Source organism: Mesoplodon mirus (assembly GCF_964341445.2).
Source record: "Mesoplodon mirus genome assembly, chromosome: 9".
Classification (NCBI taxonomy): domain Eukaryota; kingdom Metazoa; phylum Chordata; class Mammalia; order Artiodactyla; family Ziphiidae; genus Mesoplodon; species Mesoplodon mirus.
The window spans coordinates 114124460-114387624 of NC_138985.1; the positions used below are offsets into that span (position 1 = coordinate 114124460).

The window sequence follows — 263165 nt, forward strand, 5'->3', positions numbered from 1 at the left end:
AAGTTGCTGGGTCTGAAGACTCCCTTCCTCTTCCTCTGAGGGCCGAGGAGAGGCCTCTGCAGCCCGGTGCGTTAGGTTCACTCTTCTGGGCTCTGGTGGTCCAGGTTCCGGCAGGATCACCTTGGAGGGGAGGGGAATGTCGCAGGCGGCACAAAGTAGAGGGCTAGAGGTCATGAGTGAGGGGTCGCTGCCACACAGCCCTCCTACCAGGGGACAGAAGGGAGAAGAGAGTGGACTCCGGATTCCGCCGGGTCAGCACAGGCCTGAGCGTAGACAACAGGCGAAAAGGCTTTCTTTGGGCGGGATTGCACCTGCACCCAGGGCTGACCTTGACCTTGCTTAGTGACCTCAGCAAGCGCATGGGAGAGGGCACCAGCTGCTACGGAGTGCACCTGGGTCGGGGCTGTCGAGTTGCTGCCTCCACCTGCGCCCCAGGTGTGCTGTAAAGGAGGACCTCCAGGCCTTGGGCTCCCACAGAAAGGAGTGGCAGATGGGCTGCCCACTGGAGGTGACCTCAGCGCCCCGGCCCGCAGGTGGGGGAAGAAAAACGTGCGCTGTCCCTTTAAGCCCCCGGCCACTGCCACCTCCCAGCCCCATCCCCCCTCAATTTAATTTCATTAAAACAGAGCATGAATATTTCTATTAAACCTAAAATGAAATATGAAGCCATTTAGACTCTGCCTGCACCAATCACCCAGATTTATGACTTTTATTCATCACATCAAGAGCTTGGAAAAATGAATTTTCTTCACCCAGGAAGGAAATAAAACCTCAGGCTTGGTCATTTCCAGAAAGCTGTTAATTTGACCATGTGGTAATTACTTTCACAATTAACTAAAATACAAATCAACTTGACAAATCGGGCTAGTTTATATATTAATTAGCCTGCTTAAATTTATTCATTATGAAAAGACAATTTAGGGGGACCTGCGGTGTCCGTTTTATTGCAATAAATTATTGTTAGGAAGTGGGTCTAATAAAATATCTTAATATTTAAGGATATTGTATATGCGGGGGTGGGGAGATGCTTTTTTGACCATTTCATTTTCCAATTAGTAATTTTGTTGTAATCTGTCTGCGAACCCGGGCTTCCCGGGCGGAGAGGCAGGCTTCTCCTGGCCTGGGGCTGTCGGAGCGGGAGCGGTTGGGTCTGAGCCGTGGGCAGAGGACAGTGAATTCCGCGGGGAGGGCCGGCGGGTCCGACGCAAACGTGGGGTTCCTGGCGGCACCAATCAGCCGCGCCGAACCCAGCCCGGGTGCCGCGCTCCGCAGTCCTCCTCCCGCCCGGGGCGTGGCGGCTGATTTAATAAAATGTCGATAGAATCCTTCGATGCCTTTTAGCTTGTGATCTTTATAAATGTCCCTCTATTAAATTAGAAAATGATTCTCTTCTCGTTTAATTGTATTCTTTCGTTTCTTATTTCCAATTAATTAGTCCTATCGACGTTGCAATATTTTAAGTGACTCGAGTCCGTTTCCAGTTAGAATACACGGGTCAGCACATGCAATTTTATACCCGACAGAACTCTATAATGTGGGTTTTAACTACTCGTCCCTCATCTGTCTTGAACATCTGGCCGGAGTGGGCTGCTTGGCCGCCTGGCAGCTGCCCGGATAGGTGGGCGCCGCTCGGGGTCGAGTCTGGGCCCCCGCAGACACCTCCGCAGCCCAGGGCCTTTACTTGGATTCTCTCGATTTTAAATCTGCTCCCAGCCGGGTGGTCCCGCGGTGAGGAGCCTTCAGAGGAGCCCCGCGCCCCTCCCCGCCCCCCATGGGGCCGCGGCGCCCAGCGAAGCCCCGCTGGCTCTGGGGGCGATGCCTCCGGGCTCCTTCTGTTCCACTGCCGCCTCCCTCCTTGCGGCCTCGAAAGCCTTTAAAATCATTTTCAGAAACTGGCTTGGCCCCGTCTCTCTGTCCAGTCCCCCTCGGCCTCTTCAGGGGGAGCAAACGCCCCTCGCTGAAGGCGGGCACACCACCATCCGACAACCCGAAAGTTCAGCTTGACCGAGGAGGCATCCACCTTTCCTGAATTAACTGACGAATTAACTAATTCCTCCCGGGAAGATTGGTGCCGGCGCCCCTCCCCCGTGCGGTGATTTGGGACCCGCTGGCCTGTGCGCGCCCCCCGAGCCCCCCAGCTCTCCCCGGACCCCCGTCCCAAATGCCTGTAACACGTGGGGGACCCCCACCCGCCCAACCGGGGAAGAGGGGCGGGGGGCAGAGCCCACACCCTTTCCGGCGCTGGTGAGCAGGAGGCTCCTCCCCTCCCCCAGTCCCGGCTCCTTCGGACACGCGTTTGCCCCGAGTGGCTTGGCCCCCATGGTGTCCCTGCAAGGTGGGACCTGGATGGCAATAAGAACCCGGGTCCGCGGGACGATGGTTAACTCCCTGCGGCTGCACCCCAGTCTGCACCACTGTCCCATGCCACTCCCCTGGCCTCACCCCTGCCTGTGCCCCTCCGGAGATCCCCCTGCCGCCTCCTGCTCACCAGGCCACTCCTAGAAGCCTTCCCCAGTCTTAAGGCTCGGAGGGCGGGCAGGGCAGTTTCTTCCAGGTCCCTTGGGAGGGGCTCCTAAGACTCCAGCCAGAGCCTTGGGAGCCCCTCAGCCCCTCTTCTCCCTGCCCTCCAAGGGGAACGAAGTTACAAACCTATTTTGCACATTTCTAACTAACCGACCCTTCCCTCCCCACAGCTTCCTAGACTGGGAAGTTCTCCTCTAGGCACCCCGGGATTCTTCCCCAGAGTAAAGAGATCCCGGTTTTCTCCTCAAGGGCTGTGTCCTAAAAGTGGGAACATGAAGGACTTCCCTGGCGGTCCAGTGGTTGGGACGCCGAACTTCCACTGCTGGGGGCCCAGGCTTGATCCCTGGTCAGGCAACTAAGATTCCGCATGCCGCGTGCACTGAGGGCCCATGACACTGTCCCAGCTCCTCAGGGCAGCCCTCCTGCCACAGGCTCTGTTGAGGACCCCCTTCCACAGAAACCTCAAGCGCCTCTCCTCCAAGCACAGAGGGGTCCCGATCTTCAGGTCTGCTCACTGAATGCAGGGGAGGGGTTTGGGGGGGAATTTTAACATTGTGCGTCTGGGCCTTAGGGGCTGTGGGAAGCCAGATTAGAGAAGTTAGGGTCTTGCCCAGGGTCCTGTGGCAGCACTGGGGCCTGTCTTCTGATCCCCAGCCATGCTCCTTCCATAAGTCACCCCTCTGCCCAGAAGAGCTGCTCGTGACACCTGCTCCCAGGGAAAGACAGTAGCTGGCAGGGTGTGGGCTTTACTGCAATGCATTTCTTGAGGAGAGAGGAGGACTTCAGGTCAGTTGAAGCTGGTAGCCCATTCCTTCCGCAGCTCTGGCTGAGATGTGTGTGTGGGGGGGACCCTGCGATCTGGATGAGGCTGGAAAATCTCTACCACAGCAGCAGATCAGCCTTTCCTAGGATGTGTAAAGGGCAGGCCATCTCCTTTTATTCACCCTGAATCCTTCTGCTGGGTAAAAGCAAATGTGCTCATCTTGTCTTTCTGATTATTAGCTGGAGACTGTCTACTGACAAGTTAGAGGGAAAAACAGTCCTTGGCCATACGTAAGAGAGCAATAGATGGCAAACTCTGCAGACGTCTGCCTGGCCCCTCATCTACCCTGGGGTCACGGCCATGCCTGGGGCAAAGTGCATGGACTTTATTTTCATCTCTGCTGCTTAGTCTGAATGTGGTCAGAGCGTGGCCAGAGTTAGGCCAGCCAGGGGCCCAGGGAGCACAGGTAGCCTCCCAAAGTGAGTTTTCTGCCAGACAAGTACATGAGGACTCACTGAAACTGTACTCTGGAATACCTGCCCCCTCCCTGGACACATTTCCTGCTGCAGCCAGGGGGAGGAGTCCACACTGGTTACTTAACACGATCCAAGTCAGCAAGTACTTACTAAGCCACTTTGCACAACCACCTTGGTACTGAAGGATAAAGCAGTAACTTCAGATACCTTTCTGTGCTCAAGGAACTTAATTGCTTCTTAGGGGAGGAAAAAGCGTGCAGAGATGACACAATTTAAAACACCATTGAGGAACTTCCCTGGTGGTCCAGTGGTTAAGGCTCTGCACTTCCAATGCAGGGGGCTCGGGTTCGATCCCTGGCTGGGGAACTAAGATCCCACATGCTGCACCACCCCCCCCCAAAAAAAACCTGAAACACCCTCAAATCATGTACAGTAGGGGCACTCAGGGGGACCAGCACTTGGTGGAGGCAACCCTACAGCCTGTATGACGGGATGTATCACAGAATGTCTTTCCTAGGGTCCTTCCAAAGGAAAGACCTCAGGCTGCATAGCAAACCTTGTCGGAATCTTATTTTTTCTCTGCGTCACCCAACAGAAGCATGACTAGTTCTGCTCTGGTTCCTCATTTTATTAACTATTTCCTTGGCAATTTGCTAATTTCCTTGGATCTCAATTTCATCATCCATGAAAAATGTATTTTGCCATCCATCCTCACAGAGGATGGATGAGGATCATAAAATCATCAAACAGAAGGGAATTTTTTTTAACACTTGTGGTTTTTTAGTATGGTGGAAGTCCAGCGGAGAAGGGGTAATTTAAATTGCTGGACAATCTAGTAGAGCTGCCGTATGTGATGTCATGCCCATTTTGCAGGGAGGAGATGGAGCCTGGGTACTTCTGTTCCTTTGCCCCCAAATCATGCATCCAGCAAGTGGCAGAGCCAGGATTTGAACCTAGACCTGTGTGGCCCAATGCTTACCCTTGTTCCTGTAACAGCGCTCGGTAGGAAGGTCTTTGCAACAGATGTCTGCCTCCTGTCCTCGCGCCTCCTAGCGGAGAATTTGCCATTGTGCACAGGGACAGTTTGACCGCTCAGCAGGATAAAGCGTCATATTTCTGATGAAAAGCTGAGCACCATTGCTCTGTCAGCCACTTGAGAGGTGGAATTCAACCACCAGCCCACTGGAGCACCCCGCCAGGCCCGGAGCCCAGAGAGGACCGATGATGCAGACCAGTGACCACTTGCTGAGACAAGCAGCCGAGTGCCAGGGCCACCCAAGGCAAATGAGCAGGTTACAAAGCTACGCCTTGGTGCTGGGAAGAAGTTAGGCAGGAAGGGGAGATACAGCAGCTGGAGAAGCTTCGGGCTGTTCTCCATGTCACGTATTAAATGCAGCAAAATTGGGCTTCCCTGGTGGCGCAGTGGTTAAGAACCCACCTGCCAATGCAGGGGACACGGGTTTGAGCCCTGGTACGGGAAGATCCCACATGCCCCAGAGCAACTAAGCCTGTGTGCCACAACTACTGAGCCTGTGCTCTAGAGTCCGCGAGCCACAACTACTGAAGCCCGCACGCCTAGAGCCCATGCTCCGCAACAAGAGAAGCCACCGCAATGAGAAGACCGCGCACTGCAACCAAGAGTAGCCCCCACTCGCCGCAACCAGAGAAAGCCTGTGCGCAGCAACGAATATCCAACGCAGCCAAAAATTAAAAAATAAATAAAATAAATAAATTTATTTTAAAAATGTAGCAAACTTAAATAAGGAAGTGGTTCCCAATACTGGTAGGTAAATATTAAACAGAAAGACAAAGATAAAAATTTAAAAGCCAAAATCAGGGCTTCCCTGGTGGCGCAGTGGTTGAGAGTCCGCCTGCCGATGCAGGGGACGCAGGTTCGTGCCCAGGTCCGGGAAGATCCCACATGCCGCGGAGCGGCTGGCCCCATGAGCCATGGCCGCTGGGCCTGTGCGTCCGGAGCCTGTGCTCTGCAACGGGAGAGGCCACAACAGTGAGAGGCCCATGTACCGCAAAAAAAAAAACAAACAAAAGCCAAAATCAAAACCACAAAAATATGATCAACAAAATGAAAATCATAACCAATAGGGGGAAAAGAAAGATGTTTTTAAGATCTTCGGAATTGCCTTCTCTGGCCACGTCTCATACTGACTTCGGGAAGGGGAGGGGAGGCTGCGGGGACTAGCAGGTGGCTTCCTGTCCCCCTGCCCGGTTGGTGCAGCTTCCCAGGAGGCAGGTCCCTACAAGCTGTGGAGAGGTTGTCGCCCCTCGAGAGGGGCAAGCACCCGGGAATGGACTTCGGCAAGAGCTAGTAAGATCTGAGCGATGGACAGGCACCCAGCAGCTGGGGAGGAGCGGGGGGTGGGATTCAGGCCAAGGTAATTGTGGAATGCTGCTGAATGTGAGGTGACATGTGAGGCGAGGCTTTAGTGTTTGTCTGGGGGGCATTAAAATACCGTGAATCATTGACAAGAAACCAAACAGTGCTGGATCTATGTAACAATTTGAACACATATTGCTCCAAGTAAAATCCAATTAGAAGCCTTTCCCCAATTAGATTATGCAAACTCAGATTACACGGAGCACAAACAATGATGATCCCCGTACGCCCTACGGCAGCCCGCACCTACACCTCGCAGATACTCCGGAGCATGCCTGTCTCAACACCCAGGCTGTGTCAACACTCTCCCTCTAGATAATAAATATGAGACACCGCACACACTGCTTTTAATTGCATCGATAAACTGGGATTAACCCCCAAGGCAGACTTCACTATTGCAATTAAATGTCCTCAAATAAATTGTTTCCTCAATAAGCAAATGGAAGGGACTGTGTTTGCCCTGAATAATAACAGGTATAATATTTTACTGGCTAAAGTTAAGTATTAAGTGAAATCGCGTGCGGCCCTGATTTACTCCCTGAGATCGGAAAGTCATTTTTCATACGTCCTGTGCTGCTTCAGTACTGTATAAACAACTAATAATGCACTAAATCAACCCAGCACGACCTTGCATTTCACCTAAAGCCGCCAGGCCTCAAAAACCTTGGCACCGAGGGTTCTTGAGAGCGAAGAGAACAGCCTCCTGGAAGGAGCTGAGGGACTGCTTTGGGGGTTTTGTTTTTAGCCTCTAGGATTCAGAAGTTGAGTACTCTGTGAAAACCCACTGAGTCATTCAACAACCCTCTGGCGCTTTATGGACGTGTGTTCTCTTAGGCTTTCCTGGTTGTAGCAGAAGGAGCTGGAAGGGGGGGCCGAGGTGCCAGGCATTGTGGCCTTCTCCCCTTCACGGGTCACTTGCACAGGAAATTGTTAAGACCACGATTTCCCTTTGGTCACAGGAACGCTCACCTCAGTTTTGGTGTTTTGATGGGGGAGGGACAGGCAGATTTCAGTCTGTGTGTTGCCCTTTCTTTCTAAGGCAGCAGTGAAGGGAGAGGGTAGTTCGTGTCCTGGAAGACTGTGGGTGAAAATCATATTAGTTCTGAAATAACGAGCATCTATTCTTCTAGAATAAAACTGGATCGCGTAATGTTCTTATTCTATCTTAAGGCCAGCATTTTCCAGGTGGTGAGTGGTGATTTGTTAGAACAGGCACTCCTAAAATGTACTGTTAGTTGTCCATTTAATTTGGTCTTTTTGAGTGTATCTCTTCTTTCCCTCTGATTCCCTGACCAAATATCTAGTAATGAGAATTTGTAATCCAAGCATTTTGGTGTTCATTATAAATCTACTTTAATAGATTCATCCGCATATAACCTTCCTCTGATTTATTTAGTCTGTTTAAGAAAAGCTTTGCAACATGAAAGACCTCTCTCATTTTTCTCTATAAACCTTATGCTTGCACACCAAACTGTATGTTAAAATAATGTGTTGCTTTAAACAAAATCAGTTCAATACATATTGAACTTCTAGTCCACCTGAGAGAGAGAACACATATGCAGTGCTGAGCTGGGGTAATTCCAGTTCCAACCAGAGATTCTCACGACTTCAGTTAAGGCAGCCTCGTGGAGAGAAAATGCAGGACTTCTGTGAAGCTTCTTCTACGTTGAAAGCATCCGAAAGACACCATCCTCCCCATGACTACCTCCTTCGATGCCTGGAGACCTGGGGATTCTCAGCTGGGATTTATTGATTTAGTTAAAGAGCAATTTAGGATACACTTTATTAACACTCTCATCATCAGCATCACCATCACCCTAACCTTTTCAGTCTTCACCACATCATTCCAAATGATTACCGAGCCACACTTATCTTTGGTTAGTGAATCTTTCCCACTTATATTACCACAAGGGGAAAATGCTTGCTTGGCTCCTACAGAGACCAAAAATTATGCATAGGAGTCATTGCATGCCTTAAATATATCAAAATGACCTTCCTTTGAACGGATACCCTATAACTTAAGAGGTGAAGAGAGTTTGGTTTTCCCAATCTATTAAAAAACATTTTTAGTTGATAAAGGATAACAGATGAAGAAGATAAAATATTTAACATGTAGGACCTCATTCAGAGCATGAATATATCTGTAGATAATTGTAAGCTCCTAGGAATACTTGATGGGAAATATATTGTAATACAATTTTTCTTTTGAAAGGGATTGTAATCATTGCAAATTTGGTTAAATAATTAAATTAATAAGAACTATTGGATTCAAACACAGGCCTTTTGATGATATACAGGGCTAATAATAACTGTCTTGCCAGCTAAAGAGGTTTTAAAAGACCGTTTGGGCCTCTGCAGTTAGAGCACCGTCAACCCTTTATTAATGCATCAGCGACCTTTCTATTAAAATGCAGTTAAGCGCGGTCTCTGAAAATATTACAGAAAAATAAGTATAAAATAGTTCACAACAATATCCTTATTTTACTACTGTCAATAAAAAATTACTTTTAGAATTATAAAAATTTCCATAAAATATGACTTTTTAAATTTTAGGAATCCATTGCAAAATAGAGATAAAAATACCAAATCCATGTTAAAGCACCTCAGAACAGGACCTCACAAGCCAGTGACATGTAAGAAGCAGTTCAGAACATCTCAGAACGCATAGAGCTGTATTTTGCAGGTACCGGGTGCATCTGGGAGCTGGTGCGTGGGGCACGGCCAGGTTACTGGAAGAAGCTGGACTTTGGAGCCAGGCCATTCTGGTCACTGCGCTTTGTTACGTGACCCGGGGTGAGCTGCTTAGGCCTCCTCAGCCTCTGTTGCCTTATCTTATCTGTAAAATGGGATAATAACATCTGTCGATCCTAATAAGGGTGTTGGGAACATGTTGAAAGTACACGCATGGAGCACCTGGCATACAGTAGGTGCCTAATACACGTTGGTCCTCAGGCTCTCTGTGGGATATTGGATATTGACTCACTGTGACAGTGGTGGCGGTGGCAGTCGTGTGGGACTGTGTGCCTGTTGTGGACTGAATGTTCGTGTCCCCAGAATTCATTCTTTGAGGCCCTGACTGCTGGCCCCCTGCGATGCGATGGTATATGGGGGTGGGCCTTGGGCAGCTGACGGGGTTTAGGTGGGGTCATGGGGGGCCTCATGAAGGCATTGGTGTCCTCCCAGGAGGAGGTCAGAGCCCACTCCCCACCAGTGGGGACACAGGAAGAGAGCCCTCACCAGGGACAGCCGGGATGGGCCAATGTCTTGTTTTGTTTGGTTTCTTTCTTTTTTTTTTTTTTTTTTAAATGATTTTTCTGTCTTTTTTTTTTTTAATTATTTATTTATTTATTTTTGGCTGTGTTGGGTCTTCGTTTCTGTGTGAGGGCTTTCTCTAGTTGTGGCAAGCGGGGGCCACTCTTCATCGCAGTGCGCGGGCCTCTCACTATCGCGGCCTCTCTTGTTGCGGAGCACAGGCTCCAGACGCACAGGCTCAGTAATTGTGGCTCATGGGCCTAGTTGCTCCGCGGCATGTGGGATCTTCCCAGACCAGGGCTCGAACCCGTGTCCCTTGCATTGGCAGGCGGATTCTCAACCACTGTGCCACCAGGGAAGCCCTGTTTGGTTTCTTAATTTTTTTTTTTTTTTTTTGGCTGCACCCTGTGACACATGGGATCCTAGTTCCCCGACCAGGGATCGAACCCAGGCCCTTGGCAGTGAAAGTACAGAATCCTAACCACTGGACTGCCAGGGAATTCCCTTGGCCAATGTTTTGATCTTGACCCGCAGCCTCCAGAACTGTGAGAGAAGAGATGTCTGTTGTTTAAGCCGCCTCATCTGTGCTGTTTTGTTACAACAGCCTGAGCTGACTGAGAAAATGCCTGAAAACTAAGGCTGAAAACCAGAAGCTCAACAGATGGTGATGACAGTCCAGCAGCCTGTAGACTAAGTGCATCAGCTCGTGGAGGCTCGTGTTGCTGTGAGGTAGATTCTATTGCTGCCCATTTGACAGGTCAACAGACTGAGGCTCAGAGAAGTGTGGCAGCTGGTAAGTTGATTCACAGTCAGAGTCTGACGGTCTTGCCTGTGCGTCTGGCCTGATTTGTGGTTCCCTCCAGAGCCTCACGGTGGTGGGTCAGTGGGCGGCTCTGGAGGTACAGATGCCCTGGAGAGGTTCGGGGAGTCTGGCTCTCAGGAACCCTGGCCTCACCATCCTTGGCCCTGGCCACTCTGGAGGTGACAGGAGGTAATCCCAGGTCCCCTTTCGGATCAGTCTCTCTGGGTCTTTTCTAGTGAGTGAGTGGCTTGTGCCACCAGCGAGCTAGACCCTGGGGCCAGCCTTGGACCTTCAGAAAGCCTACCCGCTGGTCACTGCTTCTCACCCTTTCCAAGCTCAGGCCTTTCCCAGGCTCAGAAAGTCACAGAACACAGGGCAGGCCATGGCCTTCCCTCTGAGTGAAGTGCCCAGGCCACAGAGCTGGTGAGGGCCAAGCCAGGACGAGAATGCACTTGTATCTGATTCAAGCTTGTGAGCACCGGTCTTCTGTCTCCTGGGCAGGGAGACTGGGTGTCTGAGCCCTGCCCCAAGGACAGCCGACATCTAGTGACGCCTCGCTCTGTGCCGAGCTCTATTTGAAGCGGTAACATGATGACAGCTCATCTCACAGGTTGCTCACACATAAGGAGTTATTATTATTATCATCCCTATATTTCAGAATTGCAAACTGAACAAAGGAACTTGCCCATAGCAGCATTTGAAGTGGCAAAGCTGGGGTTCAAACCCAGGGTGTCTCTTATTACACTGTGATGAGTGTCTCTGGGTCTGATCCCAGGTCGGGACGGGCCTGTATCTGGAATCCAAGGCAGAACTCCATCGAGCAGGCTGAGTACCAGTGATGTGGGTTACAGGTGAGGCCTTGGCCCTCGGGGCCCACAGGGGTCCAGGTGGGTGCTAGGCTTGGGGCAGCAAAGCCAGTTCCAGATCGCAGTGACCAGGGTAGGGTTTCAAATGTCCTCTCGATGGTGTCACACTGGACTCAAGGCCTGACCGGGACCAAATCTTCAGTGAAACAGGCTCATGATACGTTAACCAAGAACAGGCACCTCAAGAGTTCTGAGCGCCCCTCTCTGCTCATCTGAGGCCTCTCTCACCCAAGGCAATCCAGTTTCCTCCATGCGGCTGTGGAATGCAGTGCCCTGGCAGAGAGAAGTGGGTCTTGCAGAGCTGTGGCCACAGAGAGGGAGAGCTGGGCAGGGGGTGGGGTGAAGGAAGGCTCGTGGAAGGCGCCGGAGTCAAGAGCCGGGAGCACAGCCGAGGAGGGGACGCCGGGGCCAGTCGTGTGGAGCCTTGGGCTGTCCCCACAGCTTCCTGCCACCTGCCTCTGGGCAGGAGCTGGGCTGTGGTGGTTCTGAAGCAGCCGGGAGCAGGGGGCGCCTTTTCTGGGCTCTGCTGATACGTCCAGAGCCCAGCATTCTGCCTTGGCCTCGACTATGTGTTTGCGCTGGGAGAACCCTTCTCTCCCAAGGTGACAAACCTTTACATATTTTGAAATAGCCAGAGAGGAACTGTCCCGGTGTTGGTGTGTCAGTGAGGACAGCAGTGATATTCCACGGGCCCCGTAAATCCGTGCACACGTCAGGGGTGTCCAGGGCCATTTCCATCTTTAGAGGACTTTCCGAACATTAAATGCAATTTATTAAAAAATATTTTGTAAAAAATTAATTTCCCAAGAGGTTTCTGTATATTACTCTAATTGCTTTTCCTTGACTAATTTTTTAAGTAGCAGTTTTATGAAAAAAAAAATCCAAGTATTTCTAGATGAGAAGCGTCTCGGTGGGAACAGGCTCCCAGAGAAGTTTGTAATCTTGATATCTGGGTTTATATGTTACCCTCTATTGACACTACCTTTTGATTAATATTGTGTATAACATTCCTTAATGCATCAGCAGAATTAATTATGCAGAAACATTCAGGCGCACCGACATTATATTGATGAAATGACGTTTTATTGACAAAATGACAGTTTAATACTGAGCTTTCCTGAAGCTGTATATCTAATCGATTGCATCCATTCTGTGAGCAAACCCGTCAGAATAGGAACAAGGTAAATCTGTCTGTCTTCTCCGAGGGCACTCAGCAGGTCCGCATGGGTGTTTGGGGCGTGCACGGGACATCTCTGCACAACACTCTGGCTCTGATGAACCTTTTGCACGAATACCGTAGCTTGTTCACTCCTGCTGTATTTATCTGGATGATATAATATTGCATTTCTTTTAACAAAAATCTGCATTCACACCTTTTACTGGCTCAAGCCTGTCTTCCCCCGTTTTAGGGGTTGACTGGTGCCCCCCCCAAATGTATATGTTGGAGTCCTAACCTCTAGTGCCCCAGAGTGTGACCTTATTTAGGGATGTGGGACTTTACTGATGACCACGTGAAGATGAGGTCGTCAGGGTGGGTCCTAATCAGATAGCTCTGGTGTCTGTATAGAAAGGGGACATTTGGACCTTGTCATGAGCTCAGGGAGAACGTCGAGGGAGGATTGGAGTTGTGGCCCCAAGTCAAGGAACTCCAGGAGAGGCACCCAGAGCAGCCCCTCCGTAGCACCGTCCAGGGGAGCCTGGCCTGATCCAGACTCTGGCCTCCAGACTGGGAGACCCTACACGATGTTGTCTCCGCCATGCCCTTTCTGCTGGTTTGCTCTGGCAGTCCTAGACGACCACCACGTCAGCTTCCAAAAGTGAGACGTGTTCTCTGTTCTCTGAACACGCAGGGACCCCAGAGCCTAGGCTTGTGCTGATGGTGTGGTTGTTCAGGCTTCGTCACGGAGCTGCCCTCCTGGGCCCTGGGTGGCTCCAGCTTGCGTGGGCTTAGATGGTTGTTCAGTATGGGTGGTGGGGGTCTGGGAGGGAAGCAACACAGCCCCCGAGGCTCGGGGATCCATCCCGGCCACGTCTCGGATCAGAGGTGGGGGAGACGGAAGCTGATGGAGGCTGGACCACGGCGTGGCCTCGGCCTTCTCAGGGCGTCTCCAGCCGCGCCCCAAAGGAAGCGTCTTTGTGCTCACATAGTCCTGCCTCTGTGGCACCTCCTGCATGCCTGTGGCTGCTCAGTGCTTCTTCATTTAACCCTGACCCCACCCCCGGAGGCCAGCTGGGTAATGAAGGGCCAGGCGCTGGGGCTGTGGGATGCATCCAAGGGGGGCGCGGAGAGGGGCCCTCTCTGGAGAGGAAGTGGCGAGTTGGCGGGGACAGTGGCGGGGCCCGGCAGGTGCATGCAGCACCGAGGCTGCCTCGAGGACAGTGAGCATCTTCCCCATGTCTTGTTACCCGGGGTCAGAAGCAGGTCAGTAGCTGCTATTCAGCCGAGCCACCGGAGAGCTGCCTGGCACCTTGTCTGACATGCTGGTTTCAAGCCATCTCGGAGCCGGTGGGAATCCACATCCCTCTTAGAGCACTATCTTAATTGGCAATTTCAGTAGAGAGGTCTAAGAACGAATGAGGATCATTACTTGGTACAGTTTCATCCGCTCTGCGGTGCCATGAACATTTATCAGAAGGGCCACAGGGTATTTATCACGGTTAGCGGGATTGCCAGGGTTCCTTTCGTCATTTCTCCATTATGCTGGTCGATGGCCGCGTTGGCAGGTCATCCCTGCCCTTGCCGTGGGTCCGGCTTCTGCCTGCTCCCCGCCGGCGCTGCGCTCAGGGGCACCTGCCCTAGCAAGGCTGGTGGGCTGCTCCTCTAGCAGTGACCCGGCCCCGCCCCGCCCCGCCCCGCCCCGCCCCATCCGCTGGGGCCCCGCCCCCCCACCCCCTGCAGAGCCAGGTCTTCTGTCCTGGGCTGAGGGCTGGTCCTTGAATAATCACTCGGCCAAGCTGGGGCCTTGTCTCAGTATCAACTCAGCTGCAGACAGTGGCTATTCCTGCTTGCGGGGAGAGCGGTCTTTAGGGACCATCTTTGCTATGAAGGGAAGTCCCACCGTCCATCCACGTTGTTCCCGCTGCCTCCTCAGATGGTGACAGAAACCGTCGGGGAAGGTGGTGAGAGGCGGCCCGCAGCGCCTGCAGGTCAGGCTTGCTGGAGCAGAGGGCACAGCGTGGGGCAGCTTGGCCGGTGGTGGCCGGGTTCAGATCCAGGGGCCACACTCTGAGCCTGGGATTCCTGACCCAGCACCGGGGCTTCTCAGAGCATCAATGGTCAGTGGCTTCTACCTTCCTCTGGGGCAGCTAAAGGTAGCATCTCACGATTTTCTTTTTTCTCTAGTTACCAAAGATGTTGAACTTTTAAAAATGTACACATTATTGGCCCCTTGTGTTAGTTATACATACACGGTGGAACCAGAACCGCAATCAAGATAATGAATATATACATTACCCGCTACCTTTCCTGTGCACCTCTGTAAGCCTGATCCCCTGCTACCCTCCCTCCCATTCCCAAGCAATCACCCCTCTGCTTTCTGTCACTATAGATTATAGATCATATAGAATATGGATCATATATACACTACAGAGTATGGACTCTGGACCCTTTTTTTGGCCTGGCTTCTTTCACTCAGCATGATTATTTTGAGAGTCAACCACGCTGTATCATGTATCACTAGTTCACTCCCCCCCTTTTTCATTCTTTTTTAAAAATTGTGGAAAAAAACCACATTCTTAGGTAATATCTTTTGCCATTTTCCCCCATGAGGTGCTCAGCTTTTTCTTATTGACTTATAAAAGCTATTACGTATTGAAGGCCTTACCCTTTAGTTATCAAATATGTTGCAAATATTTTCCCCAGATTTTAATTTATAATTTAATTTTGCTTTTTAAAAATATACATCCGTATTTTAAGAATGGTCTTGTTTGCTTACAAAGCCTGGTACTCGTAACAAGGAGAGATAGAGCCAATTTCTCGGTCATCTAAGATGGCCTGAGACATTCTGGGCATCTCTTTCTCAGTGGGTATTTTTGTCTCGGGGAGAACACAGCCGAATGCTTCCATCTGTGTGACTTGGTGAAGCAGGAAAGCCAGTCAGGAGAAGGTAGTGAATGAACTCTGATGGGGAAGGATTCTTCCAGTAGTTCCAGCTGTGGTCTTGTTTTGTCCAAATTCCCAGGTTTGCACAGTACATTTTCAACACCCGAAACACCTTTGCACCTGTTTTCCAGCCCCCTTCCTTACACTCGCCCTGCCCATCTCCAAGCTGATTACATGAACGTGTTCTGCTTTGTGTCTGCACGTCTGCAGCTGAGCAGATGCACATGCTGACTGGTCTCACCTTAAATGGATGGTCGTGGACCTAACTGCCTGCGTCACCCCCTCACGCCCAACTGCCCCCTCCCCGCAGCCTCCGGCAGCCGCTGATCTACTTTCTGTCTGGATGGATTTGCCCCTTCTGGACACTTCACATAAATGGAATCATCTACTGTGTGATCTTTTGGGACCAGCTTCTTTCACTCGGCACAATGTTTTCAAGGATCGTCCATGCTGCAGCGTGTATCATTGCTTCCTGTCTTTTAACTGCCAAATACTATTTCATCGTGTGGATAGACCACATTTCATTTATTTATCCATCAGTTGTTTCCATCTTTTGACTATTACAAAAAACATTGCCTTGGCAATTCGTGTGCAAGTTTTTGTGTGGATGTATGTTTTCATTTCCCCTCGGTACATACTTAGGAGTGGAATTGCTGAGTCATGTGGTAACACGACATATTTTCAGGAATGTGTGTTGGCTAATTTACATATTAATTAGGCCGAGCCACAGGCGCCCAGACATTTGTTTGGACACGACTCTGGACGTGTCTGTGAGGGCGTTTCTGGATGAGATGAACATTTGAATCTGTAGACCAAGTAAGGCAGATGGCTCCCCCCGGGGTGGGCCTCATCCAGTCATCAGGAGGCCTGGATGGAAGGAAAGGCTGAGTCAGAGGAGCTCTGCTGCCTGATGGGATGAGCCAGGAAATTGGTCTTTTCCAGACTCGGATTTGGACTTAAACATCAGTTCTTCTTGGGACACACATACGCACATGCACACACCCTACTGGTTCTGTTCCTCTGAAGAACCCTGAGTAATACAGGCGCTCATGGTGGAACTAGTGCCTGTCTAGGAGGATGAGGAGACAGCGCCTCCTCCCCTCCGCTCTCTCTCACCAGGAGCCACCTTGATCTTAGACTTCCCATCCTCCATTCTGTTGTTTAAACCACCCAGTCAATGGTATTGTGTTTTAGCACCCCTGCTGATGAGTATAATAAATGTGAGAGTGAGGGTCCCTCCACATCTGTATAACACTTTTATTACCTGTCGTTTTATTATAGCCACCCTAGTGGTTGTGACACGGTCTCTCATTTTGGTTTTTTTTTTTTTGCTGTGTTGGGTCTTCGTTTCTGTGTGCGAGGGCTTTTTCTAGTTGCGGCGAGCCGGGGCCACTCTTCATCGCGGTGCGCAGGCCTCTCACTGTCACGGCCTCTCTTGTTGCGGAGCACAGGCTCCAGACGCGCAGGCACACGGGCCTAGTTGCTCCGTGGCATGTGGGATCCTCCCGGACCGGGGCTCGAACCCATGTCCCCTGCATTGGCAGGCAGATTCTCAACCACTGCGCCACCAGGGAAGCCCCTCTCATTTTGGTTTTGATTCCATCTTCCTAACGGCTAGTGATTGTTGAACGTCTTTTCGTGTGCCTATTGGTCACTTGAATCTCTTCACTGAAGAAATGTCTATTCAGATCCTTTGCTCGTTTTTAATGGGTGATTTGTCTTTTTATTATCGAATTGTGAGAGTTCTTTACATATTCCTGATACAGATGTATGATTTGCAAATATTTTCTCCCACTTGGTGGGTTGTCTTTTCACTTTCTGGATGGTGTCCTTGGAAGCATGAAAGTGTTTAGTTTTGATAAAGTCCAATTTCTTTATTTTTCTTTTGCTACTTCTGCTTTTAGTGTCATAGCTAAGAGGGCTTTACCTAACCCGGGTCATGAAGATTTGCTACTATGTTTTCTTCTAGGAATTTTACAGTTTCAGCTCTTAAATTTAGGTCTATGATCCATTATGAGTTAACAATTTTTTATATGGTGTAAGGGGTCCAAATTCATCCTTTTGTATGTGGATATCCAGTTATCCTAGGACCAATTGTTGAAAAGGCAGTTATTCCCCCATTGAATTGTCTTGTCATCCTTGTGGAAAACCAGTTGACCACAAGTGTGAGGGTTCACTTCTGGACCTTCAGTTATTTCCCATCAGTCTATATGTTCATCCTTCGCCTGTACCTCACTGCCTTGATCACCGTAGCTTTGTAGTTTTTTTTTTTTTTTTGCTGTACGCGGGCCTCTCACTGCTGTGGCCTCTCCCGTTGCGGAGCACAGGCTCCAGACGTGCAGGCTCAGTGGCCATGGCTCACGGGCCCAGCCGCTCCGCGGCATGTGGGATCTTCCCAGACCGGGGCACGAACCCGCGTGCCCTGCATGGGCAGGCGGACTCTCAACCACTGCGCCACCAGGGAAGCCCTAGAATGTTTTTAAATCAGCAGTTGTGAGTACTCCAACTTTGCTCTTCTTCTTCGAGGTGGTGTTGGCCACTTGGGGCATCCCATACTACACTGGGCCTACTCCCCTCAAGCTTCCCTGGCATCTGTCTCATCATGGAGGGTAGGGAACTCCATACTGGTGAGTCCAGCCCATCTTGCTGGATCTCTGCACCAATGGACACAGGTGATTCCTGCATCTTCCTTATGGCACTGTCTCTGTTTGGGATCCAGGATACCCTTTCTTGGTGTTTTCTGTCCTTCACTTGCTGCTGCTTTTGTCTTCTTTTCCGATTCTTCCTCATTTCTCCAAGCTCTGAATATTGGAAAGTGCCAGGTCCAGCCCTTGAATCTCTTTTTTTCCCTATGTCAAGTCTCTCCTGGGGGACTTCATTCAGTCTCAAGGCTTTAAATATCATCTACATACTCATAACACCCAAATTTCTGTCTCCAGCCTAGTTCTCTCTCTTGAATTTCAGACTCACGTGTCCACCTGCCACTGACATCTCCACTTGGGCATCCCACGGGCATTTCAAACTTAGCACATCAGAGGACCGAGCAGTGTTGTCCATCCCAGGAAATGACAACCCCATCCTTCCTGTCCCTCATGCTGAAACCTTGGGGTCACTCTGGACCCCTCCTTCTCTCCTATCCAGTCCCAGCTCCCTCTTCCAGCGGCCTCCCGGATCCACTGGGGTGTCGCCCCCAGCACAGTTACCTACTTCTTGTGAGCCACCATCGTCCCTTACCTGGAGCAGAGTAGGCCTCCTGCAAGTCCCCCTGACCTGCCCAGTCCACGGGGCGGCCGTACTGGTCCCAGGAGTGTCAGCCCCCTGCCCAACCCTTCCAGTGAGTAAGAGCCATGGTCCCGCCTTGGCCCAAAGGCCCCAGGCAACCTGCCCCACTTCTCTTCCATCACCTGTCTCACCTCATCTTCTTTACTCAGCCCCCCTCGCACACCTGCCACCCACACTGGCCTGTTCCAGGATAGCCAGGCATGCCCTGTTTTGGGGTCTGCTCCCCTGCTGTTCCCCCTGATGGAACCCACTTCACCCCGTTCTCTGTAAGCCTCCCCCGGCTCCGATCTTGTATTCAAATATCACCCCCTTAAGTGTCGTATTTAAAATCATAGTCTACCCTCACCTATCAGCACTTCCTAGCTTCCTTTACTACTTTATTTTTCCTCTGAGCCCCAACCTTACATGACATACTTTAGCTTTTTTATTTATCTTGTTTCTTGTATGCTTGTTAGGATGCGTGCTCGTGAGAGCAAAGGTTATCCCTGTTAAGTTCTCAGCTATAGTCTTCAGGATCCAGACGATGGCTGGCACGTGGTAAAGGTTTAATAAATATCGGTTGAATAAAAGAAAAACTGTTTTTATTTGAAGGAATGAATGTGGTAGGCAGAATGGTGACCCTGCCAAAGAAGTGCATGTCCTAATGCCTAGAGCCTGAGACTGTGAGAAGTTACTTGGTGAAAGGTAATGAAGGATGCCGATGGGATAAAGGTCGCTATGGGCTGCCCTAGGAGAGGGGACCACCCTGGGTCACCTGGGTGGCCCAGTGAAATCACAGGTTCCTTGAGAGTGGACGAGGGTGAAGAAGAGGGTCAGAGGGACACGACCGGGGAGAAGGTCAGGGGTCAGCTGCCCTGCTGGCCTGGAAGGTGGAAGGGCCCCGGGGCCAGGAATGAGGGAGGCCTCCAGAGCTGGAAGAGGCGAGGAATCCGTTCTCCCTTCAGCCACCAGACGGAGCTCAGCCCTGCGGGCGGCTTATCCGAGCCCAGTGAGACCCCTGGGGGCCTTTTAACCTACAGAACGGGGATAAATCTGTGTTGTTTTCAGCCACTAAGTTTGTGGTGACTTGTTAGAGCAACAGGGGGAGACCAGTGCAAAGCGTAAATGCACAAACCACGCTAACAAGTTCTTAAGTTAACAATTTAATCTCCCTGCGGTTCGAGCTTCAGCCTCAGAAAACTGCAGCCAGCCAATGAAACGTTTTTACTGGTTCCTTCTTGTGCACCCAGAACTCTGTAGGATTTCAAGAAACAAAACAAAAGGGGTATACAGTTTATGGCTGTAGAATATTCTAACAGATGCAAGAAACAAAATCCAGCAACACCTGCAGGAGCATCGGCCCTCAGACCACCCCTCTCGTGGCCATGACATTGATTCCAGTCTTCGCACAGACCCTGGGGAGCCTGGGGCCCCTGGAGTTAGCGCGTGTGGCTTCCTAGCCCCACTGCATTCCTGACCCAACACAGAGCCACAGCCCCATTTAGTCACCCACCAAGCTTCAGAAAATCTGTTTCCTCTTCCCAGAGTGAAGTTCTGCCACCACTGAAGAGATTAAAAAGAACGTGCCATGTGTCACGTTTTGTGTCGTAAAGAATGTGACAAGGGGTTTCCCTGGTGGCGCAGTGGTTGAGAATCTGCCTGCCAATGCAGGGCACACGGGTTCGAGCCCTGGTCTGGGAAGATCCCACATGCCACGGAGCAACTGGGCCCGTGAGCCACAACTACTGAGCCTGCGCATCTGGAGCCTGTGCTCCACAACAAGAGAGGCCGCGACAGTGAGAGGCCCACGCACCGCGATGAAGAGTGGCCCCCGCTTGCCACAACTAAAGAAAACCCTCGCACAGAAACGAAGACCCAGCACAGTCAAAAATAATAATTAAAAAAAGAAAAAAGAATGTGACAAGAACTCTAAAGGTCATTCCAAGTAGGAGATGGAAAAGCGTGAACGGGGGCCCTCGTTGGCATATAGTAAAGGCGGTGTTGGTGAGGATGCATCACCCTTGAGACGCTAAGGCTCAGGGTGTTAGACAGACAACAGCCACGCAACCACGGCTCGGCTCCTGGGGCCGCGGGAACGAAGCACCGCACACGGGGTGGCCTAAATCCACAGCATCTGTTCCCTCCCAGCTCCTGAGGCCAGAGTCCGAGGTCCCAGCGCTGGCGGGCTGGCCTCCCTGAAGGCGCTGGGGAGGAGCCCTCCTGCCTCTTCCCGTTGGGTGGGAGCGTCGATCCGGCAGTCCTCGGCTCACAGCGGCATCATCCACGCCTGCCCCATGGTCCCAGCCGGCATCTCGCTGGGTGTCTGCGTCTCCTCTTGCTGTAAGGACGCCCGTCCTATCGGATTAGGGTTCACCCTGCTCCAGCTTCACCTCGTCTTCACCAGTTCCGTCGGCAACAACCTACTTGCAAAATAAGGTCACACGCTGAGGTTCTGGGGGTTAGGACTTCAGCCTGTCTTTGGAGGCATAATTCAACCCCTGGCACCAACCGTAAGGAATGTTAACACGTGTGTTGAAGAAGCAAATATAATATGCATGAAGCAAAGACGTACGAGAGAGCTTGTGACAGGTGCTGGACGGGACAGTTGTGGTGCAGGAAGGGACGCGCTGTGTGGGACAGATGAGGTGAGAGAGGCCGGAGGATTTAGGAGCGACGGGGCTCGGGCCTTTGGGAAGGCGCTCTGTGCATAAAGTCTGGACGAGGGACGCCCGGGGCCCCCACGCGGCCTGCGGCAGACGCTCAGGCGCCCGGCTGTCCTGGGGCATCGGCCGCTGGACGCCCGTGGCCTGAGCCTCCCCTGAGGCAGGACGAACGGCGGTGCAGAGATCAGGACCAGGCCCGTCTCCCCTGAAGCCGCCTCCTAGCCCGCCCGCCCCTTCCAGCCCTGCTCCAGCCCCTCCTCCCAGGGTTTCCCACGGAGCATCCCTTCACAGGGGCAGTGTGAGCCACCTGGTTTGCAGAAGACAGGAAGAGAGACTAAAGACAAGTATTTCATCTTTCAGATAGAATCAGTTCCAGCCACAGGATGGTCAGGTCAGCGACGGAAAACCAGGCGAAGAACAAGGTCCTGGATGTGCTCTAACGTCTTAATTCTTTCCTCTTTCCTCATTTCCATAAGGATTTTCTGACTGCGGTGTGGAGAAGTGGCTGATACGTAAGCGACACGAGCAGCACGACTCTGGCATCTCTGTGACGGATCTAACGTGCCCGGACCACCAGAAGGTCACTTAGGCAGATGCGTGGGTCTCCACTCCGGCCGTCAGCCCCGGGGCTGAGCGTCCACAGAGGGGAGAAGCGCGTTGCCTGGGAAGCCCAGCGGCCTGTAGAGCTGCATCAGCGTAAACATCCTCTAGGAAGCCGGCCGAGGCGAGGAGGGAGTAACATAATGAAGTGAGGGGGAATATTGACATTGTGTGTATCCGCAGCCTGGTGATGCTCTGTGAAGAGAGAGATCTCAATGCTAATGGAAGTGAAATGGATGTACAAGTGGGCTTCTTACAGTGATTCAGAAGGCAAAGAGCTCGCCTGTAGACTAGATAACATTGGAGGGGGCGGCGGGGACCCCGAGGCGTTAATCCCAGCCGCACTTCCGGTGCTAGAGGAATAAGTAAGCGAGTGTTTTAATTCACACAGGTACCACCGCTATTTACTGTGCTCTCCAGACCAGGCCTGTCCAGGGATGAGCAAATCAGTACGAGCCCTTCATAATCTCATTTCTTCTCCCTCAACAAAGTGTCTATGGCACAAGGTGACAATCCAGGGGGAGAAGGTCCGAAAGGGCACGTCAGCAGGCGTCCCAAACTCATGAACAGAAGTGCTGTGGTTTGACGCTTGCTGGGTATGGCTGCGGCTCAGGGCTTCTCCTGCTGGGGCCACGGCAACCCCCAGTGCAAGGGCCTTGGGGACAGTGATGACGCTTTTCACGCTGTTCTAAGGGGTGTAGAGGGCGGTGCTGGGTCCAGCTCTGGCAGGACTTCAGGCTCCTCAACCCGTTGGCTTCTGGAGGGGTTCAGCCGGCGGAGGCACAGGTGGAATTCTGGAAAGCGGGGGAAGGGAGGGTCAGGGCGTTTTCCCTCTTGGAGACCCAGGAGGCCTTGGTAGCGGGGGGTCTCCTGCGTGGCCCCCACTGCCTCTGGAGCCTAGGAGCCTGTCTCCCTTGTGTCCCTCTGCTTAAGGAACGCGGTGGCTTCAGGGGTAGCGCCTCCACCTCCTGAGACCCAGTGCCCCGCATCGTCTCCCTTTGCTTTAATCCTTCGACTGTTTTCCTGGTTGGAACCTGGCTCCATCCCCTCTTAGAGGTCTGGGACTCTGATCTTTTGTGACGTGGTCACTTTGCCTTGATGCGGAAGCAAGTCCAGGGACTTGCTTCTCAGAAGAAAGGTTTTCAAGGCATAATGCAAAATACAGGGGCTTTAAAAAGAGAACAATTGTATTGAAACATACTTATCAAAACATTTGAACAAATGTGTGAGAGTAACATGCACACCTCTTAATCAGTGCATTGAACGAGAAGGCCCGTGGGTGCTGATGCTTCTGAAGGAATGATGTGTGTAAACAACATTGTGAGATCTCTGCAGAAGTGTGGTGCATACTGAGAGGTCTGCAATCGTGTGATATAAGAAGTGTCTGCGTTGTGCTGGTGACAGAGACATAGGGCGAGCTCAGTTAACGGTGGTTTGTTGCCACATTCATAATTAAACGGCATGGGGCTTCCCCGGTGGCGCAGTGGTTAAGAGTCTGCCTGACAATGCAGGGGACATGGGTTCGATCCCTGGTCCGGGAAGATGCCACATGCCACCGAGCAACTAAGCCCGTGCGCCACAACTACTGAGCCTGCACTCTAGAGCCCACGAGCCACAACTACTGAGCCCACGTGCCACAACTACTGAAGCCCGTGTGCCCTAGAGCCCGTGTTCCAAAACAAGAGAAGCCACTGCAATGAGAAGCCCGTGCACCACAACGAAGAGTAGCCCCCGCTCGCCACAGCTAGAGAAAGGCCGCTTGCAGAAATGAAGACCCAATGTGGCCAAAGGAAAAAAAAAATTAAACGACATATGCTAAATGTTAGTTGGAAGTTAGTGAAAATAAAGATATTATTTCCCATCCTAGTACAGGGACTCCTGAATTTTATCCGCAGACCTTTTTTCTTCTTACCTTTTATTGGAGTATAGTTGATTTACCATGTTGTGTTAGTTTCTGTTGTACAGCAAAATGAATCAGTTATACATATCCACATATCCACTCTTTTTTAGGTTCTTTTCCCATATAGGTCATTACAGAGTGTTGAGTACAGTTCCCTGTGCTGTACTGTAGGTCCTTATTAGTTCTCTATTTTATATACAGTCGTGTGTGTGTGTGTCAATCCCAATCTCCCACTTTATCCCTCCTCCCCTTTCCCCACTGGTAACCGTAAGTTTGTTTTCTACATCTTTGACTCTATTTCTGTTTTGCAGATAAGTTCATTTGTACCATTTTTTCAGATCCCACACATAAGCAATATTATACAATATTTGTCCTTTTCCGTCTGAGTTACTTCACTCAGTATGACAATCTCTAGGTCCATCCATGTTGCTGCAAAGGGTCCACAGACCTCTTGGAGGGTCTGTGAAATCTCAGTTCACAGCCCTGCGCAGATGAGACAATCGGCCTTGGAGTTTCAGGTTGGGACTCACTGCCCTTGCCCCAGCTGGCCCTGTCATTGTTACCCAGGTTTCTGAGCGACCATGGCTTTCCCTTTCCCCCAGATGTCTGGCCACACTGTTGCTTAGCCCTGCCGTGACCCCGTGGAGGGCGGAAGCATGCTGGTCTCCAAGGCTGGGTGCTCTCGGCAGGCACCCGCCTGGATACAGCAGAAACCCACCTTCCAAGACCGCCTTTGGATTAGAAAAAAGCCTGATTTCACTTCCAAAGCCCTTCCGGCCTCTCCTCTTCACGGGGTGGGAATCAGAGAAGATTGGGCTCTCAGAGCAGAACTCCACTTTTAATATTTTAGGGAAATTATAGAAGAATATATTTTCTCATGGGAGACAGTTTCCTGGCCCCAAACAAGCCATTAAGTCGGGGGCGGCTCGAGCAGCCTCCTTTCATAATGGAGTCACGTGCGTGCGTCTCTGGCCTCAGCAGTGTCCCCAGCTGGGTCAGACAGATGCTTTCTCAGGCATCCCAGGGGTAAAGGCCAGGTGCGGAGGCCACAGCCTCCAGTACAGTGGGAGAGACCACCGCACCCCATCCTAGGGTCAAGGGGCTGGAATGCTCCTCCATGGAAAGACCAAAATAAATTCAGGCAAACTGCTGGGGAAAGACAGAAAATAAAATCAGTGAAACCAGCTGTTCAACTAAATTGTTTTTTCTTCCCCCTTTAATTAAATTGATTGGTCGGGTAAAAAATTATCAGTGTGTCTTGTTATGTGGATCCTACATTCACTGTATGACTCATGGGGTCATGGGGTCCCTCCCTGTAGGTGGTAACTTACTACACACCCTGTGTTATTAGTGTCCCAGGGCTGCTGGAACAAAGCACCACAAACGGTGGCTTAGGCAATGGAAATTTACTGTACGGCCATTCTGGAGGCTGGAGGCCCGAGACCAAGTTGTTGGCAGGGTGGGTTCCTGCTGAGGCCGTGAGGGAGAATCGGTCCCAGGCCTCGCCCCAGCTCCGCGGGTTTCTGCCATCTTCGGCGTCCCTGGGCCCCTAGGAGCATCACCCCCACCTTCACGGGGGGTTTCCCGTGTGCACCTATCTCTGTGTCCAGATTTTCCCCTTTTATGAGGACAGTCTTATGGGATTAGGGTCCACCATAATGACTACATCTTAACTCGATCATATCTGCAAAGACCTATTTTCTTTTTTTCTTTTTTGATGTGGACGTTTTTTTTTAAAAAAAGTCTTTATTGAATTTTGTTACAATATTGATTCTGTTTTATGTTTTGGGGTTTTTTTTTCTGGCCCTGAGACATGTGGGATCTTAGCTCCCCAGCCAGGGATTGAACCCACACCCCCTGCATTGGAAGGCGAAGTCTTTGGGACCACCAGGGAAGTCCCAAAGACCCTATTTTCAAGTGAGGCTGCCTTCTCAGGTACAGGGGTAGGACTCCAACATGTGAATTGGGGGGGATGTAATTCAACTGATAAAACACATGATGTCATGAAATTGGAAGCTTCTCAAAGCAGGAACCCGGTCTCCTCCTCTCTCTTATTTCTCAGACACGTGGTGGTATCACTAAAACCGGGTGAGCCGAATTCACGCAGGCCTCAAGCCTGTGCTCAGGTCAGCCCAGGATGGGAAGAGGGGAGCCGACAGAAAACGACTCACCTGGAGATGGGTTCCTCTCCGCATGTGCTCACGTCTGGCTGCTTTTCTCCTTGGGGGAGTTCCCTCCGCGGGCTGGGGGCAGGGACAGTAAACCAGCAGCGCTGAAACTGCCAGCAGGTCGGGGACACCGTTTATCACCGCATTTGGCTGATTAATACCGTCAGCTGATGTTCAGACGGGTCGTATTGCCGCCGGAGCGGCAGAGGTTTCTGCTCCCATGTGGAAAGGGGCCGACCCAGGACTCGGAATCTCCTCCTCTGCAGAACACACCTCGGGTGGCCCTTCGGTGGAGGGCACAGGAGAAGCCGATCGGGGGTGGGCTCTTCTGCCTCTCGCTGTGAGCGTTGGGGGACAGTCCAGTGTAAGCAGAGGTGTGATGCAGCAGAAAGAACCCGGGAAGCTAGGAAAGCGCCTCCCGGGCTCGGCTCTGCTCCCGTGTCTGTGGCCTGTCCTGTACCCACCTTGGGCCCCAGTGTCCCCATCTGTTCAACGTAGGCCCTGAGCTCACCGGGGCTCTTCCAGGATCTTCCCCCTGTCCGGGGGTACCGCGCCGTTCTGATCCGCGGGAGGTGTCGGCCCAGCCCAGGACTCCCAATGCATTTGCCTTAATAAGGGGCTGTCTGGTTACATGGAACAGACACCCCTCAACCTAGCTGGACTAGATGGGCTTTGCTGGAAGGAGACCCAGGCCACCCCATGGATGCCCAAGGCGGAAGCAGGACAGCTGGGCCGAATGAATCGCAGAATCGGGCTGTCCAAGACAAGGCTCGTCCCTGTCACGTGGGGACACACGCACACACACACACACACACACACGCACACGCAGGCGCACATGCCTTCGGCCACCTCAGCACTGACTGGTCCAGCTCTCTTGACCTTCTGTTCAAGTACCCACCACTGCTGGTGACCCCTGGTCTCTTAGTTAAAATTCGCTAGAAAGAGAGGAGAAATTGACTGACTTTCCGCCAGCGTGGGTTGCTTCTCCCTGGGTTGGCTGTTGGTCCTTGGTGTAATCAGCCGTGGAAGAAATTTAGAAGAGAGGACATTGCAAAGGCAAGGACAGCGGCCGGGGCAGATTCTCCAGGAAGGGGTGCGGATGGGCAGCCAAGACAACCAGGGGGTTTCTATTTCTTTTATTTTAAATTAATTTTTATTGGAGGATAGTTGATTCACAATGTCGTGTTGGTTTCTACTGTACAGCAAAGTTATACATATACATGTACCCCCTCTTTTTAGAGTGGGTACATGTATCCACTCTTTTCTCTGTTGCAGTGCTCAAGAAATGTGTATTGATCGACTGAGCAAACACAGCCCATGGCAGTGGCCTGGGTGACTGCAGTCCACGCTGCTGCGGTTGGCTGCCACCACCCAAGTCCATGCTGCTGGCAGGGGTCCCCCACGCTGAGTCATGGGGGGGAGGGCTCCCCCTCCCCCGGGGAAGCCTGGGGGATCCAGCCCCCTGTCTTCCCAGCCCCTGTGCCTGGGCCGGTCTGTCATGTTCCCGCACACTTGTTGAGCCTTGAGGTGGTGGCACAGTGCAGAAGGGACAGGTCAGGCACGTTCACAGCACGGTGTCGTGATGGCCGTGGGCGCTCCAGCCAGCCCGTCCCTGCTCCTGACCTCGGCTGTGACTCTGCTGCCCGTCCCTTTTGCTTCCTGCTGTTTTCACCTTTTGTTCGTCCCATGAACTATCTGATGTATTTCCAATAAATTCCTTTTTTGCTTAAGTTAAAGCTCCTGTAGCCAAGACCCCTGAATAATTGGCATTTAGTATCGAATAGATGGTTGTTGAGTAAGGGAGTGACTTAATGGTGGCCATGGGTTGCAGAAGAAAGTCTGCTGTGGTTTCAAGGCGCACCGATTGCCCTTGACGGCTGTTCCCCGAGCCCTGTGGGTGCCCCTGGGCAGGGCCCGCTGGGTGCCCTGGGAACCATGCAGCCTGCTGTCTTTGTAGGTCAAGGGCAGGGCGTGCTCAGGACCACCTCTTGTGGTCAGCAGCCCCACACGCTGCTTTTACCTGTGCCCACCTGTCCCATACAGTCAATGATTAGGCCACATAACTTAAATATTTATCGAGCGCATATCTTATGCCGAGCAAAGTTGAGGAGCCCTTGACCCGAGATGCCACTGAAACAGGGCAGTGATGAATATCCCCATAAAGGCGTCTTGCACATATTTACAAGGACGATTACAGAGGAATTCTTGGGTCAGAGGGTATGTTCATTTGAAATTTGGAGAGATGATGCTCAATTGCCCACCCGAGACTGTGTCAGTTCACCCTCGCACCCAGCTTCCCGTTCCCACCCCCCCACTGCATCTTTGCCAGTCAGCTGGGTGGGAAATCGTGTTCCAGTTGAGTCCTCGTTTGCATGGATGTTTTTAATCATCAGTGAGGAAGGAGATCTTTCCATATGTATAAAACCGTCTGCATTTCCTCAGGCAAGTTATAAACCACTTGCTTGTCGGCTTCTTCGTCATGCAATGGCGGTGATCCCGAGAACCCCGGGTTGCCGGGAGAATTTCACCAGGTGTGGTCTGTAACAGCTGCTCCACGCATCTCCTGTTACCCAGTGGTCTACCCAGGGCACCAGATTCGACTGCATGAAACAGTCACAGAAAAAAAAAAGCAAGAAGTTATAGAATTTTGTCAAATATGCTCAAAAATTTAAATTTTTGTTACATATGTCCCACACAATCTTGAAAACCCAATTCCTCTTATGGTTGGAAAGGAAAGCCCTTCCGCCCTCGGGAACCCCGTGGCCACTGCCTTCTTTCGCGGTTCCCACCTGGGCACCGTCACCACCCCTGCCTCTCCCTGGCCCAAGAGAGCACTCCTGGGGGGTCCCTGCCTTCCAGGCGGTAACTCTCAGAACGCTGCCGTCCCTCTGCGGAGCACCCCCATGGCCCGCTCACCCCTCCTGGAAGTGCCTTTCTTTCTTTCTTTCTTTGAGCTCTCCCAATCCAGCTGAAGCTCCCCACTGACGCCCAGTTATTTTATATAAAACAAAGGAGCCCGCGCCGCCTCCACGCCCATCACTGGTCGCTCTCCCTCCAGGGTTTCCCTCCCCGCCCTCTGAGTACAACTGCCCACATCTCGAGTGTGCTATCAGAAGCTGGTTGAGGTTGAAATCGTGGACAGTGCGTTAAAGCCATTCTTAAGGTAATTAAGGTAAAAGCATTAGAAACAAACCCACAAAAGTTGCTTCTGAGTAAAAGGGGGATCTTTGTGCGCCGAATAATCTAGGTCGATTCTCTCCGATGCTGGCATTGGTCAGACTCTAGGCCTCTTCTCACTTCTCTGTGCAGGCCTCCTGGGCAAATTCTGTGAAGGTGCCCGACTGGAGGCAGGGAAGTCGGCATGAGCACTTACCCCTCCTGGGCACTAGTCTGTCCTTCCGTGGCTGGGCCCCCATGGGCTGCCCCAGGGCTCAGAAGGATTATTAATTAGGTGGCGCCCGCTCTCTGTTATAAGGTGCTTCCTGTTCCAATTGATGCTGTCTGCACGCAACCTAGCGCCTTTGATCCAAGGTTGTTTACCTGCCCGAGGACACCAATAACTCCCTGAACCATGGCTCAGCTCCAGGAGCTCCTGGGGGCCCAGATCTAGCTCTAGAACAATCGACTCTTAAGTTGTTTAAGAAACTTGTGTACATTAAAACGGCCATAAATCACAGTAATGAATCCACCAGCATGGAGGAAAATTCATTACACAACAGCAAAAGAACCCCCGTCCCCCTAGCGCATACGTCTTTATTATGGTAAGATTTCGTGGGGCCAACCATTCAGCAAGGAGGGTTTATAAACATATCATTTCAACCCTTGGAAGGATTTCAGCATAATTTGCTGGGGCTCCTTAAGCGAGGTGAAAGCGTCTCCAAGTCTCTGCAGAGTAATAAAAACTGGGAGATGTGGCTGTTTGTGTGCATATGAATTCGCAGCATCTGAGATGTTTCCTACTTTCCAAACTAAGTAGGTCTGCCTTGGGCCCAGCCGGCATGGCAGGGCCCGAGAATGTCTGGCAAAGGCACAGGACACTCCCGGGCGGGCATGTGCCTGCCAGGCATCCCAAGGTCGGCTGTCTTTCTGAAATTCTTGCATTTGGAAGTGAAAACGCTGATGCATTTAAGCACAGTCCTCATCTGATTTCCATTTGCAAATGAACGGGAATGATTTCTTCCACTTACCCTTGGTGATTAACCGTTGGCAATCAACACCGCGCAAACACATGCGCCTGTCCCAGTTTCGGTTTCACCATTTGGACCTTTCAGAAATGTCACAGCTCAGGTTTCTGGGTCAAGAGGGAACAGGCCTAGGTAACTGCAGGTGCTTCACTTTGAGCTTGGGGTCTGGGCTGCTTCTGGTCTCCAGTCTCTTCCTTTCAAGTCCCAGTCCTTCTGCGGGCTGTCTCTGGTGGGCGACAGCCAGGGAACGCTGCTTCGGGGACTTATGTGAAGGATGCTGCTGGCTGGCTGGCATTGCTCATTGTGGGCAAAGAAGTCGTGGGGTTATTTGGACGTTTATTCCGGGATCAGGACACCTCTCCGAAGGGACCGCTGTGAAGGGTCATCTCAGTGGGCTCCTTGGGCGTTCTGGGTCCCCTGCCCCAGCCCCAGCGGCTGTCAGGACGCTTCCCTCTGTGGTCTCAGGTCCTCTTCTCCCAGGAGGCGCCCCTTGGGCTGTTCCTCACGTCTCTCAGGGCAGGATCCCTCTGCCTCCTGAGACAGCAGCCGAGAAACTCAGGGACATTTGTCTGTGAAGGAGAAAAGGAAGGGCTTCCCTGGTGGCGCAGTGGTTGAGGATCCACCTGCCGATGCAGGGGACACGGGTTCGTGCCCCGGTCCGGGAAGATCCCACATGCTGCGGAGAGGCTGGGCCCGTGAGCCATGGCCGCTGAGCCTGCGCGTCCGGAGCCTGTGCTCCGCAACGGGAGAGGCCGCGACAGTGAGAGGCCCGCGCACCGCAATGAAGAGTGGCCCCCGCTCGCCGCAACTAGAGAAAGCCAGCGCGCAGCAACGAAGACCCAACACAGCATAAATAAATAAATAAATAAAAGAGAAAAGGAAATCCACTTCCGGGTCCATATGGTTCACATACCCAATAAACCTGACCTTGGGAAGTCCATGAACAATATTCAGTCTGGAGCCAGCATTTCATCTTCACTTGTGTCCCCCGAGGGGCAGGGGGAGGGCCTAGGACAGAATGTGGTCGGTGGGAGCGGCTTAGAGAGAAGGACGTCATCTGGCAAAATGAAAAACCTCGGATCTTGAATTTTTTTCTCAAAGAAGAAGACACTGGCCTCCTCCTCCTTCCTCTCCGGCTGTTCCTGCTCCAACTCCCAGGCCCGTGCAAATCCATCGTCCCAGAGGCCGCCCTCCGTCTGCACGTCCCGTCCGTCACCAAGATGTAGAGCCTTCCACCTAAGCAGCTCCTGGCCCAAGCCTCCCTGGTCCACGCCCTCACCAGTCCTCACCTCAACTCCTCAACGCCCTGCCAACTCTCGCGCGTCTACTAAACGCTGCGTTTTCTCAGGGTTCAGGCCCGTGTCTCTTCTCATGCTGAACTGTCTTCCTGTGCGACTGATCTCATTTCCTGGTTCCAACTCCCAGGGCTGCATCTTAACTCTCCGCCTCTGCTTAGAGCTCCAGACGGAAATATTCAACTGCCTGTCTGAGGTCTCCACTTGGATGCCTCTCAGGCAACTCAAATCCAACACATGCCCAAGACTAGACTCTCCTCCTCACGCCACGTCTGCGGCGTCAGTCCCGGGTGGGTGAGCCGGGCACACAGGAGTCCCTACGGTCCTCGCCATCCTCAGCCTACACAGCGGACCCACCACCAGGATGCCTGGGGTCTCCCACCTAAATGGCTCCTGGATCACCTTCTCTCAGCCCTCTCGTCGTCGTCTGAACCTTCACCTGTACCCACCTCAGCTTCTGCAGAGCTTTGCTGCTCTTGATGCGTTTACTTTGGCCTTCTCGAACCCATTTTCCACACTGAAGCCAAAATGGCATTTCGGACCTTCAAAAAATGTCTTCAGTAGCCGCCGTGCACATGGAATCAAGTCTAACACCCGTCGCGTGGCCAGTGACGTCCTGCAGGATTTGTCTGCTTTTCTGGCCTTGCTTATGCCACTTTCTTGCTCACATTCTTTCCAGAGCACAATTTGAATAACTTCTGGCATTCCGATGTCCCTTACTGTAGGTTTTTTTTTACAGCTTATTATGCTGACCTGAATGAGAATGGGTGAAAAAGACAGGCAACACCAGCTGCTGACAAGGTGGTAGAGAGACAGCTGGAACTCCCCTGTATTGCTAACAGGAATAGAAGTTGGTTCAACCACTTTGAAAAACTGTTTAACAGTATCTACTAAAGTGGATCATACAGCCTGTGATCACTAATTCTACTTCTCCGTATGTACCCAAAATGCAAACCCAATCAACCCAAAGAGGCAAACAGGAATGTTCATGGCAGCAAAATTTGTAATAACCCCTAATTGGAAATAACCCACATCCATCAACAACAGAATGGACAAATAATTGGTGATATATTCATTCAATGAAAAACTAGACAGCAATGCAAATCAAACCGTTGCTGTAGATAACACATGGATAGATAGCTCACATATACTTCAGTTAAAAGTTTTCTTCAAAAGATAACGTGCTACTGTATTGGACTTCCCTGGTGGCACAGTGGTTAAGAATCCTCCTGCCAATGCAGGGGACACAGGTTCGAGCCCTGGTCCGGGAAGATCCCACATGCCGCGGAGCAACTAAGCCCATGTGCCACAACTACTGAGCCTGCACTCTAGAGCCTGCAAGCCACAACTACTGAGCCCGCGTGCCACAACTACTGAAGCCTGTGCACCTAGAGCCCATGCTCCGCAACAAGAGAAGCCACTACAATGAGAAGCCCCCGTAACGAACTAGAGAAAAGCCCACACGCAGCAACAAAGACCCAATTCAGCCCCAAATGAAAAAACTAAAAAAAAAAAAAAAAAGGAAAGATAATGTGCTACTGTATAGCACAGGGAACTCTGCTCAATATTCTGTAAAAACCTAAATGGGAAAAGAATTTGAAAGATAATAGATACATGTATACGTATAACTGAATCACTTTGTTGTACAATGGAGACTAACACAGCATCGTTAATCAATTCTACTCCAGTATAAAATAATTTAAAAATTACATATGTGAATCTAACCTGGAAAAAGAAAGACAATGTGCTATATGCTAATCAAGACAATCTAGAGATTCATGTCCTTCAGTTCCAGGAAATGTACTGGTATGAATTTTTTGGTAATTCCCTTTTTTGTTTTATCTCCTCTCCTTTTCTGGAATTCCTGTTAGTCTAATGTTTGACTTTTTGGGGTTGATCCTCCAACTTCTTTATTTTTTTATGCTACTCCATCTCTTTGTCTTTTTATTCTTTTTCCTGAGAGACTTCTTCAAATTCCTTTACGAAACTTTCTAAATTTTTTATTATTCCTGGTACTTTCAATATCAAAGAGCACTTTCTTACTTGTAAGTTGTTCCCCCTTTAAAATAACATTCTCTCCTATTGCTTCATGAATCCAATATCTTCTCTTATTTCTCGGAAGATATTAATTACAGTAGGTTTGTTTTTTTAGTTTTTCTTCTGCTCTTTATATTATCTTTGCTTCTTAGAGTTTCTTTCATTTTTCTTTATCTTTGTCTTCATACTGGAGGCTTTCCCCAAATGCCTTCTGATATTTGGCTATCAGCTCACATTTCAGAATAAGGCGCTAAAAAGTTATTCAGAGCCCTGAGCATGTGGTAGATTAAATATAGCCGTCAATTCCTTCTACTCCTCCCACTGAGTTACATCCGGAGAGTTCTAAGGCCAGATCGTAAACAGCCTTGTGGCTTCTGCCCCAGCTTCTTGGAAGTTTTGCTCATGGAGCTCAGCCACCATGCTGTGCAGAAGCCCAAGCAGTCCCTTGTAGGGGGGGCCACGTGGAGAGGAACAGCAGCCTGGACTGGGCCCCCAGCTGACAGCCGTGGGACTGAGCCATTCTGGAAGCCAACTCTCCAGCTCCAGTCTGTTGTGTGAAGGAGAAATGAACTGTCCACACTGCGTTCTGCCGGATTGTGGATTTGTGAGCAAAACAAATGATTGTTATTGTTTTAAGTCACTAGGTTTTGGGGGGCGGGTTGTTACCCAGCATAGATAACCGGTTGTGCACATACGCAGGGTGTTTCTACTGTGTACTCACTCTGGGGTGCTCAGGTGGCAGACTGGCCTCTTGGTTAGGGAATCCCTAGATACCAGTGACAGTAGACGCTACCGCCTCCCGCCTGGCAGCCCGTGTGGGAGCTCCCTGGGCGCTCACCCCTCTCCCCCTTCTGCCCGCACGCGGTGTCCTCGTGTAGGAAGCCTCCTTCATTCAATCTCTCCAGAGAAGAAACCTCCAGTCTCCTGGAGGGCGGGAGGGGGGGGGTTGCCGGTGGGGGGAGGGGACATGCAGGTCTCATGGGGATGTGTATACATTTTCAAACAATCTTACGTTTGAGGTAGAGGCAGTGAGCAAGCACGTGAAGAGCTGGTCATCAGAGACGTGGACATGGAAACGGCAATGAGATATCACTACACACCTATCAAAATAAAAAATTGTGAGGGCCTCCCTGGTGGCGCAGTGGTTGAGAGTCCGCCTGCCGATGCAGGGGATACGGGTTCGTGCCCCGGTCTGGGAGGATCCCATATGCCGCGAAGCGGCTGGGCCCGTGAGCCATGGCCGCTGGGCCTGCGCATCCGGAGCCTGTGCTCCGCAACGGGGGAGGCCACAACAGTGAGAGGCCCGCATACCGCAAAAAGAAAAAAATAAAATAAAATAAAATAAAATAAAATAAAATAAAAAATTGTGGTAACACCAAATGCTGCCAGGGATGCAGGAAAACTAGATCATTCATATGTCACTGGTGGAGATGCACAGTGGTCCAGCCACTGTGGAACATAGCTTGGCCATTCCTTTAAAAATTAAAAATGGACTTCTGCAAGCCAGCAATTACACATATATTCCAAAGAAATAAAAACTTATTTTCACATAGAAACCTGTATGCACATATTCATAGCAGCTTTATTTCTAATAGCCCCAAACTGGAAACTACCCATATACCCTTCAGGAGGTGAATGGCTAAACAGATGGGCTATAGCCGTTCCATCCAATGGGAGTCAGCCACAAATCGGAACCAGCTCTGATGCATGCAACAACTCGGATGAACCTTCAGGAAATTATGCTGCCTGTAAGGAAACATACCGCATAAGTGAGATAACATAATTATCAGATTAGTGGTCCCCGGGGGTTAGGGATGAGGGAGAGAGGGCGGGTATGGCATAAAGGGGTCTTGTGGTGATGACTCAGTTAAATAGCTTGATTGTGGCGATTACATGAAGCTACACGTGTGATAAATCACACAGCCATGCACACACACACAAACACATGAGTTTTTGTCTCTGGTTTTGACAGTGCACTGCAGTGATGGAAGATGCTCACATGGGGTGCCGGGGTGCTGGTGAAGGGTGCACGGGACCTTCCTGTGCATTTCTTTGCAACTTCCTGTGAATCTATAATTAATGCTATATAAAGAGTTTTCTAAAAAATAGGCTGGGCCCGTGGACAGTGATAAATAAACTGTAACTAAAAGAAAGTTGTGGACAACCTTGCATATTCAATCAAAGGCTTTCCCCACCCCCCAATCTTTATGCCCCTCACGCTATGCTTTCCCATTTCCTGGAAAGAGCAGTGCTCTTGCCCATCTGTGGCAGAGGCTGCTAGACTTCTCCCAGTATCTGTTTCTCTTTCTTCTCTGGCAGTAGAATCCCTGACTCTTAGCTGGGTATATATCCACCCAGAATAAAGATGGTCTTTTTAGCCTCCCCTGCCTCTAGGTGGTTGTGTGACTAGGTTCTGGCCAGTGCTTTGTAAGCAGAAGTGGTGTCCAGAATGGACACTTAATGGAAGGGATGGGCCCTTTGCCTCTTCCTCCTTCCTGGAATATAGACATGATGGCTGGAACTCAAGCATCCTCTTGAACCAAGAGGTGGAGGCCACCATTATTCTGGACTTTCTGTCCCTGGCAGTCAAACCCACTGTTACACCATCTCAAGGCTTCTGCACTCACCAGCCCCAGCACAGAACTCCTCTCTCTGTTCTGTTTCTGCTCAAATCATGCCTCTTCATTTTTCAGATTTTAGCTTAAATTCTGCTTCCTCCAGGAAACCTTCCCTGAGTCCAAACGAAGGTGAGTCCTAAGTCCTTCTGGGGTGTTTTCCCTTTTTCTAATAATTTCCATTCACCAAGAACTACCATCTTTCTAAAAACAAGGTCCCAGAGGAGGACCCCAGAGCCACATCTGTGCATCACTGCTGACTTAAGGGGGATGAGGACCCCATGCAGATTCTCTGCTCTGGGGGTTGGGGATTTTGGGACTCAGCGGCTGTCAGTCCTCATGGGTTGAGCCTTGAGCCTGGACTGTCTTGGTGCTGTTACAGGAACTGACTGGCAGAGAGAAGAGAGGAAGCCAACCCGGGGAAGGGAGCAGGAACAGGATGTCTGGTGGCCCGGGTGCTTCTCCTCCCTGGTTTCGTCCCTGCCAGGACGGGGCTGTCTCTCCATGGTTAACTCAAACACCCCTACTAATTTATTATCATTATACCAAATCCTACCTTGCTTTATTTTTCAGATACACACGGCATAAAATTTTTACCACCGTAACCATTGTTAAGGGCACAGCTCAGTGGCATTAAGTCCATTCACATTGCTGTGCAGCCATCACCACCATCCATCTCCACGGGCTCTTTTCATCTGGCAAAACTGACACTCTATCACCCTTTTAACTAGCTCCAGTTGGTGGGACTGGGTGAGGTGTACGTAGCTCCTGGAGGGTTTAGCCGTGTGTGTGAGAAGCTTTGGTGGAAGGCCAGCTTGGACGGGGCCGAGTGGGTCGTGAGGTAGGCTGAGCTGGAACCCACCACCCTGGTGATGGGAAGACACTGCATGTTTCTGAGCAGCAGGTGACAAGTGTAAGGCTCTGCCTTGGGAAGTCTGAGTCTTGGCAGTGGTGATTAGTGCAGATTGGGGAGGAATATTAAAGGAAAGGAGACGAGTTCAGTAACTCAGCCAGTATTTATAGAACTCCTGCTATCCGCCAGGCCCGGTGCTTGGCCCTGGAAATACAGCGAGGGATAGAATAGACAAGGTCTCTGCCATCATGAAATTTATATTCTACTTGGGAAGGACATGTAATGTACAAGTTGATAAATGCACAAGAGAACTTCAGATAGCAAATTTCTTATTAACGGAATAAAATGCAAGGATAAGGTAAATAGTGATGGGGGAGGGTGAGGTCTACTTTAGATGTGTAACTAACCAAGACCTTGAGTTAGGGTGAGGGGATGGAAGTGGTAGCTAGAACAGAGTTTAACCCAGGAAGGAGTCAAATCACTCCAGTTAAATTCCACAAACGGTTAGGCAGCTCCTGGCATCAAAACTTAGCTGTGGGGCTTCCCTGGTGGCGCAGTGGTTGAGAGTCCGCCTGCCGATGCAGGGGACGTGGGTTCGTGCCCCGGTCCGGGAAGATCCCACATGCCGCGGAGCGGCTGGGCCCGTGAGCCATGGCCGCTGAGCCTGCGCGTCCGGAGCCTGTGCTCTGCAGCGGGAGAGGCCGCAGCAGTGAGAGGCCCGCGTATCGCAAAAACAAAACAAAACAAAACAAAACTTAGCTGTGTCTATACTAGCTTAGAGTCTGGTAGCTTTGTGCCTGGACGGAGTTAGGGGACTGAACTTTGGCCAGAGGTTAGGGGACACACAAAGGGCTGGGGAATATCAAAGCGACAGAGCCATTGAAAGAAACCTGAATGTCTGGAGGAGCGTTAGTTTGGGGGAAAGTTGATCCTTTCGGCTTGGGACTTGGTGGGTTGGGGGTGTGAATGTGACACTCGAGTGGCAATGGTCAGCCAATCCAGAGGTGAAGCCCACAGAAGCCCGTTCCAGGAGCATCCTCAGCTACTTCGTCTCCCTGCACCTCCTCGGGGCCCACGTCTCCGCAGCAGCCGGCTTGTCCGTTTCCCCTCTCGGCGTGAGGCACACAGGACGTGCTTCAAAAATGTTTGCTTCAAATGAGATGGAATTGTATCTGAGACGTGCAAAAAGACGGGAGTGTTTAGTTGCTGAAATTAGGGGATGGCAGCATTTTAATACTTTTTTTCCCATACTGTCAGGAAAAGGCGGCTGCTGTGTTCCCAAACGCCCACGTGCCGGAGCGTCTTGGCACCGAGGGGTTGCCGCATTCCTTGGCGTGCTGCTGTCTACCAACAGGTGACAGAACACATGGCATCATGAAGAGCAGCTGGGGCTTTAAGGAGGGGCGCGTCGGCGAGCGGTGGGGCCCCCGAGCAGTCCTGAGCAGCTGGCATCCGCATTCTAGGGCCATCTTTTGGTTTAGGGTTACACTCCACTTCCCTCCCCAAACTCACCACCCTCCCTATTAATTAATAATGACCTGGTGACCCTGGAATGACTAGGTGATGAGCTTGGTGTCAGGGAAAGTCTTCACTGAGTGAGGAGATTGAGGTTCAGAGACTGCAAGTCACTTCTTCAGGGTCACACAGTGGATTAGTGGCGGCAGATGGTAGAGAGGCCTTTTTTTTTTTTGCAGTACGTGGGCCTCCCACTGCTGTGGCCTCTCCCGTTGTGGAGCACAGGCTCCGGACGCGCAGGCTCAGCGGCCATGGCTCACGGGCCCAGCCGCTCCGCGGCATGTGGGATCCTCCCGGACCGGGGCACGAACCCGTGTGCCCTGCATCGGCAGGCGGACTCTCAACCACTGTGCCACCAGGGAAGCCCCCGAAGGCCTTAAAAAAAAAAAAAAAATCACACCTTTGTGCTTCCAAATTTGAGACAGTCAGTTCTGAGCACCTCTGGGGTGTCTAAGCGCCCGCGCTGCTCGGCCGGCCCAGAAGGAACCCCCTTCCTCCCTCCTCTGTACCCTTCAGACAAGATTTACTGAAGTCAAGTGAACCTTGGTTCAACCTTGTTCGCAGGTTCTAAGTGGTCGTTTCATTTAAGACATTTAACTAAAAGCCCTTTCCATGGAACCAAGTCCTGCAGGCATGCTGCCAGCAATTAATGAAAGATGATAAAATAATAAAAGAAGTAATACATTAACTGTATTATCCTTGCACATTTGGGCGGTGCTTTTCATTATATCCTCTTTATGGACGGCCTCCAGCAGCATTTGAAGAGCTCCTTTATTGCTGCTCTGTGACTGTTTAGGTTTCCAGACATTAACAGGCCACTTAAATGCTAATGTTCTCCTCTGCTCTCCGCCCTCACTGGCGGGCTGGGAGGGTCCATGACATCCATACCTTTCCCTCTTTGCTTGGAGAGCGAGCTGCAAGAGTGCTGGGAATGACAGATTTCACTTTCGGACTCTCAGCCTCTGAAAGAGATTGGTTTGCTAATTAAGAGAAATGATGCAATTGGCTTCCATCTCTAATTTGCTTAAAGAACAATTTGTTCTAGAAGCTAAGCGTCCCCGTGGAGACGTAATTTCCAGGTCACAGTCCGTGGTGGGCATGACTGAGAGCTTTCATACCCTGAGTGGAAGACGTGTGGTGACGCACTGCTTGCTGTGTGTCCATGCTTCTCCTCTACTTAACTGTCCTCCCACCTTCCACCCAAGATTTTATCAGACTCCTTAATACCAGTCAGATACTTACACTTAAGGCCCAGGCCCTTCCTTACAAAAAGAACGCCGAGTTTGGAGTGGGGGGACATGTGCCCAACTAAAACACTAGCGCTCCAAAACCTCTCTTGAAGTCGTGGTGGCCATGTGACACAGTTCTGACCAATGGGGTGTGAGGAGAAGTAGGCAGGCGCCTCCTGGGAAAGTTTATGTGACCACGTGACATAGTTCTGACCAATGAGTTGTAAGGAGAAGTATGGGTATGATCTCTGGGAAAGTTTATGTGACCATGTGACAGAGTTCTGACCAATGGGATGTGAATAGAAGTATGGAGGAGACTCCTGGGAAAGTTTATGTGACCATGTGACATAGTTCTGACCAATGAGATGTAACGAGATGTATGGGTATGATTTCTGGGAAAGTTTATGTGACCACGTGACATAGTTCTGACCAATGAGATGTAAGGAGATGTATGGGTATGATTTCTGGGAAAGTAAAGGTGCCCATGTGACACAGTTCTGACCTATGAGATATAAGGGAAGTGTGGAGGAGCCTCCTGAGAAAGTTTATGTGACCCTATGACACAGTTCTGACCAATGGGATGTGAATAGAAGTATGGAGGAGACCCATGGAAAAGTTCAGGTGACCATGTGACACAGTCCTGACCAATAAGGTGCAAGGAGGTGTAAGGGCATGATTTCTGGGAAAGTTCAGCTCGCCGGACACAGGAAGTACTCCTTCCTTCCTTCCTTCTCGGTACCATGCCTTTCGTTCTCTTCCCCTCCCTTCTTCCTGCCCGGCAGGAGGGCAGATGCACTCTGGACAGGCAAACTGCACCTTGAAACCACTGGGTGATAAGTCTGAGTCTGGAAGTTCTCATGCTTGGCAGGATGGAGCAGAGACACAGAGAGCCTGGGTCTCTGGCGGTAGTTCTGAGCTGCCGCACCTGCGTGGGTCGCCTACCTCAGGACTTCTTACAATGTGGCACCCAGGCACGGGAGCCACTGTTGGACTGGATTCTTACTTGCAGCTGGCCGCCTTCCTGGCTAACACAGGATCTCATCAGGGTGAGTTGGGCTGGGTGAACCGTGGTCGCCCTAGCAGCTTGGATAAGGCTGAGTGTCGGCCAGGGGCGCCCCTGGCCAGCTCCAGCCTCCTCTCTGCTGGGAACTTGACTCTCACGGCCTCCATTCCTCCTATCCTGGTCACCCTTGCTGCCGAACTTGCCTGGCAGTAACTGACCTCTTGAGTCCTTGCTCGTGGCTTCTGCTGGGGGCCTCTCTCCTTCCCCAGCACCTCGCATCCCCTCCTCCACCTCAGCTTCCAGTCCTGACTGTAAGGGAGCACGAGCCCCCAACCTCTGCCTTCACCAGAAGCTGAGCGGCCTGAAGGCCACCTGTGGATCAAGCAGGCACTGAGAGACAGAGAAAGAGGCCTCAGAGAACTCCCCGTGCGCGTCCTTACGCCCAAGCTGTGCCACCGACTGCAGAGCACGTTCTGCAAACTCCCTGCGTCTTCTCTCCTTCTCTGAACCTTCAGTCTAGGAACTTGGCTTGCTTTTCTGACTGAATCAAAAGAAAGGAGTGAGCCTTAAAAAAGCAGAGTGCGGGGCTGGAGGGGGGGAGGTGGGGGACGGCCTGTTGGACCCTGACGACTGCAGCTTCACTTAGGGTGTCAGACAAACACTGTGAGAATGGGAGAGTCTCTGTTAGCTGTAGCGCACACATAAAATGGTCTCTTGCCACATTATTTGCCAGCTGTTTTTATCAAGATCTTCATTTTTCCCTGCAGTGGAGTCACCTTCTCTTTGCCTAATCGCACTTCAGGTTCTGGGAGCCTGAATGCCCGGCCGGTGCTTCCAAGACAGCAGGTGCGCCTTTCCTTCCATCCCCTGGGAAGGTTTCCCCTCAGGGAGTCTTCTTCTTGCTCATAAAGTGTGGAAGTGGCTCTGGGCTGCGGTGGGAAATACGGGACTGAGATGCTCCGGGAACAGGCCAAGGTCAGCAGCCCGAGAGGTCAGTCAGTCGCTGCCAGGCAGGCTCGGGAACAAGAGTGGCTTGGAGCCGGGGAAGAGACCGAGGTCTCTTCCAAACCTCAGGTGAGACCCTGCGCTTCCGTGCCTCACATGACCTTCGGGACGCCCCCGCCTGTGTGCTGAGAGTCAGGGTGACTGTGGGCTCCTGGCGTCCAGAGCAGACCTCCCGGCTCCGCCCCCTCGCCGTGACCTACAGGGCGCCGTGTGACCTCGGCTGGACAGCTGGTGTGTGGTCGTCCTGACCTTGGATCCGGCCCTGACTGCAATGAACAGCATGAGAGCTATTCAGAGGGGCGAGATCTAAACGGACACAGCGAGCCCCAGAGAAAATCCCTTGTTGGTGGACCGCTGTTGAGGGCTTTGACAGCTCCGGAGAGAGCGTAGCTTCAATGCTCATGGCAAAGAGTTTTTTGCAAATGCAAGAGAATAAAAGGCTTAGAGCAAACATTCCTAAATCGCCAATAAGAAAAAAGTCCTCCTTTTCCTAATGCCTAAGCCCAATTGTTCAGTGACATCACCGGTAAAACAATGGCCTATATTTCCTATATTAAAATTTTGTGGATGATTATTCTTATGTATTCTTTTTCTAATTCCTTTTAATTTTGATCTTGGAAGAAATCCTCGTAACCTTTCAATTTAGAGATTTCATATTATTCACTATGGAAATCAAAAAGCTTTGCCAGATATTGGAACTGAAATGTCAATTAACTGTCAATTCGTCCCATTGAGTAATTGATTAATTGGCACAATGTTAATCTCTGAATCAGTGGTAATAAATTACTTGGTTTTTAATCTTGACCTTCAGAGTGCTAAAACTCTTCAAATTGCCACTGTTTCTGCAGGAAGTTGACTGATGAAGCTACATTCCTCCCATAATTTTTGTTCCTCCTAAAATTCCTACCTAATTGAGAATCACAGGCGTGCCTGCAAACCAACTTTGACGAAGTGCTTCCAGCCGTGCCCAGACATCAGGTGGAAACGGATGCAAACTGGGGCACCGCGCTGGCTGGAACAGGGAGCACATTTCAGCTGATGACTTTTTGCAAACCTAGTCCCTTTACTATCACATAGAATTAGTTTCACAGGTGCCGTACTTACCACGAAATGTGTAGCTAAACCACTGGGGAAGTGTTCTCTTCTGTCCTCTTTCTTCATTCACGAGGTGGAGCACAGGGTAAGTCGTGCCTGATTTCTGCTGTTGTTTGGTTTTATTGTTGTTGTTCTTGTTTTTGTGGTACGCGGGCCTCTCACCGTCATGGCTTCTCCCGTTGTGGAGCACAGGCTCTGGACACGCAGGCCCAGCGGCCATGGCTCACGGGCCCAGCCGCTCCGCGGCACGTGGGATCTTCCCGGACCGGGACACGAACCCGCGTCCCCTGCATCGGCAGGCGGACTCTCAACCACTGCGCCACCAGGGAAGCCCCTGCTGTTTTTTTTAACCTGGTTTTCCAGTGTTTTGGTTTCACGTTCACAAATCCTACAGTCTCCTTGAGCAAAAGCATTATGGCTTTAAATAAATGCATTCAGCCTGACCCCAAATGGCTTGTAAATGTTAACATTTTTGTAATCCGGAAAGCTTTGGGAAGAGTGCCTTTGACTTTTCTTGCTAAACCTAGACTTGGATGTCTGTGCAGACTCAGGGTGAAGTTGCGGAGGGACAGCATGCGTCTGGCTGTTCTGTTTTCAGCCCTCCATTCCTCCCTCTGGCCTCCACCCTTCTCCCTTACCCGGGAAGCTGCAGCAGATAACTCGTGTGGATCTGCCACCTTTCGGGGCTACTTGAGAATTAACCATCCTCCTGGAGACCCCGCCTAAGTCGTTCCCTCGATGCCCTGGGGCCCCACGGGCAGTCCTGGGCCCTCTGAGTGCTGTCTTCCTTGGCTGCTTGTTCACGGCTCTCCTGAGACTGGAAGCCGTGCTCCTCTGAGTGACCATGGCACCGTCTGGCCGAGGTCCAGTCTAGAAAGCTCTTTCTCTTGTCTGCTTGGTGGTCACAGGACGTTGCTGCACCGACGTGCCCGATGTCCGCACACCTCGGTTCTCGCTGCCTCGTGCCTGTCGCTGCCTTTCTGTCTCCGGGAAGCCACTTGCATCAGTAAACCGAGATGCGTGTCACTTACCTCTCAGTATAGCTTTCAAAATTAGATAGTATGTGAAAAAATGTTTAGGAAATGTAGTGTTGTATATATAAATTAGGCAGTGTTGTTACTTTTCTGACATTTCTGGGCGTTCTGGCAGAATTCATGGCTTTTCTGGGAACCCCAAACCACAGGGCCATCAGGTCTGAGGTCGTCCTGACGCTAGCATTGTGGGCCCCTCGGTCCCCAGAGGGGTCGGCGGGGTGCTGTGGACTTGACCGGGCCCCAGACATGATGAGATGAACCATCAGGCTGCTTGTGTGTCCCTTCCTGGGCCGGACCATGGGGGTCTTGACTGCAGCCTTCCCTGCTCGGGGAAGCAAGTATTCATCTGACGTGAGGGTGCAGGCAGGCCGTGGGTGAGGGACTGGGCTTGGCTGAGCCGCATGGGGGCGGGAGAGCGCACGTCCCGCAAAAATGCATTGCACAAAACACTCCTCAGTGTAGACACCACCTACGTCACGTTCTTCCCTGAGACGCTGGGAAGAACACACATCACATCCAGAGGAAACGAGTGGGTCGCTGCAGACCTGGGGAGACCCAGCCGGGCCTCTCCCAGTGACTGAGGCATGAAAACCCCCGAGGGGGCCGTTCTCCTGTAAAAGGGACCAACCGAGTAATATCCAAATACTGTGTGTGAACCTTGCGTGGAGCAGAACTTCTACAATTCAGCTTCAAAAGATGTTTAGGGGGACCACTGGGGAAATTTGAACGTTACACAATATGATGGAATTGTCTACTGTCTTTAGTATGATAATCAAATTGTGGTTATGTAACTTACTTTAGGAGATGAAGGATTTAGGAGTGAAAAGTCACGTTTGCAATTTGCTTTCAAACGTTTCAGCTAAAAGTGTGTATATACACAACCACATATTTGCATACACCCACATCTACACATGTAGGCACACCTCGTTTTATCACACTTTGCTTGTTTATGCTTCACAGATGCTGTCTTTTGTACAAATTGAAGGTCTGTGGCAACCCCGCAGCCAGCAAGTCTGTTGGCACCATTTTTCCTGCAGCATTTGCTCACTTTGTATCTCTGTCGTATTTTGGTAAAATTCTCACAATATTTGAAACTCTTCATTATTATTATATTTGTTATGGTGATTTGTGATCAGTGATCTGTGATGTAATTGTTTTGGGGCACCACGAACTGAGCCCGTATAAGACGGAAAACTTAATCCATCAATATTTTTTGTGCTCTGTCTGCTCCACCAACCAGCCCTTCCCCCATCTCTCTCCCCCTCCTCTGGCCAACCTGTTCCTGAGACACAACAGTATCAAAATTAGGCTAATTAATAACCCTACAATGGCCTCTAAGTGTTCAAGTGAAAGGAAGCGTGATAAAACACCGTACAGATCAAAGGGAACACATTGGTGGCCTGGATTTAGCCTACCATCTGCCTGTAGTAAATTTTGGAACCAGAAGTTCCTTTAAATTTATATTCCAATTTTCTTGCATCTTTTAAGCTGCTATAAGCTTAAACATATGCATATTTAGGAATAACTAGAGAAATAGTACTTACAAGTTGCTCTAGCTTTTTCCTTCTTTTTCAGATTCCCAGGGGGACCTTAAATTACTGGAAGAAAGGACTTGCTAAGTATGTAAAATACTTTCTAAAGTTATGGAATTGAACTGACTAGAGAACTGAGCTGTGACTACAGGTAAGGAAATCCTTCTGGACTCTCATAACTGATCAGAGGCCTGTAACTTCGCAAGGACACGGCTTGTTAATCTTCTGCGTCCTGCTGGCCTGTTTCGTTGACTGTGAGTGATTAGTTCCGGGGTCTAGTGACAAAGGGGAACGTATGGCTCTTTCTCTCTGTCACTCCCAGGTGTTGGATGTTGCCTGGTGTTGGGGACTCTTGGGAGGGTGTTTGGACCCTAACTTTTGTGGGGTTAAATACTCTCCTGGGCTTTCCCCTTCCCAGAGGTGCTCTTTCGTGGTCCAGTATGATGTAAGCCTGAAGAATGTCCCAGAACATTCTGGAACGTTTTCAGTTTGAGTCTGCCCTTGGTGTCTGGGAGGCTCATCATCATTACTCTGATTAGACAGAAAAAAGAAACATTTCAATTCCTGCTAATTCTCAGGAGCCTGGTCTTTAATTTGCCGTGCTGTCTAAGATATCCTTGCTGAGGTGTTAATGGATGCAACTGTGTTTTCACCTCACCGGGAGAACACCTGGTGATAAGGCGTAGGTAGGGCCTGGCCAGAGCAGATCTGGATGCTCCAGAACGAGGACGTCCACGGCCGGGGGTCAGCTCTCCTGTCTGCGTCCTCTGAGCTGGTTCTCTTTGGGTCCCCAGTTTGGTACCTGGCACCGCGCGGGCCTTTGGGGGAAGTTACTGTTGCTTCTCCAGCTTCAAACCCTATAAAGGGAGGGTTGAGAGGAGCCTGAGTCCGGGCGTGTGAGTCGGGCTGCAGGAGGCAAGCAGGGCCTGGGGCTTGGTGCCCACCTGCCCACGGGCCTGGGGAACAGCCACGTCACAGACGCGAAAGACCAGGTTGCAGTCACTCTGCTGCCAGGTCTCCTTCTGGAGCCTGTGAGGCCAGCCCTGTTGCATCCCCTTCTGACCCAAAGCCTGGGAGGGAAGCCAGCAGCCCGGCCGAGAGAGCGGGGGACGCAGCTGCACCCCGTCTGCCATAGCCCTGCCATCCTCCGAGTGAACGGGTCTCCTAAGCGGCAGTTTCCTAACCAAATAGAAAATATAAAACCCCAGGCATGCTGGCCGAGGAGCGTGAGCACACTGAAGGGTTGAGTCACAGAAGCCGCTGGAGAGGGGAGGGAGGCGATGGCCGGGTGTGTGGTGCGCGGCCGGGCCAGCCTGACCGGTCCTGCACTCCCTTCCCCGCTAGCCCGGCTTCCCGGAGCTCATGCTCGGGAAAGTGGTGGAAGGAAGGAGAGGGGCGTGGACTCCCTGCGCCGCTGTCCGCAGGTACCTCAGTCCCAGTTGCCCTGCAGTCACGCCTACACCCCGTCCGCCCCCAGACCAGGGATGCTGCCCAGCAGCCAGCAGCGTACAGGGCGACCCCCCCAGCGGAGGATGATTCTTGCTCCAAAACATCACTAGTGCCGAGGTTGAGAAGTCCCAGTGTCCTGTTCAATCGGAGGCGACCCCCTCCCCGAGGAGTTTCGTGTCTTAACTAAGACCTCGGAGAGACTACTGCCCGGATTCCAGGCCTGTCCCTCTAACTAAGGGCATCATAGGCCTCCGGGTGGATTTGTGTTGACGGGGACAGAGGGAGGGGCGAGCGAGATGCCCCCATGGGCCCTGGACCGTCCGCACAGCAGAGGCCCGTGAGGATTCAGATGCAAACTCTCTTTCCTTAGTCACGGCACCGTCTGTCTGAAGGATGCAATAATTCCTTGAATTCATTTCTCCTTTTTCTACGTAGACAATTGGGGAAATTTTGTTTTCTTTGAAAGTATTCTTTGGCTGTCTCTCTCGACTCTATCTACCTTCATACCTACCTACAGAGGAAATAATAAACAGTAAATTGTGTTGAGTAAATCTGCACTTTTAGCAGGTGGCTTTCCAGTTCCAGGATAAGAAAGTGAACGTGTACAGACAGAACTCTGCTGAGGTTTATGTTTTTCTTGTTCAGCTCCCTCCTCCCTGAATCGACGTCTAATCACAGTAGGGAGTGTCCACACTGTGTGACCTCGTGAATGACCCAGGGGCGCCCTCGGCTTGTGAGAGGCAGCGTCTGCCTGTGACAGAGGTCACAGCATGGATTTCAAGATCCTCCACCAGATCAGCCCTGCTGGTTTTGGAAAAAAACCAGGAGACGTTAGCACAGAGCCACGGCCTGCACCCTTGGGTGTCCCCGCGTGAGTCACTTGTCCGGGTGATGGCTCTCGCAATCAGGGCTCCCCTGACAATATTTACACCCTCGTTTGCCAGACCCGCTCCAGGAGCGGGGGACAGATGGTGCGCCCGGCCTGCAGTGCAAGACGTGACCCCACGGACGGCTGCAGTTCCTTCCATGGACACCAACTAAGCTGTTTAACACCCAGATCTGTCACACGAGCAGGAGGGGGACTGTTAGATGGAAGGGACGCTCCTTTTCAGCACGAGGGCTTTTAATTCTCAGCTCTGCTTCTCCCCTGGCTGGGTCATTGGATTCCCGCCCTCAGAGCCCCCTTCTGGGCTGACACCATTGTCCTTGGGTTCGGAGGGGGAGTTTCCAAGGGCCCGTGAACAGGAGCTCAGGGGAAGACAAATGACCCATTTGTTTGAGAGGGAAAGGGCTACAAATCAATACTGGGGAGCGAGGGGGAAGCGGGGAGCAAAGGTCGGGGCTAGGAATGAGGGAAAGATAGGAGAGGCCACAGCCATAGGAATAGGACAGGAAGCACTTAAAACGAAATCCCGCTTTTTACACCTAAAAATATAAAGCTGTCAATTTTCATTAAGGATGAAGCAAATGAAATCTAGATGGTGCCGAATAATAAACGACTTTTAATAACCCTAATAAATTCGGATTTCATCAAAACTGTGTTACCTGTCGTCACCGGCGAGGATGGGGCGTGTTAAGGGGGGCCCAACACCTGTGTGGAAACGGGCACTGCTGACAACTTTCCCAGGTACATCAATTACGGTGAAAGCGTCATAAGAATGCCGAAACGGACTTCTTTAGCACTCTGATACAGAGGCCCTTGCATTTAAAATTAAAGCCATTAATTGTAACTACTGTGCTTTGTGATCCTGCAGGTAGTGCACAAACTGATTCACTGCCTTGGCAGTCACGCCCGTCCCTGTTAAATAAGGGTCTTGATTTATTCCACATGGGGTGCCCCAAATCACACTGATAAAGGGTCGTCAGATCACTGTGTTCCAGACAGCTTAGGAACTGATCATGAAACACGGCTCCATGGCCTGGACCGGTATTGACTGGAAGCAGATGCACAGGTGGTGGGCACTCAACACCGTCCAGCCATCTGGAGGCCTGCGAGGGCAGAGGCTGGTCTCCTCGTGCCAGCTTGGCGAAAAGCTGTTGTAGAATAGAAGTTTTTTAATGGCGCTTGGCATCTTTTCTGACTGTTCCAGGTGGCAGGCTTTTTGACTCATCAGTTTTGACCTGGGCCCAGGGGAGGCTGTTGGGAGAGGAGGGGAGATGGGCTTCCCACTGGTCAAGGCACGTCTGTCAGAGGAGGAGCACAGGGCAGAGGGACGGACCCCGAGGGCTGCCGCTAGCCCACCGGGCACTGGGGGCCGGTGAGCCTTCGTCCTCTGGTGGGAGCAGAATCAGAGCGGTTGGGAACAGCGTCCATGGCCCCTGGCCCTGGCCCTCTCTTGGGGGAACCCACACGGAGGGGAGGGGTGGGTCCAGGAGACAAGGAGTGCGGGGTGCCCCGCCCAGGCGGCGACGGGCTTTGGACCGTGATGGGGAACCGGAGGTACTGCCCGCAAGCTCTGGTGACCCGTGCTCTGCCAGATCTGGTTTTGGAAAGCACTGTGATGTGGGCACGCATTGGCGGTTTGCCTGGAAAGGTGAGAAGAGCCTGTGAGAGGCCGCGGGGCTGGGGCAGGGTGCGGCCGAGGGCGGTGAGTGGAGGCGGGCGGCGACACCGACGGGACGGGTGGGCCACGGCAGCCAGTCAGGGAACAGGAAGACAGACAAGGAGAGCGGAGGGCTGCGGGGACAATTCACGAGGGAGTCCTGGACAGGAAGCCGGAAGGCACATGTGTTGAGTTCCAACGCCTGTGGGGCAGGCGAGTGGCCAGCCGGGCCTGGAGCTCAGAGCAACCGTGGACAGACAGACGGCAGAGGGGTGGATGGTGCTCCAGGGCCGTGATGAGCAGGGCGGGGGGTGAGAGCCAGTCTCCCCTTGTCCTTGCCCCCCTGTCCCCAGTGCCGTCCTTCCCCACCTCACCTCTCAGGCTGGCCATTCTTGATGCCTTGTGTGTCCTTGAACGAGACAGTGAGCTGCTTCAGGACAGGCTGTCCCTCAGTGTAGCACACAGTAGGTGCTCAAAAAACGCTCTGCTCGGGCCTCCCTGGTGGCGCAGTGGTTGAGAGTCCGCCTGCCGATGCAGGGGATACGGGTTCGTGCCCCGGTCTGGGAGGATCCCATATGCCGCGGAGCGGCTGGGCCCGTGAGCCATGGCCGCTGGGCCTGCGCGTCCGGAGCCTGTGCTCCGCAACGGGAGAGGCCACAACAGTGAGAGGCCCGCATACCGCAAAAAAAAAAAAAAAAAAAAAAAAAAAAAAAAAACGCTCTGCTCAGTGAACCAAGTGGCACTGTTTCTGGTCTCAGAGACCCTTCCAGCTCTGTGGGCACACACTGCTGGGCTGCACCCGCAGGGAGCTGTGGCTGGGGCCCTCCGTGGCTCCCCGCGGGGGTGAGAGGCTGCCCTCACCTGTGCTCAGGCGTCACCAGGTAGCTCCTCTGTTCTGGTGATACTGAATTCTGCCCCCTGGATCCTCTCAAAAAACTTCTCCTTTGACAACATGACCATCTTCCAAATATTTTAAATAAGAAATAACACTTGTGGCTGGTGGAGTCATGACCCCCAAAGATGTCCATGTTTTAATCCCCGGAACCTGTGAGCACATCACCTTGCTGGGCAAAGGGAACTTTGTTTTTTTGGGTTTTTTTGGCGGTACGCGGGCCTCTCACTGCTGTGGCCTCTCCCACTGCAGAGCACAGGCTCCGGACGCACAGGCTCAGCGGCCATGGCTCATGGGCCCAGCCGCTCTGCGGCACGTGGGATCTTCCCGGACCGGGGCACGAACCCATGTCCCCTGCATCGGCAGGCGGACTCTCAACCACTGCGCCACCAGGGAAGCCCGGCATAGGGAACTTTTGCAGATGTTATCACATTAAGAATATTGACGTGGGGGATTGTCCTGGATTATCTGGGCTGGTCCTTGTCAGAGGGAGGCAGGAGGGTCAGCCAGAGCAGAAGACGTGATGGGTAAGCAAAGGTGGGAGTGATGGGATGGCCAGAAAGAGCAACTGCCTCTAGAAGCCAGAAAAGAGGAGAAGACAGAGGCTTCGCTAAGTCTCAGAAGGAATCAGTACACACTGCTGTTCTAAGCAACTGAATTTGTGGTCTTCTGCTGCAGCCGCCACAGGCAACTAACACACACTCAAATGGTGACCTCCTACAACTGGAAACGCAAGCCTTCCTTGCTCCATAAGAGTGAAGTTTAATAGAGTCAAGAAGATCTGACCACAGCGAAGGAAACCATAAACAAGACGAAAAGACAACCCTCAGAATGGGAGAAAATATTTGCAAATGAAGCAGCTGACAAAGGATTAATCTCCAAAATTTATAAGCAGCTCATGCAGCTCAATATCAAAAAAACAAACGACCCAATCCAAAAATGGACAAAAGACCTAAATAGACATTTCTCCACAGAAGACCTACAGATTGCCAACAAACACGTGAAAAGATGCCCAACATCACTAATCATTAGAGAAATGCAAATCAAAACTAAAATGAGGTATCACCTCACACCAGTCAGAATGGCCATCATCAAAAAATCTAGAAACAATAAATGCTGGAGAGGGTGTGGAGAAAAGGGAACCCTCTTGCACTGTTGGTGGGAATGTAAATTGATACAGCCACTATGGAGAACGGTATGGAAATTCCTTAAAAAACTAAAAATAGAACTACCATACGACCCAGCGATCCCACTCCTGGGCATATACCCTGAGAAAACCATAATTCAAAAAGAGTCACGTACCACAATGTTCATTGCAGCTCTATTTACAATAGCCAGGACATGGAAGCAACCTAAGTGTCCACTGACAGATGAATGGATAAAGAAGATGTGGCACATATATACAATGGAATATTACTCAGCCACAAAAAGAAACGAAACTGAGTTATTTGTAGTGAGGTGGATGGACCTAGAGTCTGTCATACAGAGTGAGGTAAGTCAGAAAGAGAAAAATAAATACCGTATGCTAACACATATATATGGAATCTAAAAAGAAAATGGTTCTGAAGAACCTAGGAGCAGGAGAGGAATAAAGATGCAGACGTAGAGAATGGACTTGAGGACATGGGGAGGGGGAAGGGTAAGCTGGGACGAAGTGAGAGAGTGGCATGGACATATATACACTACCAAATGTAAAATAGATGGCTCGTGGGAAGCAGCCACATAGCACAGGGAGATCAGCTCGGTACTTTGTGACCACCTAGAGGGCTGGGATATGGAGGGTGGTAGGGAGGGAGACTCAAGAGGGAAGAGATATGGGGACATATGTATATGTATAACTGATTCACTTTGTTATAAAGCAGAAACTAACACACCATTGTAAAGCAATTATACTGCAATAAAGATGTTAAAAAAAAAAAAACCTACCATATGACCCAGCAATCCCACTACTGGGCATATACCCTGAGAAAACCATAATTCAAAGAAACACATGCACCACAATGTTCATTGCAGCTCTATTTACAATAGCCAGACGTGGAACCAAACTAAGTGTCCATCAACAGAGGAATGGATAAAGATGTGGTACATATATACAATGGAATATTACTCAGCCATAAAAAGGAACAAAATTGTGTCATTTGCAGAGACGTGAATGGACATGGATGTACTGGCATACAGGGTGAAGTAGGTCAGAAACAGAAAAACAAATATCACATATTAACACATATATGTGGAATCTAGAAAAATGGTATAGGTGATTTTATTTGCAAAGCAGAAATAGAGACACAGCCATAGAGAACAAATGTATGGATACGGAGGGGGAAAGGGGGGCTGGGAGGAATTGGGAGATTAGGATTGGCACATATGCAGTATTGATACTATGTATAAAATAGATAACTAATGAGAACATGCTGTATAGCATAGGGAACTCTACTTAATACCCTGTGGTGACCTAAATGGGAAGGAAATCCAAAAAAGAGGGGATATATATATATGTATAGATGATTCATTTTGCTCCAATAAATTAATTTAAAAATCTAATAATAGGCAGTCTAAACTTCAGGTCCAAATTTGAACTCATATTTCCCCAAACCTGATTCTTTCAAAGTGTTTCCCATCACAGTAATTTGTACTTCCTTCCTGTCGCTCAAGCCAAAAACCTGGAATTGTCCTTGAAAGTCTTTCTTTCACATCCACACCATCTAGACATCCTGGGCCATAGCACTTCTTACCGTCCCTCCTGCTTCCACCCTGCTGCCATTTTCATCCCTTTAGTGGATTACCATAGAAGCCTCCTCAGTGGTCTCCTCCCATCTCTTCTTTGTCTCTTTTCAGGCTAGTCTCCACGCTATAGCTAGAGTGGTTCTGTTAAACCATAAGTCAGATCCTGCCACTCCTCTGCTCAAACATGTCCAGTTTCACTCAAGGTCAAAGCCCATGTTTTTCTATGGGCCTTCAGGGCTCTGTATGATCTGGACATCCCACCTGCATTGCATCAGACTGCACCTCCTATCACTCTCCCCCCTTGCTCCTCCTGCTACAGCTGCCTGGCCTCTGTGCTTTTCCTAGAAATTGACAGACATACAGAGTTTGCAATTCTTCCTCTTATACCCCTCTAACTGCATGGTTCCTCACTTCTTTCAGACTGTTACTCAAAAGGTCCCATCCTCTGAGGCTTTCTCCGATAGTCTCTGACCCTCCACCTCCTCTTGATTTTTAGCACTTTTGAGTGTTTAACATGCTGTGCATTTTCATTATATGTCTTGTTTATCCTCTCTATTCTCTTTACCACAGTATAAGCTCAAGATCGCAGTGATTTTTAACTGTTTTTCTCTTTGCTGTATTTCCAGTTTTGGAACACTCTCAGCTATATACTGGGCACACAAAAACATATATTGAGTAAATGAATGATTGTTTTTCTTTTATCAAAAAAAAAAAAAAAGATCTGCCCAGAATCCCTGGGATGTGATGACCTTGATGCTCAGGGAACAGAGACCCCAGCTGGGCCCTGCGGCACGTGGCCCTCCTGCTTCCTGCGGCACGTGACCCTCTTGCTTGGGTTTGTTCAGCCTCTCGACACAGCACCGACGTTCTCAGGAGGCCCCAACTGGCTTCTGTGGTTTATTCATTTATTACCCTAAGACTGTGTGAAGCAACAGACAAGCCAGTCTGAGATTGCCTAATGCATTAATAACCTATCAGGTATTCAAAATAATTGAGCCGTTTTGGCAATGTGGGTGGGACATTCTCTGCTTTTGGATTTTGACATTCTGTACTTTTTCTTTTCATTTCAAAACACCCTTACAATGTATTCATCCTCACTCCACCACATAATCTGGTGTTCATACTTGCTTTGAAGTCAAAGAGAGTTAAAAATGTATTTTCATCTTGAGAATGTTTTCCACCTTGTGTTTTAAGACTCCGATTTCCTTGGGAAGGTTCCAGGGTTTCACAAACTCAGGCTTAGAGCCCTGTCAGGTACAACAGATGTATGGCTATTGTACAGGGCGACTGTCACCATGCACCTGATTTATTGGCTGTAATGTGTGGCTCGTTCTGGATGAGAGAGAGGCGCCCATATGAGGCTGTGCTGCTCCAGATCAAGATAATATGAAAAAATCTCCAATATGTGCTGCTTCAGTGACAAAATACTCTTCAAATTGCTCTAAGGTAGGTCTGAACAAATTCCTAGCAGCATGTAAAAAAGAAACGAGGTGAAACTTGCTTTAGCAGCAGACGCATTCCACGTCCCAGAGAGCAGGGATGTGTCAAAATGTGTCAGGGATGGCAATTTCTAGAGCAAAAAGCTGCAAAACGTTGTTATTTTGGTTTATGAATTGCTTGTCCAGAAGCAGAGAACCCTGGCAGTAGCCTTGTGTCTCGGCCCGGGCACAGAACTAGTAAGTGTAAACATTAGGTTTGTCTTGGTTTCATTTCATCGCACAGGCTGAGTATATTTTATGGGCTTTTGTGAAAGACGTGATTTATGCCTTGAGACTCCTGGAAAAGCTCACGGCTTTTAAAAATAATTTCTGAAAATGAATTTCTTTTTAGGGTCAGTGACTTTAGCTCAGGAAGACGCAGGCCTTGTCAGCAACAGGGATTTGGATGTTTTCCTCTTCCTTCGAAATCATTTATTCTTTTGAAATCTTTAGAAATGTATTAGCTATGTAAAACATGCACATCTTCTTATCGTTTACGTATTTGTACTCCTGTCGCCCAGTGGTTATCTTAGCGCCTTAGCTGTGGCAGGCTAGCAATAGACACGGGTTGATTGAATTTCAGGGAGCCTGCAAGTATTTCCCCAGATGGAAGCAGCAGGCTGAGCTGGAGATCCAGAACGAGAGCCTCACAGATGTTTTGACGTATGTATACGTTGTGAAAAGATCGACATACCCATCAGCGCACATGGTTACCATTTCGTGTAACTATAGTGTGACGGCATTTAAAATCTATCCTCTTAGAGAATTTCAAGGATACAGTAGCGTATTGTTAACTAGAGGCACATCGCTGTGCATTGGGTCTCCAGAACTTATCCTTCCTGCATAACCGAAACTGTGGACCCGACAAACATCTCTCTATCTCCCCCTCGTCCCCCGTCCCTGGCAACCACCGTGCCGCTCTCTGCTTCTCTGAGTTTGACTATTTTAGATTCCACATCTAAGTGAGATCGTGCAGTATTTGTCCTTCTGTGGCTAGATTTTTTTTAGCATAATGTCCTCCAGCTCTGTCCATGTTGTTGCTAATAACAGGATTTCCTTCCTTTATGAGGCTAGATAATGTTCTATTGTGTATATGCACCACATCTTCTTTATCGGTTCATCCACAGAAGGACTTTTAAGTTGTTCCCATGTCTTGGCTATTGTGAATGATGCTGCAGTGAACATGAAGGTACAGATATCTCTTTGAAATTCTGATTTTAAATCCTTTGGATAAATACCCAGAAGTGGGGTTGCTGGATCATAAGGCAGTTCCATTCTTAATTTTTTGAGGAACCTCCATACTGTTTTCCATAGCGGCTGCACCAATTTACATTTCTACCAACAGTGTACAAGGGTTCCCTTTTCTTCACATCCTTGAAAACATTCATAATCTTTTGCTTTTTTGGTAATAGCCATTCTGAGAGGTGTGAGGTGATAATCTTGTTGTGTTTTTTATTTATTTATTTATTTATTTATTTATTTATTTTTGGCTGCGTTGGGTCTTCATTGCTGCACACGGGCTTTCTCTAGTTGCAACGAACGGGGGCTACTCTTCGTTGCAGTGCACAGGCTTCTCACTGGGGTGGCTTCTCTTGTTGTGGAGCATGGGCTCTAGGTGCGCGGGCTTTAGTAGTTGTGGCATGCAGGCTTAGTTGTCCCACGGCATGTGAGATCTTCCTGGACCAGGGCTCAAACCTGTGTCCCCTGTGTTGGCAGGCAGATTCTTAACTACCGTGCCACCAGGGAAGCCCCTCATTGTGGTTTTGATTTGCATTTCCCTGATGATTAGTGATGTTGACCTGTACCTGTTGGCTATTTCTATGTCTTCTTTAGAAAAATGTCTACTCAGGTCCTGTGTCTGTTTTTTAATCTGGTTATTTACTTGTTGCTGTTGAGTTGTATGGGCTCCTTGTATATTTTGGAGAGTAACCCCTCATCAGCTATGTGGTCTGCACATACTTTCTCCCATGCCGTAGGATGACTTTTCATTGTGTTGACAGTTTCCTTGGCTCTGAAGAAGTTTTTCGGTTGATGCCACCCACTTGTCTACATTTGTTGGCCAGCTCTTCATCCCTCCACCACACACCCGCTAATCAGGATTTCTGAGGATCTCTCTCTTTTTTTTTTTTAACATCTTTATTGGAATCTAATTGCTTTACAATGGTGTGTTAGTTTCTGCTTTACAACAAAGTGAATCAGTTATACATATACATATATCCCCATATCTCTTCCCTCTTGCACCTCCCTCCCTCCCACCTTCCCTATTCCACCCCTCTAGATGGTCACAAAGCACCGAGCTGATCTCCCTGTGCTATGCGGCTGCTTCCCACTAGCTATCTATTTTACACTTGGTAGTGTGTATATGTCCATGCCACTCTCTCACTTCATTCTGAGGATCTCTTGAAAGCAGTGGGCTCTGGTTTCACTCTGTCCACTTCTTACTTTGAAAGGATCCCTTCCTCCCTAGCAGTAGAGTCTAAAAGGATTCAGGGCCAATAAGCTCTTCCACTCAGAATGCCATCGACCTCGCCGTTGGCCAACCCCAGGGTAGGAGGGAGGAGAGAAGGGAATAAAAGGGGAGAGAGGGCAAGGAGTTGCCCCAGAGACTCTGGGTCTGTATAAGGACTGGTCAGCTGCCAGTTCCCAGCCCCCAGAGTTAGGCAACTACTCCCATTCATCCAGGGGCTCAGAGTTTTATTATTTGGAGAAATTGAACCAGGGAGACTCCAGATTGGCAACCAGGTGCATGGGAGGAAGAAGTAAGGTGCAGTTAGGACCAGCCAGTTAGGACCCAGGCAGTTAGGACCAACCTACCAGCCTTCCCCGCTCCCTGCTGCTCCAGAAAGGAGCATCCGGCATTGTACCCTTGGGGCGGGAGCCCAGAGCGTCCTACTTTGGAGATACTGAACTATACAGAAAAAGATGTGCAGATCTTGACCTCTGGGGGTTTCTGACTAAAGAACACAAATGCCACCAAAATGGAAGCAGTTTTCTAGGGACGAGCCCACCTTTGATAAACCATCTTCCCTTCACTCACTGAACTGCCAGAAGTTTTTTTAGTGGCTTATTCAGTTGAATGGACAGCCAAGAACATTATGGGATGCTTCTAACATGATAGAAAGAGGTAAAAACAAGTGAAATGCTAAAAGGATCTCAAGAAGAAACAGAGACAGTGGAAGGAGTGGAAGAAAATTACCAAAGAAATGACAAGCTCTTCATACTAACGAGATAAAGTACTACAGCTTTAAGGTACAGGAAAGGGATTTCCCTTGCAGTCCAGTGGGTAAGAAAGACTCCATGATCCCAATGCAGGGGGCCTGGGTTGGATCCCTGGCCAGGGAACTAGATCCTGCATGTATGCCGCAACTAGGAGTCCGTCTGCTGCAACTAAGAGTCCATATGCCGTAACTAAGAAGTCTGCCTGCTGCAACTAAACATGCTGCAATGAAGATCCCACGTGCCGCAACTAAGACCTGGTGCAGCCAAGATAAATAAATAAATAAATATATTTTTAAAAATCCATTAAAAGAAAAAAAGAAAAAAAAAAGCACAGGAAAACTATAAATAAAAGTCAGAGAACAAGAAAGAGAATAATGAACAAGCAGATAAGAGAAAAGTTGAAAGAATTCGCCCAGAGAGTCTGCAGACACAGAGAGGTGCTCAGAGAGAGACTAGTAAGACCAGAGGGGCACCTGGGAGCCCAGTCTCAGACTCTGTCTCAGAAATACGAAGGCAAGGAGTGAATAATCAAAGAAATAATTAAGGAAGTTTCGCAGAACTGAAAGATTCAGATAAGTTTTGAGACTGAAAGGGGCCCTTTCAGTGCCCCCACCTGGTGTGAATTTCTGAATATTAGGGGTGAAGGTCCTAAACGATTCCAGAGAGAAAAAACCCATAAAGTTGGGACTTCCCTGGCAGTCCAGTGGTTAAGACTTCGCCTTCCAATGCAGGGGGTGTGGGTTTGATCCTTGGTCGGGGAGCTAAGATCCCACATGCCTCGGGGCCAAAAAACCTGAACATAAAACAGAAGCAATATTGTAACAAATTCAATAAAGACTTTAAAAATGGTCCACATTAAAAAAAAAAAAAAAGAAATCTTAAAAAAATAACACAAACCACAGAGTTGTGCGCAAGGGATTGAGGTCAGAGGCTCTTGAGGTCAGAGGCTCCTCAAATCGTCAAACCGTCATGGAATCAGTGTCCCACATCCAACCAAACTATTATATTAGTCACGCGTGAGTGTCAAAAAAGATATTCACAGACATTGACCACCTCACAAAAGCTGTTTCTCTTGTATTCTTCCTTAGCAAGCCATTGGCAGATGCTTCCCACCCAATGAGGGGTGAGCCAGGCCAGAGGAGATCACAATCTTTCCGGAGAAATGGCTGTGAAACCCCCGGAGAGGTATGGCTTGTGGGCGTGGCTATATCAATAGCTCCTTGGGAACAATGGGACATATTTTATAGGCCGTTGGAGGTGAGGACACATTTCAAAGAAAAAGGAATGTATAAAACTGTAGACAGTTATTAACTCTAGGAAAAAAGTGACCTAAGAAAGGAAATATATATAATCGTAGTATAGATTTACTGCACTGTCCAAACGATAGCTGTGAGACGAGAGTGACTATTTAAATTTTAATTAATTAGAATGAAACAAAATTCAGTTCCTCATCTGCATCAGTCACAAAAGCTGATCGCCACTATGTCTAGTATTAGACAGCTCGGATATAGAACATTTCCATCAACGCAGGAAGTTCTATGGGACAGCGCTAGCGTGGAACTTTGGGTCAGCAGAGACAAATATTTATCATAATGATGAAAACACTAAGCATAGATGTAATATAAAGTTGTGCTGTATCTGTCTGGGGAAGATGGAGGAGGGCAAAGGGTATTGGAGAGCTGAAATCCTCATCTGTAATGTCATGTCGTCACGATGTCAGCGTGTTGAAGACTGAATCGGGAGCTCGCTGCATATGCTCCTTACACAGAACCAGAATCGAAAACTAAAAGAACTGGAAGTGGCCACCCCTGAGATTGGCATTTGGGGGGTGGGGGGAGGGTAGAGACCTAATTTAAAAGAAATACAAAAAGCTGTACATATTTAATGCATAAAGTCCCCCAGGTTTGTTAGGGGAAACACTGACTGAAACCACCCACCCTGGCCAGGCACCACAGAGACCACTTGCATGAGTTATCTTTCAACAGGAGGTCCTAGTAAGCAATGCGGAACTAACAAGCCACGACCAACGGGAAGAATTCGGGAAACGTCAAAAGGAGAGAGGAGACTGCAGCCCATATGTCCTACCAACCTCCCAGAATCCTCCTCGCTGGGATCCATCTTGGCTGAGAGATGTGCACGCCACCAGGAAGGACCCTGAGTCAGAGTGATTGGCCAGAGACACCCTAGAAAGTAATCCCATCACCATAAAACCCGAGACTGTGAGCCACGTGGCAGAGCCGTCCCCCTGGGTTCCCTGACCGCTGCCTTCCCAACAAAGTCTCCTGCTTTGTCAGCACATGTGTCTTCTCGGACAATTCATTTCCAAGTGTGAGACAAGAGCCCGCTCTCGGGCCCTGGAAGGGGTTCCCCTTCCTGTAACACGTTCATCCATGATGTCACAAATGACAGTATTTCCTTATTTTTAAAGGCTGAAAAACATCCCATCATATATACATATGTATATAAATACATACATATGATATATACAGCTATATATTTTTTATCTATTCATTCATTGAAAAATGAATGTGAATAATGCCCTCCATGAACTTGGGAGTGCAGATAGCTCTTGGAGATCCTGATTTCATTTCCTTTGGGTAAATTCCTAGAAGTGGAATTGCTGGATCATTTGGTGGTTCTATCTTTAACTTTTTGAGGCACCTCCATACTGCTTTCCATAGCAGCCGCACCAATTTACATTCCTACCAACAGTGCACAAGGGTTCCCTTTTCTCTACATCCTCACCAGCACTTATCTTTTTTTTGGTTTGTTTTGATAATAGCGGGTCTAACAGGTATGAGATAATATCTCATTGTGGTTTTGATTTGAATTTCCCTGGTGATTAAGTGATGTTGAGCACCTTTTCATACATCTGTAGGCCATTTTTTTTTAAAATTTATTTTGGCTACGTTGGATCTTAGTTGTGGCATGTGGGATCTTACTTGCGGCATGCAGGCTTCTCTTTAGCTGTGGCACGCGGGCTCCAGAGCACGTTTGAGACACACAGGCTCTATAGTTGAGGCACATGGGCTCAGTAGTTGGGCTTAGTTGCCCTGCAGCACGTGGGATCTTAGTTCCCTGACCAGGGATTGAACCCACATCCCCTGCATTGGAAGGCAGATTCTTTACCACTGGACCACCAGAGAACTTGCTGTAGGCCATTTGTATGTCTTCTTTGGAGAAATGAGTATTCAGTTCCTTTGCCTTTTTTTTTTTAATACAGCAGTGTTAATTATATTTATCACGTTGTGCATTACATCCCTGGTACTTGTTTATTTTGTAACTGGAAGTTTGTACCTTCGGACGGCCTTCATCCAATTTCCCCTCCCCCACCCCCATCTTTGTAACCACAAATCTGATCTCATTTTCTATGACTTTGTTAGTTTATTTTTGAAGTATAATTGATCTACGACACTATGTTAGTTCCTGGTATACAACATAGTGATTCAGTATTTCTATACATTTCAAAATGATCCCCATGATAAGTCTAGTTATGATGTGTCACCATACAAAAATGTTACATAGTTATTGACTATATTCCCCACTCTGTACATTTCATCCCTGAGAATTAAGTAATTATTCTTCATTTCTTTGGGTGTGATAATAGGACTGCGGCCATGGTTTAGGCAAAAAAAATCAGTCCTTGCCTTTTAGTGATGCATCCTGAAATGTTTATGGATGAAACGATACAGTGTTTGGGGTTAGCTTCAAAATAATGGCCTGGGAGGAGGATGTGGGGAAGGGGAAAGCAGATGGCCTGCAGTGGAAGCAAGATCACTGACGAGGTGATAATTGTTGAAACTGAGTAACTGGTACATAAGGATTTATGCTATTTGTCTTTCTACTTTTGCATATGTTTATTAAAACTTTCTCCAATAAGAAGCATTAAAAATTTCCATGATGTCACCTGGGCAGATAAAACAGTAATTCATTGCCACTTATTTCCAGATCAGCGGCTAAGACTAGGGGTCTAGGAAATCGGGGTACAGGACAGATGCCCTTGACAGAGAGGACTTACTGGCATTGTCTGAAAAGAAGCAGACCTCTGGCCAGGGCAGTACGGTGCCGGGGTCCTGGGCAGGCAGCCTGCTTAGCCAGTTCTTGGTGTGCTTTGCTAAATGTCCTCCCAGTCCTGAAATGCAAGGAAAAAGGCTCGCTTTGAAACATGATTGAGATAATTTCAGGATAATAAACAAAGGCATCATGATATTAACGTAAAGAATGAGAATTGGGATTTGGACCCATTTGGGTAATTTTCTTGACTTCTCTGAGTTCAGATTTTCCAATCTGTAAAATGAGGGGGTTGGACAAGATCCATGGCTATGAATCTTTGTTCTATTTAATATTGATCTATTTAATATCTGTATGTCAGTCTGTGCTCCTCAAAAAAAAACATAAAATATTTTAAAGTAATCACATTTCCTCAGGAAAAATACAATCATAAACCTACTTACCAAATTTAATTTGAAAGATGAGCCACAGCTTGCTTTCTAGTGGGATAGTCATGGCTCTGCATTCATTTATTATTATACTCTGTTTTTTGTGTAGAAGTGACTGTAAAACCCAGATTCCAGGATATGATTAGCTTGTCATTTGAAAATTTCAAGTTTAAATCTCTATTGCACATCAATTCTATATGTTTTTCTTATTACACTGTCCCAGGACTCATGCTCTTAAATAGACTGTGAATCAGTCACAGCTCCAGGTTCAAGAGGAAAACATCTGTGCATCCGAGGCCTTACATTGCTTTTCTCCACTGAGCCAGTCATTTCTTCTTTTCTTTCTTTTTCTTTTTTTTGACTGCATTGGGTCTTCATTGTTCCGTGCGGGCTTTAGTTGCGGCAAGCGGGGCTACTCTTGGTTGCGGTGCACGGGCTTCTCGTTGCAGTGGCTTCTCTTGTTGCGGAGCACAGGCTCTAGGTGTGCGGGCTTCAGTAGTTGTGGCACGCGGGCTCAGTAGCTGTGGCTTGCAGGCCCTAGAGTGCAGGCTCAGTAGTTGTGGTGCATGGGCTTAGTTGCTCTGCGGCATGTGGGAATCTTCCCGGACCAGGGCTTGAACCCGTATCCCCTGAATTGGCAGGCGGATTCTTAACCACTGCACCACCAGGGAAGTCCCTGAGCCGCATGCAATTATTCTCTGAAAAACTGTCTTGGGTGGAAAAGCAGCCAAATCAGCCTTTGTTTTCTCACGCGTACTAGATTTCATGTTTTCTTTGTGTTGCTATGATTTTGCCATAACAGAGAAGTTTGCCTTCACAGTTTAGTTTTAGTCAGCTCCTAGCTGTGTGCCCAAAGGAATTGAAAATAGGGACTCAAACAGGCTTGTACACCAACGATCAGAGCGTTGTTCACAGCATCCGGAACAAGGAAACAACCCAAGTGTCCCCAACAGATGAACGGACAACCTGAATGAGGTCCATCCGTACAAGAGAATATGATTCAGCCCTAAAAAGGAAGGACATTCTGACACCTGCTACAGCTGGGATGAACCTTGAGGACTTTATGCTCAGGGAAATAAGCCAGATACAAAAGGACACATACTATATGATTCCATTTATATGAGAACCTGGCATGATCAACTTCATACAGACAAGAAGTAGGTTCCCAGGGCTGGGGGAGGGGCTGGGGAGTTAGTGTTTAATGGGGACAGAGTTTCAGAGCTGGATGGAGGGAAGGTTGCACAACAACGTAAATGTACTTAAAGCTACTGAGCTGTACACTTTTTTTTTTTTTTTTTTTTTTTTTGCTGTACACGGACCTCTCACTGCTGTGGCCTCTCCCGTTGCGGAGCACAGGCTCCGGACGCGCAGGCTCAGCGGCCATAGCTCACGGGCCCAGCCGCTCCACGGCATGCGGGATCTTCCCGGACCGGGGCACGAACCCGTGTCCCCTGCATCGGCAGGCGGACTCTCAACCACAGTGCCACCAGGGAAGCCCGAGCTGTACACTTTAAAATGGCTAAAATGGTTAATCTTATGGGTCTTTTACCACAATAAAAAATCATGAATTAAAAAAAATTAAGCTTAGCTCATTCATTGGACTCTAGCACTTCTTGATTGGAGGGTGTGTGGAAGATTCTGGAAGAGGGACTGGACATTTTTCTGTGGCTATTTTTAGAGAACAGCCTGCCACCTTTGCATTACTTCTGTTTGTAACATTGATGGACAGTAGCTCCCTCACAGTAGAAATACACTGAGTATAACATTCAATAGTTTGTTGCTCAGAACAGTCTTGCCTTTAATTTAGACTAAAACAGCAGGCCGGGAGAACAGCTGACAGAATCCCATCCTCTGAAGGATACTTGTCTACTAGTTGAGAATGTGTTGACTCCATTGAGTAGGATCCTGGCTGAATTAGCTAACCAGACAGCGGAGAGCACGGCCTGCATTTTTTGGGACGTGCAGAGGTGACGAAGGCTCCGTGAGCCTGAAAGAGATGGAGGCCTGTCAACTCCGAGGCAGAGGTCAGCATGTGCCCAGGACAGGCCTGGAGGGGGCTGGGGGGAGACAGGGAGAGGGTGCTGCAGGGCAGGAGGGACAGGGACAGCCTGGGGGTGGGCCCCATGGAGAGGCCCGACCTCAGCAGGGAGGGAGTGGGTGGGAGGACGTCCCTGATGGAACCAACAGCAGGTACAAAACCACCTGCAGTCCTGACACCGGCTGTGCGGGGTCCCAAGAACACGGAGTTGCCAGGTTTGAAAGAGGTTCCAGGACATCTTCTCCCTGAAATGCAAAGCCCCAGTGGAGGTCTGTGAGGAAGGCTTTTTCCTTCATGCTTGTCCGCATGTGTTCCTGTAAACCCTCCATACGTGATGGGAAGGGAGCAGGATGCTCTTCTCCAGCAGCCCGAGAAGAAGGGTTATTCACCTGAGCAGAGCTTCTCTTACCTATGCTCCAAACCAAAGAGGACACCGGCTCTCAAGCTCTGACGGTATCGTTTTTTTTATTCTAGACCTGGACAATGCATTAAGGGAAAGAACTGGGCTCAAAATATGGCACATGTGGCCATGTTTCAATTATGTGAGCAAGGCAGACAGGGAAGGGATGGAGGGTAAGACAGCAAAACAAGACAGGACACATGCACACAAATTCCCCTGTGTGCCAGCGTCCATATTAGTCTTTTAAAAGTAACTTTTTCTCATAAAATGAGATTGAAGCTTCACAACAGCTAAGTGTAATGCCTGTTCTTCAACTGGATTCTGAACCAGGGAGAGAAGAACTCTGCAACTTATTCTCCAATGGCTCAGAAGATAATCACAGAGAATGATAGACAAGTGAGTGAATCGGGGTGAATGGTAAAGAGGACTTCTTTGTGCTACGCTTGCAACTTTCCTGTAAGTTTGAACATTTTCAAATAACTTAAAAAAGTTAAAATTAATCCAACCCACTCTGAGACACATGATGTCCACGTGCCCACTCCAGCTGGTGTGGAAATCTTGGGTGGCTTTGCAGGTGTGACAGATGAGCTGTCACCGACCCATTACTGTTCGTTGATTAGAGTCACTTATGACCAATGGGAGTGGAGGTGAGTTGAGAAGAGCAGGCATTTTAGAAGCTGTTGAATTACGAAATTCTCATTCATAAAAGAACAGGCTTTGGCCCTTGAGTGTCAACATGCCCCTGCGGTGAAGCACGTCACAGTGCAGGCTTGGAGGCATGATTGTGTCTTGTTCAGACCCTCCAGTTAGGAGGGCTCTGTGGGCACTCAGCCCCCTTCTCAGTCACCGCCTGTTTCAAGCCAGGTGGACATCTTCAGAACAGAGCAGAGTATAGGTGTGCAGTGTTCCAACCCCAGCACATCCATCTGGAAGTCTCTGGAAATGACTAGCAATTGGTGCTGGCACTCTCTCTGGAGACTTGTATATCAGAGTCTGAGGACTGTAAATGGCACTGCCAACATCCAGCTTGAGTGCTTCTCCTGATGTCAGACCCAGAGTCCTGGCCTTATTAACACCTCACAGACACACATTTGTGTTAGTAAAGTATTGCCAACTAACAAATTGCCCAACACTTAGTGGCTTAAAACCATAAGCATTTAGTGTCTCAGCGTCTGTGGGTGAGAAACTTGGGAGGGGCTTAGCTGGGGGAGTCTCCCTCAAGGTCTCCCGGGAGCTTGCAGTCAAGATATGGGCTGGGGGACGGACGGATTGGGAGTTTGGGATGAGCAGACGTACGCTTTTATATACAGGATGGATAAACAACAAGGTCCTACTGTAGAGCACAGGGAACTATATTCACTATCCTATGAGAAGCCATAATGGAAAAGAATATTAAAAAAAGAATGTGTACATATGTATAACTGAATCACTTTGCCGTACAGCAGTAAATAACAACACATTGTAAATCAACTCGACTTCAATTAAAACAATAAGTCGTGGAAACAGAAAAAGATGGGGGCAGCCTCACTGAAGGCTCTACTTCCAAGACAGCCCCTGGTCCAGCTTGTCAGCACGAGGGTTCAGTCCTCTGTAACCTGATGCTCTGACATCTGGGGCCTCGATGACCCTGGAGGGACTGCCTGCCCCGGGTAGCCAGTTCCTAGAGAGAGTAAACCTTTGTCCACTTGTGAGTGCACTTCACAAGTGCAAACCAGCCAGTGCAGGGCCCACGGCCCTGTCATCACCTCCTCTATCAGGCTCTCACACCCCAGGCCACTCTCCACCTGCCCTAATCACTCAGGACCAGGTCCCAACAATGAGGGGCGGCCCCTCTGCCCCAGAAGCAGCTGAAACTATTCACACCAGCCAGTCCTGCACCTGTCGCCGCTGCCCCACCCATTTCTTCCTGCAGAAACCACAGGCCTTGCCCCCCCTCCCTGCCCCAGACCTCCTGACTTGCCCTGGTGCTTCCCCTGTGGCCCTCCTGTGGTGGGGCACGCCCCCTCCTCTTGGGATCTAGCCTGACTGTCCATCTCCTGAAGACACTCACTGCGTGTTGTTGCAGACCTCGGTGAGGGCATAGCTGGAGGCCTCACCCGCTTAGATCTTGTTCAGATTGCGGTTGATCGTGTGGCCGGGCGGCACATGGAGAGCTCTGAACAAGGTGTCAGTGTTTCTGGATTTTCTTTCAGGCTCATCATGCCTTAGAATCTTGGCTCTCAAATGAGTTCTTTGTATCAGAAGAGATTTACTACCCTAAGTATACCTGTATCTCAATTTAATGAAAATGTTAAGGACGCTTTGATGGTCCTGCGCCAGTGTAATTTTAAATAAAACGTCTTTGTTCTTTGGCAGCACACGCGGCCCTGATATTTTACTATCGGGAGGCACTTAAGCGGACTGCTCTTTACAATATTGTCTTTACAACATTGGCTTGTTTTACTGCACTTTTTTTTTTCCCGAGTAAACAAAAAAAAAAGTTTTATGGAAATCTCTGAGGCGAAGTCTCATTTATGTTGCTAGAAATTAAACCCGGGCTGACTGTAGATTATAAAGTAATGTGCTTTAGGGGAAACACCAGGCTTTGGAGAGACACAGGAGCTCTGGGTTTGAATTCTAGCTGTGCGCTGACCAGCTGTCAAATTGCTAACCCTCTTCCTGTGTCCACTCTCTGCATTGGTCAAGCGTGGGGAATGACATTTGCATCACAGGGCTGCTGTGAGAAGTAAGGGAGTAAAAGCCTGGGTAGCACAGAGTGTAATACCTGATAGAAAGTGAATGCTCAGTAAATAGTAGCTCTCATTTTCCACCACTGTGTTGGTATACTCCAGCACTTCATTATTTTAGGTGACTTTGAACAGAAGTGTAATTATATCTTTCCAAAACATAGTTCGCTTGGAGATTTAATACTTGAGCTGAGCTTCGGGAAGAGGAACTCTCCTTGGCCATCCTGGCGGCTCATGTCTTTGTAAGGCCATCTGGAGCTTTTGCAATTTGGCCTCCTGCTTCCCGCACATGGACTGGCTGCCAAGCACACTCTTAATTGTCTAACCTTTTAAAATGATTAAAATGATGGTGATGATAATGCATAAAAATAGTATCAGTAGAATGTTAACAGCATATTAATACTCAGTTTTCGATATTGTTTGCTGTTAAAAAAATTCTTTTTGGCCTATGAACTTAGCAAAATGCTACAGATATTTCGTGGGAATAAGAATAATCTGAAACGTCTCAGCTTATTCAACGTGTTTGTGTCACCAAAGCAAAGGCCTCGAGAGCCACGTGGACCAGGCCTGTGCCTTCAGGCCAGGGAGCATTTGGCCCACTTGGCAGATGAATTTGGTGAAGGTCACTGATTGACCCAAAGTCACGCAGTTAGATAGGGCAGGGCTGGGACCCAAAGGTGTCTCTGAGCAGTGCTTGACCACGAGAACACACTTTTCTTTTTTTAAATTTTATTGAAGTATAGGTGATTTACAATGTTGTGTTCATTTCTGCTGTACAGCAAAGTGATTGTTATACATACATACACATGTATATGTACATCCTTTTTCATATCCTTTTCCATATGGTTTATCACAGGATATTGAATATAGTTCCCCATGCTCTGCAGTAGGACCTTGCTGTTTATCCATTCTGTATATGATGGTTTGCATCTGCTCATCCCACACTCCCCATCCTTCCCTCCCCCCTGCCCTTGGCAACCACAAGTCTGCTCTCTATGCCTGTGAGTCTGTTTCTGTTTTGTAGATATGTTCATTTGTGTCGTATTTTATTTTTATTTATTTATTTATTTATTTATTTATTTTTCCTGTGGCATGCAGGCCCCTCACTGCCACGGCCCCTCCCGTCGTGCACAGGCTCCAGAGGCGCAGGCCCAGTGGCCATGGCCCACGGGCCCAGCCGCCCCGTGGCATGTGGGATCCTCCCGGACCAGAGCACGAACCCGTGTCCCCTGCATCGGCAGGCGGACTCCCAGCCACTGTGCCACCAGGGAAGCCCGTGTGTCGTATTGTAGATTCCACATATAAGTGATATCATATGGTATTTGTCTTCTATGAGAACACATCTTAAACTTCATTTTCCTTTGAGTGTTGAGAGCAAGCATGGATATGTGTGACTATTGCTTAACCTGCCATGGACAGTATGAATACGGTTTTACTGAAGAATAACAGAGCATCTCTGTAGTGTACCTGGGAATGATGAGGACACAGTCCAATTTTTAGTAAAAAAAAAAATTAGTCCTTCCTTGTAAAGAGCTTTATGACAAAAACAAGAAAAGGTAATCACTGATGAATGCAAGCCTGCGAGTGTGGAATCAGCTTTTTGGAGCTTCTCTCTCCACAGCACCTGCCTCCTGCCCCACTGTGTCCTGTCCGCCTCGGCTGGTCCTGCACCCCTGCGCCTCCAGGTCCATGCTCGGCCAGGACTCCTCTCTCCATGAGGTCCTGGTTTCTACATTAGGTTATAAATGCACCTCTGAGGCCTGGGAGCACAACACAGGCCTTGGGCACAGGGTCCTCCCCTGGGTGGGGCCCTGGTGGGGCCTCGGCACGTGCCCCTGGGCTTCGGAGCACCACGCTGAGCCTGGGCCCAGTGGGGCTGCGTTGCTCACAGCCTGCAGGGCAGCTGCGACTCGCAGCTGCGCAGCCGGCTCTTTGCTGCTGCAGGGGAAGACGGCGCTGGTCGGGGGCCAGGCGAAGTGTTGGCCTGACCTGGTGACTGCCACCAATGGGGGGTTTGTCCCATGTGAAGGCTGCGTGTCCCAGACTGTGCTGGGGCCTGCAGCAGGGGAGACCCTCCGAGGAGGCCTGGCCCGGCAGGGCATCTTAGCCCCCCAGCCAGGGTTCTGGGGAAGAGGGCCATCCAGCAGCTGCTGCCGCGTGGCCTCGACTTCAGCGCAAGGCGTGGACTGTGTTGCGTGGAGGAGGACAGACAGAGGGAAGGGCTCCTAGTGATCCCATGGCAGCTCCCGCAGAAGCTTCAGCTCGGGAGTCTCAGCTGCACCCAATGTAGGGGAGCAAGAGCCTTCCCTAAGCGAGCGGCCACCGGCCAAGGGCCGTCACGGCTCGAAATAGCTCCTGAGCCACCCTGCGGCCGATGTCACGGGCACAGCTGACACTCAGTGGGCATCCAGCACCAGAGACACAGGGGCCAGTAGGGGAGAGATACGGGGTCTTGGATCTGTGGGCCGGGAGAGAAAGGTACTCCAGCCAGCCTGTTTACCGGGCCTGCCCTAAGCAGATTTGCAAAGTTTGCAAGATGGAAGGCGGAAGTGTCCCGGGTACCACTTTCTGAAAGGGAGAGTTTGCCCAGGTAAAACACCCCATCGCTCCGGATGGCGTGAGATTACACCCCTGATAGGAACAGAGAGCTCGCGGCGTGGACGCTGCACGTCCATCCTTGTGAACCTCAAGTCTCCTCTACCCTCCTCTTAAATGCCATTGAACCCCTGCTGTGGCCTCTGGTCTGTTATCTTGATTTGCACTCACCTCACAGTACTTTCTGGTTTCCCTTTTGATTTCTTCTTTGACCCGGGGGCTATTAAGAAGTTAATTTCCTGGGCTTCCCTGGTGGCACAGTGGTTGAAAGTCTGCCTGCTAATGCAGGGGACATGGGTTCGAGCCCTAGTCTGGGAAGATCCCACATGCCGCGGAGCAACTGGGCCCGTGAGCCACAGCTACTGAGCCTGCGCTTCTGGAGCCTGTGCTCCGCAACAAGAGAGGCCGCGCTAGTGAGAGGCCCGCGCACCGTGATGAAGAGTGGCCCCCGCTTGCCGCAACTAGAGAAAGCCCTCGCACAGAAAGGAAGACCCAACACAGCCAAAAATAAATAAATAAATAAATAAGCCAAGCATTAAAAACAAACAAAAAAAAGAAGTTAATTTCCACGTTGGTAAGTTTCCCAATTTTTCGCTTTCATGGGTTTCTGACTTCATTCCATTGCAGTTGGAGAACCACTTGGTACGATTTCTGTCTTTCTGTTGCAGGAACCGGCACGGACTCCATGTGCCCCTGGGAGGAGTGGGTGCTCCGATGCGGGAGATGGGCGTGCCCCAGAGTCTGTGAGGTCAGTCGCTGAGAGTGGCCTTTAAATCTTCTTTCCTTGTTGATCTTCTGTCTAGCTGTTCTAGCCAGTATTCAAAATGGGTATTTGAAGTCTACAACTATTATTGTCAAATTGTTAATTTCTCCCTTTATTTCTGTCAGGTTTTGCACATTCTGATTCTTTTGGACTTTAATCTTGCAAAGCGATTTAATGTTTGTCCTCTAACGTCCCTTGAATATGATCATAGAAGAGGAGTGTATGTTCAAATTTAGGGCGTTTTACTGTTGCCATTTTATTAATGAATGTTATGGATTGTGTCTCCTCTGCCCAGGTTCATATGCTGAATCCTAACCCCCAATGTGATGGTGTTGGGAGGTGGGGCTTTTGGGAGGTGATGAGGTCATGAGGTGAAGCCCTCATGAATGGGATGAGGGTCCTTATAAAAGAGACCCCAAGAGCTCCCTCGTCCCATCCCCCAAGTGAGGACACAGAGGGAAGGCACTAGCTATGAACCAGGAAGTGAGTTCTCACCTGACACCAAATCTGCCAGGCCTTGATCTGGAACTTCCAGCCTCCAGACTGGGATATAAATTTCTGTTGTTTATAAGCCACCCAGTCTGTGACATTCTGTCAAAGCAGCCTGAACTAAGACAATAAAGCTTCTTTTTCTGAAAGAAATTGATCATTAAAATTATTCTACACACAGAAAGTATATTAAACATATATCAACATTTTAAAGAATAATACAAAGCAAACACCCCTGGAAAGACCATGCAGGTTGAGAAACAATGCTGCCAGTAACTTTGAATCTTCCCTCCAAGGTCTTCTCCCATCAGTAACTACTATCCCTCCTTTTGTGACAAAATTTTCTGTATATTTCTTTCTTTTTTTTTTTTTTTTTGAGGTACGTGGGCCTCTCACTGTTGTGGCCTCTCCCGTTGCAGAGCACAGGCTCCGGACGTGCAGGCTCAGCGGCCATGGCTCACGGGCCTAGCCACTCCATGGCATGTGGGATCTTCCTGGACCGGGGCACGAACCCGTGTCCCCTGAATCGGCAGGCAGACTCTCAACCACTGCGCCACCAGGGAAGCCCTGTATATTTCTTTATAGTTTTATTCATTGGAATTTTCTTGGTGTTTTATTATTGGAGAATCTAAATGGGATCACTTAATCACATTGCATGAGTTCTAGTGAATTGTACTGGACAGTGTGTCGGGCATGATTTGGGACAGTAAAAGGAAGGAGTGAATTTCTAGCCTTGGGTGTACAGTGGCCTTGGTGTTAATTTAATGAATATTCTCTTGGGACCTACTCCAGAGTCTCCGGAGGCAACAGTTACATGGCTCACCAGCAGCCCCAGGATGATCTCAAAGGAGAGGGGATGTATCCTCTGGGGATGTCAAGGAACAGACCCATCAAATGTAAGCCTGCTGCCCTGCAACTCAGCCACGATGCCTTAGGGTGTCTTTCCTGCATAAAGAACTCATTCCTGTGTGTGAGAATGTGCTTGCAGCAGAATTTGTAACATCGACAAAATGGTGTTAACCTAAGTGCCAAACAACAGGGGAATGGTGAGATAATAAATGACGGCCCATCCTTCAGGAGGGACATAGCCCTGTGGACACCCTGATTTTAGCCCAGTGAGACTTCTGACCTGCAGAGCTGTAAGATAGTAAATTTGTGTTGTTTAAGCCACTAAGATTGTGGGGATGCGTTACAGCAATGATAAGAAACTAAGACAGACAGATAGATAGATATGTTTTTAGCCAATTTAGAAAATTCGAAAACTACCCAGCAGATGGAGGCAGTACACCTTAATTACCAACAAAGCTGATATTGGAGAACTAGTTAAATGGGCTTCCCTGCTCCTCACTCCTGGCCTGGGCCTTGGAAGAGTTTATTTGGGGCAAAATCTGAGACCTCAGAGCAGAGTCACTTACTGAGGGCACATACTGGATATTACCAATATTTTAAATCTTTGCTCATCTGACAGGTTTAAAAAAGTGATGATTTGTAAAATCTGTAAAATTTAAAAATTGATAAAATTTGTATATTTTTGATGAATCAAGGATTTCTTGACATATCAGAGTAGCTTATGTGTTAACTGGAAAACTGCACTAATCACTGGCTTTCAAAGTTTTTTGATCCTGACGACTGTGACCTAGTTCTCACATATATATATATGAGAATATATATATAGTATGTGTATATGTGTGTGTGTGTGTTTGTGTGTGTGTATGTGTGTACATGCAGGATTTTTCAAACTGAGGTTGAAACCCATTAGTGGGTTGGGAAATGTACTTAGTGATTTGCAGCTGGTATTAAAAAAAAAAAACGAGTAAAAAAAATAGTGCATCCCACATAGTAATGAAAAACATTAGTTTTTAAGATTTTGATTTCAGTCGTGTGTATATGAAATATATGTATGCATACAATATATATTTACGTATATGTGTACATGATATATATTTCTCTGTGTATATGTGATATAGATGTATGTATATATATGTGTGTATATGCTATACATTTGTGGGGTTTTTTTTGTTTTTTTTTTTTTTGCGGTACGCAGTCCTCTCACTGTTGTGGCCTCTCCCTTTGCGGAGCACAGGCTCCGGACGCGCAGGCTCAGCGGCCATGGCTCATGGGCCCAGCCGCTTCGTGGCATGTGGGATCTTCCCGGACCAGGGCACGAACCCGTGTCCCCTGCATCAGCAGGTGGACTCTCAACCACTGTGCCACCAGGGAAGCCCTATTTGTGTATATATTGATGTGCATGTGACAGTTATGTTAACTGTATGTATGCATACATGGTATACTTTTATACACGTGCATGTATGTGATATACATTTGTATCTATGTGTGTATGATATATACGCGTATATATTGAAATATGTGAGCATGAAGTTCACACATAACTGGGTCACAACGTTAAATGATGCACTCTCTACGGGCATTAAGTAATAAAGCTGATATTTTTTCCCCTCAGATCAGTCAAGTTTGGTATCATTGAAAGCGTGGAGCCCGCTTCCCAGAAAAGTGCACAAACAACATCCTAGTCCTACTCCGGGGCGCAGGCGCCCTCGGCGCAGTATGGAGACACGATTCATCCGCACCGCTCGGGACGCGCCCCCCCTCCCCGGGCACCAGCGCCCCCGCGGCACCTGCGGCCCCCCATCTCCTGGCACCTGCGCCCCACCTACGCGCCCCGGCCCCGCCCCTCATCCCTCCCGCCGCAGAGCCTGGCACCGACGCTTCTTCCCACGCTCCGACGCGCCGTCGATGCGGGTGCGCGCACGCGGGCGAGGCGCCGGGAGCAGCGCCGCGGCGTCGGTGTCGGGCGCGCGCACGCCGGCGGGGCGGCGCACGGCAGCGGCGGCGGCGGCGGCCATTTTTCCTCCCGGCAGCTACTCCGGGTGCAAGTGCGGGGTCTGCGGCCCTGCAGGCGCTCGGGCTCGGCCGGAGCGGCGGGGAGGCGTGGATGAGGGGGGAGGTGGCCGAGGGCTGCCCCCAGTGTCGCCGCCCCTCCCCCCCAGGGCAGTCCGGGCGGGCAGAGCGCCGGCGGGCGCGGGCTCGGGGACACTTCCTGGCGCGGCCTCGTCCTCACCGCTCCCCTCACGCCGGGACCCTCCCCCGGTCGCTGTCCCCGCCGGGGGCCCTCCCCCGGGGCCCGCCCGCGCTCTCAGTGTCGGGCCCTCGCAGATGGGATAGGCTGTAAAGATGTTTAGTTTTGAAGGGGATTTCAAAACCAGGCCCAAGGTGTCCCTGGGAGGCGCGAGCCGGAAGGTAAGAGCGGCCTGCGTGCGGCAGTGCCGCGGGGCTGGGCGGGGCCGGCCGCGAACTGCGGGCGGGACGGCGGGCTGGGGGCTGGCTCGGGTCCGGGAGGGGTCCATCCCGGCGGAGGGACGCGCGGGGGGCGGGCTGCGGGATCACCTGCTCCGACGGCTCAAAGCGGGTCTGGAAGGAAAGCTGATGGGGGAAAAGGGCTTTGTGGACCGGAATCGCCCAGAAGCTGCAAGGATGCTGAGGGTGGACGGCCTTTTATACTTAAGTAGTGAAAAACTCGGGGCAAAGGGCAGAGTGTTTCTTTCAGAAATGAACTTTAGGTACTTTATCACACTTGACTGATGGTGATTGCTTTTAGAGTACTACGTGGGGGTCTTGTCTGTTGTAGAAAGTAAGTAGAATGTATTTGTTCATGACAACAGTCTCTGAAGTTGAGGCGGAACTCCTCATCATAGGCCACGTGTTTGAATCCAAGGCCATGAAAGTCGTCCTTTACCAGCCTTTTGGAAACATTTCTGGAGAGGCTCTAGCCCGTTTTTTCTGTTCCAACGGGTCGTATGATTCTTCTTAGCGTAACAGTTCAGAATAAGGGCGTACAGACTAGTTACTGTGCTGTCCCCTCTGATGACTGGCATCTACTGATTCGGTGCAATTGCTGACAAGTAGTTCAGCGTCAGTGTTGCGTCATTTGCTTGCTTTTTACCACTTGTCCACTGGATCCCTTCCCTGCCTGTTTTAGTTTTATCAGACTAAAAATACAGTGTGGTCGCCCTTGCTTAGAGTGTTGGAAAAGTTCAAGTGAGTATAATTAGCGGATTGTTTACTAAATAATTTTCTAAAGTGTTCTTTCAGTGGTTCGTCTATTCTTTCTTCTGTATAGTATATTCTGTGTGTTACACTTAACGACGGGGTTGGCACATGGCTGAGCGGATGCTCAAGTCCATGTAAGAATATCCGCTTTAAATTGTACTATGGGGGTATGTGCATGATGGTTTCTGAGGGTAGAGGAGGGGAACCCAGCAGGGATTTGGGAAGGAAGTGTGCTGATAATTTACAAGCTTTGGGTTTTGCATGATGGTGATTGGTTAGAGGCTGCAGAACTAGGTGCCAGACTAGGTGCTGTGTAGGTGTTGTGCAGGGCTGGCGTGGGTCACATTCCGTGGCTTGGGTATTCATGAAAATCCCAAATGAGATCAAGGGACTTATGCCATTGGAAGGGGCCTTGGAGAACCTCTGGGCCAGATCTAGTTTACAGGTGGGATAAAGAGCTGTTGAGTGATTGCACAGCCACATAGCAAGCTGGGGACAGGTCACCACCTTAGAATCCATGTCACCTCACTTATGTAGGACCTTGTGACTTCTGTTACAGACAGGAGTGCCCTGGCAGGTCCTGCTAGGGTTTTGATCCTGTTTTCTCACCAAGTAACACATCTCTTCTTTAGGGAAAATAGTTATCTGTTGGTCAGAATCTCAAGGGGAGATTGCACGTCTTGCTTTTCAGCTGTGCGAAACAATTTTTTTCCCCCCTTTTACCCCCCTTTTCATTGAGGTTTAGACTTAACATACAGTCAGGGTCACAGACATTAAGTGTCTGTGTCTTAGGCCATGGCCCCTAGAAGCCTGAGGAGGAAATCCTGGTGCAGGTGAAATTGAGGCGGGAAGAGGAGAGGGCAGGGGACAAGGGGTTTTCTCGGTTGGAGTTTATCTTTAGCCGGATCCCACCGACAGCTCTGGAGCGTGGCTGGCATCACAGAGTTAGTTGTCCCTTCTTGAGGTGAGGGGGCTGGCATTTTGTATCCCCGTATCATTTAGTCGTTGTCTGCAGGCTGCCCCTGGGGTGGGTGGGAGTGTAATTCTCCAGAGAGGGTGGCAGTAAGGAGCCCACCGCAGTCACTCTGCAGTGGCTGGAGGGTGGGTGCATTGGCCCAGTACCGGAATCTGGGCAGGGAATTAACTGTAGGTTCGGCTGGCAGGCTTTTCACACATGAACACACCCGTGGGCCCACCATTCCCATCAAATAACTTGCCCAGCATTCCAGAGGCCCCATCTGCACCCTTCCATTCTAAGCCCCCCTACCCAAGGGTAACTACTATTCCGACCTTTATTACCACACATCAGTTCTGCCTGTTGAACTTCTTGTGCGTGGAGGCCCCTCTTTTTGGACTGGCCTCTGTGGCTCAGCATTTGGTCTGAGAGGTGGGATCCATCGTCTTACTCTGGTTGCACTGTCTGAACACAATAGCACAGTTGATGTGTATTTGTTGTGTGTGTCTCTGGGTGGACACACGCTCTCATGTGCTGCTCACACGTTCCACGTGGGCTTAGCTGCAGTGCACTCTGCCTCGGTCTGAGCGTTTCAGTGGCTCCACTTCCTTGCCAACACTTAGCGTTGTCCGTCATTTTAATTTGGCAGTTCCGGTGGGTATGTAGTTTCATTGTAGTTTTAATTTTGTTTCCTAACAACTAATGATGTTGCGCACCCATATATGCTTATTTTCCTTAATTCTCTTTGGCTGCAATATAAGTCCTTTGCCTCATTTAAAAAACAAAAACTTAAAATGATCTTTCCCCCATGTCTTAAATTATTGTTTGAAATTTTTCCTTTCTTAAGTTTAGTGGAAACTGAATAGTTGCCACTTTTTGAATAAATACATCTTCCCCCGCCCCAAAATTAAATGAATATTTAAAATGTTTATTTGTAAAGGTTCTTTGAAGGATCTGAAACATTGTAAGGAAAAGTTCATGCCCTCATTGTAATCTTGTTGGGGAGATAAGACTTACACAGTTAAACATTAAATAACGATAGAGAGAGCGATTACCACATTCTGGGTTTTCCTTGGGCTGATTCAGGAAAGAATAGAATTGGTTGGGGTTTAGTCTTGAAGGATGCGTGGAATTAGGGTAGCTGGGAAGCCAAGGTTATTCCAGGTGGGTGGAAGGGTATACACAGAGTAGGTATATACTGGATTGGGTAGGTATATACTGAGTCTAAGTCACATAGGTTTCCACTTTTTAATATTTCTGAAGTCAGGATACATGGTGGCATGACATAGTTTATTGGCAGTATTTTTTTCTATTCTTGGTAGTGCATAGAAGAATGAATATCTTAATGGTCATTTGATTACAAGTATAGAAATGCACTGTTATTAGCATCTTGCCTTAATGTGGTTCATTTGTTACATTGATGAACCAATAACAATACATTAAGATTCATTCTTTGTGTTGTGCTTAAGTGGGTTTTGACACATGTATAATGACAGGTATCTGCCATTACAGCATCATAGAGAAAAATCTGTTGCCCTAAAAAGCCACTGTGCTTTACCCATTCATCTTCTCCCTTATCCCTCACACACTGCCGCCCCCCTGCCCCCAGTCTCTGGCCACCACTGATCTTTTTACTGTCTCCATAGTTTTGCCTTTCTAGAATGTCATGTAGTTGGAATCATACGGTGTGTAGCCTTTTCAGATTTGCTTCTTTCACTTAGCAGCGTACATTTAAGGTTCCTCCATGCCTTTTCATAGCTTGCTAGCTTGTTTTTTTATCTTATTTTTTATTAACAGACTATTTTTGTAGAGCAGTTTTAGTCTTAACAGAAAAAACTGATGGGAAAGTTCAGAGAGTTCTCACTCCATCTTCCTTCCACATTGTTTTCTCTATTATTTCTATCTTGCCATAATGTGGTACGTTTGTTAAAATTGATGGACCAATATTGATACCTTATTATTAAGTCAGTTTATATCAGGGTTCAGTCCAGGTGTTGTACGGTCTGTGAGTTTTGATCTTTTGAGACTGGCTTCTTTAACTTAGGAATATGCTTTTAAGTTTGTTCCAGGTCTTTCCTGGCCTGATGGCTCTTTTTTTTTTTCCCCCTCTAAATTGCTGAATACTGTTCCATTGTCTGGATGTACCACAGTTTATTTGTCCCTTCACCTGCTGAAGGAAATCTTGGTTGCTTCCAAGTTTTAGCAATTATAAATAAAGCTGCCATAAACATGCACATGCAGGTTTTGTGTGTGGACATAGTTTTCAGCTCCTTTTTGTAAATATCAAGGAGCGCGATCGATCGTATGGTAAGATTACGTTTAGTTTTGTAATTAACTGCCAAACTGTATTCCAAAGTGGCTGCACCGTTCTGCGTTCCCACCAGCAATGAGAGTTGCTGCTGCTCCACATCCTCGCCAGCATTTGGTGTTGTCACTGTTTAAATTTTGGCCATTCTAATAGGTATGTAGTGGTATCTTATTGTTTTAAGTTGCATTTCCCTGTTGACATGTGATGTGGAGCATCTTTTCACATGTGCTGATTTACCATCTGTGTATCTTTGTTAAGATGTCCAGGTCTTTATCCCATTTTTTAATTGGGTTGTTTGTTTTCTTACTGTTGAGTTTTAGCAGTTCCTTATACACATTTTCAATGTATTTGTATATATTTTGCAGATATAAACTCTTTTCAGAGAGGCCTTTTGCATATGTCTTCTCCCAGTTTTGAGCTTGTCTTTTCATTCTCTTAACAGTCTTTCGCAGAGCAGAAGTTTTTAATTCTAATGAAGTCCAGTTTTATCAGTTTTTTTCTTTCATGAATTGTACTTCTTATGTCGTAGCTAAAAAGTCATTGCCAAACACGATGTCACCTGGTTTTTCTCCTGTGTTAACTTCTAGTAGTAGTATAGTTTTGTATTTTACATTTAGGTCTGTGATCCATTTTGGGTTAATTTTCGTGAAAGGTGTTAAGGTCTGTGTCTAGATTTATTTTTTCTTTCTGTTTTGGCATGTGGATATCCAATTGTTCCAACATATTTGTTGAAAAGCTGTCCTTTCTTCATTGAATTAATTGCCTTTGCTCCTTTGTCAAAAGATCAGTTGGCTGTATTTTTGTATGTCTATTTTTGGGCTTGCTATTCTGGTCCGTTCATCTATTTGTCTCTTCTGGATTTTTTTGTTTTGCTTTGTTTTTGCCAATGCCATACTGTCTTGATTTCTGAAGCTTTATGGTAAGTCTCAGAGTCAGCTAGTGTCAGTCCTCCGACTTTGTTCACATTTTTCTTCAGCATTGTGTTGACTTTTTTGGGTCTTTTGCCTTTCCATATCAACCTTAGAGGCAGTTTGTTGATATTCACAAAATAACTATTTATATATATATATATTTTTTAAGCCACTGTATTTTAGGTGTATTTGTTGCATTTGTTTTTATTGAAATATAGTTGATGGTACAATATTACATAAGTTATAGGTGTACAATAGTAATTCACAGTTTTTAAAGGTCATACTCATAGTTATTATAAAATATTGGGTATGTTCTCTGTGTTGTACAGACTTACTGGGATTTTGATTGGGAATGTGTTGAATCTGTAGATCAAACAAGTTAGGAAGTATTGATCTTGACAATATTGAGTCTTCCTATTCAACATGGAATGTCTCTCCATTTGTGCAGTTCTTTGATTTTATTCATCAGACTATTGTAATTTGCCTTATATAGACCGAAGTATTTCTTTTTTGGGGGGTTGCTAATATAAACAATACTGTGTTTTTAATTTCCAGTTCCAAATGTTCATTATTGGCTTACAGGAAGGCAATTTTGTTTTGTATTTACCTTTATACCAATTTCTCCCTATTTCCCTCACCTCTATCCACCCAGCCCCTGGCAGCTACTTTTCTATTCTCTTTTTTGACTTTGACTTTTTTTTGTTTGACTTTTTTTTTTTTTTTAAATATTCTATGTATAAGTGATACCTACAGTATTTGTCTTTCTGTGGCTTATTTCACTTAGCTTAAGGCTCTCAAGGTCCATCCATATTTCTACACATGGTAGAATTTCCTTCTTTCTCTTGACTGAATAATATTCTGTTGTGTGTATGCACCACATCTTTATCTGTTCGTCTGTTTGATGACCACTTAGGTCTTCGTATCTTTATTATTTTGAATAATGCTGCAGTGAATATAGTGGTGCAGATATCTTTTCAATACCTGTTTTCATTTCTGTTGGATAGCTACCAAGAAGTGGGATTGCTGGACCATAAGGTAGTTCTATTTTTAATTTTTTGAGGAACCTTCATATTGTTTCCATAGTGGAAATGTTATTTATTTATTTATTTATTTATTTAAATTTCAAATACTAGTTCATTGATGGAATATGGAACCAATTGACTTTTATATGTTAATCTTGTATCCTGCAGTATTGCTATAATTACTTATTAGTTCCAGGAGTTTTTTGTTAATTCTTTGGGATTTTCTACAGAGACGATCATGTCATCTGTGACCAAAGACAGTTTTATTTCTTTCTTCCCAATCTGTATAGCTTTTGTTTCCTTTTCTTGCTTTATTGCATTAGCTAGAGCTAATGATGTCAAAAAGGAGTGGTAAGAGAAGATATCCTTGCTTTGTTCCTTATCTTAGTGGGAAAGTTTCTAGTTTCTCACCATTAAGTACGATGTTAGCTGTAGGTATTTTGTGGTGGTTCTTTATCAAGTTGAGGACGTTCCTATGTATTTCTAGTGTGTTGAGAATTTTTGTCGTGAATGGGTGTTGGGTTTTTTAAATTTACTTTTAATTTTTATTTTCTTTTTTGGCCACACGGCGTGGCATGTGGGATCTTAGTTCCCCAACCAGGGATCGAACCTATGCTCCCTGCAGTGGAAGCACGGAGCCCTAACCACTAGACTGCCAGGGAATTTCCTGGGTGTTGGATTTTGTCAAATGCTTTTTACTGTGTGATCATATACTTTTCCTTAGTCTGTTGATGTGATGGATTACACCAAGAGTTTTTTGAATGCTGAACCAGCCCTGCATACCTAGCATAAATCCCATGTGGTTATGATGTATAATTCTTTTTATATGTTGTTGCATTGAATTTGGTAGTATTTTGTTTGGGGATTTTTGCATCTGTGTTCCGGAGAGAGTAGCTTTTATTTCTCGTGATGTCTTTTTCTGGTCTTTGTTTTAGGGTACTGCTGGCCTCGCAGAATGAGTTTCACTGTAGAGCCTACCGAAACCAGCTACTGTAATTTTAATTTCCCCTTTCAATAAGTCTAGAATACTCTTAGGATTTTAAGCACTCTGATTGGTTAGTTTTATATAACTGCCCTCTATTGTGTAATTGGAGGTCTTACCTAAAATATTTTAACCTAAAAAAAGTCCATGCTATTTCATTTTGAAAAGCTGGCAGTTGATATACATGTTGTCATACTACTCTGTGTTGCAGTGGAACATAAACTGTTTTTTACACGTCTGACATCAAGTAAAGTAGAAACATTTCTAAAATCAGATTTTAAGATTTACTGTCAGAACTGGTATTATTACCTTCCTGTTTTATCTAGCAGCCCCACATCTGTTCTCTTGAATATGATTTTCCATACTCTTCACATACGAGACCAGAACACTGTAGTTCTCTGTAGCATATAAGGTCAGGAATTCTTGATCTGGTTCCTAGGGAAACCAAGCAGAATGGAAGGGCTGAGACTTTGTCTAATTCTCTTTGGACTTCTAATCAGGGTCTAGGGTGAGGCAAGCAATGCACGTAGGGCACAAAATTTAAGGAGGCTCTGACTCGAGATGCATAGGTGCAGGGCTTAAGGTGGCACTCGGGTTCATGGCCCTGAGAGTGAGTGCCTCCTTAAATTTTGTGCTCAGGCACCTACCTGGCTTGCCTTCCCTAGTCCTGTCTGGCTTTGCACACTCCAGTGTGTGCTGATTTTCTTGAGTTACAATTAGTTGCCAACTAGGTCTCTTAACTAAGGTAATAAACAGGTCATCTCATAGGACTGTAGAAGAGCCCTCAAAAGAGGTTATTGCAGAAGCAGTAAAGAGTTTTCCTCGGTCTCTTTCCCTTTTTTCTTATAACTTTAAAGAATGCGGGCACCTAAGAGTTTGGAAGTTAAGCATTTTATTCTTTGACCGTGACCCTTATTTTATACCACTGTGTCCTTGTTCTCCGGCCACGGCCTCTTCACGCCTCTGTTGCCTACGCCGCTTGTGAGCATGCAGGCAGGGGCAGGAGCTTCCTTCCGGCTGAGTGTCTCCGGAGTCCATCACCTTCGGTGATGACCAAGTCAAAGTTGGGGACGCCTGCTGGGGGGTGCGGGTGGCAGCGTGAATCGGTGCAGCCTGCCTGGGGGACGGTCTAACAGCACGCGTCAGGAGTCGTAAACAGGTACGGCCCCTCTAAGTCCAGTAAGTCTACTTTTAGAAATTTATTCTAAGAAACTAACTTGACAGGTGCATGGGATAGATGCATGAGAAAGAAAAGATGATGTTCGTGGCATTACTTACAGTATTGAAAAATTCAAAACAATCTAAATGCCTAACAACAGGAAATTTGTTAAATGGTATAACAGTGCAGTGGGGTACTATACAACTGTTTAAAGTGGTCATGATCTATATTTGTTAATATTTATCATTTATTGATGTCTGCTCATTATATGTATTAAACTGTGTCATTGTTAGTGGAAATAAGTAGATTTCAAAACAGTAGTGCGGTCTGCGTTTAAATTATGTTAATCTGAACAGTCATGATCTCTGCTTTACCAGCGTCTTAATTTCCGATGAACAGAGTGCATCATGGTGGCTTAAAGCAGCACGTTTTTGTTCTCTCACTCCGCTCTGTGGGGCAGGCATCCGAGAGCAGCGTGCAGGGTGGTTCTGGCCTAGGGTCTCTGGAGGCTCAGGCATCGGAAGCCTTGCCCGGTGCTGGGGGAGCCACTGTGGGGCTGGCTCATGCCTGTGCCTGCAGGCCAGTGATGGGTCCTGGCGGGAGGTGTCATCTCCTGCCACTCGGACATCACCTTAGGGCTGCTTGAGTGTCCTCCTGACCTGGCAGCTGGCTTCCCCAGAGCCAGTGACGCAGGAGAGCAGGGAGAACGAGGCAAAGCCTGTTCCGAGGGAGTCCTGAAAGTCACACGTTGTCACTTTTGTCCTATTTTATTTGTCAATCCAGTCCACACAAGGTGAGAGGAATCACACTCCACCAGTTTGGAAATGTAGCAAGGAAAGAAGTTGGTAAACTAGGAACAGCTTAGAAAACGGGTGAAATAGAGAACTGACTTAAAATTCCTGTCTCCCAGGCGAGGCTCCCTGACTGTGAGCTGGCCTTTCCTGTGAGCTGTTAAGCTCTTGCGTTCCTGCATGGTCTTACCTGAAATGTTATGTTAGGCAGTTTATTTGAGTTAAGCACCTTCCTCAAAAAAGCCTCAGAATCATGAGAGGCTGCCATTTATTTGCAGCAATTTGAATTCACTTAGATCATTTATCTTTTTAATCCAGCCACCCTTGGAGAAAAGGGGGGAATATACAGGGGAGTAAGTAATATGGGAATGAAAGTGTTTGGCTTGTCACTTTGACAGCCAGAGGGCAGGAGGTAGATGCATCAGGCCATTGGAGAGAGGGGGTGAAGTAGGAGAGCATCAAAGTACATTTCTGGCCATCTGAGAGCTGCTTGGGGCGCCTTGTGCCAGAACGGAGGGAGGAAGCCTGTTTCCCTCCTTTTCCAGGGCCTATTCTCAGGGCCCCGGGCGGGCAGCATCATGTCAGTGCCCTCGGCTCTCGTGTGCTGGATGGCGATTCTTACCACTGTTTACAGGTTGAACGTTGTTGCCACCAGTTAGAAGATCAGCACGGGCAGAGGTGTCCGACCCTGGAGAGCTGGCAGTCACCTACAGACTGTTCAGCTGGCTGGAGCGGGGGCGGGCGAAGAGAAGGCTGGGGAGACGGGCAGTCGGGCCAGGTCATAAAGGGGCACCTTGGGAGCCACTGAAGGCTTCTGAAGCAGTGAAGTGACCCTGAGCAAATTCAGGTTTTAGAGAGACGATTGTGGGGCAGTGCAGGGGCTGGACACCAGGCGAGAGACAGGCAGCTGTGGTTGTGCGGAGGAGTAGTGAGGGCCTGAAGCAGGCAGCAGGAACTGAGTGGAGGGGTGCAGGGCTGTCGAGGAGCCAGAACTGATGAGCTCTGGGGGACAAGCATCACGTCAGGTGTCAGTCTGGGGTGACAGGAGTGGACGGTGACCCCATAATCCGACACGACGCTGAGTTCCTAGGGATGTATTCAACGTAAGATGCTTGGGGTTGCTCAGTAGGCAGGTGGGGTGCTAGTCTGGAGCTTCAGGTAGAGACTGGGAGTCGTTGGTCCATCAGTAGGTAACAGTTGAAGTTGTGAGATGCGTTGGAAAATGTTTTGCTGAGAAGACATGTGGGCTCAGGACAAAACTCCGAGGGATGCCAGCGTTTACAGAAACAGGGAAAGAGGGGCACGCAAGGGAGAGGTGCTGCTGGGACCAGTACGTGGCCAGCCAGCAGGCGTGGCGGTGTGCACAGACGGTAGTACTGACTGGGAGGCCTGAGCAGAGCAGAGCTCATCAGAAAGGCAGGGCTTGTTGGAGGACCTCAGACCTTTTGTACTGGTTTTGAGGTTTTATTTGCTGTAGCTGTGACTGTATCCTGTGGACTGACCATAAGACATTTATATAAACTCTAGGTTATTCCAAAGCCGAGGATCCAATTGTTCAGTCTGTTCTCTAAAATTAAAGTTTCGTTTTCTTTTTTAAATTACCATGCATGTTCTCTGTATGAGCTGTGTGTGATGAAGTAAACATGTTCATCCTTTACTTTTGGACATTTAGGTTGTTTCTATTTTGTTGTGAACAACATCTTTATAGCCGGTGATTTATAATTATTTTTTAGGATACATTGCAGAAAGAAGCTGAATTGCTTGGTCAGTGTGCACATAGGCTTTTGATATGTTTTCTTCTCTAGAAAAAAGTATATCAATTTCCATTCCCTGGTCTTGGCAGTTAAGCACTGCCTTAGCATCTGTGCAGTCGCAGGGAGCCTCCGAGGGCACTTTCTCTCCAGGGTGCTTCTGTTTTCTCTCCTTATTTGTTAGTTACCTACACTGCATCCCTCAGGCTTTGTCCTCCTGCTTGTTGTATGCTCTCGCCTCTTCTAGACTCCTTCTCTGTGAGGCGGAGGTGTTGGCATCCCGTAGAGGAAGAAATCAGGGCTCAGAGATTCCAAATCATTTAGTGAAGTATGTGAACCCTGGTCTGGATGTTGGATGTTGTGTAGCCTGCACGTCTTGTGTTGTTTCTCGCTTTGCTTAAGCTCTCCTTTAACTGCTTGGCAAGTTGAGGACCATGTCCTGCAGGCACTGAAAGGATGGCTTTAACAGTCCTATGTCTTTTTGAATTAATTTTTCTTATAATGTAGCTTTAGTGCTCTCTTTAACTTTTTTAGGAACATTAGTAAACTCTAGTGTGTTGGCAAGCAGCACGGTTCATAGCACATATTTACTGTGAAAGATGAAATGTAAACAGTAAAATGGGGGCTTGGAAAAATGCTTATCTTCCTAACCAATTGTCTGCAACTTATTCATCCTTTCTGGGCTTCTCATTTTCACGTCTTGTAATGGGAAACTCATAATTCTTGATAATGAGAAAGTTAGATTATCACTAATCTTCCTTGGTCTAATAACGTTTCCATTTCTAATCTCCAGTCAGTGGCCTTTAAAAAAAAGTTACTTTTTTTTTTAATTGAAAAAGTTATAAAAACTGAGACTCTTCTAAAGGGCATATAATGAAGTCTTCCTCTCACTGAGACTCCACACTTCCCCACTCTTACCAGTTTCCTCAATCTTTTCAAAACTAGATTAAATATAAATAAACGTGTGCCCCTAGCTTTTGAAATAACAGTGAGAGCTACTGTTCTCCTCAGCACTGTGTCTTAGTGACCATTCCACACCAGCACCTTTAGATGTAGTTTCTCTTCATGGATGCATAATATTCCACTGAATGGTTTGTATCATAGAACCACTTTCCTATTGATAGATGTATATGTGCAGGTTGTTTCCAGGGTTTTGCTAGTAAAACAGTGCCATAATTAATACACAGTTTTGGTGTAAGAAAAGAAGGTCTTTTGGAATTTATTGTAATGAGATATAAACTATTACATTTTATTTTGGTACTTTATTTTTTTTAATAAATAATTTATTGGCTGCATTGGGTCTTCATTGCTGCGCATGGGCTTTCTCTAGTTGCGTCGAGCAGGGGCTACTATTCATGGTGGTGCGCGGGCTTCTCCTTGCGGTGGCTTCTCTTGTTGCAGAGCATGGGCCCTAGGCGCGTGGGCTTCACTAGTTGCAGCACGCGGGCTCAGTAGTTGTGGCTCGCGGGCTGTAGAGTGCACGCTCAGTAGTTGTGGCGCACGGGCTTAGTTGCTCCACAGCATGTGGGATCTTCCCAGACCAGGGCTTGAGCCCGTGTCCCCTGCTTTGGCAGGCGGATTCTTAACCACTGCGCCACCAGGAAGTCCTTTGGTACTTTATTTTTAAATGAGCTCTTCTCACATTTTATGCTCTTTACACATGTTAATATGTGCATAAATTTTGTTCTAGTCTTTTTTCTATATAGTGTTTGAATTGGAAATCATATTGTACATTGTTTCATTTTTTATTTTGTATAAATAAATTTATTTATTTATTTATTTATTTATTTATTTATTTTTGGCCGTGTTGGGTCTTCGTTGCTGTGCGCGTGGGCTTTCTCTAGTTGCGGTGAGCGGGGGCTACTCTTTGTTGCAACATGCAGGCTTCTCATTGCGGTGGCTTCTCCTGTTGCAGAGCACGGGCTCTAGGCGTGTGGGTTCAGTAGTTGTGGCTCATGGACTCTAGAGCGCAGGCTCCATAGTTGCGGCGCACGGGTTTAGTTGCTCCGCGGCATGTGGGATCTTCCCGGACCAGGGCTCGAACCTGTGTCCCCTGCATTGGCAGGCTGATTCTCCACCACTGTGCCAACAGGGAAGCCCTGTACATTGTTTTATAAATATGATTTTTAGTAACTTATTACTGTATTTTGATGCACTTTTAAATATTTGCATGTATGTGAAGTTGGTTGCTGTTGTATTTACATAAAGGTTCTTTCTTATAGGTCGATAAAAGAAGGAAAAATCCACAGATCATAGGTTGTGCATTATTTACAAATAAAACTTTTGCTAAATTTTCACATTTTAATTAACTCAAAGTATTTTACTTGAAATTCTTCAAATTGTGTAAAACTGTTAGTATTGTGTTAGTGCATGAGAGTGGGAACATATACTAACTTGAAACAGATGTGAAACTGATTGTTCTATTTACATTGGTAAATGGAGTAAATTGCTAATGGAAAATATAATCCAAATATTTTGAAAACAAAGGAAATCTCACAGTTTTTAAAAAATCAAGGTATTAATAAACATGGCTAAACTTATTTTTATAAGTGCTTAGCAGTCAATTTGAGCATTTGGTTTTATGGAAATTGTCATGTTATGTACATATAGTTTGACCTATACTCAAATTTTTGACCATAAATTTTTTTTTGATTCTGATGGTTAATGAAATCTAATTTAAACTATATATGACTTACTTTTTAAAAACTTCATTTTGTTCCCACTAAATTAATTTGCATGAAGAAAGCATTTTCCCCCCTTTAAAAAACATCTTTGTTAATGGTATCTGTGAAGTTTGGCCATATTTAATTTTCAGAGGAGATAAGATAATGTGCCTAAGGCTCAAAGATCAAATAGAGTAGTTTGCTGTAATTTACTGTTGTTTACATATTGATGAATAGGGCTAGTGTCACAGCTGTGGAGGTGAGAGATTAGCATTGAAAACAACAGGTCTGCTATAGGAACAATAGGTTTAGTCATTCCCAAAACAGTTGATTCAGTGTGCTTTATGAAACTGGTATATAACTGGGCTGGGAAACCCTAACTTGTCTAGGCCTGTAGACTCTAAAATGTAAAAGCTATTTTCAATTATAATAAATTGAAACCAAAAATTTGTTAAGAATGAAAATCTAAATGTGCGTTTTACTGGTACCCTATTGTTCTCTTCCTCCCAGCCACTTAATTAATGAACTTATTCTTGGCTTTGTTGAGCTGTTTATAAAAACTTACGTTCTGGAGTAGCTTCATTAGTATCTTATTCTAAAAAAGTGAGAAAGTATTACACATACTTGGATAATAATTCAAGCAGTAGAAAATAAAGATTCAAATAAAATGAACATCTCCCTGCCTTTCACCCCACCGCTCACTCCCCCAGTTCCTGATCCTTGTAATGGGTCTGTGTTCCCAGGTTCTTCCCTGTCCTCTCAGAGCTGTTTTCTGCACATGGAATCACTGAGATGTGCACTCTTCTCTTGTTTGAACACACGCTAGAGCACGTTGAACAGACTGCTGTGCTTCTCCCTCCAGCACTACGTCTGGGCATAGTTCCAGATCAGTACAAATAGATCTGCTGCATTTTTCAAAAAGCTGTGTATGGGCTTCCCTGGTGGTGCAGTGGTTAAGAACCTGCCTGCCAACGCAGGGGACATGGGTTCGAGCCCGGGTCCAGGAAGATCCCACATGGTGCGGAGCAACTAAGCCTGTGCGCCACACCTACGGAGCCTGCCCTCTAGAGCCCGCGAGCCACAACTACTGAAGCCCGTGTGCCACAACTGCTGAGCCCACATGCCACAACTACTGAAGCCCGTGCGCCTAGAGCCCGTGCTCCACAACAAGAGAAGCCACCGCAATAAGAAGCCCGTGCACTGCAACCCAGAGTAGCTCCCGCTTGCTGCAACTAGAGAAAGCCCATGTGCAGCAACAAAGACCCAGTGCAGCCAAAAATAAATAAACTAAATAAATTTTTTAAAAAAAGAAGCTATGTACGATACTCCGTGTAATGAGTGTTCTGTTAATAGCTGTCATGTATTTTAATGGCCATTTAGGTTGTTTTCAGCTTTTTTGCTAATTTAAACAGCACTGTGGTGCATTTACTTGTGTATGTGCCAATAATATTTGTAGGTTAAATTTCTAGAAGTGCTAGGTCAAAGGCTATTTTTATAGATATTTCCAAATTGCCCTCTAAGGAGATATATCAGTGTAAGAAAGTGGCTGCTGTCCATCTTCATCTCAGTGTGTTATCTGAGGTTTAAAGTTTGCCAGTTAGATGGGTTAAAAAGCCTATCATTGTGTTTTTATTGCATTTTTTCCTAAAAATGAGTAAAGATGAAGGTCTTATGTTTAAAATATATTTTTGTTTATTTCCCTATGTACTGTTTATAGCTTTTGCTAATTTTTCTATTTGATTGTTGATCATTTATTTATTTTTTAAATAAATTTATTTATTTATTAACTTATTTTTGGCTGTGTTGGGTCTTTGTTGCTGTGTGCAGGCTCCCTCTAGTTGTGGTGAGCGGGGGCTACTCTTCGTTGCGGTGCATGGGGTCCTCATTGCAGTGGCTTCTCTTGTTGCGGAGCGTGGGCTCTAGGCGTGTGGGCTTCAGTGTTGTGGCACATGGGCTCAGTAGTTGTGGCTCGCAGGCTGTAGAGCGCAGGCTCAGTAGTTGTGGCACACGGGCTTTGTTGCTCTGCAGCATGTGGGATCTTCCCAGGCCAGGGCTCGAACCCGCATCCCCTGCATTGGAAGGCAGGATCCCAACCACTGCGTCACCAGGGAAGTCCAGTTTGTTGATCTTGTAAAATTATTACTGAGAGCTTTTACAAATAGTTGGTTTTGCAGTGTTACAAATATTTATTCCCACTTTGTCAACTTTTTAAGCCTTGGGTATGGCATTTTTCTGTCTAGAAAGTTTTAATTTTTATGGGGTCAAATTTATCATTTAAAAAAAATATTTACTTCTTTTATTTTTGGCTGCGTCGGGTCTTGGTTGCAGCGCGCGTGGGCTCAGTACTTGTGACTCGTGGGCTCTCTAGTTGAGGCATGCAGGAAGTTTATCATTCTTAAATAAGTTAATAGACTTGGGCTTCCCTGGTAGCGCAGTGGTTGAGAGTCTGCCTGCTAATGCAGGGGACACGGGTTCGAGCCCTGGTCTGGGAGGATCCCACATGCCGCGGAGCAGCTAGGCCCGTGAGCCACGACTACTGAGCCTGCGCGTCTGGAGCCTGTGCTCCGCAACAAGAGGCCGCGATAGTGAGAGGCCCGCGCACCGCGATGAAGAGTGGCCCCCGCTTGCCACAACTAGAGAAAGCCCTCGCACAGAGATGAAGACGCAACACAGCAAAAATAAACAAATTAATAAAAACTCCTACCCCCAACATCTAAAAAAAAAAAAAAATAGACTTAATGTGTGGTGTGATATTTCTTTCTTAAAGCAAGTCTTCCTCCACACTGAGATTTTAAAAACAATCCGCATGTTATTTTCACGTATTTTTATAGTGCTGTATATGTATATAAATCTCAGGTCCATCAGGAATCTATTCTGATATGAAGACTTAGGGATACAATGTCATTTATTTAGGCTACTCAGTTGTTGTGACACTGTTTATTGAATAATACATTTTTCTCTGCAAATTTGAAATGGCAGCTTTATCAACGGCTGAATCTCTGTTTTTATTTATGTCTCCCTGGAGACCCTCTGACAGTGACCTGTCTGCTTTTGCTTTAGCCTTATTAGTGTAGATCAACGTTTGTCCCCGAGTATGGAGTGTGATGATTCCGGTGGTACGTGAGAGAACATTTAAAAACATGGTAATTTTTTTTTAACTGTTACTTTAGCAACTTTTTTTTTCAGTGGTTTGAGAGACGGCAGTTTTATTTATTTGTTTGTTTGTTTATTTATGGCTGGGTTGGGTCTTCATTGCTGCGCACGGGCTTTCTCTAGTTGCCATGAGCGGGGGCTACTCTCTGTTGTGGTGTGTGTGAGCTTCTCATTGCGGAGCGTGGGCTCTAGGTGCGAGGGCTTCAGTAGTTGTGGCACACAGGCTCAGTAGTTGTGGCCCGTGGGCTCTAGAGCGCAGGCTCAGTAGCTGTGGTGCACGGGCTTAGTTGCTCCGCGGCACGTGGGATCTTCCCAGACCAGGGCTCGAACCTGTGTCCCCTGCATTGGCAGGCAGATTCTTAACCACTGCGCCACCAGGGAAGCCCTGGAGTGCTTGTCCTGATGAGGCAGGCGTGGGCGCCAGGGATGGACTGCTTCTCTAGCCCTGGTCCACACGGCTAGGGTGAGCTCCTGGATGCTGACTCCCGTCGTGCACTGTGGTGGGTTTGTTGGTTTGCTCTTTTAGCAGCCTGGTGAGATTTCACTTTGAGAAGTTAATAGTTATTTACTGGTCCGAGCCATGTGTAGGCACTCAGAATTGCGAGTTAGGATCAGGCCTATGCCTTTATTTTTCCGACCTGACTGCTGGGCCTGACATAGTTTGATCATTCATTACTGCTGTTTTAAGGGATGGGTTTTGTTTTGTTTTCTTATTTTCTGCTCTTCTTCAGAATAACTACAGCCCGACTGGCCCTGTGTGACGTAACCTGCTGAAGAGTGACCTTCCATGGCATTTGGTGGCCACATCTTTGAGGATGGTGCCCGTGTGGCCTCTAGGATTCTGACTAGTGCAGATACAGTCGCTTTCTGCATGTTGAGTAGTCAGCCCCGTGTGCTGGGTACCCGTCTGTGAATGTGAACTCACCCGTTCATCGTGTGGAGGAATATAGTAGTGGAGGTCATCTTCTCTTCATGGAAGAGATGACATTTAAGCTGAGTCTCACCTAAGGCAAGTGGGCGCTTGCCAGGTGTGTGTCAGTGCCAGGAGGGAAGGCCAGGCTGGGGAGGGGTGGGGCGTTTGAGACTTGGAGGGTAGTTGGGGGGCACGCCGTGCTGGAGGCGCAAGAGAAAGAGGAGGAGGTGTTTGACCGGAATATTCCTGCGCCAAGGCTGTGTTTGAACTTGACCCCTTAGAACACACTGGCCGTTCTCAAATTATGGTCTCAGATAGGCTACCATGAAGTAGGAAAATAAGACCAGCATGGTAGGTTTTACATAACTTTGGTTCATGTAAATAATTGAGCATTGAGAAGAGATGGTTCTGTCTAGTGTCCAGTGGTCTTTCAGGAAATGAGTATTAGATATTGCAGTTATTGTTTGTTTTAAAGGCGTAGCAGCCCTCTATGCAGGTAGAGGGTGGGAAGCCACGGAAGGAGTTTAAGCTTAAGTCATGGGTGATTTGAACTCTGAATTTTCAATCCATACTTCTTCCCTGTTCTTTATTACCTGTTGACTGACTTGTCGGTCCCAGCGATGTCTCAAGGTCAGTGAACTTTAACTTCATCGTTCTCTCCCTTCCATCCCATGCTGTCTTGGCATATGGCTCACCTAGCCAGAGATGGGGGTCTCCCGTTCCCTATGGATGCTGGCCTCGAGGTCAGCCCAGCCTCTCCCTCCAGCCCTGCTTCCTGCCCAGCGCCCCCTCTCGTGCCTCTGCTGCTTCCTGTGCTCCCCTCTCTGCTGGGATGCTTTCCATCTTGTCATCCTTCTGAGCACAGCCTTCCAAGATTTCTTTGGAATTCACCTTTTCTTCTGAGAGTTCTCTGAGTCGCGGAGGTGGAGTGTCTGTCTTTCTTTGCGCTGCCTCGTCCCCGGTGCCCACCTGTATTGAGGTGTGCACTCCCAGGGGCGGGGCCGCTCCTGCTGACTCTACTTTATTGCTAGTGTCTAGAATCGTGTCCGGCCCATGGTGGGTGCTTCTTCTGCTCCCACCAGACTGTGCGCTCCTTGGGAGCAAACACTTTTATTACTTTTAAAATAGCCAGTGCCGGGGGCTTTCCTGGTGGCGCAGTGGTTGAGAGTCCGCCTGCCGATGCAGGGGACACGGGTTCGTGCCCCGGTCCGGGAAGATCCCACATGCTGCGGAGCGGCTGGGCCCGTGAGCCATGGCCGCTGAGCCTGCGCGTCCGGAGCCTGTGCTCCGCAATGGGAGAGGCCACAACAGTGAGAGGCCCACGTACCACAAAAAAAAAAAAAAATAGCCAGTGCCTAGCATGACACATGAGTCAGCCAATATTTGTTGAGAATAAATTCCTCTCCTGTGCCTCGTTTGAATGTCTTTTGAACAGAGACGGTCTCTGAGTTGGGGAATATGGGAAGAAGCTCCGGTTCTGATGTGGACTTTGGTTGCTGGCTCAGGGGCCGCATATGATAGTGTACGTGACGTATAGACGGCGATTGAGTGTTCCGCCACACTTTTCTTTCTGGGCTGAACGGGCTTTCGTGGCCACCTCTGTGTCCCAGGCCTTTGCGCTTGCTCACTGCGCCGTTCCTGGGCACTCGGGGCCCTTTGTCGCTCACCCCCTGCTGCTCCCCGTGCCTCTGAACTCGTGGCACATTTGGGTGACCCCGGTTTCTTTCTGTGGCCTCCCCTCCCCACCAGCCTCCTTTCCGATATATCTTCCAAATTACCCGTGTATCATGATGACAAAAGAGTTTTAAAAATGGCTCAGAATGTGAAGTAATATGATCATACTTAATGTTGTTTTCAAAGTAAATAGCACACGGCTCACCAGCTCAGGCTCTGGACCCGTCTTGAGTTCGCATCTCGGCTCTCCCGCTCTTGAACCTCGCTTCTGTCATCTGTAAACAGGAAGAGCAATAGTGCTTAAACCGCGCTGGGTTATTCTGAGGAACACGTGATGAACCACATCCTCGGGTTTAGAACGTTGCTTAGCACGTGGAGGGTCAGCCCTCAGTCCGTGTTAGTTGTCTGTGTGCTGGGGCACAGTGCTCGGGCACAGAGGAGTCAGTGTTGGTGGCAGCTGGTGCTGTCCTAGAGTCTCCTGTCCCATGTGACTGACGTGACCTGTGGGGTTGGTTGACCTCCCTAGCAGACCTTTCTCTCCTCTCTGTAAAATATTTAGGGAGCATGAGGACTCTTTGAAAGACCTTCACATCATTTTAAACTACAGTTGAAATCACATATAAGGGTTTATGTGTGTCCAGGACTTTGGATTTCCTTGCTATGCTTATTTTATAATTTTTGAAATGAGCTGTTTTAAGTAGGAAACTTTACAGCCCCCAAGCACAGGTAAGAGAAGTGACCTTCCATTTATACGGTGTCCTATGTCCAAGGATTTTAATCTGTAGGTCATCAAAGGGTAAGGATATTCATCCTCAACACATTCAGCATTGCCTCTGGTGCGTTCATAGCCATCTCGTATCGTATGCTTCAGACTTAAAGTATTCACTTAGAATCCAGTTATGCTTTTTGATAATTGGTACCTATTTTGATTTTTAAAATACTTCAACCTCGGTGCTGTGTTGCAGGTATTCAGAAGTGCTTTTCAGCTGTTATGGTTACTCCTTTTAGACTGCTTTTCTGTACTTAAAGGAAATGTTCGTTTGTTCATTTTGTAAATATTTATTAACTCCCTACATGTGGCAGACATTGAAGCCAATGATAGGGACCTGGTGGTAAGAGACAGGCCAGGCCCTCAAACCCAGAGGGCTTTTAGATTAGTGACAGCTAAGCTTATGTGTGAAGTCAATTTGGTGACTGTTTTGCTGGCATGTACCATTTTTTTAAAAGTAAAATGTGGATTTAATTTCAGACTTTAAGTATATTTTCTTGTAGTTGTAACAGCATGTATCATTTTAAGAAATCTTAGCTCTATAACTATAACCAAGTAATGAACATATATTAACTCTGATTAAATGGAATAGAAGGAAGAGAAATTACAGACATATATTTACCACTCCTATTCATAAATAAAGATAATGACCAGAAATATGGCTGTATTTTTATCTAGAAGCTTTCCATAATTCTGAGCACTTTTTACTTTAGATTTTTTTCATTCCTCCTCCTACTTTTAATTAATCAGTTAAAAACGAAATATTTTTCTGACCTTTGACTTGTGATAAAGACTTTTTATTTGAATTCAAGAAATGAAATTCTCTGTAATGGAAAATATCTGGAGGATTTATTTCTTTGGCTGAAAATTTTGTCAGTTAGAAACTTTTTGCTCTACACGTTATGTATTCTTTCACATATCAAAGTATTATTTTAAATTGGCTTCATTACTTGCTTTCTGACTATTCTGATGAGTTGTATGTTTGTGTTAAGAAATTTAGGTTTATTAATTTTTCTAATTATTTATATGTTGATGTCTTAGGCCTTTAATTTTATTTTGGATTAAATTTACAAAAATAAAATACCCATACAGTATAGACTGGAGTGGTTCTGGGGCGGGAGGAGGGTCATCTGTAAGTATTTTTATTTTATTTGAAATGTTTAACTTTCCCATTTGTTATTTCAGTTCCTTCTACATATCAAGTAATTTTATTCAAAATATAGTTTTACTTATGATGAAAAGAATTAAAAAATTTTTGATAACAATAAAAGATTGATTTTTTTTCACTGAAATTTTTATTGAGATAATTGTAGGCTCACATGCAGCTGTTAGAAATGATACAGAAAGGTCTGTTGTTTGCATTGCCTAATTTCCCCTGGGGTTTGTATTTTGCAAAGCTGTAGTATGTGCTCACAAGCAGGATATTGACATTGATACAATGCACTGATCTTACTCAGATCTCCCCAGTTTTACCTGAACTAACGTGTGTGTAAGGAAATCAGATTTTATTCTTAGAAAACTACTGAAGTACTACAATTAGATCTGTGACCCGGGGGTGGGGGTGAGGGAACCATTTAGGCTCTTGCACCTCAGATTTCTTACTAAGTCAGATGGTTTGATTGGATGATCTCTAGAATCCTTTGGGTCACAACATTCTATAATTTTTGTATGAGAGTATTTTAGAATTTGAAATTATAACCATTATCTTTTCTCTCTTTTTTGTGTTTAGGAAGAAAAGGCTTCTCTTTTACATCGTACTCAGGAAGAAAGAAGAAAGAGGGAGGTAAAAACAGTTTTGTAATAGTTCCTGTAGATAAACATTTTTACATGGCATCTAAATAAATCATTGGTTTTCCTGTTTTATATATTAGATATATGTATGTTATATGTGACATAACTTAAGTATTTATATGTATGTTAAATTTCAGAAACATTTCTGGATTTGTTGGATTTTATGGTAGGTCATCCATTCTGGAACCAATGTAGAAAAGATGGACTAAAAGAGCAGTTTCCAGAATAGAGGGAGAAAATAGGCTTTCAGTTCACTTACTTGCTTATGATACGGCTTCCAGAAGATGTACAGGTCTCGTGTATAGTGTTCATGTTTTGTCAAGCAAAAGGAGAAAACTCCCTGTCAAGGCAAGTTATCTTAACTATTTGTGAAGAAGCTGAAAAAATGAAAGGAGCTAGTGACATTTGGCGTTTTAGTCTTTATTTTACATTTTATCCTTCAGAGGTAATTTCTTAAAATGGCTTTACTTTGTTGATTAATCAGCAATTGTGGTGTCTTATGGCCTGCTTTTCTAGGTCATTTTTTGTTTTGTTTTTAAATAATTCATCCATTCCTTTAACAAATATAAATTGAGAGCTTGTTATGTTCCAGGTACTTTTCTGCTGGCTGGGTGTATAGCTAGGGAATAAAACAGTGTTTCTCCTGGGCCGTGGAGCACAGATGTTCCCCAGGATCCGGAGGTGGGGACTAGGAAGGTCTGCTTTGGATGTTAGGGTTGAGGGAAGGCGTCCCTGAGCTGGTGAGAGCCCAGTGGATTTCTGAAGGATGGAAAAGAAAAGCTGTGGAAAGCTGGAAGAAGGGCATTCTTGGTCAAGGGAACAGCAGATGCACAAACGCTCAGGCAGGGTTTCTCAACCTTAGCATTTTTGACATTCTGGCCAGGTAGTTCCTTGTTGTGGGGACTGTCCCGCGTACTGCAGGATGCGTAGCAGCCTCCCTGGCCTCTCTCCTCTAGAGGCCGAAGCACTCCCTACCCTGCTGAGACAACCACGACGTCTCCAGGAATTACCGAACGTTCCCTCGGTGGGAACTGCCCTCACTTGAAAATCACTGCTCAAACAAACGAGAAAAGTGTGTATTGGTTGGTGTATTTTATCTTCTCTGAAAATTCTCCGTCAGCCATCTCTCCCAGCCATGCCTCTGCTCCATCCTCCCTCTCCCCCTCCTCTTGGACTCACGTGACAGAGATGGTTGACCTTTGCATTATGTCCTGTGTGTCTCCTGTACTCTTTTCAGTAGATCTATTCTTTTGAATATCTATGCTTTGGTTTGGCTGTTTTCTTCTGATCTAACTTCTGATTTACAAATTATCTCTTTTAGTGATGTCTGATTGTTAAGTACATCCATTGAGTTCTGAATTTCAGTTTCTATTTGAGTTCTAGAATTTTCTTTGATTCTTTTATTTCCCAGTTCTCTCGTCTTTTCATTTCTTGCACGTAATTGTAGATTTTTAAAGATGATGTTTACTCTCCAGTGTTTGGAATTCCTGTGGGTTCGTTTTTATTGTTTGTCCTCTTGACTTTAAATTCTTGTCTTTGCCTGGTTATTTTGGTTGAACACCGGACATTGTATGTTCCAAACTGAAGCGATATCTTCAGGCTTAGAATATGGCCTCTTCTTTTTGGAGAGCATTGCGTTTGCTTCTGGCAGGCAGTGGGGGAGGGATGAATCCCCTTTAAACCAGGGATGAGCTAACCTGAAGCTGGCCTCCAGGCCTTGTGAGGACTCGCCTGTCCTCAGCGCACCTGCCAGAGAGCTGGAGTGTTCCTGAGACTCTTCCCCAGCAAACAACTGAATGAGTAAAAATAAGTGTTTTGAAAATGCATGGGATGTTATATGAGTTTTTAATTAAGTGCTGTTAGAGTCATCATAGTTATGAATAGATTCCCAAACTAGGTTTAAGCTCAAGGATTCCCTTGTTGTAACCATTTGAAGCTCAGAAAGTACACTTTTGTGACCTGATGGTATGTTCTCTAATCCCGAGATTGCGTGAGTGTGTATGTGCCTTTCAAGCCTGGTAGGTGGCATTCATAGAAGATGTGAAACATTGTCATGTGGTAAGACAGTACAGATTTTCGTGTCACACCTGAGTTTGCTCTCTGACTCATATCTTTTGGCATCACTTAATCTTTATGGAAGTCTCGGTTTCTGTGCCTTTAAAACAGGAGTAATGCTCACCTGTAAGGTTATTGTATGAATGCATGTGAAGTGTCTCTCTTAGGGCTGGCACATAGTAGGCTCTCAGACACTGTTAGCTGCAGTGGTTACAATGATGATGAAGAATATATATTTTTTTGCTAGGTCACTGAAAGTTTTTTTATTTTTTTAACATCTTTATTGGAGTATAATTTCTCTACAATGGTGTGTTAGTTTCTGCTGTATAACAAAGTGAATCAGCCATACATACACATATATCCCCATATCTCCTCCCTCTTGCATCTCCCTCCCACCCTCCCTATCCTACCCCTGAAAGTTTTAAAGACAGAGTCAAGTTGATAAAAATTGGAGTTTTCTGCTTGGAAACAAAGTGACCTTTAAAATAGGTGCTTTTGTTTGCATTTTTTTTAATACTTAAAAACTTTAAAAAAAAGAAGTCTTTCTATGCTGGTAGAATTGTAAAATAATGTAGCTGTTTTGGAAAACAGTCCAGCAGTTCCTCAAATGTTAATTCCATGCTTAGATGTACACCCATGAGAAGTGAAAACCTATGTCCCCACAAAAGCTGGTACATGAATGTCCACAGCAGCATTATTCATAATAGCCCAAAGTGGAAAGAGCTCAAATGTCCATCCGTTAATAAGTGAATAAACAAAATGAGACATGCATACAGTGGAACAGCCATAAAAAGGAGTGAAGCACTGATACATGGTGCAGCGTGGGTGAACCTTGAAAACATCATGCCAAGTGAAAAAAGTCAGACACAAAAGGCCACATATTATGATTCCATTGTACATCATGTCCAGAATAGGCAGTTCCATATAGACAGAAAATTGATTAGTGATTGCCAGCAGTGGGGGGTCGGGGTGGGAGGACAGAGACTGAGGGATGACTGGGTAAAACCCTGGGTGCAGGGGTTTTATTGGGGATGGGTGATGAAAACGTTCCAAAATTAGACAGTGGTGATGATTGCACAACTTTGAGTGTATTAAAAATTGGTGAATGGTACACTTAAAAGAGTGAATTTTGTGGTACGTGAATTATGTAGCTGTTTTTTTTTTTTAAAGTCTGAACTAGTATTTGTCATTTTCACTGATCCTGACCCATTGTTCCCTCCTCCCTGCATTATTCAGGAAGAAAGACGAAGATTGAAAAATGCAATAATTATCCAGTCATTTATTCGAGGCTATAGAGACAGAAAACAGCAAGTAAGTTTGTTTTTAAACTGAGAAGGAATTAGAAAGGTATGAGAGAGCTTATTTTATTTTATTTATTATTATTTTTTAATTGATTGATTGATTGATTGATTGGCTGCGTTGGGTCTTCCATTGCTGTGCGCGGGCTTTCTCTAGTTGCTGCGAGCGGAGGCTACTCTTCGTTGCGATGCAAGGGCTTCTCATTGCAGTGGCTTCTCTTGTTGCGGAGCACAGGCTCTAGGCACACAGGCTTCAGTAGTTGTGGCACGTGGGCTCAGTAGTTGTGGCTTGCAGGCTCTAGAGCGCAGACTCAGTAGTTGTGGCACATGGGCTTAGTTGCACCGCGGCATGTGGGATCTTCCCGGACCAGGGCTCAAACCCGTGTCCCCTGCATTGGCAGGCGGATTCTTAACCACTGCGCCACCAGGGAAGGAAGCCCTGAGAGCTTATTTTAAATATGGCCTTGGATTCTTAGAAGTGGAATTCATTTTGTATGTGTTTACTTGTTTAATGAAAGTTAATGTGGATAATAGTATTTTCCCCAATAGTTAATTTTATTAGTTTATATAGAGATTTATAGACATATGAGTTTTTTGGTGATTTTTAAATTATTAAATGCAAACCACGGCTAAAGATCACAGTAGCAGGAGGTGGTGGAAGACTCCTGCACAGGGCGTTCACGGCTCTGTCACTACATTCCAGGCTTTTTGGGTTTCATTAACCATTTACCAATGATAACTTCTCAGTAATGGAATCTTAATTGTCAGTTTCCACTACTCCAGTTTAAACATTGAGTGACCATTTAGACCATACGATCATGTGATCCTGTCTTTATGTCTCGTTTTGTTTTCAGTATTCCATCCAGAGAAGTGCATTTGATCTCCGTGCCAGCTTGTCCCAGTCCGGTGGCACTTTTTCCATCGCTAGTGGTCCCAACCTTACCCTTTTGGTGAGGCAGCTTCTGTTTTTTTACAAACAGAATGAAGACTCAAAACGCTTGGTGAGTGTTGACTACGTTTTCACTAACCCTTGTTAATGTGTTTTCCAGCTTTTGGTTTAATGTGGTCAGAAAACCCCTCCAGTGTGTCTCACCCTTGTGACTTCTTCAACAAGCAGTGGTAATAGGTCGTCTTGGTGATAATGTTTTACCTCTTAAAAATCGATGCAGATTTTCAGTAGGCTTTTTCATTTTTTTTATTAAGGAAAATTTAAAATATAAGAAGCAGTAGGCTACTCTGTTGTGCTGTCCCCATTACCCAGTCTGCACAGACGGCACCTTGTTCTGCACAGAACCCTCCACCCTGTGATGTGCATCCTCAGTATCATAGCCTGTTACCTGTAAATACTTAAATGTAAATCTCTAAACTCTTAAGGTCTCTCTCTTGAAACATCTAAAATAAAATTGTGTAACTTAAAAAGTGTTATAGCTTTTGATGTTATCAGTGATGAGGAACTGTGTGTATTAATGGAGGAGATATGTGGATGAATCCTCTTTATAAAGTGGAACTTGTTACTGTGTCCACTTTCCCAGGAGATACTGAGACTCATTAGGTTAAATACGTATTTATTCTTAGACATCCTTATTTACCTGGATTAAAAATTTCTAATTAAAACATGGGTATACAGTGAAAAGTAAGTCTTCCATGATCCAACCATACATACTAGAAGGATCCTTGTGTGGACTATAAGTACAGAAGATATAGGAATACTTTATTGCTTATCTGGTGTTTGGCTTTAACACCCAATGTTGCTTCCGGTATTGAGCTAGGCTGGACCATGGGAAGAACTTTCCATAAATCTTTAGGGGCAGTATAGATGGCTTTCCTTAAATGCAGGCTCTTTTTAAATTAATTAATTAATTAAATTTATTTATTTTTGGCTGTGTTGGGTCTTTGTTGCTGCGCGTGGGCTTTCTCTAGTTGCGGCTAGCAGGGGCTACTCTTTGTTGCGGTGCGTGGGCTTCTCATTGCGGTGGCTTCTCTTGTGGAGCACGAGCTCTAGGCGCGCGGGCTTCCGTAGTTGGGGCACGTGGGCTCAGTAGTTGGGGCACGTGGGCTCAGTAGTTGTGGCTCGCGGGCTCTAGAGTGCAGGCTCAGTAGTTGTGGCGCATGGGCTTAGTTGCTCCACAGCATGTGGGATCTTCCCGGACCAGGGCTTGAGCCCATGTCCCCTAAAGGCAGGCTCTTTCTAGGCTTTCTATCTGAAGTCTGTGAGAAGAAGAATGAGAAACGTACAGCAGCAGGTCATCTGGCTCTCTTTCTGGAGCAGTCTGTTCCTTCCTCACGTACTCTGACCTTGCGGATTGAAGGTCAGACGTGGAGCACAGCCATGTAGGGGTCAGAAGGGCCGTCAGTCCTGTGTCTCTCCAGAGCACCCTTCCCTTTGGAGAACTGCTTCTGCCCTGCTCTAAGGTCTGGTCAGCGCTTCCTGCATGGTTTCTGGACGTGGTGCAGCCGCCCAGTCCTACAGGCCCTGTGTAGGATTAGAATTAACGAGGTCCTCAAACCTGGTTTATATGAGAAAAGCAAACTGGATTGTTTATTCAGTTTGCACACAAAAATGCAAGAACAATAAATCAGTCATATGTGGAGGGAAAGTCTCCTGCCCATCTTCAAGCGCCCTAATTCCTACTTTAAGAGCAGGCGTGGTGCCGCTTTTGATAGTCTTTCTAAGGTGCTCTGTGCAGAAGTGCGCGTGCATAGCTCTCCGTTCCTCACCTACTCCCTGGATTTATTTTTTATTATAATGACTGTAAATATGGTCGCTGCTAAAATAGTGTACTGTGATTGTATTTTCTTTTGCGTACAGTTTTCTTGAGTTATTCTGGAGTTAATTATTGTGTCATTTCTGTTTAATTATCTTTAAATCTCTTTATGATAAAGTCTTCTTCCACCTCCTAACAGTGAAATAATTCTCAGTACAGTTTTCCGTAATTAGAGAGTCAGGTCACTGATGCTCTTTCCCCCTGAGCTGTTCCTTCTGCGTCCCGGGATCTTGCTTCACTCTTTGGAGTGGTAGCTCTCCACGCCTGCCATGTTCCTGGGGAAACCTCCGCTTTGCTTTGCTTCCGTTTCAGTTCCTTTTTCCTGATTCCATATCTTTTTGCTTTCTTGGTTTACTCCCTTGTTTTATTGATATACAGCCTCAGTTAACTTCCTGAGAAAGGATGGATAAGGCGGAAAGTTTTTGAAACTGTACTTATCTGAATTTAGTAAATAACAACAAAAAGTTAGGCAAAGCAGATGTTTAATGTACTTAGAACTTTTGGGATGATATGGTGCATTTGTCAAGAATGTAAAAAGCAGTATCAAAATCCAGTCCACTACAAGGACATATTGTACAGCACAGGGAGTATAGCCAATATTTTATAATAACTATAAATTGAGGATAACCTTTAAAAATTATGAATCACCGTGTTGTACACCTGAAGCATGTAATGTTGTACATCAGCTATGCCTCAATTAAAAAAAAAAACCAGTCCAGAAAGTGTTCAAATAAAGTGCTTTGAGGTTTTTTTTTTTATGTCGTTGAAACGTAATTACTTGATTAATGTATTTACAGCCTTCTTCTTGTACTTCCTCCAGTTGGCCTTCAGATTTTTATAATGTTTAGTTACTGTACGTCCTAGTTTTATTTGGTAACGGGTAGTATTCAGTACAAATTTTAGAATGAACTGTGTGTCAGATAGTGCAGAAAATACTTGTATGATATTGGTTCCTGAGAAAATAGGAACAAGTAGCTCCAAATACCTCAAGAAGAAAGCTTGTGTGTAGGTAAATTAACATTCGGATTGGGTCTCAGAGTTTTCCACCCAACTTAGGGCACACTCGAATTTATCATGCAAAACACTTGTGTTAGTACTTTAATTGTTTGATAACATTTTATATCAAATAAGTGTTACTGTCAGAGGAGAAACTCTGTAAAAATGACAGGTAAAGAAAAGATTCTGTGGCACATTTAAGAAGCTGTCTTAATTTTAACGCTTCTAAATGGGTCTCATGAAATGAATAAATAGCAACAAAAATATCGTAGAGGAAGTATAAGAGATTCCTGTTCGGTATTGTGTTTTCAAAATCACTTCTGGCAGCTGTATCCACACTAGAGAGACCTCCTGGATGGGAGCTCGACAGAAATCTAACTCAGCATTTGCCCACCGCGATGGCCCATCACTGTGTCCGGGACAGCGGGGGTTCTGGCCATCCAGACGCGTCTCTGACCTTTTTTCCCTCCAGCTGTGTGGACGTGTAATTGACAAATAAAATTGTAAGGTACTTCAGGTGCACACTGCGATGGTTTGTATAAACATTGTGATAGGATTCCTCCTGTCTAGTTAAGTGACACATCTCTCGCCTCACATGCTACACACCTGGCCTTTTATCGGGAATAGTGGGACTGAATGATTGCCTTTTCTACCGACATTTCATGGAGTTAGGGAAGGAGAGTATCCACAGGAAAGGTGCTGGAAACTCAGAGGAGAAAGGTAAAAAGAGGGACCGTTATCCTTTGTAACTTAGGATTAAGATTGTGATTCTCATGTTTTTATTGTGGTTTGCTGATTTTTGCAAATGAACTTTTTGTTTCACATTTACATGAGTTTAAAGTACTTTTAGTAATAAATTTAGTAATTTAACTTCATGCTGATGTGCTTTCTTAAGATGGAAGATTCAGGGCGTTTGTGTACTACTATCTAAAACCTGACTTAGAAGATTTACTTCTTCTTATCATGTTTTGATTATTTTGATTAAGTATTTACCAATTAAGGAAAGTTTGGTATGTTTGTAATTAGTAAATAATTAGCTTTTTATGGACTGAGAGTTATAATTGTATGTTTTGCTGTTTCTTTCAGATATGGATGTATCAGAACCTAATTAAATATAGCTCTTTGTTTGTCCAGCAGTTGGATGGATCTGAGAGACTTACGTGCTTATTTCAAATAAAGAGGTTGATGAGCCTCTGTTGCAGGTAAACCCATCGCTGTCAGCAACTTGTGCAACGTGGTGGTCACTTTGTCTAGAGGAAAATACCCTTTGGTTTTCAGTGTCTGTGACAGTGGTTTTCCCTTTTTTTTCCTTTTTGAGACTGGAATGTTCTATGTATTAGTTTTTACTCCTGTGATTCTCCCTGTAGAAATTAAAATATAGATATAAATACCTTCCAGATGATGTTTTCTTTCAAATAGGCTCTGGAATTATCTTGTGGAATATCAGGGGTCCTGGTTGCTAGCGAGTGGATGGGCCCCCTGAAAGGACTCCTGCTGTGAGGATGATCCTTTTCTCCTAGGGTCGCTACCCTAGGATACAGGCTCTTTAGAGCAGGCCTTTCATCAGGCTCTTGTGATTTATGTATGGACTTGAAATAAGTCACTTCCATGACTTTGCTGGATTCAGCCTACAAGGCACATTTAGGTGATGTGAGCAGTGTGGTACCTGAATGAGAAAACAAATCAACATCTTCACTGTTTTTCTCAAAATTGCTGATATCTGCACAGTAGCAAACTTTCAAATGATTCTGAGCCTTTAATATAATTTCAGCTAATTTTCTGGAAGTTGCATGTAGTGAGGTTTATTTAGGATTACTATCAGAGCTAGGCCTTGTTAACTGACTTCCAGAATCCTGAGCTGGACTAAAGGTAGAGAAGAACCTTTATGAAGAGAGAGAGTCTGGAAGATCACCAATCCCAAGAAATCTTATTTTCTTCAAACCCCTTTTATTTCTTGGAAAAACTTTTACTTTGAGAAACACATTGTACGCATTGATTCGCTGGAGCGGGAGTCAGCAAACGTTTTCTGTAAACGCCCAGATGGCACGAAGTTTAGGGTTTGCTCTCTTACACATACTGTGTTTTTCCTTACAAGCTTTTAAAGGTGTCAGGAGCACCCTTCACCCGAGAGCCACACAGCCTGTGGCTGGTTCCGCGCACGGGTTGTAGTTTGTGGACACTTAATGTCCTTTCGAAGGTATTCATTTAGCGAGTAATTTTAATAGATGATAAATCCAAATGTAATTTCTCCTTGTTTTCCCCAACTTTTTGTTTTGGAAAATTTCTAACACCAGTAAAGTTGAAAGAATACCATATATCCTCCACCTAGATTCAAAAGTTACCATTTTGCCACATTTGCTTTCTCTCTCTCTCCACACGTACAGTGTGTTGTTTTTCTAAAGCATGTAAAAGTAAGTTGCAGACATCATGACGCTTCACCCGATTCACCGTACTTCTCCTAAGAAAGCACACTCTCTGATAACCGTAATGCTATGTTCACATCTAAGAAAATGAATAGTAATTCTCTTAATATCATGTGGTATACACACTCCATATTCAGATTTCCCCAGTTATCTCAGAAATACCTTCTCTGTTTTGATGATCCTAGGCTCCATTTGTTTCCCTTATTCCTTTGTCTCCTGTCTTTCCTTTAAATTGGCTGTCAGTTCTAGAGGAGAGTTTTTCAACCACATCCTCTTCACGTTTGGGGCTGAACCGTTCTGTGTTGTGCACGTGGCCCTGTGTGTTGTAGGGTGTTTAGCAGGATGCTTGCCCTGCACCCACTTGATGCAGGCGGCACCTGCTTGGTCACACAGGTCTCCAGACACTGCCGAGTGTCGCCCCCGTGAGAGCCACTGACATGGGGCTGTACTTGATCCAGTTTAAGCACGTTCAGCAAGAATGCTTCATAGCAGAGAATTGTGAGAGTCTTAGTGCCTCACCTGAGACATAGCTCCTTCTCAGTGAGGCTGAGTGAAGGTAAAAACTCCTCTCCGTATTGTGCAGGTACATTTCCTTCCTTGTCACCCAGTGGTTTGTTTTTGCATTTGATGATCTACGCCTGAATCAGTTGTTATATCCGTGGTTTATAAAATGCTGATTTTTCTAATTCTGTTGTTTCTTCAGTGTTTTTTCGTTGGCATTATTTCTGAAGAAGACCCTGCCTCCTTTTCCCTTGAGTCTCAGTCAGGCCTCATGTATTTTAAAATGCTGGGTAGAGGGAGCCCTTATTGGATGGAACCCCATCAGTGTTTTGAGGCATCTTTGCTTTCTGGGACCACGCTGTGTTGGGCTCTATTTAACACCTCCCCTGAAAGCCCCAGGTCGGGGCTGTTTTCTCTAAGGAAGCTGGTTCCTTTAGAGGAGGAATGAAGTTTTAACAAAGTAAAATTAAAATAGCAATCTGTTAGAAACTTTATTTCAAGTGTGTGATGTTAATAAACCCGTGAATGATCTTACGTGCCATGTGCAGGGCATTGAACTTTAGGTGCTTTGGCAAGTTACCAGAGAAGGGGACGTGTGCTTTCTTCCACTCTTTTGGTCTCCATGGGAATTTAAGATAACTTTTTCAGAGCTAGAAAAGTAGTTTTATGTGAAAGAGATGATGTGCCTCATTGTGTATAAAATACATGAACAGATAACACGGAAGTCAATGCCACCTGAGTTGAGGATAAGTGGAGCTCAGGTCAGTATAGTAATGAAGCGGAGGCCAGGAGACTAGATTCTGGTACTGCCTAGGTGTGTCGCCGGCTTAGGGCAGGACGGAAGTTACTGGATCTAGTTTTCAGCTTCATTCTAAAGTGAGGAATATTGGATGAGACTGGTCCTTCCAGGCCCCATATTTAAGTGCTCTACTGGGCGGTTGGACTGATGGGTACACCTCTGCTTAAAAGAAAAGGGTCTCCTGGTCACCTTCAGCCTTCAAAGGCATCTTTTTGCCTTTCCTTGGGCACTGGAAGCATCATTGAGGGCTCAGGGATCTAACGGTACCGGGGTCATTGTTGGCATCTAGTACAGCTCTCAGAGTGCACGCTTTCTGTCATTTTTATTTAGTGCCAGCATTGTTTGTAAACAGCTGCTTACCAACTGCAGTAAATTTATTTTGAAAATAAAGATAATTTTTTTAAAAAGTAATGAATACTGACATTACTTATATTTTTTCTCATGTGAGCATCCATTAGGAACAAAACTGGGATTGGCTAATCAGTTAATAACTTGGTTGATGAAAAAAGTTTATGGGCTTCCTACTAAGTGCTTGGCCCAGTTCTCAGCACTGCATGTGACTGTGACAGGCAGAGAAGGGACCTGCTCTCCTGGAGACTGTCTTCTGGGAGACCGAGAATAAGCAAGAATAAGTAACATATGAACGTCTTTATGGGACAGAAATAAACGTTAAGTAGTGAGGAGGATAAAAGGAGGAAAGGGGGGTTGAAATTTGGGGGTGTAGTTTGACTTTAGAGAGTGTAGCGGGAAGGGTGGCCCTGAGCGGGAGGATGGACAGCTGTGCAGGGACTGGAGTCTCGCCAGCCTCTGGTGGGGAGGCAGAGGGAGGACCCTCCGGGCACATCCCAGGATCTGCAAGGGACTTGCTTTTATTTTTTTATTTATTTTTGGCTGCATTGGATCTTCGTTGCTGTGCACGCGGGCTTTCTCTAGTTGTGGCGAGCTGGGGGTACTCTTCGTTGCGCTGCGCGGGCTTCTCATTGCGGAGCACAGGCTCTAGGCACGCGGGCTTCAGTAGTTGTGACTCACGGGCTCTACAGCGCAGGCTCAGCAGTTGTGACGCACGGGCTTAGTTGCTCCGTGGCATGTGGGATCTTCCCGGACCAGGGCTTGAACCTGTGTTCCCTGCATTGGCAGGCGGATTCTTAACCACTGCACCACCAGGGAAGCCCTGGAAGGGACTTTCTTTAGGACTTTGGCTTTCATGCTGAGAGAGGAGAGAAGCCAAAGGAGAGTTCTGAGCCAAGGGTGACATGACCTGAATTTTCTTTCTTCCCTGACTCTTACAATGTTTTTATTACGAAATTTTCAAACATAAAAGAGTAGAAAAGTGGCACAGTAAGTGGTCATCTGCCTGCCGTCAAGAGTCGACTGTTTTTAACATTGTTGACCACTGTTAACGTTTTGCTGAATCATTTCAAAGTAACATAGTGACTTCCCACTCCCAAAATACTTAAGTGGCCATCTCCCCAAAGAAGGACACTCCTGCAAACAAGAGTTTCATTAGTACACCTTTAAAAATGATTGAGAGGGCCTCCCTGGTGGCGCAGTGGTTGAGAGTCCGCCTGCCGATGCAGGGGATACGGGTTCGTGCCCCGGTCTGGGAGGATCCCATATGCCGCGGAGCGGCTGGGCCCGTGAGCCATGGCCGCTGGGCCTGCGCGTCCGGAGCCTGTGCTCCGCAACGGGAGAGGCCACAACAGTGAGAGGCCCGCATACCGCAAAAAGAAAAAAAAAAAAAAAAAAAAAAATGATTGAGAATAATATTAACTATCACTAGGGCAACCAGTCTGGTTTGGCAATCCCAGTAATAGCAGTACTCATACTTAGAAATGACTCAGGTTGGTCATCTTGTCTAATACTAAGTCCATTTTCAAATTTCTCCTGTTTTCAAATTATATTGAATAGCTGTTCTTCTTTCTTCTTTTTAAAAAATAAACTCTAATTGACCACACATAACCTTGGATGTCTCTTGAATCTTTTCATCTGGAATAGCCCCTGCCACCGTGCATCTCCAATTTATGTTTTTCTAGAACTGTTCTCACTAGTGTGCTGCAGAGACGGGGATCCGTAAGAGACAGCAGTGGTCCATTCCAGAAATGATGGTGTCTTGGGCCATGGTGATCGCAGTGGGAGTGTCATGAAGTTGGTTGGAACCTAGAGTGCATAGGATTTACAGACTGGATGTGGGGTTTCAGAAAATAAAGCCAAGGATGCATACCAGCTTTTGGTTCAAGCATTTAGAAGGATGAAGTTGTTCCTTAAACACTAAGGAACATAAACATGCATGAGATTAAGTGAATTGTGTACAAAGAGAACCAAAGACTGGTCCCTGGGGTCCCCTGACATCAGGATGCTGTGGGGAAGAGGGGGAGCTAGTGATGGAGGAGGAGAGTCCAGGGCCCTGGCATCCAAGTAGAGAAAGCACGGGGGAGGGGGCAAGTGGAGGGCGGTCAGGAAGTGGCCACCAGCATAAACGGAGTCAGAGAGTTGATCATTGAGTTGGTAATGCTCAGTATTGTTTTCCAGGAAAGGTAAAAATCAGGACTCCCTGTGAACACGTGTCAGTGATTTTATTTAACTGGTTAATTAACGAGGGAACCAGTGAGATGTTACAACTGATTCAAATAAGGATTTGCCTTAGGGATTTTATATTCTCTGTCAGAAGCCTTTTGCATTGCCAGGAACAGGAATAATTTGTGTCGCTCTGTATGGGAAACATTTGCATTCCTGTCAGTTTTCTACAAGTTAGCTTCTGTCTCTACGGAGTTGTAGATCAGCCTGGTGGAAGGCGAGGATGGAGGGTAACACAGTGAGCGAGCTGGGCCGGCCACCAGTCTTTTCTGCCCATTTCACAGTCTGGCGGTTTACCCCGCCGTAGCACCGTTGGTCGCCTTGATGAGAGCAGCGGTGGGGAAGGGCCGGTTGGCTCGGGCTTAAGAGGACTTGTGAACGATGAAGAGCTCTGCACAGGGGCAGAGACGTGGGCCAGGCGTGGGTGAGGCAGTGGGGTCTGGAGACCGAGGTGGGAAACCTGAGAGGGCGCTTATCTGGGATCCGGGGGGAGGGGAAATGGGCGCCGGGGCTCGGTGGAATGAGGGCCAGGCGGGTGCGGCCTGGGTGGGCACAGACAGTGTACCTGGGTGTTCAAGAAACAAAGGGCCCACTTAAAAGGTGGAGCACTTTTGAAAAGCAGACACACGAATGAACAATAAGCACTTGAAAAGGTACTCAACATCATAAATAATCACAGAGATGCAAATTCAGATCACAGTAAAGTTCAGTAATGCAGCCGTTAGCTTGGCTAAAACTTGAAAAAGGCTTAATGCCAAGCGTTACCAGTACAGAGCAGCTGGGACTCTCACATACGGCCCTTCACACTGGACGGTTTCTTGTCAAGTTAAATACTGTCCGGCTACCATGTGACCCAGTGGTTCCTCACCTAGGAATTTACCCAAGAGAAACGAGACAGGAGACAGGTCCACACACGCTATCCTTGAACGTTCATACAGCTTTATTTGTAACAAGAAAAGTCTGGAAACGACTCGTGTCCGTCAGAATAATACATAACCAAAACATGGTCTTCCCATGCTGTGGAATGCTACTAGCAGTAAAAGGACCATGTTTTTAACATGTTGGATGAATCTCAGAAAGATGCTGAGTGAGGAATCTAGACATTACTGTGTACATACTGTATGGTTCCTCGTGTATAGAATAGTAGAAAATGCAGACTAGTCTCTGTGACAGAAGAAATTGGTTGGGGGTGGGGGAGTTGGAGGGAGGAAGTTACTAGAGAGGGCCGAGAGGAAGCAGTGGATGGATGTGTTGTGTCCTCATTGTGGGGTAATGTCGGAGCTCATTGCGTTGCATACTTTAAACGAGTGCAGATTTTCATGTGTAAATTGTGTCTCTATAAAGCTGATTCTAAGAAAAGAGGGAGGGGATCTATGTATACATATAGCTCTTCACTTTGTTGTACAGCAGAAACTAACACACCATTGTGAAGCAATTATACTCCAATAAAGATGTAAATAAAAAAAGACATTCTCTGTTTTTAAGTAAGACTTAGTTTTGTGACAGCTAAGCCTTCCTTTCTACCTATAATTCTCATAGTAAGAAGGGAGTCTTTAGTCAAAATGCTAGACGACTTAGGATCAGAAATATACTAAGTGTTCTTGGGGGATATTGTGGGCATGGAAAGTCTTGCAGGCACTTGTGGAAAGATCCTCATCTGAGTTGGATTAGATGTAGCGTAGGTCAGTGGATCATACCCTCCCCACACGGCATTGGTGATCTTTGATTTTCCTTGTCTGTTTCTCCGTCTCTGATGGTGCATTTTTCCTCTCTAAACCGGGCGCCATCATTCTATTTGGCACATAATAAGGACTCAATAAAAGTGTCAGTGACACGATGCTTGGTTATTTCCTGTCTGTCTTGGAGTCACGTCTGTTTTCAGGGATATTTTAGTGCTAGAACAGAACAGCTCAAACACTTATCATAGCGAAGAGAAGAATTTGACGAAACTTTCGGTGACACTTGCCATCTAGTAAGTATGTGAATACTTTTTTTTTTCGTTTTTACAGGTTACTGCAGAACTGTAATGATGACAGTTTGAATGTTGCACTTCCAATGAGAATGCTTGAGGTGTTTTCCTCTGAGAACACCTATTTGCCTGTTTTACAAGATGCTAGCTATGTGGTGTCTGTGATTGAACAAATTTTGCACTACATGATTCAGAATGGTAAGTCAGTGTATAAGAACTGGGGGTGGCGTGGTCGTGAGCAGTCGGCACCAGCCAGGGCACCTTTCGGGGTGGGAAGCGTTGTGTGAATCACAGATTCTAACATCTGTCCTTGTCTCTACCCACCCGCAAAATTTGGAAATGTGTCTGATATCTTTACCTCACTTTTCCTGTTGCTTGAAAATGAAGTAAGTTAGTGTCTGCTTTCAGAAGTTGTTCCAGGTGCTCTGGGCCCGCAGTGCAGGCCTGGCTGCCCTGGCTGAGTGCCGCGGCCCGGGTGGTGGGCACAGTCACGCGGCAAACACAGTGCCGCACCCACCAGGGAAGAGCCTGTCCCAGGAATCACAGTAGTTCAGTAGAGGAGAGGAAGGTGCTCAGTTTATTTGAATTTTCTTATTAACTCGGTGACACACGTCTTAAAGTGACTGCATTCTGTCAGGTATAATAACCTAGATCTGAAATGCCTCTGAGAACGTGTTAGTGTTGCTGGCAGAAAGACTATGAAGTGCATATGACTTTTAAAACTTCTATGTTAATTAAGTAACATAAAGTAAAAAATCTGACTCCCAGGGAATTCCCTGGTGACCTAGTGGTTAGGACTCGGTGCTTTCACTGCCGTGGGCCCTGGTTCAGTCCCTGGTTGGGGAACTGAGGTCCCACAAGCTGCGTGGTGTGGCCAGCAAGGACAACAACAACAAAAACCTGACTCCCGGTGTTCTCACAGGTGGAAAACTCAGATGCTGCAGGGCTCCTGGACTTCAGGAGCACTAACGTTAGAATGGGTATGCTATGAGTCAGAAGGAGCTGTAGGGTGTTCTAGAAAGCAGCAGTTACTGATAAAAACATAAATAATTTTGCTTTTGTTTTTTTGAAATGGACTAATCTGTTGATGGGTTAAATCTAGCTAATTCTCAGGATTAAAACTGTAGAAATGAAATTCTTATACATCCAACCTTACTGTTTGGCTTAGGTTTAAAAAAAAAAAGAAACCCTACTTAGTTCGTTGAAAAATTAGGGAAACTACTGAGTTAATTAAAAGTAAACTGAAATTTGTGGAATTTGATCTTTTAAAAAGCAAATTAATGGCAGTTGTAGATGGTCCACTGTATTAATTGATGTATTATTATATATATTGACTTAAGACTAAGCGTTCAGGTCTTCCCTGGTGGCGCAGTGGTTGAGAATCTGCCTGCTGATGCAGGGGACACGGGTTCGAGCCCTGGTCTGGGAAGATCCCACATGCCGCGGAGCAACTAGGCCCGTGAGCCACAACTACTGAGCCTGCGCGTCTGGAGCCTGTGCTCCGCAACAAGAGAGGCCGCGATAGTGAGAGGCCCGCGCACCGCGATGAAGAGTGGCCCCCGCTTGCCACAGCTGGAGAAAGCCCTCGCACAGAAACGAAGACCCAACACAGCAAAAATAAAGAAAATAAGTTACTAACCTCCTACCCCCAACATCATCTTTAAAAAAAGAAGACTAAGCATTCGATGAGAATTTTTACTCTTCTTGCTTTCAGAAGTGTAACGATGATAACTGAGAAGTATGCATTATTTTAAACCTTACCTTGAACTAAGAGATGCTTCAGACTCTTACACAGAAGGTGCTGCCTGCCAGTGCCTGTGGTGTAGCCATGTTCCATCTGTTCGACAAATTACTTCCTGCCGTGACTAGTCTGTAACGTTGTAACATCGCGTTCGTTTACTGGTCGTGGTGTTATTGTGCACCGTATGTTGACTTAATGTGAAGCTTTTTAACAGTTGCAGCTAAACTACTTAATGCTCTCTTCATGCTGTCAATGTACACATATTCGTGTTAATATATTAATAATACGCTACTTAAAAAATCTTTCTTGATGTATTTACATCTTTTCAGTTTTGTAGCAGAAGAGCTCTCAGGCTTTCTTGTTGTGCGTCGCTGGTGATCAGTGTGTGTGAGGTTAGAGCTGGGGTGGTGGCAGAGTAGGTCAGGTGATGCATTCAGCGACCAAAAGTCAGGTGCAGAGCTGGAGGGAGCAGACCAAGCAGGTGGAGAGTGTGTTCGCGTGAGCGTACAGCAACGGGTGCCTGCAGACTGCGCCCAAAGATGCTCTTACTGCCGTGCAAGAAGCGGGCACACACTTCTCTAGGACTGCGTGCCCTGAGCTGTTAGTGGCGGCAGAGTTATGTTCACCGTACCCCTAGAAAGCCCATCAGCAGCTTAGAAAGGCCATGCCAGGTGTTTCTGCTTCATAGAGGTCGTCTTTAAAACATGTGAATCCCTCAGCGCCCACATTGTGGACTCCAGAGGCATCCTTTCCTTTAAAATGGATTTAAGAGTCCCTGGTCCTGATTGGGAGATGAGAAGGTGAGACCGGGCCATCTTGTCCCGTCAGGAAGCAGCGATGCTCACCTGACTGCACCCTGTCAGCAGTATGATGATGGTCAGGAGTATCAGCAAGTAGAACAGCTGCAGTGGACGGAAGTCTACCCAGGGGTTAAAGTCCTGGGTTCAGCATGATATTGTTTAAAAAACCACAAAATGACTTAATTACTTGAAGGATGCTTAAGAGACAGATTTAAAAAATCACAATGTATGGGATTTACTTGGATCCTGATGCAAGCAAACTAGTTAAATAAAATTTATAACATGAGTCAATTGGAGACTTGAACACTGATAGGTATTTGTGATATTGAGGAATTATTACTAATTTATTTTAGCTGTGATGATGGTAATTTTAAGAAAGATAAAGTCCTTTGATGATATACTGAGATAATTATATCTTGGATTTGCTTCCAAATGAGTGGAGGCATAGATGACTGGCTGTAGTTGTTAATTGTTGGTGCTGGGTAGTGGGTACGTGGACTTTATGCATCACTTCAAGCTACATGGGTGCCTAAAGGTTTTCTTAATAAAAACTTGAAGAAAAATTAGCTTGAAGTTGTACCTGTGGAGATTTATAAAAAGCATTTAAAAATTGACAGGTTTTTTTTTCCCCTCCTTATAAGAAAAGGTATGAATTGATACAAATTATAAATATGTTTTTCTTTTCTTTCAGGGTATTATAGATCTCTCTATTTGTTAATTAACAGCAAGCTTCCATCAAGTATTGAATATTCTGATTTATCTCGAGTTCCTATAGCAAAAATTTTGCTAGAGAATGTTTTAAAACCATTGCACTTTACTTACAACTCCTGTCCAGAAGGTGCAAGGTGAGAATGGAATCAATTTATTGATTTTGTAATTTCTCAAGATGCTATGTATCCAACAATAACTTTGACATAGGATGCTCTATTAAATATAGCCTTGAAAGTCAAATTTTTGCTTTGTTAGTATGACTCAGTTTAAAGAAAAATGTACTTTTTCTATCTGTCCTGCACCCTAACATAAATTTATAATTCTGATGACCTGGTTATTTTCTTGCTTTCTAGTAGCTATCAAAAGTTGGCAAAAACATGGCAGAGTTTTTTTTATAGGAAGGACACAACATTAAGTTCAGGGTAATCTAGTTGATACTGAAAGCTTAACATTGATTAGGAAGATATTTTCTGACCAGTGATTTGAATCAATGATTGTGTGAACAGTGTGTTTTGGTTTTATTAAAAGCTTCCATTTTTCCTTTTAAGGCAACAGGTTTTCACAGCCTTCACGAAGGAGGTCCTGGCAGCCCCCTTCACGGAGCAGGTCTTCCACTTTGTCATTCCTGCCTTGGCCGACGTGCAGACCGTCTTCCCCTATGAGCCCTTCCTGAATGCACTGTTGTCCATAGAGGGTCCACGCTCCAAGACCGGTGGTGGAGCGCCGTGGCTCTTCTACTTTGTTTTAACTGTTGGCGAAAATTATTTGGGTATGAAGTGCAAGATGTGTGTTACGCGAACTCACACAGAGGTGGTATTAGCGCATAAGAGCAGGGGGTGTGGTGGCGGGTATCCCGTTGTCGAGGTGGCCTCTGGGGTAGGGATTTCTGGAAGGGTGTATTTGCTGAAGGACTGTGGCCTGGGCAGTGTCCCTGGGGAAGGTTTCTAGGCACAGTGAAAAAGTCTGCTTTAAATACATATTATAAGGCCACACAGATTAAAAAGAACTTTAGAGTTGAATGGGAGAACTCCTGGGAGTGCGGGGATGTTTTCCCCGTTTATGCTAAACTGCTATGTGCCTGTGGTAGAATTTTGGTACCTCCTCTAGTATGTTTTGATGCGCACATCTATATAAGTCCTAGTCAGAAATGCCTCCCTGAGTACAGGAAACATGTTAACCTGAGTTTCCCAGTTTCCTTTTGATCCCTCTTAGTTAACGGTTGTAACTGATTGTTTTACAAGGGGCCGTCTCTGAGGAAGGGCTGCTAGTGTATTTGAGAGTCCTCCAGACCCTCCTTTCTCAGTTGCCGGTTTCACCTGCCAACCCAAGCTGTCAGGATTCAGCCAGTGACTCTGAAGACGAGAGTGGAGAGACAGACACGCAGACAAGTTCTCCAGTAAGCTCCCGGGTCCTGTGCGTCCGAGCCCAGCTTCATGTGACGTCGGAAGTCCAAAGCTTGTGTCCATCCTATTTCTAATTATATAAGTAATACATCAAGACGGTCTTATTGTAAAGCCTTCAGCTGTAGAGATAAGGGCCCCCACCTGCACTGCCATTGTGCCCTTCCCCAGAGAGAGCCGTCCTCGTGATTGGACACGAGTTCTTCCATACCTTTTCCTGAATGTCTGTACAAGGTTATGTGGAGATACATAGTTTTGTGTTTGGTTTTTTAATGTGAAATAGGGTCATCCTGTATATTAGTTTAATCATTACTTAGGAAACAGTTCCTAGGAGTGAAATGATTGGGTTAAAAGGTTAAGCTGCTAGTTCTCAGGAAGCGCACTTACTGTGTGTCGGGCACTCTTCTACTTTTTCTTTTTTTAAAGAATTTTTTTAAAATAACTTTATTGAGATACACTTCACCATAAAATTTACCCTTTTATTTTTTTAAATATATTTTTACTTTTATCTATTTTAAAAAATATTGTGTCTTTTTTTTTGGCTGCACGGCATGTGGCATCTTAGTTCCCCAACCAGGAATTGAACCCGTGCCCCCTGCAGTGGAATTGCAGAGTCCTAACCACTGGGCTGCCAGGGAAGTTCCAAAATTCACCCTTTTAGAGTAATACACAATTCATTGACTTTTCAGTATAGTAACCTAACTGTGCAGCCATCACCACGATCTAATTTTAGAGCATCTTCATCACTCCACAAAGAAACCCCAAATCCATTAACAGTCAGTCCCTTTCCTCCTTCTCCTCAGCCCCTAAAAGAAAAAATAAGGTTAACTTTCTTCTTACCCTGTCTTGTGAACAGCACACAACGTCTTTTGTCAATTTTCGCAAATTTTATAGATGATAAATACTATGATTGGTTTTTAAATTCATTTTACGAACAGTGTCACATATTATCTCCCACTTCTCACCGAGCGTTGTTTACTGTTCATTTTCAAGGAATAAAAAGCTTTATGTCACTTTTACACACAATTTGTCTGCCACTGACGTCTTTTTCTCTTAATTACACAATGGAAATGGCTTGAGGTGTGGCTGGACTAGGTTTTAGATATATATATTTTTTGGTTAGGAAATATCTCTTTGGTTAATGCCAAGTCTAGTCCCAGGAGCAGTACACTTGAGAGTGACTTGTGCTGTGTGGGGTGGGAGTTGCGGGGGTCGAGTGAAAGGGCACAGAGGCTCCCTTAGCAGAGATGAAAAAGCCATAACAGGAGGACAGGGGGAAACAGGTGAGTGGTTGCCAGGGCTTAGACCAGGGCAGGGTTGATTACAAAGAGACAAAACAGAGTTTTGGTGGGTGCTGGAACTCTTGCATCTGTCAAAACTCAGAACTGCACACCAAAAAGTATGAATTTTATTGTATGGTCAAAAAAAGAAGTGGGATCCTGTAGATGAAATGTAGATAAAACTTCTGTTTTTAGAAGACAGTTTGTTAATACTTAACCTTCAAGAGAATCTGTGAAATTTAAATTTTATTTGTATAGGCATACCTCATTTTATTGCACTTCTCAGATGTTCCATTTTTTACACATTGAAGGTTTTTGGCAGTTCTTTGTTGTCAGGTGATGGTTAGCATTTTTTAGCAATAAGGCATTTTTAAATTAAGGTATGTACATTGTTTTTTTTTAAAGACGTAATGCTATTGCATTATGTATTTAATAGGCTATGACAGAGTATAAACATAACTTTCATATGCACTGGGAAACCAAGAAATTCATGTGAATTACTTTATTTCGATGTTTGCTTTATTGTGGTCTGGAACCAAACCTGCAGTATCTCCAAGGTGTGCCTATACAAAATGCGATTTGTATCTTTAGTGAAGATATATATATATATATATATATATATATATATATATATATATATTAGATACATCTCTAATACAGTGTTTTATTTGGTAGATTGTTACAAGTTACATAAATTATATTCATCCAGGTTTCCAAACAGTACAGTCAGTGATACCCAGTGTTGTATATATAGTAATTTTTATATACTCATATATATGTACATATATGAAAAAAGTATATATCTTTGGTTAATATCCCAAATAGGTAAACTGCATCGAGTATTAGCTCAGCTTTTAGTCAGTGAATCAGATATTCTAGAGAAGTTAAGCTGTAAAATAACAGGTTTATGTATTTCATTTGATGTTTTTTAAGTTCTTGAATATTCTGACTATTTTGCTTAAACTGTGGTATCTCAGATAATTTAAAATGAAAATTTTATCAGATGGTAATACATTTTCACACATGTATGCTTAGTATAATGCAATCTGAAAAATATGAAATAAATTTTTCTTAAAATGTAAGGGCTAAAAATATTGTCACATTAGTAAGCAAAACTGAGTGTTCACAGTTCCTGTGTTGCTATACTGGGCAAAATTGGTACCTACCATAGATAATGACTTTGGATCTCCAGAGGATTTCAACTTACTTTAACAGGTGACTTGGTAGAGATATTGATATGTTCGTTGTGATGTGGATAATTTTTAGGTAACGCCTTTCTTATATTTTCAGTTGAAGGAAAATAAGATGTTACATTATCTTTGTAGTGTTGAGCTGAGTTCTAATAGAACATGGTTAACTCAGACTAACCCATCTGGTGTGTTTTAGGAGGATGGTAGACTGTCAGTACCGTACATAACCGAGGAATGTCTGAAAAAGTTGGATACGAAACAGCAGACCAACACCCTGTTAAACCTGGTCTGGAGGGACTCAGCCAGCGAGGAGGCCTTCACGCTGATGGCGGCCATCTGCCATACACTCATGGTGCAGCACCGAGTCATGGTACCCAAGGCCAGGCAAGTCTCCTGGGCGTGGGTGCCTCGGTCCCGCGGGCTCTCCTCCCTCTGCTGGCCATCCGCTCCCTCCAGCCAGGGTCATGGAAAATGAAAGTTTGTTTGTTCTTCTTTTCTAAACCAGCGAATACTGTTTAAGTCCTTTCCCTGGCCTTTGACATGTTAGCCAATCCAGGAAGCTCCTCTTGTGTGCTGTCTGGGGTGAGGGGAGCTTAGTCCTGGCCACCCCTTTAGAAAGTCTGGCTCGTGCCTGGATGGTAGAACCAACATGTTACTTGTCTCTCTAGGCTTTTTCATAGCACTCTTTTTGTCAGAGTGCCCTTGACAGTTCACTTTGGTACCTGAAAAACTTTTGTTCTTCAAAACTTTGAAATGAACTTTTGAGAGGGACAAGAAACATAGGAATTTAAATGTGGCTGATGAAGGTGACAGTAACCTTAAACTATTGATATCTTTTCCCTCTATTTTGAGTGATAGCTGAGCAGTTTCCTAGAATTTAACAGAACAATGCTCAGAGGAGCGCAGTGAGACCGAGTGTAGTGGTTCCACTAGGAACTGAGGGGCCACCCTCTGTGAGGCGCGTGGGTGCCTGAGTCCTGTGTGACCAGACAGAGTCCCCTCTGTTTGTAAAATGCTATCCCGTAACATGAAAAGAGCTGTTTCTTTTGCTAGGAAAGCGTTCTTTGAAATGAGCTGTATGCAGGGAACTCATCACCTGCAGCTGCCTTGTAAACACTAATGCAGCCAACTAATTAGGTGCTGTCCTAGCTCACTGGTGTTTATTAGTGTCGGACGCAGCAAGATGCCAGGGAAACTGCGAGCCCGGGATTAGGTGATTAGTTCTCTGTGGGCTAATTGCGTCAGAGCAGGATGTGAGATCTGAGGATCTTGCAGCTGAACTAGGCCCCTTGCTTTTATTGGAGCACAAAGTCCATTGCTTTGGGTAGTAATGACTGGGTTTGATGCATCGCTGCCCTGGTCTGGGGTTTACCGGTGAACCGCTTCCAGAAGGTGTTTAATGGTAAAGGAGCTTTATATGCAGCCTTGATTTTATGAGTACAGCACCTATTTCCTCTAAGAAAGCACTCCAGGAATTTTATTTATGGCCTAAATATATTAGGTTTTGAGTATTCAGAATGTTTTTCATAGCTCATAAAAGAGCAAATAGGCTTATTTTAACTGTTGTAGATTTTAACTACTTGCAACTTTTTTTTAAGGTATTTAAAAGATGATTAGTAAATTCCTAGGCTGATAACACACTCTCAGCTCTTCCCAGGCTCATATTAGTCCCTCTTATTTTCAGGGTTGGGATTTGAGGTTTTAATTTCTGTTTAACATTGATTGTCAGGATGTATAAAGGAATTTGGAGGCCCTTCCTACATTGATAATGGAAAGATTTCTAAGATATTTTTAAGTAAAAAAAAAGGAAGATATAGAGCAATGAATAACTGTCTTTTGTGTCTGAAAGGTGGAAAAAGTAAGAATGTGTATTTGCATTTGCATAAAGAAACTTGGAAGCGTTCACAAGAAATTCATAGAAGCGATTTCTCTCACGTCTGGTTCTGCTGGGGAGGCTGAGGGAGGAGGAGAGGGTGGACCTTGAACCATGTACTTTTTTTTTTTTTTTTTTTTTTTTTTTTTTTTTTTTTCTTTTTGCGGTATGCGGGCCTCTCACTGTTGTGGCCCCTCCCGTTGCGGAGCACAGGCTCCGGACGCGCAGGCCCAGCGGCCACGGCTCACAGGCCCAGCCGCTCCGCCGCATATGGGATCCTCCCAGACCGGGGCACGAACCCGTATCCCCTGCATCGGCAGGCGGACTCTCAACCACTGCGCCACCAGGGAGGCCCCGAACCATGTACTTTTTAATATGGTTTGAGCTTTGGATTATGTGAATTATTTTAATTTTTAAAAGTTGAGTAATGGACTGCCATCTCCTTTTATGAAAGAAAATTTGTAAATCTTACCATTGAACTTGGAAATCTGAATAAATTTTTGGATTTAAAATTCATACTCACTAATTTTAAATATGAATAAATATTAACTGGTTGTATTGTGGGAGGGGAGAAAAAGGCAGGCACTATCTCAGTATCTAGAGAACTAAGCCTAGAAAGTGGGATATTTAAGTAGACCCTTGAGGACAGCCTGTCGGCAGGCGCTCAGCTTTACCCCTGGCTGACTCGGAATCAGGCTTAGCGGGCAGGGCTCTGGTGTTGTGTTGGGCGGATCCGTGCTGTTGGGAAGTGTTGTCTGTGCTGGACGAGGGCCTCGCTCGCTGCCCGCTGCCGCCCGGTCCCCTGGGGGCCTCCTGCTGCTGCCAGTGACCCTGCGCCTGTCTGCCCCTCCTCGTCCTCGTCCCTCTTCTTGAAGCCCTTTTGCTTAAGCCACTGGATTCTCGAGAATTTCCCTGTCATCGCAGGCTTCTCCTTCTCAGTGCTTTCTGTGGGTTCTTCTTTGTCTCTGTTACAGTGTTTCCTAAACCTTAGACTTCTCTTCCTGTTCAGTTCCTTAGTTCCTTTCTGCTTGGTGGATTCTCTGGGTGATCTTGACCACACAGGCGGCTTCACCTGCTTTCCGGAGCTCCAGACTTCCGTTCAGCCACTTACTAGCAGGGGCCGTCCTCACGCTCCCTTCCTGCTGCCTGAGATTGAACTCAGCATTTTCCCCCTAAACCTGGGGGTCACGCTGGGGCTGCAGTGTCCTGTAGGGCCGCCACTAGTGAAACGTGGCCACTTCACTTTAAATTAATTAAAATTACATAAAAGTACACATATATATGGAATTTAAGGAAAAACAATGTCATGAAGAACCTAGGGGTAAGACAGGAATAAAGACACAGACCTACTTGAGAATGGACTTGAGGATATGGGGAGGGGGCAGGGTAAGCTGTGACAAAGTGAAAGAGAGGCATGGACATATATTCACTACCAAACGTAAGGTAGATAGCTAGTGGGAAGCAGCTGCATAGCACAGGGAGATCAGCTCGGTGCTTTGTGACGGCCTGGAGGGGTGGGATAGGGAGGGTGGGAGGGAGGGAGACGCAGGAGGGAAGGGATGGGGGAACAGATGTATATGTATGACTGATTCACTTTGTTATAAAGCAGAAACTAATTTAAAAAAAAAATGTACAAACGCAGTTCCTCAGTCACACCAGCCACATTTCAAGTGCTCAGTAGTCATGTGTGGCTTGTGGCTGCCACATTGGATAGCACAGTGTAGACCAGTTCCACCATCACAGAAAGTTCTGGTGGACAGTGTTGCCTGAGAGTTTAGGCTCTCTCCGTAGTTCCCTGTGTGCATTGTCACCATGGTATGTGAGTGCTGCGTACTTTGTGTTGTGTTGCCAGACTGAATTGTCAGATATACAACCCACATTATTTCATCCTCTTGCTTGAACGTCTAGCACTGAATCCCTTTGGCTCAGGACAGCACTCGCATCTCTGCCTAGTGCAGTGCGGTGCCCTCTCCTATTCCAGTGTCTGGTTACCCCTCTGACTCCATTTCTAGCCATAAAATTAGGGCTTTTTGCCCCAGCCACGCTTCATTACTTTCATTTTCTTGCTATTTTTTATGCCTCCAGGGTATTTCATGCCTCTCTCCTTTTGCCTGTGGTAGTGTCTGTCCAAAATGCCTCTGCCCTCCTCCTTGTCTTTTCTTGGCTGAATTGTCTCTTAGAGTCATGCAAAGGTTATCATCTTTCAGAAACCCTTTATATCCTGAGATTTCGCCTGTAATTACAGCTTATAGTGAAATTTTCATTTTATGGTAGGTACTCCCTTAAAAGTTGATTTTAAGGAGTTTGGGTTTATACTTAAGGCGGGTGGAGGAGCGTATTCATTGGGGCTTGGCTTTTTTGTTTCATTAACATCTAGAGACTTGAAAATGGAATTTTAAAGGTAGTGTTTTAAGGATCAGAAAGGTTGGTGTTACAGTTTTCCTCTAGTTCCCTTGTTCATACCTCATAAGCCATCAGAATCAGTTTTATTGTATCAGGTGCTTGCTTTTTCTACCAAAAATTAATAGAATGAGCCAGCTTAATTGTGTCTTGTGTTATTAATCATTGTGATTGGAACAATTGTGTGCCCTGGGAGCGTATAGCTGTTTCCTCATCTGTTTTCTAAGCACTATTAAGTAAATGTGATAATGGGTACCCCCTTACCTCTTGATTTGTAAGTTCATATCTTTAATAATTTGAGATAGAATGATTGTGCAGGAGTACTATATACTGTTCATGTTTTTGTGAACAAATTTTTATAGTATTTTAGAAAAAATACTGAGAACGTACCTACAGAGAAACAATTATTATTATTTTTGCCTATGGTTTCATGCTTGCTTTTATTATCAATGATATTTTTGGTATAAACAATAGATTGAAGCAGCTATTGATTATTGTTATAATTTGCATTCTTACGAAGGTCAGATAAAATTTGTGAGCTATTTGACATTTCAACACAATGATTTTATTATTGCCTATCTTGAAATCATATATAGATTATAAATGAATTGGCAATAGTTATTGTTAGAGGCATCAAATTAATAAAGTAGGCCTACTTTAGTCAAATTTAGGAATATAATTTGTAGTGAGTTTTGAAACTTTAAGAATTTTCTAAACATTTGAGGATGACAATTCACAGGAAATACGAGTGAACTTGGAAAAAGCATACACAAAGGCATTTAAATTTTTTTTAAAGTTTTCTTGAAAGAAATAAAAGGGAAGGGAATATCAAGGAAGGCATCTAAGGTAATGAATGCTGCTTTCTCCCATTTTAATTTAAACTAATATGAGGGAAGGTACATTTTTTGAATCGGTTCATCTTAAAATTAAAGAAAATTAATTATCAGGGGAAAGGGAACTGTCTGTTTACCCTGGTCATGGTTTCAGCACTGGGATGTTAGTTTAACACAGCTGTATGTATGAAGCTTATCTTCAGCTCTTAGTTCCTAGTTTATGAAGAAAATATGTTTTAGGTTGCTTCAAGCTGAAATACATCTTAAAATTTTTATTATCAGTAAGGTAATTTGGAGCTTATTTCTAGTCTTGCATTATTCACAGGTGAAATTTATATGTGTATTTTAATATTGCTTTTGCCAAAAAAGTGATACTTTCAGCAGGAAAACACAAAGTATCACATTTGCACTTGTGTGTGGCAAGAGCAGAATGGTCTTTGGGTGGGTGACTTGAGGTCATATTTCTCTTACCTGTGACACCTTTACATCCAGAGGAAGTCTCTGAGAATGCCTTGCTGTCATGACCTTCACTGCCTGTGTGTGAGCGGGAGTCTTCCACTGTGTTCTCTTTAATCACTTGAATAGTCCTTTACCAATTAACTCATAGGGTTGTCTCAGCTAAATAAAGCTTAATGGGTAATTTTTAATATATCCCAATATATGTAAAGAATACTTCACTTCCTTACCTTTTAGCAGTAAAGTCCCAAACAACCTTTATTAATTTATAAAAAAGGTTTAATAATTTGTTTTATTATTGCCTATTGAGTGATTAATTTAGGAACTGTAGTTGTTTCAAAATTAACTTGAAAAAAATTAACTTGAAATATAACTTTTGAAATGTGTAGCCATTAAAATGATGTTTCACAAATATGTATACATATTCATGTGGAAAGATGTTAGTTACAATTGTAGGTGAAAAACTGTGTTGTAAGAGAATGTATTGGGAGAACCCATTTTTGTTTACATCTGTCCACCGTGTCTGGATGATTTATTCCAGGGTATTAACTGATTATTTTGGGGAAGATGGGATGAAATGTTGCTAAAGATCTTTTCCCTTGTGTTGCTGTTGTTTAGAAAAAAGAGCAAAGGAAGCACCTACTTACAGCACATTGTTCCTCAGACCTCTGAGGTGCCAAGTGTTAGTATTTATATTTAACACACATTTGAGAAATCGTGTCAGTAAAATTATACTAGATAGTACACTCTTTTAAAAGACCTTAATTCCTTGATTAAAGGGAAAGAAGGCAAGCAGATATTACCTTCTAGAATTCCTTCATGTTGACAGTTCCTGTTTTTTATAGCTTTGTTTTTATTCTGTTTTCCATGGTTTATTTAATTGATCTCCTATGATTTATTGTGTTCTTACCATTTTTTGTTATTCCAATAATTTTTGTTTTAATTTCTCAACCTAATGAATTAGTATAGTGTTGTTATCATTTATTAAGTATGTACTTGTGACAAGCATAACTCACTTTTGTAGAATCATCATATTTTCAAGCTGGAAAAGACCTTAGAGTTGATGTAGCACAGTCCCCTCGTTTTCTCATAAAAACAGGTTGCTTTTGGTCTACATGACACTTGAAGAGTGGTTGGGTTAGGTGATCTAATAGATTCTTTCTAGCCTAAGATTCATGATTCTAGGTAAATTTTACATATTCTTTTATGCTTCCACTATTTTTTAAATGATTATGCTTTTAATGCCATTTGAACATCTCAAAATGCACCACACTAAAATTGGATTGGATTTTTAAAAACCAGTACTCCATAATCCCTGTTGTAGACTCAGAAATTGCTAATGCTGAAGAATGTATCTGGTGTTTTTGATTGAATGCAGGAAAATAAGCAATTAAATTTGAGACTTTTATATTGAAGAGTGACTTATTTATCTAAACCCTATTCCTTTCTCTTCCACTATGGGCATTTAAATTAATACACTTTTTGCAAAATTTAGTCTATTAAAATATTTTGTATTATACTCAGTACAGTGAACAGTAACTGGTAATTAACTCCATAGAGAATTGTGGATACACACTGCATAGTGCTTTTATTTAGTCAGATCGTCCAGTTACTGTTAATGGCCATTTCTCAAGAAGGGACCTGGGGGTGGTCTCAGGAGACCCCACGGCTGGTGGTCGCGCTGTTGAGGAGATAGAGGAGCTCTCTTCTAGCTCCTCAGGAGCCTGGGGGCTGCTACTTGCTCCGTCATAAGCTGACTTGACAACTTTGGGGGTCAGACACCGTCTCAAAGGTCTTTCCCCTGAAAATCCAGTGATCCAGTGTTAATTTCGGCATCCCATAAAAAGTAGATAGGACTGGATGATATATGGGTATTAAAAATACGGAATTCTGTCCTCAGAATACTTCCATCGTCAAGTTTTCCTTCCAGGGTCATTCCTTGTGCATTCTCTAATACCACAGTGAAAGCTTTTTGCTCTTTAGTTCTGCTTGCTAACCAGCTTTGTCTTTGCTCTTCTACCTTCTTGTTCTTCTGAGATGGTTCTAAAGTAAGATCACATCCCTTTCTTAAAACCGTATTTTCCTACCATCCTAAACCATTTTTACTGTGATTTAGTCTCATAAGTTTGAAATTTGATTTTTGACTCCTGCCCTTCTAAAATTATACTAGATAGTACCCTCTTTTAAAAAGAGTGTAAGATGTTTTATGCAGGTTTTTTCTCCTGATTATAACTTTGTGACTGAAAATTATATCCTATTACAAAAATGCAGTATACTAAGTAAAGATAATTTAAAGTTAAACTGGTTACCCACAAAGTTCCTTAGCCTTTTTAATCAAATTGATATTATACAGGAGGGGTTTTTAAAGCCTTTAAAATATATTTTTAGATTTAAATTAGTTTTGAGATGTTAACATTAACACTTTTTTTTTTTTTTTGGCGGTACGCGGGCCTCTCACTGTTGTGGCCTCTCCCGTTGCGGAGCACAGGCTCTGGACGTGCAGGCTCAGCGGCCATGGCTCACGGGCCCAGCCGCTCCACGGCATGTGGGATCTTCCCAGACCAGGGCACGAACCCACGTCCCCTGCATCGGCAGGCGGACTCTCAACCACTGCGCCACCAGGGAAGCCCATTAACACATTTTTATGTGTTTGTTTTAAAGGGGGGATGTTAAAATCAGTTAAATATTAAAATATTTTTTAAATTATTAAATATAAATATAATTAAAATATTTTTAAAATTTTAATGTGTATTGGTAGTAATAATATTAATAATACATAATATTGTGACGTAGTAATATGTTATGATACGTACTCAGAGGGGCAGCAAACTCAACTTGTGCTTTAAAACGGCCCGTCCGGTTCTCTTTGGGGTTGGTCTCATAGGCACAGCTCAGGGCCAGCTTAGCTCCGTAATAGTAGACAGTGGCTCTCACAGTTGGGGTGCACGGACTAGTTCTCATTTGTACTCCTTAAGCAGCCTGCTGTAGGAAGGAAGTGATTTGTGGTGTTATTACAGATGTTTTCTAAATTGTACATTATCTTCAGTTTATAGCTTTCTTCTTTTTGAAGAAGTATATTGAATGAATATTTGCTAACTCTTTCTTATTTCCCCTGTTCCTTTTTAGGCTTCTCTACAGTTTAGCCTTCAATGCCAGGTTTCTGAGACACCTTTGGTTTCTCATATCTTCTATGACAACACGGATGATCACAGGGTATGTGTTATACAGACTTAGAAATTGAACTTAAGGACATGGAAAGTGGCGATCTAATAAAAAGCACTGTAAGAAGGTATTTTTAAGTACTACTTATACTTAGCTTGTTCCATATTAGAAGAAAAATTCTAGATGGTCTCAATTTCACAAAGTGAAAAAATTAATGCCTAACTTTACAGTTGTTTATCTGTGTATATTATTAAGAGTATGGCTTTATCTGAGGGTAAATTTGTTTTAAAAATCCTAGTCAGGACTTCCCTGATGGCCCAGCGGTGAAGACTCCTCTGCAGGTGGTATGGGTTCAGTCCCTGGTTGGGAGCTAAGATCCCTCATGCTGCGTGGCACAGCCAAAAAAACAAAAACAAAAACAAAACTAGTCATGTTTTAAAAATCAGAAACTTGAAATTTCTTTGCTTCATATGTCTTTTCTCTGCTTTTGATAGTGAAAATATAGATTTGAAGCAAACTTACCACCATTACAAACATTAAAACATATAAAGTATTGTAGAAATTGGTTTCTAAACCTTTTTGTTGAAATTTGATTTTTTATGTGAATCGTGTAACTTGAAAGCTAGAATCTTTAATATACATATTTATTGAATGCATAATATATAGAGAATTTAATATTCAAAAATCCTTCACGGTAAATGGACGGAGGCCATTACCATGATGAATTTCTCCTCTGTCTGGGGTCTGAGCCAATTCTTCTGTACTGTAGTGTGAAAAGAAGTGTGTAACTCAGTTCACTGGAGACTCAGCTTCTAAAGTGCACTTGCACGCGGTGGAGATCACAGCCAGCACTGTATGTATTGCCTGCAGCCGCGAGCCAGCCTGTCCTGGGAAGGAAAGCACTTCTTTGTTTTAGGGCAAGCCTTCGGAAAGAGGAGGGTTTCCGTTTTTATGTGTGTATATATATATATATATATATATATATAATATTATTTATTTATTTAATTTTGGCTGCGTTGGGTCTTTGTTGCTGTGCGCGGGCTTTCTCTAGTTGTGGCGAGCGGGGGCTACTCTTCGTTGCGGTGCGCGGGCTTCTCATTGCGGTGGCTTCTCTTGTTGCAGAGCATGGGCTCTAGGCACGCAGGCTCAGTAGTTGTGGCGCACGGGCTTAGTTGCTCCACGGCATGTGGGATCTTCCCGGACCAGGGCTCGAGCCCGTGTCCCCTGCATCGGCAGGCAGATTCTTAACCACTGCGCCACCAGGGAAGTCCTCCTTTCCTTTTTCAAACAAATTTTATATTCTTTTGAGACAAGAAATAGAAAGCCTTACTGGTGGGTGAGTTTGGGGTGTCCAGCATTTCACTGTGCATCCACCTGCAGTCTCCCTTGGTCTGTGACACGGTACATGTGTAGCGCTCTTTGGGTCTCAAGCTTGTCACTGTGGTGTGTGGAGGACGAGATGGTCCCGTTTTCAGCACCTTCGGGTGAGTCCCAGCCAGCCCTGTGCCAAAGGAGCCCAGGTCCAGTCCTCTTCCCACTGCTAGATGGAGGGCAGGGTACTTGTAGCGTAACTTTGAGTTACTTTCATGTTTTTTTCATGTAATTTTAATGCATCTTACATGACTGAAGGGAGTTTTGAATGACAGCACTGGAGCTGATGAAACGCAGAAGGGTGGAGCCATGTCTCTCGTCTCAACAGTGAGCAGCCGCAGTAGAGATGAGAGAGAGATAACTGAAGATCTAGAAAATATCTTTATATCCTGTGATTTTCAAATTAAGATGTAAGGTTTCTAGGTGTGTGTGTGTGTGTGTATTTCAAACACTTAAGATTATGCCTGCCTTGGCATTCATGAATGACAGGTTTGTTTAGGGCAAAAGAAGATTGGGGATCATTGGAACCGGAAATTATCATTGATCTCCAAGTGTCTCAGCTTAGCAACAGAGGTCCCGTCCTGGCTCTGCCTGATGATTGCCTATTTGTTTATGGCATTTGTCTCCTGGTGAGGAGATGGAGTCATGGTGTGTGAAAGAAAAATGAGATAGTATTGATTATATTAAATTATTAATATTATAAGTTAGTAAAGTTATACAAATTTTTTAAAACTTATTATTTCTTAAAAGCTCATTTGAGAATGAATTTCTTTGTAATTTAATTTATTAAAATAAACTCCCTCAAGAAACTTACAGTGTATTAACACATTCCTAATGTGTATCTCATCATATTTATTATTGGAATAAAATTAAGATGAAATGCCTGATTTTCCTGAAAATGGCATTAAGTGTAACTTGAAAATATCAGTGGTTTCATAGTGGGACTTATGCAGCTGGGACTCCTGAGCTTCAGGGAGCATAAGGCTCATGAGAGGAGCGTGTCAAAGTGTAGACTTCTTGGCCCCGGCCCTGAGGCTTGGGTTCGGGGCCTGGGTTAGAAGCCCGGATCTGTGGCCTCACGGGCTCCTTGGTGATGGGGATGCAGGTGAAGCTGAAGGGGCGTATGGGCAGCTGGTTTCTGTTTTCTGATAGGCCTGTCTTTACCAAAACCTAACCTGAGGGTGTTTTGCCCTGTCATGGACAGGCCTGTGTGGTGAGGCTGGTGTGGTTCGTTTTTGTCTTCAGCTCACTAGGGCCTGTTTTGAGTATATCCTGCCCATTACTTTTCACAGTGGCTCCAGTGGTTAGTAGTACTTACAATAGCCCTCTTAAAGCTTTTCAAGGCAAGAATGCATTCACCAGAAGCTTCTAGAGGCGACGAGAAGCTCTTTCACTTAAGGGGAGGGGGACAGTCGCCCGGCCTCCTGTGGAAACCCCTGTTCTGAGGGTGTGTCCAGGGGTGAGGGTTTGTCTGAGGCCTCGTCGGTGCTCCTTAGCCAGCCAACTCTCCGAGTCACGAATCAGTGTCTTTCCTTTCATTACAGTAAATTACAGACTTTTTATTTGCACATAAGTCTTTGACCTGTTTTGAGAGGAGTATCGAGTCAGTGTTGATGGCAGAAAGAGCAGTCGGCAGAGAATCAGGAGACGTGTTTCATTCCAGCCCCAGCTGGACGAGACCACGGGCGCACGGCTGAGCCTTCCTGCCAGTCACGCTTCCTGTCATTCACGTGAACGTGGTTAATTCCTTTTGCTTGCCTCACAGGGGGTTAAAGAGAACAAATAAACTAATGTTGAATAATTGCCCTAATCTTCTTTTAGGGAAGCAGTGTAAGAGTTTTATGCATCCTGACATATATGTGCATAACTGATGCCGCTGCTGAATTTAGACCCAAGGATTATTGACGGGTCACAGCTGAAAGCGGCTTTATCGCCCTCTTAGGTTCAGGAAATACTTTCTCCACATTGCAGCTGCTGAACTCGACCTGTACCATGTCCCCCTAAATAGTGTTTGTTTGTCAATATTCATTGTTTTTGTACTTCTGCAGTTAGTGACAAGGGAACTAAAAAATACAAACTATTAGTTTTACCAATATCAGCAAAACAAATGACCTTACCCTTTTGTTCTACTGAGTGGGTGGCACAGGGCTAGGCTTGGTGGGGGCGACCTGGGGAAGATGGGGGCTCCTGTCCTCTTGGGACTTGGCCACTGCTGTGCGGTGCCCCAGGCACACAGCCTTTTTCTGTCGTCCCCAGGTTGGCGAGGAGGGAAGACAGCGTGCTTGTGCCTTTGTGTCTGCCCTCACTGCACTTCTGTTTTGCACGGCTGGCTTTCACTCAGCGTGGTGCTCTGTGCTGAGCGCGGGGGCCACGCGGGGCGCTGGCCCGGGTGTGCTGCTTCTAGGCGGGAGCCAAGCCCAGGCTGCACAGCTGGGCCCTGCGCTCCAGCCCCGGTGGTGGCGTGCTGTCCCCTGAACTGTGCCGCGTGGACACCCTAGAGCTCCGGGTGGCTCATCCGAGCTGACCAAAGCCCCCAGCGAGGACAGCGCCTCAGCCAGGCCTCACCTCCTGCTCTGCTCGCCCGTGTGACTTGGGGCAGCGGTGGGCCGGCCCCTGGGGAATCGCGTTCCTGACTCCTCGTCACATGTCGCCTCCTAGATAACTGTGGTTTGGGGGAAATTGATGTTCGAGGTGCAGGTGCGGGTGGAGGGAGATGAGAGATCGATCTTGCCCACAAGGTCTGCGAACCCAGGACCACCCGGACGTACTGGAGAGGCCGCGGGGCTTTATTCCTGGGGAGGAGCTCACGGGAGCCTCTGGGAGCTGAGTGTTCAGCGAGAGAGGGAGCCGCGTTTAACCAGGAGGGAGAAGTGACCGTGAGAGCTCGCAGCTCCTGGGAGGGGAGAGACCCGCCCACTTTAGAGCTGCCCCAGGCAGCCTCGGGACTCCTCGTAAAAGTGGGAGCGGTAACAGTAACAGTAACGGGGCTGGTAGGTGGAAACAAGGCCCAGTGTCTAAAGGGGAGACAGCCTGAGGGTTCTCATTTGGGCTCAACATTTAACTGTTTTGAACGTTCCTGAATGTAAGTGGCTGGATAAATTTTTCATGAGACCAGACCCTTTGTAGAGGGGAAAGAGGTGGTTTTCAGCATAAAAGTGAAGTGCGTGTCTTCAAGAGTGGCGTTACATACTCTCTGTTCTTCCAGTGAACCTTGGGACCACTGGTTCACTCTCACATTACTAAGTTTATCCAGTTGAAGATAGTAGCAGGAGCATTAATAAAGAGTGGTGGCTTGCTGTCCTATTCTTTAATTTATGTTATTTGTTAACCTATATTGTTAGAATGACTTTGCCTCCCCTGGAAGGAGTTTAATTGCTAATGTAAACGTTATTTTCCCTGATTATATTTGTCTGATGTCATGTCTTAATTTGTTCCCAAACTAAATCATTGCGGGTTTTTTTCTCCTTTTTCCCAATTCTAGGTCTATGGTACCATTGCTTCAGGTGATATCAAGGGGTTCTCCTATGTCTTTTGAAGATGCTAGTAGAATCATCCCACTCTTTTACCTTTTCAGCTCCTTGTTTAGTCATTCACTGATTTCCATACATGATAATGAATTCTTCGGTGATCCCATAGAAGGTAAGAATTTTGAGGAATTGGTTTGTTGCTGGCCTCATGGCCTGTCCATTTTCATAGGTGGTAGAAAAGTTTTAAGCCTTTTAAGTCTTTCAGTGTGTGTTAAGAAATAAAAAAAAACCCAAATGTGATAGAAACTTGGATTATGTTTTCCAGTTGTAGGTCAGAGACAATCATCAATGATGCCTTTTACTTTAGAAGAGCTGATAATGCTGTCTCGATGCCTTCGAGACGCATGCTTAGGGATCATCAAGTTGGCTTATCCAGAAACAAAACCAGAAGTTCGAGAAGAATATATCACAGCATTTCAAAGTATTGGAGTTACTACTAATTCTGAAATGCAGCAATGTATACAGATGGAACAGAAACGATGGATTCAGTTATTTAAGGTAATGAGTGTATGAATATTTTTGTTTACTGAGGTTAAATAATGTACAGATTTTTTTTGAATTGACTCATTTTAGAAGAATAGAAATACAGGTTTGTTTCAAGCATAATTGTTAGTTTGAAAAACTTTTAAGAAAAGTCATTTTCATTTTACATTTGCCTCCTTTTAAAGCCTTGTTTTTACATTGTTACTTGTATCTTTTATAAATTGCCCCAAGTACTTCCAATGACAAGGTGATGTATAGTTAAAAGTTTTTTTAATGTTTTCAGTTTTATTTTTCACTCAAAAATCTCTTACAGATTTTATGTATTTAATCTTTTAAGAAATTGAGTAACAAAGGTAGAATAAGATCATTAACTTAATGCAAGTTGAATATAAATTATTTTAAAATATCTTCATTTTTAACCATGCAGAAAGAGAAGTTATAAGTTACCGTGGCTGGAATGTTGGCAGGAAACCACCACGACTGAGAATAGAACTACTGGGGCAGAAAAACAGAAAAGAAAAAGGGTGCTTGACTTCCCATGAAATTTCTGCAGCAAACACATCTAGTCAGCTAAAATCGCTCATTAAAGGAGTGAGAGCAGAAGAAATGCATTTTCCAAATTGAATGCTAGATTTACAGTCCGTTTAATACTAGCGACCTCTCGCACGCTAATGTTCAGTTCGAGTCATCAGCTGTCCCTTTAGGTCTTTTATCACTGCTTTTGTCAAGCTATCTATTTAATTGAAAGAAGTTAATTGAATGAAAATGATCAACTAAGCTTGTATTAATATTGCTAATGGAACTTTCTTCTTGGCCATGTTTGGAGAAAGATGTCAAGCTAGACTTTAGGAAAGGCCCATTAATGCTTGCACTTAACCTGATGGGCTAATTAAGGACTGCTTATTCATCCTACGAGCACACCATAGGCTCTGTCCAGCCCATTCTGCCCGATTTTACAACACATTTCACTTACGAGCACGAGCATTAGTAGCGGTGAGAGTAACTGGTAATGTTTTGATTGCGCTGAATACAGTGCTAATGCACCACTGAATTTGTAATTTGTGCAGATTGATGTAATATATGTTTGCACAATTTATTTTAATTACCTATCTCTGTATTTCTAAGTAAACTTTCAGGGTCACTTGTTGAGCCCTTTAATATATCCTTGCTTAAAGGCTGACCCTTCTGCATCTTTTCTAAGTTAAAAATAAGCTATATTGCCCATTTAAAACTTGTAATTCTTATGTAAGCTTTTCCTGGATATGGGTATTAATGGTAGCATGTATGTTTTTCTTTTAAGTATTTAATTAAACTCTGGGATCTTTGTTAGTAAAACTTTCCATTACGTATGTTATCAGGTTTTGTGTACAGTATCAGATAATTTCATCATTTTATAGCACCTATACAGAATTTCGCAATTTTCATATGACAGGCTTATCTTGAGGACCCAGAAACGTCTGAATTTAATAATGCTGTATAAGGTGTGTTTCCCCTGGTCCTATTTTATTTTGCTTAACCATTAAATGAAAATTTTGTAGTGAATTTTTTCTTATGCCTCAAAATGACTCATTACTACTTTATTAAGGATTGAGGGTTTTTTGTTGTTGCTTTTTTAAAGAATTAGGGTAAAAGTTCACCTTTTTTGGAGCAGGATTGTTTTAGGTTTGAAATTGAGTTGTTATAAAGATCTTCTGAGTTTAGAACAGACTTGTTTGAAGACAAGTTTCTGAATGAGATTCCTGTTCTTTGAAAAAGATTTTTTTGTTTGCACTGCCTGCTATTGAGCTGAGCCCACAAAACAAAACAAAACAAAATCAAGGCAAGTCTTTGAAAGGATTCAGCTGCTATTAGTTTTTCTTTTAAGAACAAATTATCCTTAATATGAAATAATACGAATTTAACCCTCAGTGGTTGCTGTGTTTCAGACAATATTCTAAGGGCTTTACATATATTAGTTCATGTAAAGCGGTACCTCTGTGAGGAGGATACTATAATCATCCCCATTTCACAGATGCGGTCACATAGCTATAGTAGATGATGGAGGCAGCATGTGAACTCAGCTGCTCCTCTCCATTGTCCCCCTGAAAAGTATGAAAGTAAACGTTCAGCATTTTATATATATTTCAGTGTCAAATTTTAGCTGAAGGATTCAAGGTAGAATCAACCAAAGAAAGTAGGAGCATTTTGCCAATGACTTCCTGCCTTCTGTTGATTTTGACAGAGTTGCACATGATGAGAGCCGACTCCTTCAACCACCAACCATTTTCATTTTTCAGCCTCCTGATGGTCCGCTCAGACTAATTTCTGAGAGAGGCTCTGGGGGCTGGTCACAGAACATAGACTTTTAAGTGGATGGAGTCATCTTTCTTTGTCACTGTAAGAATTGAGGTCAGTTTCCGAGCCCTGCATTGACACTGCTAAAACAGTTGATGCATTTATCAAATTTATAAACTCCTCTTGAAGTGTAATTTACAGCTATAATCGCTTTAGCCCTGTGAGGCGATGGGAGCTCCTGTTTGATTTGCCTTTGTGTGCAGCTGCCAAACTGAACTGGAGCCGCCTGAAAGGAGGGACCGGGAGGGAGGCCTGGCACCTGCCTTACGTGCGTGCACTGGACAGACAGACAGGGCTGCAGTACGAGGGAGTTTCACTTTCCTGGTGGTTGGTTTGCATTTTTCAGTTTTGAAAAGACTCTAAAAAAGTAAACCATGAAAGCCACAGCAATGCCTCGTTGTAACGGAAACACGCTGCTGTTAACCGTCCGTGTCGGCCAGTGAGGCGAACCCAGGCTCCCTTTGAGGTGGCAGAGCCGCCCCGTGTCCTTCTCTGTGTTTGACGTCAAGAAGTAAGTTTGTAGTGTGTTAAACATGCTGCAGAAGACTTTGACTTTTAAAATAGACCAACTGTAACAAATAGTCATGTTGACAGCAGGAATCCTTACACTTACTGACTTTTATAGGCTAGGGTGTCATTACTGTCAGTTATTTAAACACCCACGGTGTTTATCCGAGAACATTGGCTCCACCCTGTGCTGGGGAATCATAAATGAAGTCAGACAGAGTCCCTGTTCTTTGAGTATCACTATATAATGAAAAAGAGAAACTTTCAACTGATGATGTTGAGCTAGAACAAAGCTAAGAGTATGCAGGATGGAAAAAAGAACTGCTAAAGTCATTCTAAACTTTGAATTACACTAGGAAAATCGTCATTCTGGCCTTTTATGAGATGATCTTAAGAGCTGGTACTTTACTGGTTTTTCTTGTATTTCATTTTTTAAAAATATTTATTTATTTATTTATTTTTTGGTTGCGTTGGGTCTTTGTTGCTGCGCGTGGGCTTTCTCTAGTTGCGGCAAGCAGGGGCCGCTCTTCATTGCGGTGCACGGGCTTCTCATTTGCGGTGGCTTCTCTTGTTGCGGAGCGCGGGCTCTAGGCCTGCGGGCTTCAGTAGTTGTGGTGTGTGGGCTTAGTCACTCCGTGGCATATGGGATCTTCCCGGACCAGGGCTCGAACTCGTGTCCTTTGCATTGGCAGGAGGATTCTTAACCAGGGAAGCCCTGTATTTCATTTTTACATATTCTTCATTATGAAATCAAAATCTAAAAAATTCTTTATTGTATATTTATCACATCACACATTTACCACACTTAGGTACCCATAAATTATGTGCTGTGTCCTATGCTTTGTTTTGAAGTTTTAAAATAATTACCTAAGATGTTTGAATTTACATAACCAGATTTAAGATAAAAAGAGATTATTACAGTTGCCTTTCAAAATTTGGACTATATGTATTTTTTTTGTTGCAATAATAAAGCACATATCAGTGATCTCCATTCAGAAATATCATAGTTGAACATCCGTTGCTTTAAGTCATCATCAGATATATTATTATTTATATATATAAATTTATTCTAAGATGTAATATATGTAATGCTTAAGATTATTTCCCTAAGTTCATTAGTCAGGATTTTCTTGTGATCATCATAGCCAGTGAAGTTTCATACATACAGTAATCTTGTGAAATAGTGCGTGTTAATTTAAAATCTTTAACTTGGACCATTGTCAGGTGTGATTTTTATGAGTCATCTGTGTGTTTCTAATCAGTCATCTGCTTGGTCCTTTTAACATTGGGGTTAAGGGAAACCTGCTTGTAGGTGTCACCTGTTCTGTTTTTTGTTGTTTTTCTTTTGTCTGCGCGGCTTGTGGGATCTTAGCTCCCTGACCAGGGATTGAACCCTGGCCCTCAGCAGTGAAAGTGCAGAGTCCCAATCCCTGGACTACCAGGGAATTCCCTGGTATCACCTGTTTTTTACTTCAGTGGCGAATAATCAAACACGCCTAACAGTTTTGTGCATTTCTGAGTATTTGCTTCAATAATTTTGTTAGTTTTTGAGTATGAAAGTTTAGATCCAGCGCGGAAGAAGATGACATGGGAGACAAGTTAAACATATCACGTAAAATATACTACTACTATATTTATAACTGTTAAAGTCTGCCAAAACTGTGTATTGAGTGAGGTGCATGTAGTTATCCCGGTGTCTGCTTGTTTGCTGTTTTATTTCATATTTCTTAACACACTGGTTCTCAAGTCTCACTGTGTTTCACGACCTCCTAGGGATCAGGTAACAGTTACTGATGGGCTCACCTCAGGTGAACTAAGTTCCAGTTGCTGTTGTTGGTGCCCGTTGGGGTGTTTGTCAGCAGGAGGTTCTGAAATGCAGCTGGGTTGACCCACAGGCCTGACTGTGCGGTGAATTCCCTTTGGGCAGGGATTAGTAACCTCTGATCTCAGTTTGCAGACTTGCACCCCAGGACTGAAGTTAATCCTGCCGGTCTCTTGGTGCTGGTCCTGTCTTCTGTAGTAGACATGTCTGTGCGAGGAGATTTGATAAAATTAACTGAAAAAGAAACTGTCTTTTGATCTCAACACTGGGCGTCTGTATTGATCCAATGTAAAATCGTTACTTCAATTTTCTTTACCTGTGACATTCTTTCGTCAGTTTACGTGGTTTTTTAAGGTTACCTATGTAAACTTTGCTTTTTCAGTACTAAATATTTCTAGCAGTTTGTGATACTGAAAATGAATGCAGAGAAAGGGAATGTGTTTAAAGGTGTTCTGCAATCACAGAATGGATCCAGTTAAAATTTTCATGGTTACTTAAAGTTTGTATTTTTCTCTAAAACTTAGAAGAAAAATAGTTTAAAGGAGAAGAATGTTCTTAGGGGATCTGACATTTCTAAAATATTTGGGGAATTGGTGCAGGGCTCATATTGCCAGATTTAACACATAAAATATGTGTCACCCAGTTAAATTTGGATTTCAGATAAACAACAAATGCATTTTAGATACAGGTATGTCCTGTGCAATATTTTGGATACATTTATGCTCTTTAAAAATCAATATTTGAGACATACTTTGAATAAAGCAATATTTGGGTCATATTTATACTAAAGAATTCATTTGACGTTTATCTGGAATTCATCTTTGTCTAGGTGTCCTGTAGTTTCTCTGGCAGTCCTATTTAGGGCTCGTCTTCAAGTTTTCTTTCCTGTCAGCTTTAGTTTGTTAGGATATGCTTTTTCCACAGTGCCTTCTGTTGACATCCCTTCCTTGCCGTATCTCAGGCCCACATCACTTTGTACCTTCTGCTTTCCTCCTTTCTCCCCCCACCGCTCGTGCCTCCCTTCCCACGTCTCTCTTTCTCTCCTATATTTTTGAAAGAGGATCAGTGATACTAGGATAGGACATTTTATGTTACTTCTTTTTCATATTTAGAATATGAAAATATGAAAGGGAATGCCATATACTGAAACTTTATAATGTTTAATTTCACAGTAATTTAAAAGAGGAATGTAAATTATGGCATTAATTACCTCTTAGATAGTTTGATAATGTTTGTGACCTATAGAAAAGAAATGTCCTCATCAGCATAGATTGGATCGTGGTGAATACCAGGAGGTGGATGACAGCTTGCTCCTGGGGGTTAGGCAGCTGTGAACTTGAGCGTGTGCAGTGGGGATGGTGTCAAGAGTCTGGGGGATGTATGAGAGCCATAAGTTAATGGGTGCAATTAAGCAAACACACATAAGTGTTTGTCAGAAAGCACGTCTTTTGTCAACAGTTTTGGTGTGTTGTGGGTAAATTTCAGCACAATGTCTATTAAATCCAAATTTACTCAAAATACCGATGTAATTGGTTAGGTAAAAGGAGAGATGAGACATAATGTGCGTCCTGCCACAAGACTGTACTTTACTCTCCACTGTTGGAAGAGCATCCGTTGGTGCGATCTGTGTGGACCCGACTGAATTTGTCCCGGACCCAGAGAGCACGTGGAATGAACTTACTGGGATCTCGTCTTTTCTTCTGAAGAGCAGTACCGGGAGACTTCCCGGAGTTGGTGCCGTAGGTCAATGGCCTTACTCTGTTTATGACGAGCGGTTAACCAGGTAGAACCAAAGACTAGGCCTTTCTCAGTCTACCCCAGCTGCACTTAAAATCAGTCGTCGTAAAACACTGCATGTGTGTAACCTGACCCCTGAGCAACTGACTGCTTACCTGTGCTAGTTTCTGCTGATTCAAAAAGGACAGTACCATAGTATTCCAATAGGCTTTAAAATACCACAAGGTAGACATCACAGCTAAATTGGCACGATATATCCACCAGTGTACAAGCTGTGTTCTGGATCTTGAGAGGTTTTTGCTAATGTGGTTTTGTCTGGATGGCCACACCGCTCAAGCGTTACTTTTTCTCTGTCACTGGGCAGATCATCCAACCGGTGTTGGTGTCGTAGTGGCCTGAGATATCAACCAAGGACCCTTTCTTACCCACTTGCGTTGGACACACAGTGACATTTCCTAGTTCTTTATTCAAATTATATTTTACTGAATTAGAGGCAATGTGTACAGAAAGCCTGGCTGACTTTTTCAGAAAATACCATCGTAGTCATTAACTTCGTAGTAGTTGTCTGATCAACTCCTGGTTGTAAAGGTTTAAAACTTTGGTTTTACAACTTTGTGTTGGTTTATCTTTGTTTGTTACAAAACACATTTCTATTTAATGTATAACTTCACGTCTTTTTTAAATAGACAGTACCATTAAGATCTCTTTAATCGTACATCACAGAATTTATTATACAATTGTCCATCATCAGGTACCTACTAGGTTTCTAGGTAGGTACTTGGGTTCTGTGCATGGGGGGGCTTACCGCACAGCCAGAGAGGGGCCGGTGCTCACCGGGAAGACAGCAGTGAAGGACTAGGCTATGGTAATGCGGAGGGGGGCGGGTAGCCAGAGCACGTGGGGAGGCTTTCTGAAGGACGGTACTCTGAGTTTGCGTGGAATTGCACTGGGACGCAGACCTAATTCCAGAGGCTTGCGTAAGGGAAATACTGAAATCGTCTTTCTTTTTGGAAGGTTGACAGGTGTGTCTAGGACACTGCTTCCCACCCCCCACCCCTCCCCTGCTGCCAGCAGCCTTGAGTAGAGTGTTTTTCAGAAAAATAAGAAATGTGTTTTACCTTAGGGAAATTGCTGTACTTGGAGATGTCTTTTATTATAGCTCAAATGGGTTAATACATTTCCCCATTTGTGTTTTAAAACTTAATTACTGCCTCCCTTGCAGTTTTTAAGAAATCAGCCCTTGCACACATTTGTGTTAATAATTTTTCTCTCTTTGCCGGTAGATATTAACTGCTTTGTACCTAAAACTAACTCCTGTAATCACAGAACGAGGTGCTTTTCTGCAGACAGACCTGGTGGCGGTCTAGCCAGCTCTTCACCACGGGAGCCCGGGTCCTCGGACATGGAGGTGAAGCGGTGCCGTGGCCTCTCACTCCTGACCGGAAGTGTTGCCGTAGTTCCTGAGCCTGTGTGTGACATGTTCCTGTTCTTCCTCTCAGGTTATCACCAACCTAGTGAAAATGTTGAAGTCCAGAGATGCGAGGAGAAATTTTTGTCCTCCCAATCACTGGCTGTCAGAGCAAGAAGATATTAAAGCAGATAAGGTGTTACTTTTAAATCTTTTAAATATTTTTCATTAAACGTATTTTTTCAGCTTTTATCTTTTGGGGGAGAAGAATAAATCCTTTAAAGTTGTTTAACTTATTATGTAACTAAATATTAACAGTAAACTTTTGTGTTACTAACTCTTAGGTCACCTAGTAGAACGTAGAGCAATATCATTGGCTTCCACATGCATCCTGCATTTGTTGTTAATCCTAATTTGCTCTTAACCACAAAGTATATTGAAGGATAATGGGGATTTGGGGGGTTGAAAAAAATTTTTGCTTTTATTGTTATTTTCAGCATATATTTAGTACTTAAGAGATGGAACTTATTTCTGGTTTTCTAAAGGGACAGAGAGAAATTTGAATATTACTAAGATCTAAAGTAGATTAAATAGTATAATCTATTTCAAAATAAATTAAGATAACATTAACAAAGGACATGAGGTGTTTTCATTGTTGTTTGTCAGAGAAACGCATGACTGGATTCATCTCAGAAACTTGAGGCTGAGGGCAGAGGGTGGTGGGTACGGAGGAAACAAGATCACAGAGATGTTAAAGAAAACAGGGGTGTTTTATTTTATTTTTTTTTTATTTTTATTTTTTTAAATTTATTTTATTTTTTTGCTTTATAACAAATTTAATCAGTTATACATATACATATGTTTCCATATCCCCTCCCTTTTGCGTCTCCCTCCCACCCTCCCTATCCCACCCCTCCAGGCGGTCACAAAGCACCGAGCTGATCTCCCTGTGCTATGAGGCTGCTTCCCACTAGCTATCTACCCCACGTTTGGTAGTGTATATATGTCCATGCCGCTCTTTCGCTTTGTCACAGCTTACCCTTCCCCCTCCCCATATCCTCAAGTCCATTCTCTAGTAGGTAACAGGGGTGTTTTAGAAGCATCGCTTTGTCCGCATGAAGTATTGTCTCTTTGAGTTAAGCATGTGGCTTGAGCTCTGCCCACTGGCCAGGCTGAGATGCTGTGGCAGGTCCTGTAGCAGTGCAAGCCTCTGGGGCCCATGTTGGGGTTTCTGAACATTTCCCACCAAAAAGAGAGGGTCCTCGGCACAGTGGTTCGTGGCAGGCCCAGGGAAGAAGTGCGCGAGACGGTGGCATGTTCTTTCACCTGAGAGCGGGGGCCACGGGAGATCGTGTGAGGGCCGGGGGCCGTCTCAGAGGGCTTCAGCAGCCGGAGGTGGAGGCGAGCGCCCGCAGAGTAGGCGCAGAGGACTAGCCGTCAGGCGTGTTTGAACCTGTGAGTTCAGGAGGATGCTGAAGAGAAGGACTTCGTCAGCCGTCCTTGTGGGACGCAGAGGAGGCACCCTCGGTGTAAATACTGGTGGGAAGAAGGCAGCAGTCACGCCTTCAGCCTGCGTCTCCTTTATGAGCTGTTCGTGGGCTAACCATGGAGTCGATGCTGTGAGAGCCTTCTCGACGTGGAAGTGTTCCAGCTGACAGTACGTGAAGAAGGTGTCTAGCCTGCCTGCTCTGATGAAGTGCAAGTACAGTGGAGACGTGGGCCGGAGGCCTGGGAGACGAGGGTCTGTGCTGCTGCTGTGCTCCAGGGAGACTGTCAGCTGAGCCAAGCAGTGTGTCTGGTGCCTGTTGACAGTTGACTGCTATTTTCCCACAAGTTCTCGCTCTTATCGCTGACCTGCGACCAACAGTGCTGAGCACGCATGCCTCTCGAGGAGAGAACACCGTCCACCTCGGAAGTGTTTCTCCCGGAGACCAAGCCTGGTGAAACTTCCAGATGTAATGACAAATTTATAGGAAATGGAGGGGCTAGAAGTACATGTTGACACCATGATGCTGCAATTAGCAAAATCCACACGATGGGGAAGATCACAGGACAAATGCTTCTGCTTCCTCATCAAAGTCACAAGGGCAGAAATAAGGGCTGAAGGGACCTGACAGATGAAAAGGATTCAGAGACAGTATACTATACCAGCCTTATTTGGATGCTCAATCAGACAATTTTTTAAAAAATTATGAGAGTAAATGTTTGGTAATAGTGAGAAATTAACTTTTTAAGGGTGATGTGGTTTTCTTCATAAAGCAGTCATATTATGATGATTTACTATGTCCAGATATTACACATTGTTAAATAGAACAAGTAGAGATTTCCCTGGAATGTATTTAGAAAAAATAATTACAGTGTAAAAGTGTAAAAGAGCAGCCAGCATAGGAGAGAGGTTATGAAAAGGTCCCCTGAAAAGGATAGGAGATGGAAGAGAGGGATGTAGCTAAATAAATGCGAAACACCGATGCAGCTCGATTGAGGCAAGGTAGAAGTGTGTGCTGGGACACAGGGAAGGGCTGACTAAGCAGGGTGTCTGTTCCCCACAGGTCACCCAGCTCTACGTCCCGGCGTCCAGAAGCGCTTGGAGGTTCAGGCGAATGGGGCGGATCGGCCCCCTGCGGTCCACCCTGGACGGTGAGCTCCCTGGGGCCTCCCCATTCTTTTAACTCAAGTTTACTGAGGTGGAGTTCACATACTGTGAAGTTCGCTCTTTAGTCTACTGGGCTGTGATTTTTGACTGTGATCAGCCAGGTAGAGGAGTTTCATCGTTCCAGAAAACACCTCATGCCTTGGTAGCCAGCTCCTTACCCTGGCCCCTGGCAACCACAGGTTAGGTTTTTGTCCCTGTATATAGTTCAGCTTTTTCCAGAGTGTCTTTAAATTGAACCATGCACAGTGTAGCCTTGTGAGTCTGGAAAGGAAGGTACACACAGTAACGAAGGTCTTAAACTGTGTTGCAGTAGGTCTGGAGTCCCCGCCACTGTCTGTGTCTGAGGAAAGACAGCTCGCCATCCTAACAGAGTTGCCCTTTGTGGTTCCGTTTGAGGAGCGAGTAAAGGTATGGAATTTGGTTTCTTTCCCTGTGTTTTATGGTTATTTATATCATCTCAGAGTTAAAAAGTAACACCAGGCTTCCCTGGTGGTGCAGTGGTTGAGAGTCTGCCTGCCGATGCAGGGGACACGGGTTCGTGCCCCAGTCCGGGAGGATCCCACATGCTGTGGAGCAGCTGGGCCCGTGAGCCGTGGCCACTGAGCCTGCGCGTCTGGAGCCTGCGCTCCACAACGGGAGAGGCCACAACGGTGAGAGGTCCGTGTACCGCAAAAAAAAAAAAAAAAAAGTAACACCAATGGAAAAAATCTCTAAAGTTGCCTAGTGCCTATCTGATTAAATAATTTATGTTTTTCTCATTAGATTGTTAATAGTTGACCATGATTTATAAAAGCATAATCCAATCAAATACCTCTTGAAAAAATGTTTTGTTTGTATTCACCAACTTATTTAGCAATTTCTAAAAACTACTACACTTCTGGCTTCAAGAGGGTGTTGTTTAGGTCTGCCCAGTCTTTTCACAGGATGAACATTTAAAGCTATTGACATTTCTTCATTAAAACACATACACACTCACATATACACATGGTGTTGCATAATTCCTGAGTGCCCTCTACTGGATTTTTAGCATAAAAAAATTACTTGAATTTTATCACTATAGAGATATTCCTACTAATATTAATGTACAGCTTTCCAAAGCTACTCTTCTTCCCTCCACCATCTGGAGTTTTATAAAAGGTTTCCAAAAGGAAATATTAAAAATATAACATAGCATGGGATTTTAAAAATTTGTTGTAAACTGGGGAAAAGGAACAATATTACAAATATATAAATACTGCACGTTTACTGATAAGGCATAAAATCAGTATCTGATACCTTGGCCTTTAAAATTTGTTTCCGAGTTTATGGAGATACAAAAGTTAAAGTTAAGATTTATTTAGCAGTTTTTCCTTTTGGTTGCTTATGTTTATAACGAAAAATCTGTTGTTTTCAAGTAACCTTATAATTTCCCCTCTGTTAGATCTTTCAAAGGTTGATTTATGCAGATAAGCAAGAAGTTCAAGGAGATGGTCCATTTCTGGATGGAATTAATGTCACAATAAGAAGAAATTATATTTATGAAGATGCTTATGACAAACTTTCCCCAGAAAATGGTATATATAATTCTCTCTGTATGTGTACATATGGCAGGGGGAGGCTGGGGGATTATAGAAAAAGGTGATCATTTAACAATTAGTGCTGATTGTCTTGTTCTGTAATGACTGTTCAAAACAAATGTAGGTCAAATTTGGGGGGTGTATATTATCAAATAATAATTCTAAGATTAACAAATAATTATTGCTACAGAAGCCTTTCAAATATTGATTTGTTTTTTAAGGCAAAAAGCTCTTCTTTCCCCCAAATGTCTGTCTCTAAAAGTTAGTTGACAAAAAAGCTATGATTCTAAAAATGTCGTATATAAGAGTCTATTTGTGTAAACATCATAAATTGTAAGCCAAGTTAAATACACTAATATAAACACCATTGCAATCCAAATTTCTTTATCAAAGGTTAAGTGTGCTTCAATGACACTGCTATTAGATAAAAGAGAATTATATTATAACAATAATTTGGACAGCATTTAGAGGTCAGTGACACATTTTGTCATATGTTAATCTTTGACACCCAGTGTTAAAAGTTTTAGTATTATTAATACATATATTAATAATTTTAACTTCAGAATATGGTATCCATGATATTACATTAAATCAGTGTTACATCAATGCAGGTATTAAAAACGAAAGCCTGGCAGGCTCCAGCTCACGTCTTTGGGAGGTGCTGGCAGGTTGTCAGATACAGAATAACGGTTGCCTTTTCTTCCAGGGGAGTAATTTGATTTTCTTCTTCTAGGAAAGCAAAACCTCTCATTTTGAATACTTTTCTTTCTTCTTAAAGAGCTAATTTTGTCATATTGTGGAACAGTGGAGGAACGCTAACGTCACTTGTTCCCTTACTCTGTTCCAGGTTTCTTGTGCAGCATTTTGTCTTTAACCCGGCTTAGTTTTGTCGTTTAATCTGTACCATTGCCCTCTGAGGTCAAGTATCACAGACTGAGACAGAGTTTTGACTCAAGTCTGACACAGGCTGTGAGCTCTCCCCGATACCAGGTTACTGTTGCCTAGGATGTCGTGTTTTCAAAGCTTTTTGTACGAGTGGGGCAGAAATCAGGTATTCTGACACCTAGTCTAAGATACTTTGGGGGGAAAAAAGTTCTCCCTCCTTTGGGATCTACAGTCCTTCATAATCAATTATAGTAGCTGTTGTATTGTGTTATGTGTTACTGTGTTAGCAGTTTCTGTGTCTGTGTCTCCCACTTAACTGAGGCCCTCACGGTATAAGATGGGATCCTGAATCCTTGTTCAGCCCACCCAGCTAGCTAGTGCTCAGTAGATGTTTATTGAATTTGTGATTGAAAACAAGAAAGACAAGAGCTCTAACGGAGTCATAAGTTGGCAGACGGCTGGCAGAGTGTTCAGAGAAGAGCTGAGATATGCTTGATGCTGGAGGGCTTCCTCAGATGCAGGGCGGGAGCCAGGTCTTGGTAGCCGTGTCTCCCAGGCTGGGTCACCGCGAAGGACGTGGACGTGCACAGCTGACCCGGTTCTGCACTTGGTGGACTTGGGCTTCCTGCAGGTCCCACTCCCTGCAGGCTAGTGTATGTCCGTGAGCTCTTCAGCCAAAATGAGAACATGTGCTTGCAGCGATTTTCAGTTAACTTTATGTCATGGAGATTTAGACATTACTGCTCAGTGACAATAAGCCCCAAATTTCCCAATGAATCCTTAAGCTTAAAAATGCTGTAAAAGTTAATCGCACTCCAGCTCTCTAGTTGTGCAGGCTGATAATCTCATTGAGTTTAAAGATTTTGGAAAAATCTTACAATATTTATGTTACAATGCTTTAAATCTTTACAAGTGTTCTCTCAGTCAGGCCTTCTTAATAAGAATTTTTAAACCATATGTCAAAATTGTTTGGTATTTTGCTATGCAAATTGTAAAATTAAATATCATCTCAGAATGTTTAATTTACTTATGGAAAATTGGTTTGAAGTGCTTCGTTGACTGATCATTTACATATAATCAATTAATAGGACTATTCCATACATCATCTAGTCATTAAAGCAAATCCATTTTTTATGGGTTCTTATATCTCATATCATCTCAGTACAGTTTTCTAAAGTGTGGGTTTCACCCCATCTGGCAAGTGAACTGACCTGGTGGAGCTCAGAGCAGTTGAGTGACTTCTTTTTGCAGTAGGGAGCTAAGCAAGCAGAGTGACACGGGTCCTGGCGCGGTGATGCCACGCATGCTCTTTCCACCGTGCCACCGCCCGGCAGCAGTTTACCTGGGTGAGAGCGTGGGTCGAATGTTAATTTCTCCTTGTGGAGACTCTGGAGAAGTGACCGTATTTGCTCCCAGGAGTGTTGTGAGGGTTAACGTCACAGTGAGCTCTTGGTGTCATCCATTGTCTGGGATGAGATGTGCTAGAGCTGGCTCTGAGCTGTTCTGGACTCCATTCCTGAGAGCCTCACTTGTGCTCTTGTGTGTTGGTTGGTTGGATTCTGTTTTGCTTAATGGGCAGGGTTTATTACATTGTTTTTCTGAAGAAGAAGTGATAATAGGGTAAAATCAAAGTACAGTTGACCCTTGAACAATGCAGGTTTGAACTGTGCGGGTCCATTTATGCAGATTTTTTTCAAGAAATACATTACCACACTTTTTGGAGATTTATAACAATTAGAAAAAACTTGCAGATAAACCATGTAACCTAGAAATACTGAAAAAATTAAGAAAAAGGTATGTCATGAGTGCATAAAATATACGTATTGATAGATACTAGTCTGTTTTATCATTTACTGTCAGAAGCATACACAGACCTATTATGAGAAGTTAAAGTTTATCAAAACTTACAGAAACACTTGTAGAAGGCGTGTGGCGCCCTTCACAGTTAGGAGAAATGTAAACAAACGTGCAGGTGCCTGTAGCGCACGCTGTCCTGCTGTAACGATCTCTTAGCCGCCTCCTGTTGCTCCTGCGCTGAGTTCAGTGTGCTGTGGACCCCCTTGAGACAAGCGTGACCCTCATCACCTCCGCCTGAGCACGTCCCCTCCAGGACACCGCGAATCCAGTAAACAGTGATCGCTCGCGGTTCTTGTGTGTCTTCCCTTGTGTCTAGTGCAACCCTGTGGACCTTAACTGACACCAGGGACCAGCACAGAGAGCTGCAAGTGATGTTGGACGTGCTCCCGGGAAGCAGAGGAAAGGCACGACGTTACGAGAAGATGTTGGGCTGTTTGACGTGTACCTGCAGCTCTGGTTACTGCCACTGCAAGACAGATGAATCCACCGTGAGGACCGTTGTAGAAGCAAAAAATTAGGAAAGGAAATTTGTGAAGCTGTGGCAGCAGCTACACCAGCAGGCACAAAAGCCTTGTCCTTTCTGTGACCTTTTTAATCTCCTATTGGAAATGCGTGCAGGATGGCTGTAAGAAAGGCGTATCTGTAGACGAATATGATTTGAGAAAAAGTAGTCTTTATATATGACAACTTCTTTTTCTGTGCATGTTTTATTCTCTAAATGTTTAATTTCCAATGACATTGATGTCATGGAAAATTAGTAAGAAACTGTGATTTTTTTCCATAACATAATATTTTAAGTTTACATATTTTATTTATACAAAAGCCAGATGTGTTTTCAGTTAATTTACTTTTTCTAAAAAATTTTCGAACTCAGAAAATATATCCATATGTTTTGTTAAAGGTTTGCATTTCCCTTACATACTTTCAAATTTACTTTCTCTTACTGGTTGTAAAAAAAGAATAAACCATCTAATAACCATGTTGCTTTAAAAATTGTTAAGAGTTTTCAGGAGAGCCTTAAAATTGTCAAGAGAGCCCTAAAATTTATTTCCAGTTTGTTCAGAATAGTGTGTTATACTGCTACTTCGTATCTTATATGACAACTTAAAGCAAAAGGAAGGTGAAGGATCAAAAGCTGAAGAATTTAATGCCAGCAAAGGCATTTTTGATAATTTTGATAATTTTAGGAAGAAGTGTGGCTTTAAAATTGTCAAGATAACAGCAGAAGCAGCATCTGCCCACCAACAGGCAGCAGACAAGCTCCCAGATGCTGTTAAGAAAATCGTTGAAGAAAAGGGACATCTGCCTGAACAGGTTTTTAATGCAGGCAAAAGTGCCCCATTCTGGGGAAAAACTGCCACCGAGGACATTTTTTAGTAAGGAAGAGAAGTGAGCACCAGCATTTAAGCAGGAGGGGACAGGAGTGCAGTTGGGTGTATGGTCAGGACTGCCCTCATCTATAGAGCTGCTCACCCCAGCCTCTAGGGAAAAGATGAACACCAGCTGTCTGTCTTTTGGTTGGACAACAAGAAGCCCTGGGCAGTGAGAGCCCTTGTTCTGGATTGGTTCCATCAATGCCTTGTCCTGGACGTCAGGAAGCACCTTGTTGATGAGGGATGGCCTTTACAGTTCTTTTGATATTGGCAGTGCCCTTAGCCACCCAGAAGCCTGTGAGTTCAACACGGAAGGCGTAGCAGTGGTCTGCTGGCGCACAAAACACATCCCTAACTCAGCCTCCAGATCAGGGGGCCACAGGGACCTTTCAGGCTCGTTACACATGGTGCTCCATGGAAAGGCTCGTCAACGTGATGTCAGAGAACCCAGCAGAGAGAACGTCGTGAGAGTCTGGGAGGATGCTACGGTTGATGATGCCATAGCTGTTATCGAAAGAGCCCTGAACGCCACCGAGCCAGAAACAGTACAGTCCTGCTGGGGAAAAGTGTCCAGATGCTATGTGTGACTTCACAGGATTTACGTCAGAGCCAATCAAGGAAATCATGAAAGAGATTGTAAATATGGTAAAAAGGGTGGGGTGAAGGCTTTCAAAATATGGATCTTGGAGAAAAAAGGCAAGAGCTAGTAGGCACCAGGTGAGAGGAGCTGACAGAAGACGAAGGGGTGGAGATGAGAGCCTCTGAACCGCAGCCAATGGCGAGGACAAGATGCAGAGGAAGAGCACCTGCAGCGGGCTGACGGCAGGCCACCTGGCAGCAGGGTTCTGACTGTTCAGCGTCGCTCCTGACGTTTACACCTTGGACCCTTCTGTGATAGGGGCACTGGAACTAAAGCAAACAGTGCCAGAAGGATTGGTACCATCTAGAAACAGTTCTAGAGAAATAAAAGCAAAAAAGTCAGGCAGAAATTATGATCTGTTCCCGTAAAGTTACACCAAACGCGCCCGCCCCTCCTGCCTCCCCTTCCACCTCCCCCACCCCTGCCACGGCCTCCTCCTCGGCCTAATCAGCGTGAGGACGAGGAGGAGGAAGGCCTTTGTGATGATCCACGTCCACTTCTCAGTGAGTAATCAGCACGCTGCACAGTGAACAACTTAGCTGTTGTGTATGTGAGTGTCTTCCTGGGAAAGTCTAAGAACCGTGTGAGACATTTCTGTGTCGTCATCATCGTCACCCAGGTGTTCATCGTGCAGACAGACCATCGTGTGCGGAACTTGTATTGAAGTGGACAGCCTGTGCTTACATAAGTGCAAAGTGAGTGATACTAACTATAAAATTAATAATGTGTTAGCTTTCTTACTCTCAAAACATTGCTTTCAAAGTTACGTTACCGTACAGTATGCCTCCCTCTCTTGTAATTGGAGAAACTGCTTATCAGCTTATCATCACAGTTAAGTGATTTTTAAAAACATGTAACAATGTTACCAATACCGTATTATGAATATGACTGTAATGGTGTATGCCATAAACATTCTGTAAGGATTCATTCCTTAGTGTATAGGCTAGGCTACCGTAAACAGTCATATTCTTGATGCTTTGTTATCAGTGCATGAATCGTTATACCTGTAAACAAATAGGAGTTTCGTTTTCACATTATCTTTTCATTTTTGATGTCTAGTGTTAGTAACGTGTATAACATCTACAGTGTTTTGTATCGTATAAGACAGTGTTGGTACTGATAGCCAGGCGATTCATCTTGAAAGCAGATGATGTAAACTTGACATGTCAATAAATACAGTACAGTACGGTGAATGTATTTTCTCTTCTTTATGCTTTTCTTAATAACATTTTCCTTCTCCTAGCTCACTTTATTGTAAGAGTAGAGTATATAATATGTATACCATGCAAAATATGTGTTAATCGATGGTTTATGTTGTCGGTAAGGCTTCTGGTCAACGGTGGGCTATTAGTAGTTAAGTTTTGGGGAAGTCAAAAGTTACACATGGATTTTCAACTGTGTGTGGGCCCCTAAGCTCTGAATTCTTCAAGGGTCAACTGTAATATATGACTTAGGTCCCCCCGCCCCAACCTTACTGTATAAGTAGATACTTTTAATCTGTCTTTTGAATCAAGTAGTGGCAAGATACCTAGAAGACTAGATTTGATTCTAAAAATATTGTGCTATTGTATATTGCTGTTTACAGAAATGAGCTTCAGGGAACCACAGAATCTCAGTTCTGGCCACAATTGAGGTGACGTCTGTGAGTGGCTGTGGAGCCTCTGAGATACAAAGACCACCCCCCCCCAGAAGATTAGTGCTGCGGTTTGAATGAGAGGGTTAGCGGTGGGCCTTGGCTGAGCATTCACCACTTACAGAATGTTTACGCTTCGAATTTTTCAGAAACCTGCTGCTGCTAACTGTTGACATTCAGTTTGAGAAATACTGTACATGACAAATAAATGCTTATAGTTTATCCTGAAAACTGAGTATTGAGAGGATATATGTAAAGGTCAAAGAGCCAGCTGTATTTTTGTGTTGCATCCACAGTTATCTGCTTAGAATTCTTTCTGCATTTTACCTAGGCCTTGAGAGTGAACATGTTTGGTAATTGTATTGATCAAAATAGATGCAAATAACATTGTTTGTGGAATTTAATCATCAGTGAAAAGCATGTTCTTCATTTAAGTGCAGTTACATTTTAAAAATAAAGAATGTGTTTTAGTAGAAAACCTATGCTTTGTAGGTAATAGACATGTTTTAAAATTACAGCACGACCCTTTACAATATCAGCTGTATGTCCTCGGGTAAATCATTCAAGCTTCCCTGTCCTTGGGTTTCTCACACGAGAATGGGGATATTCTTAACGCAGAGGTTGTTAAAGGGTTGGAAGTGATGAATGTATGTGGAATTCCTGGCGTGAGTTCCGCCAGCTCGGGGTAGACGTCAGCGGTGGTTATTCCCTCACAAGCACGAGCGCAGGAGGACGCTGCTGCTACCTCTGGTTGGGGTCGTTTCCTCCTGAGGGAGGTGTGGGCACTGCACTGCCCTAGAGGAGAGCTCGCCGGTGCAGCTTTTGTCCCTGTGGCAGGATGGGTGGGCGGCCCTCTCCTGTGCAGGCGCCGTGGGCCTCGGTCCACACGTTAAACTGTCGACCCTGTTGGAAGTGTAGTATCGAATATTCACACCCCAGGTCCTGTGACCTCAGTACTGACACTCGCACATCACAGTGCTGGGGTTCAGCTGAACCGACCTTCTGCTAAACCCCTTTCCGGGGTGTTTTCTAGAGCTCACTTGTCCCCTGAGATGCTTTGGGTCAGAGACGTGTGGGCGACTGCACACTGCCGGAAGGACAGCTGCAGCGCAGACCCGGGTGCAGCCCTGCGACCTGGGTTCAGTTGCCCTCCACCTGCGGCTCTTGATGTGCAAAGCACCTGAAGGACACTGGTGGGAAACGATGAAAGACGTGTCAGTTACTTTGTCAGACCTGTTCCCTGATTAAGCCAGGGAGCCCCTGGTTTTGACTTGTGGTAGAATCACGTCTACTGGCCCGTGTCTGGGGCCTGTGCCCTGAAGCCTGTGTCGGAGGCTATTGTATTCGTTGCAAGTGAGTCCGGGGCCTGGCGTCCCTACTTCTGCAGTGCTTTCCTCATGAGGACCTGTGTGGAAACGCCCCTCACATGTCAGGCAGACTTAAGCAGCTTAAAAATCGCATATTGTGGCGCATTGTGTAACCAAAACTGTCCCCCAGTTTTCAGCCAAATGTCGTTTTAACTGATGTAGATTCTGGTGTTCTGACTCTCTGTCCTTCGCCTCTTTCAAAAGGTCTTTAATGTTAATAACTTCATTGACATCTGCTTTGTTCATTTATCTTTTTGCCTTTCTTGGTAATAGTTTTCTGTTCCAGTATTATCCTTAGGTCCTCAATTCCATTCCCCTCCTCCCGGTATTTGAGTTTGTTCCATCCCTTAGCATATGTGGGGTAACTGTATTTTCTGCCAAACACGCCTCACTCCATTCTTGATCTGTCAGTGTCAGTGCAAAAGAACGTCTCTCTTCCCATTGTAGGCTCTGAGGGGAAATACTGGTCAGTCTGTCTCATTGTCTCTTTTTAATGTTGATTATTTTTTTTTAAGTCTTGCATTAAAATATTTTTAATATTCTTGCTCCCCTTACCTAACTTCCTATAATACCAGCTTATTTTATTGCTTTTTAAAAAAATATTTTCTCCTTGCCCCATCCCCCCTCTTTTAACAGAGCCTGATTTGAAAAAGCGGATCCGTGTGCACTTACTCAATGCACATGGCCTGGACGAAGCTGGCATTGACGGTGGTGGTATTTTCAGAGAGTTTCTAAATGAACTACTGAAGTCGGGGTTTAACCCCAACCAGGGCTTCTTTAAGACCACTAACGAAGGGCTGCTGTACCCCAACCCAGCTGCCCAGATGCTTGTGGGGGAGTCCTTTGCCAGACATTACTACTTCCTGGGCAGGATGCTTGGAAAGGTAAAGTAAACTTTATGTCAAAACGGATCTCAGACCACGGGGTGTGGAAATTCGGTGCTTCTGTGTGGTTACCGTCTGTTTCATTGAAGATCTTTATTCAGAATTGCTTAAGTAATTTTGATGAACCCCTGAATCGTGTTTTCTTACATCATAACTGCTTTATAGCATTATACATGTCATACACAGTTACGTACATTAAAAAATTATTGATACAGTGTAGAAAACATGGGAGGCATGATATAAAATTCTGTTTATACAGATAAAACTCTGTCTATCTGCTAGCATAGGTATGAGTACGGTAAATATTATGTCTTTTCACAGTTGCTCTTGTTGATAATCAGTGTTAAAAGTGATTCTTTTAAGGTTCTATAAAATTTTCAAAGTGCTGTGAGATGGAAGGCCATAGTTCTTCAGTGTAGTTTAAGTGTTACATATGTTGTATGCAGATCCTTGAAAATTGGCCACTTAAGGATATTACGGTAATGCTGTAGTAACCAGAATGTTACACCTGATGGTATACACCATATACAAACACACCTTACCCTTTATTGTAAATGAAAGGAAAATTTAGTTATATAACGTAGTGGCAACTTCCTAGTTAATGGTGAAACTTTGAAAGCACACCTTCCCATTAAAGTCAGGAACAGGACAAAGGTACCCACTGAGGCCAGTCCCACTTATTGTTGAACTAGAGCAGTGCTGGCCTTAGTCTGTTCAGGCTGCTGTAACAAGATCCCACAGACTGGGTGGCTTACAGACAACAGAAATTGACCTCTCACAGTTCTGGAGCCTGGCGTCTGAGATCAGGGCACCGTGTGGTTTTATCTGGTGGAGGCCCCCTTCCTGGTTCAGAGCTGGTGCCTGCTCCCTGGGTCTTCACGTGACGGAAGGGGGTGAGGGAGCTCTGTGGGGCTTCTTTGCAAGGTCTCTAATCCCATTCACGAGGGCTCCAGCCTCGTGCCCTAAGCACCAGGGGCCCCACCTCCTGACGCTGTCACAGTGTGTGTGGGGCTGGGGGGAAACGCAGACGTTCAGACTGTGGTATAGCTTGTGGGCTGCCATAGGCGGGGCAGAGGAGGTGGGGCTCCAGTTACGTTGGGAGGGGCTCTTCCCCACAGCCCGGGTCCAGTCCCCCAAGAAAGGGATTCTTCTTTTTTTTCTTTTTAATTGATTACCAGCATTTTAAGTTATGGAAACGTTTACGTACAAGGTTGTTTTGTTTGCTGCTTTGCACTTAAATAGTGTTGATAATTACTAATCCTAACAGGATGTGGCTGGCAAGTATCCCACCAAAATCAGTAATTGAAACTTATGCCCAGCTGTTGCAAGTGAGGTGGAAAAATCATCTGGTTATTCCCATGGGAAATTGAAAATTAATGATTCTTGGTTTTTGAATGAATGAATGAATTCATTCCACCAGTCGTAACTTACAGAGCATGGTGCGTTTGGGGATGTGTGCAAGGATTCCCTGGTACTCAAACTAACTACCAAGTACTCACGGTCATGACAGACAAAAAGTTTTACCCGAAGTCCACCGTCTGAGTCAGCAGCCCATTGCAGTGTCTGGCGGGTGGAGGTGGGAGGATCGTGTGGGTGCTGCGATCCAGCCTTGGGCCTCCTGGCCGGCCCACCTCGTCAGAATGAGGAGATGTCTTCTGCCCCCTTCCTGGCTCCCAGCACCCACTTCTGCCAGGCACCGGGCCCAGTTCAGAAGATCCCTTCCTCAAGTTAGTTCCTGTTTCTCTTCATACTGGGATGTTTCTTGCAGTGTAGAAGAAAAATGTAACTTCTCCCTGGTTCTGTAAAGTATAGTGCACATGCCGTGGTCACTAACTACTGAGATTGATAATAAATGAAGTTCATGCTTTATGTTGCCCAAGAACCTGGGTGTGGTGTTATACAGATAGGTAAACATTTTTCATGGTATTTTGGGGAAATTTGTTAGGGTTTTTGGATCGTCTAGGAATGCATTTTTTTTTTTTTTTTTTTTTTTTTTTGCGGTATGTGGGTCTCTCACTGTTGTGGCCTCTCCCTTTGTGGAGCACAGGCTCTGGACGCGCAGGCTCAGTGGCCATGGCTCATGGGCCCAGCCGCTCCGCGGCATGTGGGATCTTCCTGGACCGGAGCACGAACCCGTGTCGCCTGCATTGGCAGGCAGACTCTCAACCACTGCACCACCAGGGAAGCCCTAGGAATGCATTTTTATTTCCACTGTTTGAAATAGTAGAATAGGAACGCCTGATATTTAATATTTACTGTCCAACACATTTTTAGAGACGGGCTGGATTATAACACAAGGACTGTAATCAGTACGGCTTCTGAAAGTCAAAGGAGTGACCAGAGGTGACAGTCTGAAACTAAGGGCAGCAAACTATAGCCCCAGAGCAAGTCTGCCCACCTATTTTATTGTTTGTTTTCTTTTTTTTAAAAAAAAAAGGATTTACTGGAACGTCACTTCCATATTGTCTGTGGCTGCCTTCCCGGGGGCAGAGCTGAGCAGTGCTGAAGTACGCGCTGCTGGGCCCTTTCCAGGACAGGTTTGCCAGCCCTGCCGTGGAACCAGCCAGCAGCCAGACCGTAAAGGGCCGGTGTGTCCCATGATGGCAAGTTGGCTCTTCATCCTGTGGGTCGTGCAGAATCACTATGTTCAGCAAATGGCTGAGGTGACAGACTCAGTACATTTTTAGGGAGACCCTGTGGAACCCACGTGGAGAATGGCTTTTAGAGACGAGGACAGCAATCTGGTCCTGAGTGACGGTGCCCTGATTACCTGGCGTCATGCTGTGAGGTCAGGTCAGCTGAGGACTAAAACGTGACCACTGGATTTATCAGCAAGTTTTTGTTTTCTGGGTGTTTTTTTCTTGTAACGTTTTATTGAGATAGAATTCTCAAACCATGCAACTCCCCCATTTAAGAAGTACAATTCAGCAGTTTCGGTGCATCCACAGATTTGTACGACCATCACTACAAATTTAGAACATTTTCATCACCTGTATCCACTGACAGTTACTCCTCCCTTCCCACCCCCAAGACCTAGGCAAACACTAATCTACTTTTTGTTTCTTATTCTACTGTTAATTAATCTATTAAGGTACCATTTGTCTCTTATTTGTGTCCTTATTCTGCACATTTCCTATAAATTGAATCATAACATATGTGGCCTTTTGTGATTGGCTTCTGTCACTTAGCATGTTTTCAGGGATCACTCAAGCTGTGCCATGCGTCAGTGCTTCATTCCTTTCATTGCCAATTAATATTCTGTTGTAGGGTAGCCACATTTATGTAACCATCCCTCAGCTGGGGGACGTGAGGAGGGTAGTTGTTGGTGATGTTTTTAGTGGGGTGGCATATGGTAGAAATGAGTTTGCTTTGGGGTGAGGTAAAGGAAATGGAAGGTTTATAGATGGAAGGAGTGTCAGTGGCCTTTTCAGCCGGCTTGGCTCCCAAGGGAAGGAGAGAGAGGATCTCTAGAGAAAGAACAAGTTCCAGAGAAGAATGGGTGGATGGTTTGGTTGGTATTCAAAGATAGGGTAGCAATCTTTGGTGAAGTGTCCATGGGTAAAGAGTGAGACGGGGGGTGGGGGGGTGGGGGGTGGTCTGGGATCCTGGGAGAGACGCAGCAAAGAACTGATGAGCAGGTGTGACCCAGAGCTGCACCCTCTGCAGGAACTTGCTGCGATGGTACAGATGTTGTCCGGCTGCCCTGGAGCTGGTGCAGGGAATCTCCTTGTGATGTCGTCGTTCTCATCAGCTTGGGTGTCAGCAGCCGCTGTGGCTCGTGGCTGCAGCGTTGAGCAGCCCTGGGGCCGGTGGAGGGCCAGGGGCCATCTCTGCTAGACTAGGTGAGAGGGGGTGGCCACTCGTGAGCGCCCGGCTGACGCAGGGCTGCACTGTGGTGTCTGGAGAGACTGTGCAGAGTGAGCACGTGGGGAGGAGACCCACGGAGGTGGGGTCTCAGTAAGGAAGAACGTGTGCCAAGGAGGAGGGGTGAGCAATGTGCTGAAGGCAGCTAGGAGGTCAGGAAGGTGGGGCTACGAGGGGCGCAGCTCTGCTCAGGGTGGTGACACTGAGCCAGTGGCAGGCTGAGTGCAAGCCACGCTCGGACCTCGGTGTCCAGGGTGATTACTCAGCAGCTTTACCATCTTTGAATAAGTAATTAAGAAACTAATGTTGCTACGTAATTATTTTCTATAAAAATTAATCAGAACTATAATCATTTTCAACTTTACAATTAAATTCCTTTATTTGTAGTTCTGTTCTCTGTGATACGTATTATATTAAACAGACCCTCCCTTGAAGCTTAGTGTATGGAGTTGCCCATTTGAGAAGCAGCTTAATTAAAATTGATGCCTGCAAAGCAGGTGATGCTCTTGTGACTTATTTTGAAGTAACAGTTTTTTTGAAGTACAATTCACATTCCATAAAATTCAGCCTTTTAAAGAGTACAATTCAGTGGTTTTTAGTATATTCACTGAGTTGTGCGGCCATCTCCACTGTAATTTCAGAACAAATCCTAAAAAAGGAAACCCCATGTTCATTAGCTGTTGTTTCCCATTCTGCTCCAGTCCTATCAGCCCTGGGCCACCACTAACCTACTTCCTGTCTCTGTGATTTGCGTGTTCTGGACATTTCATATAAATGGAATCACACAATATGTGGCCTTTTGTGACTGATTTCTTTGCCTTAGCATAATGTTTTCAAGGTTCCTCCATGTTGTAGCATATATCAGTACTTCATTCCTTCTCTGTCTGAATAATGTTCCATCCTGTGAATATGTACCGTAGTTTATCAGTTCGTCATTTGATGGATTGTTGGGTTGTTTCCACTATTGGCTATTATGAGTAATGCTGCTATGGACATTTGTGGACAGTACATTTTCATTTCTCTTGCCAAGAGAAATACATACCTAGGAGTGGAAGTGTTGGGTCATATGGTGACTATATCAAAGTGTCCGCACCCTTTTACAATCCCACCAGCAGTGTATGCGAGTTCCATTTTCTCCACACCCTTGCCAGCACTTACTATTACCTGTCTTTTTGGTAACACCCGTCCCAGTGGGTGTGAAGTGGTGTGTCATTATGGTTTTGATTTGCATTTCCCTGATGATTAATGATGTTGAACGTCTTTTCGTATGCTTCTTGTCTTCTGTGGAGAAATGTCTATTCAGGTCCATTGCCCATTTCTTAAATTGAGTTGTTTGCCTTTTATTAAGTCCTTTATATATTTTAGTTTCAAGTCCCTTATCAGGTATGTGGTCTGCGAATATTATCTCCCTTTCTTTGGGTTGTCTTTCATTTTCTTGATGTTCTCCTTAGAAGCACAAAAGTTTTAAATTTTGTTTTTCTTTTGTTGCCTTATCTAAGAAACCATTGCCTAATTCAAGGTCACAAAAATGTATACCTGAATGTTCTTCTTAGAGTTTTGTAGTTTTAGCTCTTATATTTATGTCTTTGATTCTTTTTTTTTAACATCTTTATTGGAGTCTAATTGCTTTACAATGGTGTGTTAGTTTCTGCTTTATAACAAAGTGAATCAGTTATACATATACATATGTTCCCATACTCCTCCCTCTTGCGTCTCCCTCCCTCCCACCCTCCCTATCCCACCCCTCTAGGTGGTCACAAAGCACTGAGCTGATCTCCCTCTGCTATGCGGCTGCTTCCCACTAGCTATCTGTTTTACGTTTGGTAGTGTGTATGTGTCCATGCCACTCTCTCTGATTCATTTTGAGTTTATTTCTGTAGATGGTGTGAGTTAGGAGGTTCCTCTATATTCTTTTGCGTATGGATATCCAGCTGTCCCAGCACCATTTGTTGAAAAGACTGTCCTGGCACTCTTGTTGAGAGTCAGCTGACCACAAATGTAAGGGTTTATTTCTGAACTCTTGATTCTCTTTCGTTGATCTCTATGTCTAGCCTTATGCCAGCGTGACACTGTTTTGATTACTGTAGCTCTGTATTAAGTTTTGTGTTGTGTGTGTGTGTTTGTTAATGACAAATGGTAATGGAACCCCAGGCCTAACAAAGCAGAGGGGTAGTGAGAATTGGTATGTCCTGGATATAAAAATCATGCTCCTTTATTTGTATCTCTTTGAGATGCATCATTATAGGCCCAGTTATTATTTATTTGTTCAGATTCCAAATGTTGCTGTTTTAATAATACAGATTTTAAGTGTTCTTCAACTTTAGTAATGGGCTTCAACTTGACCTCACCATTTTAACAGTATGTTTTCTTCAGGCTCCCCTTATTTTAGTGACAAATTTCAGGCATTGACCTGATGTTAGAGTCCTTAGCATAAATTTCAAACAGATCATTTTCTCGCCTTAATTCACTTTCAGGCGTAATGCGTCTCCCACCTGGAGCTGTGTGCTGTCCTTGGTGTCAGTTCTCAGGAGATAGTATCTCTCCCTGTCAGTGGTCCCTTTCGACTCAGTCTCAGCTCCCTCCCGAGGATGTAAGTTTCATAACTCATTGCACGAAAATCTGTGAAAGGATGTGCTGTCGTTCTTTCTGTGAAGATGAGCCTTTATTTTGGTAGCCTAACCTGAAATACTCCCTAAATTCAGTGGTTCTTATACAGTGCGGTGACAGACAACAGAGTAATTTTATTTGCATAAATTAAAGCTTATTACAGTTCTATATTATTTTTCCTTCCTGAATGTATGAATCGTCCAATCTTGATTAATGTAGAGGCAGGATAAGTACTAGATGATCCTGGCTCGTGGAAGCTTTCTGGCTCACTGGGAGCTCTGTGCGTCGCTGGTCAGTGACGTGCTGCTCGCATCGAGAATTGTCCTGATGACACAGTCTTGGAAAGTGCTGTAGATTCAGAGGGGATAACAGATCACTCTCATGCTGTACTCTGGGATATGTTACCTCTTTATTTTCTTTTTTTATTTTATTTATTTTATTTTTGGCTGCATTGGGTCTCTGTTGCTGCACGCAGGCTTTTTCTCTAGTTGCAGCAAGCAGGGGCTACTCTTTGTTGCGGTGCTCGGGCTTCTCATCGTGGTGGCTTCTCTTGTCGCAGAGCACGGGCTCTAGGCACGCGGGCTTCAGTAGTTGTGGCACACGGGCTTCAGTAGTTGTGGCTCGTGGGCTCTAGAGCGCAGGCTCAGTAGTTGTGGCACACGGGCTTAGGTGCTCCGCGACACGTGGGATCTTCCCAGACCAGGGCTCGAACCCGTGTCCTCTGCATTGGCAGGTGGATGAGTAACCACTGCGCCACCAGGGAAGCCCTGGAATATGTTACCTCTTTAAACCAGATTCCAGGGAGAAAAATTTGGCATCTAAACCTTTCTCCTAAAAATGAAGTTTGTATAAATTCTATCTCAAAGCTCTTTAAAATAATGAAGTTTAGACAAAACCAGTAACAAAACTATAGTTATCTGAGGATGGTACTTAATTTAGTTCCTCACTTGAAGGATTTTACTCATATAATTTTCTGCATGGAAATTCCTAAGGGAGCAGTAGTTGCTAAAACATATCTGATCACAAAGGGTTAAACTTTGTACCAACGTGTTAAACATTGTCCAGATCTAAGTGAGTGTAATAGTATAGCGCTAATAATGTGGGGTCTGAACATTAAATCTTTAAGAGAAGAAAATTGTATATTGATTGATTATGATATTTATTGGGTCATAATGTATTTAAATTTTCTTTAATGCATATGTTAGTGATTGTTTACTGTGATGAAGTGCAAAGAGGTCTTCAAGAGCACTCCTACATAGGAAGAATTACCTCATGTCACTGGTCACTTCTCCATTAAAAGTTCCATTAGCAGATGATTCCTACTTTGGTGTGGGTTGTGATTGCATTTTATCGCCTGTAAATCAGGCTCTAGACAGGGAATAAATAAACAGCTCAAGGATGTGGTAATGTCATCTTGAACTTTTTTTTTTTTAACAGTTAGAAGCACCTACGTCCATTTAAGCCGATTAAGTTCAGAATATTTATTGAAGAAAATCTTTCATCATATTTGAATTCTATTTGGAACTAGCTCTTTTTTTCTTGCTTCAGAATATTGATTTAATTGAAACAGAATGCCTGTAAATCAAATTATTTCATAATATCTTGATCATACATTTCAAATTTTTAATTAGCAGATGGTGAAACTTCAGCATAGTTTATAATTTTATATTGAGTAGAATTCAGCACTTACTGTATCATAGAGTATAATATTGGCAGTTAACAGTTTATCCTGAGATTTTTGAGAGCTGGGAGAATTTATTTTTCTATTCATTAGAGTCCTTTTATAAAATGCTCACAGAATTTGCAGAGGCTTTAAAACTGTTGATTGAGGTGAATAGTAGTAATTTAAGTTACTTTGGTCCTTAAATGGCAAAGCTTCTCTTTTATAATATCTTGTTTTGAACTCTCAGACTCATTAAGGGTCAGTGTAGGTGAGCTTCCTCATCTGATTGTCATCAGACTAAGTGCTCTGAGCTCTAAAGTTAATATATCTTTCCCTTAGATTTTCTTAAACATAACATTCAGTAAATAGTTGAGCATTCTGTGCTTAGCACAGGTCTTCCAAACAATGTTAAGACTTTTTTTACTTTGATATCAGCAAATTTCAGAAGCACGCTTTCTCTGAATCTCCCAATTAACCACAGTGGATGATTCATCATGAGTTTGCTCTTGTTGACCTTCAGCTTTTTTTGGAAACAGAAAAATCAAAGATCATAATTCATAAATATGAACAATTTATAATTTACGAGTGATAATTTTGTTTGAACCTTATCCCTTCTGAGAATTGTACCTGCTTTTATAGCATTCTAATCACAATTTGTATTCTTTTCCATTAAAAACAAAGCACTCCCAAATCTGGAGATGATTCTTCTTGCTAGTTAAGGTTATAGTTTTCTATATAAGTTTATTTCTTCAAAATTAAACATGAAATTAAAATAGTTTACTGTACAGTAAAAATGGCAGGTGTATTCCAGAATTCAGTTGACTTCCAGTACCAAAAATATTCTCATGGTTTTAGCCATTCTGAGATACTCACCAAAATTCTTTCTGCTCCCACAGAAAGTAGATCTTGCTTACCATGAAGATAGCCCTTTTCTTATTTTTTAAGCACTCGCAAACACTAGTTTAGCATGGGTCAGTATTAACACTGGGGCCATTTTCCTTTTTCTAAGCCATGTTAGATTCTCACCAGGAAAATTAGGAGCACAGACTCTTGCTGGTGCTGCGTAAAGTGTATTGCATGTCTTTCCCTGCCTTTACTTGTGCAATAAGGGCAGTAATTATCTAAAAATAAATTCGGCCCATTTAAATCCTTCTAAACACTTAAAATGAGTAGATTTCCTTTATGAAAAGGTAGCCAAGTGAAGATGTATATTGCTACTCTTGTTTCTAAAATTGGGATAACGTTGGGAGATAGCAGTAGGTTGTTGTTCTCCTCCGTGAGTGAGACAGACCAGGCTGGGAGTCCTGGTTCCAGCAGCGGGGATCTGAGCAGAGGAGTGATAGCATATGAGTTATGTTTAACAGGCCTCCTGGCCTCTGCTGTTAGAAGTAGCCCAGGGCTTCCCTGGTGGCGCGGCGCGGTGGTTAAGAATCCACCTGCCAATGCAGGGGACACGGGTTCGAGCCCTGGTTCAGGAAGATCCCACCTGCCGCGGAGCAACTAAGCCCGTGTGCCACAACTACTGAAGCCCACGCGCCTAGAGCCCGTGCTCTGCAGCAAGAGAAGCCGCCGCGATGGGAAGCCCCCGCACCGCAACGAAGAGTAGCCCCTGCTTGCTGCAACTAGAGAAAGCCCGTGCGCAGCAACAAAGACCCAACACAGCCAAAAATAAATAAGTAAATAAATAAATAAAAAGAAGTAGCCCAAGTGGCCGCACGAACCCAAGGACTGGGTGATGTCACCCAGGAGTGGGTGTGGCTACAGGAAAGGCCTTTCCAAGATTTAGAGTTCAGGGAGTGAAGGAGAATTTAGCCACACAAGTTCAGAAGAAGCAGCTAGAAAGGTCAGGAGAAAACCAGGAAAGTGTTCTTTTGGAAGGGTTTATCTGGAAGCCAAATGAAGACTGTTTCAAGGGAGAGAGAATGACAGATCGGGTCAGATGCTACCCGTAGGTCAGATAGATAAGGACTAAGAGGTGACCATTTCTGTCAGCAGTGTGGACAAGCAGCTTTCCTGGAGTGGTGGAGGCCAAAGCCTCTGCACACGGGTCGAGAAAATGGAAGCAGTGTCTTCCAGAAGTACCTACCTTATGGTGTCCTGGAGCCTGTATCCCTCCAGAAATAGTGCGTATATTCGGCAAAACACACGAGCTGGAGTGTTTATAGCAGCGCGATACTGCACAGCCCAGACTGCCACCCGCAGGGGCCTGGGGGCCTGCCGGCTGCCCCCGGAAGGTCGTGGAGGTCGAGGGGCGTCTCGCGGGGATGGGTGGCAGCCAGGCCACCAGGGTTGCCGGCCAGGCGGGTGCCTGCGTGCTGTTGCCCTGGGGGGGCGCTTTCCACTTGGGGGGCTGGGCTGCAGCCTGTCCCACGGCAGGGGAGGGGCTGGGGAGGGGGCCCCGGCGGGCCGCGACCCCCAGTCTTCTAAGGGGTGGCTGCTGGAGGGAGGCGTGAGCAGTGGCTTCAAGGGACAAGGGCTCGTGAGCTGTGTCTCTGGGAAGGAGGCAGAGCCGCTGCCCTGGCGGTGGGGGGGAGGGGGGAGGGTCGGCACTTTGGAGCAGGGCTGAGCTGGTAGGGCTCGTGGGCGGCAGTGCACAGCCTGGTGCCCGGACGGGCGCGTCCCCACTCGGGACGCCTAGGGACTCGGAGCGACGGAAAGCAGACCCTTGGCTGCCCGGGGCTGGGGCCGTGAAATGTTAAAAAACCAGTCGTGGTGATGGTTGCGCAACTCTGTGACTATCAGAACCACTGGATTGTTCGCTTTAAATGGACGAATTGTCCGGTACGTGAATTATATCTCAACAAAGCTGTTACCAAAAAGTAGTGCTGTAATATGGTAGTTTGGGTAGAGCCTTAAGTGTCAGAGGGGTTAGGGGACGGGGAGGTCCGTGTGAGGTGGGTTCATGGGTGGGGCATGTCACAGACATCGTCACCCTCGTTAGTTAGCAAGGGTCCTCAGTACGTGGCGGTGGCGCCTCCTACCCTTGAGGGACACCAGGATCCTCACAGTTCAAAAGTCTAATTAATATTTTATTATCCTGGTGGTGAAAGTAGAATTTTTAAGCCTGCAAAATGTTTTCTTTTAATTACAGAGACAAGTTCTTGGTTGTATGGGGTACCTTAACAAGTGTCTTTCCAGGAGCAGGAATAGAACAGCTGCTCGAGAACTCCCAGATATTTACTTCTTTTTGTCTTCTGGCTGCACCATGCGGCATACGGGACTCTAGTTCCCCAACCAGGGATCGAACCCGTGCCTCCTGCAGTGGAAGCGCAGAGTCTTAACCACTGGACTGCCAGGGAAGTCCCAATATTTACTTCTTGTGGGTAGAAATGAGAATGTGGGTTTTGTCACTTTGGCTGTGGAGACGTGAGTGCTGTATCATCTCGAGACCTTCTGGTGAGGCCGGTGAGAGCAACAGAGCAGCCTCTGTGGAGCCTGAGCCGGGGGGAGGGGCCTGGGGGGCGGCAGTCGCTGGACAGAGTGGCTGCCACACCGTGGGTGGTTTTCTGGATACCCAGTGAGGAGAACAGGATTGAGGCGTGAACTCTCATCCCCCACCCGTCTAGCACCCTCACAGGATTTCAGAAGTGAAAGAGCTGTTTTTGAAAAGAAAGCTGTCAAACCCTCCGTGAGGGTTATCAGTTGCCATGAACAAGTAAAAACCTCTCCTTCGCTTCCAGGGCTGGTGGGACACCTCGTCCCCCTGGGTGGCAATGGTGCAGGTGAGACCCTGCCGTGTCACTGAGGGTCAGGCAGTGGTGTGGACAGGGGTACAGGAGTAAGCAGTGCGGAAGGGTTTGAAATGAAGCCCCATACACGTAGTTTTGCATAACCTGAAATGTCTCAAAAGAGAATAAGTGGTTTTTTGCAAACAAGTTCGTGGATGCAGAATTCCATCCTACAGATCAGCGGTCCCTAGCACACAGTTGGCACTTAATAAATCTGCTAAATGACTAGGCACTGTATGTTGTACGTAGACTTGCATTGAAGATCAGATGTGTTTCCTGCCCTGCAGGAGCTTATCATAAAAATCAATAGTAGCCCCAGAGACCATGTTTTTCAACTCTCAGTTATTAATTCTGAAGCATAGCTACTAAATTAAACAGCATACTGCTATCAGCTTACATCCTTATTTTACATACCTTTTATTTTTCAAACTCCGAGGCTAGCATGATCTGAAATAACTAAAATTATCTCCTTGCTCAATTAGAATGGCTTTAAAACAAGACATCTCTGATATAGTTTTTAGATTAAGTTATAAATGTTCACTTTAGAACTACCTGAAGATTGATAGAGATGCATTTGAAAAGCATTATTTTTTTTTATTGATTCTTAATGTAGTAAATTACTGAAGTTATTTGGCCGCAACCAGAAACGGCCTGAGATGCGGCTCACATTGACTCTCCCGGTAGGGCCATGATTTGCATTAATTGCATTGCGACTGCACTTACTTATATTAAAAGGCTTCTACCATAATTAATCCTTTTTATTTCAAATCATTTTGGCACAATTTCTAGCTATAAACACTCATAAAAGACAGACAGTTGAAAAATGTGTTACAGGGTTTTTTTCCATCTACCTATTGCTATTTTTTCATGACAAGTAGTTATTGATAAGCTTCTAGGAACAAGTGTGGTGCAGCTGACTGAGAATTAAGGCCAGTATGAAAAACGCTAAGTGGATTATTTTGCATAAAAAATTGGCAGTTTTTGAAGTTGTATAATTAACCTGTGTTTAGAAAATACCTTGATTTATGCTTACATTTGTATCTCAGTTGCATGCATTATGGAAATTTAATTTATAACCCATTTAGCTGATGCAGTCATAGTTTTTAGTGCTATCATTTATTAGTGCTTGTATATTAAATGCTCTAAAGGTTTAAACCTGCCTCGGGTAAAAAATTATACCTACGCATTTACATTTTATGAGTCACAGTGGAATTTCTGTTTAAAATTCAGGTAGCTCTGATAGATTTAACAAACTTCACAGGTTTATCGTTACTAATGCAGAAATGGCAAACAATGACCTTATATATTGAACATCGGATGATTTACACTTTGAGTTTACTTTACAGTCCACTGTACAAATGAGGCTTTTCTTCAACACCTGGGATCAATCATGTCGTCTTCTGCAGAATGCTCTCCTTGGCTTTGGAGGCATCATTCATTTAGAAGTAATGGGGTTTATAAGTGCTTCAGGTTAATAGTATTAGCCATCCTTAACTTGCAGCAAACCTGGCTTCTCAAAACACCTCACTCTTTACGTTGTCAGTGGATGGCTTAAGTGCCAGTTGCCATTTTATTACTCATTCTCTAATTAAGAAGTCCTTTTATGCCATCTTTTCAAAATTAATTGGGTAATCATTAGTCTTCAAATCAAGTAAAAGCACAGGGACATAACACTCCAGTTTCCCTGGCACAGAGCATCTGTGGTCTCCACTGGGGGGAAGATGGGGAGCCTGAACCCCTGAGATGTGGTGACCTCCCTCGGGAGTGCGGCTCAAGGTGCCGATCAGTAGCTTTCTGAACCTAAGCCAGTGCACTTACTTCTGGGAGGATGTTTCATAGCTGTTTTCTAGGTTCCTCCAGTCATACTAGTGGGTGAGAGTTTAACATGTGGGTCTCAGGGGGTATCTGAGCTTTCTCTGGACGTTTAAGAGGAAAGGGGGAAGCATGCATGTGAGTGTGTAAGACTGGTGTGTTTAAGGGTCAGTGACTATAGACTGCCACCCGAGTATGAGAACAGCGGTCCCCAGCCTTTTTGGCACTAGGGACCAGTTTCGTGGAAGACAGTTTTTCCACGGGGTGGCGGGGAGGAGGGAGGAGATGGTTCAGGCAATAACGCGAGCGACATGGGCAGCGGCCGATGAAGCTTCGCCTGCGCGCCACTCACCTCCTGCTGCGCAGCCCGGTTCCTACAGGCCCCGGACCGGCACCAGTCCGCAGCCCGGGGGTTGGGGACCCCTGAGATAGAGGGTTCAGGAGTGCAGCAGTGCTGGAAGCTGTGACTCCGGAAGGGTCCCTCCCACGGTGCACAGTGGCACGAGGCTGCCGTCTTTAATGTGGGGAAGGTGGAGGGGCAGGGCCAGCTCGCTGTGGCATGAGGTAAGTCACACAGGTCTGTCTCACTAAACCCTGTGCTTAGCCTTTAGCGTGTGTGGGTGTGGCCAGGTGGGTGGCCTCTTGGAAGAGTGACTTCTGAAGTTAGTTTCATGGCTGAGAGATCACCCCTTAAATTAAATTTTGCTTGATTTTAGTTGCATGCATATAGCATCATAGCACTGAATCCTCAAACAGTGGTTTAAAGGGTCTGAGTGTGTCGCACGGCATAGCTGATGGTAGTGGTCGCTAAGGCAGAGTTAGTCCAGCCCTCACGCCCTGTCTGTCTGTCCTTCTGGGGTCACAGACTGCCCTGCAAGCAGAGAAAGGTCCACGATCCCCTGTGCTCAAGGCGACGCTTCCAGCTCTGCATTTACCAAGCGAGGGACTGACACCCCTTCTCCCCTGAGAGTGGGGGTGACGACAGTCATGGGAGCTTCTCAGAGGATCTGTGTCTCTGCTGATTAGATGTATTATAACAAAAATGGCCTTTGTGGGGGAAATCCAGATTTCCCCGTGACTTGCACATAAGAATCACTTTTACCTTACAGTCAGTTGGATTTTCCAGGGGGCCAAATGGAAATGCGGTCACTGATGTTGCCTGCTTAGCAGAACGCGTGTTATGTAGCAAGCATTCAATGAGTGGTAGCTATGATTTTCATGAGAACATTTTTGACACGGAAGATTTGTTGGGGCTTCTAAGTCATCTGCTACAATAAAATAATAATGCTTCTGAACATTTTACAGCACATTTCTGATTCCTTGTTGCATTTTACAGCCTCAGGCCATAAGGATATTTATCATGCCAGGTGAACCCTGACGTTATATTGGAAAACTTTATATAATTGTAGTTCCTGCTCTCTTTTGCTGGAGGTTAATATAGTAATATTAGCGCTGAATGTGACCCGACACCACTGGTCATCAGGGAAATGCGATGTAAAACCACAGTGAGAGGAGACTACCCCGTTGCACCAGCCGGAATAACCAAACTGTGGGAGTGACAATACCGATAACTGGTGAAAGTGTAGGCCAGCTAGAACCTTCCTACATGGCTGGTCACGGCGAAAAGAAATGGTATTTTGGAAGACAGCACGTCAGTGTCTAATATAGTTAAACCTACCTTGTGCTCCAGTACTTCCACTGTCACCCAGCCTGCTCAGGTATATAATAAAGAGAAATCAGAGCACAGACCCACAGAAAGGCAGGCCATTGACTGATATAGCAGCTCAACGATCGTAGCTGAGACTGGAGACCACTCACATGTCCCTCGTCAAGTTGACTAGGTAGAGCTGTTAACAGCAGTAACATAGGCGAATCTCAAAAACAGTATGTTGTGAGAAGACAGGTATGAAAGAACACATACTGTGTAGCCCCAGTTATGAAGCTCCAGAACTGGCAAAAACTTACCTGGGGCGACAGTAGAGTGAGGGTTAGCCTGAGGGAGGGAGGGTGTTGACTGAGGGCTGAGGGGGCGCTGGGTTTGGGGAGGGGGTGTAAGTGTTCTCTGTCGTGATCTGAACGGTCGTTACACAGCTGTGAGCAAGTACTGGCATGTTGTACATTTCACTTTATGTAAATTATACCTTAATATAAATAGTTGCAAAAATCATTACACATTGCCAACCTTAGATGTAAAGGTAGACAGTAACTTACAGTGAAAACACCGATCTGGGCACCAGGGAATCTGGGTTTTGACACCAGTTTTGCTGCCTCCTAACTCAATATCTGGACAAATCTCCAGAGTTCTAAGGCCCGATTTCTTCATTTTACAGTATGTGTTGGCAAACTACAGCCTGTGGGCCTATAGCCTGCCACCTGTGTGTGTATGGTCACCGAGCCAAGAATGCTTCCCCCCCCGTTTGATGGTGAAAAATAAATCCAAAGAAGAATATTTCTTGACATTGGAAATTACCTGAAGCCCAACTTTGGCGCACATTGTACTCCTTTTGTGCTACAGGGCAGAGTGGACGGTGGCCACCGGCGTGGTGTGGCCTGCCGTTGTGGGTAGAATTGTGACCCTCAAAAGGATGTGCTCAAGGCCTAATGCCCTGTACCTGTGACGCGACATTGGGAAAGATGAGTCCTTGCATGTGTAGGCAAGCTCGGGTGAGGCCATACTGGGTAGAGTGGGTCCCAGAATCCAGGGACTGGCGTCTTCATAAGAGAAAGGAGAGGGACACACACCAGGGGAGAGCAGCACGTCCAGAGGCAGAGGCCGGAGGGGCTCAGCAACCGGCCAGGGCTCAGCACCGTGCCGGCAGCACCGGAGCTGGCAGAGGCAGGAAGGACCCTCCCCCGGCGCCGCCCAGAGGGCGTGGCCCTGCTGCCACCGTGATCTCAGGCCTTCAGACTGGGGGATGGTACGTTTCTGTTGTTGGAAGCCACCCAGTCTGTGGTGCTTCGTTACAGCAGCCCTAGGAGACTGATGCACCTGCAAAACACTTCACGGAAAGCACCTGGTAGGCTCTTGCAGCATGAAGGCTGTGGCTCTTAAAAATCCCCATTGGCATTTCAGCCCTCAAATTCTTTGGTAGTCTGTTCTAGAAGTTTCTACGTAGTGAATGTAGGCATTGAATGCTTAAACTGTGGCCTGGCACGTGGTAAGCGCTCACCAAATACTAGCTTCCACCATCCTCCTCCTCCTCATGGAGAAGAAGTGTCTGCTATCTTAGGATTCTGTGAAATACCAAATTGGACATACATTTTCTTATTTTTAGAAAGTATGAAAAAAGAGTTCCTATGAAATGCTAATCAGTGGTCTTTGTTCTCATTTGAAGGCTCTCTATGAAAATATGCTGGTGGAATTGCCCTTTGCAGGCTTTTTCCTGTCCAAGCTGCTTGGAACCAGCGCGGATGTGGACATCCACCACCTGGCTTCCTTAGACCCCGAAGTGTATAAGAATTTGCTTTTTCTCAAGAGCTACGAAGGTGACGTGGAGGAGCTGGGGCTGAACTTCACTGTGGTGAACAACGACCTCGGAGAGGCACAGGTGAGTCGGGGCTCTGGTGTGAGAGACCTTTGCGTTCGCTGTGTGAGCTTGTGCGCATTTTCCTTGGAAGAGTCCCCGGGGCTGAGAGGAGAGCTGGGGGAGTTCTGGGGGCGAGTGCAGCCCTCATCACCCCTCGCGGTGCCAGGCTGCCAGGCACAGCAGCCGTCCTCCTGTGAAGGTCACTCGCGTGGCTGTGAGTTAACCTTGCCTCTCGCCTCATTTTTGGAGCCTTGGGGTGGGGGTAGGTGGTGCTCCTTTGTTCCTCATCCACGCCGAGTGTCCCTCGGCAGCTCTAACTCAGACCTTCACTATCCATCTGGGTGCTCCTGTTATTTTTATCCTTAAAAAAAGTAAATAACATACTAGAGAGTCAGGCTAAGTTTTTGAATAGCTGCTTTATTGAGATACGATCCATGTACCATAAATTCCGCCCTGTAGCCTGTACAAGGCAGGTTAGTACGACCAGCTCCAGCATCCACGTTTAGGACACTGTTACCACCACGGAGACACCGTGTGCCCAGCAGCAAGTCCCGCCCGTCCCCAGTCTAGGCGAGCACTGGCCCACTTCCTGTCCCTGTGCACTTGTCTCTTCTGGATGCTTTTCACACCTGGACCCTTAGGGTGTGTGGCCTCTGGTGCCTGCCTTCGTTTACTGGGTGTTGCAGGTGTACTTCACTCCTTTTTCTGGCCAAACGATGTATGGATGTGGCTCATTTTCTTTACCAGTTGATAGGTGTTTGGGTTATTTCCACTTTTTGGCTCTTAGGAATAATACTGCTGTGAACACTCATGTGCACCATACATACTGAACGATTTACCACCCGGGATTTGCTTCGGATGCCATGAGAACCGGGCCAGTAGGTGAAGGCACAGACGGCCTAGATTGGCCGCGGGGTGGAGCTTGTGGAGCTGGTGGTGGAGGTGGGCGTGGGGTCATCGTACAAGTCTGTCTACTTGAACACGCGTGCACGTGATCCCACGGTCTGCAGACCTTTAGAAGATGCACACAGGCAAATCGAATTGTTTGAGCACTTTGGAAGTCATGTTTGTTAATATCTCATTGGATTTTTGAAGTAACCAACTTGTACTATGATGCTGATTGCGTCGTTGTGTTCCGGTTACTTTTAAGTGCCTCTTGCTTCCTTGTGCAATAATATCCAGTTAATTCTGGATAAAATAAGGAAGATTTGAGTGACCCTAAAGGTTAAGCATTAATTCACTTGGAATTTAAGACTGTAGAGCAATTTTGACTAACTGAAGGATAAAACGTAATTTTTTCTCCCTGATTAAAATAGTTCCATGTAGCTTTTCGCTTCATATTTCTCCATATCAATTAATTTCTCTTCTCCTATGAGTTATACTCCATCACCACTATTCGGAAGTCTTTTCTCCGTTCTGCCATTTAATATGAACGCTTTATTTGGTAAGAGTTTAAGTGAACTGTGTACATCAAATGTAACTATATTATGTTACAGTTTCATTTAACATTCTAGTGAGGATGGATTGTGATGAATTTAACTTTCTGATCATGTAATATGTTAATGAGATACATACACTAACATACTAGGAGAAATGATAGAATAAAAATCAAATGTTTAAGAGTAGTCGTGATCTGATGTCTATTTGAAACTTTAATATCATCTTACTACATGTATATTTATATTTTCAGTCAGATTAAAAACATTCTAACTCTTAAAAAAAAGAGTAACCAACCGTGCTTTTCTGATTTATATTTGGTTTTAATAGAAGTTGTCTCTTTCGCAGGAGAGATGCATCTTTTCTGCTATTCTTATGTAGATTGATAATCTTTTCTGAATCTAGTAGTTGGACTTTAACTGTGAAAGTATTGTTATCTTTAAACTTTGTAATTGCTTCTCTAAATTTCTGTTATTCCTTGGTTTGTAATCCAGGCTTTCAAAGGTTATCAGCTTTGCCAGCTTAAAAGTAACTGTGTATTCAGCAGGTCCGTAGTGTCCAGTCCAGGCAGCGTGGAACATGCACGGACCCCACAGGTGACTGACCCCTGTGGCGCAGCGCTGACTGTTTATTTTGGTGACCGTGTACGCTGACCCGTCTGGATCGACGCGGCTTTGGGTGTGTTTCTGTGGTGTTGCCTGCTTGCCTCCATGCCCGCTCTTCCCTCCTTCATCATTCAGGAGGGGTTGGTGGCGCTCTGGGCGCCAGCCAGTGGGCTGTGCGGAGGAGATTGCCTTTAACTGTAAGAGCACACTCACTCTAACTAGAGGCAGATATGATCTGCGTTGTGAGATCTGTAGTTTAGTAGTAGCTCAAAAGGAGTGCTCCCATCCAAGTAGATCAGGGAAGGCTTCCCGGAAGAGGCTCTGGGTGGGTGATGAGGGGTCCCCAGGTCGGTAAACAGATTGATTTGGAAGTGGCTGAAGCTTCACAGGCTTGGAGGAGAGTAGGTACACAGAGCCGAGCAGCCTTGGGCTTTATCCTGGCATCCGAGGAGGACCTTTCAGGGCCTTGGGCTTCAGGAAGGCTAAACATACGCTCAGGAGGAGGGCTGACGTTTCATCCCTTAGCTGATTTGGGGGTATTTCGGGGTAAGAGAGCCTAACAGGTGCGTTTCAGAGCTAGTAGGGAAACTAATAACAAGACACTTGCACCTCCTGTCAGCGGAAGCTGAGGTTCTGGTTCTGTGAGTCAGGACAGGTCCTGGGCATTCTCTGGGTCAGGTGGTTCCAGAATTCAGAGAAACCACAGTTTGGTTAAGCAGTGGAAAAAGTTTTTAATGAGAGGAGTTTGACTGTAATTTTCATTTGTAAAATTACGTTCTGTGGATCAGTGTCTTGGACTAAGTGGATTTTATCTGAGTCGGACGGGGGTGGGGTAGGCAGGACATTCCAGTTTCTTCTTTTCCAGACTGATGAACATGCCATTGTTGGATGTGTCATGTTTGTTTATCCATCTGTCGATGGACATTACAGTTGTTTCAGCTATCATGAATAATGATGCCATGGCTGTTGCTATATACATATCTTTTGGGGTCCCTGTTTTCAGTTATTTTGGGTGTATATCTAAAAGTGGAATTGTTGGGTCATATGGCAGTTCTGTGTTTAACTTTTTGAGGACCCTCTGTACTGTTTTCCCATGATTTTACATTCCCGCCAGCAGTGCACAAGGGTTCCGATTTTTCCACATACTTGTCTGCACTTGTTATTTTCTGCTTCCTCTTCTCTCTGTTTTTTAAACAATAGCCCTCCTAGCAGGTGTGCAGCGCCGTTTCACTATGGTGTTACATATAGTACACAGAGCTGTGTGGTAGTACCGACAGTCCCTCAGGAAAACTAAGAGATTTCGTATCTTTTCATTGGCTTCCCCCGCAGACTACAGAACTGTTCCGTGGTTTATTCTCTCCATCGTGATGTCTTCCAAAACTGAAGCAAAAAGCGTACACAAAGATTCATATATCCTACTGTCTAAACCTTCTGGATATTTTTTAAATGAAGATCTTTGTGCTTTTTGAGTTTTCAGTATGTTTCTTAGCCTTTAAAGCTACCTGTTTCAGAAATAGGTGTGGACTAAATCCTAAACAGGAATAAAGGAAATAATGCTTCCTGAGACCTCCTCCTTCCTCCTGCTTGGTCACGTCTAGGCATCTCTGAGAACTGGCATCGATGCTGTACGATAAAAGGAGGAGGGGTTGAGAACCACATTTCATTTGGTTGTTTTGCTTTGACCTCTTCTTCCGTCTCATAGAGCTGAGATTTCACCACTGCAAACTTGAGATGTTTCTAAGGACGGGGTTTACTGTTGTCAGAAGGAAATGTCAACGTGCAGACAGTGGTGCTGCTCTTGCCTCGCTCCACCTAGTGGCACGACGTAGAAGAAACGAAATAAAAGCTTTGGGGCCGTCGCCGAGGCCTTTGCTAATGGGGGTATTTCCCATTTTCCTTCTGAAATAGACGGTAATGGTGAGATGTCGCATATGTAAGAGTTCCATTAAAGTGCCACTGATAACACTGGAATCTGTTAAAAGCAAAAGTGTGAAGTCAGGATGTTCCAATTATTCATAGAAATCCCCACTGAGTAGAGAGATGATAGATGATAATGCATAAGAAGAATTATACTAAAGAGTCTAATTGGAAAAATTAAAGTCACTGGTAAAGTACCTCATTTGGGGAGAGATCGTATGGATTTCTGTAGAAATATATATAAAAACCTAGTTCTCATATATAGGTTTAGGTTTATAAAACATCACGATTTAAAGGTTTGTAATATGCAAATGCTTCATTCTGTTGGCAGGTTATGTTAATGAATCTTCCCTTTTAACATAACGGTGTTGCTCTCCAATTCTTTTCTTTAGTGTCATCAATATGGCTGCTTGTTAGCCTACTCAAAAGTGAACCTGAAATTTTAGATTACTAATTTATGCACATCTCTCCCTTGAGGAAAATGCTCAGGGTTTAAGATGGATCCATAAATAATCGTCTGTTCTGTAGACGAGAACTGAACTTGAATCATGAGAGCCTGGCTAAAGCCCTGGTTTTGCTGCTTTGCTGTGTGACCTTGGGCGAGTCACAGACCCCGTGCTCATCTTCAGAAGGGGATAAGCTGCCGTGAGGATAAAATGAGCCCCTTTGCGTGAGTGACGTCTGCGGGGTGGGGGTGGGGGGGCAGAGGGGGCGGTGCCTGTGCACTCCCAAGGGCTGTAAGGTGTAGACGTCCTGGGCGGCAGAGAGGAGAGCTCTTGCTTTAAAGATTCCATGTTTAGGGGCTTCCCTGGTGGCGTAGTGGTTGAGAGTCCGCCTGCCGATGCAGGGGACACGGGTTCATGCCCCAGTCCGGGAAGATCCCACATGCCGCGGAGCGGCTGGGCCCGTGGGCCATGGCCGCTGGGCCTGCGCGTCGGGAGCCTGTGCTCCGCAACGGGAGAGGCCACAACAGTGAGAGGCCCACGTACCGCAAAAAAAAAAAGATTCCATGTTTAAAGATTTAAATATGCCCCTCAAAACGGAACTCTGAAGACAGATTTGACGTGATTTAAATATACATAGCTTTTTAGGTGTAGCCTGAGAGAGGAGCTTAAATTACCAGTGTAACCACTTTAAAGTTACTAGAAATGTCAGTGCTCTCTGATTAGTCAGGTAACGGGGGCTTTGGAAGCTCTTTAAACGATACCTTCACGGGTCCTTTTTCTTCCAGATCACACAGTACATCATCATTTATTACCTGCTTTTAATCCACTTAAAGGAAGGGGGGTGGTGTCTTAGCTGTGGAAACAGGACAGCCAGCTCCTATGGCTCGGGTGACAGGAGGCCTGTTGGGAGAGCAGCACAAGAGGCAGCACGGCCTCTCCCCAGAGCCCCTCCTCGGACCTGGCGGTTCCAGCACTGAGAACGTGAATTAGTGAGCAGTGAAGCGTCGTCTGATAAAGCTGCACAGCTTTGATAGCACTAGATGGTTGTGTAACCATCAGACAGAGGATAATTTAAGTAAAGCCATCACCAGATCTTAAAATAGCCCTTTCTGTAAAGTGATAAAACAATTGGGGTAAAATGCCATCACCCAGAGGGAGGGGGGTGTCTTTGTTGCACTTGGAATATAATAACTACCAAGAGGCTGAAGGCTGTGAAGGAGATCATGGCGGGGTGGGGAGGGTATCAGTCATTTTCCTGTGGTCCATCATCTAAGCATTCCTCTGCTTTTACCCCCCCAAGTTTGCCCCCTACTTACTAGGCGTATTGAGCCTGTTTTGAACGTTACCCAGTTTCCACTGGCAGCAGTCCCCTTACTAAATAACTCCTCCACCCTGGAATGTCTTTGTTTACTATTTGGGATGTATTTGTATTTCTTTATCCTTGGCATACATTACCTCATCCACACGCATTGAGAATGCATTTCTTTTGTTTAAGCACTAGTAAACGAGGATTCTGAAGTCTACTCTGGCAAAGTAGGCTTACATATTTGTAGCTGTCTGTGGAGTTGTGTCTAGTCAGCTTTGCTTATGTGAGTTTACATAGTCACAATTCCAGGATGGACAAAGCAAGTATCACCGTGTCATAGAGTTCAGGGCCGGGTGACTTCTCTGTGGCACACAATGAAGTGAGGTGTGGGGCACCCGAGTCCAGGCTCCTCATCTCCACTGCAGCTCATTCCCCCCAACGCCCCAGGGGTGCTTCCCGGGGGTTCCTGACCCTGCGATTTTCTGAGTGTCATTACACAGTGTTAAAGAAGTTCTTTCTAATGCTTGCAGGTACATGAGAAATGGAGTTATTTCTAGTGATTACCACTACCCTTTATATCATATTCAAAGTACTTTATGGTAGTAATATGGAAACAGAGAAATATAAGCTACTTATGTGTGCAAGTAAGAATAATCAGTTTACTACAACCTTAATTCCTTAAGCTGCGTTTTCTCCAAAATGAATCCCTTCTGACTCGTGCTGATCATTCGGTTCATATCTTTGCACTTTGTGATTTCTTTTTTTTTTAATTATTTTTTTTTTACTGCCCTGTGTGATTTCTCTTTTTTTTTTTTTAATGGAATTGCCATGATTACATTGTAGCATCATTCCTTGGTACTTTGGAGAAAGCCGGGGTGGTTAATGATCTTAAAGACAGAATAACATGCCAAGCTTTGGAGGGTCCCATCAGAGGACTCTTCCATCTGTGAGCCCACATGTGCTGGTTTTCACTAAGATTCTCGTGTACAGAGTGACACAGTCAAGTTCCCTTGAAATAGGTGTTCTTGCTCTTGTTTTACCCTATACTTTGAGAAGTTTTTGACTCTTATTTTAATATTCACAGGTGGTTGAACTAAAATGCGGTGGAAAAGATATCCCGGTGAGCAGTGCCAACCGGATTGCGTACATCCACCTGGTGGCCGACTACCGGCTGAACAGGCAGATCCGCCAGCACTGCCTGGCGTTCCGGCAGGGCCTGGCCAACGTGGTGAGCCTGGAGTGGCTGCGGATGTTCGACCAGCAGGAGATCCAGGTCCGCTTCTTGCACCTGGGAACACGGGTGTTTCCTGATGTGAAAGGCCTTCTTAAAATCTGCCTCCAGTTTCATAACCTGAACTTTTTTTTTTTCAGGTATTAATTTCTGGTGCACAAGTTCCTATAAGTCTGGAGGACTTAAAATCCTTTACAAACTATTCAGGTATGTTATCACTACTAGGTTATTCATCCCTGAAAATGTTACAGGTGGTCATATTTCCAAAGTAATTTCTAACATGCTTTTTTACATGGGTAATTCATTCATGATTTAAAACCCAGGGTGTACGGGGTTACAGTGAACTCCTCTTCCTGTCTCATTTCTCACCATCCCTTTCCTCCCCTGCCCGTCCCCACCAGGAGTAACCACTGTTCTTGGTGTCTTTACATATTTACATATAAGTACAGATTTCATTCTTATTTTCCTTGTTTGTATACACTATTCTGCAGCCTGCTTTTTTCTCTTCACAACTTACCTTATTAAGCCTCTTCCTGTGGCCACTGGGTTGCTTCCAGTCTTCTGCTTTGAAAAATAGTGCTAGACCAAAAAATAGAAAAAACTAAAAACTGAACCTCTTCAAAATATTTACTTTTGATTAAATTAAACTTGAAAGTTTTTACTCTTCAAGAAAATGAAAAACCAGAAAGAAGACCTACAAATGGCCAGTAAGCACATAGAAAGATGCTCAACAACATTAGTCATTAATGAAATAACAAAAGCATAACTAGGTTGTTCAAAGTTGGATTGGTGTACTCTTTGGGTGTTTGTGAGGTTTTTTGTTTTGTTTTGTTTTTCTTTTGGCTGTGCCACGCATCATGCAGGATCTTAGTTCGCCAACCAGGGATCAAACCCGTGCCCCGTGCAGTGGGAATGTGGAGTCTTAAGCACTGGACCACCAGGGAAGTCCCATAAACTTTATTTTATATACTTGGGAGCAGTGAAAAGGAAAAAAAAAATCATCCTTAAAACAACCACTATTATTTTGGTTTGTTTTCCTTAACCATAGTCTGTTATTCTGGTATTTTCAGGGTTTTTGGTAAAAATCAGCAGACTGATTTTAAAATTTATATGGGAATGTGAAGGACCTAAAATAGCCGAAACATTTTATAGAAACAAAGTTGAAGGATTATCACTCTGATTTAAAACTTACTATAAAACCATAATAATTAAGACGTTGTGGAATTGGCACAAGGATAGGCATATTGATCAGTGGAACATAATTGGGAATTAAACAGATCCTTAGATTTACAGTTAATGATTTGACAGTTCAGTGGTACGTGGAAAAGAATGAGCTTAGACCTTGACCTCACACCATATGCAGAAATGAATTCAACAGGATCAGAGACCTGTAGGTAAAAGCCAAAACTGTAAAACTTCTAAAAGAACATATAGGAGAAAATCTTCATGACTTCTGGATTAGGCAGAGTTTTTAGTTGTACAGCAAAAGCATGATCCAGAAAAAAGAAATTGATAGAAATTTGGACTTTCTCAAAATTAAAGACTTTGCACTTCAAAAGATACCATTAAAAAAGTGAAAAAACAAGCCAGAGATTAAGAGAAAATATTTCTAAGTAATATATCTAATAATGGCTTATGTCCACAGTATATAAAGAACTTTTGCAACTCAATAATATAAACAACTGAATTTTAAAACATGGGCAGAAAATAAAGTGTTTCACTTAAGAAGATATATAAGAATGTCTGGTAAGCAAATAAGCACATGAACAGATGTTTAACACCATTAATTATTAGGGAAATGCAAATTAAATTCTGATGAGATACCACTACATACCCACTAGAATGACTGTTCTCAAAGAAGACAATAGTGTTAGTATGTGAAGAAATTTGAACCCTCTTGACTGGTGGCAGTGTTAAATGGTAGAACCTCTTTGGAAAAGTTTACAGTTATATAAAAAGTTAATTGTGGAACAACTGGATGTTTGCAAAAGAATGAGGCTGTACCCCCACCTCACACCATACGCAAAAATTAACTCAAAATGGATCAAGAACTTTAATACCTAAAACCATAAAACTCTTAGGAGAACACTGGGATAAATCCTCATGACCTTGGATTTGGCAGTGGGTTCCTAGATATGACACCAAAAGCAGGAGCAACAAAGAAAAGTAAATAAATTAGACTTCATCAAAATTACAAGCTTTGTGCATCAAAGAACATTATTAAGAAAGTGAAAAGACAGCCTTCAGAATGGGAGAAGATATTTGGAAATCATACATCTGATGAGGGTCTGGTATCCAGAATGTGTAAAGAACCCTTACAACTCAACAAGAAGACAAGCCGGTTCAACGACGGGCAGAGCGTTTGAATAGACGTTTTGCCAAAGAAGAGGTTACAAAAGGCCAGTACGCTCAGAAAGATGCTCAGCATCACTAACCACTACGGAAATGTAAACTGGAACCAGAGGGAGATACATTCACATCTATTAGGCTGGCTGTTATCTCTCTCTCTCTCTCTCTCTCTCTCTCTCTCTCTCTCTCTCTCTCTCTCTCACACACACACACACACACTCACACACACACACACACACACACACACACACGTGTTGGCAAGGATGTGGAGAAACTGGAACCCTCATTCATTGCTGGTGGGAATGTAAAGTAGCCAACATGGAAAATGGTTTGGTGGTTCCCCAAAAAGCTCAACATAGAATTACTACATAATCCAGCAATTCAGGACTTCCCTGGTAGTCCCGTGGTTAAGAATCCGCCTTCCAATGCAGGAGACGTGGGTTCAATCCGTGGTCGGGGAACTAAGATCCCACATGCCTCACACCACAGCTAGGGAGTCTGCGTGCCGCAGCTACTAAGCCCGCACGCTCTAGAGCCCGTGCGCCACACCGAAAGATCCCACGTGTCACAGTGAAGATCCCACGTGCCGCAACTAAGACCCGACGCAGCCAAACAAATACATATTAAAAAAATAATAATCCAGCAATTCTACGCCTAGGTCTATATCCAAAGGGATTGGAGGCAAGGACTGAAACACCTGTGTTCATGCAACATTGTTCACAGGAGCCAAAAGGTGGGAACAACCCCAGTGTCCACCTACAGATGATGGATAAACAAATGTGTTGTAGACATACAATGGGAATATTATTAAGTCTTAAAAAGGAATGACGTTCAAATGCACGCTACAACATGAATGAACCTTGGAAGCATTATGCTCAGTGAAATAAGCTAGACACAAAAGGACAGATACTGTATGATTCAACTTCTGTGAAATACCTGGAAGAGGCAAATTCCTAGTCATTGAAAGTGGATGAGAGGTTACCAGGGGCTGGGGAGGGGCACAGGAAGTTACTGCTTAGTGGTTATAGGAGTGTCTGCTTGGGGTGATGCAAACGTTTGGCTTGGAAACAGCAGCGATGTTTGCACAGCCATGTGAATGTAATTAACACCCTGAAAATGGTTTAAATGGTGACTTTTATGTTACATATTTTACGACAATTTTAAAAAGAAACCTATCCAGACTCCTCTGTTCTGTTGAGTGCTGTTTCCCAACCTTTCCTCCAAGGTAAATTTTGAAAAGGTTTTGGAAATGGATCGTAGTGAAAGTTGCACAGTATCGTGAGTGTAATTTCGTTTAGTGAAACATCTTTAAGAGCACACTGAGAGACAGACCAGATCATGGTTGTCTGTGGGGTGGACGTGGGGGTCTTTTGAGGAAATGGTTATGTTTTAAAACTGGATTGTGGTGATGGTTTCAGAACTATAAATTTACTAAAGTAAATTACGTATATCCATGTGTGTATATTTATATGTATATAAATGTGTGCATGTGTCTCCCCTTTCTGTAATTAATTTGTATTGCTCTAAATTTGAACTCGAATGTTTCTGTAAAGGCAGATAATACCTAAGGTCACATTGTCCTCACTATCAAGTCTTCTGTTGAAAAGAATGAAATCAATCCAAGCTTTCCTTTGCCAAGGAAGTGGTCTTGGCTTCTTTGCGTTATCCTCTCTGCACTGCAAGCATATGCCTTTAATGATCCTAGCTATTCCTATTCTAGTAAATAGGTTTAAAATATTACCATATTCATTTTGGTGCCAATTAATGCACTTAAGATATTTTATTGATGCTATCTCTGTAGTATATTAACAATGAGGGAACAACATATAGCAATTATTTCAGTTTTAGGAAGCACTTAACTAGATTAAAAGCTGTAGGAGCAGATATCCCACTTCAGAGCAGTGGTCTAGTTGAGTGCTGGGGTGGGTTGGTAACCATGGTCTCTACCTTGTTGTCGGAAGGATGGGTGATAAATTTAGATACTAAGATGTGTTGGCAAAGTAACTAGCTCTATTAAAAATAAAAACCCCAGTGTTTCTGCTACTTCTAGATGTGTGACCATCATGTAAATCCTTTGTTATTTAGGGTTTGCTACTCAGCAGAGGCTGATTTTTAACTCCTAGCAGAGTTCTTAAAACTCAGACCCCTTTGCAGCATCTTTTGCTGCTAGGGTTCATCGTGTAGCTGCAGGTGCTTGTTCCTTGCTCTGGCCTTTGGTACTTTACCTTCTGAAGCTTCTCTCCCTGCTGTGCACTTGCCCATCATCTACCAGCACAGCATAAAGGCGTTTCTCAAGAGTTGGCTTCCAGCCATGAGCTGAAAGAAGAAAAGACTGCTCATCACTGGACAGGCACAATGAAAAGGAATCAGTCTTAAAAGTTTGTTACTCTGGTGCCTCTAGGAGAATCTTGCTTCTGCAGTTACCTCGTTTTTAATAGAAATGTCTGTTCCTTTTGTCATAGGAGGCTATTCTGCTGATCACCCGGTAATCAGAGTCTTCTGGAGAGTTGTGGAAGGGTTCACGGATGAGGAAAAGCGCAAACTGCTCAAGTTTGTGACAAGCTGTTCCCGCCCCCCTCTCTTGGGGTTTAAGGTACACAAGCTCGCCACGGCTGGCTTTAAACACCAGCTTGTAACTAAGAAAGCCAGCGGGTAGCAGATGGGGCTGAATGAAGTAGTGCGTACACGTTTTCAGAGAATAGCGTTGACAGTGTGTCAGAACACCTGGTTTATTATTTTGGTACTATGTTTTTAGCCTCATTAACTGAGTATTTCAGCTCCATCACTGAAGGATTGGTTATTATCTGTGCATCCTGGTGCTGGTTTTATTTGGGGTTTTTTCCCCTGCATTCACAGTGTCGACCTATTGCTATGAGGGTTGTCACTGTGCTGGGGGTTAAAAGCGAAGAGCTGCTGCGGCCGGGCGGGCACGACGTGAGTGATCAGTGTCACGCGTCTGCGGCTCAGGCTGGTTTCACTTTTGAACTGAAGAAAACACAGGCTACGAATTGACGTCGGGTGTTCGGGAAGAATGATGCGTGAGCAGTAGCATATTTTTTCCTAGTTGCTCACTGTTACTTATTTCATGTTACCTGGCCTTACTGTGTCGTTTCTGGTAATTCATGTTGATCTCCTATAAACTGGCTTAATATTTTTAGCAATTAAAGTTGGTCATGGGGGGCTTCCCTGGTGGTTCAGTGGTTAAGAATCCGCCTGTCAGTGCAGGGGACACGAATTCGAGCCCTGGTCCGGGAAGATCCCACATGCCGCAGAGCAACTAAGCCCGTGTGCCACAACTACTGAGCCTGCGCTCTAGAGCCCGCGAGCCACAACTACTGAGCCTGCGTGCCACAACTACTGAAGCCCGCGCGCCTAGAGCCCGTGCTCAGCAACAAGAGAAGCCACCGCAATGAGAAGCCCGCGCACCGCAGCAAAGAGTAGCCCCCGCTCGCGGCAACTAGAGAAAGCCCGCGCGCAGCGACGAAGACCCAACGCGGCCAAAAATAAATAAATTTATAAATTTATAAAACAATTAAACAGTGGCACATAAACTATACTTCGGGGTAAGGACAGTGGGTTTTAGCGCATATTAACGTGCCACCCAGTTTTGTTCCTTTGTTTTTTCACCTGCATTGGATCTTCGTCGCTGTGCGCAGGCGTTCTCTCGTTGTGGCTGAGTAGACTTGGCTGCAGTGGCGTTTGAAGCGTCTTCGCTCCCGTCACAGCTCTGCGGAGGGAGCGCGCTAGTGTAAAGGGCGCCGACCAGGGGCCCACCGTCCTGGCTCTCACTGCTCACCAGGCACCTGCGCTGGGCTGCCATGTTGCTCTTCTGTCGCCGTTTCCTGCATACATTTGGCAAGGAAGTTGAAGTAGCCAGGCTTGTGAAACCCTGGTAGTGGAAAGGCAAGAGCACACAGGCCTGAGAGCTGGCAGACTGAGGCTGTCTGGGTGAGGACGGTCCCCACTTCGTTGTGCTCCTGCTGGAAGGGAACGCATGCGTCACATCTTGTATCTAATCACGTTCATGTATCACAGAGGGAGTCACCGGTTATCTGTAACCATCAAAGGACCTGGCGTGCTCTGTCTGGAACAGTGTCTAGGAGTTCAGCCTGCAGATACTTCTGCCCAGTGTACAGTGACTTGAGGACATGGTTACTTATTGCATCATTGTTTGGAAAAAGTGGAAAAGACCTAAGTGTCCATTTACAAACTGTGCTGCACGTGCCTGCTGGGACCCATGCAGCTACAGAGAAGCAGTGGGGAGACCGGCTTGGCGTGGGAAGGCCACAGAGACACATTATCAGATGGAAAACCGTCAAGGCGCAGACAGCGTCTATAACGTGCTAGCGCTTTATGCTTGTTAGGTGGAGGAGGGAGAAGACACTCTCTTGTCTCTGCATCAGGTCTCTGTGGAAGGTCCTCAAGACACCCACAGCATTGCTGCTCATGGGGTGGGAACTGGGAAGCTGGGGGAGTTTTTACACTACAGCTTAAACACTAGCCAGAGCGTCATTATTGTGTCTAAAACACGACAGCGAACGCCTGATGCCGTGGGTGCAGGTGCTGCGTCTGCCTGGGGCGTCCCTCTAGTCTCTTCTGGCCTGCAGGCCCCGCCCTCCCCGACTGTGCCCGTGGTCCAGTCAGTGGGGGAGCTGGGTTGCTTCTTTGCATGTCTTGTAAACTGGTCGCTAGAGGTTTTACCGGATTCTAGATGTGACTGTTTCCTTTGGCAGTAACACTGCACAGACGCCGTCGTGATGCTCACATCCTCTGGCTCCAGCATCAGACCCCGTGGTCGTGAGTCGTCTCTGCAACGCGGCTCCATCTGTTTCCAGCGTCCTGGCTTTCAGCATCTGGGCATCTGAGGGGCTGAGCGGTCACTGTGCTGCGGTCGCCTAGATCCATTCTTTGCTGTGGTTGAAAGCAGCCGTCTTCCAGTTGTATCGTTTCTTCCTTTCTTAGCTGATTTCTCTATAAAGAAAAACTATTTTTTCTCATCAACTCTTTGGTTACCCTGAGGACTGTTTGTACAGCCAAGATACAATAATCAAGTAAATCTTGATTATTGCTCATTTACAACTTATCAGAACACTGAGGGGGATAACTGGCATCTTCTAAAGTACATTTTGGTTCCTTTATTATCATTATGCACTTTTAACATTTGATGTGTTTCAATCCATTGCAGTCACTCTTTGATAGTCAGTATCCCATCCATGGGCGGGTGAGGGCCTTCAGGTGGGCTCCAGAGTCCCAGGTAGCTTTGGGTCGCTTTCTTGCTTTCTGGTATGACAAGATAGTAACACTTGTCACGTTCATTTCCTGGCCCACGTCTGGAATCAGATGTTTTCCCAAGAAGCCCTGTTTCCTTTCTTCGAGAATAGGTTGGTAGAGACCAAAGCCCAGGCACTTGATCTGTTCATTGTCACAGGTGGTCATTGTGTCCAGGCCTTTTCAGTGGACAGAGCTAGGAAATGGGCGTTCTTTTGTCCCCAAGAGAAAAATTCATCACAAGTTCAAACTGCTCTTTCAAATTGAAATTTAGGCGTATAAGGTTTTTATCTCTTTGATTTTTACATTGGGGACTCTCCTTACCTATGAAAATCTTGGCTCCTGTTAGTTCATTTGCTTCCTCTGATAAGTTCTAGGGTCCTACTATAAGCTATAGTTCTCTCTAATACTTACATAATGGTGGGACTTCCCGGGTGGTGCAGTGGTTAAGAATCTGCCTGCCAGTGCAGGGGACACGGGTTCGAGCTCTGGTCCAGGAAGATCCCACATGCCTCGGAGCTGCTAAGCCCGTGCGCCACAACTACTGAGCCTGCGCTCTAGAGCCCGTGAGCCACAGCTACTGGAGCCGCATGCCACAACTACTGAAGCCCACATGCCACAACTACTGAAGCCCACGCACCTAGAGCCCGTGCTCCACAACAAGAGAAGCCACCACAATGAGAAGCCTGCGCGCCACAACGAAGAGTAGCCCCCGCTCGCCACAACTAGAGAAAGCCCGCGCACAGCAACAAACACCCAGCGCAGCCCAAAAAATTAATTAATTAATTAAAAATTAATAGCAGCCATTAAAAAATACTTACATAACAGTTACACATCATACTACAGTGGTTTTAGAACAATACCGATAATTTACTGTGACATTTCTGAAAACCGTTTAAGATTTCTTTGCAATTCTAAAACACTGGAAATATTCCTCTCTGTGTGATGAAGCCACCAATAAATAGGTTTATGTGTTTCATTTTGCTTTCGATATTTAGAGATTGCCTTTTTCTCTCCTTAATTGAAATTGCTTTACGTTCCCTGTTGCTGCATCCACGTGGCCCCTGAGCCTAATCCACACAGTGTGGTTCATTTGGAGAAGACGGGCTTCTTCTGCCTTTCCTGTGGTTCAGTGTAAGCAGAGGTTTATATATTCAGCTCTTTACCCTTGTACCTTTCTGAATTTTAAACACATTTTTAAAAAATAAAAAATAAAAGCTTTAGAGGCCCTGTTCACTGACAAGGCTATGTCTCCCATGAATTAATGCTATTCTTTATCCCTTTTTATGCGTGGAGCCCAGGGTACAGTATTTGGTAGAAATTTAGAGATGAGTCTTGAGCGCAGTGAAAGAGCGAGCGTCCTTTTGGGGAAAGGTGACTGGGGGCGGCAGCTTTTGTGTACGAGTCTGGAAAGCTCACTTCAGGCCGTGCTTGTTAACCTTCTCCTGCGCACCTGCTGTCTTCCAGGAGCTGTACCCCGCGTTCTGCATTCACAACGGGGGCTCTGACCTGGAGCGGCTGCCCACGGCCAGCACCTGCATGAACCTGCTGAAGCTCCCCGAGTTCCAGGACGAGGCACTGCTGCGGAGCAAGCTGCTCTACGCCATCGAGTGCGCCGCGGGCTTCGAGCTGAGCTGAGCTGTACCGGTGCAGCCGTGGCCCACCCTTGACGGCGAAGGCCAGGGCCTCTGCGCGGCACCTCCGGCCAGCAGGGCGCCCAGGCTGGACCCCTGGCTCTCCTGGGTCCCTCCCCCGCCACCCCTCTTCCTGCATTTTTAAATGATTTATTAAGTTGTGCTCTCGTATTTAGATGGGCGTTGCTTTTCAAATAACTTAAAATAACAAATGTTATGTGCCACATGGCTAACTTAGTAATTTTGCCAAGAAGAGCACAGTTTTAAGACTGGTGGCAACTCAGTGAAATTAACCAAAGATGAAGCTTTGGCTTTGCTGGTGGGACCGAGCACAGCCTGAGCCACGTGGCCCGGGCTCCTGGCAGAGGCGCTGCTTGTGGCTTGGCCCAGCTCTGGGTCTGCAGAGAGGCCTGAGGGCGGAGAGGCTCGCTCTCGGGGCCACTGCTTCTTGTGTGGTTGAATTGTTTACAAGCCTAATTGGTAAAACTAAAGGCTTTTTTTTTTCCCCCCCTGCTGCCTTTTCCCAGAGTGGTTAGGTTTGGAAAGTAGATAACAGTGGTAATATTTTATTTGTGTTTTTTAAGCCATTTCCCCCAAACGGGACTCGCATGCTTGTTCCCGGCCTGCCGCTGCCCTGCATCTTGATGGTTCGGACGTTACTGTCGGGGGTGTGTGTGTGTGAGGCGGGAACTTCCTTCTGTTTCCATTTCTGTCTCCACCTTGTGCCTGGAGAGCTTTCAGGGGAGGGGGTCTCGGTCCAGTCCCTGCGGCGTGTGTGACACACGAGGGCTCGGGGAGAGGAGACCCTGCAGCGCCGTCTAAAGTCACTTGAACCAAAGTGGCCCTGCGCCTTTGCACTGCGGCCCGGGCTCCGCGGGCCGGTCCTCCTGGATGTGCGGGGGGTGCCGCGCTCCCGCGCCCTCTGCCCCCCGTCGGTGCTGCTGTGCAGGAGGGGCGGGCGGCCCAGGCGCCTGAGGCCTGGGTGATTCTCTCGGGATTCGGCACTTTATCAGGACCTGGGTAGTTTCAGTCTCCACAAGTCTCCAAAACGGAGAGCGTTTCAGAGCATCACCTGTGAACACAGATGTTGGGGCCGCAGAGGACTCTGGACCACGCGCGACTTCTCTCCCACGGCTGGTGTTTCGCTGCCACTGGAGCTCTGGGCTGTCGTGTTGAACTGGCCAGAATTAGCAATATACTTCTAAATGTGGGAGAACTGAATGACACTTTCAAGACCGTGACCGTTATCGAAACAAAATGTATAATTTCTTAATTTGAAGAATAAATTAAGTGTTTAAATGCTCTTTGTAGTCTTGATATACAGAAATAAAATAATTAGGGTTTGTCCTTGGTTTTATTTTTATTTTAGGTCGTTTTGTGTTGAATGTTCTATGTCTTCTTATTAGTTGATTTGTATATTTTATTATCAGTATTTTGGAAATGGAATATCTGGGACTGAAGAGAAATGGGCAGTTACACTTATTTGGGTTTTTTTCCTCAGCTATTCTGAGCATATTTATTTGTATGTTCCAGTGGCTAAATATTTGCATTAAATTTTTCCCCAAGTCTGTGTTGGAGTCGTACCCCAAATCATTGTAATTAGTTCTGTTCTGCCCTAGTGAAACCACAACTTCTGAACATTAGTTTTATCAGGCTTGTTTAAATGTCATCAGTTCATACAGGGTACAGCCACCTATGCTTCAAGGAAGGTATACTAGAAGGTAACGCCTGCCGTCTGAAATGCGCTGAGCGAGGCTTTGAGAAGGTTGACCTGTAACAGCCCTTCCCGCACGTGCTCTGGTGAGAGCCAGGCCCTCCAGGAGTGACCCTCACCTTGCCAGGTCTCACTGGGTTTAGCATTACATTACTGAGAAAATTACACTTCAGGAAGATTCTCCTCTCTCTGTTGTCTCGTTTGCCGTTCCTGCTTCTGTTCTGCCCTCTGCTTGGTGCTGGTAGTTTTGTGCTCACACCATGGGAAAGGCTGCAGGTATTTCTCACAGGCTGTGTCTGCGAATAGACTTCTGCCTGGTGTCCCAGGAAAGCTGATTAGGGCAGTGGTACCACACCGCGGTGCTCGCGCCACCCTGGTGCCACTCTGATACTGGCGATGTGTTGGTTCCGTGGCTCTTGGGGGCGGGGGCGGGTGTGCGTCTACGTGGCTCAGTTCTGGGTACCGCGGGGGCCCAGTGAGGTGGCCCCAGGCAGACCAGGCCTGCGGTCTTGTCAGTCAGAGGCAGACAGTCGCGCTGATCACGGTGTGACCCGCACAGACCTGTGATGCTCGTGGGCTTGGGGCCCAGGCCAGGCTCTGCTGGGGGCAAGCTTCCTGAAGAGGGGAGTGTGGAGGTGGAAGTAATTTAATATTTAAGAAAGAAAGTAATTTGATATTTAAGAAAGGTAAACAGCTAGAGGTGCATATTAATGCAAATAAAATAGAAATTTTATTTGAGCTAGCCACACTGATATTTAGCTGAATTCCTACGGTCACCTCTTGCAAATTCCTTTGCTCCTGGTCTGAAAGTGTTACGTACAATAGCTTAGTAATCTGCCCCAAGTAACAGCCACGTCTGCGCCACACAGGTCAGCAGATCTCCCCTGGGATTTGTTTTAGGGGAATCACCCCCACTCCCCAAACAAAGGGTGAGTCGCTGAGCCCGACCTTGGCTTCCATAAGGCTTCTTCGTGGCACCACAGTGGTGGCTGGAGTGGATGACCGGAGGCTGGGTGACCAGCAGGACCAGGTGGGAAGTTGGGTGAGAGCTGAGAGGATGGAGGCAAGGTTCAGCGGGGGCTCCTGTGGCCTCAGAGCATCCCAGACCACCCAGAGGTCTCTGCTTCCAGAAAACTCTGTGAGTTCTTAGCCTGAGTACTTCGTGCCTCAGCTTACACATCTGTGAAATGGGGATAATCTAGATGCAGGTCTTCCCCATTAAGAAGGACTCACTTCAGTACCTGGTTTTGCTAACCAAAAGAAATTTGAAGAGGGTTGGCACTTTTACCAAAAAAAAAAAAAAAAAAAAAAAACGAAAAGGGAAAATCTCATTCAGCTCAGCGTGCTTTGCAGTGAGCGTTACAGAGGCACCCACCCCAGCAGTGAGAGCGGCCCCGTCAAGCTCCTTCCTGCAACCACACTCAGCATCTCAGCATCAAGCCGCTACAGCTGTGAACCGTATCTGTGAGCACCTGTGCTTCATCTCAGTTGACTCTGTGCGTCCACGAGCAGGACAGGTCCTCAGGTAACTGCTTCTTGCCCACATGCCTTTTCGGCTCAGGAAGGGTTTCCTTGGATGCTCTGTTTTCAGAGAGTGGTGGAACCTGTACTTTGGCTTCACAGGGATGTTATACCCGTTTGATGAGAGTTGTGAACAAGCTTTTGATGTCAACATATTATAAACCCAATAGAACCTTATTTTAACGTAGGCGGTTTGATGTCACAGGTTTTGCAAGTGTCACATCTTGACGTTCGTGCCTTAATAACACCGTCGGGACTTCCCCGGCGGCCCAGGGGTTAAGAATCCGTCTTGCAATGCAGGGGACACCAGTTCGATCCCTGGTGGGGAAACTAAGATCCCACACGCTGCGGAGCAACTAAGCCCGCACGCCACAACTACTGAGCCTGCGCGCCGCAACTAGAGAGACGCCGGCGCGCACACCACAACGAGGATCCCACGCGCCGCGACTAAGGCCTTAGGCAGCCAAAAAATAAACTAACAAATAATGTTTAGAATAATCCTAACATTGTTGCCCGTAGGCCACATCATTCCTTTTTCCTCTACGGAGACGGGCAAAAAAGTCGCCCTTCCGCGCTCTCCTCTCCCTTCTCCCACTCTCGCTGTGAAGGGTAGTTGTCGTGGTAGCTGTGCCTGGTGCTTGTCGGTGTGACTGCAGACATGGCTCTGCGGCTGGGCCCCTCCTCCATTGCCTGCTGCCCGGCCGTCGGCTTGTGTGTGTACACTGACGACTCGCTGTGTCGTTCCCGAGGTGCCTTCCTCACCTTGGAAACTTGGTGAGCTGAGGATCTGCTCACCTTCCCCTGCGCTGCAGTTCAGGGACCGGCGCCCACCCTGGCCTCCTGGTCCTGCTGAGAGCCTCCCCCAGAGGCCAGAGCCACAGGGGAGGACTTCGCTTGCGGAGGGCATGCAAGGTCAGGCGGGCGGTCCAAGCACGGCGCACAGTGCAGGAGCCGGGCCTGGCTCAGGATGGCGGCATCAGGACGGCGCGCCAGCTGGGGACGTCCTACAGCAGCTTCAGCTCTGATGCAGCACGAGGTGCTGGCCAGTGCCGTCTGGCCGAGGAACCAGGAACTGGAGGGACCCGTGAGAGCCCGAGCTGGGGGAGGGCCTGTCTAAAGGCACTCACGTCGTGTGACATCGTTAGCTGCTTCTGGCTGCTGCCACAAACGGTGTGACTGAAACAGCACTTTTACCCTCTCGTGGCTCTGGAGGCCGTAGGTCTGAAATCGAGTGTCAGAGGCCCTGGGGTGGGGCGGTACCCTTGCCCTGCCCGCCCTGGCCCCCGTGCTCCCAGCCCGCCGTCCTGGACACGCCACTGCCTCTGTCGGCGTCCCACCTCCCTCTGTGTTTCTCCTATAAGGACGTTTGTCCACTGGCATCAGCCCCCATAACCCAGAATGACCTCACCTCCAGGTCCTCAGCTGAGTTACATCTACAGAGCTTCTTTCAAGTAAAGTCAACTCGTGGTTCTAGGGACTGGGCCATGGACATAACCGGGGGGGTCGACCATCCCCCCACTACACGTGTTTTTCTAAGAGGCAGAGGCTACCACGCCGTCTGAAAACCGGAGCACCGTGGAAGGTGGGCCCACTCGTGGAAAGTTGGGGCCGCCTCATTCAGGCTCCGCCGTGGCCGCGTGGCCTGGAGCAGGTCTTGACCCTCCGTGAGATGAGGAGGCCATGCCACATCCATGTTTCCCAAACCTGCCTGAAGATGATCCTTTCCCTAGCGCTGGGCTCATAAGTCTGTCTTGAAAGCGTCCCAGGCAACCCTTCCCAGGTAATTATGGGAAAACAATTAGGTAACCTCCAAACCTCCAGTCAGAGGCAAAGAACTTGCCAGGCGGAGCCACACAGCGTTCCAGCCCAGGGAACTGTTCCCTCTGCTGGGAAGTCCTGACCCTCTGCTGCTGGGGCAGAGCCTTGCCCCCAGCTGAAGTGTCTCGGCCCCCTGCAGGGTGCGCAGGGCCGGGCTCTACCTGCAGCTGCAGGCACCCAGGCGCCTCTGCCCCTGGTACTCGTCTTCCAGAAGCTGAGTGCAGCCCACGGGCTTGTGGCTGCAGCAGGAACTGCGCTGCACCCCCCATCCACCTCTGCACCCCACGCTGCACCCCTGCCAGCCCTCCTGAAGACATGGCAAAGGCTGACGACTCCTGGCCACTTTCTCGGCCACCTCCATATCCCAAGCCATCACCTCGGGGTTGCCCGGATCTGCAGGGTGGCCTCCAAGTGTCTCCCACCCCGACCTCACTAACCTTCAGTCTCTTCTCAGAGCCAAAGGAAGTCCCTGGTCCCACGTCAGCCCCTGCCGCTCCTGTGGCAGAACTTTCCAGGGTCTCCAGCTCAGGAAGAGCGGGAGCTCTGAGGATTGGGCACCCAGCGCCCGCCCTCCTGCTAACCGGGCTTCACTGGCTGCCTCGATTTCCTCCCTGGCCTCAGGGCCTTTGCACACACTCCTCCCCTGGGAAGGCTCTTCCCACAGACGCTTAGCTGACCTGCCCCCTCGCTTCCTTCCGGTGCCCCTTTGCCCAGTGTCACTTTTCCTTCCCACCGTGTTAAAAGTGGTAACCTGTCTGCTCCCTGACTTACACCTCTCTCCATGGCACTAATTCTGTCTGATACAGTATGGATTTCACTAATTTATTGTTTTTTTCTCCCTGCCCCCTAGAATGTGAGTTTCATTACCAAGCTCCTAAAATAAAGCCTAGCACACAGTAGGTGCTCACTCATTATTTGTCACATGGATGGGTTTTCCTGTGAAGTTAGCTTTTGCTAAGCAAGGTAAATGTTAGGTTAATGTCTATACAGATGTTCAGATTCTGAATCACTGGGCCGGACCAGAACCCTTTGCCCACGTGGTAATGAGCCTGCTGCCCCGCCCCATCCATCCCCACCAATCCAGCCAGCGCGGCTTTCCTACCCTCCCGGTGTTTGCGACGGCGCACAGGCTCCAGCGGGTGGTCCCCAGAGGGCAGCTGCAGCCCAACAACAGGTCTGTGCGACTAACGCCGTGACAGGTGGGCCCCGCCTGACCTGGCTGTGAGTCGCCCTGTTTCTCTGGGTGATCCCACCAGCGGCCACGTCCACCAGCTGGCGGCTCCATCAGGACAGTGGGTGGCCATGCCCAGCTGTCCCCAGCACTTAGCACCACGCCTGGTGTGGGTGGACACAGCTATCTCTAAGGAGAGAAGGCGGTGGGAGGGAGGCTGGGAATGAGAGAAGAAACATCTGTGAAATCAATATGTTGAGGAATTTATATTTTACTTTTTAAAGGGTCAAACAAATGAAAAGTCGTTCATCCTGGAGTGTGGTCACCTGAAGAAGAGGCCCAGGCTGTCTGGGTAAATAATTGCTGTCATCTTACCAGATGGATGGCTTTCCTGACGGGTGAGCGTCTCAGGTCCCACATCCAGGACGGACCTCACGGGCACCTTCCCCTCCCCACGGCCATGCCCACCCTCAGCCCAGGGTGCCCCAGGCAGGCCTGACCCCCCAGAGCCCTCAGGAAGCCGGGCTCACCGCGGGGAAGGGTGCAGATTAGGGTCTTGGGGGGAGGTGCACACGGCGGGACCAGAGGGGCCAGCGCCAGCCTCCGGGGTCCCCGCCTGGGGGCTGTACAGCGCAAGCAGGGCTGCCCAGGGAAGCTCACTGGAGCCCAGCAGCCAGGGTTTCGGCGGGTCGGTCACGCGGGCGCACAGCACCCCATAGCCCACCTGAAGTGGCCCAGGCCGGCCCGCAGAGAGGGGCACCCAGGCCCGGGCACGAAGGCTCATCAGCCAGGGTGCTCCACGAGCCGCCAGGCTGTTTGGGCCCGAGACCTCGGACCATGCGGCCTGGCCTCCTGGGCACACGTGGTCTGCACACCCGCCGTCCACACCCAGGGCCCTCCGGGGACCCCAACCTGGACTCCATGGGCGGCATGGAGAACCTGCTCTCTCTCGGGGGGTCTGGCGCTGGGTCACAGCCGGCAGGGAGGGGAAGGGTCTGCCAGTTTCAGTCGGGATGTAAATACTCCCGCCCTGTTTTCAGGCTGCTGGCGGGACGGTACGCACCTCCCGGCGCTCCTGGAACTGGATGGACCCTCGGGGGGACACAAGCCCGTCCTGGGGGGCTTGCACACGCCGGGACACGGGGGCGGGAGGGGATTCTGGCCAAGAAGCCAGGTCAGGCTTCTGAGGAGGCTGTGGGGTTTCAACCGCAGGGCTGGGAGGGGAAGCGCTCTGAGGAACGGGGACCACTGGGCGGGGCCCCTCCAGGGGTGGCCCGGGAGTCCGGCTGTCTCGGCAGGAAGACCTGGGGCCGTGTTGTGAGTGTCGGGAGCCCCGCGGCGTCTGGGCGGAGAAAACGAGGACCGGGGTGGCACTTGTGGCAGGTCAGCATCACCACCCAGACCGGGGCGCCCAGGATTCACAAAGGGCTCCCCCCTAGGGGGCGTCTCTCGTGACAGCGCCCACCATTCCTTCCCCACGCGGGTCAGGGGACACCTGGAGGCGACTCTGATGGAGGCAGAGAAACGGCTCCCGACACTGGAGCAGGAAGGCGGCTTGTGTGGGATGCGGGCATGGAGGGCCGGTTACCAGCGGACCCTCAGGGCCCAGGAGGGAGTGATGACCGCTGCGTCCCTGGTCCGCCGAGCCTCGGGGAGGACTGCCTTTGGCCTGTCTCAGGTGAGAGGTCCAACCCCAGCTAATTAGCCATGGCCGGAGGGGTGGGTCACATCTCACGAAGGACTGCTGGAGCCCTACTCGGTCACGCCCACCACTGAGGGGACCACCACTCCCAGCTGCCCACGGACACCACTTGGGAAGCGGGTGGGAGCCCAGCCCAGGCTGGGGCAGCACTCGGCTGGACCTGAAGGAAAGCCGAGGGTGGCCTTGCCAAGGGCCGGTGAACAGCCCAGCTAAGGCCCCGGTGGGTAGGACCAGGCCTGCCAGCCCCCAGCGTGCCTGCAGCTTCGCCAGGGAGGGGAAGCAGTGAGCAAAGACGAGACGAGAAGCACAAACGCCAGGGTCAGGAAGGAGAGGAGCTGGGGGTCATGAGGGACCACTGCCCGCGGCTCACGCTCAGGGTTTAGGGCTCAGAAGTGGAAGCATCCCAGTTCTTGAGCTCTGGGAGGTATCTCTACATGCACCCGTGTCCCCAGCTTCTCGGCCTCACAGAAAACAAGGGCTTCGGAACAAAAAGGGAGCCCACAAGTGCGGGGCAATTCTGGACGGAGCTGGGACTGGGTGCATCCGAAAACCCGGGCTCAGGTCCAGGGGAACGCTGTCACCCCAGGCAGGGCTGCTGACCGTGGGGGTGGGAGGAGGAGACCCCAGGGTCAGACACGGGGGACAGTTCCCCGCACTAGGTGCCGTGCTCTGCGGGATGCGCCTGGACCCCCAGAACGTGCAGTTGGCATTGCTTCTGTGGGACCTGGTGAGGCAAGGGGTAGCCTGGGGCCGGCGCCCGCTATCTCGGCCCCTGTCCCAGTTCCGGGGCCCCCCAAACCGTCCGCACAGAGACCCAGCCCATCTTTCCCTGGGACCGCCAGCCCCTCTGGGTCGCCAGGCCTGGGTCACACGCCGCCATTCCCCATGTGGCCAGCAGGGGCCGCTATGGCTGCACACAGCACACACGGGCCCAAGCACACATAAACACACAGCACCCAGACGTATGTACATGTACACACTCATACACAGTCACACGCAAAGCGTGCACACATGTATGCACACACCTGCCCCTGCGGAGCCAGCCTGGTGGCAGGGGGTCGGGGGGTGGAGCTGGATGAACCCCTTCCCAGGCCTCAGTCCTGGTACATGAGACCACTGACCAGATGCCACTTCCCACTTCTGTGCCCAAAACAGCTGCCCCGGCCACCCAAGCCCCCTGCGGGTGATGCAGATGGAAACACTCCCTGAACTCCGTCCTGGGGGGCCCGAGCCCCAGAGCCTGGGAATGGCAGCGGGAGGGAGGGGACCCCTGAAGGGAGGGAAGTCTCAGCCCAGTGTGGGTGTGCAGAGGACCGATGGGGACAGACAGGGGACAGACAGGGGACAGGCCAGGGGACAGATGGGATAGGCCAGAGGACAGACAGGAGACAGGCCAGAGGATAGGTCTGGCCTCCTCGCCCACCTCCCCTCCCAGACCTGAGGACAGGCCCACACTGCTCATGGCTGGCCCTGCCCTGGATGGGTAGGCAGTCCCCTGAGGGACACCACTTTACCGTATGAAGTAACATTCACAGGTTCTGGCATGAGGGACCTGATGCCCTCTGGGGCCGCCATTCAGCCCACCACAGGCAGCCCTGATATATTTTTGGGGGGGGCCACGCCGCGTGCGGGATCTTTGTTCCTCGACCAGGGATCGAACCCGCATCCCCTGCAGTTGGAACGTGGAGTCTTAACCACTGGACCACCAGGGAGGTCCCGGCGCTGATATATTTTGGTATCACTTACTACACTGCTTTGGTGGTGACTGTAATTTTTAAGTCTTTTCTAAGCCTCTCACTCTTCTGGGCCTGTTTCCCTGGTTTAAAAATGAGCCTCCTCACCGACCTGCGGCTCAAAGGCCCTTCCGAGCCGGCACTCCATGAGGGGCCAGTGCTCGGGGCAGGGACCCACGCGGCCCGCAGAAGGGACCCGGCCTTCCCGTCTGAGCGTGCACCCCATCCCTTCACCACGTGTGGTTATTTTAGCTGCTCCTAAGTCAGCACTGTACAGGCACGTGGCATGAAGAGCCCGTTAATTCTTTTTTTTTTTTTTTAGATGTTGGGGGTAGGAGTTTTTATTTATTTATTTATTTATTTTTGCTGTGTTGGGTCTTCGTTTCTGTGCGAGGGCTTTCTCTAGTTGCGGCGAGCGGGGGCCACTCTTCATCGCGGTGCGCAGGCCTCTCACTATCGCGGCCTCTCTTGTTGCGGAGTACAGGCTCCAGACGCGCAGGCTCAGTAGTTGTGGCTCACGGGCCTAGTTGCTCCGCGGCATGTGGGATCTTCCCAGACCAGGGCTCGAACCCGTGTCCCCTGCATCAGCAGGCAGATTCTCAACCACTGCGCCACCAGGGAAGCCCCTGTTAATTCTTTAACGTGATAATAATGTAAAAAGACCTCCCTGGCCCCCGCACGCCGCCGCCTGGAACCCTCCCCCAAGCAGGGCTACCAGGCGCAGCACATGGAAACGCGGGCCCCTCTCAGGTCTGCAGGTGAGCAACAAGCCGTACCATCGCAGCTCTTGAGGTGTGTGGGACACGCTTGCCCTGAGAGAGGATTTGCTGCTCATCTGGGAATCTGATCTGACTGGGCGGCCACCGTGTTACCTGGAAGCCTCCCTTCCAAGCCAGTTCCCGGAGCCCGAAGGTGGAACAACTGAGTCCCCGCCGTCAGTCGCCGTGGTTGGTCAGGTACCGGCCGGGTTGGGTCCCGTGCGGGACCGCGGGGGCCTCACTGGGACCTGGGGGGCTGCTCTCTCCCCCGGTGGGACGCCTGGCACTGGGCTCCTTCGGGGCCGAGAGCGCGGCCCTGGCTGCCCTGTCCTCTGTGCGAGCGCCGGAGCCACCCAGAGGGGCCCCTCTGTTCTCCTACTTGTGCCCCATTCCGTGAGTGTGTACCGAGCGCCGATCCCGGCCTGGCTCCAGGCTCTGAGCTAAGCAGACACCGTGCGGCGGGGCTGCGGGTTTGGACAGAGGGAGCGCAAGCGCAGCCCCGGGCTCCTCTCAGGTCGGGAAGCTTCCCCAGTGAAGGGTGGGCTGAAGCGTGAGACCTGAGGGCCAGGGGGTGGCCGTGCAGGGACTGAGGCAAGACAGGGCGGCCCCGCAAGGATCCGGGGAGAAAGGGCTTCCGGGGTCCGCTGGGCTGCCGTGGGGACGCGGGTAGGGGGACCTGCAGAGTGCCCGCGAGGGGCCCAGGTGCTCAGGGTGGCGCCCCGGCCCAAGGTGCTGCTCTCAGCTTGTCACAGGCCTTTGGGGGCAGGGGGCTCGCTTCGACGGGGGAGCAAAGCTAGGCACAGAGAGCGGAGTCGCCGGCTGAGGTCGCCTTGAAACCCGGACCTCTTTAGTGACCACACTGGGCACCGGCGTCAGCATGGCTGCCAGTCCCGGCCCGAGGGCGGCGGCCCGGGTCACTCAGGCGACACCTGTACCAGGCCGGCCGCCGGGCTGTGCCTCCTTTGGTGTTTAGGCCCCAAAGACAGCATTTCCGCTGGGCTACTCCCGGGGGGCGCCCGGCTGGCCTGCGGAAGTGTCCCACCGCCAAGGACAGCGTGGCTCGGTCTGGCCTTGGAGGGAACACCCCAGGCTCCTCCAAGGCCCAGCGCAAGTGGCCTCACCAGACGCGTGTGCAGCGGGGTCTCTGCCGTCTCAGGCACGGAGCGGGGTGTGTCATCCCCCGCCGCCCGCTGGCCTGTCGCTCCCGCTAGGCCAGAGGCTCTGCGGTGCCCCCAGGAGACATCTGTCACCGTCTGGGGACATTCTTGGTTGTCACAACCAGTGGGGGAAGGGAAGCCCGACACGAGGTGGGTGGAAGGCATGGCTGCTGTGACCCGCCTCCCAGGCTGGGACGCCCTGCAGCCCAGAGCGGTGGAGGCGGCCCGGCCCCCCCGGTGCACGGGCGGCCGCGTGCCTAAACGTTTCACGGCCCAGACACTCGATCTCAGGTCTCGTCCTGCCAGCCAATACCCTCCCCTGAGGTTGCCGGCTCTCGAATGCCATCAACATTCAGTTTTTATGAACGGGGGGCACCAGACCGGGCTGTGGGGTTTGTGGAACACATTTAATCTTTCAAGTAACTGAAGACTTAGTTTCAGTTACTCACATTTTCAGCAAAACCATCGGCCGTATTAAGTGATCTGCCGTCTGTGCAAACACCTCTCCCCACGGTACGGCGCAGGTGGCCCAAAGGAGGGTGGAGAAGAACGCGGCTTCTTGGACCCTCCGCCGGGGCCCCGGGAACCAGCCGCACGGGGAGGTCACAGCTGCCCAGACCCCGCGAAGGGAACTTCAGGCTGACGGTGAATAGCGTCCCGGAGCCCAAGTGGGCCCCGGAGTGTTTGCCGGGACGGTCCACCTCCCCAAGTCCTGTGTTTTCTCTGGCAGCCAAAGCAGGGGGAGCGCAGTGTGTCCACAAGTCAGCACGGGATGCACAGGTGGGCGGGGTGGCAGCCAGGATGACCAACCCCCCTGCCAGCCTCTCCGGGCCGCGTGGCGTCTTCCAAGTCCTCCTTTGGGTCACAGCGGGGTCCGGGGGACAAGGAAGCTGGCCTGACTAGGAGGGCCCCAGCCCAGCGGAGGTGGGCAGCGGACGGCATAAGTCATCTGCCCAAGGTCCAGATGCTAAAAGAGCCCAAGGTCAGAGGCTGGGACACGGCATTCGGGACAGGGTGGACTCTGCCCTCTGCCCTCTGCCCTGGGGGCAAAGGGCCAGAGCCTTAGAGGCTGGAGACAAGAAGGGAGGTGAGCACAGCCCTGGAAGGGCGGGGCTGCACATGGGGAGAGGGCCGGCCCCTGAGTCACCTCCAAATAGCACTGGGGGCTGCCAGCTGGGCAGGGGTCATCCCCTCCACCCCCTGCCCCCAGGCCGTGGCGCACACTCCACTGTCCTGAGGACTCAACATGGGAACTGGATGCTGCCCTCGAGACGGCTCTGGGTCGCCCAGGCAGGCTTCACCACCGGCAGGGTCACCCTGTGCCAGGGGCAGGGCGGCTGAGAGGTCTCAGAGCCACCTTCCCGTGAATGACCCTCACCCCACCCCTGACCGGTGCCCTGATGCCCCCGCGCTGGCGAACCCTCCTCGGATGTCACCCCAGCCTTCCCAACAAGGGTGAAGTGAATTCACATTTGCGCACACCTGTCTACACCCGAGGCAGTGCTACGGGTCTGGCTGCGAGCCGCTCTTCCTGTGCCTTCCGAGGGACGCTGGGAGCCTCTGGTCCCTGCAGCGAAAGGCCTGGCCTCCTGAACGACGCCGTGTGCAGGATAAATCTGTACGGGGGAGACCTGGGCAGAAGGAGAGAGCAGGGGGATGTGGAAACGTGACCTGGGAAGTCACCCCTTTGCTGCCCCTCCAAGATGCGCTGGGCAGGGAGGGGCTTGGGGGGCCTGCAGAGTTGGGGGGCAGACAGGCGGCAGGAGGGGCGCAGAGGCCAGCGGCCCCGGGTGGAAAGTGCAGGGAGGCCTGGGGACCAAGGCGGAGGGGCGGGCCCAGTAGGGCTGGGCCACAGAGACCTGGGCTTTGCTCCCTCACCACGGAGCCTCTGCGCCAGCCGACGTGGGTGCCCGAGGCCCCGAGCCTGCCCACTCATCTTCTGCTGCCCGTGACTGGGTCGCCTGCCTGCATGCCCACCACCATCGCTGACCCGCAGTAAAAGCTCTCCTAGAGAATAAGAACATTTTGTTACAAGCCAGAGCACAGACATGGGGCCTGATGAATCATTTTACAAAGCGAGTGTGGGGTAACGGCTGCCAGGCAGCGCCAGGCGCCTCAGCACCCAGAGCCCGAGGGCCATCCCCGCAGCCCTGCCTCCTGCCTGGGAGCCGCCACGCCACTGTTCTGGAAACTTCTTCCCTGTGCGGTTCATCACTTTTCCTGGTGCGAGTTTTTCACATCCTTTATTCTGAGGGGTCCTCCCCTGTTTCCCCAGATTTGCTGAGGAATCAGATCCTCTGACCTGTGACCCCAGGTCAGTCCAGCGGATCACACCCTCTTCTTCCCGGAGAGTCAAGCCTGCAGGACAGAGCCCAGGGGGCCGGTCAACACCCTGTCCGAGAAGGGACCCAGGCCAGGAAGCAGGGCGCTCGTCCTTGAACGGTCTCTGCCATGGGCGCAGAGGGGTCCTGATGGTCCGTGTGCGAGGGTTTGCCTTCCACGCACTCCTCAGGAAGGAGCCTGGGCTTGGAGCCAGCCAGACGGATAGCCACACCTGTCCTGTCCCCACCGTCCCCACCACTTAATTCTCTCAGCCGACTTGTCTTCGCCTGTGATGAGCTGTGTGCCTGCAACATGGGACACCCCACCAGCAGAGATGCCCTGCCCAGCGCTGTCCCTGAGAGCTCAGACTCCACCTTCGAGATGCTCTCTCCAGCCTCCCGGGAGGAAAGCCTGGGCCCTTGGGACTCTCGGGGCTCCCCAGGAGCGCTGGGGCCTCAGAGGGGCTGGGTTGGACGGGGTGGGGCGCTGGGGCTGAGCTGGAGGCCAGCCAGGGCCAGGGATGGGGAGGGACTCTGAGGCTGGGGGCTGCCAGGCCGCCCTTGGAAATGCTCCACGGGGCACTAACTGGTACAAGGCCCAGGTAACGACAGGGATGCCCAGCCTGGAGGGCTGCTCCTGCTGGTGGAGGCCTGCGAGCTGCCACCAGCCCCTGCGGTGGGACCATGCCCAGGGCGGGAGCCACGGGCCCAGCCACCAACTGGGCAGGTGCAGGACCCCCGCGGGCCTGTTGTGAGGCCCCGTGGAGCTGAGCCTGGACACGTGCACGGCAGCTGTTCCCACGGTGGCCGCACGAGGAGGTCCACCCCCCGACCTCGCCAGGCAGCCGCTCACCCTTCAGGGTCCAGGGCGGCACGCCCCGCCCCACGTGAATCAGGCTGCCCAGCCGGGTGGGGCCCCAGACTTGATGACCTAAGGGCGTTGTCTCTGATTGTGCACACACAGGCGCTGTGCACGCGGGTGGGCGTCCAGAGCCCGGCCCACGGGCAGGGGGCGGGCGTTCTCTGGGCAGCAGTAGATAATCCATCCCGCTCTAAACACCTGTTAACGGCCACCCCTGCCTGTGTGACCTCCTGGAGGGCAGGGCCCATGTCCACTCACTCTGCATACCAGGGCCCTGCCCCGGGCATCGTCAGAGTTCAAGAAATGTTTGTTGAATGAACAAGGGGCCCAATATAGCTGGGGCTGGGCAGGAGGTGGACTCGGGCTGCCCGTCCTCCATCCCAAATTCCTGACGGGTTTGATGAGACGCACACGGAGAGGCCAAACGGAGAGGACAAATGTATGGATACCAAGGGGGAAAGGAGTGGGGTGGGAGGAACTGGGAGACTGGGATTGACACATTTGCATTATTGATACTATGTATAAAATAGACAACTTATGGGAACACGCTGTACAGCACAGGGAACTCCACCTAACGCACTGTGGTGACCTAAATGGGAGGGAAGTCCAAAAGGGAGGGGATATCTGTGTGTGTACGGCTGAGTCATTCTGTTGTTCAGTGGAGGCTAACAAAACACTGCAAAGCAACCATGCTCCAATAAGAATTAATTGAAAAAAAAAAAGACAGAGGATGAAAGTCAGAATTCCTGATAAGTATCAGAAATTCCTGAAATCATGAATTAGTCTGTATTTGTTCTATAACACTTTATTTCCATGTCTCTGATATTGATTGGTTAAAACGAGTGAATCATTTTCTTATGATAGGGTCATGTTAAAAGTTTGGGGGCTTTTCTGTTTTATTTTATTTTTTTTGGCTGTGCTGCGTGGCTTGTGGGATCTTAGTTCCCCGACCAGGGATCATTCCAGGCCCTCAGCAGTGAAAGAGCCAGGGAATTCCCTTTTCTGTTTTGAAAACATATAACAATAAATGCTATGATTTAGTTGATTTCTTCTATCGTTCTTAAAATACTTGCACCATTTCTCAGACTCTCTGCATCGTTACGGGTCTCTAAAAAGTTCCGTTTAATGAGGAATATTAAGTTTAGCCGCACTTACAAGGGTCCACAGCCCACAGCAGACACTCGAACATTCTCGGGGAGTGTTGGGATGATGTGATGCTTGATTGGCCAGCGAGGTTAACACCCGACACTGACCGAGAACCAAAGGCCTCCCAGGTACACTACTCCTCAACACATCTGGCAGTATTTGAACAGTGCGCGGGGTGTGTGTGTGCTGACGGGTGTGGATTTTATATGCAGGAATGACTCACCGCCAGCAGCGCCGGCCCTCTGGCCTCTTACACCATGACAGCAGCTTGGAGCCACGCCGCCCCATCTCTCCCACACGCCAGCCACAGCCCTGTTTCCCAGACGAGCCGCTCCACCGTCAGCACTTCCAGCTACTGACTGGACACCAGGGGCTTCCCCAGCTGGCGGCGTCTTTGTGTTGATTAGTAAGTTCTATTTCTTGCAGAAGATTTATAGTCCTTTTTCCTGTCGTGCCAGTTTCTCGACTGCTTTCTCTTGGGATTCAGAAATACATATGTATTTCTTGAGAACTGCCTGGAAGGAAATTCTTCGGGAAAACACGTCTCAATCAGGTTTAGCCACTAGCCGGCCAGGCTCAAGTGGATGAGCAGGTTGCCAGGGCCAGCACCGTGTGGGCGGGCAGCTGGGGCACAGCCGAGTGGCCACAGGGGCTGGGGGCGGGCCCTTCACCTGGGTCCCTCCTGGCCCAGGGGCTAGCAGCTCTCCTCTCAGGTTAATCAAAGAAGTGGGCACTGAGACATCTATTTGGCATGGGGAGAAAAGAGAGGTTCTATTTAGATTTAACTTAAAAAAAAAATATTTCCTGGGCTTCCATGGTGGCGCAGTGGTTGAGAGTCCGCCTGCCGATGCAGGGGACACGGGTTCGTGCCCCCGTCTGGGAAGGTCCCACATGCCGCGGAGCGGCTGGGCCTGTGAGCCATGGCCGCTGAGCTTGCGTGTCCGGAGCCTGTGCTCCGCAACGGGAGAGGTCACAACAGTGAGAGGCCCACATATCACAAAAAAAAAAAAAAAAAAAAAAAAAGAGAGGTTCTATTTAGGTTTAACTTTTTAAAAAAATATTAAAAATGTAAGCTTTATTGATATTTCACATATAGATCGACTTATAAAAAAAACAAATTTGGCTACTTATTAGCATGTTAATTCTTAATTTGGGGACAACACTTTAGCTTACATTTTGAAATTGTCAGCAAGGAATGCCCGTCTGCTCCAAGCTTGATGGGGCTTCATGCAGTGTAGATTTTACAGACGCACGTCATGGCGCGCACACCCCTTTTATCCATTGGGGTGTCCAACCCTGGAGGTTTGACCACTGGCCAGACCAGGAGTGGCAGAACACTGTCCCCGGCCCCAGGAGGAGCCACGCCCGTCGCCTGAGGGGCTTTGAGAGCGCAGGGGCTGGGGGGATGCCGCCGGGTCCACGAGGGACCTCAGGCCCACGAGGTCCTGCCCGGCCTGGTACTGGGGCCTTGGCGCCTTGCAGGTTGGTTTTGGCCAGGACTCGCGTGGTGTCCCTGGCTTTGGGGCCACCAACCGGTCCTGCTGAGGCAGCGGGCTCAGGCAGGGCTGACAGACAGAAACTAAAGTGCTCACGAAAGACCCAGCTTCCCACAGAAGCTGTGCGAAGTGGATGTAATTTCCCTGAGACACGCTCTCAGAAGCTCTGCTCTACAGGCTGCTCGGGGACAGGGACATCCCGGGGCTGGTCCTTCCTCTGGGCATCCCTGAGCTCCCCTACCCCTCCTGCTGTCCTGGCAGCTGGTCCATCTGGAACCTTCGGGGGACCACACTGTCCTCCTTCTTTTTGTTAAGGGCCTTCTTAGGAGAAAGTGCTTTTTGTTTGTTGAGGCTTCCTCCCCTGGACACGCCCGCGTTTTAGAACAAAAGGACAGTGCTTAACCCAGGTGACCAGACCTGGGACAAGCCTGAGGCTTCACCCTCCTGCAGGCTCACGGGGCACCAGGGTGGCGCCAGCAGACCTTTGTGCCCAGCAAGTCCTTCTGTGTCACCAAGGCTGGCGCTGTTCAAGCACCGTGAAAAGACGGCCGGTCGGAAGCAAAGGCAGCCAGTGTCCCCGTTCACAAAATGGGCAGAAACCCGAGACCCACGCGGGACCTGGCCACTGACAGAACGAACCGGGGGGATTAAGCAGGAAATTGAAGTGTACTGTAGGTTTCTGTGAGGCAGTCACCTGGAGAGGCCATTTGGGGGGCAGGCCCGCTGGGCGGTCAAGGCTGGTCCCCCGCGCCGCCCCCCAGGCTCGCTCAGACTCGGAGAGGAGACCATGATGTCCCGGGTCACAGGGCGGCCCTGGACGAAGTTGGGGGGAAGCAGGCCTTGCTGCCGGCTCGTGCCGAGCCCGGGGAGTGGCCCGGAGCAGGGCAGGAATCCTGAGAAGCCCTTCCGCCCTGCCTGCGGCCCGCCTCTTCTCCCCACCTGCAGGCCTCTCTCTGGGAACCTGGGGCCTCGGGGCCGGGCCCCTACCAGCCCCGCTCTCTGGGAAAGAATGGTCTCTCGGCCCTGAATGGTGCCTCTGTCTCGCCAGACGGCAGACTCAGCTCATTGGCACAAATGCGTAACCAGCCGCAGCCTCGGGCCTAGCAAGGCAGCCCCACTGGAGGGTTTCCTCCAGGGGCGCCCAGGGGATGCTTCTCCCCCAGAGAAAGTGTGTGTGGGTCGCCGCCTGGGCCGGGGTGGGGAGGGCTCGGGGGCTGGAGCCCTCCTGCCTGTGGGTGGTGGCAGAGCCGGGTGGAGCCCAAGAGAGGGACGGAAGTCAGGCAGGACGTTGGGCAGGGGCCAGAGAGGCACGGGCGTGTCTCCTGGCAGAACTAGCCTTTGAGTCCAGGGCCGCCTGTCCCCAGCGATCGCCCCATCTGCGGGCTCCATGTCTGCCACCCTCCCCGTCAGTCCTGTCGAGCAAGGCCTCAAAGGCTCCCAGTGAAAATGGCAATGTGTTCCCAGAACAAAGGTGAGCGCCCAGGGCCCAGCCGGTTACCTGGGGTGCCTGTGGCCAGGAGGGCGTCGCCTGGGTGCCCCAGGGAAAGTTCGGGAGAAAGGCCAGGCCTCCTGGCCTTCGAGCCTCCCAGTGAGGGAGGGGCCCCTGCGGCACGTCTGCCCTGGGATGTGGATGCTGAGGGGAGCAGTGGGTGTAACTGCAAAGCCCTCAGAGCAGCTGAGCGACAGATAAGAGTCACTTGTTGTTTCATCATCCCTTGCAGTGCACCTCACCCCTGTTTGGGGCCCAGGAATGGGAATTCTGAGTTGAATTCTGCAGTGTCTGGGAGGGGGGCCCCTGCACCAGGTGGGCGTACAGGGGGTAAAGGAGAAGGGGAGCCAGCAGGGCCCCACCTGGGGTCGCGAGAGCCACGTGGGAAAGAGTCTAAACAATAATTCCCAAATTATTCAGCCTCAGCAAGGGAGGAAGTCCTGACACCTGCTGCAATGTACATGAACGATGAGGACGAGATGCTCACGGAGAGAAGCCAGACGCACAAGGAAAAATACTGTTTGGTTCCACTTATATGCGGTCCTAGAGTCGTCAGAAAGTAGATGGCGGGGGCACCAGGGGCTGGGGGAGGAGGACGGGGAGTCGTGTTTAATGGGGACAGAGTTTCAATTTGGGAAGATGAGAAAATTCTGGAAATTCTGGAGATGATGACGGTTGCACAACAACGTGAATATGCTTAATGCTCCTGAGCTGTGCACTTAAAACTGGTTACAGTGGTAAATTTTGTAATGAGTATTTTACTGCAATTAGAAAAAGAAGAAAAGAAAAAATCCAAAAGTAAAGATAAAAAACATATCTGCAGGCAAGGGCAGATGAGAACAAACATGGGAGTCGGAAGTAGGGGGGCAGGAAATGGCACTTTGGAGAGCCTGCCATGAGCAGGTCTGGGCCCTGTGCCAGCCTGCCTTCCAGGAGGGGCAGTGGTCCTCCCGTGGCAGGTGCTGGCTGGGCTGCCTGAGGTCAGTGGCCCTGATAGATAAGGGAAAGGACAGCGATTGCTTTTGGGGTGGAGGACTCATTCGCGCTGTTTGAGTATTTACTTTGGACTTATGTTAATGTCACAATTTAAAGCATTAGTTTTTTTTTGGTTTTTTTTTTTTTTTTGCGGTACGCGGGCCTCTCACTGTTGCGGCCTCTCCCGTTGCGGAGCACAGGCTCCGGACGCTCAGGCTCAGTGGCCATGGCTCACGGGCCCAGCCGCTCTGCAGCATGTGGGATCTTCCCAGACGGGGGCACGAACCCGTGTCCCCTGCATTGGCAGCCGGACTCTCAACAACTGCGCCACCAGGGAAGCCCTAAAGCATTAGTTTTTGTTTTTGTTTTTGTTTTTGTTTTTGAGGTACGCGGGCCTCTCACTGTTGTGGCCTCTCCCGTTGCGGAGCACAGGCTCCAGATGCGCAGGCTCAGCGGCCATGGCTCACGGGCCCAGCCGCTCCGTGGCATGTGGGATCTTCCCGTACCGGGGCACGAACCCGTGTCCCCTGCATCGGCAGGCGGACTCTCAACCACTGCGCCACCAAGGAAGCCCAGCATTAGTTTTAAAGGGACTTAAAGCAAAGACATAACTAACATTAAAGGTTAAGATGCTGGGACTTCCCTGATGGTCCATTGGTTAAAACTTTGCCTTCCAATGCAGGGGGGTGGGCAGGTTTGATCACTGGTCAGGGAGCTAAGATACCACATACCATGCAGCCAAACAAAAGCAAAAATATAAAACAGAAGCAATATTGTAACAAATTTAATAAAGACTTCAAAAATGGTCTAGGGACTTCCCTGGTGGCGCAGTGGTTAAGAATCCGCCAGCCAATGCAGGGGACATGGGTTCAATCCCTGGTCCAGGAAGATCCCACATGCTGAGGAACAACTAAGCCCGTGTGCCACAACTACTGAGCCTGTGTGCCACAACTACTGAAGCCCAAGTGCTCTAGGGCCCGCGAGCCACAACTACTGAGACCGTCTGCTGCAACTACTGAAGCCCGCATGCCTAGAGCCCATGCTTTACAACAAGAGAAGCCACTGCAAGGAGAAGCCTGCGCACTGCAACAAAGAGTAGCCCCCACTCGCTGCAACTAGAGAAAGCCCACGTGCAGCAATGAAGACCCAACACAGCCAAAAAAAAAAAAAAAGGTCCACATCAAAAAAAAAAAAACAGGGTCAAGATGCCCCATTGCCGCAGGTCAAACATCTTCTTTGTCCCCAAACCTTCAATGAAGGGTGATGTGATTCACTGTGAGCAAACATGCGTGTGGAGTGAGTGTGTGTGTGTGTGTGTAGGAATGAGAGTGTGTACACGTGTGTGCAAGTGTGCATGTGTGTTCCTGTGGTCCTGCAGCACCACTGGCCCAGGCCTGGAGGAAAATCGTCCACGGGGCATGGGGGGGTCTCATGCCTGTGAGAGGGGCTTGCTTCCCCCCGCCCGTGGTTGGGCCCAGAGCTCCGACCTTCCACGTCCGCGCTGCAGAGAGAGGGGCCTCGGCCAGGCCCACGGGGGGCCAGCAGGAAGGGCTGCAAGGCCTTGGGTCAAGGCAGCGGAGCACTGCCTACAGCCCTGGCACAGGTGAGTGCTGAGTAAGGCTGGCTGTGACCTGCGGGCTCAGCCCTGGGTGGGGGATGGCAGGGCGGGGCTGCCAGGCGGCTAATTCCAGGTCAAGCCCTAGAAAGCTCTGGGCCTGCGTTGGACTGTGGTCCAGGTCCCCGTGGGTGAGGGGGCAGCCTGTCCACGGGGTGTGGCTGGGCCTGCCATCAGCAGGTGAAACCCAAGGTGCGCAGTGTCCTGGAGGCTCACAGAGGCCCACGGGGTCTTTTCAGGACCCTGCCCTGCATCTGCTTCAAGCTGTGCGCCCCCCCAGGAGCCCTGACGCGGGCACAGTGGGCCCTGACCTCCACCTGAGCGCAGGAACCTTCTGGAAATGTTCTGATCCATGGTGGAGCTGGGGCCCAGGCGAGCGCACTGTTACCTGGGCTCTGAGGGCAGGTAAGCCCTTCCCACAAGAGGGACATTCGTCCCCACTGCCCCGGGGGCACCGTATTTCCATGGTCACAGAAATAACTCGAGTCCGTTTCGTGAGGGGTGTTTTGTCCTGCTCCAGGGGCCCTTCTGTGAGGACTCGCCTCTCCGGATCTGAAGACATTTAGGCACAAAAGGCAAAAATGTCCAAGTTGCAAAGACGAGTCATTGATCGCAATGTGACCCTCCCACTCGGTCATCTGCCTAAGAATTGCCCCCCTGGTTTGTAGCCCAGTCGCTGCGTGGTGACTGCTCCCGCCATCTCCCGGGCACACATTCAAGTGCTTGTTCATCATTTATCCATGCGATGGCCTCCTCTTGGGCACCTGCTGTGTGCTGCCCTGTACCGGCTGCGCCACACGGGTCACACAAAGCCCCTGACCTCACGCAAGGACAGCGCAGTGGGAAAGGCAGACCCTGCGCTCATGGTTCCACCAACGGGCTTTTAATTAGAGCTCTGGAAGGTGCCACGAAGGAAACCGATGGGTCTCAGCTTGTAAGGATGGACCTAGCTGTACTGGACCGAACTTGAGTCTGCTCGCCTGACACACAGCAAAGCCAGTCTCCTGACACCGGGTTGTGGTGAAGGGAAGTGCAGCGTCTATTGTAGGTGCCAAGCACAGAGAACAGGCAGCTCGTGCTCAAAAGACCCAGACTCCCCAGTGGCTTTCCGGGAAGGGGTTTTAGAGGCAACACTTTTGGGGAGGGCTGTAGCTCGTGCACCTTCTTCTGATTGGTTGGTGGTGAGGTAACAGGGTGGTGTTTCAGGAATCTCAGTCATCAGCCTCTGGGGGCTAGTGCTTGTGGTCAGCTTGTGGTCACCACCATCCTTCACCTGTTTCTGCAGAACAACTCAAAGATATGCCTCAGATTGTTATGTCTATTCCTTGAGGAGGAGCTAGGACTCTGTTTTGTCATTGAATTATTATCATTACTTTCCTGCTTGACTGCTTTACCTTTGAATCTGAATTCCCTCACTTCCGTAATTAGTAACTGCTTGAACCTGCTCTTTGGAACTCAGGGAAGGCCTAGGAGACTGAAGCCTTTTTCTACAAGCAAGAAACGGGGGATCATGGAGGGGCTTTTGTACCCGGGAGGGCCTCACAGGATCCTGCTCAGTTTCAATCCCCCTTTTCTTTTTTTTTTTTAAATTTATTTATTTTTATTTTTTGGCTGTGTTGGGTCTTTGTTGCTGCACGCGGGCTTTTCTCTAGTTGCAGCGAGCAGGGGCTACTCTTCGTTGCGGTGCTCGGGCTTCTCATTGGGTGGCTTCTCTTGTTGCAGAGCGCAGGCTCTAGGCACACGGGCTTCAGTAGTTGTGGCGTGTGGACTTCAGTAGTTGTGGCTCATGGGCTCTAGAGTGCAGGCTCAGTAGTTGTGGCGCACGGGCTTAGTTGCTCCACGGCATGTGGGATCTTCCCGGACCAGGGCTCGAACTCGTGTCCCCTGTATTGGCAGGTGGATTCTTAACCAATGATTCTTCCACCAATCTGGAATTTTCTTTAGCACCAATGAGGTCATCTCTCCCGGGGGCCTCTCCATCCCCCGAGGAAGAAGTGTGATAGAGCCTCGACCTTCCTCCAAAAGATGATGCCTGGCCTGAAACTAACCTGCTTTTCTTTCACTCATAACTCCTTGCCCCACCCTCCTGCCTAAGAAAACCTTTCATTTTGTATGCGCCCCCCTCGGAGGCCCTACTGTTTACTGGCTGGGGTGCTGCCCATCTGAGAATCGCTTCACAAAGCCAGTTAGAAATCTTCAAATTTACTGGGCTGAATTTGGTTTTGTTAACAATATTTACCTTTGAAATTGAACACAACGGGCTTGGCTCGTACATATTCTGAGTATGGGAAGCACGTTTGACATCAAAACCTGACCGGGACCCCTCAAGTAGCAGCAATTATAATTTGGTTATTTTACTGTAGGAGAGAAATTCAGGAGCATTTACAATGAGTCTTATTTCACTAATCAGAGCCGCACACATGTTTCGTCTCGTACAATTCTAGGAGCCGTACTTTTCATCTACATCCGAGTTTGCTGTGTGCACGATGCCCCGGGGCTGCGGTCCCCCAGGAGGAGCCCCTGACCTGGGAGGTGCAGCTTCAGGAAGGAAAACCGGCCATCTTTACCAGGTATTGGTTGTTGGGGATTGAATTGTGTCCCCACAGAAAGAGATGTTGAGGCCCCCGGACTTGTGAATGGGGCCTTATTTGGAAATAAGGTCTTTGCAGAAGTGATCAAGATGAGGTCATACTGGATTAGTATGGGCCTAATCCAATGGCAGGTGGCCTTATAAGGAGGGGGAAATTTAGACTCAGAGACACTGGGAGAAGACCACATGAGAGGCAGAGATTGCAGTGATGTGTCTACGAGCCAAGGCTCGCTGGCCACGGCCAGAACCTAGAGGGCAGGCAAGGGCCACATACTCCCTCTTTTAGGTTCCTGGACCCAATTACAACCTCTGTGTGTGTGTGTGTGTGTGTGTGTGTGTGTGTAGGCTTCCCCACACACCAACAAGCAATTCTCAGACTCCAGCAGGATGTCTGAGAACCCAACTCAACGTGGAGATAGAGTCAGACCCCACTGACGAAGGGCTCAGCCCCACACGACCACCCTCCACGTCAGATGCCCAGTTGCAAGTTCAAGTTGTCACCTGTGCTTCTGACCAAATGGCTATATATACATACATATATATATATATACATATATAATAATTTTTATTGCAGTATAGTTGATTTACAGTGTTGTGTTAGTTTCAGGTATACAGCAAAGTGAATCAGTTATGCATATACATATACCCATTCTTTTTTTTTTTTTTTTTTTGTGGTACACGGGCCTCTCACTGCTGTGGCCTCTCCCGTTGCGGAGCACAGGCTCCGACGCGCAGGCTCAGCGGACACGGCTCACGGGCCCAGCCACTCCACGGCACATGGGATATTCCCAGACCAGGGCACGAACCTGTGTCCCCCACATTGGCAGGCGGACTCTCAACCACTGTGCCACCAGGGAAGCCGTACCCACTCTTTTTCAGATTCTTTTCCCACATAGGTCATTACAGAGTATTGAGTAGAGTTCCCCGTGCTATACAGTAGGTCCTTATTATTTATTTATTTATTTATTTATTTATTTATTTATTTATTTATTTATTTTTATTTTTATTTTTCCAGTACACGGGCCTCTCACTGTTGTGGCCTCTCCCGTTGCAGAGCACAGCCTCCGGACGCGCAGGCCCAGCGGCCACGGCCCACGGGCCCAGCCGCCCCGTGGCACGTGGGATCCCCCCGGACCAGGCCACGAACCCCCGTCCCCTGCATCACCAGGCGGACCCCCAACCACTGTGCCACCAGGGAAGCCCAGTTATTTATTTTATATATAGTAGTGTGTATATGTCAATCCCAATCTCCCAATTTATCCCTTCCCCCTCCTTACCCCTTGGTAGCCATAAGTTTGCTTTTTACATCTGTGACTCTATTTCTGTTTTGTAAATACGTTCACTTGTACCTTATTCCACATATAAGTGGTATCATATGATATTTGTCTTTCTCTGTCTGACTTACTTCACTCAGTATGATAATCTCTAGGTCCATTGATGTTGCTGCAAATGGCATTATCTCATTCTTTTTTACGGCTGAGTAATATTCCACTGTATATATGTGCCCCATCTTCTCTATCCACTCGTCTGTCGATGGACGTTCAGGTTGCTTCCACGTCTTGGCTATCGTAAGTAGTGCTGCAGTGAACACTGGGGTGCGTGTATCTTTTCGAATTATGGTTTTCTCTGGATATATGCCCAGGAGTGCAATTGCTGGATCATTTTAAACTCTATTTTTATTTTTTTAAGGAACCTCCATACTGTTCTCCATAGTGGTTGTCCAACTGGCTATAAATCAGACGTCCCCACGATGCCCTCCTTGGGTTCAGTTCATTTGCTGGAGAGGCTCACAGGACTGAGGAAGACTTGTTCACTTACCAGATTTCCAACTTATTATAAAGGGTACAGTCAGATGCAGAACCCCCCCCAGGCCAGGCGTGGGCACAGGGCTCGGAGCTTCCCTGCCACCCAGACACACTGTCCCCAGCCTCCACCTGCTCGCCAGCCTGGACACCGGAGCCCAGTTCTTTGAGGGTTTTTATGGAGGCTTCATCGCACAGGCGTGACTGGCTCGATCCTTGGCCATTGGTGATGGATTCGCACTCTGGCCCTTCCCCCTGTCCATGCGGGGCGTGGGGTGTGTGGGATGGAAATTCCCACCCTCCAATCACAGAGCTGGTTCTCCGGGCAGCCAGCCCCCACCCTTGAGTGGGATTCAAAAGTTACCTTCCCTGCAGCGTTTTCCAGAAATTCTGAGGGTTTGGGGAGCTGTGGACGTATAGGGATGGCCTGTCTACTCAACCCGTGTCCCTGCACAGTCACCCGAGGGCTGCGGGATCCGCGGTTCATTTCTTTTTACTGCTGGGCCGTGTCCACAGTTAGTGTAATGGTCACCAGCTGAAAGGAGCTGGGCTGATCCCTGTTCGCTGCATGTATTTCTGATGAGTCAAGGTGAGCATTTGTGTACAGGTTTCCCTGTGAACAGTTAGCCCTTCTCTCAAACAAATGCCAGGACGCTTTGCTTTTGTAATTCACTGAACGCATCAATACTTGGTGAGCATTTATTTGTTAGAGAGATAGGAACTGACTCAATGATATCGGCTCTTACAAGTATTTGGTGCCATGTCAGCTGCTCCTGCGGCGTTGGACCTGCCGTTTTGCCGCCTGGTTTGGCCGTTGTGTGGATGGACCCCATGATCCTGACAGAGGCAGGTGCTGGCCGGTGACGCGTCAAGAGCTGCTTAGGACAGGACACGCACAGCACTGAGTGGGAAGGAGGAAAACCACGCAGGACCTCCCTGGTAGAGTCCTCAGCAGCACAACTAGAATTTCACTCATTCATTCTTTCGACAAGCGTCACTTCGAGCTCCCTAAGTGCAGGCCCCCGAGCTCCACCTGCAGAGAAAGAGAGCTGGCTGCATCCAGAGGATGAGCTACATCCAAGCTCCCTGGCTCCCCAGACAAGGACCAACCGATATAGGGGGACCCTGACACGTCAGGCTGCGTCCCTGTCACTCGAGTTACCTCTACTGGGTGCTTCTCTGATTGCATTTGCTCAGTGTCATCCTTGTGGATCCTTCAGAAACTAAAACTGCACCATTGGGACTTCCCTGGAGGCACAGTGGTTGAGAATCTGCCTGCCAATGCAGGGGACACAGGTTCAAGCCCTGGCCTGGGAGGATCCCACATGCCGTGGAGCAACTGAGCCCGTGCACCACAACTATTGAGCCCGCGTGCTGCAACTGCTGAAGCCCGCGTGCCTAGAACCCATGCTCTGCAACAAGAGAAGCCACCGCAATGAGAAGCCTGTGCACCGCAATGAAGAGTAGCCCCTGCTTGCAGCAATTAGAGAGAAAGCCTGTGCAGCAACAAAGACCCAACACAGCCAAAACTAACTAACTAAATAACTAAATTTGAAAAAATACAATAAAATAAAACTCCACAATCCAGGGGACTTCCCTGGCTGTCCAGTGGTTAGGGCTCCACACTTCCACTGCATGGGGCATGGGTTCGATCCCTGGGCAGGGAACTAAGATCCCAAGTCCCCCGCCGCCCCCCCCCCCAAAATAACCTCCACGATCCTGCTTCTGGTCATGGGGACAGTGGCTACAGCCCTGGGACCAAATGCAGTCAGACAGTTTTTGTATGGCCCTGGAACCAGGAACAGTTTTTATATTTTTTATAAAGGGTTGCAAAAAACAAGCAAGGAAGAATAGACAACAGAGACCACGTGTGGGCCCAGAATGTCTAAGATACTACGTGGCCCTTCATTGAATGTTCTCGGTCAAGCCCTGCCTCCTGCTCGTAGGGGACAGCTAGAGAGTCACTCGGACGTGGAGATAAGCGTGTTCTCTTAGAGTTGAACTTGTAGATTAACAAAGGATGGGACTTCCCTAGTGGTGCAGTGGTTAAGAATCCACCTGCCAATGCAGGGGACACAGGTTCGAGCCCTGGTCCGGGAAGATCCCACATGCCGCGGAGCGGCTGGGCCCACGCACCACAACCACTGAGCCTGCACTCTAGAGCCCACGAGGCACAACTACTGAAGCCTGCATGCCTAAAGCCTGTGCTCCACAACAAGAGAAGCCACCACAATGAGAAGCCCGTGCACCGCAATGTTGGATGGCCCCTGCTTACTGCAACTAGAGAAAGCCTGCGTGCAGCAACGAAGACCCAACACAGCCAAAAATAAATAAAATTTAAAAAAACAAAGGATGGATACAGTGAAAGGGGTGGTCTGTCATTACCTGATGTGGGAAACACCCACATCCAATAAAGTTAGACTATAACAGAGAGATGTGTGTCTGAAGAAAAATATTTAACAGGTTTGGGCGTTGTATTAGGGGGTTAGCAAAACCATATGGCAAACAATGAGAAATCAAACCACTAAGTGATTCAGATCACTGTTAATTTAAAAACAACAGAGCTATATATGCTGGAGTAGAATACAAGTCTATGTGAACTCAGTGGACAACGTAAGATCTTAAAGCACTCATGCTTTTTGCTGACAGCGGCGGGGCTAGGGCTGCCGTAACAAAGGACCACACGCCAGGCCGCGTGAACAGCAGAGGTTGGGTGTCTCACGGTTCGGGAGGCCAGAAGCCCCGATGATCCAGGTGTCTGCAGGGCTGCTTCCAGTTGAGGCTTGAAGGGAGACTCCGTTCTTCTCACCCTGGCTTGTGTACGGCCGTCCTCTCCCCGTGTCCTCACGTCACCCTCCCTCGGTTTGTGTCTCCATGTTCAAATTTCCCCTTTGTATAAGGACACCAGCCATGTTGGGTTAGGGTCACCCCCTTGACCTAACGACCCTGAGGACGCCTCTGCACCTGCTCACCCTGTGAAGACCTGTCTCCAAATACAGTCCCCTGCAAGGCGCTGGGGGTTAGGGCTCCAGCATGTGACACAGTCTGGGGGCACAGTTCAGCCCCTAACACACAGCCTCAGCAGAAACGTTCAGGAGTCTTTGCCTTTGAAGAAAAGTGGGATATCTTCGAGGCGGCCAGGCAAGGGGAAGTCAGAGCAAGCAAGCGTAGTCGATGCTGATGCGGCCTTGTCCTAGGAGGTGGTGTTGCCCGGTCCCCTGGAGAAGGAGGTGGGCTCCGTTTGGGGGCAGGGATACCTCACCAGCCTCTCCACAGCCCTGAGAGAAAACTGCTGTCCTGGAAACCAAACAAACTCAAAAACAAAACCAACAAGACCACACGCTTCTGTTTGCCTGGGGCTGTGCTCACCCAGCAACCGTCGGTAGTGACAAAGATGGGTTCTGGGAAGCCTGATACCAGGAAGTGGTCACGCTCTGATCCTGGAGATGTGTTCTCGCCACTCTCATTACAGGTGGGCGAACGTCCTGAGTGGTTTTCCTTATTCGTCTGCTTGTGGGTCTTTGTTTCCTCGTGTTGACTTTGATTTTTATTTCTAGTTTTGAATCTATTTCCTATAATACAGAAATGCATGTTCATTATGGGAATTTCTTGGTGGTCCAGTGGTTAGGACTCCACGCTTTCATTGCCGTGGCCTGTGTTCAATCCCTGGTCGGGAAACTAAGATCCCATAAGCCACCCAGTGTGTCCAAAAAAAAAAAAAAAAAAAGATTAGTGCTAATCCCCAAAACCATACATCTCATGTTACAGATTTTAGTCCTTTTCTATGTGTGGGAAGATGCAACAGTCTGGGTGTCCTACAGTTTAACTCAAACCTGGCCCCCACCCCACATGCCAGCTTCGAGCCCAGGCTGTCACCTGTGCCTCTGACCAACCAGCTGTACATCAGAGGGTCCCAAGACCCCCTCCTCCAGTTCAGTAGTTTGCTAGAACAGGTCACAGAATGCTGGAAAACAGTTGACTTGCTAGATTACCTGTTTCCCATAAAGGATACAAGTCAGGAACAGCCAGATGGAAGAGATGCACAGGCCAGGTTTGGGGAAGGGGCACTGAACTTGCCCACCCTCTCAGGGTGCCCCACTCTCCTAGAGCCTCCATGCGTTCACCGACCTGGAAGCTCTCGGAGTCCCTTCAGTTAGCGGTTTTTGTGTCTGTGGAGGCTTCACTATATAGGCGTGATGGATTAAATGATTGGCCACTAGCGGTGAGCTCACCCTCCAGCGCCTTTCCACTCCCCAGAGGTCAGGAGGGTGGGGCTGACCCCTAATTAGTTGGTTGGCTCCCCTGGCCATCCTTGGGGAGTTTCCAGAAGTCACCTCATTCACATAAGCCCAGGTGTGGTTGAAAGGGGCCTGTTATGAATATCAAAAGACACCCTTATCCTCTTATCACGTAGGAAATTCCAAGGGTCTCAGGAGGCCTGTGCCGGAAATGGAGGAGGATCACGTGTGTATTTATTATAAATCACAGAATCACAGCTGTCCTTAGCAGGCCCTGTGCAGACGCACAGACACACAGACAGAAGAAGGCATAACAAGGATGGCCAGCAGCCACCAGAAGCTGGAAGAGAGGCGGGGACCGGCTCCCTCAGAGCCTGCAGAAGGAAACAACCTCGATTCCGGACTTCTGGCCTCCAGGACTGTGTGAGGATACGGGTCTGTTGGTTTAGGCCTCCCAGCTTGTGGTAGTTTGTTACAGCAGCCCCTGGGAAACTGATAGGGTGTCCACAATGTGGGATTGAATGGGAGAGCATGTAGGGACCGTCACAGGGTGGCAGGTCATTTGTGTCAAACTGTGAAGGCATCCAGAATATACATACCACCGTTTGCTTTTCCTGAGTTCCCCTTCTCTTCCTAAAAGCAGCGCCTCCCAAAAGAATTCACCTGTCATAAATCCCCTCCCCAGAGCTTTGCCACCAGGGAAGATGGACTCGCACCAGCAGAGAGAAGTCAGAGGGCAGGGCGCTAGGGTTGGGGCTCGTTCATCGTCCAACAAATCGTTTATTTTCCCCGCAAAGGCCTTTGCCCCTCCCCTTCCGTGGTGAAGATAGTAAACAAGGCCCAGATTCTATCTCCTTAAATCACATTATTCTGCGAACTCTCCCGCAGGTACTTAGACAAATGAAAACCTATCTTTTCTCTTGCTAATTTGTCTTTTGTCACTTTAATTCACAGGAGTCCGATGGCAGAACCTAAGAGGGGAGAGGAAAAGTTTTTCTTCCTTGACATGAAGTATTTGTTTTGTAAGCACAGAGAGAGCAGGAGGAATGTTCCTCAAAGTGTTGACTGCAGTTTTGTTTGGTAGCAGGAGGGATAGGCTGATCACTGGCTTCCTCTTGGCTCCCCTCTTTGTATTCTTGGTATTGTTTGGATTTTACAGGTTCCCTGTCAGACGTGACGGGACACCAGTTCTTCCCCTGAGGTCTCTGAAGGTGTCTCAGCGCAGGGTCCGGAGTCAGGACCTGCAGAGGCGAAGGGCTGGGTTAGGAGCGTCACACCGAGCGGGTCAGCGACCTTATGTGTTTCATGCCTTGCTGTAACGTGTGTATTCTTTTTTGGTCGCACCGCGCGGCTTGCGGGATCTTAGTTCTGGACTCCGGATTGAACCCGCGCCTCAGCAGGGGAAGCATAGCGTCCTAACCTCTGGACTGCCAGGGACTTCCCAAGGGTGTATTATTTAAAGTGTTTGTTTTGCTTTTTTGAATCATGCTTAGATTTTAGTCACTTTATTAGATGGAACAAGACGGAATTGCCGACCTTGGGCAGGTTTTGGTCTATAAAATGGCAAATTTACTTCACGGATTTTGACCAACATTTGACAGCTTTTGACCTAATCGCAATTTCACATGGTTTAGCCTGACTCACTTGTCTGAAAATCTCCGGTCTGTGTTTGTGTCAGGTGGCGGGCCCCGCGTGGGAAGTGGGGGGGACGACGGGATGGGAAAGGTACCCCCTACGGTGCTGGCTGTCCCAGTGGAAAGGTTCCCTGACCTTGCACCTGGGTGGGACTGAACAGATATAAGACCAGAAAACCGAGAAATCAACGCACTTGTGCTTCATGGTCTGGATAAAATTCCTTCTGCCTCGACCATCCAGATACACAAAGGAAACTCTCAGAACTCAGTCCCGGCCCTTGACCAGGGACGGGGCACCAGCCGTGGGTCAGGGGTGTAAAGCTCCTTGGCTTAGGGCAGATGTTACGACCGTCACCAGGAGGTCTGTCACCCCCGGGCCCACCCGTCCAGACCAGAGACCGGCTCCCTGACCTTCTGTCTTCCTTTCCAGGGCTGCTATCACAGGGGCCCACAACCAGGGTGGCCTGAGCAACAGAGATTCATTTTCCCACAGTTGTGGGGCCAGAAGTCCGAGTTCAGGGCGCTCGCTGGGCCGCGGTCCCTCTGAGTGTCCGGGTGGAGCCCTGCCCCGCCTCCTCCAGCCTGGGGGTCGCTGACCGTCCTGGGCAGCCCTCAGCTCTGGCCGAACCCCTCCTGTCTCTGCCTCTGTTGTCACCTGTGTGTCTGCGTCTCTTCCAGTCACTGGGCTGGACCCGTCCTTCTCCACGATGACCTCATCTTAACCAACAATTAGTCGTCGGCAGCACATTTGTCTTCCAATAAGGTCACATTCGGAGGTTCTAGGGGTTAGGACTCCCACGTGTCTTTTTTTTTAAATTAATTAATTATTTTATTTATTTATTTTTGGCTGCATTGGGTCTTCGTTGCTGTGCGCCGGCTTTCTCTAGTTGCAGCGAGTGGGGGCTACTCTTCATTGCAATGCGCAAGCTTCTCATTGCGGTGGCTTCTCTTGTTGCGGAGCACGGGCTCTAGGTGCATGGGCTTCAGTAGTTGTGGCTCGTGGGCTCAGTAGTTGTGGCTCGCGGGCTCTAGAGCGCAGGCTCAGTAGTTGTGGCACACGGGCTTAGTTGCTCCGCGGCATGTGGAATCTTCCCAGACCAGGGCTCGAACCCGTGCCCCCTGCACTGGCAGGCGGATTCTTAACCACTGCACCACCAGGGAAGTCCCCCCATGTGTCTTTTTGAGGACATGATACGGTCACGGCACCCCCTGAGGGAGTTCTCTGAAGCTGTTCCCTGCCATGGACGGCTGTTTTCCTGCTCTGGGTGGCCTGGGCTTAAGCGGACAGGAGTGTCACTTGGCCACACGCTCATCTCGGTCAGGGACACCCGCTGCCTGTGTTCCGGAATGTCGCTGATGGTCCTAGAAACCAGTCACGTCCTTCCTCCTGCCACTGGCCCCTCCCGCTGGAGCCCCCATCTCCATGAGGCAAGCCCTCGGTGTCCGGCGCCCTGTAACCGCTCTGCTGTGCTCTGCGTGTCCCCTCGGGGAGCAATGTGCCCTCACCCTTTGATGCCAGAGGACAGGCCCCTCAGAGGATTGGTCTCTGAGCCCAGGCTGCCCAGCGCAGGGGGAGTCCCTCCCCCTCCTGGTCTATCCCTTCAGCCTCCTGCCCAGGAGGCCTTCCTGCCTCTCCTCCTTTGTCAGCGTCTAAACGGGGAGGAGGGCTTGGCTCAGGTGGGCCGTCCAGGCCCAAGGCTTCTGCCGCCCTGCACGCTGACGATTCCATTCTCAGGTCCATCTCCAGATCCAAACATATAGTTGCCAACCTGACATCGTCCCCTGACGTGCAAGACTCTCTCAGAAGCTCTTTCTCTGGCCTTTCAAAGGTTTGTAAATCTTTCAAGGGCCAGTGAGCCTCTTGCAGTCTCACGGCTGTGGGGCGACTCCTCAAGGGCCTGGGAGCACCTCTTGGAAAGGGAGCCACCCGGGAAGGGAGGGTGCAGCTCAGGGAGGCTGGGGAGGAGCTGGGCTGCCTTGAGCGTCTCTGACTCCGAACTGCAGAGCCTGCCCGAGGGAGGGCTGGGTCCCTGCGGCCCCCAAAGGGTGGCTTGTGTGTCCCTTGTGATGCACATCCCCTTCTGATTTAATGCTTGTTCACTTGTCCGGTTAATTTCCTGGGTTGGCAGGAGGGTGTTTTCAGTCCTTTCTCCCCAGCACTTGTCACCTGTGCCCGGCCGCCCTGGGGGCTTTGCGTCCCTCTGCCATTTCTACGCTTGATCGGGACTTTTCTTGGGATTCTGAGGTACTTCCTGCTGTGTTGATGGGGACCGAGTCAGCTGAGAGCAGGAGGGACTCAGGTACTGGTGCAGCCCACAGCCGGGGGCGGCGGGGGCAGGAGTCCAGGCCCTGCTCATGGAGTCTCGGGCATCTTAAAGAAAGGGCTGCAAATCTGCCGTGTTACCCTGCACCTTGCCCCACTGGCCTGAGCCAGGCTGGGATGTGGTCTTCATCCTAAATGGCCAAGAACCTGGAACTCGAGGTTTAATTCTACGGAACAAAGGGGGAAAAGTGTCACTGGGGCACTGCAGTTTCGAACAAATCCACTTGGAGACAATTATCTTCTAACCCAGCTGGGCTGAGTTCTCCATCCCAGACCCCTGGGTTCCCCAAGCACCAGGAATCCCCCCGGTCAGGGCAGGGGAGGGACCCACCAGCTGATGCAGGTGGGGAGGAGGATCTCAGCTCTTCCAAAGGTCCCTGGAACGCCAGCCCCGCAGAGGCTGTGGCTGACATCGCTGCTCCAGACGCAGCGGCAGCTCTTTGGCTCTGGAGGTACTTAAATGTTGTCCAGTTGGTTTTTGTTTCTCAGACTGTATCGTTCTGACCCACAAACCCTGCTAATACCATATCTGCCAAGTGAAGGGAGGCCTAGGAAGATGAGGGGCACAGCTGCCGTTAAGAGCGGCTGAGAGCCACGTGCGTTGTACACAGAAAGGAAAGGAATGTGGACCGAGTCCAGCGGGCGGCTGGGGGTCAGGAGAGCTGGGGACGGACGCACTGGGCTTTCTCGCCTGTCAGGTCAGGTAATTGTGATGTCAGTCTGTCACCTGATGCCGAGAGAAGGGCGGCCTTGTTACAGTTTCCTTCTCTGGACAGAGAGCCACCTGGCCCCTGGCAAAATCACAACGAGAGCAGTATGACCATGATGGTCAGGACTTTCCAACTCCGCAGCTATTTTTACCCTGAAGATAAACAAGTTGCAGCTTAAGACAAGCGGGAGCTCTCCCTACCTTCACCCTGAGCGTATGGCTGTCCCGTGCTGTCACTCTTATCTGTTCCACAGCGTGAGGTTTTCCCATGTCAGCTCGGTGACGGCCACGGGTCCCATCTTTCCAGAATGGCTCTGCGAGCTGGACAGTGTTCAGTGAGGAAGCCAGGTGGATGTGGGCTTCCCAGCCCTTCCCCCTTTCTAGAAAACACAGGCCTGTGTCAATGGCCAACAATGACGACACTCCACAGGTGCACAAGATGTCATCGAGCTTGGGGACGTGCCCTCACCCACGCTGGGGTCCCTTTGGTGGGCTTTTTGGGCCCAGCTGTCCAAGCGCTGGGGGGGCTCCTGCGACCCCAGCCAGAGAAGCTTGATTTCTAAACATCTTTTTTGTTTGTTTTTTTTGGGGGGGGGGTTGTTTTTTTTTGTTTGTTTTTGTTTTTTTGTGGTACACGGGCCTCTCACTGCTGTGGCCTCTCCCATTGCGGAGCATAGGCTCTGGACGCGCAGGCTCAGCGGCCATGGCTCACGGGCCCAGCCGCTCTGTGGCATGTGGGATCTTCCCGGACCGGGGCATGAACCCGTGCCCCCTGCATCGGCAAGCGGATTCTCAACCACTGCGCCACCAGGGAAGCCCTCTAAACACCTTTGAGCTGCTGGAGGCTGAGCATCTGCTTGCATCCTCCCCCCGCCCCCCCACCCCCCACCACCCCAGGATCCCTGGGAGCAGAGGGAAACCTCTCCTTCCAGGACAGTGGCACCGTGCAGGCGAGCCAGCTGGTGACCCGACAGTCCCCTGAGTCCACTGGAGGATGACCCGGAGACAGGACGAGGGAGAGAACACAGAAACGAACGAGCCCTGGACACAGGCACTAGGGAAGTCTGTGTGGCTGGGCTCTCCCTTCTGTGCCCACACAGGGGACTGGCTGGCAGTGGACAGGGTTGCAGGTGCCCCCAGCCAGCCCCTGCATTCCCCATGGGGGCTTGGCATTGTGAGCCTGACCCCCCAAGGGCCAGCATGACTATGGGCCTCAAACCCTCTGCCCTGGGACCTTCCCCGCCCGGTCGGCAGGCTGCCCGTCAGCTGCCCCTTGCTGACCTGCTGTCTGGGCAGCACTGCACACCCCCTGCCACCTGGGTTGCTCTCTTGGGCCCCAGGCTGGCTGTCAGCATCTCTCAGGCTGGGATGTGCCCCCTGAGCCTGTGGTTCATTTGTACAACTATCTCCAGCCTCTGGGTCCAGGAAAGTGTTCAGCACTCATTCACCCACTTAGTCCATAAGTGTTCGCTGAGACCTACTACGTGCTTCAGACCATGGAAGGTACTGGGGATTGGACACGGCCCGCAGGTGCTGGCTGGAGGGGTGGCCAGCACCGGGAGAGTTCAGGCACAGAGATGCCGATGGAGGTCCCCAAGGAAGGAGAAGCCTGGGAGGGTTGACTTCGCAAAGGGACTGATTTCCAGGGTACCGGGTGCAGGAGACACAGGTGCTGGGGAGCAGCTGCACAGTTACCTCCCATCCAGCCCCGAGGACACAGGGACGAACCAGGGAACGAGAGGGAATAGGCCTTCTGTCCTATTCGAGCTGACCCGAGGTGACCCCCACGTGGGCACCGGCACCAGAATGCCCTCTGCCCCTCCACGCATGCCCACGCTGCCCCACGCTGGGCCCTGCCTGGACAGACGGAGGTTCATCTTCCTCCTCGATGTAAAAACAAAGTGAAAGGCATTTTGGAGGCAGCTGGGGATGTTTAAAAATGGCTTCTGCTGGGGGGAACATCTTTCCCTTCTTTGCTAGGTTCATTGGCTGGTCTAATAATTAAACTGACATAAAACAGATTAACAAGAATTAACAGATGAACAGATTTCATCCATGTGGGAGTCCCACAAAAATAAGAGACTCCAAGGCAGTCAGGCAGCTGAGGCGTCTACACCCAGGAGTCCAGCTTCAACGAGGAGGACGATGAGGCACAGGAAGGGGAGGGGAGCAGGTGTTTGGTGAACAGGTGTCTGCCCTGCTGTGCAGATGAGCCTTTCTGATAGGAAAGTTATCTCCGGTAAGAGTGCTTTTCCTGGGCCGGGCCCCATCTAAATTCTTTCAGGCAGTTAAGGGAGCGGTAACAAGTTTTTCCTGAGACTGCTGGATCTTAATTGCCCTTGGCTCAAACAATCCACATGCGAAGTGGCACATTTTGGGGTGGCTTATTCTGGTCCCCCTCAATTACATATTAGATTATATTCTTGAATACATGTCTCTTTTCTTACAAGTGAGGACAGTATTGAGGTTACAGAGAAAACTTTCCTTATGAGGTCATACATGCTAAAATAGTTAGGGGCAAAATGTCAGGGTGTCTGTAACCTGCTTTCAAATGGTTCATCAAAAACTGAAAAAGGAAAGAGAGACCAAGCTATGGGGAAATGGCAGCGACTGGTGAATGGAGGTGAAGTGTTTATGTGTGCTTTTGACTAGTTTTTCACTTTTCCCATAGGTCTGAAAGATTAACTAAGAACTCAGGACGGTGGGGAAGGGTCTGTGTTGAAGGGACAGTCCATTAGAGCACGGGGGAGGGTGCCGGGGGCCTGCCCCGGTTTGCTTGCCTGAACCTTGGGGGACCCAGGAGACTTGGCTCCGTTTTGGGGGCTCCGTTTGCTGGGTGGCCGCATACGGGGGAAGCAGAAGCTCTGTCCTGTGGCTATAGATTCCATTTCAACCCTAGACAGCCCTGTTCTGGGTTCATCTGGGCTTCAAAATAGTAGGGGGAGTGAGGGGAAATACGCTAGCTTGCTGGAAACCCCTGCCACTCTGCAGGGGATTTTGCTGGAGAGGCCGTGCGTTGGAGCAGCTTTCAAGAGCAGCAGAGGATCCGGGCTAGTTTCAGTTACAGAGTCTGCGCGTTCTTTCACTCTGCTTTTCCTTCTCAGAGTTTAAGAAGGACCGTGACTAAGGCAGCGGTTTTCTGAGACCAGCAGATTCCACTTTTGTTCTTCTGCTCGGCTGGGTGTTCTCAGTTACGGCAGCCGGTCTGAGCTCTGAGGTGTCGGGGCAGAGCTGCTGTCCTTGATCCCACTCCTTTGGGGCGACCTTCCATTGGACGAGGCCTCACCTCCAGGAGCCCACTCCCTTCTTTCCAGTCCTCGGGACCCGGAGACTGCCTGGGGCGCCCCTCTCCTGTGCCTCTGAGCCTCAGTTTCCTCGCCTGGAAATCCGAGGGATCCGGTCCGGTCCCGGGTGGAGCAGTGCTGTGACAGAGGAGAGTGGAAGGGGCTGGCCAGGGACTTTGTACGCTTTTAGCACTTTCATTAAAGCTGCAGGGACTTAACACTCTGCACTTCCAAGGCAGGGGGGTGTGCGTTTGTAAGATCCCACATGCTGCACAGCATGGCCAAAAGGAAAAAAAAGAGAGAGAGAGAGAACATTTATCAGATGAATTAAAATAAAAACAAAGCACAAGTTAGCATATTAAACCCCCAGCTGCCTAAGTTGTATGCACTCTTCGAGAGTTATTTCCAAAGAGGAGACGTAACACATCCAGCGGGCAGGATGAGGAGTGCGTCCTTGGTGATGGGAGTGGTGCTTGAGCTTAATCAGGGGCTCAGTCCAAACACTGAGATTCTCCACCTACGACAGAGGCCGCTCGCTAGAAGCTGTAGGAGAAAATGAACTGCGTGCACGTCTTATCACTTGGCCGGGTCTGCTGGTCATTGGCTCTGCATTTCTTGCCACACATGGGAAATAATAAATGTTCGGTAAGTGTTGGTTAAATAAAGGAACAGATACGTGACTGAAAGGAAGAGGAGCCCGGCTGGCTGCACCCTGGGCTGTGGGACCCCCCTACCAGTCCTGTCGCCCCATAGGCTTCTGAGTCACCCAGGTGGCCGGTTCTCCTCCAGAGAAAACTTTATCGCTTGCACCTCCTCCCAGATACCCTGACGACATTAGTTGACAGAGCGCTTCCAGTCTCGTTACCCTGCAGGAGCTCGGCCCTTTTGGGAGGCTCTGATGGCTTTTGTTTCAGGCTCACCGCCTCCTGCCCCAGTCCTGTCCAGCGCTGCCCAGGGGCCGGGCAGGGATCGGCGGGCTGCCGGCAGTGGCAGCTCGGGAGCGAGGGTTGAAGTCCAGCAAGAGGCACAGAGGGTGGGTCCAAGCCTAGGACAAGTCGCGTGACTGCCTCCCGTCTGCCTGAAAGATCACAGGTCAGACGTCTTTCCCTCCCATCTTTTTTATTGTGGTAAAATACACTTAACATAAACTTTATCATGTTAACCATTTCTAAGTGTACAGCTCAGGAGCGGTAAATACATTCACCACCATCATCTCCATAACTCACCTTGTAAAACGGAAACTGTCCCCATTAAACACTCACTCCCCCTCCCCCTCCCCCAGCCCCCGGCCCCCACCATCTCCTTTCTGTCTATGAATTTGACGACCCCAGGGACCTCATATAAGTGAATCATATAGTGTTTGTCTTTTGGGACTGGCTCATTTCCCTGAGCATAATGTCCTCAAGGTCCATCCCTGTTGTAGCAGGTGACAGAATGTCCTTTCTTTTTAGGACTGAATCATATTCCATTGTGTGGACGGACCACATTTTGTTTATCCATTCATCTATCGATGGATACGGGATTGCTTCCACTTCTGGGCTAGTGTGAACAATGCTGCACGAACGTGGTGCACAAACATCTCCTGAGACCCTGCTTTCCAGTTTTTTTTTTCTTCTTTTTCAGATTCTTACCAGTCTTTTTTTTTTTTAATTTAATTTAATTTATTTATTTTTATATAGAGGGTTCTTATTAGTTATCTATTTTATACATATTAGTGTATATATATCAGTCCCATTCTCCCAATTCATCCCACCACCAGCCCCCCAGTTTCCCCCCTTGGTGTCCACACGTTTGTTCTCTACATCTGTGTCTCTATTTCTGCCTTGCAAACCAGTTCATCTGTACCATTTTTCTAGGTTCCACATATATGTGTTAATATATGATATTTGTGGGCCTTCCCTGGTGGCGCAGTGGTTAAGAATCCGCCTGCCAATGCAGGGGACACAGGTTCGAGCCCTGGTCCAGGAAGATCCCACATGCCGCGGAGCAACTAAGCCCATGAGCCACAACTACTGAGCCCACGAGCCGCAACTACTGAAGCCCACGCACCTAGAGCCCGTGCTCCGCAACATGAGAAGCTACCGCGATGAGAAGCCCGCATGCCATAACGAAGACTAACCCCCGCTCACCACAACTAGAGAAAGCCCGAGCATAGCAACAAAGACCCAACACAGCCAAAAATAAATAAATAAATATATATATAAAATTATAAAATATATATATATATATGATATTTGTTTTTCTGACTTACTTCACTCTGTATGACAGTCTCTAGGTCCATCCACGTCTCTACAATGACCCAATTTCGTTCCTTTTTATAGCTGAGTAATATTCCATTGTATATATGTACCACACCTTCTTTATCCATTCATCTGTTGATGGGCATTTAGGTTGCTTCCATGTCCTGGCTATTGTAAATAGAGCTGCAGTGAACATTTTGGTACGTGACTCTTTTTGAATTATGGTTTTCTCTGGGTATATGCCTAGTAGTGGGATTGCTGGGTCATATGGTAGTTCTATTTCTAGTTTTTTAAGGGACCTCCATACTGTTCTCCATAGTGACTCTATCAATTTACATTCCCACCAGCAGTGCAGGAGGGTTCCCTTTTCTCCACACCCTCTCCAGCACTTGTTGTTTGTAGATTTCCTATTGATGACCATTCTAACCGGTGTGTGCTTCCCATTCTTTTGTGTATATACCCACAAGTTAGAGCTGCTGGATCACGTGGTAGTTCTGTTTTTAATTTTTTGAGGACCTAGAATACCATTTTCCCCAGTGGCTACTTAGCCATACCAAAGGGTGTGAGGTGGTAAACAGTGAACAGGGGATTTTTGTCCCAGAGCTGGAATCCTCTCACCCTGGCTTGTCTTTTCACTTTCATAACTGTGTTTTTTGAAAAACAAAAGTTTTTACTTTTAATGAATCCAATTTATCAATTTTTTTCTTTTATGGCAAATGCTTTTTGTGTCTGTACAAATAATCTCTGCCTATGAAAGTCTCAAAGATTTTCACCTGTGTTTTCTTCTAGAAGTTTTATAGTTTTAGGTTGACATTTGGGTCTGTGACATCTTTTGGGTTCATTTTTGTGTTTGGTGTGAGATAAGTTTTGGTTGTTTTCAGTGCCTATCCAGTTCCAATATTTGTTAAAAGTCTCTCCTCTGCCTATTGATTTATCCCAGCACCTTTGTAGAAAATAAACTGACCGTATATCACATCACTATTTCAAATTCACATAATTCAAGTGGGTTTAAATTGTGGTTACTCTGTTTATTGCTCTGTGTAGTTGGCTGCATTGATTCTAGAGAAATCCATTTGCAAACTACAAACACAGAAGGAGCTAATTTATATATAAGGTATAATTTATCTGTAAAGCGTACCCTTCAGGGCTTGAGGAAGGGGAGTGGATTCCGACAATGGATCATGGAGCCTACTGTGCGTTAGCTCAGCAGTTTACAAATAGTGACAGTTCTGAAATTGTAAGTAGTGGCGGGGGATGAGCCTGAGTGTTCCTGCAGCTCCAGCTGCATCTCACCTAAGGGTTGAAGCTCTCCAGGATGGCACCCCCTGCCCCAGAACTCCGGGATTCGCTAACTGGTGGCTATTTATTGAGCACCTGCCAAGAATGTCACTGGAGCTGCGAACGGCATGCGGGTCAGTTGCTGAGCACGATGAACTAAATAACAAACCACTTATGGGTATTTTGTTACTTAAATTACTCTAATGCATCATTTCTGACTGCCATGGTATTGGTCAGCCAGATAGGGATGAAAGAAAAGCCACTGGTTTTTTTTTAATCTTTTTTAAAAAATTTGAAGTATAGCTGATTTACAATGTTTCAGGTGTACAGAAAAGTGATTCAGTTATACATATATATATGCATATATATACTTTTCAGATTCTTTGCCATTATAGGCTATTACAAGATATTGAGTACAGGGACTTCCCTGGCGGTCCGGTGGTGCAGACTTTGCCTTCCAATGCAGGGGGTGCGGGTTCGATCCCTGGTTGGGGAGCTAAGATCCCACATGCCTCGTGGCCAAAAAAACAAAACATAAAACAGAAGCAATATTGTAATAAATTCAATAAAGACTTAAAAAAAAAAAAGGTATTGAGGGCTTCCCTGGTGGCGCAATGGTTAAGAATCCATCTGCCAATGCAGAGGACACGGGTTCGAGCCCTGGTACAGGAAGATCCCACATGCCACGGAGCAGCTAAGCCCGTGTGCCACAACTACTGAGCCTGCACTTTAGAGCCTGTGCACCACAACTACTGAAGCCCGCGTGCCTAGAGCCTGTGCTCTGCAATGAGAGAGGCCACCGCAATGAGAAGCCTGCACACTGCAACAAAGAGTGGCCCCTGCTTGCTGCAACTAGAGAAAGCTCACGTGCTGCAACGAAGACCCAACACAGCCAAAAATAATAAATTAAATAAATAAATTTATTTAAAAAAAAGATATTGAGTATAGTTCCCTGTGCTACATAGTAGGTCCTTGCTGTTTACCTATTTTATATACAGTAGTGTTTATCTGTTAATCCCGAATTCCTAATTTATCTCCCCCTTTCCCCTTTTGTAACCATAAGTTTGTTTTCTAGGTCTGTGAGTCTGTTTCCGCTTTGTAAATAAGCTCATTTGTGTTGTATTTTAGATTCCACATATAAGTGATATCATATGGTATTTGTCTGTCTCTCTCTGACTTACTTTGCTTAGTGTATGATAATATCAACGTCCAGGGAATTCCCTGGTGGTCCAGTGGTTAGGACTCGGTGCGACCACTGCCAAGGGCCCGGGTTCAATCCCTGTCAGGGAACTAAGATCCCACAAGCCTCACAGTGTGGCAAAAAACAAACAAAACAAAACAAAAAACTCTAGGTCCATCCATGTTGTTGAAAATGGCATTATTTCATTTCTTTTTATGGCTGAGTGATATTGCATTGTGTGTATGTACCACATCTTCAGCCACTGGTATTAATAAGAACCTAAAGAGAAGGTGTAGCATCGGCTGGCTTTTGTTTCTAGGTTTGGGGTGTAGTGTCTTTCTGTGGCTCTTCACAGCGATGCTGAGTGATGCCTGCAGTGAGTGGAAGACGTTTCCGGGTCAGCATGGAATCGCTTTGTGAAGGCATCGCTTACTATGATCCTCACCTCATAGCACCTGGTCTCCATGCTGGGCAGGTGCTCTGAGCCGGGGAATGGACTCTGGGGAGTCCTGGGACACAGGCCCGGTGGCTCCTTCCTGGCAGGAGCTCCAGTCTCTCCATGAGGGAGGGAGGGAGGCGTTACCTGCCACAGGGGCTGAGCGTGGATGTGGGGTCCTGGTTCATGGGAGCTGGCCCCCTGCGTGTTTCATGTTCAAGAAACCTGCTCAGGTGGAACAGGCCTGTCTGTGAGGATGTCAGGGAAGGCAAGGCCTGAGAAGCAACGTCACGGCTCATTTCACGATGAGCAGAGTGTGGCTTATCCGGGTTAAAAGAGCCCTGAGTCAGCGCAAAGCTGCACAGCACGGGCGCCATGAGCGGGCCTGGCCCACTTTCAAGGTCGGCAGACAAAGCATGCTTTGTCACCTGAATCAGGAAGTACGTCACCCCTGACAGCAGACATTTCGCGAGTGAGACATGTGCGGACGCGGGGCCCGGTAGTTACAGGGACTCCTCTTTTCCCAGGTCTGTTTATCCTCGACGTGAATCCATTCTCACTGCCCAAGATGCAGACAACCAGGTGGACGGATTGCCTCTCAGGTCTTCTGCTTCCCAGGGCCAACCTCCAGTCGTTTCCTCCTCCTGTGCACCCCTCCTCCGCCCTCGCCTCCCCCGCACGCTGATCTTGTGCAAAATTTATAAGCTACAGAAAAGTTAAAAAAAAAAAACAGTAGGAGGAATATTTTATACTTTTCACTTAGATGCGTCGGTTCTTACCATTTCACCACGGCTCTTTTGCCTCTCCCCATACATACGAACACGCATGTCCTGAGTCTGCAGCTCCCTTCACGGACGGCCTTCTGCTCTCCTTTCCTCCGTAGGACCAAAGCCACTAGGCGACCAGTGTTGTCACCTGCAAGGGGAGCATGCTACTTAAGATGCTGGGTTCTTTTTTTTAATCCTTTTTTTTTTTGCGGTACGCGGGCCTCTCACTGTTGTGGCCTCTCCCGTTGCGGAGCACAGGCTCTGGACGCGCAGGCTCAGCGGCCATGGCTCGTGGGCCCAGCCGCTCCGCGGCATGTGGGATCTTCCCGGACCGGGGCACGAACCCTTATCCCCTGCATCGGCAGGCGGACTCTCAACCACTGCGTCACCAGGGAAGACCCTCCCGTCTGTTTTTAAGGGAAGGTATAAATCCCTCCTATTCGAGGTGAGTTCCTCTACCTTTATGCTGGGTTCCAATCCTCCAGACTCCTCGAGAATGACTTTAACCGTCTCTTTCTCTCCAGCATCATCAATTCCTTTTCTGTCCACGAGCTCTTTGATTAGAAACATGCAGGAGTGTCCTCAAGGTAACAACCAGAAACAAACACAACAAAACCAGATAAACACCAAGGCTTCACTTGACTTTCCCTTTCTGGGTATTGTCTTTCTTCCCTTCTCTGTTGGGGACACATCTTTCTGACTGCTGCCTGGGTTCCCCATAAAGCACCCCTCTGTAATCCAGTCTCCTGCAATTACTCCATCAAAGGCCACCAACACTTGAACCATGAATGTTTCTCAGCTCTCGTCCTTTTTTTTTTTTTTTTTTTACTTGATGATGTTAACTAAGCTTTTTTCGGAAATTCCTTCTTCTCTGAGCGCAGCACACACCATTTTCTAGGGCTCTCTACTGCCTGCTGTTCTCTCAGCTTCTCTTTCTTTTCCCACAGCAACGAGGCTCTTAAACCTTGATTTGCAGCTTTGATAGGTCTTTGAAGTCCCAGGTAACCGGTGACAGTGTCTGCTGGGTACTTTCAGCAGATCCCCATTGTCACCTTTCTCCCCACGGCCAGTGTCCTCGCTCTCTCTTCTCCGCCCAGACCGGCTCTTCCTCCTGGTTAAAACCTTCGCAGGTGGTGGAACTGAGTTTTCCTTTCGCCTTTCCTTCACCCCACCACACCTAGTCAAACACAGATGCTCAAGATTTTTCTTCTATAACCCGGAAACACTTCCAAGGCTTCACAGTCACCATGTCCTTTCATTGTCCAATTAAATAATTTGAGTCTCCCTCTAAAGTGACCGCAAGAAGTCCAGAACCCGTCCCCTCACAGGGCTCCTCTTCCAGGGTCCCCAGGCTGAGACCCGTTCAGTGGTCACTGCACACAGGCCCCGCCCCCTCCTTCATTTCTCAAGGGTGCCTTTCACACACACAAAGATACCACCAGACTGTAAAGCTTGATAAACATTTCTGAAGACCTGAGATGTTACAAAAGGAATGAAAAAGCTTGGAAACTGCTTTATAATTGGACATCAGCGATCACTGCTTCTCAGGTCCCTGGGCCCCAGGCTGGGCCCTTCCTGCAAGGCTGCCCCTTCCAGCCGTCCTCCCTTCTCAGGCCTCTACTGCCCCACTCCCAGTGCTTCGGTCTTGTCCACCTTCTTCAGTTAAAACTGTCACAACTTTTGCAAAGATGCTCTTCTCCACAAAGCAGTCTCACCTGTCACACGGCCCCTCAGTCTGCCTCTCTTTCCTCTAGACCTTGTTGATATCCTTACCTTCGCATAACCGAAAAAGAGCTTTTTCCTTCTGAAGTAAGACTCCTGTTGCCATTCCTACAACGTGGAACAGCTTTAGTTTTGAAAATAGCACTATTTACTTATTTATTCATTCATTTATGTTCTTGGCTACCCTTGGAAATGTTTCCTCTGTCTGGAACTCTCTCCATCCACGCAGGGCTTCAAATATTAATTCCTACCTATCTTTCAAAACTCACTCAAGATTGGCCTCTTCTGAGATGCTTTTCTTGATCAGTCCCCCCCTTCCCGCAGCTCATTCTCATCCTGGTTTGGATTTCTCTCCTCTGGGCCTGGAGGCTATAATCTTAGATCTTAATAGCTCTGGCTACACCACCCTGGAACCTCCGGTTTATGGACCTGTCTTCCTCACTGGACGGGAAGGTCCTGGACAGAAAGAGTCCTACCTTCTTTTACGTGCGCCTGGGGAACAGCATAGCGCTGGTATACAGTAGGTGTTTAATGTATGCGCACGAAATGGGGAAATGAAAATACACTCATGCTTATCTCACCGCTGTATTTCAATCTCTCACCACTTCACGCCACACTACTACGGAGTTCTGGACGACTCATGGTTTCAACTTCATAAACCTGATTTTATTAGTTTTGAAAGGTAATAATAAATAAAATTAAAATGTTTTATATGTAACGCAAAAGTTCAAACAATACTTAAAATCAGAAAGAAGAAAGTGAGAATTACGTGAAATACTCATTATTGAGTATTCTTCCAGTTTTCTGTGTGTCTAGGTTGAAGTAGCAGAATATGCCATCCCAGAATATGCCTCTTTGGTATAAGGATTACTTTCAGCCATTCTTTTTTTTTTTTTTTTTTTTTTTGAGAAACTGCAGGAGCAGGAGAAACTCTGAGAACAGAGTAGAAATTTACCCTTTTGTAGGGAAATTTACATTTATAAGGGAAATCTCCATTTCTAACACATCTCCCCCTCTGTACCCGGAAAGGGAGGATGATTCTAAATCACAGAATCGCTTATCCATGGAGAAGGCAGCAGACTGAAATCTGCATAACAACCTTATCCTCGTTTACTGTGCTTTTCCTTGTAACCTCCCTTAACTGGCTCTCCTCCCCCTCCCCCCTCCCCCAACATCTTTATTTGAAGATGGTGTTTAAAATGATGGCTTGGATACCTCCTGGAGTTTACTAAATTTTCCTGGTGTCTCCCATGTATACCTGAGGTATACATGTTAATAAACTTGCATTTGTTTTTTTTCCTGTATCTGTCTTTTATTATAGGGAGTCTTAGCTAAGAACTCAAAAGCAAAGAGGGAAAAATATGTATATGTTCACACACACACACACACACACACACACGAATACGATTTTACAAAAATGGGATCACTATATCAATAATGCATCTTGGATACATTTGATGTTAATAAGTATAACTACATTATTATTTTTATGGCCTGCAGAGTATTCCTGATAAGGAGGAAATGATTACCTGCAAAGTTGTGATCAATAACCTTGCATGTACTTTTTTCGTTCACTCTCTGTTCTTGCATTATTGCCTCAGGGCAAATTTTTACAAATGTTATCCTTCGATCAAAGATACATTTCGCAGTAGAGCAATAATTGTTAAACTGTCTCAGTTTACAGTTATTCGGGACCTTCACCTTTGGTTCCTGGACTCATAGGTGGGCTTGGCAGGATGTGTGTGCGCGCACGCCTGTGTCTACAAATTTTCTCCTATCGCTTGCACATTTTGCTGGGGAGAAGTCCATGCCTTTTATCAGTTTCTCCGAGAGGCCATGACACAGAAGAGCTGTGATTTACTGAGTATCTCTATGTGCCAAACATGGAGCCATGCACATACAATTAACCTTCACATGAAGCCTTTATCCCCATTTTACACATGAGGAAACAAAGTCACAGAGCCTCCCTCCTCTTCCAGACCTCCTGCAAACCACAGATTCATCACCGCCTGGCTTCCCTTGCCTGCCAGGTAACAGCCCAAGGCCTTTCCAACTGTCTTCCGAGGCCAACCAGCCTCCCCACGCCTCTGCAAAGGCCTTCCACTCCAGATCAGATCCTTGCGGTTCCATGTTGAAGCGACTTCCATTGCAGTAGAGTTTCCAGCAGCACCGCTATCTGGGCTAACGCTAATTTTGGAATAAGTCTTTCATCTTTGAAGATCTTCTCTGTTGTCCGCAAAGAGCTCCTTAAACATGGAGTATTATCTAATTTTCAGGGTGTTTGTTCCCCCGGAACGCCGAGAGATGCCTTGTTGGTACCGGCTGGTTTTTCTCCTGACACAGTTAACTCACTGCACTGGCAGACGTTTTAATAAGTAAATATTTACTTAGTTTTTGGAGGAAGACCAAGCTATTTGTGGCTAGCCTACTCTTTAGACTCCTCGTCTCTGTGCTGCCTGCATTCCGAGGTTAGCTCCCAATTGCGTTAAGTAGGGACTCATTTAAATGTGAGCTGTCACACGACAGTACTGTCAACCCAGGGAGGGAAAGAAAACCCCGGGGACCGGCTGGCAGGTAGGGTTGCGTGCGGCGGAGCCAGGTGCGCAGGCGCTGAAGGAAATTCCAGCCCCGCCGAGGTCATCTCAGCTTCACCAGGAGTTGCTAACACCCAACACCGCTGTGCCTCCCCTGACCAGGGATTTCTATAACCTACCAAAGCAGGGAATGGAGAATTGACTCCGAATAAAACAGTTTTCTTTTGCTAACTGGTCACGTGCTGGTCACCTGCTAAGAAGTAGGTGCGTAACACAGGGAGGGTTTACACAAGAAACCGCTCCTCAAAATACGGTCTCTGATCTCAAGTAGGAAGAACAAGGCCCACGGCCCCCGCGGCTCTCCAGGGGCCCAGGCAAATGGCGGTCAGTGGCCCACCCCTTGGGCCCCGGGTACACACGCCGGCCGCGCACACCCACCGACAAAACCCCACGCGCGCCGCCGTCGGGAGCCGGCGACGGGGCCTCGACTGCGCACGCGCACTGCCCGCCGCATCCCGGGCCGCGCAGAACCTTCGGGAAGGCGGGGGCGGAGGGGGCGGCCGGGGCAGGGCGCATGCGCGGCGTCAGGGCCGGGCGGAAGTGTCGTCACCGCGCGGCCGCCGCGTGACGCACTTCCTGTTTGTTGTTGGAGAAAGGAGAGAAAGGAAAGCGCGAGGACCGTCACAGCCCAGCCGCAACCGCCAGCCGAGCCGCCGTGTCGGAGTCGAGGAGCCCCGGTCGCCGCTCCGCTGCGTCTTCCGCCGCCGGCTCCTGCGTCCTCGGTGAGGGCCTCCAGCGGCCGGTGGGGCGGGCCCGGCGGCCCACCTGACGCTGGCCCTGGCCGCGGCGGGCCGGGGGCCGGGCTTGGTGTGAGACCGGGGTCGGGGGCGCGGGGCCGCGGGGGGCAGGCGGGGGGCAGGCCGGGGGCCGCGTGTGGGGCCGGGGTCCAGCTCGCTCTTCGCGGTCCCTTCCCCCGGGCCCCTCCGCCTGTCCTGGGGGGTTCTCTCCTCCCCGCGTCCTGGGGGCCGCGCGCCGGTTGTTGCGGGCGGGGGCGGGGCGGCGCTGCCGCGTGGGAGGCTGGGGTTTCACTCGGTTTTAGGGCCCCACATAGACAGGTCTGAAGCCAGGAGGAGGTAGGTGTGCAGGAAGAGTAGAGGCTCGTGGGAGGCCGCGCTGCCTAGTGCGGAGACCGGGAAGCGGGCGGGGGACGCGAGGCCGCGTGTCGGGAACTCCCCGCTGGCTTCTCCGAAGTGTGTCGGAGATGGAAATGAAACGCCTGGCTTTCGGCTTACTTAAAAAGCCAGTTTGCTGGGTTTCGCCTCGGGGTGCACCGCAGTTTATATAGCTGAAGTTTCTATCAACTTTTGCCCAAGTAAGGAAAGAACTGACGCAAGAAGTGGAAATTGCAAACTTGTGTTGTCTCGCGAAACGTTTTCAGAGCGTGTGGGTCGCTTGTCGGACGCGTACCTCTCCCGGCTACGCGGAAGGGACACGGCGGTGGTGAAAAGATCTCACCACCACCCGGGGGGCTGCCTGGGAAGGGTGGACTGAGCGGCGCCCTTTGTATTCTCAGCGTTTTTAGTTCCGTTGTGGATTCGCAGTAAGACACTATGGCTAGAATCTTTTAAGGCAGATAATTGACTTAGTGGAAGAGTTCGACCGAATGACCAAAAAAGGAAAGAGAAACAAACTCTTAGCATTTGCACTTGTGTGATGCTCGTTCAGGTTTTACTCTTGTTCTTATAGTTAGGCACATCGGGATGTTTTCACGATATCTGAAAAGCATTTTGTACTTCTTTCCTCCGCCCTCTCCCTAGACCACACCCTCCCCGGAGTCCGTCTGGGAAGTTTAATCCAGACTGTTCCTGTTTCCAGAGACCTTTAGGAGTTGAGTATTTGTACGGGCTGTAGTAGAAATAGGAGTGCCCTTTGTGCATACTATCCAGGGAGCTGTGGAATTCTGGGGGTTATGCAGAGTCATGAATTCGGGGAGTGGATTGGCTCGGTCTAGGTGTGAATGACTTGACAGGAAGTGGGAGGAGAACAAAAGGGGATGAGAAGTTGGTTTTTGAGATTTGTCTAAGCAGGCTTTGTGTGGTGCTGTGCAAGACTAGGAAGTTGGGAATTTAAGGGCTTGGACATGTGTTCAGCATCCTCTTCAAAATATCAGTGTTTTAAATTTTTCATGACCTCAAAGTGGTAGATTTGGAAAGTATTTCTGGCTGCAGGACAGAGACTCACCTGGAGGGCTGGGTGGAGAGTATTATTTGAGTAATACTCTGAATACTAAGCGTAGGGCATTGTGGTGTGATACCTGCAACCAGTGGCATGCAATCGCTTTCCTCTTCAAGCAAACCTATTACTTTTTTAGGTGTTAGAACCATTTTCCCTTGTATCAGTTCTATTTTGGACACAGTTCCAGACAAATATAATTGTACTCCTCACAACAACGACAGTTTTCAGCCTAGCAAACTCAAATACCGAGTTTGGGGTGGAATGGTCTGTGCATTTCTTAGTTTTAAAGCGGGCCCGGTTATTTTCAGTCCGGCTTTTCAGCATCGCAGTGTAATCCTGAGCGTGTCATCTTGGTGACATTGGTGTTACCTCTTGCTTTCCACTGGGCTGCAGTCTATGACTGTGTGTTCAAGGTCAGCTGCTACCTTGGTCAACGCTTAAAGGAGGATTAAATGTCACTTCTGGTGTCTGTTGGTAAGGATTGAGTGAATGCAGTCAGTCTTTTGATATTTTAAAGAATCTTTAGAAAACTTTTTTTTTTTTTGGCCTTTTCACTTCGTTGGAAATGATCTAGAATTTAGGACCGTGTTCTGTGTTAAAAATCTTTTTTGCTTAAAATTTGTCCAGGACACCACCCAGTGGCGAGAGCAGGTTAACTGCAGGCTTATTAGTGAATTAGGACGGGATCAGTGGCAGGATTTAAGAAGGGCTGTAGTTTCTCTTGGGTGAACAGAATTTGAGAGAACTTCAAACTTGAAAAAAGTAAGGCAAATGAAAAGTGAAGTTGGTGAAGGTAGGAATAGTGTATAGAAAGACAGTTTTTAAAAAAATTTATTTATTTATTTTTAGCTGTGTTGGGTCTTCGTTTCTGTGCGAGGGCTTTCTCTAGTTGCGGCAAGCGGGGGCCATTCTTCATTGCCGTGCGCGGGCCGGCCTCTCACTATCGCGGCCTCTCTTGTTGCAGAGCACAGGCTCCAGACGGGCAGGCTCAGTAGTTGTGGCTCACGGGCCCAGTTGCTCCGCGGCATGTGGGATCTTCCCAGACCAGGGCTCGAACCTGTGTCCCCTGCATTGGCAGGCAGATTCTCAACCACTGCGCCACCAGGGAAGCCCTAGAAAGACAGTTTTGAAGCCTCATTGGAGAAAATGGCTTCCTGGATATGTCAGCTAGAAAAAAATTTGATGCTTTTATTGTAGATACGTGTTTTTCAAACTTTTATATTTTTAGGGAGACATACAAAAAACAGTTGATTCTTTTTGTTTCAATATCCTACTTAAGAGAAGTAAATTTTGGAGAGTGTGCTCTAGAGTGTGAGCTCGCGCCTCTCCATTCTTTGATCAGAGGATAAAACTTTTGTTTCTGAACTGAGTAAATCTTTTAAAAAAATACGTGATTTTTAAGGTGGGGGAAATTTCTGAAAAAAACAAAGTAGTTAGAAGGGTTGCAATGTACATCAGAGTAGAAAAGGTTCTAACTTCTATTCCTCATCTTATTTCAGCAGTTATGTTATTTAGGCATAGTTTGGTTTTCTCTTACAATTGTTGTCCTGTATAAACTTTGTAAGGACTCACGGCCTTTTTCAGTCAAAAGCACCAACCATTGTGTACGGCCGTCAGGCAGTAGAAGTACTAGCTGTATGTCCGAATGCTCCTGGTAGTTCAGGTTCCTAAGCTCAGGTGCAAGGATCAGTTGTCCCTGGGATGGTGATTTCCTCGTGCAGCATGTGATTCTATGCACTCTGAAGTTTTCATCCCGCCTTTTACCAAGAAGGACATTTAGAGCTTGCCTTGTGCGTGTGATGGAGCACTGGGGCCTTCCTGTGAGGTCCTTTGGGCAGGCCTGGAATTTTAATTGTGTTCCTTTGTGACTATGGCATTGTCCTGGACCCAGAGTACTCCGAAAATATTGGTTGAATTGGATCCTTTTTCCCGGTTTGTCTGTTCCCTGATTACCCTCTGTGGTTAATAATGGAATCCAGAGTTTAGGAAGGTTGGACAAAAATACAGATAGCATACAAATTCAGTTCACAAGTACCAGGACTGAGTACTTGGCATGTATTATCTTATTTTAATGAAATGAAGTCAGTCATGCCTCCACGTGTCTAATAGGTGATGATTGCCAGTTGAAAGAATGGTCTTGGATCCTGAGTTATAGAGGAAATAACTTCCCTTGGTTTTTTTTTTTTTTAATTTATTTTTGGCTGCGTTGGGTCTTCGTTGCTGCGCGCGGGCTTTCTCTAGTTGTGGCGAGTGGGGGCTACTCTTTGTTGTGGTGCGCGGGCTTCTCATTGCGGTGGCTTCTCTTGTTGCGGAGCACGGGCTCTAGGCACTTGGGGTCAGTAGTTGTGGCGGGCAGGCTCAGTAGTTGTGCACGGGCTTAGTAGTTGCTCCGCGTCATGTGGGATCTTCCCGGACCAGGGCTCAAATCTATGTCCCCTGCATTAGCAGGCGGGTTCTAAACCACTGCACCACCAGGGAAGTCCCCCCCTTGTTTGTTTCAGGAATGCTTTAAGGCGTATTGAGTAAGAACAAACTGTAAGTAGATGACTTACAGTTCATGTGATAAGAATTGGTACTTCACCTCTGTTTCTCTACCTCTGTGTGTGCTGGGAATTCATCAGATAATGAAATGACGTGTAGGAAACTTGGCCACATTTATCTTTTTTTTTTTTAAACTTGCCTACTTCCATTCCATTAAGCAGTAGTGCTGCAGAAAATTAGTTTCATGACACAACATGAATTCAACATTTAAACGAAGATGTTTACTTTGATTTGTCCTTTTCTAAGTTAGAAGTAATGAGTATTTTGATTTGCTGTTTTTTTAAGCTAAAGACGGAATGTCTTCAATGGACAAATTGCATTATGTAAAACCGTGTGCAATATAAATAGCGATCTATGGGGTGGATAATAATGAAAAGATTTCTGGAAGGAGGAAGGTTGTTTTTCGCCCTTCGGCTCCATTTTCAATGGAGTCTCTTGGATTGGGAAGGAATGAAGGAGGATTTTTATTGCAAGCAGAGCAAGGTTTCTTAGATGTTAGATGGAGAGATAATTTGAGAACAGACTCTTGGGTGGAAAGATGGTTATTTTTTAAATTTTTCAATCTTTTAAAAATACTTATTTGGTTGCGCCGGGTCTTAGTTGCGGCTCGAGGGCTCCTCGGTTGCAGCAACTGGGCTCCTTGGTTGTGGCATGCGAACTCTTGGTTATGGCATGCGTGTGGGATCTTGTTCCTTGACCAGGATCAAACCCGGGCCCCCTGCCTTGGGAGCGTGGAGTCTTCACTGAGCCATCAGGGAAGTCCCTATTTTTAAATCTTTTATTTGGCTGCACTGTGTGGCATGCGGGAATCTTAGTTCCTCCACCAGGGATCGAACCCATGCCCGCTGCAGTAGAAGCATGGAGTTTTAACCACTGGACCACCAGGGAAGTCCCAAGATGGTCAGTTTAGCCCAGTTACACAGCTTATTTGTGTGGATGGGCAAGATTTGGGACAGAGTAGCCGAAGGTCTCAGAATCACAGCAATCATGATGGGCCCATATATTCTTTTTTTTTAAATTTTTTAATTTAATTTTTTTTATACAGGGAACATATATTCTTTGTGTTGTTAAGAACGTGGGGCATGTGTAATGACTTGGAAATTCTCCTTTAGATAACTCATTAAAGTCAAAATTTTATAACTTAAAAAAGGGGCCAGTTAAGCTGTTCAGAAAACTTGGGTTCTTAGAGCTGACTCATCGTGGAGCACCTCACACTCTAGATGGGTATTTGTGTCTGTTACCTGAGGTGCTTGTTTAAAATCTTCTATGAATATTTCAGGAGGAGGGGAAGTAAATGCTTCTACTGAGTTGGCCATTTTCAGTTGACTTCACACGTCCATCCTGACACGCTCCATGGGGTGGGCGCCACCTGTAATTCTTCCTTTTTTTTGTAGAAGTGAAAATCCTGTTCGGATTTCTTGGGCTGGCAAAAACAAGGTATTAATGTGGATCTTTCTTAAAGGTGAAGTGTTGTAAAGAGAACTCTGGAAAAGCAGGGGACACCTGTATTAGTAAACTGGTTAAGGGGTAAAAGACTATGCAACGACTGCATGTTAGAGATGATGTTTACACTTAACGACCACCTCTTTGTCAGTTGTGAAGAAAACTGTCTAGGCTCTCTCCTTCCAGTGTACCTTGAGATGTTAGCTAATTATGATGTGAAACCGTAATGCTTGGTAAGTACATAACAGGTATTCTTAGTTTCATCATTTATAATTTTATTTTTGGTTTTGATATACATAGTAGTAGTTCAGGTACAGGCAGACCTCGTTTTACAGCGCTTCCCTTTATTGCACTTCTTAGGTACTGCCTTTTTTACAAATTGAAGGTTTGTGGCAACCCTGCATCGATCAAGTCTCTTGGTGCCACTTTTCCAACAGCTTTTGCTCACTTTGTATCTCTGGGTCACATTTTGGTAATTCTCGCAGTAGTTCAGATTTTTTCATTATTATGTAATGGTGATCAGTCATCTCTGGTGTTACTGTTGTAATTGTCTTGGGGCCCTAAAAACCCCGCCCAGCCAAGACTCCACCGACCCGCCACCTCTCTCACCCTCCTCTGGCCTCCCTGCTCCTGAGACACAACAGTATTGAAATTAGGCCAGTTAATAACTCTCAGTGGCGTCCAAGCATTCAAGTGAGGGAAGAGTTGCATGTCTCTCAGTTTAAATCAAAAGCTGGAAATGCTGAAGCTGAGAGAGGAAGGCGTATGGAAAGCTGACGGGCTGAAGGCTGGGCCTCTTGCTCCAAACAGCCAAGTCGTGAAGGCAAAGGAACGTTCTTGAAGGAGATGAAGGTGCTGCTCCAGTGAGCACACGAATGGTAAGGAAGCAACACAGCCTTATTGCTGTTGAGGAGAAAGTTTTAGTGGTCTGAATAGACGATCAAACCAGCCACGACACTGCCTGAAGCCAAAGCCCAATGCAGGCAAGGCCCTGACTCTCTTCAAGTCTGTGAAGGCTGAGACAGGTGAGGAAGCTGCAGAAGAAAAGCTTGAAGCCAGCAGACGTTGGCTCATGAGTTTTAAGGAAAGAAGCCGCCTCCATAACATAGAAGTGCAAGGCGAAGCAGCAAGTGCTGACGTAGAAGCCGCAGCAAGTTATCCAGCAGATCTAGCTGAGATCATTAACGAAAGCGGCTACACGAAACAACAGATTTTCAATGTAGACAAAAGAGTCTTCTATTGAAAGATGTCAACTAGGACTTTCATACTAGAGAGGAGAAGTCAATGCCGGGCTTCAAAGTTTCAAAGGACAGGCTGACTCTCTTGTTAGGGGCTAATGCAGTTGGTGACTTTAGTTGAAGCCAGTGCTGATTTACCAATTTAGGGATTTACCAATCCCTAAATCCCGGGGCCCTTAGGATTCTGCTCAATCTACTCTGCTTGTGCTCTGTACGTGGAACGACAAAGCCTGGTTGACAAATACCTGTTGACAGCATGGTGTACTGTATATTTTAAGCCCACTGTTGAGGCCCACTGCTCAGAAAAAAGATGCATTTCAAAAAACTACTGCTCCTTGACAGTGACGTAAGAGCTCTGATGGAGATGTACAGTGAGATTCAAGTCGTCTTGCTTGCTAACACAGCATCCATTCCACAGCCCACGGATCAGGGAATAATTTTGACCTTCAAGCCTTGTTATTTAAGAAATACATTTCGTAAGGCTGTAGCTGCCATAGATAGCGATTCCTTTGATGATCTGGGCAAAGTCAATTGAAAACTCTCTGGAAAGGACTCACTATTCTAAATGCTTTTAAGAACATTTGTGATTCATGGGAAGAGGTAAAAATACCAACATTCACAGGAGTTTGGGAGAAGTTGATTCTAACCTTCATGGATGACTTTGAGGGGTTCAAGACTTCAGTGGAGGAAGTAACAGCAGATGTGGTGGAAACAGCAGGAGAACTAGAATTAGAAGTGGAGCCTGAGATGTGACTGAATTGCTGTCATCTCAGGATAAACTTTCACAGAAAAGCACTGCTTCTTATGGATGAGCAAAAAAAAAGTTTCTTGAGGTGGAATCTACTGCTGGTGAAGATGCTATGAAGATTGTGGAAATGACAACAAAGGGTTTAGAATAGGACATGAGCTTAGTTGAAAAAGCAGCAGCAGGATTTGAGAGGATTGAGTCCAAGTTTGAAAGAAGTTCTGCTCAGGGTAAAATGCTACCGAACAGCATTGCATGCTGCAGGGAATCCTTGTGAAAGGAGGAGTCAGTTGATGCGGCAAACTTCATGGCTTCGTTCTAAGAAATTGCCACGGCCATTTAGCCACCAACATGGAGGCAAGGTCCTCCACCAGCAGAAAGATAATGAGAGCTCAGATGATGCGTAGCATTTTTTTTTAGCAATAAAGATTTTCAAAAAATTAAGGTATGTACATTGTTATTTTCGACATAATACTATTGCACACTTAACAGGTATAATGTAAAGTAACCTTTTATATGCACTGGGAAGCCAGAAAACTTTGTGTGACTCATTTAATTGGCTTTATTGTGGTCTGGAGCCGAACCCACAGTATCTCAGAGGTGCCTGTATATAATGTATAAGTATGTGCACATGTCCCGGGGAGGTGTACGCTTTTCTACTCAGGTGGTCCGCACGTGAGTTTAGTACCAGGAGACTTCAGTGTGTGTTCTGAAACGCCCAGCACTGAAGGCGAGTACATTTATTGGAAGAGGCAGGGTTTGTTTTTGTTTTGTTTTTTTGGCCGCGTTGCATGGCTTGCGGGGATCTTAGTTCCCCGACCAGGGATTGAACCCGTGCCCTCGACAGTGGAAGCCCGGAGTCTCAACCGCTGGACTGCCAGGGAAGTCCCAAGCAGCAGTTATTTTTGGTTAATGGGTATTAGGCTAGTTAGTGGCTTTACTAAAGAGGCAGAGTGAAAATTTTTTTACTTGGTGAGGCCTGTTTTGTTGGAAATTGCATAGATTAACAAACTAGTCCTAAGAAACATTGTTTTTTTTTTCTTAATTGAAAATCTAAAGCATTGGTTTTCTCCAGCTTCCTTAACATACAGTAGATGGTGTCAGTGGGAAGTTAGGAACTTTGACAATTGCTGTTAGAAACGAGCATCTTCCCACTCCTCACCCAGATTCCCTTTAAGTCTGAATCGATTTTTGTTAGGACCATCCCTGTCTGTCTGAGAACTCCTGTTCCACACTGGTCCTTTCCAGGGTGGGTGCCAGTTGTCACACTGGGGGCTGAGCACTGGAAGTGGGGCTCGTGCGACAGAGGGGCTGAGTTTCCAGTGCTGTTTACTTTTAGTGACTGTAGGTGTAAGTGACTGTGTTTGGCTTGCGGGTCAGGCAGCTCGGTTTGAGGTGGTGTTTGCCAGCAGCACTTCCCACCTGCCTGAAGTCCTCGTGGACACTGCTTTTAAAAAGTCTGTGTCTGCGTTTCCACGCAGCGTTCTGTCACAGAAACCGTGACTCGTTTTCCACGGCTGAGGGGGAGATGCGCTGAGCCCCGGGTGCGGGGTGTGGAAGCACGCTGCTCCCTCCATCCAGGGGCGATTGAGAAGAGAAGGCAGGTCGAGTGGTCTCAGTCCCCCAAGAGCCCGTGTGTTCTGGTGTTTGCTGTCCCTTGTAGTGCCAGCTGAGCACGGAGATGACAGGGGTGGGGGTGGGCACTGGAAGTGTTTGGGGAGTCCAGGTTCTCACTCATTCTCCAGGCTTACAGTTTTCTCTGGGGAGGAGGACACTTGGCCAGTCTTAGGGGCTAGGTGACGGCCACTTAAAATATTTAGAAATACCGAATTCTGTAGAGAAATTCCTGATACAAGTGTGTAAGTGGCTTTTTTGTTTTGTATTGTTTTTTTTCGCTTGCGGGATCTTAGTTCCCCGACCAGGGGTTGAACCCAGGCCACCAGTGAAAGCACGGAGTGCTAAACCACTGGACTGCCAGGGAATTGCCATTAGTGGCTTATTTTGTGTAAAACTCCAGGGGTAGTCGAAAGTAATTTGAATGCAATTAACCTTCTATGGATTTTGTCAAAACTTAGATTGTTTCTTTTATGCCTGATTATTCTGAAGCAGCAAGAAGTGAATTAATCTGTGGCTGACCCTGCAGGGTGGTGGTTGTGGGATCAGTACTGAAGCCAACTTGTCAGGTTTCCAAGGAGGTATCCTCGGGATAAGGGACCTCATTTGGTCCTCTGTTTCTAGACCTTGGGGTATTGTCACTTTATTGTCTCTAGAGTACGTTTTGAGTTTGTATTAAAATTTGTTAATCTTATTGGCACTGGTTGAATACTAAAAAGATAGTGTGGATAAGGGAGAGTGTCCGTAGCATCGAGCACCTGAGCCCTCGCAGCAGGGCGTGATGGTGCAGGCTGACTCCATAGCCTCTCCCCAACACTCTGTTCATACTTTCTTAATTGTATATGCCTCGCTTGTTTACAGGTTTGTCTTTTCCTAAACTTGGTGACCTGGTCCCAAGAGTATCATGATTGTTTTCAATATTAAATTTACATAGTGAAATTCACTCAGAATTACATCGTTGTTTTTACTGAGAGTGCATGCGTTGATGGTGTAATTGCTATCCAAAAGGGGTGATCATTTGGGACGATGGGCCGCCATATCCGAGGTGGGATTTATGGGCAGAAGCTGTGAACTTCACTTGTCTGAAGAGCCAGAGTCGTACAAAGTGAGTAGTAGGAGGCAGGACCGTGACTGCAGGCTCAGAAAGACCACGGTGTAGCCAGGTCTGTGCTGGTCATCGGGCTCTGGTGTTTCCTAGGGGAGTTGAGAGGGAAGTGGGGCAGCGGTGGTCTTACTTTTTGTTGGTGACGGCTGGAGCGTGTCCTCATCATGGTCAGTGTTGGGTTCTGGGTACCAAGGAATGGCAGCTTTGGAGCTTGCTCTCGGCCGGGACCAGGGTAGTGTTCTTAGGAGTTAACTGCAAAGAAATGTGAGGCTGTATTAGCCTAGAGAGTGAAAACTGCATGAAGATAAAGCCCTTGAATGTTTGAGGACATCTGTGTGGAAGAGAAATTCAAATGCCTTATGTAACCTGAACAAGGACCTAGAGGGACAGTTCCCTGAAGGCTCCACTGTTCAGAAAGAAGGTAGCCGTCCAGCACTAAGGGCTGCTCCCAGAGTCTGTTGGGGCAGAGAGAGTGTGGACTCGCTAGTGTTTATTGTAGTGGGAAGGCTTTATGCGGTGGTTTGAACTCGATTTCTTAAAAGGTCATTTTTTTTTTTTTAACAAGACCGGGTTGATGCTGCTGGGCCAACAAGTCTGTACTTTGAGAATCACTGTGTTGGGGGGTTTCAAGATAATAGTGTTTTCAAATTCCAGCATTTCTTCTGCATTTGTCTGCTGGAATTCATCTATAAAAAGAAGGTTGGCTCATCAGCTATTTGGTTTCACATGTAGTTTGCATAGGAAAGGCAGTGCAATAAATGCTTAATTTTTTTTTTTATTGTTGTTACATATGCTTTTAAAAATTTATTTTTTTTGGCTCCGCCTTGTGGCTATGCAGGATCTTAGTTCCCTACAGTGGAAGCTCGGAGTCCTAATCACTGGACCCCCAGGGAAGTCCTTGGTATGTGTACTTTAAATGCACAGTAGTCGTTCCAGTCATAAGAGAAATAAGTAGTAGGGATTTGATGTACAATATGAGAAATATAATTAACACTGCTGTGTGTTATATGTGAAAGTTAAGAGTAAATCCTAAGAGTTTTCATTACAAGGGAAAAATACTTTTCCTGTGTCTTATTTTGTCTCTATGTGAGGTGATAGATGTTCTCTAAGCTGATTGTGATAATCGTTTCATGATGTATGTAAGTCATTGTCATACGTACACCTTAAACATGCATAGTGCTCGATGTCAATTATATTTCAATAAAACTGGAGGAAAAAAATGCATGGCAGCCATTCTTTTTGAAACTCAGAATCCCTTCTGATCTGTGGATGTTTCATCAATTTTGCACATTTTTCTCTTTTTGACTGACTTTTGAACTTTTTACTTTGAAACTATTGTATATTTACAAAAGAGTTGTGAAGGTAGTACAGGAGTTTTCCTGTATACCTCTTACCTAGCTTAACATAACAAATGTAATCCTGGTGTTTATCAAAACTAAAAAATTATGTTGGTACAGTACTGTTAACTACAGACTTTATTCACATCCCACCAGTTTTCCCCCCAAAGTTCTTTTCTTGCCACAGACACCAGTCCTGGAGCCCAGATGGCACTTACTTATCATTTATTCTTAGTCACTTCCAAGCTGGCACAGTTCCACAATCGTGTTTTTCTTGACCGGGCCTGTGCTTTCTGCTGGCATCTTTACTTTCTTGATTGACAGCATATTTTAGGCTTATCTGGTACCTTTGCTGTCCCAGACCTAGCATTAGCTAGCGCAGTGAAGTGTCATTCCATGACTCCCCAGGGGAGCTGACAGCGTCCTTTAGAGCTGGTTTGTTTGGTGCTGGACAGTAGGTAGTGTCTGTTGTGATAGCATCTGCATATTTATAGCTCACCTTGGCTGTGAGAAGGAGGCTCCCACGGTATTTCAGAGTAGGATATCTGGTGCCACTGAAGATCAAGAGAAGTGAAGGGGTTTGAGGTATTTTGCAGGTAAACCAGGCAGAACCGTGGATTAGTTTGTTGTGTGTATGTAGTGGCGTGGCAGTGTCGGTGATGGTGAAGGTTTCCAGCCAAGCAGCTTGGGGCAGAATTAATAGGGCAAGGCCAGGTGTGGGCGTGGGGAGGACCGAGAGTTAAATTTGGTCATGTTCTATTTGGGATGTCTTGTCAGACGTCCAAGTGGCTACGTCAGTAGCCATCTGTCTGTTTGTGTCTGAATGCCAAAGTGAGATCTACGATTGGAGCTAACATTAGGGAATCATTGCTACATAAACGGTATTTATATAGCAGAGTGGATGAAAACACAGGAGTAGGGTGAGAAGGGGGCTTTGAGCCCCCGGCGTTCCCACTGTTTATTCAGAGGCTGATTGAGGGGGGCAGGCGGGCAAGAGGTATGCAAACCAGGAGACTCCACAGCCGGAAAGCCCGTGGGTGCTTAGGGCTTTGGGGAGTCAAACAGCATGAGCCCTGAATGTGTGCGTTGGGCGTTAATTGGGGAAGCTTTTCCTCTTGACGTTAAGTCAGAGTCAGCTTCAAGCGGTGGGCTGGCTGGGGCTGGACAGGACTGTAGCGAAGGCAGCGTTTGTGTCCAGAGGTGGCTGCAGACCGGGCGTCTGATGGGCCTCACTCAGTTCATCTGCATTTCCTTCTTGGGGTTAGTCTCCATTTAGAAAGGAAGAAAATAGCCAGCATCCGAGTGTGGCTTGCGTCCCAGGCGCTGTCCATTGATGATGCTCATGTGCTCCCTCAGTCCCTGTGACGGTCCTGTGGGACAGATGAATCTTCCCGGGGGATGTGTTAGGTGGTTAAGCGGTCACAGCGTTCACCGCTTGGCGGGCACGGCCGAGTCTAGGCCCGTCTTGCCGCGTCTGCGCCGATGGCGTGGAGGGTCTTGCTCTTCGCCACCATTGTCTGCACAGACACTGGCACGTTATTGCAAATACAGGACAGATCGATTGGACTTAGGACAACATGAGCTTTGAACTGGGACCAAAGATGTCTAGGCAGTGACATCTGACACACCGGTGACCTCTGGTCACATGTGGCTCAGGCAGTGGTTCAACTGTTAGGAGAGGGCGGCTTCATCCTGAGACATCTCTCCTTGTCCCATTGGTGACAGTGGTCTGGTAAGGTTTCCCCGCGTTTTTGTCACTGCTGGGCACTAAGATGTCTCCATGCAGCAGTAACGGGAGCTCAAAAGTGAAAACACCCGCAGAGAGTTAATTACCGGTCCTCTGAAGTACCGGTGGAGGGAGGCTGATTGCCTGCTGCTTTGTGGAGGTTCTTGCCAGTGGTCAGGTTTTTGGTTCCGGAAGTTGTGAGGTTGCTGTGCTCCTACGGGCCATCTCTTCTGGGTAGTAATTTCCACGCTAAATTTGCCTTGTGCATCTTGCCTGCCCCAGGAGTTTGAATTTTTTTTTGTCTCTCGAAAGAGTGTACAGTTGATCCCTGAGCAACGTGGGGCTTAAGGGTGCTGACCCCTCGCAGTTGAAAATCTGTGTATGACTCTTGACTCCCCCAAAGTTAACTAGTCGTCCATTGTTGACCAGAAGCCTTACCGATAACAAAGTTGATTGGTATGTACTTTGTATGTTATATGTATTATATTGCTGTATTCTTACAGTAAACTAGAGAAAATATTAAAATCATAAAAAAGAAATTGCATTCACAGTATTGTATTTATTGATAACATAAGTTTACATCATATTTTTACAACATAAATTGTCAGTATCTACGTGACAAAACTGAAAAGATAATGTGAATGAAATTCACGTTTGTTTATAGGTATGATAATTTGTACATCGCTAATGAAACAGCAGCAGTATGATTGCTTTACGGTAGCCTGGTGTAATCGATATGATTGCTTCACGATAGCCGCCTATATGCTAATGAATGAACCATAAAATTTTTATGACATACAGTATTACACTCATTCATAATACAGTATTGGAAACATTGATACATTTTTAAAAAACCACTTGTGATAAGCTGATACTGGAGGGAGAGACATACTGTGTGGTTGTGTAATTCTTTGAAAGCAAAGATATAGAACAAAAACTAAAATGTTACTAATTTTGTATTAAATATCACTCACCTTATACCTATGTAAGGATGGACTGGTATATATCTACATTATATCTTTTGCGTTCGTGGTTTACCTGACTTTTTCTTAATTTTTTCCATATTTCTAGGCTGCATGGTTCTTCTGTGAGTTTTTTCAGATTGTTTCAAATCTCCAAAATTTACCAATGTTTATTGAAAAAAATCTGCATACAAGTGGACTTGTGCAGCTCAAACCCATGTTATTCAAAGGTCATTTGTAGTTTTTTTTTTAAATTCAATTTTAATAAAATTAAGGTGCACGATGCACATCTTAAACTTACACAAGGTTATATGTCAGTTGTATCTGGATAAAGCTGGAAAAACAAACCAGATTCAATTTTAGGATATCGTTGATCTTAATTTTCTTATTGTTTTACTAAAATATTTGAATTAAATGAGTTAATGTTTATAGAATACTTAGAATTTAAACATTTAGAATTATGCCCACTATACCTGTTTTGTTAAATTAAAAAAAATTTTAAAGTCCTGTTTTGTGCTTTCTCACAAAGATGCCTGGGCACTCCTCCCTCTCATTGATAAGGTTACATTTTATTTTTAAATTTTTATTTTAAAAAATGAGATATAATTGATTTGAGACATGTTGATTTGAATCATTTGTCTTGCAGCGTGATTGCCACCTGAGTTAGCTAACACCTCTTGCATTATGAAATTAACATTTTTTTTTTTTTTGCGGTGAGAACGTTTAAGATCTAGTCTCTCAGCACCTCTGAATATATGACACAGTATTGTTGGCGGTAGTCACCACGCTGGGCGTTAGATCTCCATAACGCATTGAAAAATCTCCACGCCGGTCAGACATACACAACGTGGGTTGTCGAGATACTTGTTTCTCCAGCACAGCTCTTTTTGCCTCCCCACCCTGCAATAGTGTTTGGTGGTTTTGGAGAGCATGGAGCATTGCGCGCTAATGAAGGTAATGGGATTCCATTCTGCAGTTCCAAGGCTTGAGGCCTCGATTCTCAGGGGTGTTCCCTTTCCTCTCGCTTGCAGTTCAGTGGACAGTTTTTCTCGTCTCCCTCTCTTGCAGTTACAGCCTTTGAGGAGCCTGAATTGTGGATTTTCATTGCAGCCATTAGTGCTTCAGAAGCAAGTCCCGTCCTGAAAGCACAGCAACAGCCCCGCCCCCCTCGGGATCACCGTTCTTGGTGTAATTAATTCTCTGTTTCTGGCACTTTAACTGCTTCAGCTTAGCTGGCTCTTCAGATGTGTTTGTTGGATTTTTATCTAACATTTCTAGAGATTTTGAGGTAGTAGGAGGGGTTTCTATTTTTGATTGTCCTGTGATAGCTTTGAGTTGTTTTTTGCACAACGTCCCTGGACTGGTATGGAGGGGCTTTTTCCTTTGTGTGTGCTTCTTCCTGACCCTTGTTTGTGGAGTTCTCTGTAAATGTCTGATGAGGGCTGCTCAGGGTGATGTGCGCACCTACATGCTGAGTCATGATGCAACAGATTTTTTTTACCATGGGTTGCTCCCCCGTGTTGAAAAGTAGAAGTATAATACAACTGTGCATCCTGTTTGAGATGGGCATAGTTCTCAGTTGTGACCTTCTTTAACCCCAGCAAAGTGGCCTCACGGAGGTTGTGATCTCATGTATTTGTTTACAGTCAGAACACTTCATTTGAAAATCTGATCCTAGAATTTGGGGGAAGGCTACTGAAAGCCTAGCTTCAGTTTTTTTTTTTTTTTAACTACGCTAATGTTTTTTTTGTTTGGTTTTGTTTAATATTTATTTATTTAGGCTGCGCCAGGTCCTAGTTGCGGCATGCAGACTGCCAGTTGCGCCATGCAGGATCTAGTTCCCCGACCAGGGATGGAACCCGGGCCCCCTGCATTGGGAGTGCGGAGTCTTACCCACTGGACCACCAGGGAAGTCCCCTAGCTTCAGTTTTGAGCACAGCTGCTGGACAGAAGAACTTTGCTTTATTGGGTGAAGTTACTTTGTACTCGTGTGCAATAGGCCTGTTTCGTGTAAGTTTTTGGTCACTGGCTTGATGAGGTGACTTAGTCAAATGTAAAGAGGTAAATTCATTGGATTTCACATCTTAAGAGGGAGCAGATGTGTAGGTTGTGTTCGGTTTGTGGGACCTGAGGCTCGATCCTCGTAGTGGTTGGTGGTGGAAGCAGCAGGGATTCGTCATCCTGCGTTGTGTAGTGATGGGGAGAACGCACTGCAGGTGTCCCCTGAAGGCCTGCTTTTTGGGTGCCCTCTCACTAGGACTGCCAGCAGGGGGACAGTGTGTTTGTTTTCATGTCTAATGGATGGGCACGGGAGGCCGGAGGGGCAGTTACAGGAATAGCCCTGAGTCAGAGCCAGGGGCTGTGGAAGGGTGTTGGCTGGTCACTAGCGAGGGCTGCCTGGCTGTGGAAGGTGTCTGCCATTCCTGTGTAGCGTCCCCAGGGCAGGGACAGCATGTTGTGTCAGGTGGCCGCGGGCTTGCCCAGTGCCTGGCACAGGAGTGCAGGGCGTGAGGAGGGGACCGATGCACTGGGCTGCTCAACAGGGGCCTGGCAGCTGGTGACCGGCGGGCCCCAAGGCTGGTGCAGAGTCACCTGTCGGTTTTATTTAGTTGAGACTATTCTTAGCTCATTTCAGAGCGTTTTTTCCTATGTTGGGAAGGGTCTTAGGGTTTGAGCCTTGGAATCAGCTCCCAGACAAGGCCCCGGCCCAACAGGCTGGTGGTTAGTGCCCAGGCAAGGCGACACCCCTCACCCCTGCTCTGTCCGCCCCTACCCCCAAGATGAGACCAGCCTTGGCAGTCTTGCCACTGACCATGGATTTCTGATTGCAGGACTCGTTTCCAACAGCCGGTTGAAACATGGTGGATTACTATGAAGTTCTAGGCGTGCAGAGACATGCCTCAGCCGAGGATATTAAAAAGGCGTAAGTAATCGTATTTCTGAATGAGTTAAGTCTGTGCACTTGTATGCTGGTCATTTGCAGTGTAACTTTATATCGCCCCTAGAAACGGCACTTCAGGTGGTGTGAGTCTCTGACTGCTGCAGTCTAGTGTGAAATTTAGACAGCATTTAACAAGTTAGCTTTTGCCTCAGACCTAGGCCCACCTTACCACCTGCCATTCAGGGAGAAGAGGGCACTTGGTTTCCTCTGTCATTTTGTCTTGGGACAGTGGATTCCATTTCTGCTGGAATTAGATCAAAAACTTACTGAGGATGTGAAATCAGCCCAAAGAACTTTGACGCTGGACTTGGAAGTGGAGCTGCCTTGGCGCTCGTAGGGTTGTCGCCATGACGTCCTTGGTATAGTTGCTTAAAGATCCCCGTTGCGTGACCCTGTCTTGGTCCACGTTCACGCGTGAGCCCAGCACTACTGTCTGTCCTTGCTGAACCTTTGTGACCAGGGCCTGGCCCACGGGAAGCATCCGAGGCAGGTCTCAGGTCACGGGCAGCTCTCAAGGTAAACGGGGATCGATTTAATTCAGTGTTAACGTACAGCAGAAGGTTGATAGATTTTTAGCCTAGCTCCAGACTAATGCATAAGCCTGGAATAATAGGGAATCAGGTTCAGGTTTGTGTTGCAGGAACCAGCTTTTTAAGGCTTAGTGAAGTCCATACTACTAGACTCAGGTGTGCAGATGGAAATGAAGGATTTTTGAACCAGGTCGTTCTTGTAAAAGCGCCCAACTAGTTCAGCTGGTTGACTGCTGTTGGGCATACCTGAAGCTGCTTGCAGGATATCCCTGTGTCAGACCTTGGCCAAGAAACAGTGGGGACCAGGCAGCCAAGGACGTACCTTAGAGCCGTGTCCCCAGTGGGCTGTGGGGTTTCTCACACTCGCGCACGGTTACAAGCAAGAGCAGTGTGGTACGGTTGGAGGTAATTGTACTGTTCTTACACAAGTGTAATACGTGCACAGTGTATGTGTTAACTGACGGAAAATCATGGCTGTGTTGTGCCAGACACAATTAGAGCACGGTGTCTCCGGGTGGCTAAAGCGGTGGGGTGGAGAGGCGAACGCATGGTACCCCTTACCCCACTGTGTGATACCTTGAAGCTGAAGAGCTCGAGCAGTCTTCACAAGGTGTAGATAATTGAGCCTCATTCCGGACGCTCATACATTTCTTCACTTTCACACAAGCATGCTAGCGCAAAGCAGTTGTTTTTTCTCTCGTTATCCTTTTGTAGGGTTTGTCTTTTTTTAAATGGAGGGTTTGTAGCACTTGAGGGGTTTTGGTCTGCTACTGCATGGTTGGGTCCGCAGTGATTTAATAATAAAGTACTGTTTTATCGTTAGATTCCAACTTTAATCCGATTTTAATAAACTAAGCTGAGGTTTTTGATTAAAATGCTTAAATTAAATTGAACCACAGCAGCCTTACATTAATAGCTTGCCAAGTGTTAGAAGGACTGTTCGGTTCGTAGTCTAGTCTTAGATTTTTAAGGAGCACGCCCTCTCCCCGTCTCGTGCCCCCCCCAAATGTGCACCGCTTATGTGGAGCTAATTAGAAAAGAGGATTTTTTTTGTTACTTGGAAAGCATGTACTTGTTAATGTTAATTGGAATCATGGAGCAGACCGACCTTGGTCATGGAATCTTTAAGTGAATCTTGAATTCAAATCTCAAGTTGTGAAAGATGCTGGAATATTCCACTGTGCTGTGGCCAGTGGCCCACCTTCGCCCACTGATGTGAAAGTAATGGGCTGGTCAGGTGATGGGGACGTAGGGATAGGGACAGTCACGTTGGCTCCTTCCTCAGGGAGCAAGGCCTTTGTCTGCACGCGCTCCATTTTCTCAGCCTTAGCACCGTGGGTGCATGCTGCCCATACGTTGGTCGTCACACATTTTAAAAACGTTTTTTTATTTCTAGAGGTGGGTTTGTACTATGCTGTTGATTTTAGAACCTTTCTTTTCATTCTGGCAGAAAGGGAGATGTTACAATAGAGACTAAGGTTAATCCCACTAGTTTGCAGCTCTCACTTTTTTGCTTATGTTTCAAAGCCCACTGGCTTTCTGGACATTGGATTGATCAGTACCCTTTTACTCCTTTTAAGATATAGGAAACTGGCACTGAAGTGGCATCCAGATAAAAATCCTGAGAATAAAGAAGAAGCGGAGAGAAAATTCAAACAAGTAGCTGAGGCGTATGAGGTGTTATCAGATGGTGAGTAGCCCAGCTTGGGGCTCTGCCCTCCCCAGGGCCTGCAGAGGGAGGGGTGGCTGAGTGAGGTGTGGGACAGTGAGAAGGAGGTCTTTCTTGTGCACATTTGACATTCCTGTTCCTGGCAGCCACTTGGTAGGTCAGCCGTGAGTGCTGTGAGGCACCCTGGCCTCTAGACTTCTCCTAGGGTGGCTCTTTTAAAGCAGTCCTAACCCCCGGTCTGGGGACTGGCGGGACAGGTCAGGTCGCGGGCATCTGGGTCACTGTGGGTGCAGTGGAGCCCACCTGTGTAGTTGGTGTCGTGATCTCTCATCCCCGTTGCCCTACTGAACACCCTGTGTGAATGTGCTGGCTTCTGCTTGAAAGGATCTCCTGAGTGTCAGGAAATCAGGCATCGCGCGTACAGGCGCGTACAGCTGAGGTTCAGACTTCGCAGCTTGTAGGTTTCCCTCCCCAGGTCTAGAGCTTAGGTATTGAATGGAACTGAAAGTCAGATCTGCTGGCTTAGTTTCCGGGGTCATGCGGGAGGTAGCTGTCAGCCAGATAGATTCCCCGGCTTCTTGGTAAGAGAAGTGTTGTGTGTGGGCCGTGTGGTAGGGAGAAGACTGTGGAACCTTGTGAGAAAACTGGAGAACTGCTGACACCACCTTGCCAGGAAGCGGTACTGGAGGGCCTGGTATGAGTCGAGGTGGAGACATGTAAAAGCTGAGAGGCGGACTCACCGACCACAGGGAGTGGCCCCTTGGCTCCAAGTGTGCTACATGTGGCCAGGTTCACTGTTAAAAGAGAGTTCTGATTTTAGAACCAGCTCCATGTGACCATCACCCGTGTTGACAGCTGACCATCTCATCCTGTGTTGACACCCGTGTTAACATGGGACCATCTTGCTTATGTCCTAACAACCCCTCCCCCTTTATTTTGAAGGAAGGCCTAGTCGTCTTATTTCACAAGTAACTTTTGTCTTTGTTATCATTGTCATTGTCCTGGTGTTTGTGTGCTGATCCAGCACTCCCAGATTTGTGGATTTCACGGACCAGGAACATTAGAAAAATGGAGGACTAAAGTCAAGCTTGATTTTTGGTAGAAAGAGAACCTTTAAACTCCCATAAAAATGCTGTTTTTTTGTTTTTGTTTGTTTGGTGAGGGGGAGTGTATTTTTCACGTTCTCTTACTCAGCCTTCAATCCCAGGAGTTACCTTCACAGGTACACAGTTACTGTTCTTACAAGTCTCTGATTACCAAAAACTGGCTGTAAATGATTTGCTTCTACACTTGTTTCCCCCATAAACCCCTGTTATTTTACCACACGATTTTGTAGAACATGAGATTTTAGGGGAACATACATTGTGTATCAAAAGAACCTGTATATCTGAACAGGGCTGCATCGTAGTTGTTTTTATTCTAGAACGTAACTGATAAGATGACCAGGGATAGTAGACCATCCTTAAGGCTTGGGTGGGCTCTTGCCTTAAACCAGGGTGATTCAGCTGTAGGCTTTGGGTTGGCCCTTGCTCTGGCTGTTGTTTAGTTCGTCTCCTTACTGCCCTCACCAGGACCCTGTCCTCTTTCTCTTTGTGCCACATGTCTTATCCCCTAGTTGGACTTTGTAGTAAGAAGGTAATTTCTAGGGTTGGAATCGTTTTGCAACTTCCTAGTGGGGTTTTGATGGTAGTATGCACGGGCGCAATGAGCAGTAGAGTGAAATAAATGTTTTAAACTTTACAGTACTTAAAAACGTTTCGAGTTGTTTTTAAGGGAGAGAAGCACTTAGATGTTCCCTTTTTTGCCTTTTCATCTACAGTAAGGGAGGCCTAGCTCTTTAAAACTGATCGTGGAAATTGAGAACCACAGCGGGTCTTTGGGTTTACAACTTTGGAAACACTTTATTGAATTTTGAGGGAAAAGAACAACTTGGTCTTTACTGACTTGTCTTTTTAAATTTATAGCTAAAAAACGGGACATCTATGACAAATACGGCAAAGAAGGATTAAACGGTGGTGGTGGAGGTATGTGTGTACACGTTGGTCTTTCTCTTGGCCTTGTAGTGACAAGAGGAGGTGGTCTGATGGCAAAGGGTCTTATGGGGGTTCAGTGTGTTATTTCTCTTGGACACTCATGTTTCAGTAAATACAGATGCAGTCTGGAGGGTGGGCTGGATGGCGGAAGGGAGGAGAAATTGATAACACGGAAAAAGCCTATTAAAAATCTCTTGTTACACTAGGAAGTGTATATTGGTGTACATTTTGTAGATAGGAAATGCTGTAAAACCTCACATCCTGAGTTTGTACCCTGAGGGCAGTACCTAATGTGTCAAAATATCCTCAGGGTTTAAAAAACCAGATTCTTTCCAAAAACTAAATAACCACCAAAGTAATTGCCTCCGGTGGTGAGGCCTAGACATGTGTATTTTTGATGAAAAGTTCCTGCAGTGATCTGTCCTGCTGGCTCCACAGTGGGCATTTGGACATTCACGCTCCAAACTGACCGTACACACGTATGAGTGAATGTTTATGTGCTTGGCTTACATGAAGTTTCACAACAAAGAATAAAAACAGTGTCATATTGTGTGCTGATGACACATTTGGAGATGGTGAGACAGTCCTCGGGGGTGTGTGCGTGCAGCTCAGGAACGCTGGCGTCCCAGCACGTTTCCCAGCTCTGGGCTCAGGTGGTTTTGATCTCGGTAGGGCTTGAGAGAGCCTCAGGTTTATGAAACATTTTCCTTTTTTAGATCGTGATTTATATTGAAATATAATGTTCTGTAGACAAGTGATTGTGTGTCAGCTGCGAGCAGGAATCCGTAACAGAGCTGTGCTTGCTTCTGTAGGTGGAAGTCATTTCGACGGTCCGTTTGAGTTTGGCTTCACATTCCGAAATCCAGACGATGTCTTCAGGGAATTTTTTGGTGGAAGGGACCCATTTTCATTCGACTTCTTCGGTAAGTTCATCATCTGGGTCGTTGGTTACGTAATGTGTCCGCGACTCACGAAGACAGACATACCCGTTCTGTTTAATCACAGTTGTAGCTTGTCCTTAAAGTTGCTGTCTGAGCAGTGCAGGAGTTTAACGAACCCCCTTTTCCTTCTCCCTTCAGAACACTTTTCTGAATTTTACATCTTGCGTGTTTACATAATAAAGGCTTTAATGTACTCATTTCCTTGGCTGTGTTTGGCTCTGATGAACTACCTCTGCAGCGGGAAGGATGTGGACGCTGGGGGCTCTGAAATGCTGTTCCTGGTCGGACAATGAATTCTATGTGAATTTGCTGTGTAATAGTCTGGTTAAAAACACTAAGCATCGAGGCAGATATTGTTCAGAAGACATTTGATCTATAAACTTGTTTTTGTTTTTCTGATTGTGGTGTTAGGACTATTGAGTTTGCAGTTTTTGGAAAGAAAGGACACCTCTAGAGCAAGGCATCACAGATGTTCATCTTTGAGAGAATAGCTTTGCCAAAGGAGACCGTCCTGCTCTGGCTGCTGTTTCATTGTAGGAGACTTTTTCCCATCCGCTGCACCTCTTGGTCCCGGTGCCCGACTAGAGGCAGAGTGTCGGGAACTCATGTTAGGGTCTGGTGTCGGGAACGTCTGGTGTGCTGGGCAACTCGAGAGGTCAGGGTTCATTCAGCGTGTGCTGCTGAGGCCACTGTTGTCTTTGGCTTCTGGAGGGGGAGACATACCCTGTGTTTGCTCCCTTCATTGCCTGGAGCCTGGTTGAGAAGACTGAACGCCACCTGCAGCCCCTCAGGAGGGAGACAAGAACAGCAGTTCTGTCTGCAGCTGACACGGGGACCTGTGGATCCTGCCCGTGGCAGGCACGAAGAGGAGGAAGGCGCGGCCGTGTCTGGTAGGTGTTGGGCCTTTTACGTGGCGCAGTCCTTCAGTTTATTTCAGATGGGGATTCAGAGAGACTGTCCTTATTTATTTATTTTAACATCTTTATTGGAGTATAATTGCTTTACAACGGTGTGTTAGTTTCTGCGTTTCCTTATTTTTTACTGTTGTATGGCTTTTTAAGAAAGTAGCTTATGGAGGAAAGGTGTGTATGTATACTAGTGTGTATTAGCGTTTTCACGGACAAATGTAACAACAAAAGCTAAGCAGGGGAGTGTTCCATGGGATGGGGGAGGAGACTCTGTCATCTGTTCTGAAGACTTTATTTTTTGCATTAATTACCATAAGCAGAAATATGTACTGGGAAGGCTCCCTGTAAATATGACATGAAACGTAATTATGTCCTTTATTAATTGTCCCTTATGTTGGTAAGATGTCTTACTGTAAGAAAAACACAAACAGTTTTAGTGATCTTTCCCGTCTTAAAATTAACCTTGTGTCTCATTACAACCTTTAGCGAGCTCCAGATGCGTTATTTTGGGGGAGCAGGGCAGTGCTGGGTGAAACTGGCCCCGTCTCTGCCACGTCGAGCTGTGAGGGGAGTGGCAGAGAAGGCAGAGCGGGCTGCCCTTGCCGGGACTGTGGCTGGCGGCTCATACAAGCTTCTTCGTCACTTACAGGGCTTCTCAAGGGAAGAGTCCCTTAGTGCTTGAACAGTAGCCAGGTTTTGTTTTCCTTGGGAAAGAAATCCGACAGGCCAGGCTTTCTCATTAAAAATGATTTTCCTTGAGCTGCTCTTTCTAGAGTAAAGAAGGGATAGAGATGATAATCAGATGTGGATGAGTTAAGTAACATGTGGTTTTTACCCATTATGAGTGCTGATTTTCACATCTTCTAAATTGAGATTTGTGTATATAAAGAAATCTTTATGTGCATGTGTAATTCACTTAGAAGAGTTACAGATTGCAGGACGTGCGGTGGAAATTTCTTCCGTTGGATTCAGAGTCCAGTTTAGGAGAGACCTAGTCTTCCTGTAGATCTAGACTCTCAGGCCCTCTGTTTGAGATACTGCGTTGCTCACGTTTTAGCACTAGGCATTTCCCATATGTTTCTCATGATTAGTGTGGCAGTGATAACTTGTCCAGTCCATTCTTGTAGGTGTTCTAGGTGACTTGTATTTTCAGGCTCTCAGGGTTTACACATAGGAAGAGAATCTGCGCCATGGCTACTGCATGTATGAAGTAACAGTGCGGCCCGATGGTGGTATGTTCAGTGCAGATCTGAGTGAACGTAGGGTTGGGGGTTTTCTGCTTTGGCAGTGATTTAGTTGATGTTTCTCAGTATCCACATCAACCCGGTTATAACGTCCATTTATAGTAGTGTGTTATTTTTTCATCTTAATTTTTCACACAACCAACTTTTTCCGCTCCCGTTTTCCCAAAAAAAAAAGAGTAGCTCAAAACCTGTTAAAAGACCTTCTGAGCTTCGCTTTGCGTTTATCAGAGTATAAAACCCTCTGACTTCAGACTCCCCAGATGAAAGAGGAGGAGACTTGAAGAACCAGAGCTGGTGGGAAGGATTGAGGCCTGAGGGGTGCTGCACAGACTGCCACGCTGCAAGGAGTGTTTATGGTGGGAAGAGGACGTGGGCCTGCAGGTAGACGCAAGCCTCCTCGACAGACGCCTTCCCCGAGAGGGAGGGGAAGCCATTTCTCAGACACTGAAGACTGGCTCTGCAGTGGAGGATGCAGGCCGACCTTTCAAGGCTGACTTTCCCGAATGTAGAGCACGCACAAAACTAGCCTTAGGAGCATGTTAATTGGAAAAAATTAATGAGTAGGGATTATACTAATGTGAATTAGGATGATCCCTTCATTTGTTTATTATTGAAGGGTGCCGTTACTCGGTAGAATGATGTTCTAAGATAGAAAAGCTTTGACCGTTACAGGCCTGGCAGGAAATGCTGTCCGGGAGACATTCCTCCTGACTTGTACCCTCTGGTTGGGTAGCCAGAACCAAGCTCTGAAACTGAAAGCCTCTTCCGGAGAGCGAGAGTGCGTTCACTTCGCTCGTGTCCCATCCATATGGGCTCGGGTCCTGCGTGGGCACCCGGCCGAGGAGGGGAGAGGAGGGGGCGTGGGTGCAGCGCAGGCAGGCGGGGCTGCGGAGGGAGGGGCGCGGCCAGGCGTGGGGGGTCATGAGCCAGTTGTTTTGTCCTCCTCCAGGGTCGAGGAGGCGGCCGGCGAGGAGCTGGAGCCCTTTAGTGAGGCTGAGCCCGGCGGGGTGGGGCAGGGGCGGGGGCGGGCTCCCCAGCCAGGGCCTGGGGGTCACCTCCAGTGAGGAGGGGCCCCCGGGGGCCCGAGGGGTTTGAGGACGCGGGCCCGAGCCCGAGGCCCCGCTCCTGCCCCGCTGGGCTGTGCGGTGAGCAGGGGGCTGACTCCCTGCCCACAGTGTGTCTGGAATAAAGACTTCCTGCTGCTAGTGCCTGGCGGCCCTTGGGCAGCTCCCCGCGGCCGTTGTGGAGGTGAGTGGAGCCGCACAGGGGCCTGGGACGCCCTGCAGGCCACCCTCCGCGGGGAAGCCGTGTCACAGCCGAGGCAGCGCCTGTGCTAGTGTCCAAGCGGCGGGAACAGCAGACCCCGAGATTGGAGAGCCTGAGACAGGGTGCGGCCTGGCTGGGTCTCTCCCCAGGCCTCTTCCAGCTTCTGGTGGCCTCAGATGGTCCTTTGTGTTTTCACATCGTGTTCCCTCTGCGTGTCCAAATGTCCCTTTTTATAGGGACACTAGTGACATGGGATCAGGGCCACCGAGAGAGCTCCTTGTAACTGGATCGTCTGCAGAGGCCCTACTTCCCACATGAGGTCACGGTCACTGGCCTGGGGGTTAGGAAGGCCGCATCGATGGGGGCCCAGTTGACCCTATAATGTGTGAAGACTTGTCCTGCGATTTAGGAGCAGCACATTTTGAGAGGGGAAGCCTTTGAAGTCAGGCGCGCCGAGAAGAGCCGGATGTGGGAGAGCGCAGCCGCGGCGGTGGGAGGGGCCCTTGGGAGAGGCAGGGCCGGGTGGTGACCCCCCGGCGGGCCTGAGACCCGGCGGCCAGCGTGCCCCCGTCCCCGAGCGCCCAGGCTCCGCCTGCACAGACCTGCACGCGTGGAATTGGAAAGGCGGCAAGGAGTAAGGCTTCAGGTCCACACCAGACAGCGTGTGGAGTTTCCTGCTAAAGGAGTTAAAAGAAAAACACTCTTCACAAGACTTAAAATGACTACGAAGCCCCTGTTGAGCCCCTGGTCCCCCATGCTGGGGGAGGGGTGCTGTGGCCAGGAGGACAAGAGGACAGGAGGGTGGCTCTGTCCGTGTTTGGGAAGTCTTCCGTTGGAACGGGCAGCAGGCGTTCGAAGATAGTTGGGCGAGGGCGGGTGCCATGCCTGTGGGCCTCGTGTTCCTCTGACCCAGACCCCAGCCCAGCCCCGCCCCGCCCCGCCCCAGCGGGAGGGGAAAGGGTTTCCTGAAAAGGTCATGCTCGGTGGTGTTCTGGGCCACAAGAGCGGCAGCCCTGAGGTTCGGATCATCTCCCCCGGGGAAGCCTGCACCTGCCACGAGTTGATTTTGAGCGTTTAACGGAGCTCCCGGTGCCACCCAGGGCAGAGCTCCCCGAGTCCGTGTAGGGCTTGCTCACCTTCTCTTCCTCCTGGAGTTGTGCTCCCCCGGCCTCAGGTGCAGGGCGAGGGCAGAGTGCTGGGCCGGTGGCTCCCTAGTGGTTTGTGAGGGGACGCGTGGCACCAAGAGAGAGAAGGGACCCTGGCGAGACGGGGCGAGACGGGCCACACGCTGACCCTCACAGACTCCTTCTGTGAGGGTCAGAGAGGCTCAGGGAGCCCCAGACCTCTGCTGGCGTCTGAAATAGGACGGTTTGGGTCCAGTGTGTGTACTTGGGATCCTTGGCTTGGACAGCTTTTTGTAATCATTAGAAAATACAATGCTCCTCCACGAGACCTGTGATGTAACTAGAAATGGCATTTCGTAACAAAATAGTTGTATGCAAAGTTGAAAGTATGATGTTCATTTGGCATATATTTATTATCTGCGTACTGTTTAGTGCCAGGGACCACCCAGATGCTGGTTCAGCCGCGAAGTGTCCCAAACCCATCCTCCCCAGGGTTCCGATCTTGTATTACGCTATGGCTGTGTTTCTGATTTGTTCCCGTTTCTGTTTCAGATTCTTTTCAAATATGTTATTTTCTACTTCTGAATATGTGAGGAAAAAACATTTTAAAACTTGGAGTTGTCGTGAAAGGAGCGTTTTGGTTTCTGTCTGTGGTGTTGGGATCAGCTGGGAGATGGTCACGTTGAAATCTGTCTGCTCCCCTCGGCCTTTGAATTTCAAGTGTTTTTCCCCTTTCCTAAGGGTTGCTGTAGTTGAGCTTTGAAACTGTAGTCCAGTGTGATTTTCCTTTGTTTGAAATGCCCAGGATGCTTTTTCGAGTTTATGGTGTTATCCTTTTTTGTGCAGTTTTTTGTGTGT

General features: G+C 47.4%; 2 protein-coding genes across 6 annotated transcripts in view; both read left to right on the plus strand.

Annotated features, from left to right (window-relative positions):
* Positions 1-73758: 73758 nt before the first annotated feature.
* On the plus strand, positions 73759-187853 carry UBE3C (ubiquitin protein ligase E3C). The gene is made up of 23 exons (XM_082632140.1): positions 73759-74181; positions 95772-95825; positions 99125-99199; positions 100041-100187; positions 104034-104149; positions 111254-111411; positions 114446-114599; positions 115014-115234; positions 115707-115861; positions 118532-118719; positions 127024-127110; positions 131912-132069; positions 132223-132455; positions 140340-140444; positions 142798-142885; positions 143212-143309; positions 144322-144454; positions 152849-153096; positions 170106-170318; positions 177093-177281; positions 177380-177446; positions 182051-182181; positions 186324-187853. The coding sequence occupies exons 1-23, from the start codon at positions 74116-74118 to the stop codon at positions 186492-186494; spliced, it is 3255 nt and encodes a 1084-aa protein (XP_082488266.1). The 5' UTR covers positions 73759-74115; the 3' UTR covers positions 186495-187853.
* Positions 187854-235348: 47495 nt separating this feature from the next.
* The window catches only part of DNAJB6 (DnaJ heat shock protein family (Hsp40) member B6), a 54693-nt gene continuing 26876 nt past the window's right edge, over positions 235349-263165 (plus strand). For all 5 annotated transcript variants that reach the window (XM_082633092.1, XM_082633094.1, XM_082633095.1 and 2 more), the window contains exons 1-5: positions 235349-235487; positions 252483-252574; positions 254703-254812; positions 256756-256815; positions 257637-257747. In XM_082633092.1, the coding sequence (XP_082489218.1) occupies positions 252510-252574; positions 254703-254812; positions 256756-256815; positions 257637-257747 (346 nt within the window). In that variant the 5' untranslated portion in view covers positions 235349-235487; positions 252483-252509. The remainder of the gene's footprint in view (positions 235488-252482; positions 252575-254702; positions 254813-256755; positions 256816-257636; positions 257748-263165) is intronic.

Excerpts from the sequence above, each read along its gene's own strand:
- UBE3C (XM_082632140.1), top strand. The coding sequence starts at position 74,116 with ATGTTTAGTTTTGAAGGGGATTTCAAAACCAGGCCCAAGGTGTCCCTG. Across the intron at positions 142,886-143,211 it reads CCTGCGGTCCACCCTGGACG|TAGGTCTGGAGTCCCCGCCA; the intron begins GTGAGCTCCCTG and ends ACTGTGTTGCAG. Across the intron at positions 144,455-152,848 it reads CAAACTTTCCCCAGAAAATG|AGCCTGATTTGAAAAAGCGG; the intron begins GTATATATAATT and ends CTCTTTTAACAG.